At 37.8% G+C, this 215,373-nt stretch overlaps 3 protein-coding genes across 18 annotated transcripts; 2 read left to right on the forward strand and 1 right to left on the reverse strand.

Moving 5' to 3' along the window:
• Positions 1–7,922: 7,922 nt before the first annotated feature.
• On the reverse strand, positions 7,923–14,854 carry COMMD6 (COMM domain containing 6). The gene is made up of 7 exons (XM_082757191.1): positions 14,739–14,854; positions 14,409–14,467; positions 13,762–13,827; positions 13,525–13,601; positions 12,475–12,643; positions 11,668–11,820; positions 7,923–10,638 (listed from the first exon to the last, which is right to left on the reverse strand). The coding sequence occupies exons 1-7, from the start codon at positions 14,785–14,787 to the stop codon at positions 10,588–10,590; spliced, it is 624 nt and encodes a 207-aa protein (XP_082613317.1). The 5' UTR covers positions 14,788–14,854; the 3' UTR covers positions 7,923–10,587.
• Positions 14,855–19,205: 4,351 nt separating this feature from the next.
• Positions 19,206–61,520, forward strand: UCHL3 (ubiquitin C-terminal hydrolase L3). 2 transcript variants are annotated; one of them, XM_082764528.1, is made up of 9 exons: positions 19,206–19,344; positions 19,539–19,550; positions 31,451–31,579; positions 33,287–33,443; positions 33,829–33,914; positions 35,027–35,074; positions 57,013–57,088; positions 59,543–59,601; positions 60,801–61,520. In XM_082764528.1, exons 1-9 carry the CDS (start codon positions 19,303–19,305, stop codon positions 60,882–60,884), a joined length of 693 nt encoding a protein of 230 aa, XP_082620654.1. In that variant the 5' UTR covers positions 19,206–19,302; the 3' UTR covers positions 60,885–61,520. The 2 variants fall into 2 exon arrangements, with proteins under 2 accessions (XP_082620654.1, XP_082620655.1); XM_082764529.1 differs by lacking the exon at positions 19,206–19,344 and having other exon boundaries at positions 19,539–19,642; positions 60,801–61,519.
• Positions 61,521–65,993: 4,473 nt separating this feature from the next.
• LMO7 (LIM domain 7) lies at positions 65,994–196,056 on the forward strand. 15 transcript variants are annotated; one of them, XM_082767685.1, is made up of 37 exons: positions 65,994–66,072; positions 100,694–100,764; positions 103,649–103,718; positions 123,412–123,518; positions 151,511–151,541; positions 151,940–152,053; positions 152,517–152,715; positions 153,841–154,093; positions 154,552–154,851; positions 155,186–155,476; positions 155,720–155,920; positions 156,358–157,074; positions 158,520–158,549; positions 161,248–161,365; positions 162,387–162,529; positions 163,856–164,303; positions 165,077–165,203; positions 165,357–165,397; positions 168,323–168,437; positions 172,749–172,910; positions 174,318–174,502; positions 175,154–175,214; positions 176,261–176,317; positions 176,471–176,512; positions 178,239–178,264; positions 178,555–178,659; positions 180,160–180,252; positions 181,661–182,055; positions 184,143–184,208; positions 184,517–184,582; positions 186,463–186,515; positions 188,223–188,442; positions 189,347–189,619; positions 191,004–191,112; positions 192,825–192,927; positions 193,441–193,487; positions 195,322–196,056. In XM_082767685.1, the coding sequence occupies exons 1-36, from the start codon at positions 66,010–66,012 to the stop codon at positions 193,482–193,484; spliced, it is 5,499 nt and encodes a 1,832-aa protein (XP_082623811.1). In that variant the 5' UTR covers positions 65,994–66,009; the 3' UTR covers positions 193,485–193,487; positions 195,322–196,056. The 15 variants fall into 15 exon arrangements, with proteins under 15 accessions (XP_082623811.1, XP_082623798.1, XP_082623805.1 ...); XM_082767672.1 differs by having other exon boundaries at positions 165,077–165,397; XM_082767679.1 differs by having other exon boundaries at positions 155,723–155,920; positions 165,077–165,397.
• Positions 196,057–215,373: the final 19,317 nt, after the last annotated feature.

A 215,373-nucleotide genomic window follows, 5' to 3' on the forward strand; every position in this document is an offset into this window, starting at 1 on the left:
TACTCCCGTTTCCTCTCCGGCGGCTCCCCCAGGCCAGGGGCTTTTCCCTCCCGCGGGACTTCGTCTGGTGCCCCCCGGCCCAGCCTTGCTACCGAGCCACCCTCAAGTCACACTTTAAATTAAAACTGTTTTCTAAATATCTTTTTCTAGGTTTCTTTTTCCTGCTCTGAGCTTCTAGGTTGTTTTTTTTTTTTTTTTTTTTTTTTTTTCCCTCGCTATCGCGATAACATCTGACAGTGTAAAATCTGCCACCTACTGTAAGTGGGAGTAACTGGTCTCCGAGAAAGAAGCTTTTCTAATCATACAGCATCCGTATCCATCTTGTAATTATCAAATGCAGTGACTGCCCTTGTGTTCACGTTGGTAGGAACAGCAGCGATAACTCCCCGTAACGCAGCGTTATGGCAAACCTTTTAGCCCTACTGCTCTCTAGAAAAGTCAGTAGCTTGGGCTGAAGAGCTACACCATCTCTTCTTGGAGACCCCACGCTACATGATTTGGGTAGAGAGTTTGTGTAACAGCCAGCCACATCACTCACAACAAACAGAACTGATGCCAAAACTGTTGTGCTAGTGGTGTTTTATTCAATAGTGTGACAAGCAACTGTGCTCATCTACTGCACAAAGATCTTCGCTCTTCTATTTTTTTGCTAGTTTCTCTGGTTGAATGCATTTTGGCTTATGGATAATCTGCTGCAGTTTTCAGCTTTAACACCGGGACTTGGAAAGACCTCAGACATTGCCCTTCCCATCGCCGTACTAATCACAGAATCACAGAATTTCTAGGTTGGAAGAGACCTCCAAGATCACCGAGTCCAACTTCTGACCAAACGCTAGCAGTCCTCCACTAAACCATATCACTAAGCTCTACATCTAAACGTCTTTTAAAGACCTTCAGGGATGGTGACTCAACCACTTCCCTGGGCAGCCCATTCCAATGCCTAACAACCCTTTCGGTAAAGAAGTTCTTCCTAATATCCAACCTAAACCTCCCCCGGCACAACTTTAGCCCATTCCCCCTCGTTCTGTCACCAGGCACGTGGGAGAACAGACCAACCCCCACCTCACTACAGTCTCCTTTAAGGTACCTGTAGAGAGCAATAAGGTCACCCCCGAGCCTCCTCTTCTCCAGGCTGAACAAGCCCAGCTCCCTCAGCCGCTCCTCGTAGGACTTGTTCTCCAGGCCCCTCACCAGCTTCGTCGCCCTTCTCTGGACTCACTTGAGCACCTCCATGTCCTTCTTGTAGCGAGGGGCCCAAAACTGAACACAGTACTCAAGGTGCAGCCTCTCCAGAGCTGAGTACAGGGGGACAATCACTTCCCTAGCCCTGCTGGCCACACTGCTTCTTATACAAGCCAGGATGCTGTTGGCCTTCTTGGCCAGCTGAGCACACTGCTGGCTCATATTCAGCCGACTATCAACCAGCTGCAGACCAGTTCCACAACTCTGGCCTTGTGGGATGGGTTTGGCAGCCACCAAGACCCTCTAATAGGGCACCTGAATAAGACCCATTAACCCACTCGGTTAATGCCATGACAAGCTGCTCATGTTCTGCCAGCTTAGGTCTGTGAGCTGCCTCAAGCCTGAGTGACAGTACTCACAGAGGTACTGCTGTTGGCACCAAGGAAGCAAAAATAGATGCCCGGAGGTGAAGAGGGCAGGAAGACTACTCTCTCCTTTGGGGAACGCTAGCTTACGTGAGTCATCTGGAGCGTGAAGCTGCAACTTAGTCACTTGAGCTCAAAGACAAATTTAAACCTCCAGGGAAGTGAACTGCACACTGGATTTGCACTATAGCAGCAGAGAAATTCCCCCCTTATACACACATGCAGTTGCAACGATTTTACATGTTTTTACTTTGGATTTTATATTTTATAAAAGACTGCATTATTTTATATGACTTCTATTTTGTGAAGTAGAACTGTGAGGAACAAAATGCGGGAAATGAATCTGAAATTGTTAAATTATCACTATTATGGCAGTTATGGAAAGCTCCTGGTATTCTCCTTCACCTGGATGGTATGATGAGAAATGGTTATTTTGATCTGCCTAATTTATTTTTTATTATCAAACCTTTCATACAAATTCCTTTAAGACTAAATTGATCTATATAAACCCTATGACTAATATTTTACCTGCCTTCAAAATAAACTTCTCAGATGTTATTCCAAACAGTTTTCATACTTTCTTCTTGCTTTAGATTTTTATACGTCTCCCTGAATCAATTCTTCATAGTAATCCCTTTAGCTGTCCATTATCTTTATCCATTTACTTCATCATTTCTTTCTTATCCTTTAATCTGGCCACCTCTTTTTATCCCCATCATCTTCTTAATAGTATTTCTTTATTTACATAACTGCTTCTTGAAGTTATTTCCTTTTTCTCATTTCAGTTGTAAGACTTCATGCACCTTGAAATTAAGCTTCCTAATTAATCTTACATTGAACATAGTGTTCCTTTGTCTGTGCCCAAGGCTTTTCACTTTTTATGCTCATCTAATTTCTGCCCTAGTGTTGTTGTTGAAAATTATAACAAAAATTTGAAAAGCATGATGTTGAAAAGCATCATCCTCCAGCTCTTTGAACAACATTGTTAGAAATTAGTCTAAACTACATAATCTCTATAGCTCTGTCAATGAGAATCAGAAACTATGGGACTCTGAAGAATGCAACTCTCCATAGTCTTTATCTGCAGAGCTTTGAAAATGTGTTTATTCTTGATTAAAAAGCAGCTTCTCTCCATGTCATCCCAAATGGAAAAAAGCATAAATGCAGTATCCATGCAGAGATGCGACATATAAAGCCCCTGATGAGATGCCATAAATTTTTCCTTTTTTTTTTTTTTTTTTTTTTTTTTTTAATTATTAGCCAAACTTAATGAACTGTAGAATTCAAGGTAAAAATTTTGTTGGCAGATCCAAAGTAAATTAAGTACTATGCTCAGTATTTACCAACTGTTTATTTGATCAGTCTGACCAAGTAGCCAATTGGAGTTTTTGAGTTGTACACTACCTGCCACTGAATTCTGTTGATTAAATAGAAATTAGATGCACAGTCTCACAAAATAATGCATATTACCAAACATGGATACAGTTAACTAAATTTAAGTGCCTCTGAACATTTTGGAATTGATATGCTTGCCAGTAGAGTACTACAAATAAAGATTTGAGTTTTTTTTTTTTTTTTTTAAAAAAAAAAAAAAGGAGGAAGGTATTACAAAATGGGAGAATACCAATGAAATCAGTAAAACAAAAATATTTTTATCCTATCCTACTTTGGAAACTTGAATTTTAGACATTTTAGATAAGCATATTTTCCCTCTGTTCATTAAAGCAAGTATGTTTTGTTCATTAAGACAGTACCTTGATAATGTGAACTGTTTCTGTATGTGACTCCACCAAAGCAGCCATTTCATTTATCCTATCTGGATCATCACTTCGTCTTTAGCTTTAAAGGATTTAAACCTGGAAAAGTGGTAAACAACCACAGTTTTCAGTAATTTCTTTGGGAGTGGAAGGACCTCAGCATCTCACATGATCAGACTGTTAACTGCCATCATTATCTATCCCCTTAAGCTTTCAGCAACCATTTTAATTGCAGAAAAATATTAAGTTATTAGAGGAGCTGTAGACTTTATTTTACAATCCTGTAATTTATGCATAACTTCAGCCACCTTGGATTAGAACACTTCAGTAATATGTCCTATTGGTTCTTATTCTATTGCTTCTCTAAGAATGCTGGCAATTAGCTCTCTGGCATTTCAGGGTCCATGACTGTATTTGCATTACTTTTAACTAATCAAATTTAATTTGACTGCCACTAAGATCTAAGATAATGACATTTAGATTTTAAAAAACATTTTGTTCATTTAAATCACCCAGTCTTATTTGAAGACACTAATGAAATTACTTTGGAAATAAAATTCTAGTGTTAGAAAGTTCAGAAGTCTGGGCATAATACCAAGGCTTTAGACTTGAGCTGCTAGAGGAAACCCTGGTGCCTCCTCTATTCAGTGTGTAAAATTTAACTAGAAATAATGAAAATTATATATTTTGTAGGATATAAAGATATTGTTATAGTTTAAAATGGATTGCCAAAGGCTGAGTAAGACAGTCGTGTAGAGACAAGCCAACAGCAGGAGGCACATTATAATTTGTTCACAATAAAAAGGATGTGAGAGGCTGTTTTTTTTATTTTTTTTTTCTTGCTCAATAATACTAATCTTTTTTGATCGTAATGACAGATTATAATTTGTTCTGCCAATAGGAACCACTCCAAAATAGATTTAGGGGAACTGGAATGAGCAAAGTTCATAAGAGAATAATCCCTAGCTGAAGGTTTCATAAACATCTCTAGAACGTTAAGCGACCTACCACGTTTATGTCTGTGTTCAGCATATCAATACACCATTTAACATTGCACTGATTGAAAGAGAGAATGTCTTCAATTATTGTATTTGCCCTCTTCAAAGCAGTGTTTCATTGAGAAACCAATTCTTATTTTGGTCTTTTTTTCCATTTAATAGTTATTCCAAGACAGTTATCTTGCTGACAGAGCAGACTTGGAATCTGGTGTGGAGGAACATGACTTTTTGTTTAAAAAGGAGTTTTTGCAATGTTTCAAGTATAACATGCTTATTACAGTGAGGTTTCTCTGCACTTTGCAGAGTTTCTGTATGTAAATCAGACCAAGTACATTCTAGTTATTCCTCTGACTTCCCACTAATCTCATGTCCTGTGTACTTACATGTAACGCAGCAGCTTTCCAAGTGGAACCACTAGCAGTTGTTCACTTCCACCACACGCTTTTTTTTTTTTTTTTTTTTTTTTAAAGGTTCACATTCCTCTCAAGAAAACAGTATCAGATCAGCTTTCTAAAATCCCTGTTGCTGAGCTAATTCAGTGGCTGTTAACAGTTCAGGCCAGTCGCAAAGCTAGTTATTGCAGAAGACAGAACAACTTCTGAAACAAGGACTTCCATATTCCCACTTATTTCTGCTTTTACATAAAGGATATATTTACTTCTCTACTATTCCCTGACCACTGCAGCAATATACATAGAGGAAAAAATGAGGAACTACAGCAGCTGCTGGTGGAGCTGACTTCTCTCCCACAGTGTGCCCACTAACTCTACTTCTTTTTGTAATTTGGAAGGGATCCTGGTTATCTTCAGCTCTCCAAAGATGGAAAGACAGGATTTCTTGTCCTTTTTGTGTCAAAGCTAAAAGAAACTCCTTGACAGTATTCCACAAATATATTACAGTGAAGGACACACTATAGGCTAGGAAGGCCAACAGATCTGTAGTAGAGAGTACAGAAACAATAAAGAATAGAGATGCTTTGGAAGGCAAGGGTACTTCAGTTTCAAAGGTCACAAATTTTATTTGTTCAAGAGGAAAATGCAAATACACTTAAGACTTCAACACTGTACTGCTATTTGTGCACTGTACTTCCTTACTGCAACTTCACAATTCAGCTGTTTGTCTGGTGAGAGAATGTACCATGAACCACAGGGCATGTGTAGTCCTGACAATACCAAGAGTAGTGCCAGTGTAGCTGACAAAAGGAAAAAAAAAGAAAAGAAAAATGAACAACAGATGTGAGCCCCTTAATCTTTTTTCATCTTCCTTGACTCTCACAAAGGTAAATTGGTATCTGTCGTCTTGACTCTGTCGACTGCTGAGCATCTCTATTCTTTCAACATTCCCAGCTGTGAGAAGCAGGGCTGTGCTGCACACCACTGATTCATGTGACACGTTTCCACCCCTCATTTTAAACGTAAACTTCATCACCCCTCCTCAAGCTCCACGTGTGGCTGCGGCGTTCAGTACTTCCCAGTTCAGAAGCATCATGGGGTAGGAAGCCTGTCTTGCTTTGATTTGGCCTAGTTCTTAAATGATTTTTTTTTTTAATAGGAAAAACTCCTGTAACCTGCCTAAAACACAGAAGTAATGAAATTCTGGCCCATTTAATGGTAAACGGAAACTGTTCTCACACCTTCAGCACTACCAAGAATATCAGAACATTGAATTAGCTCTGAATCTGAAAGACAAAGGGGAATTAAGCAACGGGGTCACTTAGACTGGCTGAGGAGTAGAGTGAGTGTAATCAATACGGCATAAAGACACAAGCGCAGGCTGCACAACCAAATATTAAAGAACATTAACAGTGGTTAAAATGCATGAAAATCCAGGACAGGGAAATGCCAGTGCTTATTCTATGAACAAGATATTGAACTAGAAAAATCTAAGATATATGTATGTAGGGAAAAATACATAAACCTGTAATTGACCCTAGTAGAAAGATAACATGATACTATTTTAAGAGCAAGTTATAATGCAGAAGTGATGATATATTTAAAAACTACTGTTTTAAGCTACTGCAAATATACAGTGTATGGTATATAATGTTATACTTAAGAAGCTGAATTTTGTTTGTATCACTGGAAATCTTTACATTCATCTTTTTAATAATTAACAAAAAAATTTACACTATTTCTCTACAATGTTTAAATGTAGCATAGAAGTTACAAAATAAACATATACAGCACAGCTACAGGCTACACCCAGCAGAAAACCGGGACTTGCTATCCCATTATCAGATACGCTCTCAGAGGATTACTGTGAAGCAAGACTGCATGTAGCAGTGCCACCTGGTGACCAATGCTATGCCACATTCCTCTTAAAAACAATTGCACACACATTACATCAAGTACTAGATTTTTCTTTTTTTTTACCATGTGTTAAAGTTTACTGTTTCAAAGATAAGTGTGTAAAGTATAAAATTGAAACTGAATACTCTAATTTATATGTATAAGGATGCTTTGTAATGTAAACACTAAGTATTTGGAAGCTATGGCACCTTACACCTAGCCAGCAGAAACAACTCTCACTTCTAAGCCAGGCCATAGTCATAGGAGAAAAAAAATATCTCAGAGAAGAGAAAACCTAGAATCACTAAAATCAGCCATCTGAGAAAATCAACCACTTCACCTTCATTACGTTCCCAATAACAAAGTCACAAATACTTAAGAAGAGTATCCCAGTGCACAGGGCAGTATATGAAAGGAATAAAACAAATATGATATGGAGGAGAGCAAGCAGGAAGCAGCACCGTTTTTCCTCTCCACCAAACTGCATTCCCTACTTTCATTTTTAGTGGCTCAAAGCTGACGTAACTTCAGGTGTTCAACCCAAGTGAAAAAGCTTGGAAATAGGAAAGTTTTTTAAACAAGGAAGGGGACAGGTTCACAGTGAACAAAAAGTTACACACTTCTAAGAAGGCAGCACAACTCTGTGGAAGCAAGAACAAAGTAACAGGGACACAATTTTTTTCCTTTGGCCATGACCAGGCCAAAACATGCAGCTAAATATATATACACCTCATTAGTACACAGGAGTCATTTATGTATCCTTTGTGAGCCTTTTTACCGAATACCATTCTGCAAGGGAACTGGTGTGTTTGAAAGTAATTAAAAAAAGCCATGCAATGAAGACATACAGATGTTGCCAGGGGATTATTCATTCCCTTGGCCTTGTTCACTGTGTAATACCCTTTCTTCCCTCTTCCTTTCTCTTGAACTGTTGTAGGAAAATGTTGAAGAGAAATGGTGTGTTTGTGTCCTAAATAAGCTTAAGAAAACTACTTAATGAATTTTTGTAAGAAATTGCATGTGATTTCATGTCCTCTTTTCCAGACTCGATATAGCGTTCTCTAGCTATAATCAATATAAATATTCTTAGCAGCCTGCAGTTATCCCTCAGTTCTTTGCTACCCCATCTCAGAGAACTGCATTTGTCTGAACCTCATCCTAATCTCATCCTAAGGAAAGAAGTTTAGGCATAGTCTAATTCTGAATTTTTCCCATTATTTACAAGAGACTTTCACGCAGTAGGCTTAAAACAAAACACAGACCATCTTCGTCTTTTGTTATCTGTATGTTTAATGACTGATTGTAAACTTACAAAAATATCATGTGATACAAATTTGTATCAATCAGCAAGTACAATTAAGAACACACAAGGAACTCCCAGTTCTCTTGGAAAAGATCTGGATCCTGCCCATATTGAACAGCTCAACAGCTTGTTTAAACATGTTAATAGTGCTATCCTGAAAACTTTTTTTTCCAGAAAGTATGTAGTTCCTCCATTATACAGTATATGGCTTCCTTGTGATAGTGATTAGACAAGCCTCACAGCTTGTGTACGCAGCCAACTTTTAATCACATCTCCTAGATGTCCATAAACACCTCTGAGAATTCTCAGAGGGTTGTGCTGCACACATACCTAGGGAACTTCCAGCCAGCATTATGATCTGCTGGAGTTCAGTGACACTTCAGAAAACATTCCTTAATATTTCTAGAACATTTAACTTGACAAAATGTAACAGTTACACTTCTGAAGCTGCTAACTTTTTCCTCATGGCAATGGACCAAAAAAATACAATAACAAAACATTTTCTCATTACCATCCAGGGTTTTCTGATTTTCTGTTTTTAGAACTTAAGACATGATTAACTGAATCTTTTTTCCATCCAGTTCCAACGAAGGCACAAGTATTTCCAGCTATATGAAGAATTTAAGTGCATCAAACAAACTGAAGCATTTGTAATGCTTTACAAAACAAGAAGTATTCTTTTTTTCTGGAATTCTTACAATGATCAAAAACAGTTCACTAGACCACAGCATGACAGTGTTTTCCAGTTGTGTTTTACACTCCAACTTCTGCACATCAAAAAAGTAGTAAAAACATCAGCTGCCCACTTTTCCACAGAGAGGGTTTTTTGTACCATGTTCAGCCCCAAGCCCCTGCAGACAGAGAAGGGAAAAGGCAAATGGGAAATGTTTTCTTGAGACCATTTTGGCACAATCCATTGAGAGGGGCCCAGGAAACAGCATTCTGCTCTCCCCAGCCTTGAAGGAAACACCTCTGACTACAGCAGCACAGAGGAAGTATTGTCCAGACCAAAGGCCAAGACTTTTACTGTCTTAATATAAAGATGACAGTGTTTCACTTAATTGGGTCCTAAGAAACTCCAAGAACTGTTTTTATGTACTATGCATAATGCTATTAAAGAGATATCCCTTCTATATTTGAAGGAGTGCAGTATGCTTTGAGCACAATGCATTGCAGTCTATTTCTCAGGAGACAAAGGCAGACAAAACTTGCATCAATGACTTCCAGACAGCTTCTAAAAAAAGTTAATACAAATTTTTATGTGGATCAGAAAGGTACGCATTTTCACTTCAGGTAGCATGAAATCACTTAAGGATCTGCCCCAACAGAACTGGTTCTTGGTCTCTACCATCCTGAAGTTAAAACAAATTTCGGCCTGCTTATTACTAGTTTTCTCTCTTCAGACTTTCTGCTCTACTACATCACCAGCAGATCCTGAAATGCAACAGTAGTGTTCTTATTCCACCCCATTTGTACTTTTGGTTTTTAGTAAAACTCAAAAACTGAAATGGAAGAGTGAGCATGCTAGCACACTGGATTTGACCCCTTTGAAAATGTTCCCATTCTCCTTCAGAATCCAAGTCAAAATTTGACTGGTTAGGACGCTGTAAGAGCAAGAGAACAACATAGTCCAGAAGACTCCTGCTGCACAATACAGCAAGCACAGAAATCTTGCCGACTTTTAGTACACTAATTTTTCTGATCTTCTTGGCTAACACACCAGCCTGAGCTTTCAAGTTTCCTCTCGATCTTTTTTAGTTCAGAGCACAGAGTGAGACAAACACATCAATATTCCAATTTAATTAGAAGGCAAACTGCTAATCAAAACATCAGAGTGCCACAGATTAGAGTTGGATTAAATACAAAGGCAAAAATATATAAAAATGCTTTGAATTAAGTTAACTTTTCTTTTTATATTTAAACCTAGCCTCCAGACTTCATTTCAGATGAAAAAGTTGAGATCTCCAGAGAAGTTTTAATGCATTAACTCAGTTTTCAGAAGTCTAGGTGGTGAGAAGTATTTAAAAATAACCAAGCTGTTAAGACAAATACATGATCCCGTTAAAAGAAGACTGGAACCCTGGTCTGCAAATACCTGCAACTAACTACATGACATTGCTACTTTTAAGGAATATGTACACTTGTTATGTTGTAATTTTATATACTCTATAGGTTAATGATCTCATTGTTTCCAAGCACATCTTAACTTTACAGACAAAACTGTTATCATGGTATTCACACTCCTTTCAGTATCTCCTTAGTCAAATTAAGATTTTCATGTCTTTTTGCACTCCAGAGCTAAATGTCTTCTTTCTTAAATGTACTTTCTTATTCTTGGATAGTAGAAAGTCTATAGACACTTCTCTGTACACATCCTGATTTTTTTTTTAGGATGATTAAGAAAGCTGACCAGTTTTACAAATCCTGTAGAGTTGACTTCAAGTATTCAAAAGTGAAGAAATCTTCAGAGCAATGCAAGGATGATGCTGACAAAAACATATGATGCTGCTGATACCTGCTGAAAGGACAAGAATGCATACCTTGCTGAACAATGGCACTTGTTCCTTTTGCAGAACAGAAAGCTTACTTGATACAAGTCTGTCAGAGACTTTAGTGCAAATAAAAGAGTTCTGTTCAAACTGTTTCAAGAACAGCTGCCATTTCCTTGAACTGTCTGAAGAAGTTCTGAAAAAGAAGAGTTAAGATAAATTTCAGTTGCACAAAGAAAAGCTTGACCTGTTGTTCAAACTAGGACAATAGACAAAAATCACTTAATCCATTGTTTGCCTCTTTCATCCTGTTAGAATTTGCATGTTGAACTGGAAATTTCTGCATTTCTTTTTGGGGGTTGGTTGGAATTCAGGCACATTCACTATTAAATCTACACAGTTGGTGACTTATTTGCATGGCTTTGCTTATTAATAGGAAAGGATGCCATGGGGAAAGAAAACACACCAAGTAGCTGTCACACCACAAAAGAAAACAAGGTATCTCATGCAAACACTTGTAATCCCAACTGAAATAACCCATACTTCTCACATACAGCATCCCTTATGTTAGTTAAAAGCAAAATTATAAATAGGTTTCAACCAGATGGAATACAAGATTTCAGAACACTCTGAATGTGATTCAGCATATCCTCCTCTTATTACTTCCCACCCAACTCCCACAATTTTTTTCACCTGTAAGCCTGAAAAATATTCTGCATGATGCATTGGCTCTCTAAACAGGAAATGACAGCAGAAATGCCATATTTATTAAAATTAAACCAAGTTACTCAAGCTCATAAATGAAGGCACAACAATTAAGAGCCAACTGTGATGAGGGAGATTGACCTCCATCCTTTATCATTAGCAAAGGCAAGGCATCACTCAAGTTTTAGATTTTGAGGCTAGTGAGCTGTTTCATAGATATACAATATTCCCAGTTTCTAATAAAGCAGAGGGATATAATTTTTTTTAAAAGTCTTTCAGAGTTGTCTTTTCAGCTATGAAAAGTTGTGACAGTAATTGCTGCTAAATTAACGTTTTATGGTAAGTGTTGTAGAACTAAATGTAAAACTAAGTATTATTTCCAGTCTTAATTAATGTTTCATTTTTCAATTATACTAGCGTGATGCTTATTTACATATATACAAAGTACACATTTGCTTCTTCACAACAACGCCACTGTTGTTCTGTAAGAGACCCAATCAAACGACACAGGATTACAGACCTTGAACTGTGGGATTGTCATTTCAAAAGTTTTGTCCGTTATTTGTCCTGAAGGGTCTGCCACTTTTAGTGTCACTGTAACATAAGGATACTTCAGGGACCTGCAGGTGTCAGAGCTCATTGCAACTCCAAGCTTCCATTTCATATCTACAAACTGTGGAGAAAATTGTTGGAAACAGTATTAAAGGAAGAGATCTAGCCTACCATTGCTGTTCTGTGGGACAGATGTTTTTACAGATAATACAGGACATTTAGAGCCCATATCTATGTGATAAACACACACGTCAAATATTCTGAAAACAGCCTTCTGCCATTTCTATTCATACCAGAAGGGGACTGAAAAGTACCCAGTAACTTACTTCACTTAATCTGTTTTGCTCATTCAAGTGTTGTTAATATTCAAGAAGTTCCAGTAATCACAGAATTTCTAGGTTGGAAGAGACCTCAAGATCATCAAGTCCAACCTCTGACCTAACACTAACAGTCCCCACTAAACCATTTCCCTAAGCTCTAATAGGAGCTTAAATCACGGAGTTCAACTGGCTTGTTTATCATCCATGGTTTTATGTTCTTTTTAACAACTTCTAGATCGAATGAATATGAAAAACAGGCAGTACACAAAAAAGTAGCAATAATAGGCTTTAGATGACCTTTGTTGTACATATTCTGACTAGACTTTCAGCAACACATACCCAGGAAACCTTTGGGCAGCCAAGATACCATCATGTCCTTTACACTACAATGCACACAACGAAGCGCTGACATTTCTGAAAATTGTTAGTTCAATTGTGTTTTGTTAGTTAGTTACCTGCCCCACTGTGGCCATGTTTCCTACGTCTTCTGACACGCTGACAGATTTGCTCTGCTCATTCCATACATGACGAATAACTTGCACTGCATGTTTAGGCAGTGTGCTGCCTGCACTGCCCAAGGTAGTGACGAGGTCCTCTGTAGAGAGGTTGTTTCTGGCTGCTGTGCTGTAGGGGTATCCAGAGAACACCATATCAGTTTCATCCTCCAAGATTTTAATAAAGTTTCTCATTTCACCCCAAATAGGCAATTTTTTTCAGCATTATGTTTATACGCACTTTAAAATAAATTGAGATACTGTGTTTGTTTTTTTTTTTTTATTTTAAATGCAAAATGTTTTACTTCTCTGGTAAGATGACTTCTGTATCCACTTTTAATGTGTCTTAATATGCAGACACTAAACTTTGCTGGAATTACACAACATGCAAGATAAACACAAAAATAACCACAGCCTCGGAGTGCTGTTGAAAGTGAAGAAAAGAGCACAATTGAGTCACAGATGTGTGCATAGTGCAGTTAAGACTATTAAACAGTATTATTATTTTAGAAATGAGGCAGCTTAATTACATTTAGGAGAGGGAATTTAAGTACCACCAAGGGGCATGTAAGGACCTCTAAGCAGTGTTGTAATTCGCAATTACAGGAGTCAAACAATGCATAAAGCCGCAACTGAAAAGGCAGCAAATCCAGAGGAAGACCAAGTGCCACTCAATTCTCCCCATGGAAATAGGTCAAAAAAGCAAGTGGAAAACCACCCCAGGTTTGTTCATGCAGAACCCCTCCGTCTAATCCCAGGGCCATCAATAAAACAGAAAGAGGGATAGCTGACAGCTTTCAAACTGTGATTAACTTTCTCTTTTATTTTGCCAGTAATTCTAAAGCTTGCAGACAGCTTCTAAGACGAACAATTTCACCTCTATTTTTTCACTACTAAAACTGAGTCCATGTATGTAGTTACTGCACCCTTTTTTAATCTTAAGAACACAAACTAAACCCTTTTCCCAGATCAGTTCATATCATACCCATATTTGTGTTATTTTGTGCTTACCTAAACAGAAAGGAAACAGCATTAGTTATTTTTGCCAGCTCACCCACACTGATCTCAATCCCAGATGTCTGCAGCCTCTAAAACAAGATGATCAAATTGTTACATGTAATAACAACTTATATGTGAACAAAAGACTCTACACAAACACATACATAAATAAATTGATTTGTGGAATGTATCCTTGTACAACATACACAGCAATTATATTGGCTTCTAAGTGTTAATATCCAGACTTACCTGACACAGTTCAACCGTATTTACACCTGGGATCTTATGGTTGAGATGTTGAATTATTTGCTCACACTGAGAAGAAAATAAATTTGAAAACATTTCAAATATGCATTTTAATATACAAGACACAGCAAGTTTCAATACTTGGAGATTACAACAACAGTGAAAGCTGGTTAATGCAAAAATGGACAAGAGGATGAGGCTTTAAATGGAAAGGAAAGAACAGTCATACAAGTGACTGATACTGAAATTATATCAAACCAAGAAGAGCAAATAAGCTCAAACAAAGGTTTTAGGTACTACCGCATTTGCTGTTCTTTAATACGCCATTTAGTTCAACAGCCATCCTGCTCAAGTACAGAGCTTTTGATAAGCAGAAGCTGAATGTCTCCTAGACTAGTTAGATTTACATCTGATTAAGATGAGAGAGAAAAACATATCCTTAAAAGTCTTCTGTGATAAAAGCAAATTTTAAGCAATCTCAACCTCTCTTAGCAGGACAGGTTTACTTCATGAATTGTGCAAATCTATGCTACATATACATAACCTTTGCTCTGCAACACACACAAAAAGAAGAAGAGCTTAAACTAAGATGCTTCCAAGAATCTAGGCATGCCAGAAGCCCTCTGTATCCCCCTCATTGCTCTACTTACCAGTTCTGCAAAGAAGTCCTGAGGTATTAAGCTAATCTTATCTGCCGCACCGCCAACATCTGCAAGACACAAGCAGCTGGGATCAGAAGCAAACCCTTCAGGCATTGTTATAACAAATCTTCCCTCTCCCTACAGATGTCACGGGTCATCACGGGTTTATTTACCCGGCAGGGATGCTGGGCTCCCAGCATTGGGCTCCCACTGCCGGCGGCGGTCTCGGCCGCCCCGGGCAGGCTCCGCCTGGCCCCGAGGAGCCGGGAAGGCGCCCCCCATCCCCCGTCCCACCCCCGTCCCGCCCCCCAAGCCCCCCTCAGCCCCGCGCCCCCTCACCGAGCGCCTCCACGGCCCGCGCCAGCAGCACGGCGGGGCCGGCGGCCATGGTGCCGCGCTGCCGACGAGGCCCCGCTTCCGCCACACGCCGCGCGCCCGCCTGACTGGCTGCGGGAGGGGAGGGGCGGGGCTACTCAGCGGCCCGGCTCTTATTGGCTGGCGGGCAGCGCGCATGCGCCGTACGAGGGGCTGAGGCGGGGCGGGGACTGGCCTTGAACACCTCCAGGGGTGGGGCATCCACAGCTCCTGTGGGCAGGCCGTGCCAGTGCCTCACCACCCTCAAACTAAAGGATTTTTTCCTAATATCTAATCCAAACCTACCCTCTTTTAGTTCAAAGCCATTCCCCCTTGCCCTATCACTACACCCCCTGCCAGAGAGTCCCTCCCCAGCTTTCCTGTAGGCCCCCTTTAGGGACTGGGAAGTCACTCTGCAATAAAATTTCCATACTGAATGCAGTGAGTTTGAGGTGTAGCTTAAACACTGAAATGACACTGATCTTTTACCAGTCTCGTGTTTTTAAAACAACAACAGAAATATTCTTAGACTGTTCTAGCAACCAGTTTTACTTCTGGCTTCCCTCTATGTTCTAATGCAACAGCTTTAGTACAACTATAGTAAGACTGTGACCAAGCAATGAAATGCAACCAGTCACATAGTAGTGCTGGCTAGTTTTAAATTATCTGTTGGATTTTTTTATTTTATTTTATTTTATTTTTAGTAAAATGCAATTAAAGAATTTGGAATACGTTTCAGGCAAAGTGAAATTCTTGTGGAACGTGGTATGTGTGTTTATGAACTTTATACTACATTTATGGTACTTGGCCTCTCCCTTTTAAAGTATCTAATTAAACGTGCAAATGTTTTTGAGTAATATGTGTTTTTATGACCTCATGACTGTCAAAACACTCTCAATGTACATACAGGTAAGATCTGCCTGTGATAGGAGGGACATGATTCAACAATCTTTTTGTTCTTAACTTAGGTAACTACTGCATACTTTTGTATGTTATCTGCAGAACTTTGTATGCTATTTTATATTACAATTTCATCAAGTCTTTTACTAGTGCCTTTAGCAATATGACTAATATTTATTATGTTACGTTTCATTCATTTTCCAAGATGTGGAGATAGATGTGAATTTAAATGTTTTGGTGGTTTGGTAATTATAGAGTAATTCTGAACCATTTGCTGAAATTTTGAGCTGTTTTGGAGTTATTTTGATAGAACCATAGAATATACTGGATCAGAGGGAACCCACAAAGGCCATCAGCTGGGTCCTGGCTCCACACAGGACCACCAAAAATCAGACCCTATGTCTGAGAGCACTGTCCAAATGCTTTTTGAACTCCAGCAGGCTTGGTGCTGTGACCACTGCCCTGGGGAGCCTGTCCCAGTGCCCGACCACCCTCTGCATGAGGAACCTTTTCCTGATACCCAGCCTTACCCTCCCCTATTCCAGCTCCATGCCATTCCCTCGGGTCCTGTCGCTGTCCCCAGAGAGCAGAGCTCAGCGCCTGCCCCTCCACTCCCCTTGTGAGGGAGCTGCAGGCCGCCATGAGGCCTCCCCTCAGCCTGCTCTGCTCTGGGCTGAGCAAACCAAGGGACCTCAGCTGCTCCTCACACATCATGACCTCTAGGCACTTCACCAGCTTTGTAGCCCTCCTTTGGATGCTAACAGTTTTATGTTGTTCTTATATTGTGGTGCCCAAAACCACACACACGGCACCCAAGGTGAGGCTGCACCAGCACAGAGCAGATTGGGACCATCACTTTCCTTGGCCAGCTAGCAATGCTGTGCTTGAAGCAGCCCAGGGTGCAGTTGGTCCTTTTGGCTGCCAGGGCACACTGCTCTAGTTAAACTTCATAATATTGGGGATTGCCCAGCTCTCTAATTTGTCCAGATCTCTCCATAAGGCCTCTCCACCCTTGAAGGAGCCAACAGCTCCCCTAATTCAGTATCGTCCACAAACATATCTTAAAAAGTTCTTTGAATTTGGAACAGCAGGCTGGTGTAATGATTTCAGTATGTAGTGATTTCAGTTAGTCTGCCCATCCCTAGTATTCAATTGTGTATCTCTAGAAACTGCTGCCTCCTATAAGTATGCTCTTTGAAGGTTTTTGTGGCAGAGGAAGTCAGATGCAGGCTGTGATTGTGATCTGGCAGTAGCGGCTCATCATTTAGCTAGCCAAGGACTGAAAACCTAACGTGAGGACACACCTTGTATGGAAACAAAGGCAAATCTCATTAGCTAGAAGATTGGATTGTTAAAGAGAGATGCTGTGGTATTCTTTACAGGTCAATGCAGAATCTTCAAACACAGACACGTAATAACAGTAATCCTGCTTAGTAGTAACAGGGGGTAAAGTAAAAACTACTTTAGGAAATTTAGTCCATTTCACAAATGTAACATTTACAGAATGGGGTGTTGTTATTAACATCAACACTCACTAAAGAACTACACCAAGTTTTTCAAAGAGCTCTTCAGGCAGAGGGGAGAAAATCTTTTTGTTAACAGCTGGGTTAACAAAACCAGTGCTTGGGCCTCCAGTTCTGTGATGTCCCTACCTTTCTTGGCCTCCTGTCAGCTTGGTACTCCTGTCTGTACAGCAGCTAGAAATGCCTTCTCTCACAGGACTTCTTAATTTGCCTGTAAACTGTCAGTTTCTTTCTTTCCTGCCCACTGCCTGCTCATGTAGCTCCAACACCAGCGTCCCACTGCTCCAAGTCCATCTGTCCCTTTGTGTGAAGGCTGGACAGGTATGTGGGACCAGCTCTCAGGCTTCACAAATATCTTCCCCAAATGTCCACTTCAGAAAATGAATGTACAGCTGCTCTCGCAAGCACTCAAATGCTGTGACTGAGAAACAGCTAGCACTTCCTATACGGTGTGGTGAAGGGACAACGTTCATGTGTTCGCTTCTGTTTCTTACAGCTTTCGCATCATATACCTCTTGCCTTCCACAGGCTGCCCATGGATTCTCTTGGAGGGGTTCAGGAGGTGAGTACCTGGGCTAAGAGCAGAAATACATATGCAGTTGGGAGGTGGCAACCAGTCTGAACAAAGCAAATTCATGCATGGAGAACAGTTCACCGCACGTTCATGAGGCAGGTAAAAGCACCCTGTAACAAATGAGGTAACCTATTCTTTTAAGGAAGCAAAGAATTACCACAGTTTTCTTGTCAGCTTTCAGTACAAAGTTAGACATTTAGTGAATTGTAAGGCTGCCAGTGAAAAAAGGGGAAAAAAAAGGCCTTTTAAAATTTTTGGTTCCTTGTTTTTCACCTGTTTGTCAGATAAGCATGAGGCAAACAAATCTCTTGTCCCTTTAGTGACCCCACAGCTCTGAAGAAAACAACATTCCCACAATCTGGAAAAAAAAAAAAAAAGAGAGAGAGAGAGAAATAAATAAATCTGTTTTGACTGTCCCTCTCAGAGTGCCTTTATGCTGCCTGAAGACCCCAGAAGTCATGGGGGCAGAGCTGCAAGGAGCCACAGCTAGACATCAGCTGAAGCCTGTATTGAGTACGGGTTGAAGTGTGGTGCGTTCAGAGCAAGGGGATGGGCAGCCCTAGCAGGACTGGGGAATCTGTTTATACACTTTCCTTCCTTTTTTGTTCTTTTTTGAGATAATTTGAAAGGAGGTATAACACTAAATTAGATATACATATTATATGCGTGTTATATATATATATTATGCTGTGTTTGATCTTAGGTGAAAGGTCAAGATAGGGTATGTATATGCTCCTGAGATCCAGAGATGGGAAGGTATGAGGGGATTCACAGCTTTAGAAGAGAAAATGCAAAACATTTGTTTTATTACTTCTTAGTGGATCCCTTGAGGACTTCACTAACCGAGTCCTTGCTGAGTCTGAAGGCTGAGGAGGACTGAAGTCTTTTGGGGAAACTTGCTGCTATAATAAGCGCATCATAGAACCAATTCCCTTTGAACCTTTTCATTAATCGTTATTACTCTTTATTAAGAGCTAATCATTGTTTCATTAATTTTTATTGTTCTGTGATCAGCGTGCTTCTGCGAACGTTTAATCACTACACCTTAATCATTAAAGAAACAACACCTCCACACCTCTTTTCTCCAATAAAACAACTTTTATTCAGTGCCATGACGAGTTTTAATTTTGGGCCGTTGAAGAAGGAAGGGGCCGTTGGAGCAGGGGCCGTTGCAGCGCGGCGGCCCCGCGGCGCCCCCCGGCGGCTGCCGCTCGCCATGCCGGCCCCGACGGGCGGGCGGGGCGGCCGAGGCACCGGCCGTCGCCTCGCCGGGAGAGCCCACTGCCGGGGGGGAGCCGAGCAAGGACCGAGGGGACAATCCTCCGGTCATCCCCAGCCGGGAGCAGCCGGGAATAACTAGGCGATCGTGATGGCGCTCACTGCCTTGTTTCACTGCCGCTGAGGGCGGGAGGGGCGTGTGTGAGGACAAGCAAAGGGCGGGTTCCCCCTGCGGGTCCCCCCCGAGGCCGCCCGTCGCGGTGGCGCGGTCCCGGGTGCGGGCTGAGCGCGGCGGCGTGAGGCGCTGTCAGCCGCCGGGGCCGTGCCCGCCGCCATGGAGCCGCACCGCTGGCTGCCCCTGGAGGCCAACCCCGACGTGAGTGGCCCGGGGACGGGCACGGGGGCTGCCCGCGGGCCGGGGGGGCGGCGAGGGGAAGGGGAGGGCGGTCAGCAGGGCCTGGCGGTGCTGCGGTGCGTGGGGGGCGCGTGTGTGTGCACGGGGGGGCTGCCCCTCAGGCCTGGCCGCGCTCGTAACCTCCCCCCCCCCTCCGTTTTCTGCTCTCTTTCCAGGTCACGAATCAGGTAAGCAGCGTTGGTGTGAGGTAACCTTTAGGCCCTCTGCAGCTCCAGGCCTTTCGTTTCCTGCAGTAGAGGCTCCCGCTGCCCCCACGAGAGTAAGTCCCACGGGTTCTCGTGCGCTGCCTTCTGCTCCTGGACCTTGCTGGGACCTCCTGTGCAGCCTCTGAGTACGCGGTGTAACGTAAAAAGCCTGTATAAAACGCAAGTGGTAAAGGAAAAGAGAATAAACGTGCTCTACAGATGTGAGACAATCAGCCTGTTAACGTAACATAATCCCTGATATGTTTCAGGGAGGGCTTTATCTTATTAATTATTGATTAAAACATTGTTGTATTTATATATATTATGGATCTGTACATGATGGGTTTGTACGGTCATGTGGATCTGCTTACCTCACCATGTCTCAGTCCTTTTCTCCTTTTGCTGATGAGAAGAAATAACGTATTTTTACCATATTTGTACCTTGCTGATTATTTGTGACTATGTTAGCATCATTTTTTTTTTTTTTGCTGTTCTTCTTGTCAGTATAGTAGAATCCACACTAGAGAAAGGCATGTTGATTTTGCTACAGATGGTGCTTGAGCCAAAAGCTTCCAGCAGTAAGATGACATTCTTGAAACTATTACCTTGTTGAAATATTTTGAAAATTGGGAATTTCTGTTTGTGGAGAATTATTATTATTATTTAATTATTTTTTTTTGTTGTAATTCATTAATCAAGTATGCAGGTGGGTGAAGAGTTATTCATTGCTGGGTCATTTTGTACTTGGCTTTCTCATTTCCTGACACAAGTAATTTTACCATTTGTGTATTATTACTGCTGTGGTGCAATCAGGTGTTAGGGTGAGTTCATTGTGCTCACATGAAATGAAGTGTTATCAGCTGTAAAGTAGAAACCAAGGAGGAAAAACCAGTGACTTTTTCCAAGTACGGTATTGTTAAGTTTATGCAATATGGAGAATATCCTGGAATAGTGTTAAATGAACTGTTTTAAGTGTATTCAAAACCTCCTTTGCCCATCAGCTTTGCATTTGTGATGTATATTATGTCTTCGTTATGGATGATTGTGGTTTATGTGAACTTTCACTTCACAGGGATTTTCTTGTTAATCTTTATGGAAAGGGCCACTTTAGACAAGGTCAGCTTTTGCTTTCACTGTATTTTGCCAGACTTAACTGAGCAGTAGTTTTAGTTATTATTTAGACTAAGATGGATCTTTTTTTTCCAAAATAGAGGAAAAAAACAAAACAAAACAAAACATAAACACAACAAAGGTCTGTGTTGAATAAAAGTACACCTTGCATTATTAGTCATTGTTCTGTATAACAACAGGAGTGTTAGTCACCAGTTATTCGTGACCTACCTCTGTTTAACACAATAGTAATAATAATTTGACATCCAAATGAAGTTGCAAGCACATTTTCTAAAAATCCTGTGGAGTTAATTGCAAGGACAGTTGTTACAGTCCTTTTTTTTTTTTTTTCTTTTTTTTTCTGGTGCTGTATGTCACTGTACTCTATAAAATAGAGGATTCTTCAGGATAAAAAAGGTATGCTTCTTATAGCTGCAGCATGTAGGTCTAGAAGTAAATTAATACATGCATCTTCTTACACAGACCTTTAGCTATATGCTTCTTGGTTTTATTTTTGTTTTGGATTTTTTTCATTTATTTTACTTGAATGTTAGACTGCCCTTGAAACATACTACTTACGCTACTATTAATGCTGTTGTTAGGTGTGGTAATGAAACCATTGTTGAGATGTGCGTTGTCATGTATGTTGACTGTTTCAAACTTTGGCAGGAATTTGAGAGATAATGGAAAAGAGCTGGTATTTCGCAGTTGCAGCGTTTGTAAAATCTTTCCAAAATATCTTGATTTATTTTCCCTTAGTGAAAGCATTTGTATTAATGCAAGTCTAGGAATTTTTAATTTCTTAGTATATAGGACCTTTATTTGTGCATATGGATTGGAATTACGTAAAAGGTTTGGAAGTTGGCTGGAGAGGATAAATGTGAATAATCTTTCTCAGCTTTAAAGATTTCCAATGGCAGTGACTCACTCAGGATACTGCTGCGATGTATCTGTAGTGATCTTAAGAGAGAAGTCAGCATAGCTAAATGTACCATACAGCACTAATTTAACCGTCACGATATGCTCTTTTCTCTCCACTTCTGCAGTCTGATGGAACGGATTATAAAGTATTGTCAGTCCACCTCCAATATAGAAAGAGTTGATGATTCAGCATTTACAAAGCTCCAGTCAGTGTAGTGATGACAGATAATTTTCTTCTCTTTGACCTTCAGCTGTGGGACCTCAGGTGCTACCCCTCTTCTTGAAGCTTCTGAAGCCCCTCTACTAATGGGAGAAAAAATGTGAGAAAGTTTTATCTGCCCACTGTTCACCAGATGATGTCTGGCTGTGTATCTTGTTTTTTTTTTCTCAGTTTCTTATATCACCAAAAATAGTCAGACTGCTTATGAATGTTGGGAGTGAAAAGATCAGATGCAAGCTAATTGTTCCTCATCATGACATCACTTCAGTGTGGCTTGCAATCTGTGATTAGTTCCCTAGGAAGTGTAGGTAAAAAAAGTAGTATTGGTAGATGAATTAGTCTTTTTTTTTTTTTTCTTTTTGATCTTTCCTGTTCTAAGAAATATCTTTACTTGCTATATAAGGTACCATGTCAACTCATGCCGTTGCTCTGTCGAGGTAAGGCTCCGGTAATTGACAGCATCTGGTTTTGAAGCTCAAGCGCTGGCTTCAGGTAGCCCAGAGTTATACCATGCAAAGTTGTCTGTGATTTGGGTTTGTCTTATGATATAGGGCTTTTTTGCAGCTACCTTCCAGCATTATTTTCAGGTCTTTGATCCTACTCTTTTTTTTTTTTGTTTTTTTAAAGCCATTAATGCAATGTCAGCTATGTAAAGGAATTTCAGTCTATGGACCCTCTTGGCAGCTGTGACTTCCTGGGGGTAATAAAGATCCCAGAACAGATGGCAGAAACTGGATACACCCAGTCTTCATCCAGTTAGGTATCGGGCAAATATAGAGATTAGTTAATTACCTTGAGGAAATTAACTCTTCCTAGAAGGTCTTTCCATTTTATGAACTGTTTGCAGCACTGTCACACAAGCTTCCCCAAAAGAAAACCCAACTGACCAGAGTCACTGGAAGGGCAGTGCCTGCAGTTCCTGACGTGCATTGGTGGCGGTGGTCCTCATAGATGAGCTGCTGCATGGAGTGAAGGTGCATGTGATGTGAAATAACATAACTACACATTTTCAAAAGGGCATTTAAGCTTAACAGCAACTCTTCTGTTGTAAGCAAAGTGGCAATAGTGGAGATAGGCTTCTTTCCAAGAATTCATGCTGTGAGCATAGCCTCAGAAAGGGGAAGACCAGAATTGGGTCTCTGGATCTTTCTGTGAAGAGAGAGCCCCAGAATCTCTTCCACAGAGCCAACAAAGGGGAAGTGGCAAGGCCGTGCCACAGCAAAGAGTAAGGAGGAGGCAGATGCGAAGGAGGATTGTCGTGAGACCAGTTGCTCCCTTCTGGTTTAAAATACCTCAAGCTGTAGAGCCCTGTTATTAAGTTTAAACAGGTTGTTCTTATGTTGCAATAGATATGTTGCAAGGGGGAAAATTATGAGGTGTTGTGGAGTTTAGAGCATTACTCATATGAATAGTTGAAAAAGAACTTGGATCTGTCTTTGTAGGTCATTCAGTAATCAAAAGCTGAGAAAACTGTGCATTTCATTCTTCTATTTGTATTTGTAGCTTTTAGCATTTTCTGCTCTTTTTTTTTTTTTTTTTTTTTTTTTCTTAGTTGCTTATTTATTTTCCAATGAAATAAGCTGAACATTGTAACAACTGTAATCCTTACCAGTACTGGTAAGGATGTTTGTTTAGTGAACAGCATGCTACAGAGTAGAAAACAAGACCTATTGGTTCACCACATAGGTTAGCTGGTGGTTCCCTACTTCTCTATTTTCCTTAGCTTAAAGGACCAGCAGAATCAGTGTAATTCGCTTGTTATTTCATTACACTGTAAAAAGAACACATGCAACAGCTTATTTGTAAGTGTGGATTGTTCAGGCTCATGCTGATTACGAACAATTATTTAGATCAGAGGAACAAGTTTGTCATGAATCACTGGCTTGATAGTTCCACCTCAGGACTTGTCCTCAGAGCACTCCAAAGCTTTTGCTTGCTAAGAGAGGTTTCTGAGCGAATCTGAGTTAACTGTGTAGTCCAGGTTTCTGTGTGGTATGTTGCATTGCTGTTTGGATGATGATCAGATCCCAGTTCAATACGTATGGTAGTACCTGTGAATAACAAATATGAAGTTTCAGAGCTGCTTGATGGGTTATATTTAAAACATTTAACTATCAGCACAAAGACCAGGAGCTCTAGCTGTGAGTCAGAACTGCTCTTCTAGACACCCTGAAGAAACCAACACAGTTGGAAGGATAAAAATTCTGTGGGTGTAAGATCTATCACATTTTTGGTGAAGTTGTGTTCTTTTCTCTCCTTCACTGCATATTAAAATAAACTTGAAAAAATGTAATGATAAATGAATGGGCTGTATTCCATGAACTTTATTGTGAGGTCCTGAAATATGGTGCTTGAGGATACTTAAGAATTTGTAATAAATCTTGAACTTTATGGATAAATTTATTGTAATGGAGCATCTACTGTTCCTGTAAGACCATACTGTGGCCGCTCTAAGTGGAGACTGGTTGGTAAAGAAGAATAAAATGCTTTGTGCAAGTTATGCCCGTGCATTTGCTCCTGAGCAATACACCTTTTGACCTGCAGTATAGAACTGAAGTTTCTGACAGGTATTTCTATATTTTCATGTCAAGTCACTTGGATTAATGGACTGGAAGACACTTTGTCTAAACCTTATTGAAAAAGGATCCCTTCCTTTAAATTCCCTAAATGTCATAGTGAAAGAACTAAGAAGTACATTCTTATAATGCCCAAACAAAATACTAATTTCTGAAGCAGTTTTTTGTAATATGCCTCCAGAAATAATATATATGAAGAATTGAAAGCAAACTATTACATGCTTGTATTTGTAACGTGGATCATTACAGTTTAGTAAGGATTAGTTCAGTAAGAGCAGGTTACTTAGAGGGCTTAAATACAACCTTCTATTTGTAGGCTCATATAAATCGTCATTTAAGGGTGTTTTGTTGGTTTTATTTATTTTTCTTGGTGATAGCTCCATCAGACATTATGTGCAGTGTCTTACTACTGTTTAGGGGAAAAGATCAGCTTCAATTCAACAGGGTGCCAAAAGTTCTTATGCCCTAATGATACAATTACAAAATATTGATCACTGATGATAAAGTTATGAAATACTGATTACATCTAAATAGAGACTTAGTCCTTCCAGTTTACTAAAACCATACACATTTTCATTTTTGTGGAAGAAATTCTTAACTGTGGTTTTGCTGCGATACAGTGATTCTGTAGTCCATTGAGCAGAAGTACAATATAATGTAGACTCTGTCGGTGTCTTGGTTTGCCTTTGGAAGAGGATTGCAATCGTTGGTTCTTCCCACAAAAGCTCTTTGACTTTTGTCTGAGTGTCTGGAAATGTCTTTGTTTTTTTTTCTCATTTTTGTTCTTGTGGTTCCAACTTTTATACAAACACCCCAGAAAAATGGAAGAGTCTTGGTTTTGAGTATAATGCCTTAGTATTTAGAATGTGGCATTCCTGAAATACTTACAAGTGCTGTCCAACTTCGCTGGCACCTAGATTTCAAAGTCCATTTTATTTCAATGTTAGTCTTCATGTTGTTTTTATTTGCAACTGACAAAGTAGAAAAGAACATAGATACTTCAGACAGCATTTAAAATGTTCATTGACTACTTCAGTAGTCTGCTGTTCAAAGTAAATTGAACTCTTTAAGTTTTCTTATCCCAGTTTCCCTTCCCACATCTCTGTCAGCCCCATAAATCGTATCCTCCTACTGGTTCTGTGACTGTGTTGGCAGAGGCATTGCTTTAATCTGCTGAAGTCAAGTCACCTGGGTCAAGAGTTCGCTTGGATGCCTTTGTTCAGCTGACTTTTGAGCCTCTTTAAATTAGCCCAAACTATATTTTTAAGTTTCATGAAATTTAATTCATTTTAAAGGTAGCCAGCACGTGTTGGAACAAAATCATGCATTAAAGATCACTGTTCTGTGCTGCTTTTGATGCTTAACAGTTAAGGTAGATTAAGGTAGTGGTACCAACAGTGAAAACAACATAGGTTATACCACAGAAATGTCTAAATTAACTTACAATAAATGAATTTAGGCTTGTTACAGTGGTGGTGTTTTTTCTGTTAACTAACCTTTAGACATAGAGATTGACAGTTTGTGGTGACTTGGAATAGAATCAGGTAGGTTGGAAAAGACTTTGTACAGTTCTGTGGTCCAAGCAGGTTGCTCAGGGGCTTGCCAAATTCTGAATTCCTCTAAGGGTGGAGACTCCACAGGCTCCTGGACAGCCTGTGCTAGAGTTTGACCATGCTTATTATTTTTTCTTTTGTATTATCTTAAAATGCTTTCCCTACCAATTTCATATTTTCTACATTCCAGCCTGTGTCCATTGTTTCTCACTGTTCTACCGTGTACTTCTGAGATGAGTCAGTCATCATCTTCTCTGCAGCCTCCCTCAGCTAGTAGAAAACACCAATATCAAGTGTCCTGTCCCCCATCTCCCCTGCCTTTTCTGAAGATGGTTTTAACCCATCTTTCAACCTTTCTTCATACAACAAGGCTTCAGGCTCCTGTCCCTGTTGGTGGCTCTCAACTGGATTTGCTTCAGCGTGTTGATGCTTCAGTCATAACAGGGAGCTCAAGGCATTGGCACAGCTCTCTGGAGAGTTTCACAATCCTCCAGCAGAGGGGAGGTCTTACTTCTGCCTACTTTCCCTTGCTAGTATGGCAACCAGTGATAGGGGTTGGCTTTTATGGCAAGGGCACATTGACTCATGTTCAGTTTATTATTGATCAGGATGGCCTGATCCTTCTCAGCAGAGTTATTTTCTAGCCAATTAGCCCTGAGCCTGTGTGACTGCATGAGGTTATGCCATTCCAGATGGGGGATTTTGCATTTGTCTTTGAACTTCATGAAGTTCCTGTCAGCTCATTTTTCTAGCCTGCTGAAATTGCCTCGGAATTGCAGCCCTGCCCTCCAGTGCTCTTTCCAATTTGGTGTAATATCCAAATTTGTTGAGTGTGCAGTATGCAACCGTCCTGGTCATTAAGGAAGATGTTAAACAGCATTTGCAGTGACACCCAAGAGAGGTCAGTGCCGGTTGCACTTTGTGTTGCTGTTGGCCACCCTTTGAACCTGGCGGTCTGGCCAGTTTTCCACCAGCTTCCCCATTATCCAGCTCATGTATCTCACTGGTTTGGCTCTAGGGATGGTGTGGGTGACTCTACACTGCTTTCCCTCCCCTGCACCTTACCCACGCAGGCAGTGCTCTCTCTATTGAAAGCTTCCAGGTTAATTGGGCATCATTTGCCCGTGTTAAGTTGGTGCTGTCTGTTCTCCGTCACTTACTTGTCCTTGTGCTTGGGAGCAGCTTCCAGGAAGGTTTGCTCCATAACCTTCCCAGAGACTGAACTGAAGATGAGTGGCCTGTAAATTCAGCACTAGGTGGACTTCAGCTTTTAGAACTGTGTGCCTCTGTGTTTAAGCAATGCACCTCTATCCCTTTTGGATAGCCTGTCCCTCTGGTTTCTTTCCATGTGCTTCCTTTCAGTTTGACCTCAGGAGTTACACATTCATCCGTGGTGGCTTTTGGTCATACTTTTTTTGTGTTTCTGCAGTCTGTATTGTCTTGTAATCACAGTAGTCATGGCCCTCCACATTCACAGCTTGGACGAGTTCTTGTTTGTGAGTAGTTTAATGCTGTTACCTGCCAATTTTGAGGAAACTCTTGCTCTCAGCAGACAATTTTAAAGAACTGAAAATTGGGGTCCCACATTTGCACCCTTGAAAATAGGGCCTATGTGAATTTCCTGAACTCTACAATACAATTCCCGAGTTCTACAATGCAGCAAAAGGTTGAGTATTTTTTTTTAAGCAAATTTGATGTGTTAATATTCTCAGTTCGACTGTTGCAGATATTGAAATGAGTCTGAACAATTGCACTTGAAGGCAAATTGTTTGGAATTTTCCAGTGAAGTCTAGATGTCAGGTAAGAAGGAAGGGCATTCTGGAATACTTGAGCAAAAAGGAGAAAATTATGCAAAGTGCAGCTAATGTGTATGGAAAAGACAACTAATTTCAGAAGTGACTTTTTTTTCTCATAGTTAGCTGAACAATGAAAAAACAAGGAGGAATCTTTCATTCAGGATGACACTTTAATACGACAGAGACGATTTCAAATACAACAAAAAAATTAAACAAAAATACTTTGTATTATTATTATTAAAAGTAAAGCTCTGAAAAAGTTGGTCAACTAGACATGGACAAGTGTGTTGTCTGTATTTCCTTCTGAGCTGGTGTGAGACTTCTGTAATATAAGCGAGTATGTTTTATTTTTTTCTTTTCTAAGTGCTCAAAGATAAACAAAGAATAGTCAGCAACACGATAAGTGACAGAAAAATACCTAATACTCTCTTTTGCAGATCTAGAGTAATATAAAGCTGCTAGCATACTATATGCTCAGTTTAACATGAAAAATAAGAGGAAAATAAAAAATGGAGAGTGGATGAGCCCTCAAATACAGTGCAAAGAACCTTATCTGTTCTGTCCAGTAAGTATCTTTAGATAGAGTTGCTTGGGTAATTGCTGCAAAGCAGCAGAAGTCCTCACCTCTGAACAAGACTGTCTCAAAAGCATACAGAACTGCCTGCTGTTCTAAAACAGGAGTGTTTTGGCAAGTGTGGAAGTTACCTACCTGCTGGTAGGTAACTCGGTGATCTTTGTGCCAGCATGACTGGTCTAAGAGCTAGGAAAAGACAAAGGAAGAGAAAGGAGGGTTCATTTAGTTATTTCTATGGTGTTCAGGTAATCTGCCAAAATTGAAGCTACTGCTTGCAAATGGACTCCTCTGAGCTTCCTGTGTCACATCTAACATGGATTTTTGTCTCTCTAAATAACTTTCCCTGGTTCCTAAGAACTTGTTTTTACTCCTTTAAAATTTCTCTTGCCAGACCTTGCTAAATAGCGTTCCATTGCTTTTATCCCTTCAGAACACAGTTGCAAAAGATTGCTTGTCTGGCTGTGTCGTTGTTTGAACCTTTTTTTTAATTTTTTTTTTCCCTTTGCGTTTCTTCATGCTAAGAATAAGCTATATCTATTTGTTTCAAGGGATCTTTGCACCCTGCCATCTATTGTTCATCTGTAAACTCATCTGGCAGTCTTGCACATGGGCACTTGCTGCTATTTTTTACCTTTTACTCATGCAGTTTTCAGAAAGACATCTCTATCATTTTTTTTCCAGACTTGAATGAAGCCTTCTGGAAGCAGAGGGGTCTTATTAGCCTATTTTTGATCTCAATCTTTCCTTGATGATTCTAAAATAAGTTGTTAGGCTGCATGTGTGTAAAATTTGCTGCCTGCCATACTAAGGCTATGTTCTTGGTGTTCCTCTGTAGTGTTGACCATCCCTTCTAGCCATGGCTGTCATTGAATACTGAAACTTAACTTTTTAAAGTTCCTGGGTGTTACGGTAATGTGAATACTGAAAAGCATTCTTTCTGTGAAGTGTTTGCTATGATGAATATATCGTTCAGAAGTTTGAGTAGCTGTTCTTGCATCTAGGGGATGTGTTTTTCCCCAGCCTGTGAAAGGCAACAAGACAAGAGAATATGCATCATTTATTTATTCAGTAGCCTAATGTGATTCTTTTAGTGTTGCCTCATCTGGTTGTGGGGTCACTTTCTCCATAGGTGTCTTTTTATTTTGTTGGGTTTTTGTACCCTTCTTTCATGTAATCTTGCAAAATAATAACCAGTGTTTTCTCAGTTGTGTTACATTTACCACAGTTCTGAGTAACAACGGGGAAAATGATGGAAAGCTTAGAATCATAGAAGCACTTGAAGTACAAATAATATTTTAACGCAGCTACATGTACTCCCCTCTCCTTCTGAACTTTTCTTCTGTCATTCACAAAGTGGTAATTATCCTCATAACTTGGCAGGTTAAAATAGACACTAAAAATAAAATTCTTACTGTTCTATCAGCTAGTAAAAACTCACATGTTCCCTCCGTATAATTTTCATTAAAAGATAGAGATTTGGCTTTATTCCTAATCTTGGCAAGACTTAAAGGTGATATAGAACCAAAAGATCTTGGTGTATTACATAAGCAATCTCCTGAGTTAATTTTCTTGTCATACATAAGGGCTACCTTGTGTTAACATCAGTTAGAAAGCTGTTCAAAGCCTCGATTGTGGACTTGTGCCCAGTCCCACAAACCCATACATAAGAGACCAAATCTTCCTTACATCTTGGTAAGAGACACTTTTCCTTTCACCTCCCGTTTTGCTCTTTGAGTTTATGGTCAATTTGTGTTGTTCATTTTTAGTGGAAACACGGGGAAAAAAATGAAAATGGGGAAAAAAAAAATCTTTACGTGGCATTACATTATGAACAGAAAGTCTCCATGTTTTGCAGTGCAGACAATCAAATACTGAACTGGCTTTGTGGGCGGTTTAGGTTGGTTCTGTAGGTACAGAGAGAACCCATATGTAATTTTTCAAAGATTCTCTTTTTAACTTTTTGTTTTCAAAATTAAGTTGTTCTTTGTTTTGATTTCTTGCCTTAGAGTGGAAAGAGAGGAATACATTTAAAATGGTAAAGTGTAATTTATTTTTTTTTATCTTCAGAATACTGGCTGCAAACTGCACCTTGGTTCTCTTAATTTCTATATTTTCTATTTCATATTTCCTATTCTTTCCCCCTTTTTAGAAGATATTCCTAAATGTTGCTGATTACAACAAAATTAATGATAATCTTCTGTACTCATAAACACATGTAGTCTATTCACCCTTTCTAGAAACTGTGCCCTTCGTATCTCTAAATATTGGGGGTTAACCACTGGCTGTGTCTCCTGAAGACCGTAACCTTGCTTCTTGCCTAGTATGAATTGAAATTGGTATTTGAAGGGATCTTGTATCAGAAGTAGACGTTTCTTCTTCTTTTTAATAAAATCCTCATTTTTGTAATAAGATTAGTTTTTATATTTCTTACAGGCATATCTATATAGGTGTGAATCTACTCAAACATGGTGTAATTATTACTTGAACTCTTTTTTGTGTGTATGTGTGAATCTGCTCACTGGGTGAATTTTGGAAGGAAGAGAAAGGCATAGATGATTCATTTTACCATCTTATTTTTCTTAAACATCTTGACTGCAAATGTATCAATAAAGAGGTTTCCTCAAATAGCATCGTACAGGAAGTACAATGAAGCTTTGAATGAAGCTTTTCCTTCTAAGAAAGAATAGGCAAAATACTCTGGTCTTCTACTGTATTGCTTTTGGGAACATTATTGGAAACCGCAGAGTTGCGATTTGTTGAGAGCTGGCTAAAGAAATGCTGTAGAAGTTAACAGTTCTTTTTTTCATTAGGGAGAGCAGAGAAATATTACTTGCTGCAAGTTTGTTTTCAGGCATTTTAAACTTCTAGCTGTTTATCTTTCCATATTTTAGATTTGATAACCCCGGGTGACTGGAGATCTTCCTACAGAATGTGATTTTTTCTAGTAGAAATATGGGAGTTGTGAAATGTTTACTTTTTCAAAAATACATGGAGTTCTCCCACGTCTGTATTTTTTGTCTAAAATGTAGTATTTCAAAATAGGATTTGAGTGTGCCGTAACATACAATTAACTCTTTCTTACAAAGTATACCAGCACACTCATTTAATATTATTCTGTATTTTCTTTTCCAGTTTCTCAAACAGTTAGGTATACATCCTGACTGGCAATTTGTAGATGTCTATGGTATGGAGCCGGAACTGCTTAGCATGGTGCCAAGACCTGTATGTGCAGTGCTTCTTCTCTTTCCAATAACAGAAAAGGTAAAAGTTTTTTAGTAACCATTATATCATTTTTGTTGTAAATTAATGCTTGGATGGGGCTTGGAGCAACCTGATTTCCTGGAAAAAATCCCTGCTCACAGCAGGGGGATTGGAACTAGGCGATCTTCAAAGGTTTCTTCCAACCCAAACCATTGTGTGAATCTGTAAATCTTGTGTCTTGGTGTCAGAATCAAAATGAGGCTTAAACGTTATTCAGAGACTTCTTAATTATAAAAAAATAAAATAAAATCAAGAAAATACTTCCTTCAGAACTTTCTTTTGATAACGTTATGTGTTTATTTGCAATTTATTGTTAAGTGTTTTAATTAGAGTGGGAAAAACTAACGTAGAAGTAAAGAGAAATGTACTTCACGTAGTTTTAGCAGAAAGCCACAATAGCACGAGCAAAGTAAGGTTGTGTGTGAGACTCTATCAAATGCAACTACTTCCTGAGTACTGCTGTACTGACTAAACATCAATCCATTTTCAATTCAGTCATCAGTACCAGTATGGCTTTCATTTCTGGGACAGATGGAGAATATTTCTAAGATGGAAGAGTATATATTTCTTTTTGCCGCTTCCTTCCATTCTCCCTCACCCCTGTTCCCCCCAGTGTGCATCAATTTGCTTGAACTTAGTTGTAGAGCTGAATACCCTTGTTAGCATACAGATAATCTTAGGGTTATTGTCCAGTTTAAAGATTGATGACTTACTTAATCGGCATCATAGGCTGTAGACAGAATAGCTTGATCCAGTGAATGCTTATTAAGGGATAAGTCAGGTTAGAAAGGACACTTTGAAGTGATCTGGTCCAACCTTTGCTCAAAATGGTATTTTCAGCATTCGCAACGTTTTTGAGGGGACAGGGAATGAATGGCAGCTATATTGTTTACCTTCTTTAATCTGATTTTGTTTCTAATACATTCAAGGCCTTTTTTTTCTCAGTTAAGACTATTTATGTTATCTTGTACAAGTGCTGTCGCTTTAAAATTCTTTGTAAAGGCACCTGCTATTTACTTAGAACGTTTGGACCGTTGAGACAAGCTGCAGGTGTGGAATCCTCATGATGCCGGAGAAGTTTCTTAGTTCTGCTTGTCACTGACAGTGCATAGAATCTGAGAGAAATTTCTCAGGAAGAGTTCCTCATTCTGTTTTACATTCAAACTTTACATTTGTCACACCTAAGTAAAAAGTCCATATACTTCAGTATTTTGTGAGTTATTACTAAAGGAAATAAACCTTTCCCTTATGATTATGGCTTTTAAAGGACCTATTTTGAACATTATATGAACTTTACATTTTTTTCCAGGAATATAAAGTAATGTAAAATGGTGGAACTTACAAGAATGGTTCGTGCTGATTAAACACCTGAAGTATAGTGGTTGCTTGATAAACCTTTTGAGACCTCTGTCCTTAAACATTTTTTGTTGAATTAAAGAGAGATGGTGCTAATATTGAACATTCTTGAAATGCTGTTAGGTAACACATTTCAAAATGATGAATTAAACATGACTGGATTTGGCTAGTTATAAGACCTGATAACAGAGCTCTTCAGTTAGGCAAGTCTGCATATGCTGCTGGACCACTTGTGTTAAGTGGGTTTTGGTTTTATTAGGTAGCTGTTACTTATGTAAATTGTTTTTGCTTGGATAACATAACAAGTATCTATTTGTACTACTGGTGAAACTTCCATAACTTTCTTTCTAGTATGAAACCTTCAGAACAGAAGAAGAAGAGAGAATAAAAGCTAAGGGGCAAGATGTCAAATCATCGGTGTATTTCATGAAGCAGACCATCAACAATGCTTGTGGAACAATTGGGTTAATTCATGCTATTGCAAACAACAGAGATAAAATGAACTTTGGTAAGTGCTTTATATTTGCTTGCTTGTTTTTGTTGTACTTTCCCCCTCTTTTTTTTTGCCCTTACCACTGTGGAAAGGACTGAGGGAAGGTTGGGATATGTACTATTTTCTCTGAATATAACTGTTCATCTCTACTGAAAGAGCATTTCTGCTTATAATTATATATAAAAAAATATTTCACACTAATCCTAAAACACTGAAAACACTTCAAACTGCAGCAGGTAGCATTTCCTTGTGCAGTCAGCCTTCATTGTCTTACAGATATGATGTAGTTATTATCTTTAAATCTTTTGTTGGTTTTAAGCATTCTTCTAGCTTTGAATAATGTAGAATTTAAAGCATGGTTCCAAATATGTTAATGTTATGTCTTCTTTTTATTTTTAAGAAACTAATTCATCACTGAAAAAGTTCCTAGAAGATTCATTATCTATGACTCCTGAAGAAAGGGCCAAATATCTAGAAACTTATGAAGTTAGTATTGTACTTTTTACTCTCTTTGAAAATGGTATAAGAATTATTTGCATGAGCAAGTCCTCTGGACTTGGTCCAGTGGATCACTTAAACAATCTGAGTTTACGTGTGAGCTTGTGATCAGACAGCTGCTGCAAAAAAAAATATAAAATGGATTTGGTGGTTTAAAGTATTCCTGCCAGCCCATAGCTCAGTCAGCAGGATGGATTTTGTCAATGTTCTTCATCCATATTAATTCACTGGCGTAGTTTAAAATGATTTTGAAGTGGATGAGTAATGTCTGCACAATCACTTTGGTTGATTCAAGATCCAGTTTAATGGTCAATTTAGGCTGATCTTAGGCTATTGCTGAAAGGACAGTCCTGCCGTCTCCTTCCATTTATGCCTTCAAGTCACCTTGCTTTGGCTGTAGCTCTTCAGGGCACACAAGGAGCTGATCTGACAGAATTATAGTCCCCCCTCTCCTTCCATCCCATCCCCCATGACAAACAGTTAGATGAGTTAGCTGATTGAGTGCTTAGTTGGATCATCATTAGTGCTGATTCAAAGGATGTGACAGAAAGATCTGGCCGCTGATGGAAGGGGAGAATCATGCTGTTGCTCGTGATAATGATGATCCTCTATCAAAATGAAAATATTGATGAATTCCAAGCCTGAGTTCAAATTCAACTTATTGTGAAGTCCTCAGGAATAAGGTTGTTAACACGTGCCTCAAGGAAGAAATAACAAACAGGAACAGCAGAGGTTTGAGGACGTTATCTGCAGAAATGTTGGATACAAGCTGTCTGATCACAGCTTCTACCTAAAGTGTTTTGTTTACTTAAGCCAGGAACTGAAATATCAAAACCACTTGCCAGTACTGTTCTGTGTTGAACTGCAGTAACAAAGTGCTACATATTTGAATTGAATCTGATGAAGCTGAAACACTTGCCTCTTGAGATCCTTGGAAGTGGAGATTATTTGCTGATTCATTTCTTTATTTATCTATTACAAGCATTGAGCAAAAGAAATGACAGCTATGGCGTTTGATTAAAAAGAAGAGCATGCAATGATTCTTAAAAATAATTTAAGTCTCTCGTTTAAAGTCTGATTGAAATATGCTTTAATTTTAGGCTATTCGCGTCACTCATGAATCCAGTGCCCATGAAGGTCAGACTGAGGTATTCTTTTTTTTTTTTATTATTTTATTTGTTAGTAACTATTTTGAGTTGAATATAATGGAGCTTAAAACAATCATAGTAAAGGTTTACAGAGAAATTGAGATTTTTGCTTAATTTTCAGGATAGCGTCCGTCAACAATCAGGGCACAAAGTGAAGTGACGTTGGGGGGCAAGGGAACGAACTTGAAGCTCTACAGTTTTTTGTATTGTTCTTTTCAAGCCTTTGTATAACACAGATGATCTTCTCAAGCTGTATTTCAGAGTAAAAGAGCCAGAAATTATGTTTTAGTGAAAGTTGAGATCAGGATGTTGCAAATTCATAGCTAGATGTAGGATCCATAGTAACCGTACGAGTGGAACAAACATTGTGTAAGAGTCTGAAAAGTTTTATCTCAGGAAAAGAAATGCTTCAGTACTTGTGTCACTTGTGTACAAATATTACTTCAGATAAATTTTCACCATTTTGTGAAATATACATGTAAGCTCTTATCACCACAGATGGAGTAACATAAAATAAAAAAAAAAAAACGTGTTTAGGATCAAAGAAATTTGCTGTGCTGCTTAATCAGTACTACAGAATGCTCCTTTATCTGTGTTTACGAGTAAAATAGGACTGAGTTTAAAGTCTCTGTGCACTCAGTGTTGTACTTTGTTGTACTTCACCAAATATGGGAACAGAACCTCAAAAATTAAATCGATTTTGGAAGGATCTGTTTTACACATTTAGTTTCTCTGAGCAAAATATAAGGTTAATGCCAGGTGAATAAGTGGCTTTGTGAAGTTTTGAGGAGCGTCTGTGGTATTTTCTGGTCTCGTTGCTCTGAATCGTTTTTAAGGAGAGGGGTGAATGCTTATTGAAGTTCCTGTGCCAGTGTATCTTTAGTCTTATGGATTTGGAAGCAGAACAGCTGTGTCAGTCACTGAGGAGGCATAAGCAAGCTACTCAACAGTTCTTGCCTCCTTATTATTAAGGCGATTTTCCATCTTTCTGGTTCAGATTTCAGTATCTGTTCCACAGAAGAAAATTGATTAGATTGTTGCCAGCACCACTTTTTCTTTTTTTTTTTTTTTTTTTTTGCTATGACTTCAGTGGCTCATATGCTTTCTTTCTTTTTTATTTTTCCAGTACTGTGAGTTTTGTCTTTCTTAAAGCTTGTGCTATGTCTTCTATGCATGGCAGAAGAAAGCAAAGCAGACCTTTCTGCTTCCCCCTCACCCTGCCATCTGGAAACGTATACTTACTCATTCTGAGTTAAAGACGGATGAAAAGAGAATTGTTTGAATCATTTCTAGTATTAATATTGACCTTCATTCATGTGTCTTCTATTTTCTTTCAAATTCTTATTTATTTCTCTAAATCAGTTAAGGAAGGTTCTATATTTCAGGAAGAAACATCAATGCAGCTGCGGATTTCTCTTCCTCTTTTAAATAAGAGACTTCAAAAATTCCTGTCTCTTTTCTTTTAAAAATTAGATGGCCCTTTTCTAAGGATTCTCAGTAAGAGAGAGGTTGTGGAGGTTGTTCTGCAAATGACTGAAGACTCTGAATCTCTTCCTTAGATACTTGCAAAACAGAATAACATTTAGTTGTTTTGATGTACGGTGGCAGTCATCCAGAGAATAGTTCATCTGTGCATTTTCCTGGCAGAAATTATGGAATAACTGGGAAGAAGATGAAGGCTTACATAGTTCCTGAGGGTTTCTTTATAAAGATTCAGGAAGGTTCTAATTGATTACGGATTCCCTTAATAAGGGACACTTAGCTTCTTGAACTTCCACAAATTAATTGGTTTCCTGATGAAGATATTACAATACAAAATATTAAGAAATTGTGTGGAAAGATGCAGATGTTTTTTCATAATAAAAAATTAAGATTGTCTCAGCAACCATGCCTAAACAAAAATGTTGAATAGGTAGTGGACTTTCCAAATGTTTGTTATTCCATTTTATGTAGCTAAATCTGGAAGTAATTCAATGTGGATGTTCCTTAGAATCGTAAAATAACTTTTTCCTGTCCTTCTGTTTCCAAAGTTGAAACAGTACAATGACTCAATACATGTCCTGGGAGTGTTTTTCTGAATATCCTTTGATCCATCAATCAAAGAAGTAAGAAACAAATAACTTGCTGGAAGATGCAATTGCCTGAAGATCCTGTCCTACGATTGTTGTGTGGTGAAGTAGGCAGCAAGGCCTCCCATTTCATCTCTAAAGCACAGCAATTCCTCCTGTAAAGTACAATTCTTTTTAAGCAAAATAAAATACGTGAAATGAGAATGTGCTGAGAAATGTAATGTGGGGTCGGGGTGAGTCGATCTCCCAGTCTTACACCTTGCAGTGGTACTCTTTGGCTGTTGCTGTGTATTTCTTCATGTAACGGTGAAGGGACTGATGAACAGCATGCCCTTGAAAATGTTGATGGTAGCATATGCATATCATATGTGCACGATGTTGACTCGTCCTGCAGGGGAAGTTACTACTGCTTTTGCATCAAGAAAGAATGGAATCTTATTCCTCCTGCATATTTGTAATTGCTAGGAGTGCTTTCCTGGGAATTTAAACTTCTTTTCAGAACGCTGGGGAGGAATATGTTTGTCTTCCTTTATTTCTCTTGGTTTTGTTGCTCCCCCTGTTCCCTCCATCCCTAGAACAGCAAGGGCACTTTTCGTAGAAATCTCCTTTGAATAAAGTGACTTACGTAGTTGCCTAATGATAGTAAGTGCTGCAGCTTTGCAAGCAAAAGGTTTTTTCCAGGTCTCCTACAGAACTAAAGTATGCAAGGCCTTCTCTTTTAGCATGATTACCTTGGCTTGTGTGGTTCCTAACAGAACAGGTTGCTCTGAGGGTGGTTCTGCCTGTCCCTCAGATAGGTGTTGCATACTACTGTCGGCTCAGATTCTTCTGAAAACGTTGCTTAAGCTCAACAGTGAATAGAATAACTTCCAAAAGTGGGTAGTATGACAGTCAGATTTGCTAATTCAGTTAAGAGACAATGCAACTGCAGCTGCTTTCAAGATGCTGTTCTTTCCCTCCTCCAAGCAAAACATGCCATTACGTGGTGTCATGAGATAAAGTAAAATTTTATTGAGTCTTGGGATGTTGAAGGTTTAAAAATAGTGAAGAATTACAGACAGGTTCTCCTCTGAAAATATTTTTTTCTGGGCTCTCATTTCTCAGATGTTTAAGGATTCAGCCTTTTATAATGGTAAATAAAGCCTGACAATCTTACTAAATTGGGATAATTATTTTTGTCGTCTCAGTGGCTTCTTGATTTTTTTTCAGCCTGCCACTGGATTTTCTGCTACTGTTTCTGTTGTGTATTTCAGATCTGGAAATAAAGTGAGCGCACCTAGAAATAAACAGTTAAAAGTAATAGCAGTGAAGCAGAACTATCGTTCCAGTATCTACGTATTTCATCTATTCCTTTGTCTTGGGTGGGTAGGCTTTGTTTCTGATTTAAAATAGTCTGTAATCAGACCAATGTTATAAGCTCTTGTTCTATTTAAGTTGTATGTTAGGCATGGGAATGGGCTGCCCAGGGAAGTGGTTGAGTCATCATCCCTGGAGGTCTTTAAAAGACGTTTAGATGTAGAGCTTAGGGATATGGTTTAGTGGAGGACTGGTTAGTGTTAGGTCAGAGGTTGGACTAAGTGATCTTGGAGGTCTCTTCCAACCTAGACAATTCTGTGATTCTTAAATTTTAAAGAAAAATTGTGTTGTGGGTGGGGAGGGGGAAGGCATTAGACAGGATAATACTTTCATAAGTCTAATATTAGTGGACTGCTAGATTCTACACTCCAGTTTGTGATTGCTAGAAGAGAAAGTAAGAGTGGCCAGTTTGCTTCTGGAATTTATCATTAATGTACGATCTATTTAGGTAAAGTATTAAGATGAATCGCTGTAGCTGTCAGTTTCAGTCCATTGGCTTAGAATGCTCTGTCTTGAGGGATGCTTTGCCAGGTTTCCCAGGTTTCATAGCTGTGGTTCATTCACTTTGTTTAAAAAGCAACAAGGACAAGAATAAACCTGTGTTCCTAGCTGTTTCGTGTAATTTTCTGGTAATTCATTCAAAGCCTTTCAGGCCAACTATAGACTGGGTTAGAATTGAGTGTTTGTGGTAGCCTTTTTTTTTTTTTTTTAGCATTAAAATATGTGAGTTTTTTTAATGAATTTTAGTGATGGTTTTCTGTTTTTTTTGTGGTTTTTTTTTTTTTTTTTTTTTTGTCAAAAAAATGTGTATTTTCTTAAAATTGATATGTTTTCTGTTCTTTCAAAAAGAAAGTTCATTTGTAAAAAACAGTTAAGTGTTTTTTTTATTTCAGTAATTTCATATTTGCAAGTTGAAAAGATTGTGAAGTTGAGTTAGTCCTTTAGGCCAGATTTTGGACCAAATTTGATTCAAGTTTGGTGTTAAGACTCATGGATTCGTTGGATCCATGGCTTGCTTTCTTGCTGCAGTAAAGCAAATAAATAGATAAAATGGTGCTGCAAGTATTTCTGTGTTTAAAATTATATGCCTGTTTAAAATTACTTACTGGAAAATCCATGAATAATTCTGTTGGAGAAACATAGTGTTAGATTTTAGGGCTTTCAAGGGTGATAGGATTCTTGTCCCATGCTCCATTGCCATTTGGAATGAGAGCAATTAGTGTAAAATTCTTGTAATAGTCTTTTCTTCTAAAATGTATGCTCCTGAAACTTAGGCTTTCTCAAATGCCATTTATTTCCTATCTGAAAGTGCCAAAAAAGGATCTGAATCTTTATGATAAAAGCTGGAAGGATCTAGTGGCTTAAGGCCAGGTTTTCTGTTTTCAGCTTTCAGCAGAGTTTATGCTCTTTTTTTATCTATTTCTTTGTTGATTTTTTTACAGATGCAACAATCATGTACTTTGGAACAAAAAGGAAACCTTTTTTTTTTTTTTTTTTTTTTTGCCAGATTGCTACCTTTCTCAAACCCTTCCCTCTCCCTAAAAGGCAGCTTACAATGAAACTGGTATAGTTGCCAGCTACTCCAGATCTTTCAGCTAACATGTCTTTATTGTTCTGTTGGGCATGTACTTTTGTTTTATAATACCTATAGGATGTCTGAAGATAATGGGAAATAAAACCTGCGTCTTTGCAGAACTGCACACGCTTTTAAGCTGGTCTTTGTATTGTCACGTCTTGCTGAGCAGTGAGGTTTTTTGTTGTTGTTCTGGTGCCTTCTTCAGCAGTTCAGAAATGGCCAAACCCCTGTACTACCATAAATCTTAACATTTCTGATACTCTCTTACAAAAATAATTTTTAAATAATAAAAAGACAGTACAGCCTGTGGATGCTAGAACATCCAGATAAGCCATCAATGTTCATTAATGAAGAAGTTATTACCAAATCCAAAAAAAAAAAAAAAACATACATCATTTAATGGCACTGATCAGGATCACTTGCTATGATAGCTTTCAGAAAGTCATTCCAGGTAGAAAATACTATCTGTGTTGATATTTGAAGTAAATTACCTTTCTAATATTTGACTGTAATAATGAGAGTAGCAAGGTACTTCTGTTTTGCTCCTGTATTACCAACATCCATATCAACTACTCTGCAACTATGCTTCATTGCAGCTCAATTCCACAGTGCAGAAAATGTCAAGCTGTCCCGTATGAAGTACTTTTTTAAAAGACTAATTGGCCCTTAGTCAAGGATTAGGTCTAGAGAATGGTCTGTATCCAACCTCTGCATTTCTGAAGGCTTTGACGTGCTTCACTTGTCCAAATACTATTTGGGTAGCAGTATTTGAAGTTCTAGTCAGCTGTGTGTCTGTGGCAGCTGAAATCATTCTGGATTGTCAAACTACCTAAAAATATATATATATAGATATAGATATAGATATATATAGATAGATAGATATATATCTGTCTTCACTGGCTTCCTGAAGCAGTTCATCCTATGGTCTTGTAGGAGCTACTTCTGGCACAGAAGTGTTAGAAGCAAACTCATGGGAAAAGAGAGGAGGAGACTCGCCAGACCAGACTTTGATCAACTTTTGCCACTGTGGACAGCAAATATTCAAGTAGTTGTGGTGTTAAGTAATGGATGAGCTGTTTGTGTGACATCAAGGTGTCACCAACTGCTGACACATGGCTTTCCATTCACTTTTTGTTATGAAGTTTAAATGATAGAAGTTTTTGCTATGTGTGGTGCTTGTGGCATGTGGAAACTTCCATGTTTGAGGCTGAAAGTTTTTGGACAGCGGAGTTTTTAGCATGCTTTATGCATTAATACTAGAAGAATGTCATTTTGTAATGTTTGGGAAATTCACTTCTTTAAATCGTATTACAGAGTAACTCAGAATAATGTTTTAATCAAGCAAATAAACACAAGTGAAATAGCCACTTGAAATGCCTGTGTACTTGATACTGATTAGAGAGTAGTTAAGAGCTGCTGATTTTGGTGGTCTAAATTCTTGGGAGAAAATTAGGGGCTCTAAGACTACTGTTTTTCTTTCTTCTTCCTTAGAGGCTATCGAGAACATCTAACTAAATGAAGTTTAACCTACTGTTAACCTAGTGTTTCAGTTGCTAGTTATTATGGAAGAGGGAGCAGAACTGGAGTATAAAATGTATCAGCTATCTCTGGCTGCCAGAGTATAAAAGTACTGCCTTAAAGTAGGCTGTAGCGAGGTGGGGGTTGATCTATTCTCCCACGTGCCTGGCGACAGGACAACAGGGAACAGGCTAAAGTTGCACCAGGGGAGGTTTAGGTTGGATCTTAGGAAGAACTTCTTTACCGAAAGGGTTGTTAGACATTGGAACAGGCTGCCCAGGGAAGTGGTGGAGTCACCATCCCTGGAAGTCTTTAAAAGACGTTTAGATGTAGAGCTTAGGGATATGGTTTAGTGGAGGGCTGGTTAGTGTTAGGTCAGAGGTTGGACTTGGTGATCTTGGAGGTCTCTTCTAACCTAGCTGATCCTGTGATACTGCCATTGATTCCGTAACTCTTCCTGTTCATTCTTCTTAGTATACATGCATTTACCAACCGACAGCTCTGGCTATTAGAGCTCCATGTTTGGCTACATGAGGCTTCACAATGAGCAGACTTGGATGCTGCATCTGAGCTGCCACTTCAAATGAAAACAGCATTCTTGTACCTCACTGAGCCTCTCTCAAAAATAGTGATGATCGAAAAACTAGCCTTTGAAAATCAAGATTGGTATCTGACTCTGTCAGAGTCATAAGTAAGAACTGGACTCAGATGTTTACCAAGAACTGAAGTATTTGTGCACATCAGTATACCTACATGTGCTTACTGTTCACAAGTATGATTAGAAATATTTTTCACATCAATTGAAATTGGCAGCCCCTAAACGGCTTGATTTCTTCCTTAACTCAAACCGTAACTGTGAACTCCAGTCTGTAAACTTGTTTAGCATGCCCTGAGAACTGTAATCTTGCTTGGAATGCACTAAGTTAGACTTTGATCACAGTAACAGTTGTTAACGTTGGCAAGCACTAAGGAGCGTCAATGCACTCTGTTCTCAGCTGCTGTAAAACTTGAACTTCCAAAGATCTTTGACTCCCTGGGGGACTGCAATTTATTGTTAGAGCAGAAATATAAAGGAGCTTCCCTTTCACTCCTGCCAAGAACATGTGGGATTTTTTTTAATAGTCTATATTCCTCAGTGTTTCTTCTGAATAATCCTTGCACTGTTGTAAAGAAACATTTACATCTAAGGAGAATATGAAACCAATTATACAACTGCTTCTAAGATGATTTTTGACTAGCTTAGCTTTACAAAACAAGCACGTAATCCCTCCACTAAAGGTGGTGATGTTGCCTAGAAATGTGTAGCTGTAGTATTGCCTTCTGTTATGGCCAACTCTGTAAAAAGTGTGTGTTTTAAAAGAACAAAAAGAAACTTACTAGAATTGTGTGAAACAGTTTGAAACTTACATTTGGTTAGTCTTTGACTCCTTGCACTGTCCTGTGACTTTTGTGTCAGTGTGTGAGGCATTCATCAATCTGATTTCTGTATTCTACTGAGCAAATAACTAATAAGGTATTAATACAGTATTGCTCTGAACTTTTAATTCTGGATCTTATGCTTAACTGTAAAATCCGTACAAAGGAACTCTGCTCTTAGGATAAAACAGAACTACGGAGGATATTCGCACCCATAAAGCAGCCAATGAATTAAAATAGCAAGTAAATAAGTGAAAGTACCAAAATATTTTTACAGTTGTGCATCACACGTCTCCAATCCATAATGCTATGGTGCTGTTCTTGCACTGCATATGTAAGAGACAGTAAGTAGCAGGTTCTTGGCATGTGTTTACTCACTGGTGTTTCAGCAGGCTGATCATGTCAGGTTGTGGTTGAGTTCACATTCAAGATTTTTTTCCTCAGGCAGGAGAGAAACTGGTTTGACTCCCTGTTTTCCAGACACTCCAGACACTAATTTGGGGAAACTAAAAGAACATGCCATCCTTAGGACAGTTACCGCTTTACTCATACAGCTGGAGCTAGCCAGTAGGCTAAAATGAAGAGCTGATGTTGCTTGCATCAACCTAATTTCCTCAAAGAAGGACACCAAACATATGTAGTTGGGTGTGCAACAGTGACGTTCAATTTGTTGTAAGAAGAATGTTAAAGAGGAAAAACTGTTTGCAAAATTCAAGTTAACTAGCTTTTTCAGAGCTCCCCAACATTTGGATTTTTTTTGTAATTCAATTAATTTTTGATCACAGAAGTCGCCATTGTGATAATCTAGCTTGACTTTTGCCTAACATAGGCCATAGAACTTAATTTTAGGTGTTGAGAGAGATAAATTATAGCTAATTTTGGAAAAGCTTGGGTGCTCTGATCTCACCATTTTTGTCATCTTTAAGCTGTGTTTTTACCCATACCTCTAGCGAAGTTACTCTCAGGATACTGTTCATTCTTAATCCTGGATTGAATTGATGTAGGGAATACTGTTAAGATTTTATCAGCTGCAGAAGCACTAATTAACCGTACTGGTGCAGAAGTTGTTTGGCTAACAGGTGTAGCCCGATTCAGTTTAAAAGGGAGTCAGTTTCCATATGTATTAGTACTCATAATTGCAATGTTGAGAAAGCTAGTAGCTCTGTTAGCAGTGGACTTAATGAACCTTGATTTCCTGAAAATTTGCGTGTTGTGCGAGACTGTTGTATGTAATGAAACTTTGGTCAGGAAAAAGGCTTTTCCTGCATTAGAAATATTCATAATGCGCCTTGCTTGGGTGATTTCTGTGGTGTGCTGTTGGAGATGAGAAGCAGTGTTTACTTCTGGCATACTTCCTTTGTCAGGCTTCTCTTCCATGTTCTGACTGCTTCCATCTTCCCAAAAAAGCTGGAAGGAAATTAACAGCTTTACCACTGCTATCAAAAGAGGCTTATTTAAAAAGGTGAAGGAAGGAAGAGGAGGAGGATCTTCTCAGACTATAAAGTATAGGTTTAATTTGTACACGGAAAAATACTAAGAACAATGGCTTCTAAGAAAGAAAAACATGTATTACACTTAGTACTGCAATACAGACTCTTCAAAACATTGTGCTTAATCCAGTCATGAGGAAAGACCTCAGAAGGTGATGGAAAAATGATAGGTACTAAGTGTATCCTTTCTGAATATAATCTTAAAGCAAGGATAACTCTTATGTTGCTCATTTGGCTGGAAAGGTTACGTTTTTTTAGTGTCATCTCAACATTCCTCTGTCTCTACTACAGGGCTTACTGTACTTGCTATAACGAGGCTACAAACAGTTTGGGAGGAGGTGTTGCATGCTTTAAGATCGACTCGATCGAGCGTATGCAGAACATGTGGCAGGGCCTCTGATCCCAGGGGCTGTGCATCTGACTAGTTCTGGAAGCAAAGACTAGGACCAACAGTATTTTATCTCTTTGTGTTTCCAAAGCTTCCAGTGATGATGATATGCAGTCAAACCTCCTTTGATTTCTGTCCTAGCAGAAAGGCCCAGTCCCAGCGTAGTTTATCAAGTGATGGACAAGGAAGCCTCCTTAGAGGCTTAGTGAGGGAGGTGACAGAGGCTTTCCAGTGACAGGGGTGCCCTGAACTTAAACTTGCAGGTAGATAAATTTTTGTAACCACTAGAAAATCCATCAGTAATAAATACTTACACTTGGAAAGGAATGGTTGTACAATCCAAATGCCACTTGATCCTGTCAGGTCTTCAATGTGTTGCACGTAGACTGAGATACTTTGCTGCATCAAGTTCCCCAAACAAGATGAGCAGATGGACGCCCTCTTTCTAGAGCCTGACAGGTTTGGACTTGAGCTGGGTCCTGAGCTACTCAGCATTATCAAAGTTGTGCACTTCCAGGCATGCACAGAGGCATGGATCTCAGTGCCTGCGTAACGTTATCATAGGTATTTCCTTAAGATCTTAGGTTTAAATGTCTAGGCTTTAATAGCAACTATACATAGGAATAAGGTTTTGATTGAGGCAGAAATTGATTGCCTGAGCCGCCTTTTTTTTGGTACCTATTTAATGAAAACTTAATTTCTGTAATGCTAAAATACATTATTAAAACAATTAACTTAATGTGCTTACTGGTTTATCTGACAATAATATTCAATTCTATTTTAGGCTTTCTCTTTCACCACTTCAGATATTTGACCTGTTACAATTTGCAGCACTGAAGTATGCTCCTGTGATGTTTTCTTCTTGTGAAGTTATTAATTCTTTTCTCTGCAGGTTGCTAGTTGTTAAGGAGTCCTGTATGAATAGAGTGTTTAAAGTTATGATTTGTCTCCTGCATTTTAAATTAAACGTGGAATGTACTACTTTGCATCCTTTATTTGGCAATGTATATTTAGCATTCATTTCATACTAATACTGACATGTAATTCTGTTGTAATATTTGTATTTCTAATATTCAGTTGAAAACAACCTCAGCTGACAGCAGCTTAACGTGTGCTTATTATTAAAGCAGTGCATGGAATTTCATGGCTATTACAGTGCTGTTAATTAGGTAGAATCCAGTATTAATTTAGCTTTGCCAGAGCTCCTATTTACTGTCTGTTGAAATTTCACTCTTGCAATACAAAAGTACATTTTCAGTGGAGAGAAGGTTTCTCTTCATAGTGGTTGAACTCACAAGGGTACTCGTTACTACAAGAAATAAAGGTTAAAAAGATTCAAGGAATGGAATTTTAAAATGAGGTAAAATACTCAGTAAGTAGTAAACATTAATAGTTGCCTTAAACTGCATTCAAAGTTATAAATTAGTCTTTGAAAGCCTCAAGACTTTCCTGGTCTCGTTAGGCAAGGGGTATTTTTAACGTATTATCATTATTTTGACAATATTAGCTAGAAAACAAATTAGTATAGTCGTGAAGAGTGGTAAAAGTGAGAAATTATGGTAAAGGTAGTGACTGTCAAAAAGACTTTGTTAAAACATTTTTCAAAATTTTGTTCATCCCTGGATTATTAAGCAATACCAAATTTAAAGATTTGTTTACTCTTATAGTTTCTTAGTAATTACAGTAGGAATACTAAAAGACGTTTTTTTCTCTGAAAAAAAAAAAAAAACACCATCAGCAACAGAATGCATCAAAGCTAGGATAAACTTCAGTTACTATATTGCAGATTTCACGAAGACTGGTGATCTTGTCTGTTTTTATAGCAGAAGCTTACAAAATGGTGAAACATTAATGTGGTGCATGTTGTCTTTAATCATGAACTTCTCCTGCATAGTTTTTAAATTTCTGCCCTACTGCATGTTTTAATTTAAGTCGATCCTCTGTATATAGGGAGGTCTGTGGACTGAGGTCTTTCAGTAGCAGTGTTTTTTCAGTCACCTTTTGAAATTTTGTTAGGCAAGCTGAGCATAAATTGTTTTAAAGCCATGTAAAAGGTCTTATTTAAAATTATTTCGTGTAAAGAATTTGAAAAAACAAACACAGTACAGATGAAGTATAATAGCCATTAAACTCCTGTAAACTTCTCTGACTCTTAAAAGTATTGTCATAGCTAAATTCTTCTTTCTTCATACAGTTATGTTTTGGATTGGAGATTTTATACTTTTGTCCTCTTTTATGAGTACCAGATGAGATTTAGGGGTGGATCAAAATACTTGAAAATCAGAATCTAACTGGGGGGAAAAAGAGTTTGTCAAGCCTGTGGAAAACTATCCTCTGGACAGGCTATGAGACTTGATAATACTTCATGCTTATCTCTGAGCTCTAAAGTTGCTGCTGTTCTTGTTTCTTGTTCTTCATGAAGAATTCTTATCCCTGTCCTTGTGTTTTAAGGTCAGCAATATGGGAGCAGAAAGAAGCAATTCATTGTCCTACTCTTGGTAGGAAAAGGAAAAAAATGAAAATTGAACAGGAAAGAAGGTGAAATGCTTCAAAAAATGGTACAAAGAAAGTAAATGGTTTTGACTGGTGCTTATGCTTTGATTAAACAGTGAAAATCTGTTTTTCAGAGAAAGTTACCTAATGCTCAGTTTCTGAAGTCTACTAGAATTGTTCTGTTGAGTGCATGATGTGGGACTTGTCTTAGGGAACTGCAGTTGCTATTCTGCTTGCATAACCTTAATGCATTCATGAGCAGCTGGCATGTCTCAGTGCAGCTAACTGGGATGTCATCAATGTGTAAGTATGTTTTCTTGTGGGGCTCTGCAGGGATTACTTCCAAGACCTGCAATGTTAAACAATTTCTATTGGTGATATGGAAGGCAACATAAAAATGCAAGTTAAAATCTAGACAGCGTAAAGATCAAGAGATAACTAGATTAATGGTGAGTTCGAGACCTCATAGGAATGGTCTGGGTTGCCCTTCAGGTTACCTTCCAACCAAAGGGTATTCTTCTGAGGCTCTTTGTAATTATCACCAGAGATTAAATTTATTTCCGGAGAGAAGGTCAGGGATTCTCTGACAGACTGAAGGTGATGTTGAGGATTTTTACATGAAGAGAAACTAAAGGTAGATGATAAGCTGAAGGTTTATCATCAGCTGGACGTAAGCCGCTGATAGGACATCATCTCCCAAAGGACTAATGTAAACCATTGTTCCATGTTCATATCATTGTTAAGCAGGATTAGAAAAGCAACCTTTGTCATTTAGCACTAATGTATCCTAAACTATATGAAAATATTGCTTACTGGTTCTGTAGCTGTAGACCAGATGGAAATTTTGACTTGTTCTGATGTATTTTGGTAGTCAATAAATTGTTAAGTTTGAGTGTTTGTTTTTGTTTTGTGAATATGTTCTAAGCCAAACAAAACTTTACCGGTCCTGTGGCCTGTGTGGGACAAAAGATCAAAAACTAAATCATCACAATGGTCCTTTATGATCTTAATATATTTACTGTAACTTTGTCAGCTGCAGCTGAGAGTCATTTTTAATACTTCTGTGGTCTTTCTTCTAATAGTAACAATTTGAATGGTTTAACATAGTCCTACTGCTTCCACGGATACTAAAGGGATCCTGAGTGTTAATGGCAATACTGCCACTGGCCTGCTATTTTAGAAGAATAGGTGAAAAACTTAGGAAGTTGCATACCTCACCACGGTAAGCTTCCCTTTTCCTTTGCTTTCCTTTTATGTTAGGCATGGAACAGTAAAGAAACCCTTGGTTCTGCTACAGTAGTTACTTGATTCATTTTAAATCCCGAGTAGTGCAACATAGCTTTCTCAAATTACCAAAGAAGAGTTACAGTTTTTGTAGCTGTAGACAAGATTGATAACTCTTGCTGTTCTCAGCTGTTCCTTCCATGAGATGTTACTTCAGTCCCCTCCTGCCTCACTTTCCAACAGTCTGTCTATTGAATGAGTCAGTTAACTTAAGTTCTTATTACAAAGTTCAGTGGGTGTGAATAACCTCTACTTTATCTGGTGATAAACGTCAGACTGGGACCATGTCTTTGCTTATTTGCAATGTTCTTTTGTCATCTCATTCAAATTCAACGCGTTCTTGATTATTGCCTCTGTAGATTTGATCAGTTAAAGGACAGTATAATAAACAGTGGACATCTTTTCTTTCTGGGTATGTTACTTCAAGTTTAAGTGGGCTAAGTGTGTTCTTTTTTAATGTTTATGTAGTCGTCATCGTCCTCGCTGTCTTCACCACCATCCTCATCGCAGCCTCAGGTTAGCCACAGCAGAACGAAGGCTTCACCATTGTGTCACTCTGCATCCCTCTCCTGGGCTAAACGTAATCATGTAGGTCCTGCAAAAGCTACCAGTCCGTCAATCCGTCTTCGTCGTTGGCGGCCCTTGATACGCCTTCCATCTGTTGGGCTTCATTCTGTTGTAAGTGTAGTCCATCTTCAGTCTTTTCTTACTCTGACACAAATGGCTTTCAGCCATGTAACTTCAGTCTTCAAGGCATCATTTTTTTGGTTGTTGTTGGGATCTGTTCTCAACCATTCGTAGGATTTCGTTCTTCCTTTTTTTTTTTTTTTTCCTTCTCCCATGTCGGACAGCAAAAGTACCTCACTCCATGCTTTGCTGTCCAGGTATTTTTGATTCAGTACACGTGCTAAACCATTTTCAAAGCATAGACAAAGCTTGCCCTTCATGAAGTGACTTGTTTTCTTTTTCTTTTTTTTCTTCTTTTTTTTTTGTCATAGGCTCCACATCCAGCCTCTTCTTTTCACCTCATCTTTCATGATCTTTCATTTGGATGTGCTAAACAAAGGGGCTTCTAATTTCTTGTCAAATGGCATTATTTCTTCTGTTTGAGACCGGGTTTATGTTCTCATATCCTAAACTGAGTCTCCTTTTCTTTCATTCTAAGTCTCACCTAATGATCCCTGAGTGTTTCAATACGATGAAGTGTTCCTTGTAATTCCAAGGTGCTAGCTTACTTTCTCACTTGACATCTGTTTCTTTATCCAGTTTCTAGACAGACCTTCTCATTGAAGGTGAAGACATTCTAGTGCATAAAAGCGTGTCATCAAAAACCTTTTTTCCCCTCACTTTTTTTTTCTTACTCACCTGCAGGGCACAAATACCTCTTGAAAATGTAGAAAATGTTACGTGCACAGAATAGCTAGGATTTCTAAACTGTGCTGTGACCACTATCAGAAACAGTAAGCTGAAAGAGTGATGTAGTAGTTTTTCTGCCTGTTTTTAAGGAGTGATAATTTTTTCAGTTTGTGCACATGCACCTGCACACACAAATCTTGATGTGTAGAAGTGAATGGTCTTAAAAGCATAACAGGGAGTGGCTTTGTTTTAAGCATTTTTTTTTAGTAACAGCCACATTTTCTCTGTTACTAGATGTTCTTAATCGAGGTATATGTTGTTGTGTTTGTCATTTTTTTTTTTAAATAATGTGAATCAAGTATGCTGTCGACCAAATTTCCTATTTCATACAGATTTGTCTTTCCGGATGTTGAAATCATTCTTAATATATTATTACTATTAAAAACTAGTGTCAAAAAGCTTCTATTTCCTTACAGCTTTTATATTTTTATCCTGATAAATGTCAAAAAGAGTAAGGAGTCAAGGAAAGGGTCTCATCTTATGAATTGCTGTTATTAAGTATCTAGCTCTCTTTGTAATCCAATTACCACAAAACTTTCTTGATGCTATTATTTGGATAGGATACCTTAGGATTTGAAGAGGCACAAAGATAAGTTACTGACTGTCCGTCTAGCAGATTAAAATTGTAAGTCCTACATGCAAAGATTTATCACTGAATACAGTATACGGTGTGATTATATATTGGTTACTACACCTGTCTTTTCACTTCTGTGTGACACACCTTTCCAAGAAGATTCAAAGGCATATAAACCACATGTAAATCAGTATAATTTGCAAAAAGCAGACATTATGTTGGGCATTAGTACAGCATTTTATGTAACTGTTCTAATATTGGTTTTATTTAAAAATGACAAATATGGGTGGTGTTCCTGTATATTGTGTTTAAAATAAAGCTGAACCTCCTTGTAGTTTTAAGAACATTTCTAGTACTAAATATGAACAGACACTAAATAGATTGTTTCAAAACAAAAGAGCAAAAGTTGGTAGTGAGAGACTTTCTTCTCCTTAAATAAAACGACTCTCCATACTTGAAATATTTCTTTGACTTTTCAAGTAAAGTCTCCAGATGACTGATGAATCCATATTATAGAAAAAATATTGAAAACAATCCTGAAGCGTTCTGCGCAAACACAATAAATTGCAGTAGATGTCATGAATTTTTAAGCTACAATAACGTGCTTTATTAGTAACGTTGACTTTTTCTCAACCTTTGTAATGATCTCTTGCTCTTTCAGTTCATCTCCTCTTGTAGTTTTTTTTGCCTCTCCTTGCTTTGAGATGTTTGCAGCTTTTTATGTCACAGTAATCTCTTAATTCTTTCTTGCATTTCTCAAATGAGAAAGCTTGCTCTATTTTTTCTCCCCGGTTATTCAACCCTTGATTTCTGTGTCAGACTGAAGTACCTGTTTCTTAAAAATAAAAATTACCTCTTGAGAAGTGTGTACTCCTGAATAATCTTTCTTGCTTATATATTTAAGAGGTAGATGTGTATTTGTATAAACATTCTGCATCCAGATACTCCATCATTGATGGAACCCATCTCTAAATTTCACATTCTTGCTTGACATCCTCTTGTTCAAAATCAGATGCTGCTGTCCTGCAGCTTGGAATTTTACATAACTTGATATTGCATGTTTTAGCCACAGTTTGGGACATAAAATTAATAAGCTTTAGACGGACAGCATGGTAGAAAAATGCATCAGACAGTGCTTAACAAGGGAACTTCTTGTCCGTTTTTGGGTCAACACTTGACACAGTTGCTTTGCACCTTTCTTTTTGCACCTAGTCCGGATGGACAAGGGATACCTTGATCTGAAGTAAGCTGTGCATGTTCAGCTGTTAAGCTTCAGAGCATCTCAAGTTCAATAAACTCACTGCAGTATATTGAGCATGAATAGAGACATGACTGGTCTCTGAGAGTGAGTCAGAAATAATCTTGCTGAAACTCGTGATCATCATTCCAGTGGTCATTGTTTTAATTGCAGTATTTTCACAGGATTCAAATGCCCATCACAGGCATACATAGTAAGTTTGCCTAAGGGTAGTGTAGGTATGTCCCATGCTTCAAAATGGAAATTATAGACGCCTGATCTACCCAATGGCAGAGGCATCACTTCTTCCCTTTTACTTAAAAACATACTGAATCCAAAACATACCTACTGTTCTTTTGTGCAAACATCACTTCAAATATTTTCATTTCTCTTCTTGTGAGTGCAATTGTATGCTTAAACCCCAAACAGTTTTTCTTTTCTTACACTTACTATAGTTACTCTTGTAATAGTCTTTGTTTGATGCATCTGCAACTTTGTTCCTTAAGGTTATGCAAAATTGTATTTTCCATATCAGTCTTTACCTCCTTATATAACTTGACAGATTTTTGATATCATTTTCTTGACTTAACACAAGTGTTTTTTTTTATTGTTATTTTGTTATTTTTGTTTTTCTAGCCACTGCCCGTAACACAAAGCATTCTGCTGAACCGGTTTGTGGGGCCTCTTGCTTCACTGCATTTTCTCAAGAGTCAGCGTAAGGAAATAATAAAATACAAGATTCAGTTAGAAGAAGCTGCCTAAAATCTGTCATGTATCACTGAATGTGTTTTCATATGTTTTTTTATATCTAATTAATTTTTAAGCAGAATGGGATGACGAGTTACTTAATATGGCTGTAAGAGCAAGATAGACACTTTTTTTTCCCCAGTGGTGTGTTCGCTCCTGAAGCGCAGCTTTGGGGAAAAGAAACTAGTGGATTTGCTGAAGTTTTATACTAAATTTACCAACATATGAAGATCAAAGGAGTTCAAATGGATAGATATTGAATACTGCCTCCTAAATGATAAGGGTTTAAGTGCATTAGCCAGATGGACTGTAGGAGATGAAATGAAGTTTATTAGACCAGCTGATACAGTTGGGCTGATAGTGACTTAGAATTGTATCTTTGAGTTTCTGAAGGTTAGCGCAACAAGAAGAAAGAACAATGTTGTAGTTCGTGAGCAAAGGGCAGCTTACAATGGTGAAAGGTGCCAAAATCAAAGAACTTCTTAGTACAAGAGGAGGGTGTTATCATTTGTATGGTAAATACCTTGGAAGTGCTATTTTGGCTGGCTGTTACTTCCGTGAACCTTAGAACATCTTTAATAACAAAGAGAGCTGTTGGAAGACACAAGAGAAAATAGCTGCCAAATGTGAAATGATGAGAATAAGGGGTACTGAAAGGTTGAAAAGTTGCCCATTGAGCATGTGAGCTAAAATCTGGGAACTCTATGAGTCTGAGTGTCACAAAGTTACGCTATATTATTATCACTAAGAGTTACCTCAGTACCTTCAGAAAAAATTATATTCTTATAATCATTACTTTAAGTGCTAAACTTTTTGTATTCTTTTCTATTCAAATCTGTTTCAAATCTGCTGGTCATTATTTTTCAGTTTTTCTTTTAAAGAGATAAAATAGAAAAGTCATGTCCACTGATGCATACCACCAAAACTTCTTTCTTATAGTAAGGCTGAAACAAAAACATAAGCTTCTGTAAGGTACTGAGATACTGATATTTGCACTCTTTCTGTCTTTTCTGGATGGGAAAGAAATATTTTTTTTATTCAATGAGTGCTACAGCTGTTCTGAAGACTTGAAAAAGCAATCTTGAATCCCAGAGGTCAGTTCTGGATCCTAGCTAAACAATTGTCTTTGGATTTTTAGGTCTTTCTCCTTCCTTTGTTCCTCAGAATGATCATTCAAATCTGCTGTCTCCTTCTGCACACTGAGTGGGCTTCCTAAGTGGAAAACCAAAGGAACAGATTTTCCCAGCACTTGGCTGATGTTGATGTTACAGTGGTCTTTGAGAAGAAGAGTAATAAAGAGAAAATTCTGTAATTGCTATTAAAATACCTCCTAGTAATGAACATGCAAACGGACTTCTTAGAGCTATGTTCTCTTTTTCTATTAAGCATTCCCGCAGAGTGTTTATTAAAAGCTGAAAACTTGGCCAAAGGTGTAGCTTTTCGTAGAAACCACGAAAGACATCCCCCTAAAGCTGATATTCCCTCTTCTTTCCCTACCTTTGATATTTAAAATCATCTGGTTCAGGTGTTAGAATTGCTGGAGCTTCCCAATGAAGTAGAAATTGCCCTGAAAGGGCAGCTTTTTGTGTGTGCATGCAGACACATGCATGTATGCACACATATGCAAATTGTTGTCTTTGCTTCTTCCCAGCACGGGTGGGAATATTCTGAATTAGATTCATCACATTGGGAAACTTTAATCCAGTTACTTGTTTGCTGAAGTCATAAGCAACATAAGGTTTTAGGTTGTCTTGACTCTTCAGATGCTGTTGTTTGTGTTTATAGAAAAGTATAAAAGAAGTGATTGAAATCTCAAATTTTCAAGAAATGGGATAGATCTATTTCATAGTAAATTTATTACTATTCTAGATGAGATGAAAAGAAATCACAGGGGAAGGAAATGGTCTACATTAGAGCTGCTGGTAGAAACTTCAATAATGGCATAGAACTTTCATCCTCTCTATGGGGTTGCGTAGTTTTTTTCTGTGACAGCTCAGAATGTAAAATGTAGGCACAACGTTTCTCATGGGTTGTGGCAATAGCACTTAATGGAAGTATGATAATTAGATTAGGCACATACAGAATCCTAGTAGCGTTCTATAACTCTTCAAATGAATTCTAAGAAAAATTAATCATGCTGTTTTGATGGCTTCCCTGTCCATCCTGTATGTAGACTTGTCAGTGTCTCTCTAGAGAACAAGTCCTTAGTAGAAGCTGGTTTAAGAAAATAAATAAATAAAACCTCAGCAGGGTCAAAGGGGCAAATGTATTTTGTTCTAAATCTGAGCAAAACCAAATCTTGACAATCTGAAAATAGGGATAGAATTGTGATACCGTGAGCTCTTCCAGTTAATGTCAATTTGAGCCCAAGTAGCGTTAGTTTGATGAAAGCTTTGAAGTGCCAACCCATTTCCTTCATAAAGCGAGACTAACCGGTAGAAATCTTCCCTCTTACCCTGAAATTTCCTGAGTTCAGATTTCCCGGTTGGTAGTTTTTATTGAAAAGTCAGCAGCTGTGAAGCCGTACTGCTGCACTGGGATTAGGTGGCAATGTAGCGCCGTGGTTTACATGCCTCTAAACAGTTGATCGATTGACCACCTATTCCTATCGGTGGTCAGTCAGTCCTCTGTGGTTTGGGGGATATTACTGAAACTTGTGATCTTGGGAAGCTGATAACTGGGGTGGCTGAACTCTGAGGGTGCTTCTTTTTCTAAGCCCCAGCACTGTTTGGTGTTCATTAGAACAAAATTCTCAAAGGCAATTCACATACACCATAAGGAAAAAAGACTCCTTGGGGTTGTGGTGGGAAGGTCCTCTTGTCCCTTTCATAGCATCTTCATCTGCAGCTGCAGGAATGCCCTTTTTGCATTCGAGGCCATCTGAAACAAATGTGAAAAAGGGTATTGGTGTCTTTCAGTCTTAACTGTCACAGAGAGGAATCAAATGAGGACTGGGGGAGGTTGTGTGTGCTTGTTTGTTTTTTTGTTGCTGTTGTTTTTTTTTCTTTTTGAACTTACTATATAGCATTTCCATAAGCTGTTAGCAGTTCCTCTATAATGTTGTGGTTTTTGGTGTTCTTGATCTGTTGAAGGACTTACGATTCCTCCTCCTTCACTCTGTTGGTTTGATCATTCTACATTTCTTCATCTTTTAGTCTTTCTTCACAATCATAAGAAGGAAGGAAAACTTTAACCCAGTCCTGAAAACATGATGTAAATGTAAGGTTCTACATAATCCATTTTACACTGTAATCTGTTTCTGCCAAATTCTTAGATTTGAATGCTATATGAAATACACATAAGGCTAGGAGCAAGGATGGCGGAAAAATGTATTATATGTATTTTCTCCAAAGTCAGATTCTCCATAGTCTCTAAGATAAACTGAGGTTCTTTTTCCGATTCCCTCAAGCAGCGTATTCTTACTTCTGAATCAGGGCTCAGATGCAGACTGGACAGATTCATGAGGAAAGGAGCATCAGTTGCTATCGAACATAACAGTGATGATGCAGCTCTTGGCATGGAAATTCAAAAAGTGCTGCTTAGTGGACATTGTGCTGGGAGTGCATGCTGGCAGAGTAGAACAATATGCATGTTTTCTTCTGAAAAAGCTTTTGCTTGCTGCAGTTGGCAACACGGTACTGTGCTAGATAGATCTTCACCGTCTAACCATTTTTTTTTATGTCAAGTCACTTGATGCTGTTACTGCACTTCAGTCCTTTCTTGACATGCAGTGGTGATGCCCTGTGATGCTACCTTTAAATTGCGGAAGTCTCTGAGATGAATAGAGCTGTATGCACCTCACAGTTTTCTTTCCTTGTCAATTAGGAGATGTGTGAATTTTATCCTGGGAGTAGTTTCTTTCCTCTGCCTGTGAGGAGAAAACAGGTTAATGTACTATAAGTGATGTACCAGAAAAATTACTTTGACCAAGTGAATATTTTTGGTTTTAAAATACCGTAGGTTCACATTTCAGTCCTACATCGCTTTGTGACGGGAGGCAGGTTAGTGAAGGAGCAGCTGTTTATATCAATTAGCTAATTTTTAATGCTGGTGTATTTGAGTTGATACTACTAATAATTTGGTAATGAAAAACAAAGTTGTTATATAGTACTATAACTGAAAATGCTTCCAGGAACTTGAATGAGATTATTCTTACTGATGTGTATGTATTTTCACTGATGTGTATGTATTTTCAGGAAGCTTCTTTATGTTTAAAAATGTTTTGCAGTGTGACTTCTGCCATTCTGCATAGATCCAGAATGTGCTTCTCACTTGCATCTCTTTGCCAGGTGTCTTGCGTATTGTGATATATTCTCATTAATCGTACTGTGATGATTCTTAATGAATGCAATATGGTTTTTGTTTGTTTTGCAGGCACCAAGTATAGATGAAAAAGTAGATCTTCACTTTATTGCATTAGTTAACGTAGGTGGTCATCTCTATGAATTGGGTAAGGACACTTTTTATCTCTTCTCTCCATTTGCTCAGAACAAATACAACTAGTAATCTCATTAACTATCAGAGTTTGAGACTAGATGATATGATTTAATGTAGTAGGGCTTAGGTTCTTTTCATATGCATGATAGGGTTTAAGGTGTGCCAGGGTTTCTGTCAAACAATTGCAGCAATTTTCCCATTGCTTTTTTGGATTGACTTTTCCTCAACTCTCTTCTACTGAGATAAAATGGACCATAATAATTGACTGTCTCTGAATTTCCTCCTTTATTTACAGAGATGGGAAGCATGAAAGAAGTGACGAACACTTACAGTTTCAGAGAGGAAAACACTTATATTTGTGTCCCTGACTTGCTTAATAAATGAACTATATGCAACTTTGCAAGTGTTAGTTATATTATTAAATAGCATGATACAGTTAAAACAGAAATTACATATTCAGAATACTAGCAGATACTAATGCTCTGCAACTCATTTGTTAGAGGCTGGTTAGTTTTTAATCTGTCTTAATTTAGTGCTCACTAGACAGTTAACTTCAAAACAGTATCTCTGTTTTCTGAATTACTTGCAGCTATTTTCTTCCCCTCTTCAGATTGTGTAGCAGCAAGTTCTGTTCAAATATTCTCTAATGACTCAAATCCGAAGCATGTTGCTGGGCAACTATATTTTGCTGCAGGCCTTTTAAAAAACTGTCAAGTAGATATGGATTTAAAAACAGGAATTCAGTGGTCTTTCCTGACCTAATTTTCCCAATATTTTTTGGTGGGAACATATTCTGCTACTTTTGAAAATCGACATGTAATTAAGCAGTGCCCTTAACGGGTGACAACTAGTCATAACCTGGGACATAAGCAGTATGTTAGATGTTTATATTAAAGTGAATCTAAGGGTTAATATCAGTGGCCAGCCACAAACAGTAGGCATGAAATTCTGTATTTTCATGATGCTGTAGGTCTGTCAGTGAACTAGATCAAATAGCATGGAAATAGCATACAAATACTGTAGGATGTAATCTAAATATGTTCTGATTTAATTTCAAAGCATGATGAATGGCTTTCTCTTTTTTTCAGTTGTGTGCAACTATTTCCATGCTACCTTTGCATTGTTCATTAATTTGCTCTACTTAAAGAGCACCCTACAAATTATGATTATTGTGTTTAAAGCTCACTTTAATTTCTTGCTTTAATAAAAAAAAAAAAAAAAAAAGGCATCTAGCTCAACTGTATAGTGGAATGCTAATATTATTTCCTTTGTTCTTAAAATAATTTATCTTTGGACTAGCAGAATAAAGTGAAAAATACTTAAAAGTAGGAAAATGGGAGAAGGTTTTTTGATTCATTCACTGGTTTTGTGGCCTGCATTTGGGCTTTGGCAGGCAGAAAATGCTGGGGAGTCAACGTGAATATTCTGTGGTAAAAACATAAGGACTGAAGACATTATTTATAGGCAGATGAGTTTAAAATACAGTTCCTTCAAGTTGTATGTAAAAAATCTAATCAAACCTATCTTTGAACAGAACTGAATGCTCAGTATTGTTTCCTGGCATGTTCTGACAAATTTGTGTTATTATATCTTCAGTCACTGCTCTAATATGAACAAGAGGCTGTTCATGGTTGTAAATACAAAAGTATTTTAACATAGAATCTATTTTCAGTTATGGAAAATGTATACTGGAAGTAGTATTGATTTCAGTGGAATCTGTGGGGAGGGAAGTCTTAAAAAAAAGGACAGAACCAGAAGGGAATTTGGTCTAGCAAATACTTAAGATATCCTGACATATGTTCTCGTATTGTTATGCATCTCATATAAGTAACATCAAACTTATTTCTATAAATAGAATTATTTAAAAATACTGGGCGTTACAGCATTATTATATTGCAAATGAGGAAAAATGTAGTTATAGCAACCCTCCTTTATTTAGTGTTGTGAAAATACTTAGTACCTAAGCTATTGGGTTTGTTTGTTGCTTAAATGAGAATAATATTTCAGTTATGCTCTTTCAACTAGTGGGTTTGGTCTGTCATGGAGTCCCTGATGACAGTTGTCAAACACCACAGATGTCTGGGTAAATCCAGTAAGTGTAGCTGAAACTGTTCTTCTCCCCTTGAAAAACAGAAGTACTGTATCAGCACTAAAAAGTTGAAAAGTTGCAACTCATAGCCTTATAGCCTTATTTTTTCAAATAAAAGATAATTCATCATTTTGATTGGATATTTTTACTGCAGAAGGATGTACCTAATGATGCCTGTTGAAGCAGTCAACGGTAGAGAAGAAACTAGGGAGTAGCTAGTTGCATATTATAGTTCGTGTGATACTTCTATCAAAAAGAAAGTAGCATTTTTGTAAATAGAGTGAAAAAAAATGCTGTTGAATCGATTCTTCTAGCAAAAAAATGAAACAATTTTAATTTCATAAATGCATTGATCAATCCTGCTTTCTGTTTCCACAGATGGACGCAAGCCATTTCCAATAAACCATGGGGAAACTAGTGATGAGTCTTTCTTAGAGGTAGGAATAGAAAATATTCTTAAATGGTATTATACAAAATTCAATCTTGCTATATTTATGGTTGGATGAGCAAGTGGGTTTGAGAGACAAAATTATGTTTATTCAATTTTAAAGTATTTCAGAATGCTCATGTTGTTATTGGTGTTGAGAGAATATAATGTGAAAATGGGGATTGTCAGAAGGGCTGAGTGCAACAGATCAGACTGACTTTTTTCTCTACCGGCACATATGCCGGTGCTGTTTTGAAATTGTATGTGAGATGAAGTGATTAAACTGAAAATTTCTCATTTTCCTTCATTCGGTTTAGTTAGTTTGATAGACACCAAGTTAGACAGAAGTTGATCTGCTTTCCAACACTTAAAATTTCTGCCCTTTCTTCCTTGCTAATAATCATTCTTGACTGGATTCATGGTTTCTCTTGGATGCGTCTTTATGTTGGGGGTTGCATAGCTGAGAAATGAATCTGAAAGGAATACATTTAACTGGAAGGATAAACTGCCATCCCCAAAGAAGGATAATAACTTGAAGCTGAGAGAAGACAACATGTACATCTGACTCTTACGGTATCCAGCCTGGATTAGCTTTACAAAAGATAGAAACCAGAGAAACTGAAAAACAAACAAACAAAACCTTCTATGGTTTAGTACTGTTGACTAATCTCTGTGAAGTGTGCATACAATTTGTGCTTGTTTGGGCAGGGGTAGAAGTTGGATAAAGCGTCTTCTTTTTATTTTAATGTCTTTTTATTTTTTTTCTGATAACATGTGGTCTCCATATTGCACCCCAAAGCCAGTTAAAAGAATTATAAATAATCTTTCACTTACCCCACACATCTTATGTTCATCTTGAGACAAAGGAAAAATTTCAGAGTAGAGCAATACTAGTAAAGGCAAGCTTCAGAGATGTGTTTGGAAAGTCAGACAAGTAACACATCTGTTGCACAAACTAATATTCAGTCACAAAAAATCAGTTGTTCTGGTTCTGTGCAAAACCTTTGGTCTCTTATGCTGCCCATATGACTGCCATAAATAATCCTGAATAGCAGTAACTCAGATCAGAAATATAGTTTATATAGACTTGTTAGACTATTTAGTAATCCTTTATGGAAAAAGTCCATTTATTCATATTTCAGTTGCTTTTTTTGAATAAGTATGATTTATAATTGTGCTGGTCTCATTTGTTTGTTTGCTTTTCCCTAGGATGCAATAGAAGTTTGCAAGAAATTCATGGAACGTGACCCAGAAGAACTAAGATTTAATGCAATCGCACTGTCTGCAGCTTAAAACTTTTCCAGTTGGGCTAATCTACCGCAATGTATTGTAACAATAAAACTGTTGCCATATGTTAATAGTACAAATTTTGATACTTCCCTAACATCTTGATTAACTGTAGTATACGTGGAATAAACTTTGCGTTTGTCCTTGCTGTACCTTAGTACTTGTTCCTGAAGCAACTTTGTGTATTTATATACACGCATGCATTTTGTGCAAGACTTGTGTGTGGTGGGGTTTTCTCCTTCCACCCCCTTAAAAGTTTTGGGAATTACTACCTGTGATACTTCATCGTAATAACAACGAGCTAGCTCAAAGCAGGACTATCATTCATATCATTTGCATATAACATTTTGAGTGGAGTTGGTGATAATGGGCAAAAACTTGAAATACAAGGTTATCTGCATCTTTTAATGAAATGATACAAGAATATTATAAGAACTTTTGCAGGTGACTGAAGACAATTTTCACTGAATTATTTATAAATAAATATATGGAAGAAAAAAAGCCAGAAAAATGACTGTTTCTTCTTACTAATATTTTACATTTCTTACCTTTACATTTTGAATAAAAATTAATTTTGTTTTTCAAGCCTAATAATGTCAATAAATTATCAAAAAGATGTAGTTAAACCAGTGTATGCTATTTGTATATGTGGAAAAACTTGATTTTTTTTCTTTTTTCACCCCAAAAAAGCCACAATGGTAACTAATGGTAGTTCAACTGCTAGGACAGCAGCGGGAACACCCAGGGAATACAGCCATAGGAAGCATCTCAGCTAACTGAAATAAATGATAGAAAACATATGGCCTGCTTCAATTTTTTTTTTTATTTTTTTTATTTTTTTAAGGAGAACACAAATGGTCTATAGATTTTAAAATAGCTATGATAGCCATACACTTTTTTTTTTTTTTTTTTTTTTGTTTTTTACCCCTATAGGAATATCTTATGAATTTGTCAGGTGGCAGTACTGAATGCTACATGATATCCTTTCCCTGTGCCATCTCTCCGGTGCCACTCACGGGACCTTAAGGTACTGATGACCAATTTTTCCACTTGAATTAGTAGCAACTTTATTTTTTTTGGCTGAGCAATCTTGTGCTTTAGGATTCTCATGAAGGTGGGTTTTGTTTAATGTGCATGTTTTTGACATTTCAGAAAAGCATTTATTTATTGCTTTGAAGTGAAATGTTTCACTTCAGGTTTGCTTCCAGTTAAGACTGCTGCCAAAGGAACTTGAACCCTTCGTGTCCCAGAGGGTGCTTTAATTCTTTATTAATTGTCATTGCAGGAAAAAGGAATGGGATTATGCCAGAAGTAATCTGGCAGAATTTTCCTTCTTTATTGAAAAGAAAGAGGCCTGGGAGTCTGCTTTATCACTTAAGAGCATCTTTTGCACTCTAAAGGAGAAGTCAGAGTGTTTGTCTAAAAATGTCACCTGGAGAATCCACTAACAACAAGACTCTGTTTTCTATAAGCCAGCTGGCTGGAAAAGTGAGAGGGAAGAACAATACTAATGAGCTTCCCTTTGGAGTATTGTTTTCACCCCCAACAAAATGCAGTGTCATTAAGACTTGTATTTATGTTGCTAGGGACATTAGTGAAGCCCTGAAACTTGCTTTTAAATAAAAGTCAAAGGCCTGATTAAACAGAAAAACTGCATTGTTTTCCTACTAATGCTAGGAAATATAATAAAGGTTGTCACAAGATAATTGGGAAAGAGCATATTTTATGTTAAATGTCACTCAGATGATTACAGTTAAGCAACTAAAGTATAGTTAATATAGATAAGGCACTGCCAGAGTGGGGAAAGAAGAGGAAGAGCAGTTGAAAGCTACATCAGTTATCTGGGAAAATATGTACGCCATATGCTCTTCAGTGTTCAGATGTTGGTATTTTTAAGTAATAAGTAGGGATGTGCAATTACTGCAAAATAACTGCATAACTGGAATTTTAATTGAGTATTAGGAGTGATTAAGTGAACTTCTGACAAAGGAAATGTCAAATGACAGGGTTGGGATAGTAAAACTGAGGTGGGATTTTTCATGGGCACACTGGAAAATTATATCTCAAATAGCAGGGAAGAGCTTATACATAAGAACTCTGGGTATATTACCAGTACAGTTTTGTTCATTTTTTTTTTCCTATGTAATCTTCAAATCAGTTGTCCTGCAGAGTAAGCTTCCCTTCTATTTTCCTTTAATTTTGGTGTTAATTTGGGGTTTATTAATATGTAAGACGGTACTTTCTCCTGAACATTCCTTTTGGAAGGGTTCTTAAAAGTGTGTTGACAAGGGAAGACCAGCGCACCGAGGCAGGAGAGGCATCTGCGAGATGTTGGAGTATCTCTGGCACTGGAAGAAGCTGGATAGGTTGGATACCAGGAGTGAGCTGCCAACACAGAGCTGTCATGTGTTGTCCGGCCGGCTTCTTAACACAGGCACAAAAGCCTTGCAGAGCCACTTGTTGTTTTTGGTTCTGCGCTGCCCGTGCAGGCATTGCCTCATCTGTACAACCTCTGCTCATTAGCTCAGGCTCCGTGGGAAAATGCTGCTCTATTTCCAAACTTGTGCAGCCCTGCCAGAGCCTCGCCACCTTCGCATGTAGCACGGTTTGGCTGCAGGCGTTCAGCGCTAGTGACTGCCAGGAAATCCCTCTTGGGCTGCGGCAGCCCAGGCTGGCCACGCACCTCACCGTATGGAAATGGTGCGTGTAGGAGTGAAGGGATGATGCATACTCAGCGCTTCTGTAATTTTACCTGAGTGGAGCCGGGCTGCTATTAAGCACTCAGGATTGTTCAAGCTCTTTTAAGTATATTGGTGTGTGCTTTCCCATGATACTGCGAGCGTTTTGTTGAGAAACAAAGGATGCCAGAACCAGAGCAATGCGTTTTTCCCTTCAGTCATGGCTGCATCATCAAGTTTTTAAACCACGTGAGAAGGAAAAGACCTTTTCTGTCATTGAAATGCAAGATACAGAAGAAAAACAAACAAACAAACAAAGCAAGCCCACAGCCCACATTTAAAAAATAAATAAGGAGTTTCCTTGAGAGGGGATGAAATACGTGCCTTGATGGAAAATATTATTGTACCGAATATTTGTAGAACTCTACAAAAGGGAAGTGACAAACTGTTGCTTCACTTATCCCTGGGAGCACAGACATGGCAAGGCTTTGTTTTTTGCCGAGTAGAGCGATATTATGTTTGCTACTTTCAACACCAATAATTAGCAATCGTGCCTGGTATATGTAATTTTTTTTCTGATCTAAGAGTCTGGTGGCTTGTTAGCACAAAGGTATATTAAACTACTTCAGTTGTTTGTGCTTACAGAGAAAATTTATATGTGACAATCTAAAATGCACTTTGAGAAAAAAAAAAAAAAAAAAAAAAGGTGCATTTGGGAGCTTTTGTTTCTCAGAGAGTAACTGCTGTTTGAAAGCTGCTGTGGTCTTTGCAGCTTACTAACCGGAGGACTTTGTCAAATTTACTTGGAGTTTTTGATGTCAAATATTAATCATATGAAAAGTGATTTGATTAGTCATTAAGTGCAATAAAACAACCAGAAATAATTGAAACTCTTTAAAAGCATGACTTCTTTTCAAACCCATTTCATGGAATTTATTCTTAAATTAAATTGTTGATAGTATTTGTAGTTGGTTTCTCCTATCGAAGGGTGAGCATCTTATTTTTATGTAAAGTAAAAAGGCTGGGAAACACTGCATGAGTTCTCCAGAAAGAAATTAGCAATGACAACTAATGAAAACTGACGTCAGCCTACAGCAGCGCATACTTGCTTTGACTTTTTTTTTTTTTTTTTTAATCTTTGCAGTCATGAGCGCTAACGAGTGAGAGTGGGAGGGTTGGTTTCTGATGCTCTGGCTTCCCACTCGAGAGAAACACAGATTCTTGGCTTGCATTCAGTCTTGTGGCTGGCTGATCTGGCTTCGGGTGGGAAAGAGGAGTAGCAAAAGTCTTCGAAATTATAACTTTCATTATAATTTCACTCGTAGCTGCCTTTTTATAAGAGATGTCTTAAATCATACCACTGAGAGGAGCTAACGACATCATTTCTGTCTGCTGTGGAACTTATTTCAGCCACTAGCATTGGGTTTTCGTGCCTTTGTGTACCACTAAATCCACATCTCCGTGTATGGCAGACGCTGATGGCTAACAGCTTGTTGGTTGGTATGTTGAGATGATCTCTTGAAGTCTTCACTCCCGTCCTAAAAAGGTCTACAAAGCAGAAATGAGATGCACTACAGAAACTAAGAAAAACACCATTAGAAGTTCGAGTAGAAAAAGGTCACCTTCAGTAGAAAGTGCCAATGATATTAGGTACCCCTCAACATGCCTGCGAAAGGCTTTTTGTCCTGATCCTCCTTCAGCAGCTCCACGGGGCGGCTGATGCCCTCCCACACACCATTCAGTCAGCACACCCGCTCTGCCCCAGCTCTAGGGCTAGGGCAGCCTGGAAGCAACTCCAGCAATGTGTGGTGCCACCCCAGCTGGCCTGCATCTGCCTTGGGCTTGGGGAGGAGAAAGGGCTCCCTGGGAAGGAGAAAGGGCTCCTCAAGGAAGGTCTCACCAAGCAAGACCTCCCCAAGGAAACTGTCTCTAAGGGAGACCTCCCCAGGGAAGACCTCCCCAGGGAAGGCATTCAGCTCTGGGCCCGAATGCGGGTCGATGCCAGGTGTCAAGAAGTCCCAAAGCTGTTGGGGATATGGGGAAAGCAGCAGTGGCTGCCGTGGGGCTACCGGTGGCACTGGTTCCCCTTAGGAAAGGTGGCAGGAGCAGACCTGGGTCTCTCGCAGGGTGAAAGGGGCAGCAGGACTAGGTGGTGGTGGCCCTGAAGGGCCGGTGGGGGGACAAGGTGTTGTCCCTGAAGGGGCAGGCAGGGAACAAGGTGTCGCCCCCACAGGCTGGCAGTCCCCAGCCGTGCCCGGCAGGCGGCGGGGACCGCGGTGCGGTTTCTCAGCGAGCGGCTTCCTCGGATTCCTGCGGTCGCCGAGGGCCAGGGGGAGGAGGAAGAGGAGGAGGAGGAGGGAGAAAAGGAGGGAGGAGACGGGGCCGGGAGCGTTAAAAGCAGGCATCTGAATGACAGCGGCCGCTGCCGGCTGAGGACCGAGCGCTGCCCGGCCATGGAGGGCCGAGAGGACGCCGAGTGCGAGGCGGCGTTCGCCGAGGCGCGGAGGTGGCTGGAGGTGAGGCGCTGAAAGCCCCCGGGGGTCCCCCTGCTCCGCTCCCAGGGGGGCCGGGGTCTCTCTGGGGTCCCGCTCCTCAGCTTCGTTTCTTTGCGAGCAGCCGTGGCTGCTGGTTTTTTTTTTTTTTTTTTTTTTTTTTTTTTTTTTTTTTTTTTTTTTTAAGGGGTCGTTTTGTGCTGTCGGTACCGCCGGCTCCCCCCTCCCCACGGCTGGATTAAAGGCTGGCAGGGCTCCGCTCCTGTAATTAGGGCTCGCAATTTCCTCCCGGCTCCTAAATTACTTCTTTAGCGCTCTTGCTCTGAGACGGTTTGAATTAAAGGCGCTCTTCTTCCTGCCTGTGAAGAGCGTAGGAAATAGTAACCTGAAATTACAGTCATTTACTTCTCTCCTCTTTTATTTTTTCTCTTTTTCTTCTTTTAAACATTAGTGTCTGACTGTACGTAGCTTGTCTTAAATACCTATGTTTCTGCAGTCACCACACTCAATACAGTAATGCACGGGAAAAGGTTGGAAACAGGCACCTGAGTGCTCGCTGTGAGTCAAGTCGTGGTGGGAGCGGGAAAGCGAGGACAGCAGTGGGGATGCTGTTTAAAGAGGTGTTAGACCCGACCCTGCCCATCCTTTTGGGACATGTTGTGCTTCTAAAGGTGAACTTCAGCAATCCCTCTGTGTGTGTTTCAATGTCCAAATAACTTCATCTTACTTCTGTGTACCCTTCCACCCGTCCGCCTGAGACGAAACCTCTGTGGTCACAAACACGATAGTAATAACTTTCAGAACAGTAAATATTCAAAGGATGGGGTCTGGTACTTTTTATCCTCATCTTTGCAAGCTTGTGGAGACCTGAGTTCGTACTTCTTTGTTTCCTCTGTAAAACAATGACATCTAGTGCTTAAATCCTACTGAGGGAGGGCAGAGAGTTTTGAACTGACAGCACCGTAGGTAAGGGTATCACAAATGATTTTCTCAAGTGTAATTGCTATCTGTGAATTTAGGTAATTAAAGCAGCCATGGTATCCCCAGGTGTCAATTTTAAGAGATATCCATGAGTTTAGGCTGTTAAAGTGCCTTTCTCCTGTTTATATATTTCTTGCATTTTTTTTTTTTTTTTAAATTGGTAAAGCTTGTTTTAGAGAGCTTCGTGAAGATGATGTTATACCATATTTGAAAATTTTAATTTAAGAGTTTGGGGATTTTCCTCTTTCTGTATGATGTTGGCTGGCTCTGCCATGCAACAAAAGCATCTCCCTGCTTGCCAGTAGCACGTGGGAGCAATAGCAAAGCTATGTAAGCGTGAGGTCGATGCTATTTGTTCTGTAGTGGAAATGTTCAGATTCCTCCGTCCCCCTCCTAGGTTATCTGGTTATACTTTGTTTCCAAGATGTGAAAGCTTTTCTCATCTTGAAGTAATGTTTTAAACTCATGCCTTGAATAAACTTTTATTTTAAACAAAGTAACTTAAAAACCTGAAGGTGTTGATAAACAGGATGTTAAAAGTTCTGTAGTGTTGAAGGAAAATGTAAATATTTATTTTCAAATGAAACAAGGTTTTTATTTCAGAGGGTTTGTTGTGTTGCTCTACTCTTTAAATCCAGATAAACTAAATACACAAGGCCAACCATTTCCGTTGTATAAGAGAAGAAAGACATTTTTAGAGTAATGAGACATCCCAAGGTTTTGTGAACCTTGGTGCAAAGCAATGGTATGCATGTGAGTGAGAGTGAAACTTGTAACAATACCTACTCCTAATGATTAAGCCATTGATTCCAAGGGTGAGGCAGATTCACAAATATTTATGAGCTTCAAGTTCTTACCATTTTGTAAGGGTTTTGTTTTGTTTTTTGGTGTGTGTGTCAGTTTCCTCTAAAGTTAGAGGAAGATGAAAGCATACAAACACTAGCTAATAGGTATTTAAAATAGTGAGCAAAAACTTCTCTGTGAACCATTGACATTTCCTTTTGCTAATGAAATCAACATTAGCATATTGCTGTATTTCAGTAAAGAGTTTTTTAGTTTTTGAGACTTAATAAATAAATCAGAAAACCTGAGCTCAAAGACTGGTCTTTTCTTTCTTTTTCTTTTTTTTTTTTTCTCCTTCCAGGAATGGGTAGCTGTATTTGTCAGGTCTCAGGGAGTGGGAGGGGAAATGAAACAAAGTTGGGGTGTTCTTCCCCTCTCCTCCCCCAAATTTTTTCCCCCATCTGTTCTTGAAGTTTTTAAGAGAAAGCAACTTGTGCCCTGCTCAGGTCCACATTCTGCCTGCTCCCAGCTGAAACCTCCATGCTATTAAAATAAAACTGATTAAAAGCAATAACAATAAAAATTGCATTTGATGTCTGGTATTTGTTAAGGAGAGACTTTGTGGTTTGGTTTTGTGTTTGTTTTTTTTAGTTCAAGTTCATGTTCAGGCATATTTTATGATAATGTAGACTAGGCAGGTCTGTAGTCTTTACAATGCAAAGTCCCCCAGCCTCTTGTAAAAGAGGTTTTGCGTACTGTGGAGAACTGGCAGGGGGGTGTTGTTGCTTGTCTTGGTATCCCAAACTCTAATTGAGGATGATTAGTCCCTCTTGGAAAGCTGACTGTCTAGCACACAGGCTCATTTTGGTGAAAGAGTAGTGATTTTCTTGCAAAACACCAAATCTTCTCAGGTGCCACTGTGCTGATGGCTTGTCCAGAGCTCAACATTGTTGGGTTCATGCATCTGGGGCTCTTGGAGTCTTCTGAGCTGTGTGTGTAGCAACTGCTGCTGCTCAAAATCACATCCAGCTTGGCCTTTATTTAGCACCTTAGCTGGGCATATGGTGTGTGCTGAGACCAGAATAAAATGCTGAAATAATGCAGCTTAGAAATAGCTTCTCTAAGGTAGAGCTGTGTTTGCCAGAACTAGAAATAGCTGGGCTTTTACAACGATTTTACTACATTCTGTTCCATATTATAGCTTCAGAAAACCAGAGCTAGTCCTCAAAACCCAGCATTCCTACCCAGCTATTAACTATCCCAAATTGCCCGGTCTGTGTTTCCTGCACTCTTGTTTCAGGAGGTAGGAGGGCAGTCCTACCCCTTCCTCTCTGCAGTCCACCATCAAGTCCGTGTGTGTAAAGAAAGTTGAAATGTGGGCCCTCTCCCCACTGACACCCTGGATCGTTTCAGAGTTCAAGAGGGGCTGTTCTCTTGTAAAACCTCCCAGCTTTACATTTGTGTTCTGTCTCTTAAATGAACCTTAATCTTCAGGTAAATGTCTATGGTTTGAAATTGTTTGCTAAAGCAACTTGAAACCTGACCTGCAAAGTCTGTAAATCTTTAGTTAGCGTGCCCTGAGGCAAATAATGCTTGATTTCTATTTTTTTCTTCCCCTCGCCGCAGACTAGTCAAATGTACACCATGTACAAATCCTGGCTGAGGGAGGGTGGGAAGTGAGCGTGTGCCTGAATGAATTGTTGGAGTGAAGCAGCAGAGCTCCAGGAAAAGAAAAGCAAATGGAGCAACACTGACGAATCACCCAAGTAAAAACTGGGTGTTGGGCCAAGTCACTTTTAGTATTGCAAACTGCTACAGGGCCTCTCGCCATCTGACCCTCTTCCCCCAGTGGCTGATCTGGTGTTATTGAAGTCAGATGTTCTGAAAGCTGCTCATTTCACTTGATGCTGTCATTGGGAACACCAGCCTTGGAGTGGCAAGCAAGATCCCCTAGTCCTGGGCTGTTTCTCATGCAGGGATGCTGCAGTGCAACAGGAGGAGGCCTTTCCATCACCAGCACTGCCCAGTGTTGATGGAGGGAGGTATTGCACAGGTGCTATTTCTAAAGAGAAGGCTTTTATCATTTTTGCTAGGCAGCTTTAGAGGAATGGACCCCAGCCTATCTGGAGGGCAACTGAAGACAGCTCTGCAGCTCCAATCTTGCCATGGCCATTAAGCAGATAGATAAATCAGATTTTTGCTGAATGCTGCTGTGTGTACGCTAACAGCTTCATTCATTACTCCACTACAGTAGGCTTTTCAGAGTTGAAAGCTATCTCTCTTTGTGATTTGGAAGCATCTCTTACACTTTGGTTGTTGGCGAAATTAATACATGTATATATTTTTTGACTTCTCTTCTGGGAAAGAGAATTGCATGCACATGTACCTCTGCCTGGAAAAGTTGAAAAGCAGACTTGAGGAGTTGCTTGGTAGAAAGAGTCAGCTTCAGGACAAAACTTGAGAGCCAGTACTGCTTACTAAAATCTTTTGGTTTGGACAAGCAGTAAAGCAATCAAATCCAATGAATGGTCTCTGACATGTGGTCACCAAATGTTTCTATTTGCTGAAACCGTTCAGACTCTGCATTTCTACTGTATATTTTTATGGCTTCTGCAAATGTAGCAAGAGGTCTAGCAGCAATGTTTTTCCTGTATTTGCATAGAGATCTTACCTCAGTGATTATTTAGTTTTGTTTTTCCCCCAAGCATGAATCTAATGCATACAGTCTGGTATGGCAGATGGGAGAAATAACTGTAGAGAGAGAAGCTGGCCCAGACTCATCTTACTGTTCAAATCCCGTTCTCATAGAGGCATTTACTTCAGTGGCAGTAATCATTATGAAAAGCTTTCTTCTTGTTTCTGAATGAGGTATTTTCAGATGGTGTGCAGAGAACCAGTCGTTGTACTCAATGGTGTCAGAGTGAAAAATGTTTGCAAGAAAAGGCAAATCCTATATGTTGTGTTGCCTAACCCGTGTCTAATACTGGCTAATTCTGTCAAGTCATAAAACCTGGGTGGGCTGGTTTCTGGAGAACGTGTTACAGCAATACCACCAAAGTTCTGCCTCACTTCTGCATAAGGGATGTATTTAAGCCCCCATTAGGTAGGTGCATCAATATTTCATTATTGTGTGTAGGTTCTTGGCAGTGAACCCTTGCATGGAGTAAATCTAAGTGTATCCAATTAATATATAGACATGGATTGTTACAGAAGTATACCTGTTAAATAAATATTGTAGGAATTTAAATCCTGGAAATAAAGTTCTCATTGGCTGCAGGCTCTAAAAACACTTTGACAAAATGTCATAAAACAGGCATAGCAATGATGATTTCAAGGGAGAGAGTGACAGTAGTATTGATTTAGCTGGGTGGACACTGCTCACTCTGTTACCTTATCCATGGGACAAGGAGCTTCCCAGAGCTTGGGAAAGATATCTTTGGTATTCACAGAGGTATGTCTGAGAGAAAAGCAGGATTGATTTATTTGCTGGAAGAAAAAGTCTATTTCCAAGGTCCTACAAGGTGGGTTTTACATATTGTCAAGTTAACTATATTTGCGTTTCTCTGAGATGCTTGATGTCAGTCCTCACACCAGTGTGTGATGGGCATGCATAGCTTTTAGCTGAGCTCCCAGGGTGGCTGCCTCCTTTGTGGACAGCTGCCTCTTTCTAGTTTTCAGTGTTTTAATATTTTGCATGAAATCAGCATCTGCAGGCACTTAAAGGGAAATAATTAACTTGTGGAATTTAGAGACATAAAAGTCTTGTAGGTTTGGGAACTGTAGCGCTGTTTAAGGGCATCTACAGAAAAAGTTGACTAAACTTTTTTCTTTTGTATTATGTGGTTACCAACTAGAGTCAGTTGTAGAGTCACTGTTGTTCTTTTCCTCTTGTCTCTTTTGTTTTGCTCTGTTTTTGAACTGTGACCCGATCCTTCCTTAAGTTTTGCGAGGTCATGTGTGTTTACCTCTTGTAGTCTGGGGGAGGAGGTGAGATGATGATTCCTGTGTTCAGGAATATATATATATATATATATATATATATTTACTACATTAGTGGGTATGCTTTTAGCACCTTTTCTGTGTCAAACACGTTTTTTTTTTTTCCTTTGGTCCAAATTCTTTAAGTTTTTAAAGAGCACTTTGGTATATTTCATTAGGCTGTGATCTTGCTGAGCTTTGGAAAACACTTAGGTTTTTATTGTGTTTTAAGAACCAGATACATTCCAGCTGTTCCTTGTACCTACCACTCCCTGTCTTTAAAGTTCCTTTCACTCTTGGAGGAGGGATTTTTATTTTTTTTATAATTAGGAACAATAACAAAACACTACTTTTTTTTTTTATGAGACTGACATAACTTTATCATTTATGAAATGGACTTTCCATCTTCATCAGTTTAAAAAGTCTGCATGTGTTCTTAGACACAGTGTACTAGAAATGCTTCTGGTAATTTACGGTGTGCTTGACACACCTTACATATTATTGTGAATTACCTTGGAAGGAGTGTCTTGTTTTTGCTGTTCTTCACATAGCTGAATGCTGTCAATCCAGCAGAAAATCTAACTTTAAAGGAATGCAGTGGATAAGCTATTTTGAAATACATGTAGGTTCTTTAGTTCCTCATGCTGCAAGCAGTTGTAAATCTAGCTTTTTATGAGTAGTACAATATATATATATATATATTTTTTTTTCAAATGAAAAGCAAGGTGTATGGATATGACTTACAGTATGCTAGCTTCCAGTTGAATGTTTAGTAGTAAAACCTTCATTTGTGTTCCACCGAGAAAGGAAACTTGATTTCAACAGTGTTTTGCATTTGTGGTACAAAACATCTGGGATTACCTTAGACCAGCCTGAGGTTTATTGGCTTGCCTTATGGTTTTCCAGTGCAGGGTGTGTTGGCAGTTTTTTCATCAGCTAATGTAAGAATCAGATTCAGCTCTGAATCACTATTTTTAGAAAATAAACCCAATATACTAGCTTTGGGAAACAGTTATTAGTATATTAGCCAAGAAAAATCAAAATCGTGGTCCTATAATATCTCTAAAGGAATATCTGGCTTGAGATCAATTCAATTAACATAGAGAAAATGTGAAGTGTTGGGCCAGCCCGTCTTCCAAGAGTAAGTTCCATAACAATGTGGTTTTGTGTTATAGCAATGAGGTGTTGGTGAAACTCCAGCCTTTGGTATGTGCTTCTCCTGCCTCCTCTTGTGGTGGCAGTGGGGTTTCTGACCCTCCGGTGATTTGGTTTAGTGCGTCCTTCTGATGATGGAGACCTGGCCTGCTCTGTAGCATTTGTTTGTGTTCAACTGTTTAAGGTATTGTACTTATTTTAGCTGATCAGCTTTATGAGTCTGCACATAAGGATGCACAGAAGCAATCTCTGAAAGGTATCTGCTTGATGCTACACAGAAGCTGTATTTAGGGTGTTGCTGACCCCTGGAGCTTTCAATTGTGGCTTAGGGTAGTTGCATGTGTAAAATAGAAGAGAATAATTTGAAAAGGAACAAGAAGAAAGTAATAACTGATTCTGTTAATTTTGCAGCATTTGGCTCCTGGAGGGTGAGGGCCACCAGTGTTCATAGCAATGGTGGCAGTGGCGGAGCTCACATTTTGATGGCAGCTGTTTGGTTGCAACCCAGCTGGTGCAACTTGTCCATGGAAGAGATGAAGAGGCAGACACCTGAATTGAGACAAACCTTCTCCTTCCCTGGAGGCCTCTAAAATCACCTGCTTCTGCTCATTGCCTGTATCTCCTTCTTATATGACGTGGGAGTCATTCACTAAGCGCCTGGGGTCGAGGTATAAGCTAGACACCTGAATTAGGGAGGCTGGCTTCCATCCATAAATAATGTCTTCAGGATGAATTTCATAAGGCTTAAAAATACAGTTGAAACTGTTTTAAGTAGAAACTCTGCCAGGAGTTTCTGGGCCCAAGCATTTGAAAGTATTTGATATGCTTATCAAGCATCTTCCGCTATGGCAGAAGAAGCCCTTATGTCTTGGAGTTTCGTTGTTTGGAGAAAATACTTTAGATGGTATTGTGCTGTCTCGCCCAGCTGTTCTTCAGTGATTGCCTGCTGTTCATGGGTGCAATCTAATCCCAGATCTAATCTCTGGTGCTACTTGCAAATTCTTTCCTGGAAGTACTTTATTGGCCCCTCTATTTCTGTTTTATTTCCTTCAGGAAGGAATTTGAAAAATCCAGTTTATAGAGATTGTTCTGAGACTTTCTACACAGTCAAATGACTACATCAGTTAGTAATTCATGATGTGATAAAGGATGCAAGCGAACAAAGCCAGATGTCAAAGTAACTGTGAAGAAGAAGAAGTAAAACTGAGATCAAGACTTGACACTACACTTGTGTGCACATGTTTTTTGTTTACTTTTTTTTGCTTTTACCAACAGCTGTGGTACTGCCCTGAAATGCTTCTCTGGGTACTATTTCAGAGTAGGTGAAGCTACATTTCCAGAATGGGAAAAAATTCTGTTCCTCCTTGTGTCCTTTTCTTTTGGCGTTAATACCTTCACTGACAAAATACATGTTTTTGATTTACCTTAAAATGTAAACCTGAGGAAAAATGACCTAGGCATCTGATTGTAAACTTGTCTGCCAATACAGAAGGGTTGTAATAAAGTAATATTGATTATCTGAGATAACTACAGAGCCTTTGTATAATTTTTGAAATGTCATCTGGGCATCTTCTTAGTGAGTTTTCTGCCTCCAATGAAAAAGTTGTGTGGAGCTGCTTTTATTTGGACTGAATGAAAATGGGATGAGGAAGAAGGCGTGAGAGATAGATATCTCTCGCAGACATTTGCCTGATGCTGTAGAGAGAGAGGAAAAAAGACTGATATAATAAACATTGTCTTAATGATTATTCAGGAAAGTATTGCTTCACAGCTACGAGCCTTACGTGTCAACGAATTTTTCAAAGACAAATCCCCATTAAAATGCAGACACTAGTTTACTCGCTAATGGCCTAGCTTTCATGCATCTGATAAAATCCAAAAGTTGTCTGTGACTTTGGGATAGGTCTTGCAGACATGGGCTGTATTCTCGTTTGGGAGCATCGTTAAAGACTCCAGGAAGTTCTGCACGTCAAGTGTCAGTGGATGTATTTGGGAGCTCTGTGCTTCAGAGAAATGACAAAGGAGAGAGGTTGGTGAAGTGAAGATGAGAAATGTGCTACTAAGGTTGTTTGTACACAGCTACGTTTTCTTCCTAGAGGAGTGAATTTCTTGCCTTGTGAGTATTTTAGTTATGAATTTTTGTATTAAGGACTGGTTTCTCAAATGCATTGTTTTGCATTTTTTCCATTCAAAAGAGAAGGGGGGAGCAGTACCATCTCAGAGTATTCTAAGTATATGAATGTATTTATTACACTCTAACTTCTCATTTTGTATTTGTAAAATCAGTGTTCATCTATTTCATCTGCCATTGGGCACGGAAGCCTACTGTAAGACCTGTCTGGAAAAAAACATGCATGTATATGTGGTTTATTTTTCTTCCCTTTCTTTCTTACCTTCTTTCTTACCTTACCTTGTATATATACATATTTAGCCTAGCAACTAAAATTTTGTGGCAACAATTTTTGATCTTTCCTGGAAAACTACAGTAAGAAGTTTTTTCTAAACTTGTGTGGATATACTGTGCTTAAGAACAATGCTATCAGTTGTCTAGTTCTCAGTGCAACAGATTATTTTGTCAGACTGAAATACTTAATGTGCATGTTTCAGCAACAAGATTTGGTCTTCATGTCAGTGAGTTTCTTGAAAGAACCCTATCTCTGTCGTAGGAACAAAACATGAGATCTAAGCAACATTTTTCCAATGCCTGTGCAGAGTTGGTAGGGAAGCTGACTTTAATTTTGTTCCCTGTGTCTGGTGAGGAGATGTTTGCATGCAGGTTTCCAGCAGTGACTCATAGGATTGCTTTCTCCTTCCTCTGCAGCCAGCCTAGGAGGCAGAGCAGAGGGTGTGTCTCATGTGATAGTGTGACAAAGAGATCTACTTTTCAGATGGGGGGGAGTGAAATATGAAAGGATGTAGGCGTCTGTCATCTGTCTTTAAAGGTATGCCAGCCTTTCCCACTTCGGTCTTTATTTTTAAATTTCCTTAGAGCACTGTTTCCAACCCAGCTATGCTGTGGCTGTGCTATGGCCACGTGTTATCTTTATTCTTACCCTGTTTTGTGGAGCCTGTGGGCCCAAGAACCTGATGCAGGCTCAGCTTAACAGATGTTATTACAGGGGAGGATGTGGAGAAGAGAGCCTGATCTCTGTATCCTCCTTATCCCAATCCCAGCACAAGCTCCTCCACTCAAGTAAAGAAATGTGTCCCTTCCTGAAACACTTTTATGTAGGTTGCTTGTTGAGGTAGATGTGACATGTACTAATTTTTAGCCACTTGGTCACTATTGTGATCTACAGAGGAGTATAAAGTTGCTGAGATTGGTCATAGGGATTTTATTTTTTGTCAGAGATGCAGATTTATGACCTTCATGAGTTCTGGCTTCATGTATCTGCTTGATCCAGGCCGTGTATGGGAAGTAGCTTAGCTACACAGAACTGTGAGAGCTAATTTAGATCTAGCGGGAGCACATGTGTATGCAACAGCCTTGTGCACCATCAACATCCTTTGAGCTTAGGATGCTGTGAGCTGATTTCAGCAGGACATAGCTAATCCTTTTCTTCATCTGACAAATTGAAGACTGTTACACCATGCTGTTTCACCTTTCTGTTTTGTGGATTTTAAAAGTACAGATCTTACTTCTATGTAACTTCTTTTGTCTATCAGCAAGTTTGTTTCTCAAAGTACCAATAATGCACAAGTTTCTCAGCTACTGCAAAAGCACAATGGCTGTTCATCTTTCTTAAGAGCTTGTTAGTCTTAGTTACGGAGTGCAATATCCTTACCATGAGAAGTGTGTATCAGAAATTTATTCTGAGCAAGCTGTCTTAAATCCTCTCCTACATAGAGGTAGGGATGTGGACTTCACATGACCCTTCCTTTGCTGTATTGGAAGTGTAATGCTATGATAAAAGTAACTAAATCTCTGTGTAAATGTTAGCATTACATAACCCCTCCTGTCTAATTTTAATATGGTTTTAATCCTGTGATTAAGAAGGAAAGTAGGGAGCATGAAGAAGAGGTAGATAAAAATCCACCCTCTTGGTGTGACCAGTCTGATGGGCAGTATGATGTATTGAGGATTTCCTCATTGTATAAGAAACTCTGGGGATTGAATATTATCATACAGCAATATTCTCAACCTGATGGTTGATGTTATGTTACCTGTTTGTTGTTGTCACATCCTTCAACTCTTTCAAGTTTTAGCAATCTCAACTTGCATGAGCAGCTCCTGTTTACTGGTTCAGTTTAAATGATCATCTCTTGTTTTACTGTAGGTCTTACATCTGTAATGCTCTCTGGTTTTCTGCCAAGAAAATCTGGTTTTAATCTTGAATTCTAAGCTGCGTTTTTTTTTGGGAGGCCCTCAGAAGTAAGCATGGATCTTCAGTGTGAACTACAGTTGTGCTAATTTCCTGGATATAAGTGCCAGGACACTTCTTATTTTACACTGAATTGGATCACAGCATCTTATAGCAACTCCCAGTGGTCATTAAAACATCAGTTTTGCTGGTGATGTTTCTCTTTTATTTAAGCTAAAATTAGACTGACATGTCTTGGCATACATATATGGTGCACTTCTTTGTATTAAACTTCTGGCATAATTAGGCTAGAGCACTGTCATGAAAACACAGCTTTGGTTAAAGCCTACAATGACTGGCAGTAAAGTCTTTAATGACCTCTAGAACATTGTATAAGAGCTATTAGAACATAGCTGTCAGCCTGAAGTTGTGAAAAATCTCTGAAGCAGTGGATAGTTCCAGGGAAAGAGGTCTCCAGCAGTCAGAAAATCAGCATAATGTTAGTTTTGAGCCCAAAGTTCCTTGCTTCTACTTATATGTATAGTGTTAAATAGTGCTTGTAGATGATGCTTGTTGCAGATACTACTTGTTACAGTCTCTGATGGGGAAACTGCTGCACAGAGCAAACTGGCAGCTCACGTTCTCCCTCTGCATAGATTCATTACTCTAACCATGTTATTCCCATATATGCAGTCTGGAAATACTTGAGGTCTTTGATCTTGAAAACTTAATGTTTGAAGAATGTAAATGATGCACTTCTTTGATCTGCTTCTTAAATTAAATGGTAATTGTGCAAATTACATTAGGCAGCTTTCCACTTAAAGGTTTGTGCTTTTCATTTCACACTACGTTAATTTTAAGCCATATGCTGTTGCTGTTTTTTTCATCAGTGAATTCTGGTAAGGGGAAGATGCTTTTGTTTCTCCATGGTCTAATTATCAGCAGTGTATTTATTTAGTAGTAGACCTTACCATGCAATTTCTCTAATGCCAGAAAATGTCAGTGTGTGTCTATACATTCGTAACTGGGGAAAAGTGAGCCTGTAAGGGTAAGTAGTAGGAAAACTACTGAGTTTTGTGTGCCCAGAATGGGAGGACCTGCTGGTGCCCAGAAATGGAGGACCTGATTTCCCTTAAGCTAGTAGTAAATGTTTGGGCAAAAGCTCTGCTGGAATCTGGCGCGTTATCCCAGGCATCTGTTGATAGCAATGTAGCAGAAACTCTACCTGGATTTTTCTGTTACTGGACTATTTGCTGTTTACTTTCCAGATTACTGTCTTCTTCTAATCAAAAACCTGATGGATAATTCCAGGTTCCTAAAATGTTGATGAAACTCATGCAAAGTTCAGTCTTTTCTAATAAGCTTTCATCAGCTTTCTAGTTTGCTTTCATCAGAAAGCATCAGATTTCTAATACGTAGTCAATTTTTCTATCTTATTTACCATAAAAGATGTTAAAGGCCTCACTGCCTTTGTCCTCTTTTCTTGTAAAAGGGTCCTTTGAAGTCTGAAGGCCACATCAAACTGCCAACTAATAACTCGCAAGATTATTCAGAATCTTATTCTCGTGTAATAGTTTCTTTTCAAGCTCCTGTTGGTATAAGGCCAACCAAAAATCAGCTGCTAAACTGAAATGAAGTCATTAATTACCCCCTTAATAGCGTAATTTTTTTGTGGTTTTCGATTGTTAATATATGTTTAGCTATGCAGAGATTAAGTTTGCGGGGGAGAAAGTTGAAGATGGTTCAATGGTGCCGAATGTCTGCCACAGCAGCTTTTAGATGTACCCATGGCTGGAGGAGGATGTGTGTGTGTGTGGTTTTTAAGAGCAAATAAATAATATTTATGTTCCAGATCAAAAGCCATCTGTGGAGTGGGGTTTTCTCTGTTCTGAATATTCTCACTTGGACCTTCTGATGTAGCTCATGCTACAGTCCCAGAATCAGTCTGGTGACTTCCTTTATCAAAGTTAACATTAAATTCAGCATAATGCTGAATTTAAATATTGATGTTTTGTGCTAACTTCTGTTTGTATGTGTTCTGGTGGATTTGAGAATTAATCACTGGTAACTTGCATAGGATGCTAAACAACCTGATTGCTTTCATGTTATCCATCAGAGTTGGGATAGTGCCCAGCTGAACATCTTGGCTAGGAGCTGTTGGAGCAGGCTGACTGCATATTTGACTTTTTTTTTTTTCTTTTTAAGAAAAGAGAAAATATTGCCAATTGGAGACAAAAACACTTACTGTGGAAGAGATTGAAAATTTGAAATCACTGTTCTGAGGTTATGGAAGTGATCTGCATTGGGTTTCTGTGCTTCAGTGTGCACCTTCCCTATTATGATCCCATTCAGGTGGATAACAACTTATAAAACTTCCTAGTAACTGCCCTAAATAAATAAGAATGAACTTTTGTTTTTTATTATTATTTTTTTTAATTAGAAATTGGACTAGTAAAGTTCTTTTCTCTTTGTTTAAGTGAAGGCAATTCCAGACGATCTTTTCCAAATTTCCCTGTTGTGTATTCCTTTGACTTTCACATGTATTTGAAAAAGCAAGACCTGCAGAATCATTAAAGAGCCAGCCATCATATGGTTGTGAACTGAAAATATCTGGTGAAAATCCTTTTTGCTCTTCGAAAATGGGTTTGGGCAGAGGGAACCACAGGTGCCCTCTCTCCTCTCCTCTTCTCCAGCTCTGCTATCCTGGTGGGTTCAGGAGCAGGACCTTACAGGGGCCTTGCACAGCTGCGTGTAGATCCTTAGACATCTGTTACTTATGGTTCAGTGATGTCACTCTGGTTACTGCTTTTTATTTTTTCCTCCTTTAATCCTAATGGGATCCTACATCTTGTGGCTTGAAGAGGGTGCTGGTTAACCACTGGTGCTCCATTTTAAAGCTGTTACTTTAAAATATTTGGTGATATAGAACTCTTCGTTGTTACTGTTCCTTCATAGTGATTAACTTAAATTTAAGTTAAGCAAGTCATTAACTACAGCAGGAAATTCTTCAAGTCCAGATTTTTTTTCCCCCCTCAAAGTTGAGGAACTTGGCACAAATCCATTTCCCAGGTGCCCAAGAGCAGGTAACTTGCATTTCCTGGTGAATGATGTTGCCAATTTAAAACCTTTCACTGTTCCTTTAAGGCTAGCCCAAAACAAAGCAAAAAATAGAAGGCATTAAACTTCAGACCAAAGCTTTGACTTTTAATGAATTTTTGGGGATGGAAAAAAAAATTTGTAGGTGTCTGTTTCATGGATTTAAAAATGAACAAACACAAAGTAGTGTCTGCTGCCACATTCAAAGCTGCTGGTCTGAGAGCCTCCCCCTTAAAGCCAAACTTTCATCAACTTTCTGGAGTTCCCCATTTCTTTCCTGCATAATTACATTTCTAAATTCTTTTTTTTGCGGACACTTGCAACCTCCTGTATATGAGTCTCTTCTAAACAGAAAAATAGGTGTTTAAAAAGCATTGTGCTCAATCCAACTCTTATTTCCCTCCCTACATCATATAAAAGTCTTGACAGTGGCATCTCATGCTAGACTTGCTCCTCATGGGCTTTCTTACCAGCAAAAATGTAGTACTTGTTTGAAATCTCAGGAATCCAAAAAGACTGAGTTTTAAGCTTTTTTTTTTTAAATTGCTTGTGTCTTCCTGTAGATAGATAACTATCACACAACAGGCTTTCTTTTCAGTATTATAATAAATAGCATGTTCTGTCTTTTAGGCATTAGGTCTTGAAATCATGTTTAAATTAAGTGCTAGTAGTTGGATGAAATGGGCTTAGACAGATTTTACTTTGTGTCAGTGATTTAGAGCTAATCATTTACAAATTGCTGAGCTAAGGGGCACAAATTAATGGCATTCCTGCATCTTAAAATAACCCTCAATATGTCATACTGAAAAAATGTGTATTTGGAGTTCAGATGCTGTGAATTGAACAAATGTTTCATTTATGTGGGGGAGGAAAAATAGGATCAAGGAGCTGAGTTGATATCTTGTGTCAGTTATTTTCTGTTAAGCTGAACAACGTATGTTCAAGTAGTACAACATTCTTTGCAACATTTACATAATTACTATAAAGAGCTATGAAAAGTTTTCAGCCATAATATTTTTTATGTTAAGTATTTTTGTCTTTTTTTTAAGCAGAAATATGGTTATGGAAAATTCAGATTTTCATCAAATCTGAGAACTTTGCACAAAGCAAAGCTAGCGTAAGTGATAAGCATTTTGCTGGTTTAAAAAAAAAAAAAGGTCCTGTGAACGATGTCTTCCATTACAGTGTACTGCGACTTGCTGTCACCCAAGGATTCAGAAGGTATTTTGCAGGGTTTTTCAACTTTCCATCAGTGTTTATAAGAAAAACCTTTCATTCCAGAATAAATTATCTTAAAATGATGTTGAATGCAAGTTTCAGAATTGCTATATTGTACCTTCTTTTTTGTTGTTTTGGGTAGCTATATTGTAGACTCAATATATTTTCCATCCATGTAGGTAAAAATCACTTCCTTATTGGTTTTCTCGGATGTTACTTAATTTTAATTTGCTTTATTAAATTTATTAAATTTAATTAAATTTTATTAATAATATTAAATTTTCATTTTAATGAATGAAAGCCATTGTATCCATTGAAAACCATTGAATGAAAGATGAGTCATGCTGTTAGGCTTGCTTTTAGTGAACCCAAATCTACCCTGTAGTCTCCATTGACAAATTTGATGCAAGGACTGAGAGTACCTTGTCATCTTTTGACAGAGACACATACTGGTCTGAATTTGGCATCTGTATATGTAGTGTTTACTATACATGTATCCTTCTGTTTGTTGCTGTTGTTGTTATTTTGTTTTTTGTTTGTCTTTTGGGGAGGATAGGGGTCTGGCTAGCGTGTCTTTAAAAGTTTTATCCAGACAAAATCTTGGAGGGCTGCCTCTGATCTACCAGCTTTTGACTTCCATAACTGGGATTTTTTTGAGGTTTGTGTGCCAGCTGCTGTTACTATGAAACATTTGCTCATCAAGCCTTAGGGTTTTCTCAATTGACTGGGGTCCTGTGAAGTGTCCCTAAAATTGGTGTTGAAGTTGTACTGGACTGAACTGGACTTACACAGAGATGAGCCTTGTCCCGCAATAAATGAAGGCAAGGTACAAGACAAAGGGGTAGCAAAGGATGTCCTCCTCACTGATTGCGGCAGGGTTATCACAGAATCACAGAATTTCTAGGTTGGAAGAGACCTCAAGATCATTGAGTCCAACCTCTGACCTAATGCTAGCAGTCCCCACTAAACCATATCCCTAAGATATGTAGGCGCTGTGCTGGCCTCGCTGGCAGTGCATGCTGAAGAGGTGGAACAGGCAACAGAAGCGTCTCATCTCATCATTCTGACCCTGTTTCTCTACTTCAAACATGAGCAGTAGATCTCCATTTTTGTCCCATTTTGTTTCTTCCATTCTTTCCTCTGGTAGCAAGACAATGTGAGTGTTTCTGCATTGTCTGCCTTGAGGTGGCAAAAACTTAGCATTTTTTGTGTGTCTAAACGACTGGCTTTGAACAGGTGGATTCATATAGCACCTGTGACCAAAAGCTAAGTAATGAAGTCCAAACCTGAACTTACTTCAAATGTTCCCTTCCAAAAATGTTCCTGTTATTTTTCTTATGTGGTTCTTCAAAGAAAACAATGGAGTAGCTGTAGCAACCCTTTCCACTGGTAGCTGCCCTACTCCTGTACAATTCTAATTGGAGGTGCCCAGAAACAGTACTTGGTCCACCAGAGCCTGGAGGCTAGTCACTTATTTTTTTCCAGATCAAGACACCCCTACATTGTAGAAAGGAAAAGGAATGTGTTGTCTTTTTTTTTTTTTTTTTTTTTCCCCTCTTGTCTGACACAATTATGTGATCTTCATGGCGATGCAGAAAGTAAGCTGTGCAAAGACATCCTCAGCACCACCACCATGTGTTCTCCTACCCTTCTGCAGGCATCTCCAGTAGTTCCAGGGCAGCAGATAGCTGGAGGAGCACAGGGGAACTGCCAACACCATCCCTAAACTATGCGTTATTAACAGTCTTGTGCATTAGGAGTGGTCAGTTTCTTCCCCCCGATTCCCAGCAAGTGATGGGAATTAAGTAGAGGGACTTATTTTGTGAGCAGAATTTATCACAGTGCATAAACTAGATTCAGCCAGCAGCTTAGTTTCTAAGTTCTAATGTCTTATTTCCCTATGCAATTTTTAACATTACATTAGTTATAAAAGGTCTGGTGTTTAGGTTATATATGATAGCGTAAGTGCCACTTAAAATGTGTATTTTCAGACATGGTAATTATCCTACTCTGTATAATTACAGGTGCTTGTGTTTTGGGGAGAGAAGTATCTGATCACCCCCTTCATGGATATACGACTTCTTTGTTTTTTGTTTTTTGCTCTTTTTTTTTCCCATAACATCAAGTCATAAGAAACATGTTTGAACTTCTGAGTTCTCTTTTAGACCATAAATCCTATAAATTAACTTCTGATTGTAGACATTTTTTGCTTTCAGCTTATCATGTGTTTTATAGCAGTTGCTGTGATGTACCTAATTCCAAAACAACACCAAAAACAGCAACAAAAAATCTTTGTTCTGTCTTACGCCCTAAATCCTGCAAATGCATACATGCTTAACTAAAAGTTTTCTCTTGGTTTGGTATTCAGATGTTGAGACTGAATGAGTAATAATGTCTTTCATGTCGAAATTGCATACAGGGCTCAGAGGTCACGTAGTTCATGACTACTGTCTTGTAAGACCGGATATTTTTATGCCTAGACCATTCCTGGCATATAAATTTTTTTTTAACCTGTTAAAAACAGGCAAACTAGTCTATGGTATGTAGCTTGTATGGTTAATTTTTCTTTCCTAATATGTGATGATCTTTGCTGCAAATTATCAAAGAACAGAGAATTAGTTTGAACTTTGCAAAGTAGTGTTCCTTCTACATCTCAACTCTTTATATATTTATATATATATTTATTTATTTTTTCCCCCTAAGCCTCTTTGTCTTGTCTTCAAGTGCAGTGCCAGCAATAGTGTGTTCTCTAGCTGGGACCAAACTATGAATAGGACAACTGCATGCAAATTGGTGAACGCCCACTTAAGGAAGCAGCACTGCATAAAAACTGACTATGAACTGAGTTGAAATCTATTATTAAAAAAATATTTTTATCATTTTGAAATGTATAGAATTATCCTATTTTTGTGTCCAGTTGTCCTATTTTAAGATTTTGTAACTAAGCTCCGCTGAATGCTTTCTTGATGATTTTTAGACTGATGCTGCAATTTATGATTAGAATGACAAATGCTCTTCTTCCCCCACAATGCTTGCACAGCTTTTTGGTTTGGGTTTAGAAGCAGTATGGTTATAGTCCACCACACAGTTCTGTGAAGAACATGCTAAAAAGTCACGGAATTCAAAAAAACTTCTTTTGGATCCAGTTTAGTTCTGTATCCTCATTTGATGTTACACCTCAGAAAAATGTTCCATATATGTGTGTTGTCTCTTTCTACTTCCACATCACAGCCTTGGAATCTTTTTATCTAGACTGGATTTCCACAGTCTGTCTGTCTCTAACTAGTTATGCATCTTTTTTGCCAGTTGCATAACTTAATTCCATCTATAGCCTGTCTATTGTTTTCCTTCTTATGTACCAGACCATCTACTTTACCAAAGCAGGAAAAAAACAGATTTACATGACATGTCAAACCAGAGTGGTGTCTCCCTGAAAACATCTACAGTTTGGGAGCAGGTGGGGAGAGTCAACAATTTTTAATAGCTTTCTAGAAACCAAAGTTGAGGTTACCAGACTAAGTATTTTTATGATTCTGGTTTCTTCTCGAACCCTCACGTGCCTAAAGTATCTTTGTTTTTTTTATTATTATTTTTTTTCCAGTTAATAAGACCTTTCCAGCCCTTTGAGTTAAAAAGAATCGCTAATGACATAGAGTGTGCTCTAGAACATGCAAGAACATAATTAAGTAAATTTCCCCAGGCTTTACCATCTTGTATGCTTTTCTTACACTCTCTTGTTGTTTTCCCAATTCTATGCTCCTCTGAAGAATCTGACAGGTAGCTCTTTAACTGAACATCGCAGCCATCTTGTCATGAATTATTTATTCAGCTTCACATACCTGACCCATTCTTTCCTTCTTTTTTCTTCTAGCATGACTACAGAAATCATTTCATATTTTTGTCTTTGCTATTTTTTTCCAGACTCTTTATTACATTAATTATGGGATTCTTGTTCACTTCTTTCATTTTTGTTAATTTTTATTTCTTAAAGACATCTCATTTAATAGCCTTAAATAAACAGTGGTATGATTCATTTTCTCATCACAGTTTTGCTGGAATACTCTGGTACACAAAACAAAACTAACCAGAGCATCTTGTTGTTTTGATTGAACACTTAACAGATTCTGTAACAGCCTTTAGAAGAGTAAATAATGTTTTGAGTTGAATTGCAGGGCAGTGTTCAATTTATACACTGCTGTCTTTATACACTGACAGCAGAATTCAGGCTTTTGTCTTAAATCGTGAAAACCTGTTGTCTTTATTAGTAAAAATCCTCATGTGGGAAACTGAGATGTCTTGACATGCCTTAAAGTTTTTCCACATTTTTAGAATATTAATTGTAAAGTGAAAACATACAGGACATCTGTGGTATTTGATACAACCCATTGCTGACAGTAATAACCAGGCATTTGTTGCTGGAGCTGCAGTAACATTTTTGAGGCACTTGCTGTTGTAGTTTCCAGCAGATGGTGGCTGCAACTAAAGGCAAAAGAAACCATAAAACCATGTGGGGGTGACTATTGGAATGGTGTGTGTAGGTAGGTTCTTGGCATCAGGGTGAACTTATTGATTTGAGATTAGTATCTCTTTCCTAGTTAAACATGGACTAAAAAGTGCATTCACTAGTAAAACTGGTGGCACTGGGCATTGTGCCACTGTCTTTACGTTCCTTAGTCAAAAATGTTACCTAATGGGAGATATAGTCTGAGGTTTGTACTTATTTGATCAAGTATTTATAATCTGACCTTGATCATCTTAGAGCTGAGGGAGAACAGGAAGTCTGATAGAGATCGTGTGGCTTGATTTTGAAGTGTCAGTTGTTATGGGAGAGGAAGAACAAATATTCTTTGAGCATCTGTGATGAATACTGTATATGTATTAATATTAAAGACTAATATTCAAGGCTAAGGTCTGGAAGGAGTCTTAACTGTGATGAAAAGCGCAGGTTAAAAGTAGCACATCATGATGGATGCCTTTCATCCAGATTTGTGTTCAGTGATGTTAGTGTATGGGGTGTTAGGAACAGAGTTTATTTCCAAACAGTGCTGTCAAAATTCACCATAAACTTCCTAGACTTGTACAAAAAAAAAAAAAAAAAGCTTGCTGGTCTATTGTAGAACAGTTTTGTAGTGAAAATGAGATTAAGACTGCATACACCTAAAACCATTTGTTCGCATAGGCTTGTGTTAGCAGTGGAGTCTGTATATTGGTGTGCTAGGTTACTTTGCTAGTATCTATCATAATGCTGGTAAAAATACAGTGCCGTAGTGCACAAGCCTGAACCAATGTGTTCCCAGAGAAAAGTTGCTAGGACAGCTTAGTAGCATGTGTCAAGTCAGATGCTAAAATAATAGCCTATGTGCATTTATGTAATAATCAAATATGCAATTTATAATAGTTGACAGGATAATAGAAATACGAGGGGAAAAGACAAGCTTGGGCACTTAATTTTTGTGCTTCAGAGTGTAAAATAAAAGTAGCTTTCCCATAATTTCTTTATTCTGGATAATTGCAGGTACTGAAAATCTCTTATTCAGCTGAAGGCAGTACTTTAAAGAAAAAAAATGATTGTCAAAATAAATTCCACTTTACGACAGCAGAGGTCAGAATATGTCAGAAGATACATGAGATCAGTTTTCAAGCTACACCCGGATTCTGTGTGAATTTATACCCCAAATAAATGCAGGCCCTCAAATTGACATACCAGTCTCGGAGAATGTTGGCCAGCCTAAAATATGTGAGGTTTTTGTGACATATTCATGGTTACATGCCATAGTTTAAAAAAAAAATAAAAATTAGATCCATGCAATGTCTTTTTAATATTCCAGCTATTTCCAGCCTTCCCTGGACACAAGTTCCCCTACCCTACTCTATATCATTTTTTTTTTTAATATTATTTTTTGAGGCTTACTTGCTTAGAGACTTCTTTGCTATATGCGGAAGTAGGATGGGTTGGAAAAGTTATGGGTGATATTTTCTCATACTGTAATGATTTCTGATGCAAGAGAACTGTTTGTGAAGAGATTTGCTGCTCTCCTAATCCATGTCTTTTACCACTTAATTATAGAGAAGGCCAGAACTCCTGTACTCTAAATATGGAAGTACTGGTATCATCCCTCCCCACCCCGGGAACATGCTTGCATACCTGCTGCAGGTCACTGCAGGATGCTGGGCAGGATGGACAACTAGTTTAATTCAATGGGATAATTCCTGTTTTAGTCTGTGCATGTTGTGCAAGTAGGGTCTGGATGCTTCAAGCCAAAGCTGAATCCAACCTTTTGTTCAGGCTGAAAATATTTAAGAGGATGTGTGTCCAATAAAGTGCATTATTTTGTGATGCCCCCAAACAAAATTAAATCTTGCACAGGAAATAACATCAATGATATGAAGTACCATTCCTTTCTGTCTGGAGTTTCAAATGAAAAAAGCAAAAACGTCACTCTGCTTTGATAAAGCAGTGACCTAATGTTAAAAACATTTCCCAGTTTTGTTTTTGTTATGGTAGGAGAAGTGTCTTCAGCTGCTTTACTGAACTGCAAACAAAATGTTGGAAATTTCATTTAGAAATGTTAATTAATTACCAGATCAAGCACCAGAAATTGGCATAACTTCATGAAGTATATATAGAGGAAAATGTTTATATTGCGGCAGTCTGTGCTTTGTCTCTGTTGCTAGGCAGAACTTCAGACATTCTTGAAATCTGTGTGCTCTGGAAGGCATCAGATCATAGGAAACCATTGGGGTTCAAAGATGAAATGCTTGAGGCATCTTGCCTAGAGCAGAAGAAAATCTGTCATTCGTGAAAAAGATATTCTTCAACTTTGAGAAACTGCATGGATTATTGATAATATTTCTCCACTTAACGCATTATTACTTTAAAGACAAAAGGAAGTTAAGTTATTGGTGAAAAATTCCCCAAGTGCATGCATCTGTTTATAATCCAAAAGCTATGTCTTTTCTGTGGTTAAAATACCCAAGCTTAATGCTACAAATTCATGGAACCAAGTAGTCTTCCAAGAATTTTTTTATCACTCTGGATATTAGATTTTCTAATATGATTTGCCTGCATGCATGTTGGTGTGGTTTTTTGTGTGTGTGCACATCTTGTGGGGGTTTTATTTTTTCTAATTGCTGTGGCTGTATAATTGGAAGAGATTATGTGAGTATACATGAACCAGCACATCAAAGGTTGGAACCCCTATTTCTTCTACATATGAGTGTAGGTCCGCACACAAAAATTTACGTGCATCTGCCTGATATATCCTATTTGTCGATAGTCCCTCGAGAAGAATACATTTTTCAGCAACACAGAATTTTTGAATAATATCATAAATATTTGGTTTAATTTCAGTGATATTGAGGATCCCTACTTTAAATATTTAATGGAGTCAAGTGGAAACCCTAGAAAATATCAGCCTCACCCTTGAAGGGCATTAAATTGTTTGCAAGGAGACCTTAGCATAAAGTCTGGCTAGATGATCTTACAGGTCTTTTCCAACCTAAATGATTCTATGATTTCTGCAAGGAGATCATAATATAAGCAAATTATAATTGTGTTCTGAAACAAGGGGGCGAGGTTGGCTGCTTTTGACTAGCTATTAAATCCTACCTCTGGGCAGTGCACATAGCAACCATGTGTAGCTGCTATGACGGTCAGACTTATCTTTGGTTCCTCTAAGCACACCCTGGTGAGGAGGGAAGCACTCTGTCAAACCAGTTTGGTTCCTTTAAGAAAAAAAAAGCTTCATGTGTGGTGAAGCAATAAAATGGCTGAAGGAAGTGTCATGCTGGAGGTGGCTGACTAACACTTTTGGTTCTGTCAGTTCTCAGCCTGAAAGAAAGGTTGAGTGGGGAGTGGCAAAGGCTAAGAGGAAAGATGGGCAGACTGTTCCCCTGCAGTGGCCACAGCAGTAATTGCCACTTGTCACCTCCTTTTGGGGCCACCCAGCTTCCTCAGCCTCTCCTCAGAGGAGAGGTGCTCTAGTCCCTTGATCATCTTGATGGCCCAATGCTGGGTCACCTACAATTCTGACAGTTGTAGACATTTCTGTGGTGTTGAAAAGGGAAATACCAGGCAGAAGGGACCCCTGCAGAACTGGAGTTTGCTAGTGGTGTAATTGTCTGAGATGCTCAAATGCTGACTGGACTGAAGCTTTTTGATAGGAAAGGGCAGTGTCATGCATAAAAAGGGACCTTTTTAAAAAAAGTTTCATCTTTAAGAGTGAAGTCCTGATTCTTATGGTCGACTGAAGCTTGATCCCTGATTTCTCTTAGTAATGACTTCTTACTTTTTGAAGGCAAATGCATTTCAAATTTCAAAGGGATGGCATCTGGGGTAGGCGAAGATATCATGGACAATAATGGGTGAATAGCATAGGCTACTGTGCAGGCTAGGACCAAATCTCCTATGAGATGATGGGATGGTCTTGAACACAGCATAGCTGGAACAGGATCCCTTGAAAAGCTGAGAGCTGCTTGACCAGGTACGAAAGCATGTTCATTTCTATGATCTCACAGTATCATAAAAGTACTTCAGTAACTTGCTGCATGTTTACTAGATATTTCTTTATCTTTGAATCCTTTACAAGGGCAGCATTCTTATTTTAGAGCTCCTCAAAAACATAATCAGAGAGAAAAATTAGTCAGCAAAATTTACTGAACTTCTAATTTCTTTTCCTTTTCCCAGACCAATACACTGCCTCTTCCAGTTCTGCTCCTGTCGTCTTTTCAGATGAACAACATCCTTCTGCAGCTCTCTTGGACTTCAATTTCCTCTGTATCCATCCTTCCTCCTCTGTCTACAATTATTTAATTTCTTTGCCAGAGGCAATTTCTTTCATCTCCTGCCAAAGAGAGGGACTCCATGTAAGCACAGTCTCTGGTCCTTTGTTGTACCTGGCGTCTCTCATTAGGTGGTGCTGCACGGCAGTGGCAATGGTCTCTGCCATCAAATGTTGTAATATTAGGAGCTCATTACGTGTAATGCAATATATTGCTATGAGCAGTGGGATAAGGAGCCTTCGAAAGTCTTACTTCCAGTCTAGTGACTTGGTGCACGTACAGTGTATTTCAAGAATCCTAATATAGTTATTTCTGTGTTTATATTCCTTTAAATGTTGAGACTTAAGGAAAAAAAATCCCTTAACATATTTTTAACCTGATGTTGCAGTTCTTTATGGCTGCTTCTACTGCTCACTCTCACTCTCACTTCTCAAAATGCATTTGTAGATTTCAATATTTTTTAAATTTTTTAATTTTTTAAAGAAAACTAAACATAATAGTATTCAGGAGCTTTACAGTCTTGTTTTTTATTTTGATTTGAACATGTAAAACCAATTGAGTTCCCTTAAACTAATCTTTCCCCTTGAAGATTATTCCAAATTGAGAGAAGAACATAATATTTCTACAGCTGAAGTCAGTGAACTCAGCTTTACTTTCTGCAACTTCCACCTAATGGTTTATTTCTTACATAGCTGTCACTAGATAACATTGGAATTTTGAAACGCTGCAATTCATGTTAAGTGCCATAGCTTATTGGGAACTGGTGCCATGACTGCTTTTTTTTCCAGACTCTGTATGTGACACTAATTGCCTTGATGGTGTCTTTTGACCCTGTTAAATGCTAGTTTCTGCACAATTTCTTTTGCTCATTGCCCATCTGTTGACTTGTTAACAAGCTAAGTAAATCCGGTGAAATTGTTTGGAAAAACATGGATGTGCAAGGAGGAGATATAAAAGCTAGGGAATGTGGAGACAAGAGAGAAGATGCAGTCAGAAGGCTGTTGGTTCCCCAAACCGCATATGTGTGAGTGTGGGTGTATGTGCAAAAGGGGCTGGGGGGGGGGGGGGAGGTTGGTTGTGTTTTTGACTGCAGCTTGCTCAAACCATGTCTTGGTATGCTGCAGAAAGTACAGCTTCCAGTAAAGACTGAAAAATTCAAAAGATTGAAAAATCTCCAGTAATAACAAGAAATGACTTCCACGCATGAATAACCTCTCTAAACACGTGAAAGCAATTATATCTGAAACATTTCCCTGTTGTGTGCTTATTCTTTCTATCCAGTGACTTTTTCCTTGTGCTGAATGTGGTTACAAAACCTTGTCATTAGATCTCTGGCTTGCTCGTGGTTCTGACCATCCACTTTGGAGAACCATGTGTATCTACAGTGTTAATGATTTAAACTATATGAAAACTCAAAGTATTAAACACACCCAGAATTACTAGTAAAGCAGTTTAGGTGTAATCTGGGACTGAAATACTGAAATGTGCTTTGGTTTGGGACATTTCATTTGGTATCTCTGTCTCTCTCTGCCACCTACATAAATAATCTCAATAGAGACCAGCTTCCAAATAGAAGAGGAGTTGTGTTATATTTTTCTTAATTGCTGTAAGATACTCCATTGTTTAAAGTCCTTCCTACAAAATAAGTGCTAATGAGCTAAAAGCTTGTACTGAAACTTGTAGCATATACTCCCTGGCCTGGAATTACAATAATAATAAAATTGGGCTATAAACTTGGGAAATACAACCATCAAGCTTGCATTTATCTCTTCTTTTACGTGAACAAGGTAATTAAATATTCAATTACAACAAAGTGGATACATTAGTTATAAATACCAAGACAATAACGTGCTAGACAAATGTAATTTTAGTACCTCTACAGCAAAAATGTATTCCTTTAATCCTTTTTTTACAGTTTCGCTAGACAAATGTTATCTTAATATCTGTTAATACACCCTTATCTTTTAATATTTCGATTCATGTTTCTATTTTAACTGAAAATGCATGAAAACATTTTTTTCCCCTGTGTTCATTTGAAACCCAAGTGCTGCTGTTGTCATACATGTAAACTGTTTTCCTTCTTTAGTCAAAACAATGGTATGGAGAGATTTCACATAGTTCTTCAGATGCTTTTTTTTTTTATTGTCCCAATTCAAAGTTCTTTGTGACAGCATGTGGCCAGCCATTTCATGAGTCATATACTGCCAGTCTCATTAGGGTGCTGAATGGCTGGATCTTTGGGTATGTTAAGCCTCAAGAATCTGAACAAAGTCCAGATGTTATCCTTATCTCCAGTATCCTGTGGATAGACAGATTTGGATCTGTGGATGCTGGGAACCCACGGGTCGATAGCTATAGGAGTTTGGGGGCTGGGGAGAGGTGGTTTGGTGTGTGAGGGGAGTTATGGGGGGTACACTTTCATTTTTAATGCCATATTAAAGCACAGTCATCTGGGATGCTTTCTAAATGCAAACCTTTCACTTGGCATGAAGGGGGAAAGGAGGCTTTGGTGCAATTTCAGAGCTGTTTGAGTGGTCCTACAAAACCTTCTGTTCATACGTTGTGTATACTGTTGTAGTGTTTTCTAAGCTGTTTTGTTGCTGATATTTTTCTAGCCTTTTTATTTCAGCCTCCTAAGGAGTTGTTCAGAACATATTGATTTTTCTACCCAGGGCAACATCTCTGTCTTCTTTGTTGCCCAGCTGAGACTCAGCTATTCATGGATTCATTTATCTTTTGATCACTTATTCCTCAGCTTGGAGAAGTGAACAACTTTAGGTCAGGTAACAATGAATGCTGTGAAGAAGAGGTAGATGTTTCAGGGAAAGAAAAAAGAAAAGATTAAGAAATGGCACATGAAATGACTTTTACAATAGGTGAGCTCAAAATTTGGCTAGCATGAGAGCATGTACATTATGAAACACGATCATTAAAAGATATCTAACCAGTGAAAATGGAATTAATGCTCCCTTCTTCTCTTAACTCAGTAGATGACTTTTCTAGAAACTATTCCTTCATAAACTTTGTTCCCTGGGTAAGTTTACCTTTTTTTTTTTTTTTTTTTTTCTATGGCAGAAACAAACAAACAAAAACCCAACCAACCAAAAAAAAAAACAAACCACTGAAGTCTAGGGCATCACCATTATGATATGAATTACTTCGAAAAGCGAACTTTCAGTTAACTTTTTTTTTTTAATATGTATATATTTGTGGCTTTCTCATTTTGGTATGAACTCAATGTTTAGGCACTTTTTCTCATGATGACTTTATCCTTTTCTCTACTTAATTAGGGATTTTAAGGTTAAGGTACTGCCATTCTGGTTTTACCACCAGCTGAACTCATTTGGAGATCATATGGCAACCTTAAAATAATCATCTTGCTCTTCTATTGTTTTGGGAACATAGATAAATGTGGACTTTTATTTAACTGAAGTTAGTTGGAAATACATGTGAGAACATAAATTACAGAATGGTTTGGGTTGGAAGGAACTCTTAAATATTGTCTAGTCCATGCCCTGCTGTGGGCATGGGCATCTCCAGGCTGCCCAAAGCCCACATCCAACCTGGCCTTGAACACTTCCAGGGATGGGACAGCTACAACCTCTCTGGGCAACCTGTTCTATTGCCTCACTCACCATCCTCTGAGTCAAGAATGTCTTCCTGATACCTAATCTAAATCCACTCTCTTTCAATTTAAAACCATTGCCCCTAGTCCTGTCACTACAGGCAATTGTAAAGAATTGTGGTTCAAGTTGAAGTCAGGATGCATAAATTAGGGTGGTGACTTGAGGAATGGTGTACATTTAAACTATTTGCAGAATTTATAGGCACATCTGATTTACTTGGATATTATGTTATTATATTAATCTAGGTGACTGGATTTTTTTCCAGAGATTCATAGTTATTCTAATTTCAGTTCACATTTGCAAGTTTTATGTCCTACTGGAACACCTACATCCATTTACGTTATGCTGCCTATACAGTGAGAATTTTTTATCACACAAACAAAATAATGTATGTTGTTTTTCTAAGTTTGACACCTGTCAGTACACAGTCATCAATATAAACAACAGTAAGCTTATTCATCTTGCTGTCACTTGTGGGATGATCTTGTTTGGGAGAATTGGGGGTAGGGAAGCTTTACTGAATTGCTTGATCTCAAATGTTTATGGAAAATGTCCTTGCTCTTTCTGCAGTATTGTTCCCCTAAGTCAGGGCTCCCCTTAAATAGTGGAATAAAGATTTCATTTCTAACCCTCTGAATTTGGTAGAAGAGATGAAAAAGCACATAAAAACCCCAGAGTGTAAGCAGCTGATGTGAAGAGATCTGTACTTCTCATACCTACAATACCAGTAAACGTGTCTCCTTGCTTTCCCCTTAACCGTTGCTTTTATTCATCTTCCGTATATAATAATAAAAAATGTTACATGTTATTTCAAAAATCTTAGCATGACTCTTTCAGCAGGCATACCACAATAAAACCCCATCATTACGATGATGATAGAAAATTGCAGTAAGACTTCTTCAATAATCAGTCTTTTCCTTTTATAAATGTCTGTTTGATTTGTTATCAAAGGCATTTTTGGCTGAAGATTGAAAGATTTCCACATCCTCTAAACCAAAATTATGTCTAGGGATTTGGGGTATGGGGTTAAGCAGGACAATACATCTCTGCATTGAGCAATAGAGCAGGAATTATTCCAGTTGAAAAACAGAAGTCTTTCAGACAAAAAGGGGAGCATTCACATGGATCAGTATAAATGATTAATGGCAAAAATATTAATCAGCTTCATCCTTTTTTACTCTTGCTGTTATTTACAGCCACCCAGGTTGTTTTCTTCAGTGCAGTCATGCCTGTCATGGGTTTTAATAATGAATTGTGAAGAATTAAAGAGGAGGAGCTTGCTTTTGTAGAAATCCAGATATTGCTCTTCGCTCATATAAAGTTGTTAGGGTTGGCAGAGTCGTAAGTTCATTGCTGGGCTGTTTACAAGGAAAGTCTCTGTGGGTACCAGATTCTTGAGCACTTGTTAGTCCAAACTCCTGAGAGGCTATCAACTAAATTGTGATAGGAAGGGAGGATAGCAGCATAGTTTCCTTGGCTGCTTTGGACCAGGCATCTCTCCTGCTACCAGGGATGAAATACCAGCAGAATTCTATTATGAGTGGAAGATATACATGCCCACTCTTCCCAGGACCTAAAAATTCAAGGAGGTAGGTCCTGCTTGCTTCAGAAATGAGCTGCTCTTTTCCAGTAGTTGGCCTTGAGGAAGCTAGTAACCTCTGGTCTAGCTGTTTGCTGCAAAGACAAAGGCTTTCTACCCAGGTGGTCATTAATGTGATTTAGCCACTTCTCTGTTCAAGGTTGTGTATGCAACCCCCCAAATATGGTTCCCATCATCTTTCCGTTGGAAGGTTTTGAACAAAATTCACTACTGCAGCAATCTGTGGCAATGTTAGACTTAAATTCAGAGAGGAAGAAGAAATGGGGAGGAAAAAACTGGACTGCAAGTCTGCAAAGGCAGACAACTATATCCCTTGCTCCAAGGGATATGGCAGTATTCTAGTTCATGGCTACCGATCAAGGACAAAAACTCATCTCCTGCATACTTAAGAAGGACTATAAATAGTTGTGAAAGATGGGGCAGGGCCTTTTGCAGGACTTTGAGTGAATGCATCTAAAGTTCTCCACGAAGCTGGTGCTTATTGTCTTCATCCAGAAGAACCACCAGTTCCTGCAAGAGTGGAAAAACAAATGAACAGATAAATAAAAACCTACTGATTGTTTTGTTCTTTAGGCCTCTTCCTTCCTGACAGACCCTAAAAGGCAGAATCTGTCAGGCTGGGGTATAACATTTTACAGACAACTTTAGGTAAAATGGAATGGACTCAAGATGTGGTATAAAATGTGCCATTAATTTACTTCCAGGTCCTGCCAAAAAATACAGATGCCAGAGCACTGGGAGTTTTGTGAATTCTTGCTTGTTGGCTGTGGGTGTAGTCTATTTATCTCCTTGTGCATCTTACTGTACACAGTAACAGTACAGTTTGGGAGTGATATATTGGATAGGGGCGGTTAGAGCTAAATGAGTGCTGTAAACCGAGGTACGTAATGCTAGGATTATGCAACAATGGAGCCACTCACCCTGGAAACTGATCCACTTTTTTTTGTTAACTGAAAAAAGAAAAGACCATTAGCAAGGTAATAATTCAGACATTGATGCATATGTGAGGTGATCTCTCTTTTCTTTAATTTTTGGCACAGACCCAGTTCTGTGGAGGCAGGCAGTGTGTTAGAACCCAGGGAAACTGGCACACATAGCTGAAATATTGCAGTAGGGACTGTACCACAATATCAGATTCATATCAGTGCCCCACTTTACAGAACATTAGCAATCATCTCTACAGCATGATGGTAAACTTGGCTTTTATTGCTGCAGGCTAAGCTTGGGACCTGAAGTTCATAAATCAGTTTAGTGTCTTTGAGGTCATTGTCTGATTAGCTTCTTGCCCAGTGGGATTCATGTGCAGTCCTGTATTAAGGCTATTTCTTTCACAAATGGTTTGGTATTTATCTTAAATCTTCCATCCCTAACCTACAGATCTACATCAGGGAGTTGCACGCTTCACACTGATGCAATTAACATTTCTCATGGATCAGTCTGTGGGGTCCTTGCTTGACTTGTGTGGTCTAAATGGGGCTGTATTAGAGGACCTTTGAACATGAGACCCAGAGAGCAGGACTGGCAACGTGAACTGCCGAGCAGACTAGATGGCTGGTGGGGCCTTCTGATGTAAGGCTTTGTTCAGACTGTGGTTTGGGCATGATGAATGCCTCTCTTGGGTTTTAGCAGCTTGTGATGCTTTAGTGATGTTTGTGATGGAGAATCAATTAACCAGCATGCCTAGGTATGTAGTGTTGGATTTGCACTGGATGGTGAGAGTATGGCTTGTAGTATTTTCACCATAGCAAAATTAAGGTGAGAAATCTGCTGCTACTTTGCATTTGTGCGAGGTGCATGTGGCCTACACATATATATAAGAAGCCAATCCACATGAAAACTTATACAGTCCTACAGGACAGCTGTCTGTCTTGGGAAGCCATTCAAATAGGTGAAAATCATGGAAGCAATTTGATGTGAACTCCATTAGCATTATTTTATTAACACTGCAAGATCTTTCCATTTTTAATGGCTTTTAAAGCAAAAAAAAAAAAAAAAAAAGCCCATTATGATCAGCTACATTTGGCCTTTAGTAGGACAAGTTGAAATGTACTCAGTGTTAATTTTGGTACTGAGACATATAATTAGTGTATTCTTCTGTTCTATGTGTTTTTTTAGTTCGGTCCTTCATGATTTTGATACCATGACGTTTTTTGAATGGTTTATCTTTGTTTACTTCTTGATTTGCTTCCTAAATAAATCATAGCAAACCTGAAGTTAAATTAGCCCTCTGCATGTATGTGTGTGTAAAGTCTTGATTTACATGCTGTTTGAAGTAAATTGCACAGACCTGGCAATTGCAAGTTACCAAAGTATTAGGGGACGCTTTCCTACAAAATTGAAATCAAACTGTTTTACTGCAGCAATTAAATGTGATTTATGATATAGTCTTTAATTATGTCATTGCCTTCTTTCTATTAAAAACAGAAGGAAGCAAAATGCATTCAGCTGAAGGAAGGAGAGAGGAAAAAAAGATAATTTAAAGAGATTATGTTCAGACATGGATAAAAATCGCTTTTGGGAGATGTTTCTTTTATTGTTTGGTGGATCACATGGCCTAAGTGGTTGAAAAATTATCCAAAATCAATTATGTCTATTGCATAAGAATACCACACCCAGTATAACCAGTTTTAATGAATAAATGGTGACTCACAAATTATAGACATTCTTTGAAGAGGTAGTATCTCAGGGTGCGATTCACTTTGTCTTACTTAGGCCCTTAAAATTTGGGGACATCTAAGTTGGTCAATGGTTTTCATTTTTTTTAATGGTATCTTGTTCCTATGTAGACTACAATATTACAGTTGTTTGATGCCTTGCAGTGGGTATAAGGTGGATAGAAGTCCTTTGCAAGAAATGTTCTCTCTATGAAACCTGAGTTTAAAAAGGAGTACTACTTTTTTTTCTGACATCAACAAATTCAAAGCATTGTGCAACTTGGAAAATGTTTCAGTTTCAAGCCATCAGTGTTAAATTGTTCCTTGAGAATACCTCTTAATTACTTAATTATTAGTTACTCTTTAAAAGTCAATACTAATAAAGCTGAACTTGGCAGTACTGATGCTTTTATTTTAACATCAACAAACCATGTAGTCTCCAAAATCTGCTAGTTGCAAGATCAGTCTGACAGCTCCATCCTGTATACCAAATCAATGTTGATTGCCAGAGTGGCTGCACAAATAACTTGGTCAAAAGGCTTTCAGTGTAATATCCTCTAATCTTAATGTAATTTTAAGAGGTCTGTACGGCTAACACTATCATCTACAATCTTGTGCTGAAGTTGGACTCTTGTAGTTCAAGGATGACTTTGACTTATCTGAGTTGATCTATCTTAAAACTTTGTAACAGTCAAAATATTCCACACCTTGTTTTGGATAAGTTTTTGTTGTTGTTTTGTTTTTTAAATTGCTTAGAAATAACTTTAGGAAATGAAAATGTTATTATGCATTGCAGTGTGTGGCACTCCTGTGGAGGAGCTATGCTGAAGTTTATTTCTTCAGTGACAAATCTTCCTTGGCTTCTTGAGAATAATTTCTTAGGAGTGACCTCTTTAGTTATATGCAGTTGTAATTTTGCAAGGATTTTTAGCTTAAAGGTTATTTGCCAATATATATGTCATCACAGTTTTGGAATGGGCCAAACTCTGGCCAGCTACTTTAGGAGAAAGAAACATCTCACTGTCTATTGCTTGTGTGACTTAAGAGTAAAAATAAAATAATTATACTCTGCAGTTCTACAGATGTCTGAGAAAACTCTAAAATGAGAATAACTTTTTGACTCCAAGAATTGATTGGAGTCCTAGAAAAGAACTTAATCCCATTAGATTATTTTTGTAACATCTAGTTTTGTTCTCAATAGAGGGATTGAAGTTCAAGTTTTTGAAATTAAAAAATACCTTATGTAAAAGCTAACTGCTTAAATTCTAGGTTTTCTAGTGGTAGCATGCATTAGCAATTTAGGGAAAAATGAAAGGGTGATAATTTTACAGCTCCTTAAAGAGCTGTGTCCTCTCCTACGCTCTTTTACCAAGCACCGTTCATTTGTTCCACCACTAATTTCTTTAATTACTGTGGTAACCAGTAACTTTAGTCTGGATGCACACAGATGCCACAGCACTTTTAATTGTGTGCCTGAAGTCCTGCTCAGTGATGGAGATGGTCAGGATCCTCTAAAGAAGGCTTGTAATAAGCTAGTGACTGACCTGGAGACCTCTGAACTAAGCAAAAATAAATGTCCTTAGCGTTTGATTCCTGTATTCAACAGAGAAAAATGCATTTGGGCAGTTCTGGAAATTTTGTGTCCTCCTGATTTGTGTGTGTGTTACTAATCTGTGTCCATAAGAAATCGGCTAAGTTCATTCACTTCAAGGGACTTGTGCAGAGGGGAGTCTAATAAGAAGAATCTCAATAAATTCTGGCTTGAGAAGGGTACTGCATTGATAGTCTCTTTTGAGATGGAGTGGGTTAATGCCAGAAGCAAATTTCTTTTGTGGAAAACAGCTTTGCTGCAAACCCGTAGGCAATGCTTCTGGCATCACGTATCTTAAGTCCTTTATAAGGCATTGTTCTTGTTCACTGCTTTTCACCCCATATATATAAAGTAGCCCCACTAGTATAGTCTTACCACTTGCCAGCTAGTGGGAATTGATGTGCATGTGGTAACAAAGACATGCCAGAGTGGTTCCTTAGTCACGTTGCCTTAGGTGCAAGTGGCAAGGGGGGAAAAAAAAAAAACAGTATTAAAATATTTCATGCCGGATATCATGAGTGTACAAGCTGTAAAATGAAGTAGGAGATAAGACTCTTTTCTTAGCACTTCTGTTTCAAATGTAATTTATGCTTTTCAGTATAGCTGGTATTGCTTTAGAAAACAAGTATTCCCACAGAACTTAGCTGAAGATTGTGTTGTACTAGCAGAAACTATCTGAAGATGTTGGATGTGACTTCTTTTGAGGCACAGAGAACTGTTTTTTAAAAGACTCTTTAAAAATTAATAATAATAATAATAAAAAAAAAAACAAGAACATGAACTATGCATTGAACTGAAGAAATTTTTTGTTCTCAGATGTTCTTGCTAGTCCTAATTTTGTATGCATGTATCAAACTAACTCTCAATTATTATTTTTATAGACAGTTACTGGGAAAAGCTTTGGAACCAAAGACTTTCGAGCAGCTCTAGAAAATGGAGTACTGTTATGCGAGTGAGTATTGACTTATCTATGCAAAAATGCTTCAGTTTGCTGTTAGCTGGCCTCTTCCCTTCTTGGCCTGTTGCAGTTTTTTTTTAAGTAACCGAAAATAAATTTGAAAGCTGTTCTTCCTTCCCATGGCAAATATCTGCTTTCTAAATCTACACATTCTGTGTGTTGTTCGATACACTTCCTTGTGTCTTAGCTGGAACATTGTGCTAATCCTCTGGCTTGTTGATTAATTATTTTGACTGTAATGCTTATGGCATCAGTGGACTTTCTCTTCAACTTATGCATGGCTGTGATCAAGACACTCAGTTACTTGTCAGCCTGGTGGTGGTGGTTTTCCTGTTTCTCCACAAGAAATTGTTGTGTGCTGGCTGTTCTCTAAATCCTGAAAGAATTATTCCTCACAGAGAACTTGACACCCATAGAACACTTTTTTAGAAAAGTACTTAATTTCAGAAATTAAGGTTATGAAATTGTAAATTAAAAATAGCATGCAGGCCTCTGATTTCATGTGCCCATTACTTACTGGTATTGCTCTTCAGCATAAAATATGAGAGGGGTTATTTTGCCATCTTATATTTATATCCAAGTGCCTCAATACCATAGAATCTATTGGATGTTACTTGACATATTTTATAAGCTGTTTTGTTGTTTTATTTGTTTTAAATAAAAAAAAAAAGTGTTTCAGGATGATAAAAGTAAATGGGTTGGATATTAGTGTCATGTACATACATATACATATTAAAAAAAAAAAAATCAGAGTGGTTTGGGTTGGAAGGGACCTTTTAAAGACTATGCAGTTCCAACCCCTTGCCATGGGTGAGGACACCTCCTAGCAGACCAGGTAGAAATATTTTCTTGTATGTGCATGTGCAGCCCAGGTTTCATTACCTTCAAGACTGAATTAGTTATTGCTTTCAACAACAAACAGTACTCTGACCTCAACTTTTTCTAGAGTGCTTTCTCAAAAAAAAAAAAAAAAAAAAAAAAAAGCTTCCTTCTATTTCCTTCTATTTATATGTTATAGACTTGGCACTAGTGGAACTTGTCTGGTTTCGTTGGTAGACTGAGTCAGAGGTGTAAAACATACACTCATCAGGTCTCTTCAACATGTCTGTAATTTTCATCTGTACTTACTAGGTTTCCAGGACTGGAAGTAGTGCTAAATCCTTATGGGTTAAGGAAAAGCAGGTGTGAATGTAATTAGAATGTCAGTATAGAGAAATCCTACTAGAGGTTTGCACATGATGCTTAAAAAAATACCTTGATTTTCAGAGACACTCTTAAATCAGTTCAACCAAGCCAACTTTCAGAAAATATTTATAAAGGTACAATTCTCTGAGTTTAGTGTATATCACAAATAACCAAAGTAAAGGAAAAAAAACCCACACCATTTCTGTATCTTTCTTCTTTTAATATTATTGCATTTCTTGTTTGTTCTTTTTTTTCTCCTTTGGGCATGTCACCTTTCAGACTATCTTGCTAGTTGCTTCTGCAGTTAACTTTGTGATGTGAAGGAGATGATATATTTTGAAGCGATGTTTTAGGGATGGACACTGTATTTTTTAACTTCTGTAATCAAATATGTAGTAGACTGAATCTGGTAATAGCTTATACTATTTCTTTAGGTATGTACTTATTGGGGTGTGTGTATTGTATTCAGCTGTAACTTTTAAGTAGTGTCTTCAAGAATTGGTAATGAACTGATATATTCTAACCCTCTGATATCTTCATTGTTGACATGTCTTTGGCAAAAGAATATAAGCTTCCATCTGCCAAATGTAAATCAGTTAAATTTATCTGTAATTAATAGCTACATGCAAGAAAAACATCCTATAATCTCTTCAGATGAGCAACTTGCCTTAGGAGGCATGCAAAATTTTTTAAAGGTAAAGACATCTAATTATGCTGCACTCAATCATATAGCTGTCCTCCCATATCATACTTCTTAAATTTGACATACTTGAAGTACAGGGATAAATGACTTCCATAGAAATTCCATGGAAATAGAGAACAGCAAAGTGTGAAAGGCTTTCCTATGTCCAGTTTTCACTGAAATAGACAGAATATGAGGTCTTAAACAGTGGAGACGAATTCAACGCAGCATTATTGTTGCCTTGGTTCCCCCATGCCATGACTAGTTTAATGTCCACAGATGCATTTTCTCTGGAGATGGATACTTGACAAACTATAGCAGACCAGACCTATACTTCCACCTTATATTCCAAGGGTAGCCCAGTTGGCTTGATAGACCCGCTTGATGACCAAGTGTGTGTATGTTAGCTGACTGATAAATCCTTTGATACTATACTAAATGTCTTTACAAATATCTTTATAAATCTCTTTTACTAAATACATTAGAGGAAGAAAGACATGAAAGTTCTCCCTATTTCATACTACTTTATGTTCTTAAGTAAATAAAGCAAATAAATAACATGCATTTGGAAGATTTAAGAAACGCATGTGTGTGTGTATATATATATGAATTTCACCTCAACAGATCACTATTTTTGTGGTCTTTAAATCTTTAAATGAGAAATTTGTCTGATTAACATCACTGATTTAGTAGAAACACAAATCATTTTTTCCTTGCACCAATCTAGGCATTGATTTTTTTTATTTTTTTTTTATTTTTATCTCACTTTGCCATTGTCAGCAATCTTTATTTTTGTGACTTTTCCTGTTTTTGCTTCTATGATCTCTTATTGTTGCTTTTTGGAAGTCAGCTGAAAAAAAGACTTAAAAAATTGGACAGGGAAGGTTGTTAATGAGTTCAAATTTATTTGGCTCAAGTAATATGTGAGGAATATATGCAAAGTAGTTCTTAACTTTAAGCATGAATATCACTGCTTATTATGTAACAGAAAATCATATGATTTATTTTCAGTTTGATTAACAAGATCAAACCTGGCATTGTTAAGAAGATCAATCGTCTGTCAACTCCAATAGCTGGCTTGGTAAGTAATGACAGTAATTCTATTACCTGTGGTATAAGTTCTGTTTCACTTTTTTTAATGTGTGCTCTTGCCTATTGGTCTTACATGGTCTCATAACAAAAACCTTCCAAGTGTGTAGAATGTTATCTCTATTTCCTTTTTTGTTTAAGATTTTGCTGTATATACTTTGATGTAGAATAGAGATTACCTGTGCTGTGATATGGATCTGTATCTTCAATCAGCTTGTCACCACATGAAGCTGCATCATCCCCTTATCAGCACTGATGGCTCCTGTGTGCAAATACATATAACTTTACCTTTCTTTATTCAAAGGCCACCATCCTATATTCCATTCACAACCCACTTCCTAATTTCCTCTCTTAGGGAATGGGCAGAGATGTCCTTTGCAATCTGAGTGTTTTTAGAAGCTGCTTCTCCCCACCCACAGTGAAGCCTATGTTACTTTAATGTAACTCTGATTCAGAAATCTCTCTTTATGCTTCAGCTAAGGGATTTGTCGATGTTTTGGCTGTAAATCACGTCATCTGAAGAAGGAGAAAAATAATGATGGAATCACTTACACAGGAAATCTTAGACTTCCATTTGCTATTTGGCAAACTTTCTGGTCAGAGACTGTAAGCTAATATTTTTTAGCTCTTTGACAACAGAAAAGCTTTTGAGAATATACAAATTCAGAGCTTTCAACTTTTTTTTTTTTTTTTTTTTTTCCTCCTAGAAACAGTATCCTTTTTAGTTATTCCTGTTGCCAGGGTATCTATGTCTCTTAAACAGTTCTGTGACCAGAGCTGCTTGGACTTTTTTAAAGACCCAAGGTGAACAGGGATGAGAAAGTAGATCACACCTCATGGTAAATGTGCAATTTCAACATTAGAGAAAGTTACCTGAATTCTTAATAGAAGTAGAATACTATATTTCTCTAACTTGTTTTGTTTGCTCATCCCTTTAATATATCTTCTTTTGTTGATCAGCTATGCAACTCTTTAAGAAAGAGTTCTAAAGTGTATTTAACTTGGCTAGAAGTCATAAGATTGGGTTAACTTGCCATATATCATTGCACAAGCTCAGAAAGTGTATTTCCACATCAAATGAATGTACAAAGCATTAGCTGCCTTTGTCCTAGAAAAGCTTTGGGTATTAGGTTTGTGAATAATGAGTGCTGCACATTCTTCCCCTATGAGGAATCCAAAAAAAGAATTCAAATTAAACCAAAATCATTCTGGGGAAGACAGTGAGGCTATTCTATCAGTAGTTTGGTTGCCTAAAGTGTCTCTAAAGTAGGCATTAATCCAAACCAGATAAATATAGGATAGGTTTAATTTTTGTGGTGACTAAGTATTGTCTTGAAAGATAAAATGCAATGTTTTCATTTTTACAAGTATTATTATTTTGTTTTCAGATACAAGAATTTGGAGTATTCATTAGGTGTGTAGTTTGTCTTAGTTGTGGTGCGTTATTGTTCCTTCAAGTTGTTTCTAGTTCCTACAAGTCTTCAATAATAAAAGAAAGCAGAGGAAAGGTGAATGAATTTCATAAACCAAGACCATTAACACCGCCACTAATGGTGGTGGTGTTAAAATACCAGTTCAAGATAGTAATTTAGACAGCTGATGTTTTATGTAACCCCGTGGAAAAAAATTTACAGAAATACTTCAGTTTCAGAAGATTGTGATTATTGTGGCAATAATGGTGAACGAGAGGAGACTTATTTTTCCAGACTTGAGAGGAATATGTTCAATTATACCAGCTCTGGAGAGTCCCACTGTCATCATTGCCTGTAAAACTCACTAAAAAATATATAATTTTGTGCACTTACAGAAACACAAGCATTAGTACCTGACAGGCTCAGGATACTATGGCTGATGAACCACAAGACTTAGTTGACATGGATCCTTTCCATCTCTACTTCTATACTTAAAATAAACGTTTCTTCTTCTACTGACAAATTCTCTACAGTGCTTGCTAGGAATTAGCTGGTAGGCTTGCTTGCCGTGCTCTAGAAATACTTTAATTGTTGTTACTTGCTTCTCCCACAAATCTGCTTCTAGGCTGTGTTTGCCATGGCTTCATATCCACTTCTACAGCTCTCACTTCTGCTGCATTCAGTGTCTTTTGGTCATATGTTAATTGCTCCCCACCAAGCCTTTATGAGATTTACTAATACTGCTGGTAGGGGGACTTTTTTTTTTTTTTTTTTCCTTTTTGTTAAGCAGGTGTGGACTTTATCTTCAAGAGGTAGGATTTATTTCTAACAGATAAACAGATCCCCCAACTTGAATTTGAGTCTCTTGATCTTTTGATCCTGTTCTTCCTACACCACCTTCATGGTCCTCTGGACTCATGATTAAGGACTCAAGTCCATTTCCTAAAAATTTATTAATCTTTGGGCATCTAGCATCCATTTCTGTCCTGTTGTTTTTAGTTAAAAGGGAGAGAAATACCTTTTTTTTTTTTTTTTTTTTGGCAGAAAACAAAAGCTTTAAAAGATGTGTATGTATTTTCAAGTTAATGTATTTGACTGCCATATTAGTGTGGTATTTTTTCCCCATTTCCCTATGAAAAATTATGTTCACTTCAAATACTTGGCAGTGTTCTCAGTAGTGCAGAAATACAATGTTCAACAGACATCTTTGGTTGAATCTCCAGAAGGGTTTCATTATATTGTTGCTTTGACTTCATGGTTATTTTGAAAACAAATTTGAGTAAAATAGGAAGTGAAAGCCTATATGAATAATGAAAGAGTCTGGTTTCTAAGGAATATTGTGCACTACACTTTTTGTATTGAGGTGGAAAACTTAACTGTTTTTTGTTGTTTTTGTTTTTAATTAAGTAAATGCGTTATTAAATTGACACTTGCTTTTGTGATACATTAATGTTTAAAAAATATAATAGCAGCTTTATATTAACAGAATCACCTAAATTTCAAGCCCATTTAAGACAACTGAAAATGGGCTTCAACTTTCATCTCTAATTTGAGTATACAGCTGCCTAGCAATTTTGGGTTTGGATCTCAGTGGTTGGGGTGTAATCATGATGGAATGGATAAATATGTGCCTTGATTAAATACTGAAATTAAGCTTAGCATTCAGTTATCAAAAATGCTGAATTGGTACTAGGCAAACTTAAAAATTCATTAAGCTATTACTGAAGTGCTGCTGCTCCATTTCAGAGGCATGTGTCTTCTGTTGCTTAGGTGATATCTCTCAGTCATCTTATCTGTCTTTTTTTAATGTTTGTTTGGAAAACTGAACTGATACACTGAGGGAAGAGACCAAGACCGAACAAGTTGCAGGCAAGTGGTGGGAATAGGAGGTAGAGGGCAGAACAGGACCATCTTTTGATGCTGATGAGAGGTGCTCAGCCCTGAAGTGAACCTCTTATTCCAATGGCAATTAGCAGGACATGACTGCTGGGAACACCTTCTCCTGCAGCAGCACATCCTAGATCCTTGTGGGTTCCTTCCAACTCAGGATACTCTATGACTCACAGAGCAGCATACACATTTGATTAGTCCTAGATCAATTCCAGCTTGCCCAGCTGAGTTGATGTGCAACCTTATTGCTGCTTCAGAGCTGTGGTGGCAGTAACAGATGCCACTGCAGCCATCCTGGGCTCTCATGTCATTGCTGATCAACAATGAGTGACCAACAAAAATCAACCATGAGTGACCAACATAATGTCAGCACAGCTCTCGAGGAGGTTCCTGAACAATGACACATGCAGCCTTCAAGGTACAAAGGACTAATTCCAGCAGTAGATGTGACTTGTAGATGTGACTTGATTCCAGCAGGAGACTGTGACTTGTTTGATTTTTAACAGCATACAGAGGGTGATGTGCTTGCACGATTCCTGAAGGGAATTTGCTTGGCTGCTTGCTTGCTTTAATTACCTTTTAAAGGGATGGTGAAGGCAGCTAACACCACTAAATGAAAGCTGAGAGAATGTTATTTGTTGAAAACTTTGCACTTGAAATATCTTCTGGAGAATGAAGAACTGGTTTCTGCTTTTCTTTCCAGTTGTATAAAACGCACAGTGCAAAGAGCAATCCACATTTTTTTCCCTAGTACAGCAGCAAACCAGTACAGAGTAGCAGTTCATGAAGCTCTTAAGCTCTTTGGTGTTTCTAGGGGACAGGGAAAGGGTAAGGAAAAGGTCAGAGAACTGTAGAGGATGGGGTTTCATTTGGCAAGGCAATGAAAGTGAAGTCTGCCTTTAAACAAACAAAAAAACACTTTGTGGTCCACTCTTGTATCAAATAGGCTTGCATCAGGGAAATGTGATTTAAAGAAAATTCTTACATTGAAAGATCTTGCTGGGTTGATCTTTCTCCCCCTACTTTGCTCCTGTTATGGAGAAGACACTGCTTGTATTGATTTTAGAATAGCACAACTTGCATCTAGACAAAGAACTATAAATTTTATGCCTTGTTCCATCAGCATGATGCAACTGCACTTGTAATGTGGATAGCAGACCATTCACCTCACCTTCTGAAAAACTGCCTTGCACTAAAGAGCAATCCCGACTTCTCTGTTGCCTCGTTTCTTTCAAATATTGTGCATTGAATGACCATTTCAAAATGTTTTTTTGATGCTTTATTCCTTTTGCTGTTTTCCTAGCATGGTGTTAGTCCTGAGTTTCAGATGAAGGTGAAAAAGTAATCCCCAAAGACCTTTTCACTTTCCTTTTATCCAAGGAGAAGTTTTTTCTTAAAAACAAAACTTCTTACTCTTAACAACAAGAACATTGTTTTACTTGCTGTATGGTATTTCTTTTTTTTTTTTTTTATTTTATTTTGTAATGATTCTCTCCCTTTAGTAGTGAAATAGGCAGGAGGAAAAAGAAAAGGAAATCTTGAATCTTGCAGTCTCAGGATGTTGCTAAATAAAAAGTTGCAAGCTGATTTTGTTGGGAGTTCTCAGGGAAAAATATAATGAATGTTTTCAAACCTTCCCCACCTTCCTGCCTCCTCCTCCCTTCCCTCCCCTCAACCCCCCAAAAACAAACAAACAAAAATAAGTCTCAAGAAGTATGTGTTTCCTGCTTTTCAGCTTGAATCCCAATATGTGAGATGGTTTGCATATAATCACACCAGGGAGAGGACTTTGGCCTAACAACACATTTTCCAACAGAGTTCTGTAGAGTGTTTTGAGATGCATCTCTAGTTGCAGTGCCTTTGTTCCCCAGAAACCTCACATTTCCAACTTAGTTGTTTGAACACAAAGAGCTTGATGAACTGGGGTGGAAGTCAGAAATCATGAGACAGTGGGAAGATGAATGAGTTCTGTGTAGCATAAGGCAAGCTTGACATATCTGTCAGAATAATTTGTTGCTCATTGCTCAGGAGAAACAGCTGTATGGTCTGTAGCAATGCAGTTTTTAATAAATATAAGCTTCCATCTGAGACCTGGTGGTCAAGAAAAAGTCAGTATCTCCTTTGGGGAAAAAAAAACAACCAAAGGTAGCTAATGGGATTCTTGTCTTGCAGTGTCCTGACCTGGGCGCTTAAGACCATCTGTCTTTCCTCATAACTAGCATTAATAAGGAAGTGCAATGCTTTGCTCTGCCCTGTGGTCAGGAAGAGTATCATCACATCAGAGGTGTGAAGGCTGTGGTCAAACCACAGGGCAGAGTAGAGAACTACTGTTTTTTCCAGAATTGTAGATGAAATGCCATCAGCACTTTTTTTTTTTCTTTGTTAAAGCTCATTCCTCACTTCAAATGAGCAGAGATGTTGCTCACTAACTCTTTGTGAGAGCTGGATGGACATGAGCACTGAACATCATCTTCATGAAATTTGTTTCCCTTTTATGTAAGAGAACTGCTCATCAGTAGGCAGGTTTGAACCAGGTAGTCCCAGGTTTAAACATGTGCATCTGAAAAACTGTAGAGTGGGATTTTTTTGTTGTTCTAGTGTGCAACTGGGGTTGCTCTAGGGTGAAGAGTGTCTTGCTAGTTTTCCAAGTAGTATTTTTTGAACACTTAAGTTCCTAGTTCACCCAGGCCCAACATGCCCTTCTGACAAGTGCTACTCAAACATCATTCCATCTCTCCTTTAATACAACCTAATATAACAGCACTATGTTATCTAGTGTATTTATTTAATGTATCAGAAGGAATTAATTCCACTTGCACCAAAACAGCCACCTGAAAAAGAGAGGGAGAGCCACTTTGTTATGGAGATCATCAACATGTAACTCCTAAACTAGTAAAGTACGGAATAAATCAAGGGAAGAAGGGAGAAATATATGAAAGAAAATTACATAACACCAAAATAAAAGGGAGATAAAGACAAGGGTGGAGAAGATGAAAAAAAAAAAAATAAAATACTGCAACTAAAAAATTTTTCCAGGCCTTTGTGCCTAATGCTTTGCAAACCTTGGAGACGCCCTGGTACTTCCTTATCAGTTGTCATCAGGTATAGCTGGCCAAAATTTTCTGTGGGAATGTTTTCTTGACGCAGTTTGTTTTTTTCCCTTGTTGGAGGAGAATGGGAATGGCAAGCAGACGAGATTTTCACTTTGCTGTAGCACATCTTAAAACTTTTTTTTGAAGATAAAATCCACATAACACTGAAACTTTGTTTTCATTTTTTTTTTTTTATAGAATTTGGCTGTGAAGTTCCCTCTCTAGATTATATAAATTCAAATTACTTTATATTTTCCACTTAGAAATTTTTAAAAAATGATGGCAATATATTAGTATGTTCTTACAGAGTTTTAAAAGCAACTCTACTTTTCAAATATTTTTGAGTAATTCCTTCATGCCGGAAATCTTGACTGTATTCATTTTTTCCTACTTCTCAATTTTGTGTTTTTTAGTATAGCCTTTACGCAGGTCTGCACTTTGTCTCCTTGCATTTTGCTTTTTCTTAAAAAAAAAAAAATATATATAAATATATATATTATATAAATATATATATTATATAAATATATATATATATATATATTTAGCTTATTAATATCTTAACGGATTTGCAAATCAGAAGTTTAATAATGTGGATTTTATTATATATATATATTAATAGTGTATATATTATATATTAATAGTAGCTTGTGTGGTATGAGAATAAATGTATGGGAACCTCTTCTTAATTCTATTTGTTATGGAAAATATGGAGAGGCAAATGCACAGATACATGGAATAAGTTGTATAACAGCTACTGTTGTTTATTTGGCCTTGCTACCAAAAAAAAAAAAAGCTCAAACCTGGGTATAATTGCTGGTAGTGCAGCAGCTAACAGTATCCAAAATCTCTCATAAGAAATAGTTAGCCTCATAAATTTTGGTTGGGAGCTGACTAATGAGTTAATAAGCATTTGACTTGCTTTTCTTGCTCGTCTGTTTCTTTTTGCAGTGACAAGAGGGCTGGATGTGCCGAGGGAACATTATACTGAGTGATGTGAATGTTGCTTTTTCTCCTGAAGGTTTAAGAAACCTTTCTGACAAGTACCAGGGTGTCTTGTAGCTAATGCGGTCACAAGCTCTGTCTCGAGTCCTGCCTCCATTGCACTGCCCCTCCCTCGTGGTTGATCTGTCTTGTGAGTTTGATTTTCTCTTTGGACTGTAAATTCAGAGGTAGAAGTTGTGTGTGTGTGTATACAGCACTTTAGCAAAGAATGAAGTTGCATAAGTACGATGTGATGTGCTTCATCTGCAAGCTGATTAGTCCAATGCTGCCTTTTTGTAAGGCAAGGCACAAGATGATACAAACCTTTTTCAGAAAAAAATAATAATTTTAATGTGAAAACAAAAGGCAGAAGGCTTAACTACATACTTTTCGGATGAATATGCACAGCAAGTTGTTGGAGAATTCAAAAGACAAATTTTTAAGAGACTTCTATCTAATTGGTGCAATCTTTGCTTACATGAATGGAGTTTTACAGTAATTTCTTGTTTCTTGTGACTTCTGTCCATACTTCAATGTGTCTAAAAGTTGAGAGGAATGGGGAGAAAGTGAATTTGGTTTGATGGAACTGTTCATCCACTCCCATCACATCTGCTTTCCTTCATAAGGCACCCTGCAAATTTTTAGGCAGGCTTAGTAACATTTCAGATAGATTACTATTATGAAGAGGAAATGGACATAATTTCTGCTATCTCTTAACATCCCTTTTATGCTGCAGGTAACAAAATACTTCTCAAAACTGTTATTTTCCTTTTCCCTGTGGGAAGCCAGATACTTCAAATAAAGAAAAGTTAATGGCAAGGAAGCTTAATTCTAAGCAGTCACTATGCCTTAAAAAGTTTGAGGCAAAGTTCTCAATGCCTTTTTTTTCCCTCCTCTCCTTCATATATTTCAGCGTTATGCCTAGCTTGAAACCTGTCTGCTCTGACAAATTACACAGTTCTATTGAATATTGAAGAGTGTTTTAATGTAATGGTATGTTTACGGCATTGTTTCCAATAAGTGCAAAAACATCTCCAGACTTTTAAAAGGCTTGAACTAGATGAGGGCTTCTACATGACTGTTACCAAATAGGTGACTGGGATACACCTTAAGTATCTAGTTTTGTTCTGACAAGTACAATTACGTGGGAGGGGAAGACTTTTTTTCTTTGATCAGTGGTCCAGCTGAAGTGCTCAAACAAGTTTCCTGGACGTTAAAGAACTTATATTAGTCTAAGAAAATATCTTTTCAGCTGTGAAGTGACAGAGGGATGGTATTTCAAATATAACCATCAGCGTGTTGCATTTTTTTTTTACTTAAGGAATTTTAGTGCTTTTTTTTTTTTTTTTTTTCAGCACTATGATAAAATGCAATTGGAAATTAGCATGTGTATTTCCAATGTAAAAATTAAACACTTTGAGTTTGAAGTAAAGGTAAATAAACAGATTACCTGAAATTTGGAGAATAATGGAAAACAAAATGAAAATGCTGACAATTTATAAATTGACTGTTTTTTAGAAACCTCATCACTATTGCATAAGTATTTAAGGAAATTTTTACCTTTGTGTTTAAAAAGCTTTTGAAATGTTAAGTCTTAAAATACTTCATGAGAGGGTACTTACCATTGTTTCAATTCTACACCCCAAGCACGCAGAGCATCGGCAGAGGAGTTTCAATGGCTTTCTTGAAATCAACCAGGAAGGTCAGGACAGGGATGAAACTTCTAATTTTTTCAATTCTCTTGAACTATACAACAAGATAAAACATGTTTGTAGTGAGTATAGAGAACTTAAAACTGTAAATGAAATGTCAGGAATGATGCGGGAATGTACATAGAACTATAAATCATTTCTTGTATTCTTTCAGCTGTCTTATGGGAAAGAGAAATATGGTTTGTATGAAAATACCCTTGTTAGACAATTAAGAAAAGAGGGCTGTATACTAGAAAGGAAGTATGGTTATTAATAGTTAGGGATGATATTGTTCTATAGTTTTTCAATGGCTGATAGTGGGAGTATGTAATCACTGAAGTGTTTTACTGATGTTTTGTGCCCTTCTGCTTGAAAACATATGGCATGTTTCAGCCTTAGCTATGAATTTCCTTTAATTGTTTTCTGTTGCTGCCTAAACACTTTGAAATGTAGGGTGTGGAGAAAGGGGAGGTTGATGCAAACTCTTTGTGACATTTTTAGTAGCTGCTCAAGACTTCTATCATGCAGAACGAAACCCAGCTGCTGTAATAAACTGGCAGAGTATTGGAAGGTGAAGGTGAAGTGAAATGTATCCATAAAGACATAAATAGTGAGAAATTATTTAGTTGAAGACCCCAAAGCACACACTCCAAGAAGTGGTAGTTCAACTGCTAGCCCTGAAATCTTATCAAGAGGTGGTAGGGGCTGTGCATATTGGTTCATCTCTGTGAATTCGAGACTCTTTTGGTAGGTTTTAAATGAGACTGTATATTCCAAACTGATGTGTCCAATGAGTTACTAGGAAGAGATGTCAAAATGCTAATTAGGTAACAAGAATTTTAAAACAGTAAAATAATATTACTGGCTTTAGGAATTTTCTAACAGGGAAAATTTTTGTCCCTCCTTCATGTCTAAACTAAAGCTCCAAACAAGTATGACCTTCTTCCCCTCAACTTGCCAGCACCTAACAAAATACATAAATATGGTTGTCAAATAAACTGCAAAAAAAATTCCATTTCTCAACTCAATCAGCTGTAATCTGTGGTATGCTCTCTGTATACTCTGTCACTTGCGTGCTATTTTTATTTTCTCAAATACCTGATGACTGTTTCTGTGTTTGTAGAGAAACATTCCTTCCAAACTGGAAAGAAATGTTAACCATGTAGAAAAGGTACACACCTTAAATTAAACTAGTGACGTTTGTAATCTGATTTCTTCTACCTTTGCCAAAGAAATGCGGATTTGAGACATCTTGCGGTAGACAGTGTATTTCGGTGTTGAATCTTCATAGGGCAAACGCTACAGTGCTTTTCTCCCTGTCTTTTCAGATATTTATTGCTCTGAATTTTAAACACCGCACATAAATTTCCAAAGAAACCAGATGTTAATTGCAGTGGTGACAATTGTTTTTTTTTTTTTTTTTTTTTTTTTTTGTGGTATCAGTGCTGGAGCTGTATATCTATGTTACTCACTGTTCTGTTTGGTACACATTCTTCATACCACATCTCTCAACACCTGTCTGAACACCTCTGCACCCATGTGCCTGTGCTGAATCACCCTCTGGTAATGTGTGTAAAAGCTAGTAAACATTGTGCCGACACCTAATGCGCAGGTTCCATAAAAAACAAAACAAACAAAAGTGGTGGGATGCTGCTCCTCTTGGGAAACAAAAGATGTCTATCTGTGGCTGCTGAAGAAGGACAAGCTAAAGGAAGCTTCCAAATTCTTTTAAAACCAAGTATTAAATCACAGTTGAAAATCAGGAACCATGTGAACGAGGATCTGAGGAATTTGCTCTATTTCAAGTCCTCTGGGCAATCAGTGGGGCTGAGTTTCATCTATATCAAATGGTTAACCTGTATGACCAAAAACAGAAAAACATGTATATCAAAAAAACAAACAAACAAAAAAAAAAATGTGGGGGGAGGGGCAAAAAGGAAAAGCAAACTCTGCCAAAACTATCAGTGTTTCGAGAACAAGAGTTCTTATTTTATTAGTCATTAGGCTTCAGGGGAGTTTCACCTTTAAGAGGATTACTGTCATCCCAACTCTGTATAGTGGGATAAATTGGCATTAGGGTGTTTTTACACACTTTTCTTATAGAGTCTGTTGCTTTTTATAAGTTGTTCAGAGTGAAAAGTACATCACTTTATTTATTTATTTGACTTTGATTGGAATGTGTGTAAGTGGTGGGAAAGTTAAGGCTTGTCTAAACAAGGAAATAGCTTGGGATGCTATCCCATAGCAACTTTTTGAGCCTATATTTTCTTTATAGTCAATGTGACCGTTACTGAGCGAGTTAAATTCCCTTTATATTGTCCCAAAAATTGAATTGTTAGGTCAGAGGTTGGACTCGATGATCTTGAGGTCTCTTCCAACCTAGAAATTCTGTGATTCTGTGATTGTGTGAATTCCCTTTGTATTGGCCAAAATGAGGTTCAGCTGAGAACTGCACAGAGCTCTCCTGACTGGAAATGTCTGTCTGCCCAGGGTGTCAAAGTGCTGTACTTTTGCCCTTCGCCTCTCTAGTTTACCTTATTTGGTAATAGAGACATCCCTGAAACACACCTGCCCTTTACGACTTGTCAATTCCTCTTATCACTGAAGTATTCATTTGGAGTATATACTATTGCTATATTGCCTTAGTGAAGTTTACACTGCAACACGATAGAGATGGGGTAGGCCTAGAAGGGACTTCAAGTCCTTGAGGCCAGTCGGTCCCTTCCTGTGTCAGGCATGTAGACCACTATGAACATGGAAGTCCTACCTCAAAAAAGAAAATGAGTGTTTTTTTGTTGTTGATATTAAGGTTAAACAACAACAACATGCATTGCTACTGTTGGAAGTAACTTGTGGAGCTCAGTGCTGCAAGAGGTTGCAGACGTTGAGGTGGACTGGGTAGAGCAGGTCTTCTGCTGGCTGTTACCCACAGTGATGGGGAGTGCTGGGGCTGAGAAATGAAGCTGGGGGAAGGTCTTTCATTGAGCACCTCATATTTTATACGTGTCCATAACCAGCTGCTATCATCACATTTACAGTGGGAGATTTTTGGGATCGATGGGCCTTTTTGTCTGAAACCAAAGTGGTTATTTTCTAAAGCTGTTTCAGAAAGTGGTTTCCATAATAGTTAAACTCTACTGAGACCTACTGCAACAGCTGCAGGTGAGTGAACTGCAACAGCAAAGAGGAGTATTATACTTCTTAATTAGGATTTGAAGTTATTGTTGCTTGGAACAGACATTTCATGCCAGCATTCTGGCAGCATGAGCACAAGGGTTTTGAGGGGAAGACTGGGAATGAGTCTTTGAATCTTTAGAGAGTTTGTTCCTTGTATCTCTAATCATGCACAGAGCTAAGCAGTAGGGAAGACTTGTCTGTCAAGGATCACAATATATTCAATATATATTCACAACTTTATTATTCCACATTATATGGAAAAACAGCGGAGAGCACATAGAGGGGAGTGGTAAAGCAATTAGCACTGTTTCAGATCTTTGGCCAATGTAGTGCTCCATGCATGCTGCTATAGGTAGGATAATTTACAGAACAGAAGCTCTGAAGTCATTTTAAGTTTAATTAGGCTTGCAGGACTTTTTTTTTTTTTTTTTTTTTTTTTTAACAAAAACAAACAAACAAAAAAAAACCCCACAACTTTGGGACCAAAAAGGGAAAAAGTAGTTCAGCTATTCCACCCACTCTTCCTACTTCCAGTTCAAGACTGAACCCGTTAGCAGCCTTCTGCAGAAATAGCAAGAGCTGTAAGAGCTTGGGCGGTCACATTTTGTAGATGGGACGAACGTGTGGCAGGCACTCGGCAGTCTGCCGTGCAGGGCCAAGGTGGTAATTGCAGTTCCTTGCTCCTAGGCCTGTGGTCAGACCACAAAGTTCAACCCCATTCTCTGTTTTCCCCCCTCACTCCTGTTACCATCTCCCCACACCCACAACAAGTGCTAATAATCGAAACATAGCTCCAAGCAAGAGCAGGTCACCCAACTCGTTGAACGAGATCCCTTTGCAGGTTTCTTCCTTTACCCCACCTCTGAATATAAACAACATGTAGCTGTGTTGTGATGCTGTTGCAAAACATAGCTCTATATTCTGTATTGTACTGATTTAAGCCAGCTCTTGTGGCTAGTAAGATGCTGTGTACATGAAAATTGTATGATACCTTAAAAACAAACCAAAACCCACCCTCTTTGTCATAAAAAAAAAATTCCCTTTCTTGAGAGAATGCAGATGTCAATAACTTTTTCTCATGAAGGAGATAATAGCATAAGCTTTCAGGATTACTCCAAATGCTTCCATAAACGTAATACTAAGGAACATATCTGTTAAACATGGACTATTCAGATGGTTCTTCAGAAGTTGTTAGCCAAAAAAAAAAAAAAATATTGCTCTCTCTTCCTAAAATGTCAAACGTTTTTTTGTTGCTAGGCTCTGTAGGTATTGGGTAGCATTTTTTATTTTTTTCATTTTCTTTCCTTTTTTTCTCCTATTTGGGAGCCTGGGAATTGAAAACAACTTCTGGCACCAAATCACAGTCTGGATGATGCTGTAACATTTCAGTGCAAATCTGTTCCATGGTACTGAGAGCATAGAGTGCTGGTATGAAATTCTGTTCCCTTCCTTCCCCATCACCCTCTGAAAAGAGGGAAAAAAACAAACAACAACAACAACAAAAAAAACTAAAATCTAACCCCAACAACAATCAAAACTTGAATGGCAAAAGAAGAGCTATAAGTGAAATGGTAGGCATTTTGCATAAGAGTAGGAGACAACATGGAGGATTGCTTTTGTTTATTGACCTATCCAGCCTGGAAAAACAGAAAAACACCATGTTACAGTGTTTTTCTCCCAGGTGCCAAGAGAATCAAAAGATGTGCCATAACTTGTATGCATGCAAGATCTCACTGTGTTTTAGTGCATGTGTAGCTTCAGAGAAACAGTTAACTAAGGAGATGACAGGCTTACCACACAACATGACTGCACCCTAAAGAAAGCAAATGTATTTACACGCTTCTTTAAATTAATATTCCTGCCTCACCCAGATAATCATGATAATGAGGGATTTATTTTTTAATTAAATTGCAACTCATATATGCAAGCTGAATTTAGTGTGCTCTTGCGTTGCATGTATAGCCAAAATAAGATGGTGGTTGCACATCCTTATGTGGAGACCTCTCTTCATTCTCTTTCAGTTTGTGTTCTTGCATTGTTATATGATGATTTATTTCATTTTATTTTTTTTCATATTTTACCCCTATGCTTCATTTCTCTTTTTCTGCTTAAGGCAGATCCTTTTTCACCTTCCATGATCCTTTTTCATCTTTACTTTTCTTTATTTTCAATTCCCTGTTGCTTGTACTATTTTTTTCAAAGTAAACCTTTTCTTTTCTTTTCTTTTCTTTTCTTTTTTTTTTTTTTTTTAAGAAAAACAAACAAACAGAAAAAAAAACAAAAAACAAAACAAAACAAAAAAACAAAACAAAAACAAAAACAAAAACAAAAACAAAATCTTTAGGAGCCTGTGTACTTTCCCACTACCACCAGTGCTGTATGTCTGTCTTCATAGTGTTGCATCACCATCTCAAACTTTTACCATGTTGGTGTCTGGAGCTGACCACAAGTGCCAAACACAGCACCACTGTCATTTGTGATCCCCTTTTAGAATTAATATTACTTTTAAAGGAATTTGTCCACATTCTCATGTTTTCTTACACAGTGACTGGTTCTTTGCATTCTGGAGGGTAGGGATGGGAATGAGCAGCCCAGGATGCCACCACTGGTCTGGAAGCCCTGCCTTTCCAGCCCTGTTCATCTGCTGGAGCTAGAGGGCTCTGGCACAGCCCCTCTGCCCTTTGCGTAGAAGCAGAAGTAGGGCTGAGGCCCAGCAACAAACAGCAGGGAAGTAGCACTAGTGGAGAAGCTCTAGCTCTTTCCTCTCCTCCTGTCAGTGAGTGTGCAGGAGTGATGAAGGCAGCCCTGCTTTGCTAGGATATCAGAGGGAGGGCACAGACCACAATCTTAACAGCATTTTATCTATGTGAAAGTGAGGCATGGTGAAGACAAAGGCTGTTCCTTACACTGGAATGCCATCTTGTCTTGTTTTCAATGTTGGTTAGAGGGGGATGCCTTGGCAACAGGCAGAGAGCAGGTTCTGTGGTCTCTGATTCCCTGTAGGCACCAGAGAGGCAGGTGTATGCCTGAAAGTGTGTGGTATCGTTTGTCATTCCTCTGAACTGCAGGGTTTAAATGCCAGCTCGTGGATGACCTGCTTCCCACTGCAGGCTGGGTCTCTCTCGTGTTACAACTTTGCAGAGGTTTTTGGGTGTGGTTTACTTTGAAGTTAGTGGCAAAAATGAAATGCTAAACGGTAATAGCTATACCTAGTCAGCGTTCTGTGGTGTGCTTTTAATGTAAGCCTGTACTGCTTGTGGGAAACTGAAGTTGTGCTTGGAGCATCTGAAATGCTTTACTGTTTCCTCATGTACATAGATAGTCTAGTGAAAAAAAACACAACGTGTCCTCCCAATCTCCTTCTGACCTCCCCACCCCCTCCCACTGAAACACTTAGAAAAAGTAATAACATACCCAAAATGAATTGCACTTGAATTTTGTGGTTAACACTTCAGGCTTTATTTTTGTTATGATTTAAGAAGTGTAATTGTGTGATGCTAATTCCAACTTTAGATGCTCATGGATATGCATTGATAAAGTTCTATACTGAGAACATCTAGTTGATTTTTGTCTCCTTTCTTGTGACATTATGCCTTGGGGCTGGTCAGCTCTTCTCTTCCCTTTGCTGTTACTCCCCTTGTGTGTGTAGGTGGCAACAGTATTGTTTCTCATGCTTCGTAGACCCAGGGACCTACAGGCCAATCAGTCTCACTTCTGTGCTTGGAGAGGCCATGGAGCAAATTCTCCTGGAAAACTATGCAAAAAAAAACAACTATGCAAAGGTATATTGAATATAAGGGGGCAATTAGTTATAGCCAACATGGCTTCACTCAGGGTAGATCATGTCTGACAGATCTGGTGGCCTTCTACAATGGGGTTACAGTATTGGTGGATAGGGAAAGAGCAACTGGTGTCACCTACCCGGATATGCACAAGCAATAGTTGGATGTGATGATCCCGGTGGATCTCTTCCAACTCAGGATATTCTATGATTTAATGCTGTTCTTAGCATAGACCTTATAGCAGCCTTCCAATACATAAAGAGGGCCTATAGAAAAGTTGGGGAGGGTCTCTTTGTGAGGGAATGTAGTGATAGGACAAGGAGGAATGGCTATAAACTAAAAGAGGGTAGATCTAGATTTGGCATTAGGAAGAAATTCTTGACACAGAGAGTGGTAAAGCACTGGAACAGGTTGTCAGAGGAGCTGTGGATGCCCCATCTCTGGAGGTGTTCAAGACCAGGCTGGACGGGTCTTTGAGCAACCTGGTCTGGTGGGAGGTGTCCCTTCCCATGGCAGGGCGGTTGGAACTAGGTGATCTTCAAAGTGATCTTCTTCCCTTCCAACCCAAACCGTTCTATGGCTCTATGATTTTGTCATACCCAAACCAAGTTCACATGTTCTCTGCTTATTGTATAGGTTCCTTGCCCTTTTCCTTATTATCCTACTCCTCTTTCTTTGCAATTCTGCTGATTAAATCTTTCTTAAAATTAGATGCTCTGCCCTGATGTACAGACATTAGGAGCATCTTGCTGGCAGAAGGGTTGTAAGGCTACAGGCATGAAAACCATGGAGCATCTTGCTGGCAGAAGGGTTGTAGGGCTACAGGCATGAAAACCATTTTTCTCAAGCACACTGTATGGGTGTGTTGTAGTCACCAAGAAATAGATCCGATATGTTGTGTTTCTCCAGATGTTTGAGGTCTGATTTCTTTAACTATTTTTCTCTGTGTGTGTGTGTGCGCACCAAGTATGATGAGATTAAGATTGCACTACAGCCTTTGAAGTTGAAGAGGTAAGAACCATTAGTCTTATTAAAGTTATATTCCTTGACTTGGTAAAAGGAATAGCATGACGGTTGCTATATTTGAGTGCATTAATCACAGAACAATGTTCCTGTTCACATTTCCAATGATGAATCTAATTGTTGACAGCTTGTCATTTTTCTCTGCTTATTTCTATGGTATTACTTAAAATTCATTTCCAGGTTCATTATTCTGTTAAACTTTAAAATGTCTGTTAGCTATTTTGAGACTTGTAGCTTCAGTGATCTACCATGATGATTAGGGGTGGTCAGGAATAACTGCAAATACATTATCTAGAAGTACTGATTAGTTGAAGGTACACTTTTTTTGGTCAATATCCAAGCTCAAGCAACAGACCTTTGAGTGATCTTTCTGCTTGGGTATGAATCCCAGGCCCTGGCCGTAAGAGGATTTGCAGCTGGGACAGTCACTTGAGAGATGGTAAGCATGATCAAACTTCTGGTTTTGTGGAAAGGAAGGTTTTCAGCTGTGTTTTAGCCTGCACATAAGTGAGTGCCACAACTGGCTGTTTTTTTTTTTTTTTTAATTTATTTTCTTTTAAATTTCCCCCTTCCTTTTCGTCACACACTCTAAGTGCCATATATGAGTTATTTATTAGGAAGTTCATATTTGATAGGTTTAATTGCTACAACACCTCCAAACTTTATTCTGTCATATACCAACAATTTGGTGGTTGTACAGCTGAGCCACCACTGATGAGCAAGTACTTCTGTTTTTATTATACTCAGGGTGTAGGCAGCATTTGTTTTTTCCAAACCTCTGATTCTTCTTCCTCATTGATCTGCACAATACACTCATTCTCTGCAGTTTGGTTGATATAAGCTGTTAGTTTGGGAGACTGCTTTGTGTTTGGCAACTGGTAGACCTGTCAGGGCATACTATTTTGGGCCTTGTAGTTAGATCATAATAAGTCATAATTAGTGGCCTCTCCCATGTGAAGGAAACTGTGCCTTTTCAAGTTTCTGAGGTGTTGGTACCAAGGTGACACTTGAATAAAAATGGTGCATCTAGCCAGCTTTCCTTGAAGGTGCAAGGAAGATGGGAAGGAAAAGGAAGTGTCCCCCATTAGGCTACACACCCCAGCACAAAACTCTAGCTTGGTGACATGTGTAGGTGGCCTTTTGGGTGCTGCAGGAGCTGGTGCAGAGGTGAGGTTACCTGTCCTGTGTTGTTCCCTGTTGCTTCTGCTCATGTGCTCACTATGTCATGTCCCTTGCTGTCACTGTCAAGTTGCTTCTCTCCTCCCCCTCCATCCCCAGCAGAACAGCCCCCACTGGAGCACATCATACGTCAGACCTTGGGGCACAACACTGGTGGGTTGGGAGTCAGCTGGGATCATTCAGATGTGGTAACACTGAGCCTGCAGCCTGCATGGGGAATACCTTGTTCAAATATTTTCCTTGAATGAAACTGTTTGCAGACAGATAAGAAATACTAGAATCCTAGGGAGCTTCAAAACAGAAGGTTGCAGGGGTTCTTGGGTTTGTTTTACTTAAAGTAAAAACATACTTTTTTTTTTGGTCTGTATTTGAAGCAGCTGTTACTTTCTTTGTGGATTTTTTTTTTCTATTTTAAATGAGATATTGTTATATCCAGTGAGGATATATCATAAAAATAAATAAAGAAAAAAGGTTGGGGGGCATTTCAAATGTATTAAATTGCTGATGTGGTGCTCTTTCATACTGTGAAACTCATAAAAGTACTTTGACTTGACAAACCCTCTGAATGACATGGCTGTATGCAGTTTATGAATTAAGTAACTCTGTGTACCTTTTCCTGTGGCGTTCAACCAAACTGAAGTGCGCAAGAGGGCAAATTCTTTTGTTGTTGATAGCATTCCATGTTAACGAGAAGGAATTTCTTGCTTATTGCCTATTGTTTTTGAAGTGGAAAGAGATCACAAGTTGTATAATCTCTCTGTATATCATTGGAGTCTGTTTTTTCTTTTGTTTTTTCCCCCCTGTAACCTGCTACTGCTGGTCAGTTGATCTGTAACAGGTGCAGCAAATGGGTGCTGCAATACACTGCACCTACAGTTTGTTCTACCTTGGTGTTACAAGGGAGGGGGGTGGAGAGAAAGGGGAGGATCGAGGAGGAGAGCAAACCCCACAAGTGAGGAAGCAGCAGGGCTGAATACAGTTTGGTTTCTGTCTCTCAGGAGCTTGCTCAGCAACCAAACCCAGATTCCAGGTGCAGTATTCCATAATCGGTCTGTAATCATAGAAACAGCATGTTCCTCCTCTTCCTCCCCTGCCAAGAGTTTCTGGGTGGTGAATGTCAGTAGCTGGAGTTATTTTTAAAGGCAAGAGGTGAGGCTTGTCGTGCAAAGCCAGAAAGGGGGCGTTTGTTTGCTGAACAGAGCTGACATCAAAGTAGAGATTGCTGCCTACTGGCTAGTCGCTGCTTTATGCCAGGTAATCTTTAACGTACCAGTCAGTCGCTAAGATCACAACCTGCATGTGTATAGGAGAAACGACCTGTATTTATGACCAGAAGATTTGGTTTTTTATTATTATTTCCATGAGCTGGGCTTTGACATTTAGTGGCTCACACTAACCATCCTGCAAAACCTGCTTAGTGCTTTTAACTAAGCAACTGCTTTCTACTTCTCTTCACAGGATAATATAAATGTTTTTCTGAAAGCGTGCGAAAATATTGGACTGAAAGAAGCTCAGCTTTTTCATCCAGGAGATCTTCAGGATTTGTCCAATCGAGTTACAGTCAAGTGAGTTCTGTGGTTTTGTTTTTTCACCTCCCCTTCTCCTTCTAATCTTAACTGAATATGTTTCTCAGTCCATTTTTAAAAATGTTTGCCTATGGAAAATTATTTTAACCTGATAAAAGCAGTTCTGAATACTGTGGTGAGGGTTTATGCATTCTTAAACCTGGTCAATAATATTTGCACAAATTGAATTTCAGAAATGAATTATTATACCTCACACAAGCAAGCTAATTGTTGATGAATATTTACAGTGTTTAATATATAAAATGGAAGCTGTTCAGGTTATTTTAAGCTCAGAGCAAAACTAACTGTTAAATGATATAACAAGCATCACTTTTCTTTATGCTTTGATATTACTGACATAAAATCTGAAAGGCTGGGGTGGTATTTCTGATGATTATCTGAATTGCTGTGGTTCTTGGGTATGTTATTCCTAAAGGGCTGCTGTCTTCACCACTCCAAATATTAGTCAGATGTTTGTCACTGAGTGTCACACTTCCCCTCAAAGCATGTAAGGGTAGAGACTAAGTGCTGAAAGGCATAGAGTAATTGTTATGCTTACAGAGAAAGAGTTTTCCTCTGAAATCAAAATAGTTTGTTTCTGAAATGTAGTTACTGAATTTGCTAATTTCAGGGCTACTGAGTCTCATAGTTCTTCTAGTTTCTGAGGGATTAAGGTGAAACACCTGTTAAATGCCTACATATGGTGTTTTAAATGTGTGACAGAAATATCTTCATGGGACTTCTTGTTTTGTTACAGTATTGGTTGCTTTTGTTGTGTTAGTACAAAGGATGAGTTTACTGTCATCTCCAAACAGGAAAAGCTTTAGTGAGCTGTGCTGAAAACCTGTCAAGTTAAATGTTAAGAACTGATTCCTGTCTTAAGCTATCAGTTCTATAAAAGAGGAACAGGCAGTGATCCTTCTGTAAATACCAGGAGAAAATATGGTGAAATGACATCCAACTGCTTTAATTAAATATCTTGTAGGTGGACTGGATGGTGCTATGGTGCTATGTTAACATGCTCTTCGCCTGGTTTCGGAATGAAAGCTCATGCATTTTTGAGGTCTGATACTTGAGATGGAAATGTGTTTTTCCAGGCTTTGAGTCATACCTGAAACATAATTTCTTGCTAATGTGGTGTTTGGGATTTGGCACCCCTCCAGAACGCTGGTATCCTCTATCTGGCTCTTATATCACACTGAAAGCTAGAGGCTTGGTAACCTCTGGCAAGCCTTAATTATCCACAAAAACCTGTGGTAAAGTTATTTTGGTTGAGGCTTACTCTACAGGTATAGATGAGATGGTTGGACACTATCGGGAGCTGGTCTTCAGCAATGTAAATAATGACAGCCTGAAAGCCAGGGGAGGTCAGATAGGTAGAGAGCTAACAAACTGTTGTGCAAGTTATGCTGTCCAACTTGTCCCTATGTTAACCGCAGTGCCCAAGTGAGGTCAGCCATGAAATTAGTCTAGTGGGCCCATAACTGTGGGTTTCTTCTGTTTTGTTTCATTTCTTTGGATTCTTTCAGCACTACTAGTTCTACTTCCAGGAGCAGAATAAGGTCGGAATGTGAATTTGTCATAAGGCAACAGGCATATTGCATCAGACTTGCTTTGCAATAGATTAATTAGTGTTTTTCAAAAAAGCAGATTTGATTGCGTCTTGTGGACAGCAGTGCAGGGAGTCTGGGTTATAGTTGAAAGAGCTGCCAGCTATATAGCTGTACTCTTTTATATTTGTTTCAATAAAAGTTTGATTTTCCACACATTATGTATCATATAACACTGCCACAGTATGTTTAAAATGCTTACAAAGTAATTCAAAACTTCTGTATCTGACCATGCTGTAAAGTGGTAACTGAGCTATGCTAACACATTTTGACATGTTTAGGAGTTTGTGGAGGGACAGGAGGGACATTTTATTCCAAGAAATAGAGGAAATAAGTTATACAAAGGTAACTCTCTGCTGAAAAGTTAATTATGCATTATTTGATCACCCAGGGGGCAAGCTAGTCTTCAGACAGTTTCCAGAGAAAGTTGTATGTGTGTCAGGAAAGAAATGCTGATCAGGAGCTTGCTGATCAATCTATATGTGTATAAATATATATATATAGAGAGAGATTTGAATGTAATAGTGTGTCTAATTCCGCTTGAATGTATATTATATTTCAAAATTTGTTGGATATCAGTCGTCAGGAAAGGGATATTGTTACATGCTTTGCTTTTGTGTTATCCTCTTTTAACCCTGGTTTCAGCATTAAAAGTTAATCATTTCTTGTCATGAGGAGGGAAGACTTTCTTGTATGCTGATTTTTATAAAAGATTGCATTTCACTTTGGGCTATCTGGCATTCCTAAGCAAATTTCTTTTGCTGCCATCACCTGAGGCTAATTGCCCACGTCTTGAATCAGCTGTGATAGGTTATACAGGATAATATTAATGTGTGCCTGAAGCAGCATGTATTTTGACACCTTGATAGTATTCCTGTTTTCTAGTGCTGCACCACTGTTAGTATGTGCTTTTTATCTACCCAAAGTAGATTAAGTAAACTGTTGCTTAAACAGTAAGCTTTTTAAGGCTGGGATTGCTGAGAGCAGTACTTAGTGCTCTGGTAGGCAACTCATATGTACTACCAGACAGAAAATACCAACTTGTGTTGTATGTGAAAAGAGTGTGTAAAGAGGAGGATGTCATTGAAAGGGTGGGTCCACCTCCAGCATTAAGAAGACCACCAGAGCTGTCTTCATATCTTGGAGCAAAACCAACCTCTAACACTGACTGGGAGGTTGCATTTCTGTCTGAGCTGTGCTTGGCCTTGCATGAGTTTGTCCAATTGCTTTTTGAACCCTGTAATGCCTCCAACATTCAGGATGTCTTGTACTGGGAAAGTCTTTAGTCTAACAATGCATTATGTGAAGTATTTCCTTTGCTCCTCATGTGTCTGATGCCTGACAGTTACATTTGGTGTCTCTTATATTATGGGAAATTATATGCCTTTGGGCTGTTGGGCATCTTAACAGACTTTGACCTGTCCCACCTGGCTATGCTCCCTTCCCAATTAGCCAAGTTATTTTCTGCTTCTTGCTTGCTATTGTATCTGTGTGTGCTTGCTGCCTTTCACTGCACCTTGACTGATGCCAATGTATCTTTCAGCATCATCAACAATATATGTCAGTGTCAAGCCATTAGGAGTTACCAATTCTTGTTTTTATATAGTGTGGTGTTGTCACTTGAGCAAGGTAAGACTCTCTGTTGCTTGTGTCTTGCCAGAAGCTATAGTAAGAAATAATTTTCCTATCTGGAAATAAGGTTGCAACTTTTCAATTGGTTTTTAATTATTAGCATTTTTATGGTGACTGAGATGGTGTACAGGCATAATGTGAAACCCTTCTCTGTAATTACTATTTATATGTGGGAAAAGAATCCTCTTAAATTTCCAGTATGTTGGAGACTCTTAGTTCCAAGTGATTATGCGATTATCCTTTTTGCAAAGGAAAAGCTGCTTAAAATTTTATTGTTTAGAAGTTTGTGTGAAGAGGGCTGGTTAAAATTACTGGTTGTTGTTCAAAGGATTGCAAACCATGCTTTGCCAGATCAGCAAAGAGATTAGTTGTTGAGTGATGTGGAAAAATATACTGGCATGGATGGTTTATTTTCTGCCAATGAAAATGTGTATAGATTAATGCCTGAGACTTATATTTCAGTATTTCTGTAAATCTGCAGAAATTATTGCTCAGTGGTATAGTACAGCAATGTGTCATGTTTTCCAATAAAAGTTATCCAGATGGACTTATTTCACACATACTGTGTCCGACAGTCATATGTATATTGTCTCAGATATTTGTGTAAATGCATGTGTTCCTCTTAGATTTTCTCTCTCTCTCTCTATTTATATATATATATATATATATAGAGAGAGAGAGAGAGAGAGAGAGGAAATAAGGAAATTTTATATATATATATAAAAAAATATATATATAAAAAATATATATATATAAAAGAGGAAATTTTATATATATATATATATATATATATATATATATATATATATATATATATATATATATATATATATATATATATATATATATATATATATATAAAATTTTAGCCTGGGATTTTATTGTTTTGAATCAGATGTTATCTTAAAATGCAGCATTTTTTTCAGTAATACAAGGTTGTCATAATATTTCATTTTATTATTTTCTAGTTCTATCACAGAACATAATATGAGCTTGGCAACTTTGAGTTGACAGCACAGTTACCATTTAAAAATGCTAAGCACTTCCTTACCCTGCTCTTCAGAATTGACACACCCAGTTGTTCCCAGCTGTGGAAGTGTACTTAGCAAAACAAAGCCATGAAGTGAGAACTTGCTTAGACAGACATCAAACTTTGGTTCTGATTGAATTTGCTATCCCAATTATTTTAAAAGGAGGCAGCCTAGTGTGGAATAATAATACATGATACTATTAAACATACTAAGCCAAGCTTCTGTGTAAGAATTCAGTATGCTATCTTAAATAGCAAATGTTTTTTGAAACTAATGTAAACCCAATGCTGTCTCATGTCTTATTGTAATAATTTTATTCTTCTATAAATATAAAAAATATTTGACTCCTACTAATATTATTACTGTGGGTTTATATTCAGAGTAGGTCTTGAGTGAAACAAAAATATTGTCTTGTAAGATAGCTGCAAGTATCTCAGAACCCAACATATCTCAGACTATGATATTTGGATAAGGCTTTCAACTTTTTGCTGCTCTGTACTTCTTCTTTATTCATCTTCAGTTCTATATACTAAATGAAGTAGAAATCATATGAAGTAAACAGATAAACCTGTCAGAGAAATCTTGCTGAAGTACAAATAACTACATAAATCAGATGAAGTAAGAGAGCCCTGATATTTCTAAGTTTTGGATAGTATTAACTATCAATTTAGAGGTCGTTTAGCACGATTATTTTTCATAACTTCCTAAAGCAAAAAACAATCCTGGAAAAATTTGTTTGCAGCGCTTTCTGTAGCACAAAGTGTTACATATCTAGAGCCAACTAGAGAGAGGTATTAACGACAGTTATGTCATGCTCATCATTGTGTTGATGCATATCAGAAGCTAAATTTTTGAGACAGGCTCTCTTTCCACAAAAACATTGTTCAGAGATAAGATGTGTGTTTAAAGTCAAGCTTGAGAAAACGAAACATTTGCTTACGACCCCATCACTTAGCCTGTATTCTGTTGTTTTTCCTATAAGCAGTATACATTTTACAGGGATTTCTAATGATTAAACTTTAAAAATGAACAATTATACTGATTTATACAATCTCTTTTGAACGTATGTACACAATTTCTACAAGCCACATCACAAGTGTTGTACCATACTAAACCACCCTTTCCTTTTAGGCGCTATCGGAAAGTAAGCCTTCTTAGCACCAAGTTAAGCCAAACACAAAACGTTCTCTGGTACCTACCTTCTTTATCCCATAAGTCAGATTACTGTAAAACTAGTGTTTCCTTTCAGTGATTAAATTTCTTTACTTGTCTTTTTTTTTGGGGCAGCTGAAAAATATGCAGATATAGGGTGCTGAAAATACTGTTAAAGCAGTAGCAAAAAGTTTGAACGTAGATGTAGCATCTTTGAGTTTGACGTTCTTCATGTGCTAGGAAAGGAACTGCACAAAAGTAGATTTTACCTTCTAATAGATTTAATTTATGTATATATGCTTATGTTTCTCATGAGTTTAATTTTTTTTTTTTCTGTCTAGTCTTGAGGAAAACGATGGGTTTCCTGATTGCACTTGTTCCTCATTGAGGATACTTTCTTCTTCAGGGTCAATGAAGGCAAAGTAAAATTTCAGTTCGTATGTTATAAATGTTACAGCTACTGAATAGATCATTGAAGAAAGTAATCTGTGTAGGAAGCCCTGAAAAGGTGGTCTTTCTGAGTGGAGAATTATTATCAGTGCTCTTAAGAATTTGTTTTGCAAACCTGTAGCACCTGTAGTTGTGTTGATGCCTACGTGGGAATCTTAGCTGTCATTTAGGAAGTCCAGCTGTGTTCTTCCTAATGGTACGGTTAGAACAAACATTTTTACCAAAATATGCTGTGAGAAAACTAGACGGAAAATAGAGAACAATTTTTAAAAGAAACAGTGATTTAGTAGGAAGAGACAGAGGGTCTCTGACTCTTCAAATGCTTATAATTCAATCATGAACATTGGACAGCTAGTCTCAGCCTTTGGGGGAATTCCTCAAGTTTGCTTTGCCAGTAACACTCAGCAATTTGAACTGTCTGGCAATTGACTTAGCTAAAGGTTTGAGATGTAATAAGAAACTTCTGAAACTAGTATCCCATCGTGTCCTTCACAAAGAGCTGCCCAATTTTGATCAAAGGAGGCACAGTCTAACACCATGGGAATAGAGTCTAACACCATGGGAATAGAGTTTTTTTTGTTTGTTTGTTTGTTTTTTAAGAGAAAAAAGAGAATGTGAGTCAATTTGTGGTCAGGTAGCTCAGAGTTGGTGTTTGTTGTTGATAATATTGAATTCATACTTGGCTCTTGCATATCTAATGTACTTACGGAGTTAATATAGCTTCTTGAATTCTTTTTTACTTAAGAATTTCAGACTTATAATGAGTATGTGATGGACCTGAGCCTGAGTTTGCTGTAGTGATTTAATGTTACTAAGAAACGCATAATATGAGTCGAAAAACCTAGTTCTAATTTGGCTTCTTAAAAAAAAAAAAAAAAAAAAAAAAAAAAAATCGGAAACACCCTTTCCTGCCTTTTTATTTTGTGTAGAACAGAAAGTTGTGGACTGGATGAAAGCCAAGAACTTCAATGCAAGAAATATCATGGTAGTTAGCCCTAGACTCAAACCTGTGTAAGGTGTCCAGGTGGTATTTGTATGACTGAAAAGTCAATCAATCCAAAGGCACAAAGTTTTTAAAAAACTATCCTTGAATTCAAGTTGAGGGGGAACGGAATGAAAGAATGAGTTTTGTGGAATGAAAACATTTCTTTAAAAACAATTTTATTAGAATAATGCTGCTTTTTGAGATCATTTACTGAAATCCAGGGAAATAACACTTCTTGCACATGTGGTTGTAATAGGATTTTATTGTGGTAACTAAGTTTCCTAGTGACACTACCCTTTAAACGGAAAAGTGTAGCACCCTCACTACAGAATAATTTAGAGATGTTCCTATGACTTTGGAAGTTTGGAAATTTTTATTTGCTATGGACATTTTCATAGAATTGAGTAATACTCACAGCAGCTAATCTTCTTGGGCATATCCATATTTTAAACATTAAAATTGGTGTATAGCTTGTGACAACTCCTTTCAAGATCATATATTTCACGTTTTACTTTTATCAATACTGTCACACAGAGGTTAAAAAAGAAACAAAATTGAATAAGTGTATTTCATCTGTCATGTTATGCTGTTGTGCTTACTGTACAATACTCACACATGTCATTAATTTGCATATCTTTTAAATCATTCCAGTAAAACCATTGTAGGTAACAAAGTGTTCCAGACTTTGGACCATACCTTCCAGGAACTAACCTCGAACTCTTCAGTATAAACTCTATAAAATGTTGGGTGCGGTACTATATAATCTTCCAACTTTCTGTGAAGTTTCTGATCATGAAGAGAAATGTTTGAGATTGTTCATTTTTTCTGTTGAGTAGTTTAACAGTTAATTTACATTTTGATGGGGTTGCATTCTTGATGGTGTTTGATTATCATTTATCTGTTTTATGAGATGACTTTGCTGAAAGAATGACAAACTTCTAGGTATATGTGTACCTAGAAGCATACAGAAAGACTGAAAAAATTTGGAGAAAATGACAATAATGTATGGTAGTAATACTGAGAGTAATTCAGTTATCTTTAGTGACATGTATCCATAGTCTTATTGGTATTTGAATACTTATGCTACAAAACTGAATGATTTGGTGAAGAAGGTTACAGTAACTTCTTGCTAGAATATCTTGGTTTCTTCCAAGTTGTCATTCTTGATCCTAATACACTTGAAAAGTATCTCGGGGGGAGGTGGGAAGGTGGAAGGTTTTGTATCCCCACAGTGCTTTCAGAGATTTAAATTCTAATTATTAATTCTAATTATCAAGCTCAGGATCGCAAAGCCCCAACCATCCTGGTAGCCTCCAGTGAACTTGCTGCATTTTATCATGGCCTCCTGTCCCCTGTTCTAGGGGACACCAGTCCGGAAGCATCAATATATATTGTGGTGTAACAAGCCCTGAGGAAGGAGGGGATGATCACAGCCATCAACTTGTGCCCATGCTGCCTTTTTGCACAACTCCCCACCCTGCTGTGCTGTGGCAGGGGTTAGTTTGTCCCAGGGGCAGGACTCGGACTTTGTCCTCTCTGAAAGTCCGGAGGTTCCCGCAGAGCCAGTCCTCCTGCCTGCCCTGCTGTCTCCAACTGGCAACCCTGCCCTGCTGCGTATCGACTGCGCCCTCCCTGTGCTCTCTTAGGCTCAGTGGCAGGGCGTATCAGAAACCAACTCTAAAAAAGATGTGAAAGTTGCTCTGGCAGGTTACTCAGACTAGAGTAAGGAGGCTGAGTAATGTGGGATATATTTCCTCTTTCCTTTCTCTTCTAGAAAAAGCATCCTGTGAATGTAAACATGTACACACCTTTGAACCCAGTACATAAAGATACTCATCAGTTGACGTGGATTCCAATGCATGATATGATAAAGTATTTAACTGGGGTGGGGAAAGGGAGGCTAAGTTCAAAATACTTTTGCTTTGGCAAAGGATATTAAATTACAGACAGCCACTTGTGCCCTGTGAATTAGTGCTCAAATATGCACGTCAGACTTATGATGCAATAATGTACGCTTCTTAACTCTGTGACCTGATGTTTTTAAGATGCTGTCAGCAGTAATCATTTTCTAGGGTGAGAGATGTGCTTTGTAAAATACTACCTAAAAATGCCCAAGTTAACAGAAGGCACAATATACTTATGTATGGTTTGACTTTAAGATGTGATCTAAGAGCTGTGGAATTAGGGAATTGCTGTTCAGTTCTGCAAACTAATCCTAATCTGTCCAAATTTACAAGTATTCACAGTTCTAGTAAGCCACTTTTAATAATCTTGCAGGCTAATTTTTCAGAAGCGTTATTCTTTATTTGTACAAAATAGAAGGAAAACTTGGGTTACTTAAGTGAGAACAGAAAAATCAGGACAATTCCAATTTCATACAGAAAACGGTGAGCTCTGGAACAGCTGATACTGCCCAGGCCTGAAACTCCTCAGATAGGGTTAGGAGTTTCTGTAAAAGTGTCTGTTCAGTGGCAGTCAAAGTCCCACACAGAAATATAACCCAAATATTGCTAAGAATTATGAGGACTAGAAAAAACAATGGCACATTATTATGCTGTTGTGGGTAATCTGGAGTTTGCGGGTATTATAAATACCACCTGAAGCTTTGCACTTTGATCGCTTTCCTTTTTGCCATTCTCCCACCTCTTCCCCAGATACCCACAAAATTAAACCATGGCATTGGGAGATCTTCATTCTTGTGACAATTCTCTGACTGTAAGTAAGAATAGTTTCTGCTGCTTTTCTAAAGATGCTAGGAGTCCTTAGCCAGAAAAAGAGGTGATGGATGAAGAGGAAAGGTGGACAAAGCAATGAGCAACAAATGAACATAGAAACCTCACTAGCAAATGTTACAGCAGAGTAGTTCAACTAGTCTCTGTGTCTCACCCCTTCTTTTGGTTGATTATTCTTATAGTGTAGCAGATTTCCTTGATAAGAGTTTGCTTGAGTTCAGAGGGTAGTGGAGAAGTTCATGGAAGAGAAATCTCTTAGGAGTTACTTAATACAGGAAAACCCCATCTAGCTTGGGAAGTGCCTGAGGGAGAAGCGTCTTGCTTGCTTTATTTTTATTCTTCCTTAGGCAACCATTCAGCATCCCATCCTCCTTGGCTAGACAGGGTTTTGATCTGGCCCCATGTGGACACTCCTGAGTGAGCTTTGGCAAAGGTCACATCCAGTGAAAGCTGGTTTTAACTTGTGTAAATTTTGATGACTGCCTCCAAGAAAGCATGGCTGAGGAAAGAAATCAGGCACAAATTTTATGGAAGCAAATAATTTTATGGAAGCAAATAAAAAATTTGATTTTCTAAATCAGTCAAACGATCTACTATTGTTAAGCTTTAGCAAGTGTGGAATGTTGTATACAGAGAATGAAGAGGTCAATAAAACTGTTGTGGGGAGGGATTATACACCTTTTAATCTAGACCAGCATTTCACTTCTACGTGTAGCCAGGTTTTGCTATTGTGAAAAGAAAAACATTATGAATTCTTAGAAACTAACTTTTCTTTCATCAAACCATTTGGTATTTTAGTAAGAGCTTAATAAGAATAATAGGAATGGCTGAAGTTCTCTGCCAATAAGCTGGCACGTATATTTGCATATGCTATATTCAGCATCATTACTGAAAACCTACTTTTGCTCTAAAAAGATCAGTTAATTTAAGAGGCTTTGTTACTGGTTTTGGCATGGGTAATGTAACTGGAAGATCACACATCAGATGGTTATGCAGAAGGCACACCCACCCAGCTTGAATAAGCACAGAAGATGCATCAGTAATGATGTTCCTCTGCTGTGCTCATCCTGCAAAACACTTGCTTTTGCTGTGCAGAACACTTTATTCTTTGAAATACGGACTCTTCTCTTGTATTCAATGTTGATTGCTGTTGAGAAATCATACAGAAGCCACTTTGCAGTAGTTACTAATTAGTGTTATTTGACACTTCATTATAATGTTTTGTTCCTTCAAGACGAAAATAATTACATTGCAAAAGAATAACTTTTGTAAGTAACATTATGTCCTTCTGAGACACTTCCCTCTTCTAGCTGTGACCAAATTCTTCAGTTTAATTCAGTCTTCTCTAATACTATTTGAATAACCCGCAAATGCATTCAACAAGTCAATTTGTTTAATTATGGCATAACCCATACAGAAATTTCCAGTTACTTAGGTGGTATAGTCAGTCTAGGGTGGTGATTGCCATCAAAATAATACGACTGTGCTTGTAAGTTTCTACTTTTCTATCTGGTACTCTTTTTCGTTGTTCAGGTAGGACTGTAAGTCTATGAATCCATGGGCTGATGGCAGCCAATGTACAAGCCCACAATCTTGAGCTTTGTTTGCTGGGGTCCACGTGAATGATGGCTGCGCGGTATCTGCTTGCAGCTGTGCACTAGGCTCTGTGTGCAGGAGGACAAATTAAGCTCATCACATGTCTTCCCAGTACTGTTGTGGAAAGAGCATACAGTGTTGCCCCAGGTACTCAGAATGAACTAGGCAAGTAGCCTATGTTTGTACTGTGTCGTGTGTCTGCCAAAGTTGCTTGATAAATTTACTTCTTTTAATGGACAGTGCGAGTATTATCAAGAGAAAAGCTGGAGTGCAGTGCTGGTGCTTGTCGGTTTTGTCAGAAGGCATATTTGCACAATAAGGTGCTACAGTGAAAGGGCAGAGAAGTGTGTGTGGGAGAAAGCTGGACAAGGTAAAAACTGAAGTATCTGATGGCAAGGGTTGGATTCACACTTGTGAAATTCAGTTCAAGTGTGAGTTGTGAAATCTTCACTGAAATAGGGCTCAGAAAAGAAAGGAAATCTTACTCTTAAAAACAAATTTAATATATCAAATGTCTTCCTAGGACTTTTTTTAGCCTTTACTTTTTTTCTTCCCCAAAAATGAATTTTGCAATGAAAAAGTGCTGTGGCTTGAAAAACTGTCTAAATATAAATACACACTGAACATGAAGATATATGAGAATAAAAAAAAAAAGTCCTGGTTCCTTCCAGCAGCTCAAATACGAGCACATAAACGAAAATGGTGAAGTAGAAGTAGGCCAAAAAGCAGAGGGTTCTCTTTCCTAAGTAGCATAGTCTCTGAAGAATAAAGGAGTTAACTGGTTCAGACAGTACACAGCTTTGCATTGCTTTAAAGGAAGAGAGTAGACCTATGCAATGAAGGGTACTGGGTTGACTTGGCTCCTAGGCTGTGGGAGCAGCAGCACCTTTGCTAACATTGAGCTGCAGCTCATGCTGCCTCCACTCCAGAGCTTGTGTGTCATGGCTATGTGTGACTGCATCCTGCTGGAGTAGCATCATGTCGTGCAAGACATCACTTGTCTTTCCCTGTCCACAAGAGTTTTAGCATTTCTGTGCTGCTTGGTGTAGCTATCTAACCTGAGCTTTACTTAAATTGCTGTGTTGCTCTACACATCTTGTTACAAGATAATGTAGTGAGGACAAAAGAAGGGAATGGCAGTAAAATTAGATGCAAAGCTAACATTAAAGAATACAGTTCTTTATTATTAACTGTGGTGGAGAAATGGATCTTAGCTGGTCACAGAAGCATAGCAACCTATTTTCAGCATCACCAAAATCCATCTTCCCATTCTTAAATGCAGCACCTCTTCAGGCAGAATGGTTTCATTTGCATACCCACAGGTGTTTTTCTCATTTTTATAGAGGAACCTGAACTGAACGACTCTGCATGGGCTCGATTCCAGTCCAGGGGAGGTGGGGAAGCAGTGAACACTCTGAGCTGCTTCTTTTCTGTTACGCAGGAATATATTTGTATGGTTTATTTGTGCAAAAATGAATTGCTGAGCAGTCAGAGGAGGGGGAGAAGCTTGCTTTTATTTTCTGGGGAAGGAATCTTTTTTTGATGGAAATGTACCCAAGGCATAGGTAGTTATGTAAGGAGCTTTTGTTTGTGAAATTTTTGTCAGGAAAGCAAATATCTTCATGCTCCTAGAAACTGTTTGGTCAGGCTTAATTGCATGTAGGTTTTGGCATACAGTGTTTAATGGAACATGTTCCTGTTATTTGTGCATCTGTAGACACAGGAGTGATTGGGTTCCTTGTGAGCTGAAATAAGTAGCAGTGAGAGTGGTGGAAGAAAACTACTGAACAGTGATTTTTCTACCGTCATCTGTGAGAGAATTCTCCAGCTAATTATTTCAGGTTACTTCAGCTCATGGTACTGTGGCATCTTTGTCAATGTTATATATTTAATTGTGAAAGCTGTCTTCAATTTCAAAATGAGTGTTATTAAGGTCAATGTTTACCTGTAAAATATTCTAGAATCTGCATTTTCCTGTAAGTGAAGAAGGTGTAGCATAATCTCAGTTTAAAGTCCTTTTACTGTAGGTGATCTACGTGCCACTGTTTCTGTGGTTTGGAACTAGCCTTCTGATCACTCTCCAGCTAACTTAGGATAGGATACCTAATGAAGATGCTTTTTTTCTCTTCTCATTCTCCATTGCTTGGGCCTCTTTGCCAGGCAACTTGTAAAACAAACAGCAACACTGGGGCAGCCTCAAAGAGTGCCTGCTTTGAAGTAGAAGACAGGTGACGGTTATAAAAGGTTATTCTTTAATGGTATTGCAAAATGCAGCTGTAGAGCTTTTCATCCATTTCCTTATTAAATTGTGTAATGCCCTGATCCATACACAGAAAAAGTAGTGGGTAATTATTGGGGGGGGGGGGGGGGAGGGAAACACTTGTACTTTCCTTGGTGGTGGAGGATATCGTAGTAATTTGTTTACAGCTAGGATCTGGAAGTATCTGGATTATTGAACAGATTGCTTTTCAATTATGGTCAACTCAGCAAGATATGGGAATAAAGAAAAGAGCGTGAGGAAACTGGGATAGTCATAGAATCATAGAACGGCTTGGGTTGGAAGTCATCTTAAAGCTTATCTAGTTCTAACCCCACTGCCATAGGCAGGGTTACCACCCACTAGATCAGGTTGCCCAGGGCCTCATCCAACCTGGCCTTAAAGACCTCCAGGGATGGGACATCCATAGCTTCTCTGGACAGCCCTGTAGAAGACAGAGGGCAGAAGAAAAAAAAAAAAAAGTTAATTCATTAAATAAAGCAAATTGTGGTTTATTCCAATATGTCTTCACTTAAAAAAAAAAAAATGTACCTGCAATAAATCTGATAATTAAGAGAGTACATGGAGTACATGATACTGTCTTCGTGGAATAGGATTGCTTATTTGGTTTGACTTTGATAATGACTCCACTAAAGCTGGCTTACCACTGGTGGTACTCCCTGGCTGGTCTTCTACTTGTGGAAGCGCTTTGGTAAGGCTCAGTTATACATGTGAAATATGTGAAATGCAGAATCTGCTGTGCTAACAAAAAATAACAAAAAGGCTTTTTTTTTTTTTTTTTTTTTTTCCTTTAAGAAAGCATAATTTCAAAGCAGCTTTTATCTTTAGATGTTGCTCTGAAATGAGGGGCATGTTAGAGAACATACTGCGGGGGTAGTTGGTATGACACTCAGAATGAGTGTATTTGAGATTTTACATGTTGTAAATGAGCACAAAATGAATTTAAATTTCTTGTATGTTAAAGGTCTGTTTACTTCACAAGCTGCTGATTTCTGTTCTTGTTTCAGCCTTCATCAGTACTAAAATTCCAGTGTTGCTGCTTAAAAAGAGAAGGGATTATGGGATGGTTGACAGGATGCTTTTTTTTTTTTTCCCTTGTATAGAATATCTCTGTCTTTAATGCATTGTTCTTTTCCTGATAGCTTTTCTTTGTGAAATATTGCCTCTGTTTTGCTGCTAACTTTATTATTTGAAAAAGCTCAAATATATTCATATGTGTACACATATTGTTTCTGTTAGCTGTTTTCCCCCCACCCAGAGGCTTAAGTAACCATGTAATTTTTAATAATGGTTCATATAATTATATGCTTGGTGCTCTGTCCACAGTTCCTGCAACAGTTTTGGATTTTTTTCCCTAGTGAAAGTTTCTACAGATTCTTTCCAGCCAGGGAAAAAAAAAAAAGAGGTGCATACTTTTATATTTACTCAATGTGCTGTTTTCCAGGTGAGGAGCTTTAAATGCAGTGTGGTAGAGGCCTTAATATTCATTATCCTTCTTTTTCACTGAGCAAGAAATATCTGACTACTGAAGTGGTTCAGAATCAGTGTCTTCCAATAAATTAGCATCAAACAGATGGCTGATTTGTTATAGCATGAGCTGTTTTTGATGGAACTGATTTATGTTATTAGAAACGAGGCTTGCGTAACTTACACTGCAGTATAAGCTATTTTTGAGTATTTAAAGATCTTGCACACTCTCCTATGCCATTAATGTGTTTCCTTGATGATGACGACTTGCATTTTTCTACCTTCACTTCCTGAAAAAGAATCAGAATCACAGAATCATAATTGTAGGGGTTGGAAGGGACCTCAAGAATACTGACTATATTTTAAAATACAGACTTCAACAGATGAATTGGATCATGAACTGCATCTGTACTGACATGTAGGAAGGATAACACATAAAGAGCACTCCAGCTATGTTTTTCATGGCTGCCTTCTCCACCTGTCTATTGCTATGCAGCAAGAAAGGGAAAGTATACTACAAAAAAAAGTTAGTGTAGGCTTATATTGCCAGCCGGTGTTGTGTGGATAACATGGGTCAACATCTTGCCACCTGGCAACCTTGAGCATTATCATTGTGTTTGCTTATCTCTCACGTATGCTTTCTCTGGGTCAAAGGGTGAAGGTGTTTCCATCCCATTTGTTTCTCCTGCACTTTATGGTGGTTGTCTCAGAGTCAAGAAGTGCTTTAGTTTTTCTGCACTTTGACATCCTATCCCTAACCCATCATCAGAGACTGATCAATTCTCCATGTTGGTGAATGATACTGGTTACTCCTCTATTGCACTGAGTTAACTACTACTTGTAGTTCTGTTAGCTTGGTGAAGAAAAGAGAGGGAGACCTTGGTAGTTATCCTGAATCTTGCTGTTGCAATGTGCACCCTGGAGATGAGACCTGTGAGATGGCTTCCTGTAAGATCCTTCCCTAACTACAATTCATTTCAGGTAGGCTAGCAACTCTATAATTACAATTAAGTGTAATCAAGAGGAGAAACATACGATTAGTTTTATCAAATTACCTTTACATTTCTCATTCTGTCTATATTAGAAGTCTTCATTGGGGGATAAGTCCTTGTCTTTTAGTTGAATTGGAAAACAGTGAATACAGCCACATAAGTGTTGCTGTTGGGACTTCTAAATTCAAAGAGGACTAAAAGCTTGAGATCAAAAGGGCTGTTTCCACAGACACCTCCAAGGTAGCTAGTCTGAATTTAGAATTTGCTAATGCAATGTGTGGACTCTTCCCTAGGAAGCTGAGCCTTGTTTTTTGCACTGTTTTACACTGTCAATTGCACTGTTGCAATTGACATACTTTGAAGTTTAATCATTAGTTTGATATAATCTTTGCAATGATTAAACGCAATAAGGATTGTAATTCACAGCCTTTGTAAGAGATCCTTTTATAGAGATCTGTTTAAGCCATGGATTCCTAGATAAGCTTTTAGGTTTCTATTAACCTTATTAGGGTCAAAATTTCTGCCATATTGTTGTGTGGAAATTAGAATCATAGAATCATTAGGGTTAGAGAAGACCTCCAAGATCATCTGGTCCAACCATATCATCTGCTAAATGTCACTACCAATGTCATCTGCTGAACCATGCCCCTAAGCACCAGGTACAACCTTTCCTTGAACGCCTTCAGGGACGGTAACACCATCACCTCCCTGGGCAACCTATTCCAATGCCTGACTGGTCTTTCTGAGAATAAATGTCTCCTCATTTCTGACCTAAACCTCCCCTGGCTCAACTTGAGGCCATTCCTTGTAGTCCTACCACTAGTTACCTGTGAGAAGAGGCTGCTTCCCACAACTTCCTTTCAAGTAGTTGTAGAGGATCTCTAGACTAACCTATTTCAGAGCCTAAGTGCTGTTTCATTATCCAGGCTTTGCAGTTTGAGTGACTTCTGAGAATGATAGCTTCCAACCACCACGTGTGTTTTAAGGAGCCTACTTCTGGCCAGACAGTTGGGGAAATTCTGCAGATGGCTAACTGCAGTTTCCAGGAGTTAGTGCATATAGTATCTACTTTCTCATGAGAAGGAAGATTCCTAATTTAGGATTTACTCATACACTCATTAAAAATGTTGGGAATATTGCCATGGCCTCACTTGGAGCAGAATTGGATCCTTTTGTTCCACTCCCTCCCTACCACCAGACTGAGTTGTAATAGCTTGTTGGAGCATTTTGGTGGTGTCTTAATTGGTGTATTAAGCTTTTTTCCTCAGTCATCAGTTTCGTGGTACAAATTACATACTTCATGAGTACCCGTGAAAAGAGATGGTGTGAGATCATCTACAGTTTTGTGGTTGGGATTGTTTTTCCATATCATTAATTTTGTTCAAGGTTTTATTTTCAGACTCCTTTAAGTTGGCAACAGAAACTCTAGCACATTTGGCTGCAGTAGGCTGGGATGCTCGGAATATTGCTTGATATAAATTCTCCAACTCCAGAGGTATATGGTCATACTCTGGGGGGGGGGGGGGGGGAGGGCTGGGGGAGGTGATTTTGTGTGTCTTTTTTTTTTTTGCCTCCCCCTTTTTGCCTCCCACACAGACCTTCTAACATTCTGGCAAAGCAAGTATTTGGACTTTTACCCATTCTCTCACTTTGCAGCAAAGAAGCATTCATTTTTCCAACATTAAAAACTTGGCCAGAAAACTTGACCTCAAACTCTTAATGTTTTGAGCAAATGTTTAAAAATACCCTCTATCTGACTTGGCTGCTTAAAGCAGTTTTAAAGTGCTTTTGTCCACTGGGGTGGACAGATTCTTTTTCCACCAAAAAGCAAACACTTATCCAGTGATATTGATAGAAATAAATTGAATTTAGTCATTTCATATGTTGTAGAAATAGATCTGAAGCCATAAGGAACCTGAATAAGAATAGTTACATTCTTAAGTAGCTCCATTACATGGACATGTTGCAGAAACTGGGGACAGAAGGTGAGAATTCTAGTAAATATGGAAAATAATATCTGCTCATCTTAGATTTTATCTGCTTTTCAAAAAAAAAAAAAGAGGGCGTGCTTTTTCTAAGAGTTACTTATAAATTTTACTTTATGATGTTTATTTTTTATAACTTGGTAGTGTTTTTTTAATTTCTGTTTGATGCCATGTCTTCTTGGAGAGCTGATTTAGGGAAGCATGTTCTCTTCCAGCATTTTTTCTGATAAGGCTGAATAAATAAACATTTAATTATGCATTTATTGAAGGGCTCTTTCGTAGTTCTGAATCCATCTTCCCAAATGATGGCAGATGGAAAAAAAAAAAGGCAGGAAATATTAAAGTCTGATTGTATTTATGTGATCTAATTATCTCACTTTTTTTGGGTATGCGTGCTTCAACTCAAGTTGATAGAGACCTGTCTTTCATAGGGAAAAGTTACGTTCTGTCTGTGACATGTTTTTGTGCTCTGTGTGGTGAGTGATGATGTGATCTCTGTTGCTAGAGTAACTCAAAGAAATATAAAGAAAATGAGGCAAAAATCTTAAAAAGGAAGCATTATAACTCCTTCAGTGCTTTTTGATTGTGAGATATTCTGCCAAAATATTACCTATAAAACCCAGTAGTCCTTTAAAGTTTTTATTCCAAATGTAGACATTAAACTAAATGATCCAGCCATGCAGTGGTGATTTATGTTTACTTAAGGACAAATTCCAACATAGCTTTAACTTTTTTTCCAAAAATATTTATCATGAGCTAAATTGCACTTACCTTGTAGCTCCATTTTGTCATCTTCCCTCTGACCATCTCTATAAAATGATCTAAATTACTTCAAAAATACAAGTTTTATGATATTTTCCCAAAAGCTATTCTTTTAGTAATCCTGCTTTAAAATGTTAAAGTATTTGTTCTTTAACACTGAGGCAAAAGTTGAAAGCATAAAGAGGGGTTAGGGTTGATGCTGCCCAGGTTGTCAGTTTCAAATTTTTGCCTTCATCCAGCATTGAAAGATCAGCAATATTCATGTCCATGTTCAGACAGTTCAGGCTAATGGATGTCCCATCAGCCTCAGTTTTTGCAATCTTAGTTATTCTGCGGTGCAAAGGAATGGGAAAGTCCAGCCTTTGTAGCTGGGTTGGTTACCTCTTTTCACCTAGCAGCTGACAAAAGGAATGTCCTTTCTTGTGTAATGTAATGTAATACAGGCCACCAAAATAAGATAACCAGACTATGGTTAGATAGTCAGAGAATCCGGAGATTCTTCAGGGAATATTTTGTTTAGAATGGTAAATGAACTTTGTCCTCCTCTGGCTCCTGTGCAGAGATGGTGACTGGAGTGGACTAAAGTCTGGACCATCTCCCATTCATGGGCCATAGCATCTGTAGTTTTTTCTCTAAACTGTTAGAGAGTCACCTCTATGCACTGAATTGTTTTCTGTGTATGCGTTAGAACAACAGCAACCAAGTAAATACCTGTTTGCACTGTTGAAACTCAATATGAGCACAGGCATGAGCATAGTGATACTTGGTATAAGTTACTGCCAGTCATATTTTTTCTTTGTCAGCTTTTATGTTCTTTGCCAAATATGAGGTATAACTTTTATAGTATAGACATGAGTTTTTTAGACTTCTTTTTGTACCCATAGAAATTAAACAAACCTCCTGAAGTTACTATTGAGTATTATAAAACTGTAGTAAACTATTTTGCTTATACACGAGGAGTTTTGTACATCACCACCCATTTACTTGACATTAAAAAAAAAAAAAAAAAAAAAAAGATTGTTTACCAAATCTTTTTCAGAGCATGGTGCAAGGCAGGACATTGAAGTAATTTCTCCTATCTGATTATACAGTCTAAAAAAAAAAAATAAAAATCTCTGTCTCTGAGTAAGAAAAGATGGATAACCTGCTAAATCCTACCTATTCCTCAGGGACCACCACAGAACACTTTTTCCTAATTGAACAATTGTATTAATCCTGGGGGTTGAGGGCAAGAGTGCACACAGGCAGTTGCTAGGGTACTATGTTTTTCCATGTTGGTACATGGAAAATTTTTACCTTAGCTTACCTTGCAGTAAGTTGTTTATCTATATCCTGAGTTGGTGCAGAGGTGTCTGAGCAATACTCAGAGGGAATAAATGAATCAGTATTGAGGGCTATTCTGCAAAATTACCTCTAGTATCCCTCTGTGGGAAGAGGGGATGTTGAAATGCTGTCATTAGATAGAGGAGTGGGAGTGAAAAGGACAACAGTATTGGAAATGCTTAATTTAATAATGACAAAGAGGCATCGGGCAATAGAGGAAACTGAATATTGGTATTACCTTGAAAAAATGCTAACTGTGAGTTGCCATGGTTGCTGCAGTTCAGCTAAAGCAAATAATATACTTTATACAGAATACTTTTATGTGTGTGTGTGTGACTTCCTGTTGAAGTATTTCTGTGCTAGTTAACAGTTGTACCTTCATGTATTCTTGTATGCATTCCTAAAATCTTACAGGATTGCACTGAATTGCCTATTTTGATACTTCTTATTCAGTGACCCCACAGATACACCAGCTAGTCCTTTTGGAAAGAATGCTAACATACTGTGAATGTTCCACATATGGACTTCTATTCAAATTAATCTACAAAATTTACACAAGTTGGCGTAGTTTGGTAGGGGTGACTGAATATAGGGAAAGGTTCTTCAAAACTCAATGCAATAGAAGTTAATGTATATGAACCATACAGAAAAGGAGCAGTCAACAAAGCCATGCTAATGATATTAAAGAATGTTAAAGTATTTCTAATACATTAAAATTTGAGCAGAAGGATGCAGGTACCTCTCAGTCCCCTCTTTCTGTGCTAGCTGTTACTGCAGTGATGATCCCTCCCTCTCCCCCTGCCAAGTCCTGACCCGTGAAGGGCACTCAGGTTATCAGCCAGGCTCCTCTGCACAGCCTTGTTCTGGCATTATTTTGTGGATTTGGTGTGGGGTGTGGCTTTTTATTTTTATTTAATTTATTTGACAGGTATGTTGCCTGCCCTGCAACATCCTGAATGTTAGTTTCCTCTTGGGGGGAGCCCATGGCTTAAGCTGAGGTATGAGGAAGCTGGCAGAAATGGGCCACCCAGGGAGGGGCTGGAAAAGAGCGTGAGGAAATGAATGATATGAGTGTCCTGTAACTTGTCGGGGTTGATGCATGTTTCTAGAAGTGCCTGTTTTTGTTTTGACAAGAGATTTAAGAATAGCATGGGAGCATAATGGGTGAGATCAGCAAGGAAGCACCATGCCGGAGAGGCAGTACGAAGGGACGGGCTCTGAGGCGATGGACAGGGCCGTGTTCCCACGGAGGGTGTTGGCCGGCTGAATTCCCTTGCTGCCTGTCCCCTCTTGGGCATCCTTCTCTTCCCCACCCCCTTGGCCCCTTCATTAGCAGGGCAGGGTGTGGGGTGGGGACAGGCTACTTGGCCACCAGGGCTCACGGAGCTCCTTGCTGCGTGCCGGTGGTTTTGTAGGGGCATGGAGAAACACTTTCTGCCGTCATTTTACACCTGACACTGTATACGGTTACAATGTAAGTGGCACGGGGGTGCGGTGGATACGTTGCTATGGAAAATACATGTGCTTTTTGTATTTATAGAGCAGTTGAGTAGGAAGGTGCGTTCTCAAAAGCTGTTCTCAAACGCTTCTGCAATAACCAGACCATTCTGTTTCTAGCAATCTTAGCAGCAAGCTGTGGCTCTCAGGGCTGAGTATCAGTTCGCTAAGAATCCAAGTGCTGGCTGGAGGAATGTCCTCATGTTTCTGTACCCATGCCGCAGTCCTGTCGTCCATTGAAGCCTTTCTATTCTGAGCAGCATGCGGGAATTCAGTGAAATCCGATAACGGCAATATTAATAGCAGTTGAGTAGGTGTCCAAAGAGGTTAAAACTTAGCACGAGCCCGCTGCTAGTTGGACAGACGGCGTTTGTCTCCTGTGTAGCTTACCTCGGCGGGGGCAGAGAACCCTTTGAACCCTCCGACGTTTTCCTCAGACGCGTAAGTGAAGGTGGTCGGTGTCGGGCTGGAATGCCTGGAGCTCAGCAAAGAGGCTTGTTCTGCCCCTGGGTCAGGACAAGGCTTTCCCAAGCCCTTCAGAGGGCATCTGGGTGGTGGAACTGCTGCTTGGGTGGGTAGAAAGTGAGAAGGAGAGCACTGATATTTCTGTTGAAACTGAAGTCTGTTTTCTGCTTAAGTCCTGTGTTAGTAAGAAATGTAGCATGGAGGAAGGGATGGGCAATAGATAGCTTTGGCAGCTGTTAGGTTGTTTGGGGGTACTCGTCACCAAGGGAAGGGTTTGGCACTGGGCATGGTGCATTTGTCACTGGCACATTCCTTTCTGTCAGTGGGAGTGTCTCTGTTCTTTCTTCCTCTCTGTAAATGGAACCAGAGTTATCTTATCTCTCATGACCACATCATTACTATTCAGCTGATAGCTCATTTAAGGGAAGGGGATTCTCTGATATATCTAGATTTTGTTAATTCTACATCAATATCCACATTTCATATGTGTTTCTACACTAGAAACAGACCTTTAGAAAGCCATGTTTTCTGAAATGGGTGCTGGAAAATCATCTTCCAAGGTTTTGCTCTGACATCTCTTGGTTTTGGTCTTAAGCTCCATGTTGATTTTCTCCTTGGAAAGCAACAAAGTCAAGTGTCAAAGTAGAGCTGTTGCCATGAATTGATGGCTTCTGGAATTTAATATATATTAGGATGTCAGGGAAACAAACCAGATAATGTGTTAAGAAAACAAAATCCAAACCATTGGCTATATTTAATAAAAGCTTTTAAATCAGTTAACCTAAATATAGCTACTTATAATACACTGCTGTATTGTACAGAGACACAGGAGATAGATGTATGCAAGTGTTAGCATTTCCAGTGGATATGTTTTTTTTGTTTAAGTCGAGTTGATTTTTTTCTTCAACTACTACATTCTGCTGGTTACTGTAGGTGTATGACTGTCCTGTACAATTTTTATTTTTGAAATATTTCAAAATACATCAAAATAACAAAGCTTTCCTTGCGCCTCAAAACCAAGTACCTCTGCTGACGTGTGGCCATGTGCTGTCTCCATTGTTGTGCTGAGGCAGTATGAGGCTGTACGAGTGTGGCATAAAAGAGATGAGTGAGCTAATTGGGGCATTAAAAAATGTATATTAGAAAAACCCAAACAGAGAAACTGGCTCAGCCCTGTGGTCCTGATTCACAGTGTGATTCAGAGCTGTGTTGGCATAACCACAGGGCAGCAAACAGAGGCGGCTGGAAGGGGAAGGGAGACCAGGAAATCCTGAAGGTAGAGCTGCTGCCAAAGTCTTTGTATTGTCAGGCAAGGGCCTTAGTGACTAATTTTGCTATTTAACCTTGAGCAAACAGTGGAGTTGAGAATAAATTCCTTGAGCTTCAGCTCAGTCTGCTGATCTGCCGTGTCCCTTTCTTTTATTCTCGTAGAGTGGTCCTCATTAGAGAAACATTCCTCCCTTAGTGGTGACTGGGTGTGAGCGATGTGTGTGAATGTGCATTTTGTTCAAATATGACTAAGGTATTTGGTCTCTAAGTATCTCATCTACTAACAAGTGAAAGCTATTTTTGTCCCATTTGTCTTTTTTTTCTGTTTGCTAAACAATTGACGTATATCAGATGACTTACACAAAAGGTATTACTTCTATGTAGGTGGTTATTTTACATGTTTTGTAGCAGAGTTCAGCCTGGAATTGTGCAGTTATTCTTCATAATTATTATAATATCTCACACATTATGTCATGGCCTTTAGACTTTCATGCTGCGTCTGATATATTTTTCAGGATAGCTAACCTTGAAGTTGTACTTAACTATCGGCAGTGGTTTCTATAAAAGTTTAAGGTTCATCCTTACATGAATTAGAAGCTGCAGTTTTTGAATTCGAGACCTCAAAGTTAGTTGGGGTTTGACATTGAGATTAGATTAGGCAACACAGAGGATCAGAATTGTTTCTTTAAATTTCAGAATACACACTAAAAACATTGTGACTGTGGCAGGCAGGAGCAGACAAAGTGTACATACGCAATAAGATTATTTCTGTAAAATCGCAACTGCCCTCTTAAGCAGATTCTATTGCTTAGTTCAGACATCTTTAGTGAAGTTGCATTGTTAGTGAAATGAGAAATAAAAACCTTTGGGAAAATGAGGATAATGTTTGAAGTGACATGAAATGATTTAATAAGCAGTGTGGAATTGTCATTTGGACAGGATCACGCTTCTTTCAGCAGATTGTTTTTAAGACGCAGCTTTGGCTGTAACCTTCTGAGTAAAGTAGCAGCCTGCTTGTAAGTTTCAACACAATGGCATTCATTTATTCAAGGCAGGAATTAGGTTATGCAGAATAACATTTTCATAAAGGCTATAGTTTGCACCAGCTAGGCATTATCATCATTTTGAATAAAAACATCAAAAAGCAACTTTCTTTCAGAATTGTTTAATGTAGGATTGATGCTTGTTTGCACTGATGAAAATACTTCAAGTTGGTTACCTCTACCTGTTACAAGAACAGCTTTCATGCAACAAATGTCTTTATAACCAGTGCTGTGTGTGCACTTGGACTTATGTTCAAAATTAGGTTATAATTGTCTTGGTGCATTTAAAAGGATTAAAAGCTGCATTGCCAAAGTTCTTGCATTCCATCTTCTAACCTATTTCATCAAATAGTGTGAGAATGTGAGAGTTTTGGTCACATAGTTTTAGAGCTAGACAGCCCTGTGTGAGAAGAGAGCAGAGGTGAGAGCAGGAGCTTGTTTTTGGATTGTCAGAGAAAGTAGGTTCCTGCCTCCTCACACAGCAGCAAAGAATTTGGTATACTTCAGAGAAGGCTGTCACCAGTTATGACTTCTAGCTTTGTGTTGCTGCTATATCCATAGTTTTTTTTCAGACCTACCCATTAGACCATTCTCTGCATAGAATCATAAAACCATAGAACAATTTGGGTTGGAAGGGACCCTAAATATCTAATTCCAGCCCCCTGCCATGGGGGCAATGCAGGGTCACCTTCCGCTAGACCAGGTTGCTCAAAGCCCAAGCCAAGCTGCATAGTACTGCTCAGTATTTACATTTTGGTGATAGCTCTTTATGAAGGAGAAACTCTGTTAATATAACTATTTCACGTTGTATTTCCACAGCATTCTAACAATATGCTATTATAAATGCAACATACTGGGGAGTAACTAGGCAATGGCTTGTGCACACATAGCTCGGATATGGTTTAAGCTTGACCAAGATGTAGATGTAAGTGTCTCTTATGTCACTGAGAGGAAGATAGCAAACAAATCCAAACTGCATCTTTTGTGAGATGCACACCTCACAAAGGAGAAGCAGCTGTGAAGTCTGTAAGTGACAACCGATTTTTATGACTTTCCAATAAGATGTCAGCATTGGCTTTTTATTTTTTTATTTTTTTTATTTTTTTGGCAAAAAGGTCTTAAATTTACACAGATTCTCAGACAATACATAAATCACTCCGAGTCCCCTTTTTTCCTTATGTAAGGGCTGTCGAAGAATTAATATATACCTATATAAATGAGGAACTGATTGCTCTAGATTAGCGGGGGTTTTCTTGTTTTGTTTGTTCTTATGCTTGGCTACATCTATTGTGACAAGTTGCTTAAAAGGTTCAGAAGCTAACGGGCATAGTTCAAAGACATGCAGTAACGTAAGTAAAGTCACAAATCTGGAAAAGCTGTACTGAGTAAACAACTTGACAGTTTGTTTCCGTTGTTAGCCTAGCAAACGTGTGAATGGAGCATTGTCTCACATTTGTGTGTGTGTGAAATAGTTCTCTGTCTGCATTTTGGGCAAACAATGCTCACTAGTTTGTGAACATTAAGTTTTGCAGTGTTTATAGCCCAGGTACGTAGGCATCATTATGCACATGATTATTCAAATTCAGGCAATATACAAAAAATAAAAGCAGTGGAATGTTCCTCCTGTTGCAAATGATTGACTTAAATGGTCCCAGAGAACTCATGAAGAGCAGAAATGCACACCATGTCCAGTCATGGAGCTTCCTTTTGAAAGCTGGTGTGACCAGCAACCTCTTAGATATGCTGGTTTAGATATGCTGCATAACTGACTAAAGGCAGAATTTTTCACTGCTTACTAGACTGCTAAAGTGTGGAAGCAAACTTTAAGACATCCTTAGCAAGGGCATACATGGCCTCTGCTTTTACAATTGCAAATAATGAAGGAAATTCTGCCCTAATGAAAGGCTCTTAGACCTTGAAGCTAAAGAGACCTTTAAAACGTTCTCCTTCAGGTGTGGAAAAAAGTTATGCTGATGCACAGCATCACAAGAACAATTTTCATTTTTCTGCTTGGTAACCAGCCTGCCTCTAGTCAGTTCATTAGGTAACAGCCATAGCATGTGCAGTACTATCTACATTTGCAAAGAGATCCATGTACTGATGAAAAGGAAGAAAAATTTCTCCCATTTCATACCCTTTTAAAAAAAAAACAAAACCAAAAGGCAGTGTGTTTCAGAAGGGGTTTTAAAACATATTTGCAAATACTTGACATTAGAAGAGATGCATTTCTCCTTTCTATGAGAAATATGTTTCTTGCTACAAAATTGGTGTCACCTTCACGATGTGATGTTGAGGAAGTCTCAGGCAGGCATTGTGCAGGTTGGGTACATGATGACTTCATGTTCTTAGCTGTGTGATTTCCTCATAGTGTAGCGGATGGGCATGGCGATCCTAGCTGGCCTGAGTGGGAACAAACACTCAAGATAGGAGGAAAGAAAGGCAGGGAAATCTGTGTGCGGGCTGGTTGTCACGTTGCACTGAGTATCATGTTTCCCTAATGAGTGCTGTCTGTGCTGACCAGGCCCAGTCACTTTGCTACCTTGTTAACTACTGCACAGTTCATTTTACTTTTTCCTTGCACCCTTTGACTAACTTGTTTCTAGGCAGCCAGCCAGAAATGGACTATGTGACCTGATGCATTGTGGGTCTGAACTGGGACTCTATATAGGACTTTCTGCCACCATATATTGACTCCTCACTTGTGGTTTTTTTTTTTTTTTGTTTGTTTGTTTTTGGAATCTCCCCCCCTGCCATGTGTCACTTTGCTGCTGAGCCAGCCCAAAACCAAAAGCATCTTGGGCACATGAGAAGTTATTTAGATGAGTGAGAGGTGGTTTTCCGCTCCTTACCTGCTGGCAGTGAAGATGGGAGTGTGGCACAGCTGCTCTCTGCAGTCCAGCTGTGGATATTTACACCTGAGGACTGAACCTGTGGTACCTCTTGTCTGGGAGGCTCCCATCAGAGAAGTTTCTTAATGTTCTTAAAAGGAGCAACAGGAGAAAAGAATCACTATGGGTGTGCATTGGTATGCTTGCAAAATGTGCCACAAATTGGTCATTTAAAAAAACAAAGCAAAACAAAAGCAAAACACTGTCAGTGCTCGTATCATTTTTTTTTTTTTTTTTTTTAATTTGGAGAGAGATGTCTCACATGAAAGCAAACCACAACCCTCCTCCCAACCCTGCAGCAGCTCTTTCCAAATGTCCCTGTTTCAGATGTTCACTTATATTTTTTGTCTGAAAAATTCTTTTTAGATTTAAGTGTCCTACGCAACTATGAGGCAAATATTTTGGAAACTATAACACTACTTCACCACCCTCCCACCACCCTCTAGTTGTAACAATTGAATTTGCTCTCATATGGAACCAAAGCTCTTCCTGGATAATATAAACTATATTGTCCCAAGTCATTAGCTTGCTTTCCACTTTTTTTGTAGTTATTGGTAACTAAAAACCTTGGCTAATTAAAAAAGCCTAGAGCCTTTCTGAACTCCTCTCAAATCAGAAACTAAAATGTTTTCTTACTTTATATATAATGATCGAAATAGTGTGGAGTTATGCCTGAGAATTCAAAGCACATTGCTTTTTATTTCTTTTGGAAGAATTTCATATTTTATACTAGTTTCTAATTGGACTTCAAACCATTTAAATGTTGAATAATAATAAAGTTTAAGTGATTTTAAAACTTTGTTTTGTTTCTTTCTCATTCCCTGCCCTGCTTCAGACCAGAGGAGACCAACAGAAGAGTGAAAAATGTAAGATATTTACTTCAATGCTTTCTGAAATAATTTTACACTAATTTTGGTTAAATATCGTTTAAAAACATTTCTGTTTATGGCACTATCATGCTTACCTTATTCTTCTGCTGTTCTTTCATCTGATGCAAATTAGTGCCATGTTTTGGTGATCTCTGTGCAGCCAAGCTCCTTTCCAAATAAATGTAATAATTAGAAACAGCAGTTATATCTGATTACTTGAGTTATATTATATGCATCGTAACAGTCTTTGGTTTTAATTTTGGCTTACACTGTAGACAAGATTTTAATACTTCATTTTGGAAAACATCTCGTAACAGCATAGTTAGATGCTTTTATATTGGTGTATGGTTTGAGAGGCAAGTAGCAAACTTTGAGTTTTTGTTTTATACCCCTAGGTTTTGATTACATTGTACTGGCTTGGGAGAAAAGCACAAAGTAATCCTCATTATAATGGTCCATACCTCAATCTTAAAGCATTTGAGAAGTTATTAGGGCAAGCGTTGACCAAGGTAAGAAATCCACAAGGAGTAGTAAATAAACAGCCTAAATTTCATACTTTTCTGTATGTTATAGCGTCAACACTGAAGGATCTGTTGGGGGGTTCATTTTATTTTTAATTTGGGGAACACAGTAGTGGATTTTTTGTTTGTTTTGCTTGCTATCAAAGGCTGTGTGAAAGGAATAAGTTTTAGCTTACACTGGTTCTTCTGCTAACGATATAATCAAGAAATTCAGAGGTCATCTGCTGTGATGGACTTAGTAGATTGTGAAGAGCCTGGTTTTGATTCTGTTAGGCTGAAGCGAGAAATTCAAGGCCTTCTGTTGTATAGGTCTCTTTCAGAGGTGTTGCAATAGTCTTTGTTAAAGTTTGTTTTGCAGTCAGAACACATTTTAAAATTTTTGAGTGAAAAATCATTAGTAGCATTCTGCCTTAAACTATTACAAAACATTTTTCAAAACTTACTCTCATAGGCACTTGAAGAGTCCAGCCACCTGAACAGAAGTGGCAGGGATAGTGGGTACGGTGATATTTGGTACGTGGACCGGGGAGAGCCCTTTCCACCTTCAGCTAGCCATAAAAGAGACGATTCCTTTGATAGCTTGGACTCTCTTGGCTCAAGATCCTCCACAAGCTTTTCATCAGACATAACCTTGAAAGGTGGCAGTGAAGGTATGTTTTCCTCTCTTAAATTTTCTGTTAGCATATGTCTCATAAATGTGAGTAAAGGCAATGTATGGGCCTAGTCCTTTGGGTGCCCAGTACTCGGCTTGATCTAGCTTTGTAACTGCCACAGTTGTGTTTTGCTTAAGTAAATATTGACCTTGAACAGTTGGTAGAAACAAAGCAATGCCCACAGGAATTTCCCTAGGAAGAGCTGTTGGGACTCTTACTTGTGCTGTTTTAGGATCCGTGTCTATGGGGGGTATTTTTCTATAGTTCAGGGAGGGTGAATGCAAGACTTCAGATCTGAATGGAATCACATAAAACTGCAGCAGTTGCATAATTTTCTTGCCTAGTTCCTAGTATGGATATATCAAACCTCTCTGTTTTCATTCTATTTGTGAATATTAAATGTAAGTAGGATTTTTCCCACCTACATTAAAATCAGAATGGTAGTTATTTTTGATATTTTAGTTTGTCATGGGAAGAAAGGTAACAAGAAGAAAATCTATGATGTTAGATCCTGACATCTGTAATCTTTTATTCTTCTCCCAGTTGTAAAATGCAATATGAACTTGTAGTTTAAAGTTATATTAAAAAGAAAAAAATGAGCGTTTGTATTTTGTACCATGTGTAACATAAAATCATTGGGCCAAAGCCACATGGAGCATATCTCTTCTGAGCAAAGCAACATCTAGCCATGCTACCTATGCAACCTACCCAGGGCTTCTAATGGGTGTTAATCTGCTGAGATGAGCATATTTTATACCATTTGCTAATATCTTGGCTTTCTTAGTAAACCTGAGTGGCAAATACGCTTTTAATTAATAACTTCTCTGCTGTTTTACTTCTTCAGTCTAGAGGCTAGCATTGTTTCCTGCAGGCAACAGTGATGGTGAAAGAATGGAATGAATGTAGCATGAGCATACAAACCAAATTCAGCTTAATGGACCTTATTACAGCTTCACAACAAACTTCTAAAAATATATCTTATACTGACCCATCAGTAGCTCAACAAGTTTGCAGCAGACACATGCCAAACATGGAGTTAAAGTGATTTGGGGATATTTCAGTGTAACTTCTAGCTGGAAATTTGTATCTAGAAAATTAATGTTTTTTCCCATTTCTTCTAAGGTTGTGATAGTGACACAGACTCAGAACTGCCTTTCAAAATGCGTGACTCCCATAAAGATGACAGGTCTTACCGAAGGATTTCTGTGATTGAACCAAAACCTACTACTGACTTCAATCGCTTCTTACCCAACAAAAACAAGCAGCCAACGTATATGCCAGCACCCTTAAGGAAGAAAAGGACTGAGAAGAATGAGGACAATAGGAGGAGCTGGGCAAGTCCTGTCTACACAGAGTCAGATGGAACATTTTCAAGGTACTGGTGTATGTAGTAAAGCAGACCTTGATTTATCATTTTAACAAATGTTTTCTTCATGAACTTAAGAAAAGCTGCTGTTGCTGTAATTGAAAGTAAAGTATTCAATGTTTTAAGGGGAGGGTGGTTGATGTTCAGGTCTTTAATTTTTATTTTATTTTTTCCTGTTGTTCTTTAATTTGTTTGGCTTTGTTCCACATAACTGGTTTTCTGGTTTTTGAGTAATGTGTTGAGGCTCATCAAACTTCACATGGGATTTAAGTGGTCTTAAGTGAAGTCTTGAACGAGTTAGATGTACAGCTTTAGTTTCTTGTTAAAGCTTTCTAAAATACACTGATGAATTTCTGTTGTCCAACTTCTTAGTTTACATACTTGAGAATAGTGGGCAATTCTTGTGTTTTGTCATAACCTTCGTGACTTCACTGTCTTCATTCTGTTCCTGTTTTGGTCAACCTCAGTGGACATGAAAGGAATCCCGTAGCTTCCTGCCAAAATAGCAGAGCAGAGTGTGGGCTCACAAATCCAGCTTCCCTCCAGATGATCTATGAGTATGACAGTGGCTCTGATTCAGAAGATGAAAGAAGGCTGCCCGACGTGGTTATGGATGACTTAGCAAAACGTAGATTTCTAGTCAAAAAGAGCCCTATAAGCTCTGCTGCACCTGGACATCATTTCATGTTGCGCAATGACTCTTCTAAATCTTGCTCACAAGAAAATGATCCAGCTGGTCCACTAGCTGCAATGCTTAAACCACTGAGGTCAGAGATACTAATCCAAGATCGAGTAACTATTGTATTACCTAAATTGCAGTCCATAAATAACTTCATAAAGTTAGCATTCTAATCAGCATTTTAACAGAGATGATAAATTACTATGCCTTTTCTGTCAAACCTTATATTTTTGTCAGAGGCGATAGGATGCTGATATAACAATTTAACTTTTTTTGTTATTATTTCTGGTGCTGCAGTGGTGGAATTGAGAACTAATTTGCTTCATTCATGAGGTTGAACTCCTGAGCCAAAAAGCATGTATTTTTGCATTCTTTGTCAAGTTGCTCCTAAAATATCTTAACTGATTGGGTATTTTGAACAGTAACCAGAGGAGACAGAGGCAGTTGGATACTAAAGTGGAAAACAAACCAAGAGTTAACATTTCTTCAGAATTATCTGGGTATTTTGATGAGGACGAGGAAGAAGAAATAGGCATCCCAAACATTGAAAAAGATGATCTCTATTTTCGCAAGCTAAATTCTTCAGCGTCAAATACAGTAGTTGCTTTTGACAAATTTCTTCCTAAGTTTTGGACTCCAGAAGAAGAATTACTATGGAAAAAAATCAGGAAATCCTCTTTCAAACCATGGTATAAAGAGATTCAAGGGTTCAGGTGCGTTTTTATGCATGCCCCTGTTTCTCTCGTGTGTGCAAAACCTTAAAAGTGTTGTTTTGTGACTTTTTTAAAAATATTTTTAATTTTTGCCTGCGTAGCAGCAGGATATATGTTTTCTTGAGGAAAAAAAATATTGAAGTACTCTTTCATTACAATTGTTCCGCTCTCAATGCTATAAATTTTACTCAATGCATACACTTTTTTTCTTTCCCTCTGTTTATTCTTCGTGCTTATGCACAGTAGAAAGAAATCGGATTCTGAGGATGAGGGATATGCTTATAAACAAAGCTCTGCTATTGTTGCTAACCAACCAAGACCAAGTTTCGAATGGAACAGCAGTTGCAGAAGGGATCAAAGCTATAAGCCAACTGCTGAGTATGTGGGAAGCTCATTGACACAGATTACAGAAGGAAAAATCTTGGAGGCTTCTGACCAGCCCAGGTTGATACTGCTGCATGAGCTGTACTCTTGCTGCATCAGAAAGAAATGGCTGGACGTGCAACAGCTAAATGAAATTAAACTGCATCCTGTGATGTTGCGCTTTTTTGTTACTATTACAATTTTATTTTTTTAAATATAGTCATAAGTTGATGGTGGTCTTATGAAAGATGTAAATGTGAAAGCATAACGTGCTGCATAGGCTTTGTGTGTGAGCATGCAAGTGTGCGGTTTCTGAGCAGGTCAGTAAGTCATGTTACCTTTACATTGGTTGACATGTGCTGTGTTCTGGTTAGTGGTGGTGAATGCCAAATGGTGTAGCTGTACTGCTTGGAATACTGCAAATCTAAAACAAGCATATATCTGAATACGTTGTGATCTGCTTGTATTTTTTTAGTTAATGATATTTTACTTCCCTCCTTTTGTTTTATATGCTTCAGTCAGTTTTCATTACTTCAGGCCCTGCAAAAATACTCTGACTACTTGTCTTCTGAAACGAAGACCAAAGTTGATCCTTCTTCTGGCCCTAGGCTCATAAAATGTAGAAGGAATATTTCCTTTATACCAGGATGTGACCAAGGCGACAATGAAAATGTATATCTGTATCCAGATTTAGAAAATGATGACTTATTTGTTCGCAAAACTGGGGCTTTCCATATGAATCAAGTTGTTCTCCAAGACCCCCAGTATTTTAAAAAATTCTCTGAGCAAGAGCCTCTTATAGAGGGTGAAATAATTCTGCAGCCTAGAGAAGGCCAAACTGTAATTCCAGATTTGGAAAAGGATGACATGATTTTTCGTAAAATCCTCTCTCAGAAAAAAGAGGTGCCTTTATCAGGTGCTCCAGACAAGTATCACCCTGCACTCTTTCCTGATCCTTGGAGTCTTCCTGAGGAAATACGGTCCAAATTTCTATGTTTACTTGAAAAGAGTGCAACACCAGAAGACAGAAAGAGCAATGGCAGAGTGTTGTCACCGTCTTCCCGACATAAGAAGGACGACATGCTGACACGCAAGATTGAATCTTGGAAAGTGGGAAGCAATGCACAGCCAGTAAATTTTATCCCAGGTCCGTGCAGTGAAGAAGACTGGAAAAAGTGGGAAGCAATCAGAGAGGCCAGCAAAGTTAGACACAAGAAGCGTCAGATGGTGGAGAGGTCAGGTTGTGTCCTGCACGGATTGTGCTTGAGCTAATTGAACTGTTTCCATTCAGAAAAGCATCATCTTGTGCTGAACCATTCGTAGAGTGCAAATCTGCAATTTGTTTGTGTCGTCCTGGACAGGCTTTTTATTTGCTTTCATTAGAAGCTCATGACTGCAATACCATATTTTCAACAAAAATTATGATGTTTTTTAGTTTTAGGTTGCAATTTTGGAGAAAATATGTAATCATTCCTTCAGATGCAGTTTTATATAAATTTCATGACATGAATGCTTTAATAACAAATTCTAGAGATGTGCATTCTGCAGTTATTGCTTGCACCTAAGTTTAAAAATGCTTGTTTGTAAAATGACTTGCCACTATTATGAGATGATTTCATGACTGAAAAGATATTAGTGCTCTTTTTTGCCTATCTAAAGTTATGGTGCATGCAAGGTGTGTGTCCATATGATTTTAAATTCTACTGTGACATATTTATTCTACCAGCAGTTTTCCTTGCTTTCATATTTCATACAGTCCTAATTAATACTCATCCTTTCCTGGTATACCCAAAGTTTTTTTTTCTGTGACTGAAGTCTTTTTTTTAACTACTTCCTAGCTCTCCTGTAGGTTTTGTACTTACTGTGGGAGAGTGGAGTTTTGTATGTTTTTTTGGCTCTGAAAATACGGCATTGCAAGTTGCAGTTCTACCAGCTGTGCATCTTTAATTTGTGACTAAGACACTTCTATGTTCCAGTTGAACCTTTGATGTCATTACATTTAATTTTTAAGCTTAATGCTGTTAACAAAATGCAAGCTTCACTGAGGAATATTTCTGAAGTGCTTGAAAAGATTTCACATTTTCAGAATTAATAGAATAAAATGCTCATATTCAAGAACACTAAAAATCCTCTTGAATCACGCTGAGTGTATTTGGTTCTTCACTTAATGTGTAAAGTTGTACATACCCTTTAGATTTATCCATTCCATGTATTACTTGCATTTAGCATTAGGAGTGGTTGAATTAACAAGGAAACTAGAAAACAGCCTTCGTAAGCCTTCTTTTTGGGATTCAAGTTGGCCTTCATTTTCATTTCTTGAAATGAGTATCTTCCAAGCGTGCTGTTTAACAGCACTGGAATAAGTGATGCAGAACTAAAACAAGGCTCTATTCATGCAGTATTTCTAAATTGGAAGCATTGGAAACTTACAGGCAGCCTTGTTTTGTCAGTTTTCTGCCTGACTTACACATCATGCAAGTCCTGATGTGCTTCTGACTTGTGTCAGATCACTGATGTGCTACTCCGTGCTGTCTCGTCCTCAAGCTTTCACAGTTTCCCATTCACTTAGTGAGAGTGCTGGTGTACTGATCGTATGAATGTTGTTATGAATATCAAGCAAGATACTGAATCTTTCTCTTTTTTTTTTTTTTTTTTTTTTTTGTGATTTCTAATTTCTCAGACTGTTTCAAAAGCTTTCTGATGAGCAAGGGTAAGTTTTTGTAAAAGCTTGAAAGATCATAACACTATTTTTGCCTCTTGTTTAAATTTTCATGCATGCATAGCAGCTAAAAACTTGTGCTCAAAGCAACTTGTGCATGCTGCTTTGTTGTTTGTGCTTGAGCAATTTACATAACAAATGTAAGACACTAAAAGCTATGCATCTGGCAAAAGTCCTCTCTGGCATCTAGGATTATATCAGTTATGGTTATCAGGCATTTTGAAAGTCAGCTCTGATATTTTATTCCAGCTGAAGTATTTGGAGTTCTGTATTTAGATCAGGCTCTAAAACATTCAGAAATGTAAAGCAGAATTAGTAAATATTTCATTTTAAAGACTGCACAATAAAAATTCTGAAAATGGTTAATGACATGCATATGCACCATGGAAATGACTGAAAAATCTGTCATTTTCAAATAGGGCAGGTTGTAATACAGTATCAAATAACTCTCAGAATAAAATATACAAGTTAATACATTTCACTGGTAGTTTAAATGAATGTCAGATCCATTTGGCCTGGCATTTATTACTTCACATATTATATTTTGATTCTGATGGTAGTGGACTTAAAGAATTATTTTACTTAACTTTCTTTTTCTTTTTTCTTTTTTTTTTTTTTTTTAAAGGAGGCACATACTTCTTAAAAGGTGGTAGTTGAACCAAAGTAAATACATAAATAAATGAAAAGTGTGTTCTTGAGGTTATTCACCTGTAGTTTCTCTTAACATCGATGAGCTTTTTGAACACTTTATGGTTAGTTTTTGGACTTCTAGTTATTGAATCCTCAGTAGTAAACTGGTTAGTGCCATGTTAACTTACGTAGCCTTGTTTACAACTTACTGGCTCAGAGAAATATTTACTGTGTGATGGCATATTAAGTACTTGGTTGTGCATGGTGCTCTCTATTTTCCAAAGAGGGAAACAGCAAGTAAACATATGTATATGAACATATACTTGTATTTATATATTCTTTTTTTTTCACCCTGAGCCAAAATCTGGTAAATGAACAAATGCTGCTAGGAGAAGCAAGAAATGTGTTTGAAGGCTCTGGATGTTAGTGGAGGGAAACTCAGGAGGCTTGAGTCACAAGTTATTTTTTTATTTTATTTTTTTAATTAAGATTAGAATTTAACATATTATTTGCTGGTATGAATATGTGAATATATCCTTTCTTAGGGTATATTGTATTTAGGTCTAGATTTTCCTAGCAAATATAGAAACTCGAGAGAAAGAAAAGGAAACCATCATGTACGTTTCCTTTAGTGAATCTGGAATGGTTTTGATGCTAACTCAAAATCCTTTCTACATGTGATATAACTTAGCCAATTAAAAAAAAAAAAATAAAAAAAAAAAAGGAAGAAAGGAGAGCTACACAAGAAAAAGAGTTTCTGCAATAATGTCTGTAAGATTTTTGTTAAATGTGGCATTCTTCCCATTCAGAAAATAAACAAGCAAACAGGAATAATGAGTTAATGCCCTGGCCTTTTTTTCCAGAGGCTGAAGTCCAAAGTCTTATGTTACCAATGTAAGTAAGTCGGGCCTCTTGGGAGGAAGTGAAAGAGACTGGTTTGTTAGTTCAGAGCTCTTGGTATGTAAGAGATTAGAGCAAGGCCTTGTGCTGAATCACTTTTGTTTTTAACCTAATTTTCTGTCATACCAGAGAAGCATTATGGTTTCAAGTCCTGCTAGAACTCCATCACTTAAATTTTATACAAATAAATAAAAATGAAAGCATTTTGTGAAAAAATAATAATAATAATAATAAATCAGAAGCCTAGCTTTCCTTTATCATGGTACCAAACATTACAAAGTGTGTTATTACAACACCAAAAATCTGCGTGTTGCTTGATGCCTAACAGGCTTAAGACTCCTGCTCAGATTGATCCTGTTCTATACCCAAGCTAAAAGTTCTGTTATGCTTAAATAGACTGCAATATGGATGAATAAAGGAGAAAATAACAGGAATAGAATTAAAGGGGAGGGGGAGACATGTAAAGTGTATTCTGAGGAATTGAGATTACAGTGAACTAGTGAGTAGGAGTTAATGGAAAAACTTGTTGATATATAGAAGAAATTAGCAAGAGGATGACTGTTAGCAATCCTAGCTTGAACTGAAAGTGTCAGGAAGACTTCGGAAAGGAGTGATAGAGACTAGCGAGGTCCATAACATGATTGAACTGAGTATTTAGCAGTAAATCACTTTTATCTTTTAGAAATGTGCATTGATAACTAACTTGATTTTAGAATAGGCCTAAGGAAGAAAAATATAGGAGGTGATTCTGAGGCTGTTGCTGGAGAGAAAAAGTGAAATAATTGGAGTTTGGATTTGAGGGGGGACACACAATGGCTTTTATATAAAAGAAACAGGCAAGGTCAATAAATGGAGTAAAAAAATTAAACAGAAGTAGTAGACATGAGGAGTTGAATGTGAATCATCAGCATGGAGCTGCTGCAGGAGGAGCTGGTTATTCAATTAACCTGATTTTATTTGCCCAAATATGCAACTACTGACTTCAGTGCTGGCACTAGGTCCCATCCAAGGCTTGCTCATTCAGCTGCCCATATGTTTCCTGCTCTGTTTGAAATAACATTTAAGAACATTCAGTTGTACTAATATAAATCTCTGTTGAAGGTTTCACTTGCACAAATGGCTAAGATATGATGAAGCTGAGTAGTCTTTTTCTTTCTAGGAGTAAATCTTTGAATGATGTCAGTGCAGAGGAGCTGCAATCGATGCGCAAAATCCGTTATGAAGAACTTCAAAGGATAAAAGAACAGCTGCAAGAACAAGATCTGAAGTGGCAAGAAGTAAATACTTTTTTACTCCTCCTGACATGCCCAGATAAAGGGCAAGGTGCTGCAAATGTTCAGTGCCCCTAGAAAACTGGCTTTTGGCATATGTGCAGCAATTTATGGGATCATGCTTTAAAATTATGCATTCCATGCAACTACTAGTGTTTTGGAGGATGTCTAAGTCAACTGTAATTATTTTTAATATTTTTATATGGTTTGTATGTATTGTTGTGGTGTCACAGTAAAGCCTTTAGGCATGAGTTCTCTGAACATAAAAGTTGGGGCACAATTTGACATGCCTGAGATTTGTGGATATTGTTTGTGAAGTGATTGGAATGTCTGAGAATTTGATCCTTTGGGAAAAGAGGAGGAAATATTTCCTTGTGCAAATTCTTGAGGCTCATATCTCCCAATAATTCTGTCTTAAATTCAGCTTGTAAAGTGATATGATAACTTTGCACAGCATTATAAGGTTATGTGAAGACTTTTTTTAAATTAAAATCTATGATTGGCAATGATTACCAACAAGAGGCTGAAATTAACAACAGAACACCAAGCAAGCAGTTCATAGAAGTTCCAATATTCAATAGTTCTCTTAACCCAGCTCTGGTATTTCATGGAGAAGATTGCCAGTTCACATTGTGGTTTTACAGAAATAAACAAAGCATAGAAGTTGATCTCTTATGTTTTCAATTTAGACTTTAAGGCGTGTTTATTCTCAAGTTAATATATCAGTCTAACATACTGGTGATTTGAGGGAAGGAAAAAAAAAAAAAAACACCAAAGCCTGCAACAAAGAAATTCACATGCCATTTACATTTGTTTTCAACTATCTGTCATTGTGTGAACTATTATTAATAATTGAAAATGTCAAGGGGCGAAAATAAAAGCACTTGGGGGAAGGTGCATGAAAATGTGGCCTTGATGCAGACATGCAAGTAAAATCAAGGCATCAGATTGCTTGAGATAGGATGCCTCTGTAGACGTGCAAGGTCTTGAAAAAATCTCATTCTGTTTGTTCTCGTGATTCTTGTAGGATCTAGCAAAATGGAAGAATCGTAGAAAGAGCTTCACTTCAGAATTGCAAAAGAAAAAAGAAGAAAGAGAAGAAATAGAAAGGAGAGCCTCTGAGGTTTCTGATAGGAGCAGCAAGTCCCTGAAAGAAATGGAGCAGGAAAGGTAATGACCCTAATGGGAGTCTTAAATTGTGGAACTTAAACTTGAGTATTTTAGTTCCCTTTTAGTTCCCTTGAGCAGTTGTTACTGGCAAGTTGCAATTGATTTTTCAGAAATATCAACAATTTTAGTTCCAAATTCTAGAGTAAAAATCTAGGCAATTAAAGGGCAGAATATGATCTGCTAATACATTGTTTTCATAGAATGATAAACAGTTTGGCTCTGTAAATGTTTTATTCAAACCATGAAGAAATGTACTGCAAAGTCAGTATTTGTATCCAATTTAAAGAGGTTAAAACAATAGAGATTTAAGCCAGTTAACTGCTTCTTTTATTCTTGGATCAACTTAACTATTTCTTTCCTCTAACACTGAATTTGCTGTTCTCTTGACCACAGTGGATAAATACAGTCAGAATTTTTGTGTATATCACAGAACGGTCAACTTCTACTTTATTTCCTTTGTATCCCCTATTGTTCCTCTGGGTATTTACAGAAAAAACTTCCCTCTGGAGAGTCAAGTTTCGATAGAGTAGTGCGGTACCATATCTCCTGATGACAATCATTTTTTTTTAAGTTTGTTTTTAAGTTTAAATGTATATGGCTGAGGTGAAGAAGGGAATATGCATATGGCATGTATTTATAAATGAAATTTAAGTAGGTCTCAAAACATAATGTTTTGAGTATTTTTTGACGTATTTGTGAGGACAACAACTTTAAGACAAATATGGATTCAAATTTTATTGAATGTCCAGTATTGCCAACATCTTAAAAAAAATAAATAAATAAATAAAAATAAAAAAATTATAATACATATGTTAAGGATTATCTATCCCTATGGTGGTTTCTTTTTGACAAGGGAATTAATCCCAAAATAAAGAAATAAATCTAAATTTCAAGGCACCCTGTCATTTGTTATCTGAAGTACAGTATAGTACTTTCAGAGAGTAGAAACATCAAGAGAATATACAGTTTAGGCAATGTTGTGTGACTACCTTCCTCACCTTCTTTCCTCAATGAAATCTGAAATTCTGAGGATATGTAACTTGAATAGCTGTATCATTTTCTTGGCAGAGAGATGGTGTCTGTCATGGTGGCAACCTGATAACGTGGCAGTAGTATGCCTGAGTGTTCAGATGGAGTAGGGGTGGGTGGGGAGGTGGACTTGAAAATACTAATATTTTAATATATTTTAAGTGATTTCATTTTTTTTACTTACCAGAAGTGTGTTTCTCAGTTTATGCTCTGCCTTGAAAAATCAGTAGTTAAAACACCTAGGGTGCACCTGTTTGTCTGTTCACTTTGGGATTTTAATAAGGTCTGTCCCCATAGGGAGGATAGAGATCAAGACTCCTACAGGCAGAGAAAATATGAACACAGATGGACGTATTCACTGAACGATGATGTGTTTACTGAAGAAAAAGAACCTTCTACACGGTCAGTGGTGAAAGATTACCTTTTGGAAGAAGAAAGATCCTATAGCACTAAAGACAGCAAAAGCCTGTCTGCTGCTGAAAGGAGCAAGGATCATCTGCCAAAGCAGGAGAATTATGCCACACGTGAAGCTCCTGCTCCCTCAAAGAGCCTGGCAGAAGAGCAGAGCTCGTCTCTTTTGTCTACGCGCTACTCAGTGAATGCTCAAACTGGGTCAGCTCAGGTTTCAGCTTCTCTCCCTAGAAGTTACCAGAAAACCGATACCTCCAGGTTAACATCCGTGGTTACACCAAGACCTTTTGGTGTCCACTCAAGAGGAATCTCCTCTCTTCCACGGTCACTCACGGTAAAATTCTCTTTAGTTCCTGAAGTTTATAAACGTTTGGTGTCTCGTATAGCTGGGTGAACAGTAGAGCTTAAATGTTCTTTTTGTTTGATGAAGGCTGCATTAATACAGCAAGTGATTCTGTCATGTAAGATTTTTGTGTTTCTATATTTAAAGGCATTTGTAGAAATGTCTAATTTTTTTTTGTAGAATCATCTTTATCATCTTTAATGCCTCCTTATTACAAAAGGAGAAGAATAAAATTTTAAAATTAAATTTTACATTAAAAATGAAAAAAAATCTGTCTCTGAAGAGAGAAAACCTGTCTTTGATGTAACTGTTTGAAGCTAATTTAACATAATTGTTAAAGACAAATTTTCAGGTGATATAAATTTCTTCTGCTTTGCTGAGCTTGAAATTAAAGCTTTACTCCAGCCTAGAATTTGCCTGCTCAGTAAAGCACTGAAACACAGAAATTGTTTTTTCCATAATTACATAGATTTTCGTAGCTTTTTCGTAAATCCCTATCTGGCTCAAGTTTTTAAAGGAGAAGCATGCAAATTTTTCTAAGCAGATCATTTTAACAAATTTATCTTAATGAGTCTATACTATATATTCTGCAAGTATTTTAAGGAAAAAGTCTTGCTGCTTTTTTTTTTAGTGGGTAATTAGTAATGGGTACAGTGACTAGAAGCTGCATGAAAGGGAGGAGTACTTTGTTAAATATTTAAGCTGCTGAAAGATAAAGGATTTTTTTAAAGCACATATTTACCAAACTTTTATTTTTGTCCTAGATGGATGATACCCAGAAATACAATGGAGAAGTGGAAAAAGCTAAAAGAACTCAAACTTTAACTAGCAGTTCATTTTCACTCCCAGACTCTTCATACTCTCTCTCTATCAGTGTACTTGTAAGTAGAGGTGAGGAGAATGAGGAGGAAAAAGGTATTAAGACAACACCTACTCCTAATTTGACATTACCTGTAAAACCCCAAGACCAAGATGCCAGAGGCAGTATTCTGAAACAAGAATATTGCTCTCCTCCTGATTCTGTTTCACTTGCATCTTCTGCAGAAAATGTGAGTCTGCCAGAGCATGAGGATTCAAAATCCCTGGTAAGTGTGGAAGTCATAACTGCTTAGCGTAACTGCATGCTGCAGCAGAGTCAACAAATAAATAAATAAATAAATAAATAAATAATCCCATGCAAGACCTCATAGACGTATTCCTTAGTGGTAAGAAATCAACTTGAAGAACTCCTATTATGTTTGATTTAATTCTGGGGAAAGAGAGCATTAGGAAAGAATGTATATATGGATCTTTGAGTCCTCTCTCTTTCTCTCTCTCTCTCTCTCTCTCTCTCTCGTGCTTTTATTTAGAAATCAAATTCAAAGTAGATACTCTAAATATTTAATTTGGTGTTTCTTCTGGTATTCTCCCAATCAGCACTTTGTGTGTACAATCAGGAATGTCAATTAGATGAATGTTCTGAGCTGCTGTAGCATTCATTTGCACTTTTAAATTGCTGGTGGAAAATAAAGATCAGTTTTTCAAATGTCAACCTTATACATTAATATCACAATATCCTTTTTTCCATTAGTTGTGGCTTAAGCCTTTTTGGGTTTTGTAATTATGTACTTGAAGTTATTCTACTTGGTATTCATACTAATGAATTTAAAAAGAAATTACCATCTTCTTGTCTATGTGCTTATCCAGAAGCTGTTTTTTGAGTGTTTTTTCAGCACCTTGGAAAAATACATCAAGTGCTATTTCTTTCAATTTATTTCATGTTTCACATGTAAAAAATGAGTAGCAATAGCTTTAACTGCCACCACCTTTCTGCAACATGTAATGACGTGGTTTATACCCCTTGACAAGTTAAAAGGTGAATACTTTGCATTCCTGACACTGCTGTACAAGTTAGTTGTCAGTAGCTTGAGTGAAGACAATAAAAAAAAATCTTTGGATGCTGATAAATGAAATCACTTCACACACCATCTTTTTTATGTATTCAGTAATTTTGATTCATTCTTCTTCCTAATCACCTGTGAAAAAGTAACACATTTCAGTTTAATACTGCTTATAACTCCTTAGCTGTTGCAATGAAATTATTATAACTTTTTGAAACTGTGATCATTGTATAAGCAAAGAAATTATGATCCTTTTTCTGTATTGTAGCAAAAACAGGCAGAGAAGCTGCTATTCTAATTAGTGAAATTAGATTAGATATAGGTCCTTTTTCCCTTCAGGTGAGCCAAGTGAGAGCAAAGAATACTAGATTCTATTTTTCTCTAATTGGTCACCAAGTTATAAACTGTCCTGCTTGTAAATGAGGAAAGTGTTTAAATAATAAAAAATATCACTTGTGTGGTCCATCAAACAAACTATAATTTAAAGAATGCAAGTTCTATTTGATATGTTTGTAAATCATCAGAGCTGACCAATTGATAGTTCACTAGTCATCACAGTAATAACACCAGATTTGTACAGTACTAAATGTTTTGGAGACTACATTGAGCTTCGTAATTTAGACAGGTACAAAATTGCATTACTCCTCTCACTAGGTAGGTTTAAAAAATAATTGGTTTGGGATGGTGGAAATAAAAAATACTGATGATTGTGATTTCCAGGAACACAAGCAAATTCAGAAGCTTTCTATGTATGTGCTAACCTATTAGTAGAATAACTTTTAAAGTACTGTTACTCACCTAAGGAGGTGGGATGAATAGAAAAAAGTCTGTTTCAGTGTGGAAAATATTTCAACTAAGGATCTGTTTTAGTTTCTACCATGGGCTGTGACTGGGAGAGTTTCATCAGGAACATGTCCTTGTAACACAGGGAGAAATAAAGGGATGCTCCCTTGCAATACTGTTGTCCTCTTGGCCCAATGCCTGGGTACTGCTAAAGACTCCTCTGGCTGCTTCCTGCCCTGAGAAGCCAGCTACCTACTTCTACTTGTAAAGCAGCTCATTGTGTTCTTTGACCAGGATAGGAGTTCTGGGGAATTGGCTTACATACCTGAATTTCTAAATATTTGCAGTTAGGGAAAATGAATCCCACCCTTCAGAGCACTGGTTTGCTGGGGAGCTAAAATGTAGATGTATGTTTAGTGCACATATAAGCATGCAGGGTTTCCTCCATGCAACATTACTGGAATATATCTATTTCAAGTGTTTGACAGAAGTCTCTTATTTTTTCCTTTTATAACAGTATCAATTCCATTATAATGAAGTGAATAACATGCATTTGAGTATTTTAATTGTTTTTTAATGAGTTCACATTAGAATGTTAATGTGTGCACCACATGTTTATAATATATTGTGAGATTGAAAGCAGGTGTTCCAAAATGCATTCCAAGTCAAATATTTCTGTAGTTTAAAACGTAAATGTTGGGTTTCATTCTGATTTTGAAAGCCTTCTAGAATGGAAAATCTAGATTCTAGCTAATTTTGGGATTATTTTTATCTAAGGCCTCCATTACAAAATACATAGGAAACTAGTAATATTTCCACAAAACAGAAAACGTGATTGTTCACCCAAGAAAACCTAGTTGCAGCATTGAGCCTGCAAAGGAAACTGATGATGACTTTTGTAGTATGTGGAAGAAAAAGTAAGATTGAATTAGTTATTTGTTTTGTTGTTGCTGTTTTTCTTCATGTTCCTTTTTGAATGATGTTTGGTCAGGAGGCACTGGATTTTACAAATTCACAAGGCTGTCCATGATGACCCATTTAGGGTTTGTTTCCTCAAACACCTTACATCTTGTAGCATCACTTCATGAAATATTTAAATTAGAAAAAATGCATGGCTAAGTATGTTATATGTATAGCCAAAATATAAAAGTACACTGAAAACACGCCTTTGAATATAAAACAAACTAGTTAGTTAACAAAGTTCAATGCTGCTTCCTTTGTTGGTGATGCTAATAATAGATGATTACAGTGCACATTGTGAGTAGCCTTGCTTATTTAGTGGATAAACTTTCCCTCATTTAGATTCCCGTGATACCAGATACTGTAGTGTCATGTTTTATTTTTCAGGAACAGTACAGTGAATTGAGAATCAATGTAAACCAGAGACCTGGCCACAGTCGCAACTTCGGGTTTACAACAAATTGGACTTCATCAGGGGCCTTTGTACAAACAGTCGAAGAAGGTAAATGTGCATTTAAGTGTACAAACTTTTGTTCTTGTATCTAGTTTGCAGAGGCTTCTAAAGTAAGATATTTACCATAAAGGATATTGGGAATATTAAAAATAATAATAATAATCAGGTAGACAACTGAAAAAATAATATTTTGTTTACTATTGTATTTCTGTGAATTATAATCTCTTTAAATGGATTTAATTTGGAAATACTAAAAAGCATTTTCCTAATCAAGAATGTTCCTATGACTACTGAAAAACTATAAATATGATTAGTCAAGGGTTTATCAACTCTCATACAGGACAGTAGTAAAACGTACATGCAGATTTTTGACATCGAGGTTGTTCCCTTCACCTTATTTTAAAGGAGTTCATGTGTTTATAAAACATGAATTCAAACTTTGTTAGACATTCATATTTTTACTTTGATTTTACCTTTCTTAGTCTCTTGTATTTTTGGAGACAGTTAATATTTTTAGGCAATTGCAATTTCTTAGTTGATTACCAGTGCGTTTTTTTCAGATGTGTTAATATTGAGGAAAAGCAATAGTTTTTGTGTTGAAATAAAGCATATATAAGCATTTCTAAGCTTTAATAGTCTCCTGCAGAGAACAAGCTCAGTTTTCTTGAGTAAAAAACAAAAACTAAAAGTGCAAAATCAATAAGTAAATCGCATGTAGTACCTATTCTCTGAACAGTGATCCCTCACATTGTCAGAAATACTTGATTATATTTAATATGATATATATTGTCCCCTTTCTTACATCAAATATGAGTTTATTTTGAGAAAAGAGTAATAACTGGAAATTCCTCATTTAGTTAGCCCTTCATTAGTCTTTCCAGAGAGGAAAATATACCATTTAACTGTACTTACGTGGCAGCCTTGATTTTTGTTTTAAAGTCAATTTATAGCTCTCTTCATTGTAGCTGAGTACTTTTCATAATTAGATTATGACCATTAATAATTAGTTTGTGTGAAGAATAACTTAATTTACTTAATCTGTTGCTAGGCTTCTGGTTTAACTTTGTTACTGGGGGGCAAAGGACTGTCTTTCTGCACTGCCAGCTGTAAATGAGAAACCTGGGGATACCGGGTGTTTCTAATTGTCGTTCACAAAGTTCCAAATGAACTCTGTGCCTTGGATCTGTAGGCAAGAAAGTCATTGCCTTGTAGCTGTTACCTGGGTTATGCTGTATTACCATTCTCACAATGAAGGATGCAAAGAATAAAGACAAAATGACGAGGTTTTGGTGGCTTATATATTGGTATTCTTATTTCTAGCACGTTTAACATCTTTTTCAGTAATTGACTTGTGTCCTTATGTGATAGCTATAGGTTCCTTTAAAGGAATGAAAGATGAAGGAGATAGACAGCTCATTGAAGAGTTAGATATGCCTTCAGCTGAGGGCTACTGAATGTTGTTTTCTATTTTTAAAAATAAGATATAGGACAATTCAGACTGGAAGGGGTCCTTGGGACGTAGAGCAATCCACTGCTCAAAGAAGTGTCAGAACTGAATTCATACCAGAGCTCAAGGCCTTACGTAGTTGGTTTTGAGACCAAGGATGGAGACTACACAGCTTCTCTGTGCCATCTACTGTAATGTATTTCTCCTCTTGGAGAAACTTCTTCCTATATATCCGTGTCAGAACATTCCATGTCTCCATTTATAACCACTGTACTGTGTTCACCTGCCATATGTTGCCCCATTTGCAATTGATTTTTGAGATTGCATTGATGTAGGAATGTACAGGTGTGTGACTGAACACTCACAGGCATGTAAGATGAAGTAAATTTGTTCCACTTCCTACATGTTTTAATTATTTTCTAAAAGTACAAGTGGGTATCTGCTGTAGTAACAACAGGTGAGGGTAGGTTAGAGAGAAATAAATGTGGATGGAAAATGAGTGAGAAATATTATTTTGCATTTGTCAGTTTTCTTTTGTTTGTTTGGTCTCCTTTTGAGAGGGCTAAGAAAAAATCTTCTACCTTCAGTGAAATTTATGTAAAACAGCCATACTGTGTTTTTTCTTTTTTTTTTTTTTTTTATATCTTTAAATGTAATTTAAGCTAAATCCTCTATACCCATGACAAGAAATTATCATTAAGTTCTATGCTTTTGGAGGACTTCAAGGAAGGTGTTTGGCACCATACAGCTCTAGGAACCTGAACAGCCAGCTAATCTCTGCAGACTTCTCTAAGGTTGAATTAGAGCAAAATCCCAGTCAATATAGGTGGTTTAGTTTGCACTCCTGAGAAGCCCTTTCATTCACAGACTGCAAAGGCAGCGTAGGAAGGCTAGCCAGCAAAGTTACATGACAAAAATTGTGCAGTGTAATTTTTCCTGAACGTGTTAAGTACATTTGCAATTTGGAGACCACTGCTGTTTGTTCAAATCTGAATGGTTGTGATGTGGTCTGCATATATTTTTCTGGTGATATGGGAAGAACTATGCCATCTTAAAATTCCTTCCTTTCCTAAAACGTGAGTTGGTAACCCAGAGGTATTTCTTTGAGCTGAATGTCATCCCAACTGAATTATTTGAGTAAAATGACCACCGCTTGGTTCCTAGTGCTCATCTTGTCACAACACAAAACAGTTCCAGTGTCTCTGAGTCTGTAGCATTCTCTGTACAATGAGTATAAAGTTCCATGTATGTGTTCAAACTATATGGTACAAAAAATCTTACTGTCACATCAGACACTTACAAACGTTTATAAAATGTTGCAAGTAGTGACTTCAGTATTAGTAACTTTGATAGTGTTGTTGATGGTACATTCAATTTGACTTTCAAATCTATTAATTCTTTGACATCTTCCTAGCTCTAAGGAGGTGCTTTTTTTTTTTTTTTTTTTTCAGTTTAACTGTTGCCCATGCTTTCTTCCTCCAAATGAAAACTCATGTATTTTTGTTGTTGTTTGTTTGTTTCTTCTTTTTAACATTACTTAAAAGTATTTAGTGTGTTTTAAAAGTTTTGCTGGTAACTTCTAATGGAATATCAGTCCATATTTTAGGAATGCAGAAAAACAGAATATGAATCTGTGCTCTTCCAACATGGTAGTGTCATTTTTTTGTGAACGCGAAGGATCACTGCTTGGTATAATATAGGAAGCATAGCTCTTCTTTGTTTCTTAATTTACTGGCATTCCAGGAAATTTAAGAACTATCCGAATCCTTAGATCCGGACTTGTAACAGCATTGTTCTAGTGAATCAGAAGGTTAGAATGAAGCATATGATGTCTAAATTCTTCTGTCATGTTTGTCCACATCTGTTTACGATAATGAAATATAACATTGTCCTTGGTATATTTCAAAAAAGATGTGTGCATTTCTCGACTTAATCTGGAAAACGTTTCTGTTGTGTAATTCAGATTTGTTTGATGTTATTAACATAAGGATTTATTTTTGCAATCTTTAGAAAAAAGAAAGTGAAAATGTGGTTGTTCTGCTAAGGGAATTACTCTTAATGGAAGAACAATTCAGATATAATTCATAAAATTATATGTAAGGAAGTTTGAGCTTCTCAACTCATCCATTTTCTGAATTAAAAAAGTGTGTGGGGAGGAGGGGCCACTCACTAGTCCTAGTCCTGTAGGCACTCTGTCCTTAGGCTGCTTAGATCACCAGCCAGCACATAGTAATAAGTGAAAAAGAGTATAAAGTGCAGCCTGTCTTGCAAAATATCATTAAAATCCAAAGTCCAAATGGCAATAAAATTTACTCTTAATTGATTTGTAGGCACTGGTAAAATAAATACAATTCAGAGAACTCTAACAGGACAGCACCTAGCAATACCTTGAGTGAGACCAATTGCCACTCAACTCAGAGCTATAAAATATTGTTAGCAAAACAACATAACAGCATATTCTTATCGATAGAGCCCATAAAATGTAAATAAGAATGAGGAAGTCATCTTATACTGGAATTAACTAAATGGAGTATATCTTTGGGCAAATAGGAGGATTACCCAAACGTTGTCTGAACTTCAGCTAATTGTTGGCTACAGACACTGTGGTGCTGCCTGTCTCTTTCAGAAAGGCAGAAGAGGGCTAACCAGAGCCTGTTTATTAAATGTGGATGCTTGCAAACCCCAAAGACTAACGTTTGTCATTTTTATGTTTCGAAGTTCAATGCTACTCTAATATTAACTGATTTTACTGACCTTATATTCACAGTACTGTCATTTTTTTTCAAGACTTTCTGAATATCCACTAATAAGCATTTCTATGTATGAATTGTTACTTTATTCCCTCAGTAACAGCTGTGGTTAAAAATAAATAACTGTTAAAAGATATTTTTTTTTCCTTCTGTTTTCTGCAGGTAGCCCTGCAAAACTTTCTCAGCTGCATGTAGATGATGAGATCATTGCTATCAACGGCACAAAGGTTTCACATATGGACTATAGTCAGTGGGAAGAAGCCATCAACAGAGCACTAGAAACTGGAAACCTGGTCATGGATGTTAGACGATATGGAAAGAATGGTGAGTTGTTTCATAGGGCAGATACAGTATGCTCTGTAAGGCAAATAAGCTTCCTCTCTGCTGTACCTGACAGCTGAGAGTCCTTATTACCCTTACAGAAGTAACATGTATCTGAGCTAAGTAGTTTGCTAATGTCTGTTGCATTTTAACACAGCTTGGCTTTTTTAACTCCTTGTGCATTAGAAATGTTGTGGCAAGCAAGTCTACTAAACATTGAACTTACCTCTGTCTGGTGCTCTGGCCTGCTTTTAACAGAACACACAGCTGAATGAACAAATAAAATGTACAACCAACACACAAGGAAATATAAAATGTTCATTTCTTGCCATACCACAAAAACAAAGAGGGGCTAGTCTCTAGAAGATAGTCAAGTTTGGAGCCTCTGTCCCTGAAACAGCAGCAGCTCCTTTCTTCAGTAAAGGAGAATCTTGCCTGTTTACCTTCATGAAGGGTTTTTGCTGGTATATCAGCCACAAGCTCATACAACTCTTCTCTACTATGATTTTAAACATTTACCCAAATATTGTGATGCTGTAATCTCAACAGAATGGTAGTACCTATTCTAGCTAGTGAGGATTTCCATCCCAGCTGAAGGCCTTGTTCAGTCTCTGGGCTTGCCATGGGTCTGATCAGGATACCCTTTCAAAATCATGAAATAACTTTTACAGAATTGGGAGAGTGATCAGTGACTTATTTGAGAGTATAATGACAAAACGTTATTTTAGTGGGATACTGGGTAGAAAAATTTAACGGCAAGTGGGAAAAAAAAAAAAAAGGAATATAATTGATTGGGGAAGAGACACAAAACAAATCATGATTTCTACAGGACCTAGCAAAAATGAAAAGTGAAAATCTATTGGAGAGTTCATTGAATAAACTGTAGGGAATTGGGGATGGGGAGAATCATGGAGGCTGAGCGAGGATTTTGATTTTTTCTTCCCCTCATAATTTTTTTCTAGTTCAGACTACCCCTCCTTTTTTTTTTTTTTTATTTTTGCCCTATGTGTTTCCTGAGTATCTTGGATGTGAAAATGACACTTCCCTGAATAGTGTGTGATTGAAATATTACCTTGTGTGAGTAAAGTTGAAAGAATTCTTGATCGTTACTAATGCTGATGAAATAGTTTTCAATTAATACTAATTACTCTTTAATGTTGAGCTGCTATAGTCCGTGTTAGCAAAATACCTGGCAAACTTGTGGCTTCTGACTAACACTTGTATTTTTGGGGAAGGCGGTCTGCTCGTAAAAGCCCCTTTTCCTGTCTCCATAAATTCTACCTGATTTGCGTCTCTCCATCTTTGTTCTTTATGTGTCTCTTGTGTTATTTTAATGTGTTTTCGCTAAGTGTTGTTCTGTTCTTTGACGTTACTGTCTACGTTAATTTCTTGATCTCCACATACCAAAAGACTGGGGCAAAGACCAGCCTTCCCTGCCACATGTAAGGCATAAAATCCTCAATCTCACCAGTATGGGTACCAACATTATAGGTACATCTGAAAATAAATGGATTGATGCAACTTCCGGAGAAAGTGTTTCAAATGTTTCAACCATATCATCAAAAAGAGAATTCTCCAGCAGTCTTCAGAGTTCTGTGAGTATGTTTTTGAACAGTTGTGGGATGTTGGGGAGGAGAAGTGAAAATTGATTGCCTTGATAAGGGGAAGGATGGAGAGGAAGAAAAAATCTTTTTCTTATCTTGCATTGCTTATTTTTAGGAACATAAAGGTTACTGCAAATATGGAGATATAACTAGGTAGTACGATATATACGGTGCTCTAAAGACTATGAAAAATATTAAAATATTTAAAGACTGTGCATTAGCTGAGGTGTGTACATTGCTTATTCTTTAGAAAAGCATATAACCTCCATCATTAGTGTAAATGAATGTTACAGTCCAAAGCAACAGCAGTTATGTTCTTTCAAATTTCCTGCAAATATCTCCCAACCTGCCTGCCCAGGAGCTGAAATAGGAAGGTCTTGTCTCCTGGCATTTTCTTGCAAACTAATGTTTTTTACTTCAGCTACCAATTCACAGCCTGTTACTGATCCCCACAAATGCCTCCAGTCGTTTTATCATATAATATACTCAAGAAGTTTTAGTTAGTTTTCATATCCTCCTGTGGAATTTCTAATATTTTGAAATCAAATGTTTCATGATACACAGTTCCTATCAGGGAGAAGTTTAATTGGATCAACTTCCACAAGTCTAATGAATTTGAGTCCTGTATCTCTTATTTTTTAGGGTACGGAAACAAAGTTGATAAATGGAATGCAAGGAGACCTTGGATCTAATGAACAAAGAGGTAAACTACCATTGCTTTTCATCTTCTAATTGTATGGGTTTGGAACAAGCACAGATACTAAAGCTGTAATTATTTCAAGCTTTATATAGTGGGCTAAGTGAGACCTTAATGAACTAAAAACTAGACAGGTATCACAGAGATCTAATTGCATCCAAACTGGGTGTAGTTTGCTTCCTTGATGTGCTAAACAGTTGGAGAACTGACAACAAAGCAGTGACAAATCCCCTGTCTCAGCATTAGTGGTTGTAAACTTAATGTAGAGTAGGGATGAAAGAGAAAGAGGAGGTGCAGAATTTGTTATAATTGCTACTGAATTGTGTGGAGACTGGATCAGTATGAGTATCAGTTTATTTCACTGCCCAAGAAAAAAATGTAGAGAGTATCCATTTTCTTTTCTGTTTTAGTTGTGACGTTTAGGGAGGAAGCTGTGGTTGTTTTTTTGTTACTACTTTTAGTTGTGTTCCTGACAAATTGATATTGATGGTTCTGGTATGAACAATAATTATTTATGATGCTATGAACAATTATTATCTTACTTGATGACAGTGAGAGAAACCAGGTATTTACACTTCCAAATGGAACAGTAAGCCTTAAATGGGAGCTCTGTATTTCATTTTATCTTGCATGTGCCTGGTGATATACAAAAGTATCCCCCAAGAGATAAGTTGTCCTCTGGAGATGCCTTTCTGATGACGTTAAATGGTGATTAGACTCCTTAGCCTAATTTGGCATCTCAGTCAAGGTGGCTGAGATTAGACAGGAAGAATCTGAGTCCGAGTGTGATGCTTGTACTGTTGTTAAAGTTGAACAGTGTCAGTGATAAAATTAAATACTAATCAGTATATGATGTAACCTACTAAAAACTGTATTTATTACTATGAAACATTAGGTTTTCCTTTATTTCAGTGGATTTTTTTTTTTTTTTGTGACATGTCTGTAGACTGGAGGTGTAACAAACTTTTGTTATCCAGTGGTGATAGTCATTTGAAAGAAAAACAAAACAGCACCTCATTGACTTGTCTGTATTCTTTGTATCTTTCAAATAGCATCTGAACCAATTTCTTTGAAAAACTTAAAAAGACGGTCACAATTTTTTGAACAAGGTAAACCAAAGAGCTAACATTTCATGTACTTCCATGAAATTGTTCCTGTTGCACACTCTTCTTAACAAGTCTGGTGCTGGGTACTCTGCCTCTTCAGCATTGTTTGCTGCAGTTATGACAAAGCAACATAATTCATTTCCCTTCTTTCCCCAGGGTCATCAGGTTATTCTTACAATTCATGGGTCTACCTTTGTGGTAATGGGTCTTTGTGTGTTCTATCTATAGCTATTTAAATCTTTTGTATTGTTCATATTCCTTTTTTTTTTTTTTTTTTTTTTTTTTCTCCACTGGATAGGAGTAAGAGGGATAGCACTTGCTGTTCAGGTTTACTGCTACCTACAAAACAAAATAATGTTGAACATTCCAGTAGAAGCTTATTGCAGAGTTCAAACAGCTGTTAAACTCAAATTCAGAGTAAAGCATTTTATTATTTTGAATTGCAGCTCTCTATACATTCTAAATCAATGGAAAACAGTAGTGGCTGGTCTTCTACTATGTGGTGAAGTCACTAGATCCTGAGAAGACCAATACAAATTTTGAATTGAATCTGCTAGCTTTTAAAGGCAAAAATAAATAAATAAATGAGGCTCTCAGTTCTGGTTTTGTAGGTTGCTTTTTGGTGTTCTGCATGTCACAACTTGCATACTTCCACTAATGTATGTCTAATGCTGTCTTTAGACTATATATGCCTTGCTGTTTTGCTGTAGCCTGAAAGAGTGAAATTGTGGCCTGCTGGAAGTCCAGTGTGAATTTGGCCAGTGATTTGAGCGGAGCCAAGACTTATGCCCCTGGTTGTGTGCCCTGTTATTTTTTGAGAAGTGATACGTGAAGTGCCACAGCATATATCTGTGTTTGTGGTTCTGTTTGCTTACTGTATCTGTTATAAGGTGGTATTTTTTGATGGCTTCCCCTCTGCTTTTTTTTTTTTTTTTTTTTTTTTTTTTTTTTTTTTTTTTTTTTTTTTTTAAGGCTGGCTGTGAAATTTGGTTTCGTTTTGATGAATTTTTGCTTGAGGGGGAAGAGAAGGGTGAATTTCTAGAGTGTACACTCAGTGTACTTTTGGTCTTTTTTAACTTTTGGAATTTTGACATTACAAAGTTATAGAAGAATTTTCTTTTTTAAATCTGTGCAGGCCAGCATAAGCTTACAGGTGTGAGAAAAGAGAGGAGCAAAAATAGCTACAGCTTATGTCTGCCTTTAATCTCTCCTGGTGCAACTGCACAGGAGATCAATTCTATTTGTCCTGTTGTTACTGCGGCTGTTCTGGTCTGATAATGAAGACAAAATTGTGAATATGTAGGGTTTATTTTTTAATCATTGTTTTGGCACAAGCTGTGATCAGGCATGATAGCCTCAGAGAGCATAAAGTTTGTGGTAAATGGTGACAAGCTCACCAAATTAAAGTATGCTTTGCAGAGTAGGAAAGGGAAAGCAGTTGCAAAGGTAAAAAGCACAGTTTTGTGATGTAGAAGTTGCTTATTGCTCTTAGTTCATGCCAAGGTTATTAGGCGAGTAGCTGCCGTACACCAGAGCAACATTCTGAGCATCTGGCATGCTGAACAGTTGGTTTTCACAATAACAATAGGAAAACTGCAGCAAGAAGCTTCTGTTTTGCCACAGTGGGAGAGGTACTGCCATTTCAAACAATTGCTGATAGCACCTGTAAGCATGTAAAGCTTTTAAAGAGTTGCACACGTTAGTTGAAAGCACCTAATAAATTCTGACCTCAAGTAAGTGAAGTAGGGTCAAATGCTACAAGCATGGCTTACTAAGGAAGTAAAAATTTAGTCTGAAGTTCAGACTTTCCACACTTGAGGAAGTCTTAAAGTAGTGAGCAAGTCTTAAGGTAGTTAGTATGCTTCTAATAATTTTCTTTTTTGTTTGTTTGTTTTGTTTTGCCTTCTACTTGCAAATCCCACAGGTGGCCCGGAGCCTGCACTGCCTGATGTAAGTACTGTTTACAGATAACTAATGAGCTGTATAATACTTGTCTTTTCAAGAAGCCCGCAGCTTTCCATTGCTTTTTTACACTGCCTTAAAATTCCAATCAAATCAGAGTGCTCTAAGACTTTTTTAATGTCTAAGAGAATGGTTACTTACTGTCCCTTTGAAGAAGTTGATTTAGGTTCTTGTCATTCTAAAGCTATAGCATTTGTAATGGCTTTTATTTCTCTTTTAAAATGTAACATTGATTATGTGTAGGATGATAACATTCATTCATTTCCATGCTGTATTAGCTCCCAGTCCCATCCATTACTGCTTCAAATCGTCGGGTTTGGGATCAAGAGGAAGAACGAAAAAGACAGGAAAAATGGCAAAAGGAGCAGGATCGTTTACTGCAGGTATAGTTAATCTTCATGATCATAGGATTAACTGTTAACTATTAGGGAAGAAAACATTTCTTGATTTCTGTAACTCTTCTTACTGATTGCTGAAGAGGACTTTTAGATACATTTGCTGGGCTGTACAATAGCTGACACTAGCAATTATTAGCAAAAAAGAGGTAAATGCATTAGTGAGCTTCATGAAATCAAAGCCAGACTTGTATATTTGCTACAGCCAGAAGTGCTCAGTCATCAGAAGGCTGGTTTGCTCTTACCAGGAAAAAAAAAAAAGTTACAAGCAAAGACCACTTAGGTCATCACTTTTGAATATGATTTTTTTTTGGTAAGAAGACTGTCTCTAGAATGAGTTTCTTGATAACCAGGTGACAGAGATGTCATTTACTCTGTACAAGCAGTGTTAATAAAATCTAGGCATTCAGCAGTAAATCTCAATGACAAAGCAAAACTTAATTGCTCTGTGTTGTTTTTTTCTTAATGTTTTGGCTTTTATTATTCCTTTTTAACTTGCAAACTCTATGAGGCAGGAGAGTTGTGCCCTTCTAAACATATTTGTGGTCTCTGTTACAGTTGGGTGTACAATTTGACATGTGGAGAGATGGCTTTGAAAAATGTAAAACTTGTCTTCCCTTTTTTGAGACCAATCTGATCCCTCTGCCTTTGCTTTTATTTTCCCTTTTCCTTTTTTTGCCACCTGAAAAACTAAATTTGTCTTGAGTCATAATGTTATTCCTCTTCCCAATGATCCCAATAACAACTGTTGTTTAAATAACAGAGAAAGGAACATAAGTCAGTTTTTGTTTATTTCCAGGTGAGAGAGAGGGAGAGAGAGAGAAAGAAAGAGAGAGGGAGAAGAGAAAAAAACAACAACAACAAAACAAAAAACCTAAAACCTTAGAAGGAAAACATTTAATGTTACATATTTTGTTTTTCCCAGGACTGAGGGAGTGACAGACAAAACCACCAAAATATTTATTGAGTACCTTAAGTAATGTCTTAAAACACTGCTTTGATTTCATACTAAATCTAGTCATAGGACAAAATTTGAGGTCCAAAAATTGTCTTTTGTTAGAATAAGCTTCCAAAAGACCAAATGTTCTTGCTGAAACCAAATTACTGCCTCATATTTAACTTAGTAATGACTTTATCATATTACTGTGTCCAGTTCCAAGTTAACTATGAGTACTGTCTTCCAATAAATACTTCAGATAGCTGGTATTTTTTCAGTTTGGAACTGAACTGTAAAGAAAGGGAATGTAATGGATGTGAGGTCAGTTGTTAGGTTAGCATACGAGAAGCCTGGCTTCTCTGAAATCAATGACTGAACTCCTTTTGATTGTATTTGAGAGGATATCATTCACTTTCGGCACACCTGACGTAAATCAAGCATGTTTTTACCACTCTAGTCTTTTACAAAATACATTAAATTAGAGCAGTACATCTTAATGCAAGTAAACCAAGTTTCTTATTTATGTGTATCACTTCAATCTAACCTAACAGGAGAAATACAAACGAGAACAAGAAAAACTGAGGGAAGAATGGCTGCGAGCTAAGCAAGAAGCTGAAAGAGAGAACTCCAAGTATTTGGATGAGGTAAACTATGAATATGGCTTCACTTCTGACTGATAAGCTTTATGGTTTCATAGGTTTGTTTGTTTCTATTAGAAACACATAAACGGGCAAGTAGTTATTTTATGTCACTTATCTTGGTTTGGAAAAGAAATGGTCCTAAAATAAAATTATTGTCTATAACTTGGTAGAAAGAGGTTGCAAAGATGGAAAGGAAAGAGGAAATACGGTGTTCTGAGACCTGTTGAATTCGACTTTTTTTCATCGTGGATTGGTTAGATAACTAACGCAAGAGAGGTTGGCATAATGTTATAGAATGTAGGAACTATTGTGATGAGAATGAAATGGTCACATTTATTGTATAATAATTACCTCCTAATTTTACCTTTGAAATTCTGCTTCAATGCTTCTTTAGGTAAGTTTGTAATATTCTGGCTTGTTAATAGCACCTAGTTTGTTCCATCTCTGGAAAATGTACATATCAAATCATATTCAATTTTGCTATCATATATTTTAAAACTTTGAGTGTGTGTAGTTTCTATAGCTGCCTACTATTGTGTCTGTTGTTTTTGAGAAGATGTACGGGTTTTTTGTTGAGCATGGAAGGTGTGAGATCTCTATTGCTACATGAGTGCAACTTCCAGCATCTCAGCTGGATCACTTGTGTTTATATGGTCATGAACATGAAGACTCTAAAATCTTAGGACATCAAATTGAAGAAAATTCTTTGAGCTGTTAAAGAACTTCGCTGTATGAGAGTGTAAAAAACAATTTTTTTTAATTATAAGAAATATGAATGGACCAGTCCTTAATTTGAAGAGAACAAATACTCTTTGCCATTAAAACTTATTTTGACCACGGAAAGATCTTTTTTTGTGTTTGAGATAAAAGTTTTAGAGTGGTAAGTCTGAGGCTTGACTTTCAAATGGCACTAGAATGTAGGAGGATGAAATTTCCTCCACGTGATGATTCATGTGAAATACACTGGTCTGATAGCCACTTATGATGGCTCTCTTAGGTGGGTCTTGGAAGTCAAAACACTGTGGAGAAATGTTGGATGTCACAAAGAGCTTGTTTCCGGTGGGGATTTAAGTGGAAATGGAGTGGCATGAAATGTAAGAGATGCTTTAGAAGGCTGAATGCTTCATATACTTGTGGACAAGCTGCCCATTGTGCTTCCTAAGACTGCTGTGTGGAATGAAGCTTTTGAATTAGGAGAATATGCTAGCAGACACACACACACACCAAAAGTATATGCCGCCTGTGTTTTGCATTCAGAGTTGTAGGGATGCTTTTTACAACAGTCTTCCCTCATGGAATAAATAACCTAATTCAGCTACCTGTTTAAAAACAAAACAAAACCAACCAACCAGAAAAAACAAATAAACACCAGAGCTCTCCCCCCTAAAAACATTTATTTTCTTTGCTACAGGAGCAGACCGTTCTAACCTTAAACACGCTCTCTGTCTCTGCACGGGCTCCATCTGTGTCCAGCTGGGGGGCAAGCCCCGAAGCAAGTACTCCTGAGGAGCCAGAAGGAGATGTAGGAAATGAGCTGGCAGCACACTTGCTGGGCAAGGAAGAAGAGAGGAGACATCAGAAGGAATGGAGCGTCCAGGAAGAAGCAGCACTGCGTTTTGAGCAAGAAAGGGAACTTGAAGAGCTAGAGCTTGAAAGACAACGTAAAGAGAGGGAGAAGCAGTATGCTGAGGAGCAGAGGCGGCGGGCGGAGATGGAGGAGCAGAGGCGGCGGGCGGAGATGGAGGAGCAGAGGCGGCGGGCAGAAAAGCCAAAGGAGGTGTTGGTGGAGACATCTCAGTACCAAAGGTTTGTACTTGTGATGAGATGAACACTCCCTTCTTCATAAAAATTCAGATATCTTTCTAAAGGGAGCGTATATCCTGAATATATAAGTGCATTCATGTAGGATTCATATTGCAGATTAATCAGTGCAAGATGTTGCATAATAGTCTCAGCCTGCTAACACCTTGTATATGTAGTTTGTCAGGGAAACAGTAAAAATATCCATGGTTCTGCCATCGTTCACACATTCTGTAAGCATAATCAGATAGGTACCTGTGACTGAGTTGCCATAATTTGAGCCCCACTGCTTCTCAGTCCATTTTGTTGCAAACCAATTATTTACCTCGTGCAGACTAGTCTTCTTCTGTGTTCCAAAAGTCTAGAAATAATTGCATTTTCATTTTCACATTTCAGCTGAAGAAAGATATTTAGAAGCTGATGGGTGATAACTTAAAATTCTGCAGCCTGGCTGGCAGTGCTCATTGATATAAATATCTTATTACACAGAGTATCCTGCTGAGGCTGAATAAAATGTTCTTTCTTTCTGAATGTAGAAGAATCAGGTGTGAGATGAAATTTTCTTCCATGAATCAAGTGCTCTATTAACCTACTTCTGCTCGTTTTTAAATAGGATGTACATATACAGTAATTTTAGCCAAATCAGAGATGACCTAAAACACTTACTGTGAACTCTTGTGTAAGAACCCTTGTGTAAGAATGTAAAGTAAGAGTCACTGGCCCAAAGTACAGGTCTTTCAAAAGAAATACCAGGTTAATTCTTTTCCAACAAGTGCATGACTGATTTTCCAGACTCGTCTATCATTGTAGCTTGACAATATGACAATAAAATTTAATTGTGCTAGTGTGCTAATTTATCAATGAGGGGCATTGTGCTATATGAGTTAACAAATACTGTCTTAGTCATCAAAGCCTGTTAGAAATACCCATAGTGGATATTTCTATCCTTGAGCATGATAAAGTTTCTTCCATTAATTTCTACATCAGGTTGCTTAAAAAAAAAATTTACAAGTGCATGTTCTTGTCCAGAAGTTCTCCAACAATTCTACAGGCATCATGGGAAATTAATCTGTTCAAAAGATTAGAATAGTAACTTTTTCTTGTTTCTTGTGCACTTAGTTGCAACTCAAGGCAGTAAGCTAACTTTGCTCTTTCTCTCTGTTTTTTTCTTTGTTCTAGTGTTATCTTCAGTAATTTCTGCTTATACATGATATCAAGTTAAATCTTAAGAGAAGAAAATATGATTATGAAATTGCATATATTTGCAGGGAAGGCTGTGAGATCTGGAGTTACTTCAGCTCACAGAGAATTATTGCTGCTTCAGATCCCTGCTGAGCAAAGCAGAGGCACAGTTGTTACAATGGCTAAACAGGTTCTTGGCAGCTGAACCAAGGTTTCTCTGTAGTTTTAGCTTTCCCCAGTTGCAAGGTAATAGGACATTGTTCAGTAACTTATTAGGCTGCTGTAATATTTGCATATCTAAATATCTGATATATGCTTTAGTCTCAGGGGATGCAATTGCTTGAGGTTGCTGCAAAAGGATGTGTTTTGCTAAACAAGGATGTTGTTTAGTAAAGTTCAAACTGGAATTTAAAGTAGCTATTGTTAAATGTTTGTTTTACAATGATATCCCAAGATTTGGCTTGAAATCTGAAATGCTCTATAAACACATATGAAGGCACAATATTTACTAAAAAGAGCTGGATTAGCTCAGCTGATGGCAGAGTGCTAAGGCTGGGGACAGGCAACTGGAAGAGCTTTGTTTGTAGAAGTTAGTGAGTGTTTCTCTCTATGGATTACAGATGGCACCCATGAAATTTCTACAATATGCATCTAACTTCTGGAGAACTCCTGTGTTTTGACAAAGCTATCTCCTGGCTTTGTAATGGATGAGATCACTGTTGTATATTGGTCTTTGTAATTTTTCCAGTGTCTTAGAAAGTCTTGGTCTTTTTTATTCTCTCTCATGTATTTGTTTGACCAACTTCTGAAATTACTTTTTTTTCTGTATGCATATTTACTGCTTGTTCAATTTCTAGATTTTTTTTTTGTGTGTTTACTACCTTTTTTTTTTTTATTTTTGTTGCCTCTAGACATCATGAGCATTATGAAGGATCTAAAACAATAGAGGACCGACCTGGCCACCCTTTTATTGAGAGGTAAGAAGAAATTGAATCAGTAGATAGGTTGAAACATCTTCAGCAATTAATGTCAGCTATTTAGGCATGTTGAAGTTTAGAATCCTTGTCACTTACAAAAAGTAATTTCAGGCTGTTTTTCTAACAACGTTTATTTTGGGCTTCTTTTTTACATTGTTTTGGACTGATAAAATTAAACCTTTTTAGATCTCTGTGTATGTATGGTTTTGTTTTTTTCTCAAGGATCTGCTTTGAATATTTTTGGCAGGAAATAAAGTTCTATTTTTTTCTCTGTATATAAAGGTAATCTTTTATTTTTTTTTAAATAGGCATTATGAACGTTATGAAACTTCCAAAACCATTGAGGAGCATCCTGGTCAGTCATTGTCTGACAGGTATGTGATACTGGATTTTGGTATATATGGTAATATTACTGTTTCTGTGTCAGAAAGTCTTGAAACTTCCAATTAGCTTCAGCCAGCTAAGCGTATACCATGCATCACTGCTGTGTTTTGCAGGTTTTTTTATGTCTTGTTTTTGTATTGAGAAAACAAGTAGCCAAACTTTTGGCAAATTATATGCTGTGCTGTAAACAACAGTTAGTCAGTCAGTAGGATTTTACTGGGAGAAGCAGAACTATAAGGAAGTAAATATGTGGGTGGTACTAGACTTATCTGGCTGGAAAACAATCCTGTGGTTGTGTCACAGTGTGCTGTACAAACTAAGGTGCAGTCATCTCAACGAAGATTGTGAAATTTAAGAGAGCAAACAGGGAGGGAAGTGACAGCAGCAGCGTATTTATCAGGAAGATAGTAATGTGCCACCTGTTAAGTTATACTCTCTTACCTTAGCAACTTTGCATTTTGTTTTGCTTGTTGGTTAGCTTGGGGGATTTTTGTTGTTGTATGTGGGTTTTTCTTTTTTCAATAGAATGTACTAGCTGGTACAAATCCACTGGACTTCTTAAATAGTGTCCTTTTTAGTTATTGGGCTGTGGTTTAAACAAAAAAAAAAGGCAAAGAAAAAAAAAGCTGAGCATTTGTATCCAGATATAAATCCAGAGCCTTTGTATTAAGCCTTTGTCTTAGATAGCATCTCACAGTAATGAAAGATTTCTGCTGTGTATTTAGTCAGGTCTTAAAATTGAGTGAGCATGCCTTTGTATCTTAAGAGGAACCCCAACATTCACAGGGAACAACTATAATAAATGAGTTATCTGGAAGATCTAAATCTAACTTCAGAAGGTACCTGCACTAGGTAGTTACCTCTTGCATACATGTATGAAGAGAACACTCAAGTGCTTAAAAGCATCTCAGACCAGGTTGACCCACTTTTTGGAGCTCCTGTTCAATATGATCAAATGTGCAATTGTTGCATATTCTTAAGGAATAAAATAGGGCAAATATATAGGGCAATATAGGGCAAATAATCAGAACGTGGGGGAGCAAGAAGTTTGTAATTGGTTTATGCATCCTGTATCTGTACACAAAGGACAAAACTCCCTCAGCACATTTTTATGCATCCAGTGTTACACTCATAGACATACTGTTTTAACAGCTTTGATTTGTGTCCCAGGAAAATACTTCTGTCCCTTTCTGAAGCATTTTAAAATAAGAAACTGGCTCTTATTACTTGAGACTAATAATACAGCACAGAGGTATGGCTGAAGCTCCTGCTATGTAGTGTCAGTAACACAGGTTTTTGCTGTTTGCCTTCCTGTATAGTGAATGGCATTTCTTGGCCAAAACTGATTAAAAAAATATGCTGCTGGGTATAATCAGTGAATAATAAATTTCCTATGAATAGTCTGCATGCAGTGTTTGAGAAGGTATTTAGCTTGGTGATGTTACTGGAGTATGTTTCAAGTTACTTATGAATCTAAATCATTTATAAACCTGCTTTGAAAGTTACTGCTCCTTGATTGTACTTTTTTCTGTAAACTTCCACAGGGAAGTGACTTTGTTTTTATGTTTTTTCTGAGGGGTGTAGGGGGGGGCTGCTGGGGGTGGGGGTTGATTTAAGCAAGTACAATGATCAGTCCCTTATAGCTGAAGCACTGGGAACTTTTGATGCATAACTTCAGCTTTTAATGTATGGCAACCTATGTTTTGCAATACATTTTTGACAATATAATACCCTGTTGTGTTTTTGTACATTTTTGATTAAAGGGATGTTGGAAAAGGTGGCTGTAGTCTGCAATGACTTTGCAAAAATCTTTGTCCATGATGAGGTCTCCTGCTTGAGGTAGTGAAATTAATATTTTCTATGTTTTTAGGAATAAATCCAAGTCAACTTCAGAATTGAATGAATTCACTGCAAACAGAAATGGTAAATACTTTTTAATTTCCATTATTTTTAAATATATTTTTAAAGAGGTGTATCAGGAGTAGTTATCCTATGAAAAATAATTGTCAAGGTGCTTTTTCATAGTTACACCGTAAATTCAAATTTATATGATGGCATGACTTAATGAAGTTCCAACATAAAGAGGAGGCTTATCTGTTGACTGTGTATGATTAACTGCTGTCTTAAAGTAGCACTAATTACAAAGGGATCTTAGTCATCTAAAAGTTTGGCATCTGAAAATGTAGATGAAACCCATCATGTAGATATATTATTGAAAACCTTTGCATTCTTGATGCGTTGACTTAGTCAATTAAAAAAAAAAAAAAGCTGCATATACCAAGCTGATAATGTTTTTAACACAATTGTTTGCTGGTTTTAGCTTATGTTAGGATGGGGATAACACAGGTGGAAGTTAACTCTTGATACTGTCACAGTGGCCCTGCAGCTTCCTGGACTGCAGTTCACTGCTACCTTTCTTGAGTTGTCCTTCAGTTATGTTAATGGGTTTTTGTTTATTTTCAGAGAAAAGTGTATGGCAGGGGAAGGAAGACTGTCTTAAATATATTACACTTGAAAATTCCTGAAAGCTATTCCTGTGTCTAAAACGTAGTTAGAAAAAGTAATCATAATAATATAGTCATCATAGTCAATCATAGTAATCAAAAGTAAGTCATAGAAATTATAATATCCCGAGTTGGAAGATATCCACAAGGATCATCAAGTCCGTCTCCTGAGAGGGTTGTCTAAACGCTTCTTGAACTCTGTCAGGCTGGTGTATTGCATTAAAGAATATTGCGAATTGACAACGTTGCTTTCACACATAAAGCACAGTCATTGAAGCTAATGAAAGAATACACACTATTTTATAATGGCAATCTGTAGTAGTAAAATCAAAAGCATATCTGTAGTCAGAGTAGTATTTAAAAAGACTGAAATTTAAATTGAAGTGACTTATTGCTGAGTGATTTTCTTGATTAAATAGTCTTACTATAAAGAATAGTTACTGGGTTTAGAAAATAAAGAAAAAAATGTTATCTGTCAATGAAGATTGGAGAAAGAAGGTTTCCCCTTTCAAAAATTCAAACAAGGATCAAAAGAGGTAGTACAGCATAATCTCATTTCCACTGGTTAGTTACCACAGTGTCTATGTATTAGAGAAACATTCTGTTAATGTTTTTAGTTAATTTTTATATATACGTATACACACGTGCATAAATATATACCTTTTTGTAATATGAGGTTAATGTGTTTAGTGTGAGTAGAGAAAGAATTCCTGAAAACAGAGACAACTTATGGATGCTGAAAGAGAAAGTATTCCACCATTCACATATTTTGTGTGCTTCAGTTTGTGTTGGAGGAAGTCTTGTGGAAATAGAATAAATTATTTCATTTAAATACATATGTACACAAATGTTTATATATTTTTACTAGAGGCAAAAAAAATAATAATCATTTTTGGATAATTCAATATTCCCTTCTATATGTTTAACTTATTAATGGAAATATGAGTAAAACATCTTGCAATAATAGTGGGATATTGACAAGTTTGATGCTAGCAATATGAAACCCAAACATAAAAAGGAACTAAAGTAGCTTGTAAACGTGGAGATGAATGTCTGCTTCTGGAGTTATACTTAAGAGTACTAGATGCTCATTAACTGTATTTGTGCCTGAATGTTGTCTGAACAGGTACTCAGGGCAAGCATTCGGAGAGGTCTTGGAACACGGGGGACCTGCAGAAGGGGTCTCAGAAGGAGCACAACCTGTCTGCGGCAGAGTTAGAGAGACAACAAATCCTTCAGGAAATGAGAAAGAGAACATCTCTACACACGGACAGCAGCTGGATTAGGCAGCGTAGTTCCAGTGTACATAAGGAGCCTATTAGTTTATACGGCAATAGTATGAGGAGGTAGGAACCATGTCAAAAGTTGTTTGTGTCTCCTCCGATATGTTTGGTTAGTCTAAACTTCAGCTTGCATTACAGAGCACTGAAACAAATCCATCATGTAAAATGATTGAAGGTAAACTGAATAGCAACACAGGTAGTGGTGGCAGTGGTATTCTAGGTTCTCTAGATGAGATTAAATCTCTGAAAAGAATGTGGATGTGACCTGCAAATAACACAATGGAAATCAATAGCTCTAACAGATGTGTTTAAGAATTTCAGTAGGACAATTCAGTGTGGAAATAACTATAGCTAAAGAGTGTACCTCTTTTATATAGAAGTAGTGTATCAGAAAGTGTTGAGTTCACTTCTTGCTTTAAGTAATGCATGAGTACTGGGCTTGTCACTTAGGAAATAGCTAAATTATCAGTCAGGAGAGTGTTTGGCTATTGGGCCAACACCTTGTTCATAGACCATGTTACTGTGCAGCCTGGGTGGATTGTTATTTCTGATCTGGTATCCCTTAGAGAGAAAAAATAAAACAACAAAAAAAAACCACACACTATCTGAAGTATGTTGCTGTGCAACAAATTCTGACATAGTTTACCCTGATAAGACATCAGTGAAGGGTGTTTTGCTGTTATTCTGCAGTCATTAAGTGCAAGCCTCTCCTTCAGCTCTCCTGCTTTCTTTCCCATGAGACTAGGACTGGACACAAAGGATAATTTGCAGCTCAAATATTTTTAAATTGGTCTGATCATCTTGAGCAATATCCTAAACATACAAGTATATTCATGCTAGAAAATCCTAGAATAAAATATGCTAGGATAATATGCTAGGATAATTCTTTTGTCTTTTGAACTCAGAATGTAGCCGTTTTGGTTCAGGTGTGCTACCATTTATATTTGTACATGTACCTGTGTTACAGAGGAGAGTCGTTGGACAACCTTGATTCTCCAAGAACAAGCTCATGGAGACACCATTCATGGTTAAACCAGTCTGCCTCCACTTCATCTCTGTCCTCTAGTCAAGATCTCAGTCGCCCGGTGTCTACTTCAAACCGAGCCTACATGTGCACTCCTTCCTCTGCCAAAGCACCTCCTGTGGCCTCCTCTGTGAGGGCCCCATCTGTGTCCCAGCCTGCCCCCCGGGTTCAGTCTCCCGTCTCTGCTCCCCAGACAGGGTCACAGACACGCAGCAGGTGAGTGGGTGCCCTTCTGCTGGGAAGATAGAGACATTGGGCCTCACTGAAGAGTGGACTCTGTAGATATGGTGGTCTACAGCAGTGGTCTCACCAGTAACGTTAATGAACAAGTCTGAAAAGTACCCATGTTTTTCTGGCTGGATAGGATAGTGGAAATGAGGGCGGGTATTACCTCTCTGCTCCAGACATTCAGAAAATTTCCCAGGTTTGTCATCAGTGCTTGACATAAGTTTATTTAAAAAAAAAAAAAAAACAAAAAACAAAAAAACAAAAAAAAAACACACTGGAATAATAAATTTCTCCATCTCCAAGCTGTATGTTGGTTACCAAAATGCTTAGTAAAAGCCTACTCCAGTTGGCACTTCTGATATTTATTTCCATAGGTTTGTTTTAACAAAAGATTCCTCAAACCGACACTTTATGGCCCTCACCTTCATCTCTCCTCCCCCTTTCCTGGCATGTGGTCAATATCATCTCAAGGAGCACTCAGGAATGCTCATAACCCATGACCCTGGAGAATTACATAGTAGGATGTTGTTTTTAATCTAGGAGGAGAAAGCAGGAACTGCAAAATGTTTTGAAACAATCTGGAATTCAGTTGTGGTAGGATAGATAAGTCTGCTGTTTTATGAACTTGAAACATTTTAAAAATACCTCTAGATAAGAGTGGAGAGGATCACACACACACAATTACATGCATTATATATAACAGCACTGTAAACACTTCTTCACTAGCTCTTACATTCTCAGACACTTTTTGATAAATTGAACATTTTTTTTGAAGCTAGGTTCTTACATTCCTTATAATGTAAGAAAACGACCTTCTTAAACACGTTTGCTTATCTTGTTCCCACTTCCATTCTCTGATTTGTTAACATCTTGGTAGATCTAAGGAAATCGAACTCCATATGGCGTATGTTCAAAGAGTTAATGTAATATTGTATGTCCAGGACTAACCTGTTACCTAACAAGGTGCAGATGGTGGAACTTGGCAGGGGTGCTTGCTAAAACTTAGTTTTCAGGATAATTCCTTGTAAATAAGGCAGGAGCACAAAACCCGTGTGTTTTTGCTCTTCAATCCTAACAATATACTTTTAAGTTTATTGTAGGAGGTACTGTATACAATGAAAGCTCTCTCAAGAATGTGACAAAAAATTCTTCATTTGTTCCTATGTAACTTTGATCTAAATTATAACACTTCAGCTTTTCCTAGATCTCAGATCTACTGCAAATAATACTCCTTTTCAGTTTATTTTCCTCAAGCCTAGTAGTCCACTTTTTACCAGTACGTTATTGGTTTTAATCTCAAAAATTATTTAACTTTTCTTTGCCTTTTTAGACATTTTCAAGCTGGTTATAAGGATTTTCATTCTGTATCTAGGTCAGTCAGTGGGAAGAAAATCTGTTCATACTGTAATAACGTTCTGGGCAAAGGAGCAGCCATGATCATTGAGTCTCTTGGTCTTTGTTATCATTTACATTGCTTTAAGGTGAGAGTTGGGAAGTATCATCGTGAAGGAACAGGAACTAATCAGAAGCACGCATGGCTACTCAATGTTATGCTCACAGGGGCTCTACTAAAATCACTTGCTTCGCCTTCTACTGTGACAGCGTGGTATCTGCAGATTTCCATGAGGCAGTCCTATCTGCAGGCATTTAGCACTCAACTCTAGGACGATTTCATAAATGTTAGAGCTAAGAAGTAAGAATTCAACAAGTAGATGGACACACTGACTGTGAGATCATAGTTGTTTGAATTAGCAGCAAAAGAATCAGAAGGTGCTTGAGCCTCCTTTCCTAGAGAAATCAGATCCTTTTAAAATATCTCAGCTTGGACCCTGGCAATTGCAGCATCTAAGATGACCTGTCACTGCTAAACTAATCCTAGCAGTGTTCATGCGGTGCTTTCCAGGCAAAGGTATGTTGTCAGTGTTCAAACTGGCAAGATACAACCAAGCACCAAACCAGGTTTTAAACTAATCAGCCCTGGTTAGTAGCTAGGTATATTAAGCTCATTTTCAGCACGGAGACACAGTTGCAAGATTTCCAGTCAGCGTGGTGTAAATGCAGACCGGGGGAAAAGTAATAATAATAAAAACCTTCCTGCAAAAGATGTAAAAGTACTCTTACTTTCCCTGACATAGGACTAGATGAGGAATTAGACTCGGCTTTGGAGGTGCCATCATACCTTGCATCTTCCATGGCTTTAGCAAAGACTCCTCTGTGTCTCATTCAGTTTCCCTCTGTGCCCAGCTCAAATTATCAGAATATTACAAGGGATTGACTCAAAGCTCTTTCCTGTCCTGCCCACCCAGACAGTAATCCACAGAGGCTGATTTTTACTCCCTTGCTGCAGAACATGTCTTCTGTGTAAGGGAGTCCACCTGTAGGCCCTAACCTACTTAAGGCAATTGGAAATATTTTTGTTCAAGTTTCATGATCTTAAGATTTGTTCAGTCTTTCATAAACGTTGGAAAAACCTGCCATCCAGAAGATTCATTTCTCATTTAAGCAGGCAAGTTATGTGTAGAAAGTCAGTTACTTCTCATAAATTTGTTAAGGATAGTGTTATGATCTGAGTTCCTGTCCTTCCAGAGGTGGTTCATATCCATAGCAAAGATGTGTTCAGCCAGCATAGTTAAATTGTTTACTGTTAGTATGAAAGTTATCAAGCCATTTATTCATGCGTTCAAGAAAAGTGAAATTGGCCCCTCTTCCCACAGATTTGTTACTATGATGCAAAGCTAGTGAAGTGTGTAGGACGCAAGTGTATGCTACTTTGACTGCCAAAGGGTTGAGGAACCCAGCACATGTATTGCCACATGGAAATCTGCAAGTAGCACACCCAGGTGTTCGGTGCCAAAATTGCTGTTGCCAGACAACAAATTCTTCCTTGTTGAGCCAACTTTAGTTTTCAGAGAAACTGAAGTTCAAATTAGATTTAATGAACTAATCTCTAAATAGCATCTGGTCTATGTTTGCTTAGTTGGTGTCTCTCTGCTATTCGTTGTCCAGTCATCACCTTAAAAATACTTTCTCAGGGTTGGTTGCATTTTGATCTACTAATCATTATACATTTGCTTCTAGTGGTTATGGGTTTGTGGTTCAAGCTTTGTTGGGCTTAATTCAAGCTGCTTTTGAGAAACATTTCCTTTTTTTTAGTATTTTGTAAGGAGTTGCTAACTACTGATCTATCATACAGTGTGTTGCCTGTGGATGCAACCTTGGGGGATCCCGCTCTGGAGCTGAAGTCAGGATCCGAAACAACAAACTCTTCTGCAACGACTGCTATATCAGATTTAAAAGTAAGGCAATCCAGTTGCAGTGTGCATGACTGTAATTCTTCTTTGTGCTGTAAAACTTCAACTGTTTGTACAACTGAGACAGTTGATAGCTTTCATGTTTTGCTTCAAGTTGCTGTGTTAGTGAAAAGGTTTAGAAAGGTCTGATTTGTCTGTTCCTGTCTTTTGTAGGGTGTAGTCATTCTTAACTTTTAACTTGCTGGTAGATGGTTTTACCACCTTGTTATTTAATGGCTTCAAACAGACAACGCAGTGTAGTCATCCTGTTTTCTTCATAGATCTGAGAAGGTGGTATTGAGAAGTTGCCTAGGCAGCAAACAACTTCTATTGATAACAAGTCTTTTTTTTGAGAATCTGTCTACATTTTTTTTAAAGTAATCTAAATATGTGTTTAGTTCAGTCCTAACCAAAAGTGGAAAGATATTAATTTATCTTGTGCAGGTGGCAGAAATGCTTCTTTCTTTTTGCATGCTATCATTATTTGAATTATAGGTCTGTGATTGGTTATTCGTTTAGGTACAAGTTCAGCAGGAATTGATTTACTTACAGATCTTAATTAAAAGGTGCAGTATAACTTTTTTCCTTTATTATAGTTTGCAGAATTCTGATTTATGGAGCATGATGTTAAGGATTTGAATAGTAGTGTTTTTTTTTTTTTTTTTTTTTTTTTCTGCTGTCATACATGATAGTAGACAACCTCCGAATTTTGAGAAATCATAGTTTTATATAGCTTTATGTAGCAAATATGGAATTCTCTAGAATGATAGAATTCAGCTAAGGGAAAAGGATTTCTGAACGATTTACTGGGAAGCATGCATGTTTTTACATGAGCCCAGCACGTTTTTCTCATTGTGGTCCAGAAGGCAGTGAAGGGAACAGGATACTCATGCTACTACACATGAGCAGGACTTTAGCATCTGCTGGCTGAGAAGCCCAGCTCAGAAATAAAAGAGAAGCTCTGCATCTGATGCTTTTGCTGTTTTCAGGCTCTTTTGGCTTCCATGGGGAGGAAAAGCTGACTGCACCATTGAAATGATTGTTTTTAGCCCTAGCTAAAAACAAGCAGAAAACCCCTCATCTCTACTTGATGCTAACAGTGTATTCACAGAGGCTAATGTTAGGTGCAGGGACACCTCTGCAATCAGTGGAAGGAGGAAGAAAATCCCTCCCCTTCCCTCTGGAGATGATCCAGAGCACTGGCTCAAATCTCACCAAATGTTAGAGATTATTGGAGATTGCCAGTTTGGAGATTATATCTCCTTGTTGAGTTTGAGACTGCGCTGAAGTGACTGTGTTCCTAATTAAAGCACCAAAGTATGTGAGCAATTCAATCTGGAGCCTGCTCATGTTTTTTTAGCTTTATCTATCTTTTCTTTTGGGTGCAAAATTTCTGTATGAGTTTGGAACTGGAAAAAAAAAGTTTATTATTCCCTGACAAAGACAGTATTCAGGGATGGAACTAACCCAAAACTTTATCATGGATGAAGCACTATTTAATCTCTCTGACGTTATAGCCAATAAAGTCATGACAGTGAGTAGCCTTTCAGAAGCAAAATTAATCTCCGATAAGGGTTGTATACCCTTCAGTGGTTGTATACCCTTCCCTTCAGACTGCATCTTCTTGGGTCAGTGGGCACCTCATAACGTAAGATAGCTGTTAGGAGCTTGTGGGTAGGAAATGAAATATTGAAACTAGTGATTTGAACAATACAAAAGCTAGCTATGTGATTACTACAATGAAAATATATACTGACAATGCAGCAGTGGTCTGTAATGCAGATAACTTTTGTTTGCAGTTAACATTTCACATCACTCTGATAATTTGGTAGTTTGGAATGTGAACATATTGGCTAAAATGTTTGATAAACTGTAGGACTATTAATATTCACAATGTAATTTTACAGTCAAATATGTCTGCACATTTTAATGTTGATTTTGTTTTAAACTTGTAACATTATAGTGAAACACTGGTGTATTGGCAGGTTCCCTCAAATATGTGTAGAGAGAGAGAGGATAACCTTTTCTTGGTTTTAATATATATTGCTATAGTTATTTAGCAAATCCTAATCTGATTTATTGAAGGTTAAATTCAGAAAAACAGTGACCCTCTATTTGTGTTGATACTAAAAACAATTCCTAAGAACTTGGTAAGGTGCATGTTCTGTGGAAAACTACTTGGCCTGAAATATTTGCAGTGCTGTAGTTGAATTAAACCCAAGTTTTTATTGCTTATTACATTTGACTTTGTAGACTCAAAATGTATGCCTTACGTTTTGTTCCAAATTTCATAGATACTGGTAACACCATTGTATGTCAATCTTTTAAGTGAAAATTTTATTTTTTGTCATGAAGATTCTTCAATAGCTAGAATTTAATTACAGTTATTTCTCTTAACAGCTGGACAACCAACCTCCATGTGAAGCAAACCTAGATATGAAACCACTGTTGCAGATAAAAGAAGAGGTGATTGCTGCTGATGTAGATCTATAAATATATATATTGTGTGTGTGTGTTTTTTCTAAGAGTAACTCTTGCTTGTCTAGTCTTCATAGCAATGCATTATATTCCTCATACAACTGTATTTTTATTTATGATAAAGTAATTGCAGTAAGGAAATATCTGGGGAAGATGCTTTTACAGCTTCAAGTACAGAGAGCACAAGGGGGGAGAATAAGTATATTTTCAATATATTTTTGAGGCTTATAATCAACTAGTTGACTTTCCAATGGTATATGAAGAGGGTATTTTGTTTCTAAGCTCTCGAAGTGAGCATTAGAGAAATAGTTAATATAAATATATATTTGCAATTGCTGTCTTTATTTTTGACATATGAGAGTGAATTCTCTGGGTTAATACGAAGCTGCGTTTAAATGCACACAAATGTGTCTGCTTTCCATACGCTGGTTTCTAAAATTATGTGCTTTCTGAAACTTCAATACAAAGAATAATCTGTTTGCTCAGTGGTGATGGCATAATATTCTGTGGAATCCATTCAATGGAAAGAGTTCTCTTTTCCTATTTGAAAAATGTAACTATCACTTTTCCCTCCACAAACTAGATGGAGAATGGTTGTTGAATTACAGTATATTTGTAAATAAAATTTCTGATGTTGCATTTATTAGAAGTCTCTTCTATTTCACTCTAGCAAAATGTGTTGTTAGGGTGATTTGCTGAAATATAACTTGAATTCTGGTCCTGGGAAAACCTTTTTCTATGAAAGGGTTAAAATGTCACCATAAAAATGTGTAAGAACAGTAGTTCTTGCTTTTTTCTTTTCACTCACAGACTTCAAATTTTATATGTATTTCTCCTGTCAAATTCCTCCCCCCTTCCCCCCCCCCCCCAGCCTTTAATATAAGTGGTGAGACTGATTCTCTGCCCTGTATGCTCATCACTGAAGCAGGACAATCAGGTGAAGTGGAAGTTGCCCAAAATTTCTCAGAAAGAAACTGAAAGAAAAATCTTTGTCATGGGCCAGCTTCTCTACCCTCCAATGCATCAAAACATTTATCTTAACTTACCCTTAATTTCCCCTCTCCCAACATTATATTATGCAGTAAAGCTGTGGGAAGAGTCAGGGATGGCCAAACCACCTTTTAGATCTTGAGCCTTGTCATGCTGCCTTGTCCCCGGGAATCACTTGGGCACAGAAATGCCTACAGGATGAAGAATGGAGGGAAAGAAGAAAACTCAGAAAACTGCACTTTGTGATACCTCTAGAGCTGCCCAACTGCTGGTCTGCAGCCTGGAGTGATGCACTCTGAGCCAGCCTGGCTTTCCATAAATGATGTCAATTATTTCTGTGTGATTTCATTTTTCCACAAAATATTTGAAAAATACTAAATTTAATTAGCTTGTTCTAAGTTGTTTTCTCTTTGGTCATGAGCAAAAAAAAAAAAAAAAAGAGTAGAATTTCAGATTTAGTGAGTGTCATAAAGCTGAAATTGAAACTCTTCCTCATTTGAAGCTGTTTCTCATCCTTACTAAAGGCATAGTTTAACTGGGCTCCTTCAAACCTGCTTTTTGCTAATTCAAGTTAGCAAATATGAGCAAAGAAAACTCCTTCACCTTCTCCTTCCCATAGAGGGGAGGAGGCATGAAAACTTGTTATGAATGTTGTTTCTATGTGTTTTGATACTCAAAGTATTTGGAGTGTAGTGTGCTCTGGTCAGCAAAAAACAATTATAAACTAGCAACACAAGATGGCAGTGTGTAAATGCAGCTTGCACAACAAAGAGCCTTATCTGTGGTTTTAATCTTGTGGACAGTCCAGGCACCTTTCTGAAATGCTATATCTGACATTATGTATATATTAGTGTCTGACATGGAGAAGTTCTTGATCGCACAAAAGGTCATCAAGAAGGTCAAGAAAGCTGAGGGATCAAAATCGGATCATTTCAAGGCTGTTGCTCAAAATTCTTGGATAATAGGATTCTTTCACTACAAGAACATGTTGCAGTTGCAACAAGTTTTTTTTTATATTTTTTTTATAAGGACACTTTTTAATAAATGACATGAAATTTGCAATGTATTGAGAGTTGTAAAGAAAACTCTCTGAGGTTAGGAAAAAGACCCAAGCTTTGCATTTTGGAGGAGTTATATACACCTGAATCTGAGCAGTTTCATTTGATTTTGTCTGCCAGTTGGTAAATTAACTGCTGCTTAACCAGTACCAAGTAGGAAGGAAGAGAACAATTCCTATGGAGAAAAATAATCTAGATGATTCCCAATGGAGCATTTCCATGTATTTTGTTGGTTTCCTATTATTTTAGGTGCTGTTAAAGGGAGGAAGAAGAACCAGTCATTTCTCTTTTCTTTCATCAGCTTCAGATGTTCCGTTTAAGGTTAAAACCCTTAAGTGCATGTATGTGAATGCAGGTATCTACAGGTGAGCTAGGCCTCTGTACTCCCATTAAAATCTAAGGTGATGGTGGCAGGTTAAGTCTAAACTCAGTTTTACACTCTGTTGTCTATTACTACTTGGGATGTTGTCAAGTTGTTTAGGACATCAGCCAGGGGCTGTGGATGTGATGCAAGACTTTAGAGATGTTTTTGCAATTGCTGCTGAAGGTCTTGTGGGATGCTTTAGAGCATCTGAAGAAGCAGCAGGGATTTATAAGCAAGCAACTGAATCAAACTCAAGTGAGAAGTGAGTACAGGCAGTAGAGCAAGTGTGATTCCATGGACCACTGAATAGGTGTCCACTGTAGGGTGGCCTGCTTAGCTCTGTTCATTGACTTTAGCATGAGTCTGGATCCCAGCTCACATGTACACACTTGCATTTTTACATGCCTGTGTTTGCCTGCCTTAATAAGCTGTTTCAGCTTAATCCTTAATCTGTCCTACCTTTAGGCTCACAGATTACAAACTATTTAATTGCAGTCATTTGAATGTGGCTTTGGAGGTGAGTGGTCTGCTGCTGATGGTTCTAGCATAGGACAATGTTTAATAAAATGTAACTTCAAAAAATGAAAATGCTTTCTGTAACTCTCAGTGAGAAGCTGCTGTGGGATTTCTCCAATATATAAGAACAAACAAATCAGGAATCCCTGAATGAATTTACCCAAATTTATTTTTTTTACCCAAAGTATCAGTACAGGCTGGGGGACGACCTGCTGGAGAGGAGCTCTGAGGAGAAGGACCTGGGGGTCCTGGTGGATGACAGGTTGACTGTGAACCAGCACTGTGCCCTTGTGGCCAAGAGGGCTAATGGGATCCTGGCATGCATTAAAAGGAGCGTGGCCAGCAGGTCAAGGGACGTGATCCTCCCCCTCTACTCTGCCCTGGTCAGGCCTCACCTGGAGTACTGTGTCCAGTTCTGGGCTCCCCGGTACAAAAACGACAGGGATCTCCTGGAAAGAGTCCAGCAGAGGGCCACAAAGATGACACGGGGCCTGGAGCATCTTCCCTATGAAGAAAGGCTGAGAGACCTGGTTCTGTTCAGCCGGGAGAAGAGAAGACTTAGAGGGGATCTCCTCAGTGTGTATAAATATCTGAGGGGTGAGGGACAGTAGGATGTAGCCAACCTCTTCTCAGTGGTTTGTGGGAATAGGACAAGGGGCAATGGCTGCAAGTTAGAGCACAGGAAGTTCCGCGCTGACATGTGAAAGAACTTCTTCACAGTGAGGGTGACGGAGCATTGGAACAGGCTGCCTAGGGAGGCTGTGGAGTCTCCTCTGGAGATATTCAAGGCCTGTCTGGACGCCTACCTGGGCAGCCTGCTCTGAGGAACCTGCTTTGGCAGGGGGGTTGGACCCAATGATCTTTCGAGGTCCCTTCCAACCCCTACGGTTCTGTGATTCTGTAATTTCAAGGTAATGCATATGCTAGCTTTACTGGGATTTCTTTAAGGCTTTTTTTTTTTTTTTTTTTTTTTTTTCCTTTACTGACAGCAGTTTTCCTTAAAAAAAAAAAAGTCCAAGCTCAATTACCTAGGCATTCACCTCTTCAGGCAAGCTGGAGCACTGCAGGGGATGCTGGTTAGTGTCTGGATTTATGCAGCTAGCCATTTATTAGATCCTGTTGTCTGAATTTGGAGCTCACACTGACACCACCAGCAATAGGCAGAGCTGTGTCATTTTCAGGAAAGCACCTCCCAGGTGAGCCCTGAGGAAGATTTTCATAGCTTCAAATTGATAAGTTCAGTGCTTCCCTTAAGTAATAGCTGTTGTAATATTGCCCACCCTGTCACTTGTAGAGGCAAAAAAAGGTTTGAAATCTGGCAATTTGAGCTCAATGTGAAAACTAGTACGCTCATTGTGGTATTTTAAATTTCAACCAATCATTTGCAGTGGTTTAGCAAAAACCTGTGCCATGGCTTTAATGGAAGGCTATTAACAGCAGGCATAATTACATGAAAAAGCAGCTCCATGCTGAAAGCTCTTCAACGTTTTCATTTTAACTGCATGGTTCTCAGGAGCTAGTGGCATCTACGTGAAACAACATAGGAGGGTAATGTAGAACAGTCACTCACAAAAGGAATATTCTAGGGTGATCAGTAGGGTATCAGTTTATTAAAGCTGAAGAATTTTTATAATTCATTCAACCTACTGGAAACAAACTTGCCAATTAAGCAGCTGCTGAAGACAATAAACACCCAAGAGAGATACATTGTTGACTTTTATGGGTTTGCTTTAACAGATAACAATGTACAAGAACTGAAGCATTTAATAAAAAGTACAAAGATTTGTGTACACACATTCTCTTATTAATAGAAGGGGGGAAGGAAAAAAGAAAAAGCTTGGACTGTTGAGTTGATGGTTCATACTCTTATTCAACAACATATAAACAGAATTTACTGAGAGAAGGCTTGTGGTCAGCACAGCACACTGTCTTAAATGGCCTTCTGCAAGTAGCTGTGCTAAAGCAAGTGCTTAAGATTGCTTGTACTGGAATTTTCTTTTGCCCCCAAGCAGTCAACCAGATGTGCCATTTATTGGTGCATCAATTTCATGAGGCTCTTCTGGGATGGAAATTCAGAGTTCAAGGTCAGATGAGGCTATTGTAGTCATTTTATCTGACTATGTCACTACAAAGACCATAACCTATTACCCAATAATTCCTATATTGAACACAACTTCTGTTTGAACAGCAGTGTTCTTTGCTGGCCAGAAGCCCTGTGTAGATCTAAAGAATGCAAATGATGGAAAATCTTCCACATGTCAAAGTAAATTGTTCCAGTGGTTAATTAGCGCTGTTACATATATATATATATATATATATATATATATATATATATATAATTTTTTTTGTAAGCTATTTGATTTTAATGAGCTTTCTAGCTTGTTATAATTTTAGTTTCATTCATTTAACTTGGTTAGAGTCCTAGCACTGGGTTAACTTTTTTTTTTTTTTTTTCCCTTCACTTTCTCTCCTAGATCGTATGTTTGACTGTAATATAATCCCTGTTTTTCACAGTTTTATTTCTTATACTAGCACATAAATATTTTTTGCTCACATCAGTGAGAAAATGCAAGATAACTTCTGTAGGATGACACTGTGGATACTTTCAGCCTCACTCAATGACTTGCAATTCAAAACTCTCTCAGGAAACATGTAGCACAGAGGGGAAGTAATATTTAAAAGCATTACAAATTCGGAAGCTCTAGAATAATTTCTTCTGCATAGATTTGAAATAAGAGCTTATCTCCAGAAAGGAATTACGCTGCATAAATCTTCGAGTGCAATAAGTAAGACATTGAGTTATCTTTGTGAGAATGCTCATGCCAGATTTCCTGTGTGGTTCTGCTAATTTTCTTGTTTTAGGGAAGAGATTCCCATGCTATGTCTCAGCTGACAAGAAGGCAAGATCAAATTTTTTTTTTTTTTTTTTTTTTTTTCCTCAGCATGAAGTGTCAGCTGCAAAAATACAATTTGTTCTTGCTATGTTTGGCAGGTATTAATAGGAGGGGTCCAACTTGCAGACATTCAAGAAAATCTAGCTCTGGAAAGATAACAATTTCTGTCTTTTAATGCTCATGTAAGCAAGAGTCTTGCAAAGAAACATTAGTTTTACTTGCGTATGATCCTTCATTTTAAGTAGCCTTCATTCCTACTGAGGTAACCTATTGCATACCTATTGCATCTACGAGACATACAGTTTATATGCCGCACCTCATTACTAATGCCAGTGCTAGTACCAGTGTAATTCTGTCTGCACAAATCAGAACAGAATACCAAAACAGTTAGAAAAAGTCTCACTAATTGCAATGGAGCAAGTTGGTAAATGAACAGCCTTTAGCTGGCCACAGCTATTGCTTGTTAATGAACCACAGCCAGCCAACACAATATGTTGCAGAATGGCAGTCACAAGATATGCTAGTCAGAATATTTCATGCAGAATTCATGCTACTAATAAGAATGCATTTCTATCAATGATTTGAATGCATACTAGTAGTTTTGGATGTCAGCAAGTAAAAAAAAAAAAAAAGTGGCAAATCACTTCTTTGCCCTTTCCTACTGGGATAATTGGATGTTTTGGATGTTCCTGTTTTTGACTGGCAGACTTAGCATTCTCTGGGGTTTTCTGTTGCCCATGATGGTTCATACTTCATATAACACTTGCAAACCTCATGATTTCAAGTTTTCTCTCCCTCAGTACTATGTGTGTATATATATATATATATATATATATATATATATACTTACTTTGACTATGAAAATCAGGAGTGTATTTTTTCTTTCATCAGTCTTGCTTCACTGTTTATTGTTTTGTTGTTGTTGTTTTTTATTTTTTTTTCTTTTCTTTTTTTCTCTCAGGGTGACAATAGCGCTTATATTGCTCAGCAAATATATTTATCTTCCAATCAGGCCTCATGCTAAGATGCGTAATAGATGCATTTATAATGCTGTTCTCATGCATGAGGATTGCAACTCTTCAATTCCCACAGAGCCTGGTTGCTTTTAAGCAGAGCACTCAATAGAAGTGAGCCTGGGAGCCATCTCCCCATCCATTACTTCCCATGACAGAATGGTCTCATTGGAATAGCACTGCCATTCTCTAGCCTGAGAAAAAAAAATTCCCCATGCAGCCCACTGGTGCCAGATATGTTCAGCTGTTCAGTGAACTCCAGTGACTTGCGTGAAAGGGGAGCCTGAATCACTGAAGATTTTCTTCATTACTGGCAAGTTAGACCAGGAATATGACTCAGATCAGCAAGGCTCGTTAGTGAGACTGTGAAGTGATAACATTGACTGAGCTAAATACTAAAGGCTACGTTGCTGGTCAGTATTAGAAAAAATAGCTCTATTGATGTGAGCAGAACTGTCCTGGTTTTCCTCAGCTGGGAATATATGCTTGGTGCTGATGAAATTAAAACTACCTTGTAGATCTCATCTCTCCTTTAAAAAATTTGTATAGATGCTGTAGAGGCCTTGTACAAGTGTACTTTCTTTTTTATTATATATTTATATATTTTTAATTTTTATGGAAACCTGAGAGGGTAGCTAGAGATTTGAGAGTGATAAAATAAATACTCTGTGATTCTTTAAAGACATTGAATTCACATCTATTTTGTCAGATTATAAATATTCTTTGTTTTATTCTTGAAACCACTGATTTCAAGCTAATTAAATGGTATTTTTTATCAACCAGATTACTTTTTTTCTTTTTTTTCTTTTTTTTTTTTTTTTTTTCCTCCTTAAAGCAAGAAAATGAGATCAGACTGTATATTTCAATAAAAAATTAACTTCTGGTGACATTTCTTCAGCTAATAGTGTGTGAAGAGTTCTTGACAGATGATTGCTTCACTAAAAGAAATGTCAAGGTTGAATTCTTTCTTAACTAATAAAATGAATCTCAGACAATTTGCTGGTACTGGACTTTGAGCAATGTGTTTGTGATCCCCCACTACTTTTAAAAGGAGACTGCGGGCAGTATTTTCCAATGTTTCTTATTAGATATTTGTAACAGATCTGTGTATCTGTACTCAATATTAATTTCCATATAAGAACTTTAAATATTTTTACCTATATTTGTAGCATCCATCGGCTGTTAATAAGCTTTAGTACTCAAACAACAAAGCTGTGAAGAGGAGGCTTAGGAGAATGATAAATGTCTGTATTTAATCTTAGATCTAAGTTCAGCAAAGCTCTAAAGTTTTTTCTCTTTGATATTCTCTATGAGGAGGACACTTGCTGTGAGGATGGAGAAATTGCACTGCAATATAGCATTTCCAGCAGCGCAAGAAAGTTTTTGGACTCCAGTCTCCTGCCCTCTCTATTGTTTTGATCCAGACGAGGAGTATTGTTTGTTTCTTTTTTCTGCCCAGAAATTGAAATCCTGAACCCCAGGATGCGATTCAACACTTATAAGCCATAATAGGCAGAAATGGCTTTCACCTACCAGCTTTTTGATAGAAGACTGGGCAGATAACCGTCAGAGCAGATAGATGGCAAGTAAATTCTTCTGTTCTGCTTCCTCCACCATCGGATCACAGACTCTTCTTTCTGCCAGCAGGGGTTTTGCCCTATGGGTTGCAGTGGACAGCATTTGGTTTGTTTACATAGTCACTTTTCTGAACAGAACCACACTTTTCAGTGCATTTTATTCACTGTTGGTTCTGGCCAAGAGGATTGGATGCATTCCCATGCTGTAGCTGCTGTTTTTATCTTCTCCATGCTCACATTCCAACACTAAAGTCAGATTTTATATTCCTTACAGCTGAAACAAGAAGAAACCTAATGTTCAGCATCTATCAGTCCCTCTCTGTAAAGTCAGTAATTAACTGTAGCATTTTGTTTGGCAAGCAGCAAGACTTGGGGTTCTCACAGCCACACTGGAGAGCAAAATGTGACAGTCTCCTCACTTCCCTACCGCACCGTCAGGCTGGCTCAGTGATTATCTATTGACAGTTGTGTTGCTGGCAGAAGGTGTGACTTCCTTTTGGCAACTAACCGGTGTGTGAGTTGGAACATAATTAATTATTTCTTTCCTTCAGCTTTGCACTTTACACATTTACCTAGGGATCAGGTTTCTTCTTTTGTTAAAGGGATCTTCTCCATTGACCTTGTAATTAAGTCAAGTAGTAGGTTTCATAAATTAGAAGTAGTTTTGGAGTTTCCTGATTTCCATCAGAGCTGTGTGTCTGTATGTCTGCTGCCATGAAATGAAAGTTGCATTTTCAGCAGAAACCATATCTGCTGTTGGAGATTCCAAGGGAGCACTGTGTTTGACCTCTTGTCTGTCTAAATCAGGTACTGCAGAAACAGTGTAAGTTTAAAGTAATGGAAGTACAACATGAACTGTTGTGCAGGGGAGATATTCATTCCTTGTATCCCATCTCCAAGAAGAGCACAGGTATGGGGAGCTATATGAACCCTTGTATTTTTAAATGATACTGTGATGGGTGTGTTAAGCACTATATCTAACTGCAGGAATTTGAATGAAGGCATCTCATAGCAGTAAAAGCATCTACCCAGGATATAGAAAGACAGCTTTCAACTTCACTGGTCAGTTACTAAAACTGTTTTCTCTTATCATACACTGAGCTCTACATTTGATGGTTAAACAAAAAATTAGAACTTAAAGGGTAATTGTATGATACAAAAGGATTTTTTGGCATGCTTTGGCAGATGAATTTAATTCCTCTCTCTAAGAAGTTATAACCAATCTAGTGAAAATCTCACTCTGCTGAAGGACTATGTGATAGAAGTATGTTTTTTTGGTTACTGGTTGAAAAACTATTTGCATCAAAATAGGGTATAATAGGATTGATTTATTATTACTCTTTTTTTAGTCTGGCATAAAACCCTCGTGTTGTATTTCAATCAAGGAGACAATTTCTAGTGGCCTCTCCCTGAAGAATTTAGTTAGGACTCAGCAACAGAAGTAGTTGATTCACTGGCACTAGAGCTAAATTTTGGAGAATTTATCTGAACAATGCTGGGTAGTTTTTCCATGCTTCTCAAAAACGATGTTGGCTTTAGACTTTCTTTAATTGTCACTTTCTATTCTAGATGACAGATTTTCTCTGAGGTTTCATATTCAAGCTCTTTAATGGCTTGAACTTGCTTTTCTTGTGCCATTTGAGGCAATGTCTTTGGCTCTGCAGACCTATTAAAGAGTTATATATACTTTCTTTAGTCAATATTTAATTCAAATGGAGGGAGTGGAGAAGAAAGGAAAAGGAATAAGTCCTAAAAAGCTGAAATCTTTTTTCTGCTTTGGGTTGGCTTCAGCTCTTGTTACGTTTGAGAATTACAGCTGATTCCTTCTTTTTAGTTTAGTTAAGGACTGGCCAAGGTACGCCATAATTACCTTTCTTTCACCTTTTCCTCTGCCTTAAAAATCTTGTCAACCAAGATGAATCTTATCTACTCAGACTAAACACATTAAGACTATTTAATAAAAGGTCATGCTCTTTTCCATAAATGCCATTTAAATAGATTTGCTTAAAGAGTTTAAAGACTTTTCTTTAAAATGATGCTATACTTTTTGCCTCTTTATGCTGAGGAACTTTATTGGAGTAACTGCACTATTATACATAGTTATGTATAATATTTAGTTAGGTGAACATACCAATTTCTATTTTATTTCCTATCATCAGTCTAATTTGTTAAGACTAAGTTTTATTTTGAGCTTAGCTTGAATTCAGACACACATCAACTGTATTTTCTATGCATACATTTAGAATCTAAATAATTTGAACAGGAGCAAACTAACTGTTTTCAATTATATTCAAAATGCAAATTGTTATAGATCTTATGTGGTCATTGTAATACATAGAGATGGCATATAGGGCAGACAATATGACTCTCACATTATTTTTTTAAACGTTCAAAATGGTCCATGCATGATTTCTTTCTGTTTCTTCTGTATTTGTGAGGCCTAGCAAAAGGTGATTCCCATGTAAATTCTCTTAGGATAGGGAGGGAAGTAAACATCAAGAAAGATAAGATCTGTTTAAATTAAGAGGAAAACCTGACATACAACCAAAGTGTTGTACGTTTGTCATAAATTTATATTGGAAATCAGAACAAGATTTCTGACCAGTTTGAAGAATGAGGTCTGAACTAGTCTTGCAAACATGGCTGAAGAGACAGGATGGACTTTTAAAGCTGTACAGAGGAGTATATATAGAAGATAGAAGCAGGTCCAGGAAAAGAAAAAAATATTTTTGTGGTCCAAATCCCTTTGTGTCTGATGTGTTGGCATCCTTCAGGGGGCTTGAAAGGAATGTTGATTTGAACAATATTTATTTTGTCTTAATCTGATTTTGGAAGGGGTTTGTGTAGGTGGTTATCTCTTTGTTAGGGCTGGAATTAATTTCTTCCTTCTCTTAATGGTTTCTAAAACATGGTAGTTTGGCTAAAGCTGCAGATAGAAATAGGGTGTGTTGGTCTTTCTAACGACATTTGAATATTTTTCAGGTCCCTGATCTGTGTGCTTTGATCACTCACAGGAGTGACTAGGTTGCCGTATTTGGGACTGGAATCAGAGTCTTTCCTGAAGGGTCAACTGGCAGGCACGACTGGGATTTTGTCATGGGACATGCCAGGAGAAAAAGGAAGATTTACAAAGCAAATTCTCTGTTGCTGGCAGGATTAAGGATGTTGGCAATGTTCTTGATCGTTCCTGATTTATTTCTGTGGCATGTTATAGCTGTGATTTTTGGCTGAATTAGGACGTTAGATATTTATATATTAGGTCAGTTTTGCTCTGTACAGGTACAGCTAGGTGCTTATCATATTCCTGTTTAGTAGAGACCTACATCATCTATTCAGTTTTCTCACAGCTCCCCCACCCTACCACAATTTGCTGGCCTCTTTCTAATACAGTTTTGTCCCATCCTAATCTGAGTTTTCCAAGGTCAGTAATTCCCCATCAGTATCTCACGTCACAAGAATACTTCTCCAAAATATGTATCATTGTACTCAGATTGAATATATTCTGTTTTACAGGTCAGTAAAGACCTTTGTTCAACATAGTCTGGAAAGGAATTTCTGTGACATGCTTGATATTCAACTATTATTAAAATTCTTCCAGTCTTTCAGTTTATAACACAGTAAGACAATACAATTTAATTTTTCACATGTGATGGTGAGTATTTAGAATTTCACTAAAGCACAATACTTCATGAGGTCTATATTGCTCCTACCCACCAATGATCACCTCTATGTCTGTGCACACCTAACTTTATATTTTCTTTCCACAATGCAGTTTATATGGCAAATTATATCAAAGTTGTGACTCAGATTTGAATATGTGCATAAATTTACACATTCATCTTTTTCCTGTACTACTTTAGTGAAATGCCGGGGCCAAATTCTCAGCTTCCTTTTGGCATCTTTCAAAGCAAATTGAAAGGAATACCAAGTCCTGGAACACAGGATTTGTGTTCCAGGCCCTTCACCAGCTTCGTAGCCCTTCTCTGGACATATTCCAGGGCCTTGATGTCCTTCTTGTAGTGAGGGGCCCAAAGCTGAGCACAGCACTTGAGGTGAGGCCTCACCAGAGCAGAGTACAGGGGGATGATCACCTCCCTGGTCCTGCTGGCTACACTATTCATGGTAACAGCCAGGATGCTGTTAGCCTTCTTGGCCACCTAGGCACACTTTCAGCTCATGTTATAGTAACATCTTACTGCTCTCAAGAAGTTTTAACTAAACGTGCTGGTCCATTTAATTTATTTGTTATTCGAACTGGAGGTGTTACACACTAAAGATTAGTGTTGACTTTCAGAATTTGATCTTTTAAAGCAAATGTTAACAGATCAAAAGTTAATGAGGAGCAAGAAAGACAGCTATATCTTCAAGAATTTAGTGTCATTCCTTTGGAATTTTTCCATGCAGATTACAAAGAAGGTCTTTGGGGGCTCCTTATTAAAAACAAAGATAAGATTTTCTATTTCCTATTGTCCCATGTTAACAGGCAGCGGTGACTTCTAAAAATTAGCTTACTTTTATTTTCTTCTTTTGAAATAAGATTATCTATGGTAGAAAATAATGGATGTGTATTCTCCATAAAGGATATGATCTTTCATTAATATCAACACAGAATAACTCTGTAAGGAAATACTTGACAATTTTCCAGGAGCTCTGAACAGCTTGGGATGAAAGACAAAATCAGTCCCTTCCTTTGACAGTTAAAAAAGCCTGGAAAAACTGAAAATTCCTCATTGCAATAGTTTATTTTATTTTATTTTTTTTCCCCAACTCTTTCTTGTTACGTATTTGTAAACATAAAGTGAGTTATGAACTGAAATAATAAGTAGGAAATTTTCTTCTCCATTTTAATTCTCCAGCTGTTAGTCACGGAGTAGGTTGGCTACTAAAATGGTTTTTCTTTTAGTTCTAGTAAGTGAGTAACTGCTAAATTTTACAATAGACAGTGTTCACTCAGCTCTGAAGCAGTTGATCCACCATACCAATTTAATAATACCAATTATTATTAATAATAACTTTATTTTCCCTTTATTTTTTATCCTATTCAACTGTATTTTTCTAAACTCACACGTTTTACCTTTTTCTGATTCCCTTCTCCATCCCACTGGTGGTAAGCAAAGAGCTATGTTAGCTGCCTGCCAGGTTGAACCACAACAGGGCAATATGAATTAACTATGTGTGGTATGTATTTCCACAGTATTTAAATTCACATCTTTCACAGTATTTTTCTGAAGTGCAGAGTCTACAGGAGAAAAGCCTAAATATGTTCAAAATGGTTTGGCAAGATTATACTGGGTTGAAAATTATTTCCTGGTAATAGATAGTGGAGGTGTTTTCCCCTCACACATGTTTATAACTTTCAGCATTTAGAGATTCATGTTTGTAGTTGAGGGCTGGGCCACCTCGTTTTAGAAAAGCAGAAAAATCACACTGCTGAATTGTGATGGACTAATGTACTGTATTGTAACTCAAGATGAAGATTAGAAACTATAAATCAGAACCATAAATCAGAATTAATGCATATGATTGTACTGGCTCTGTTTAATACCATAAATATAGAATAGTATAGTATTCACTGTTGTTTAAAATATTTTAGAAATTAGTCCAGTTCAAGTTATGCTACTTGCAATATTTAACAAGCACATTTAGTTATTCCTATTAAAACCTTTCTGTTTTGTGCCCTATGAATCAGGCATAGCGATAATTCTGAGCCAGAGTCTTTCTGTTTCTCTTGCAGAGTCTGTAGGGTAGGTTTTTTTTTTTTTTTTTTAACCTTTCTGAAATCATTAGGGTGTTAACATCCATTCAAATGTATCTTTGTATCACTATGAATATCTCAGTGGACCATGGTAGTTCAGCTAAGAGATTTTTTGCATATTTCTCATCACACAGGCACAGTGTTTTATCATTGTGTCCCAGGGACTCCTCTTCATTCCTTGGATCTCCCCTGAGGTATTTTGCAGAGCTGTTGTTTTCCTTTAAACAGCGCTTTTCTCTTGACTGACATAGATTTTTTTTTTTTGTCGTTGTTTTTGTTTTGTTTGTTTGTTTATATTGAAAATAAAGTGATGACAATTCTTGACTATTTAAAGCCAATCTATCTTAATGGGTCTCCATTGCTATTTTATTCTTCACACTGCCTGACATTATATTGGGAATATCTCTCAGGGTAGAGAAGACAGTCATAATAAAAACAAATTTACTGGGCAATGAGACAAGCCTAAATATTGTTTATCTGTCCAGTTTACTTTCAGGCAAAGTAAACATCTGTAGTGCCCAAATTTAACACATAGCTTGTCCTTAAGTCTTGCAGAGGGGTTTAACAGCTAACTTCTTTACAGTGTGTAACTACTCCACAGATAAAATATGGATTAATACCATCAGATGTTTCCTAACTTTCTGTTATCCTGCAGCTATATCTAGGAAAAGATGATAATCATGCTTAGATATGGACTCCACCTGTTAACGGGACTATCGCACTGATGTCCATGAGCTATGTAAAGTGGCTTTCTCTTTTTTTTACTTATTGCTTAAATGGCTTGATGCTATTTTATATAGAGTTGAAGGAAGCTGGAACCATTTGACAGTATTTCTGGGGGGAGAAATGTCTGACTGGTAAAATATTTAGTGCATAATGAAAGAGTACTATAATGAATCTCCAGCCTAAATCTCCAGCTCAGCCTCTTTGCCAGCTGAAATCTTCTGCCAGCTGTTTGGAAAGTCTGTTGCTGAAGACATTCCAGCAAAAAGACATAAGTGGGTTGCAGCTGTTGTGTGCAGATTCAAGTACATTGTGCCGAAAAGAGACAGAGAAGAGTCACAGTGTCTTAGGAGATGTAAGAAGAAACCTCTCAGAGGGACTGGAGAAGTCTATAATTTCTTCATTATTGAAAAAAAAAAAAAAAAGTACCCCAAGCCACTGTTAGTCTCTTCATTGCCATCTGTCTTTACTTGACTAATCTGTTTGCTAAGTACAATTACATATTACAACATTTTATCCGTCTGCAGTACAGATTCTTTCTTGTGAAAGTCCAGGCAGTCTTGGACACAATCAGCACTGACAACCCCCAAGAAAAGCATGGTTAAAAAAGAACCATGTGAAAAAGAAAAGCACTTCAAGCATGCAGCCATTTAATTCAGGTGACCTCTGCCATATCTACTTGATTATTCTTTTCCTATAAAGACGAGTTACAACAACTTGAAGGATGTATGTCTTCTATTGGTTTATATTCTCCTGAACAGTTGACTACTTACTTATGAAAGTAAATTTTCGGCTTGCAAAGCTGCTACCTAACCGGTAAGCAAAGGTCACCATATTTGAACCACCACATCACCGCTGATGCACCTACTTCTCCCTGATTTTTCTCCATTTCCATGTCATTTGGCCAGCCTCTCCCTCCTGCCACCTCTTCTGTCTAGGAGTTGAGGCATACTAAATTCCTCCCTGTTCAGCATTTCTGAGTGAAGTTGTGCATGTGTCTGAAACCAGGACAAATAAAACTAGACCCAGGCACAGACATGTAGTCCTCAGAAAAGCCTAGAAAGAGAGTTCCTCTGGGTGAAGAAAGAGGGTTGGAGCTGTATTTAGAGAAAATCTGCATTTTGAAAAGTATATAACAGAGAAAAAAAAAAAAAAAAAAAAAAAAAAAAAGTGCTAATTATTTATAGCAAATTTCCAAAAGGCTTTCAATGTTACTTCAAATAGCAAAATTTTAGGCCTACATCAATGGACAAAAATTCAGAAAGACACATCCCAGAAGAGTAGACTCAGTGGTGCAGTATGAGGGAATCCACAGAGAACTAGCAACCTCTGAATTTTCTTCATCCAGCACAAGTACTATAATCACAGAGCCACTGAATATTCATGGCAGTAGCTGGATCTTGCAAATTTTTTAGAGGTCATGGCATTATTCTCCGTTAGAAAGGAAAAACTGCTGAGAAAACAAACTTTCCCAAGATCTGGAATTGCTTTCTGAAGAGCTTCTCATTGCTGTCTGACTCCTGTTGTGTTCAGGAAAACAGCCTTTTCTCTTTTTCTTTGCTAATAAATAGACAAACAGTGCAAAAATACTGGATGTTAACACTGAATTCTTCTCCAAATTGACTTATTGAATTTTAACTGTGTGCATTCAAAAGGAAAGCAATGGTTTCTCCCTAGTTCATCTCTGACTTTTACTGTCTTTTTTCTGACTTTGCCCCCCTTTTTCTGTTTGAATCCATGATCAGATATGGTAAGTTTGTGCTCCTTACCTTTCCTGATGGAAAATTCCAGAAACTCCTGGATAAAATGTGATGGTTTACTTTTTCTGTGCAATGTCTGGGAGAGAAAAGCCAGTAAACTCAATATTTCTGCTGTCGCAATTTATTTTAACATTGCTTTTACAGTTCCTTTGTGAACTCAGTGTATCATCAAATACAATTTTTGCCTCAAACTATGTACAAACTAAGCATTTTCACTGAAAAAAAAAAAGTGTGTTACTTTTTTTTTTTTTTTTTTTTTTTTTTCCATAACCTACAGGATTATTGAAATAGAAGGTGTTTCCCACTGACTTTGAAGATACCTTTGTAACCTGTGGAGTTTGTGCACGCACGTGTGAGCGCGCGCGTGTGTGTGTCTTTCTGTCTGTATTTTTTTTTTAAGAATAATAAGCTTCTATTATTGCACTGTCTGTCAGGTTTTTATTGGCTAACATTCACTTATCCTGACAGAGAAGTGGCAAGATAAAATAATTATATTCCTGGAAATTCTGTGAAAATCCTCAGTAGGAAAAAGCCCACATCAGTGCCTGCATCAAAAGAAAGGTGGCTATTGATAGATACAGACTGATCTAGACTCAGCTATGGCATGCCCTGGCAGACATGGAGATATCTCAGGTTACATGGAGAGTTGGAGTTTTGGTGGTGAAGGGATTTAGGGGACAGAGGCCACAAGCTCATAGGAAGATAGCAGGGGGACAATTCTGCTGCTCATGAACGTAAACATTTTTGAACAGGCACTGAAATAACTTTGTGGTGTATTGAAAAGTCTTGTCACATTGTTTATGCTTTACTGCCCACTTGGCTTTCTTTCCAGGTCTATCCTGCCTTTCACCCAAGTTCATATTCAAAGCTGAGAACATTGTTTCTGCATTCTTCACCTTAAACAATCTTGAAGCCAGACAAGATGATGTGAAAAGCAAATTAAAACCTTTTCAAATAGTCTGCAAGGGAATGTCTGGAAAGTATCAGTGACTAGCTGGCTAATGTCACAGCACAGCTGATGCCGGGGAAAAAGGATAGAAACTGTTTAATCATAGTTGGGAGTACTTGTTTACATCAGTGTTCACGACAGTTTTCCAAATGTTAAGGTGCCTTTACACTTTAAAAAAAAAGTATTTGTATATAAATTTTGTGTCTCTGTTAATAAAGTAGGTGCAAACCCCTGCATAACCCAATAGAGTCCAAAAGCAGAGAAAAATGGAAAATAGACATAAAGACTTTTTTTTTTTTTTTTTTTTTGAGAAAATACCCTACCTGTAAATACTGTCCTTTCATCTTCACCAAGCTAATGAGTATGTAATTATCTTAAACACCAACAATCAATGCAAACAAATTTGGGAAAGGATCTTGGACATACACAGCTTTATTTCACTTTGGACTTAAAGGAGTCATTGGTGAATTTGTGAACCTCTTTGTCAAACACTGAGGTTTGATAGATGCAAGCGCTATGCCAAAGTGGGATTCACCTCCAGATTCACACCTTAGTGTATATGTCTACATGACCACCTGTGTGCTGAAAGTCTATATTTCCACTATGGACAGTCTCATGGGATTGATCGAGAAGGAGGTCTATGCATTTTATCCGGTACCAGATAACTAGGGCTCAATTCAGTTGCTGATACATAGCTTTCTAATGACATTTGAAATATTCCTGGTTATCTGAGGCACTTGCATGGGCCTTGCAGATATGAGTGAACTGACTGACTCAACAGATTCAAGTCTCTGCATTTATACAATGAACTGCTCTTCTGATCTCCGTGGCTGTTTTGACTATTTCCCTTCTAATACCAAGCATGCACTCTTCTGTATGCATCTACATTGAGGTGCATGAATCTGAACTTGAATCCTAGATTTAAATCCCAGCCTCCAGTCTAGGCTTTGACACAGTTGCTGTGTAGCCTAAGTAGCTGTTTTCAGGCTGCAAAATTTCTCAAAAGAGCAGGTCTCAGAATTTTAGAGGCTTCATATTTCAAACCCAACATTTTAAACCATACCTATGTAGCAGTCAGATGTTTGTAGACATGCAGGAATATGAATGTCATGGTAAAGAGTCCCACTGAGCAGCCAATGTGGGCACTGTGGCTGTGTCAATGCAGGTAGGAGCCAAATTTCAGAGTTTAGCTGGATTAGTTTTGGACAAAAAATATTTTGTACTTAAGCACTAATTTCTACTTTTGTGGTCTCACTTGATTCAACTCTAATATATATTGCCATTTCTCAGTTAGTTTTCTGCCTCTGCCATTGCTGGATTTGTCCCTTTTCTGGCATTATCTGATTGGTTTCTCTCTCTTGTTTCTTACGACCATAGAATTTGCCTCCTGCTTCGTTGTCCTGGACATGCACTGCATAACATAACAACCTTAAGCCATGTCAGAAAAGATTAAAAAGAGATTATACAGCAAACTATATCAGAGTGATGATGAGGAGAATGAACTTTTAATGACAACTGTTGGAAAAATAACTCCTCACCCCCCCAAAAATAAATAAATATTTTTTTACAAGAATATACAAGGCTTTACTGCAGGGAGATAAGAGACCACTGAAGTATTAGAGCTGATTTTAATATTTTAAATATTTCTACCATCATTTTGTCTCACAATGAATGAAATTGAGAACTCAGTAGCAGTCAGACCTAGACTTAGTACACATGTATACTGTCACCAGCAAAATCAGTGGGCATCTTGCCATTGATCTTTGAAGAAAGTGTGATAGCTCCCTGCTGTCATGGCCTTTATATATTTTCTAGGAGGCTTTGTGCTTTCTCATTTTTCATAATGCAATTCTGGCATGAACTGCTTGTAAGAAAGACACCAGCAAGCAGAGCACTGATTTACAGAGAAATCAAAGTACTGGGGGTCTTCCAACACCTGGGACCAAATATGATCAGTAAATGTCAGCAGGCAAGCCCCAGCAGGTTTAACAGGTGAGACATTTAAGTGTCACATCTAGAAATTGATTTGTTCAGTATTTTCACCTTTTCCGTTTTAGATCTGACACTCTTCTCACTTACATAGGGCAAAGGTAAAGAATAGCTGGCCTATGTCCATATGGGTAACAAAGGGAAGTTGACAACCATTATTGCAGTTATTAGCCTGATTTCTAGAAGTGAGCTAGTGTCTAGTTATCTCTATACATTATTTATTTATTTAGTTAGTTGTTTAGTTATTTTTGGTACTCAGTGCATGAGATTATCTTAAAGAACAGACCTTATGGTCTGAAGATGGGAGTATGTTACTTTCAGAGCAAAACCCTTGTAAGTAAGCTTGACAGAGAACAATATTCCTGATGTACATAGTTACTTCTGAA

The sequence above is a fragment of the Aythya marila genome, assembly GCF_965140915.1.
Source record: "Aythya marila genome assembly, chromosome: 1".
In the NCBI taxonomy this organism is placed as follows: Eukaryota; Metazoa; Chordata; class Aves; order Anseriformes; family Anatidae; genus Aythya; species Aythya marila.

Bases quoted from the DNA above. Each gene is read 5' to 3' on its own strand.
- COMMD6 (XM_082757191.1), bottom strand. From the start codon at position 14,787: ATGGCCGCCGGCCCCGCCGTGCTGCTGGCGCGGGCCGTGGAGGCGCTC. The intron at 11,821-12,474 runs GTAACTAACTAA...TTTTCTCCACAG, and splicing joins ACATGGCCACAGTGGGGCAG to TTTGTAGATATGAAATGGAA. The intron at 10,639-11,667 runs GTCTGTAATCCT...CTTCTTTTTCAG, and splicing joins TGACAATCCCACAGTTCAAG to AACTTCTTCAGACAGTTCAA.
- UCHL3 (XM_082764528.1), top strand. From the start codon at position 19,303: ATGGAGCCGCACCGCTGGCTGCCCCTGGAGGCCAACCCCGAC. The intron at 33,444-33,828 runs GTAAGTGCTTTA...TTTATTTTTAAG, and splicing joins CAGAGATAAAATGAACTTTG to AAACTAATTCATCACTGAAA. The intron at 57,089-59,542 runs GTAAGGACACTT...CTGTTTCCACAG, and splicing joins TGGTCATCTCTATGAATTGG to ATGGACGCAAGCCATTTCCA.
- LMO7 (XM_082767672.1), top strand. From the start codon at position 66,010: ATGGAGGGCCGAGAGGACGCCGAGTGCGAGGCGGCGTTCGCCGAGGCG. The intron at 172,911-174,317 runs GTGAGTTGTTTC...ACATACCAAAAG, and splicing joins TAGACGATATGGAAAGAATG to ACTGGGGCAAAGACCAGCCT. The intron at 182,056-184,142 runs GTTTGTACTTGT...TGTTGCCTCTAG, and splicing joins GAGACATCTCAGTACCAAAG to ACATCATGAGCATTATGAAG.